At 49.0% G+C, this 287384-nt stretch overlaps 1 protein-coding gene, 1 long non-coding RNA gene and 2 pseudogenes across 2 annotated transcripts in view; 2 read left to right on the top strand and 2 right to left on the bottom strand.

Annotated features, from left to right (window-relative positions):
* Positions 1-66921: 66921 nt before the first annotated feature.
* On the bottom strand, positions 66922-252981 carry LOC131569700 (zinc finger protein 850-like; annotated as a pseudogene).
* Positions 96622-103462, bottom strand: LOC131569879 (serine/threonine-protein kinase PAK 3-like; annotated as a pseudogene).
* A 4493-nt stretch (positions 252982-257474) lies between the features above and the next one.
* On the top strand, positions 257475-272033 carry C31H8orf82 (chromosome 31 C8orf82 homolog). Its single transcript, XM_058822194.1, has 3 exons — positions 257475-257682; positions 267328-267376; positions 271507-272033. The coding sequence occupies exons 1-3, from the start codon at positions 257566-257568 to the stop codon at positions 271980-271982; spliced, it is 642 nt and encodes a 213-aa protein (XP_058678177.1). The 5' UTR covers positions 257475-257565; the 3' UTR covers positions 271983-272033.
* A 13042-nt stretch (positions 272034-285075) lies between these two features.
* LOC131569886 (uncharacterized) overlaps positions 285076-287384 on the top strand; it is a 4614-nt gene continuing 2305 nt past the window's right edge. Inside the window, exons 1-2 of the long non-coding RNA XR_009275816.1 lie at positions 285076-285195; positions 285883-285982. This is a non-coding gene — a long non-coding RNA (uncharacterized LOC131569886). The remainder of the gene's footprint in view (positions 285196-285882; positions 285983-287384) is intronic.

Below are 287384 nucleotides of genomic sequence, written 5' to 3'. Positions count from 1 at the left end.
ATGGTTTGTTAGGACTTGCTTGATCCTCATGAGCCTCACTGTGCATTTGGAGATGAGCCCTGGAACCTCAGGGCCTGGGAGGAGATTGCACAAACCTCTCCCAGAGTCTGTATCCAAAGGGAAACACCAAGTACCTTAAAATAACTGAAGTACCTTGAAGCATTAGTGAGCCCCACTGAGTGTTGTTACTGACAAAGCCTCTCCAGGGACTAATTACATCAGGTAATTGGAGGCCATGATTGCACAAAGCTCTCAGAGACTCCAAGGCAAAAGCAAAAAGCCAAGTCCTTTGGAAAACCTGCAGTCCCTGGGAGCATTCAGGAGCCCCCAGGGCCATTCCTGAGCAAGGGTCCCCAGGGACTCCTTCCAGCAGATCCTTGAGGCCACTGGGATGTGGGCTAGGGGGGGATGCTGAGGGCAGAACAAGGGGGTGAGAATGCACAGCCTGGCTGGGGCTGTGCCGGGGGGCCCTAGGGCCTCAGGACAAAGTGTCTCCTCGCAGCCCTTGGTGGCACAGACCCTGCTGCTGTGCCCCAGGGCACCAAGACTTGGCTTCTCTTTATCCCCACCTGTTATCACTGCCTCCAGTTCTCTGCTCAGCCTGGGGACTGGGGACACTTTCCCCGTCATGTCCCTCAGTGGGACCCATTACAAGTCCAAGAAACTTTGGAGTTGGATTGTGACTTGGAGCTCTGGAGAGGTTTCTTCAGCTCCCTCTCAGGGACTGATGTTCAGGGCCTCAGCACAAAGCCCCAGAGGGTCATTAAAGTCCTTGTGCTGTGTCTGTGCTGCTGAACTGGGCCGGGCTCCTGGCCCAGAGGCAGCTCCTGGCAAGGGCAGCGCTGCAGAGAGACAGCTCTGGCCAGGAGCAGCTCCTGCTCCATCAGGGCTGGGGCACTGCCTGCAGCCACCCTGGGCACAGCACAGAGGCACAGAGAGCTTCAATCAGTCAGGGCTGGGAAGGGGCTGAGAAGTGCCTGGGGCACAATCACTGCCAGCCCTTGGCACAGGAACCTCTGGCTGCAGGACAATGCAGCTGCAGCTCCTGGAGCAAAGTCCTAAAGCTGGAACATTCCAATGCCTACAGACCCTGTGAGTACATTCTCTGATTGTCTCTTGTGCAGAGCAGCCTGGGGTGCCCAGGGCACAGAATATTCTGATCAGTCACAGAATATTTCCAAGGCAAGGATTTTGATCAAAATGAGGCAATTCCTAAGATTTTGTCTTCAGACTCTTACTACTGGAGAGTGGCAGGGAGGGGGGATAAATATTAATGGATGATTATGAATTATTAGTTATGAATTTTGACAAGTGATGCCTGAGACGACCAAACTTTTCCTTTTAGTGACCAGCAGGCTCACAGGAGATCCCTAATGTGCCTTCAGCCACTCTGCCCATGGACAGCAGCAGCAGCACCTTGGCTGGAGCCATCAGGCTCAGTCTGAGCTGTCCTTTCCCCAAGCTGCAAACAGAACCTGCCCCCAGGCAGTGCCCTGCAAACAGGCAGGGCTCTGTCAGGCCAAGGAGAGTGCACAGAGATTTGGGGTCTGTGAGTGCTGGCACATGGAGATCAGGCACAGGGAAACACCTGAAGGAGGAAAATCTGCAGGGAGCAGAGAGAAGATCAGGGAAGGAGAGAAAAGTAACTCAGAAATGCTGGGCAGGGAGAGTTTAGAGATGCCCACAGGATCCCCTCCAGGGCAGCCCCTCCCTCTGAACAAGCCCCCTCCCTCCTGTGCCCCAGGGCAATTGTCCCACACCAGCCCCTGCAACCACCACAGGACAATCCTGCTGCCAATGCTGTCCTGCCAGGGATGCACAGGGGGGATCTCCTTCCCTCTGGCATGGAGGCAAATCCCACCTCTTTGTCCTTCCTCCCCCAGACAAGTAGCTGAGGATGGAGACCAGGGAGGACAAATCCCCATGGCAACAGAACCTCATGGAAGAGGCCATTTTGAGCAACTCCACAGCACAGGAATTGAACAGGGAGGAAAATCCCTGGAGATCTTGCAGGAGGAGGGGCTGCAAACCCAGCCTGGGGTGCTCTGAGGAGGAAAAAGCCACCCTGTGCTAGGAAGGTGGACAGAGCTTCAGCCAGAGCTCAGAGCTGGTGATCTGTGGAGCAGCTTCATGATGGGGAGAAGCCCTGCAAGTGCTTGCAGTGTGGGAAGAGCTTCAGGCAGAGCAGCATCCTGATCTGCCACCAGCTGATCCCCACTGGGGAATGGCCCTGCGAGTCTGGGGAGTGTGGGAAGGGCTTCAGCTGCAGCTCAGAACTCATCAGACACCAATGCATTCACACTGGGGAGAGGCCCTACAAGTGTCCCAAGTGTCAGAGGAGGTTTCAGACCAGCTCCCATCTCCTCCCTCACCAGCGGATTCACAGGGAGGAGAGACCCTTCCACTGCCCCAGCTGCAGGAAGGGATTCAAGCACAACTCCACCCTCGTCAGGCACTGGCGCTTCCACACCGGGGAGAGGCCCTGTGAGTGTCCCCAGTGTGGGAAAAGCTTCTCAGACAGCTCTAACTTCAGTAAACACCAGCAGAGTCACTGGTAAGGGAAGCCCTCCAAGTGCCCCAACTGCAGGAAGGGCTTCGTGCGCGGCTCCAACTCCATCCCCCATTGGAGGGTCCACGTTGGTCAGACCCCTTCAGACCCACATTCCCAGTGACCAGAGTTGGGAAGACACTTGGCTAGTTATCCCTTTGTTAAGGCCCTAATTTTCTTTTGATTGATCTTCATCCCTTACAACAGTCAAAATTGGGGGAAAAATCAACAAATTCATTGAAGGCATCTAAAGCCTCACTTTTTACAAGTGTTTCAGGGTAATCTGGGATTCAGGGAGATACTTGGGGGGTTTTGGGAGTATTTGATGTGGTTATCTCCCTTTCTTGGCACTCAAAGAGATGAGAGGATTCAATCTGTCACCTCAATACCACTCAATGCCACTGAAAACTACTCAATCCCAGCCCAAAATTCCTCGATTCCACAGTCCCTCAGGGTGGAATGGGGTTGGAAGAGGATTGGGTGAAGTGTGCTGCAAATCAGGAGGGGTGAGATGGGCATTGGGTGGGATGGGATGGGTGGGATGGGGTTTGGGTGGTGTGAAATGGGGGAAATACGGCTTGGGAAGTGGGTCTTGATGTCCAGCAGGGGTGGGATGGGTTAGGGTTGGGACTGGGGAGCTGGGGTGTGAAATGAGGCAGCCAAAGTGTGGGGATGATGAAGGGAGGGGGAACCCGTTACTGAATGCGTTTTTGGATATGAAAACAATGACACCTCCCATGGCCCCAGAGCTCAGAGCAGCTGAGATGGTGCTGGATCCAAGGCCAACTGTGGATCTTTCTCTCCCTCTCACCCTTCTCCTGATTTCCTCTTCTCAAAATCCACACCTTCTCTGGGCAAACTGTTCCAGGAGGGTCTTTTTTCTGAATCCCTACCTAAACCTACTCTCTTTCCATTTGGATCCAGTCTCTCTTGTCCTGTCCTTGCCTGCCCTCGTACAAAGTCCCTGTCCAGCTTTCTTGTAGGTTGCCCTCAGCTGAAAGGCCACAGCTCGATCAAGTCTGAGTCTCTTTGCCAGGCTGAAGAAGCTGAGCTGTGTCAGCCTTTCCTTGCAGGAGAGGAGCTGCAGCCCTGGTACCATTTGGGTGTCCCTGCTGGGCCCCTGCTGCAGCAGGGCCACGTCCCTGCCGTCCATGCCGGGGAGCCCGGCAGAGCCGGTGGCAGCGCTGCAGGTGCAGGGTCAGCGGTGGGGAGGAGACACGGCCCTGGCGGCGGCTCTGGGAGCAGCGATTGGCGCTGGGCCGCCCGCACTGCAGAGAGCCGGCGCCCTTGTGCCTGCCCTTGCCTCCAGGGCGCCTTTCCCCGCCGCTCACCCGCCCGCCCGCCCGCTCAGGGAAACACCCCCTGTGCTGCCCTCAGGGCCGCCCCTCGCCGCTGCCCCGGGGGCTCCCGGCGCCAGCTGGAGGGCCCCAGGCCTCGGCCTCACCCTGCTCAGCCCAAGGCCTGGAAAAGCAGATTCAAACACCCACCCAAAAAGTGCCCCAGGATTCCAATCTTTTCTCTACAGCACTGCTTTGCTATCAGAGTCTGCATGGGATTATAAAATCACCAGGAGAAAAGAGCATGAACAAGTTCTGCTTTGGCAGTACCTCAAGGCTTTGAGGGAGAGGGTGTGGTGCTTACTCACTCACAGGGATGCACAGAAAGTGTTGAAATGGTAAAAATAGTCCAAACCCCTTAGAACTTGGAAGGAAAACCTGAGGCACTGGCAGCTAGCACCTCAGAAACACCTGGCTTTTGCTCCTCTCTTGCACCTGAGAGTTTCCTGGGCAGGGGCAATTCTTCCAATGGCCATGGCTAGAAAGGGCAGCGAGCATGTGCTTCTCCTGCCAGCCCTGAAATGCCAGTTGTCATTTGTGTGCACGGAGGATTCCGTTTCAGACTCTGAACTGGCGCAGCTGCTCCTCGGGCGCTGCTTGCAGGCAGGCGCAGTGGTGTTGCTGCAGCTGTCCCGCACACAAGGAGGGCTCTGGAGCCTCCCCGGGGCAACCAAGGAGCACAGGAGGGAACGTACCCGGGATCTGGTGCAGCACTGTGGGGTTGGGGGGATCCTTCGGTCTCTTTGATGGGAGAGGGAGCGGGGCAGATGGAATGAAGATGAGACAGGGATCAGACAACCCCACACCAGGCAGCGTTTTCTCCTCTGAGACCTTCTCTGAGCTGAGCGAGATGGTGAAGCCTGTGGAGCAAATGAGACCCAGGAGTGAGGGAAAGGGTGTCTGGGAAGGAGTCAGATAAAGCCTGTGTGGGCATTTTTCTTTCCAAGGGGCTCCTGGGGAACAAAGGAGACAAGAAGGATGTCCCATCCCACGACACTTCCTGGGATATGCTTTGGTGGTGGCCTTGGCAGTGTTAGTGGTCTCAGGTTATTGGGAGGACTCTATGATCTTAAAGGTCTTTTCCAATGGAAACAGTTCTGCAATTCTAAACCTCCATTCCTGCTTTTGAAGGATGCAGTCCCAAATAGACCCACATTTGTGTTTTTAAGGAATTTAGCATCTACCGTTCCTTGAAAGTCATAGAAATCAGGCTTTTAATGCTCTCAGAACACTTGAATTCCTTGATCTTAAGCTGTGTGTTTGAACTGAGGTGCTTTTATTCAGAAAGGTTTGACCATGGGATAAATGCAGGCAATTCAGCCACAATGGCACTTGCTTCATCTGCTTTTCTTCTTCCTTTCCCCATGGGTGGCTGATTTGGGACTATTTGCCTTGTACTTTGAGTTCTGGCTCAGACTTGCTCATGTATCTGCTGTAAAATCCTATGTACTCCTTTGTAGTGAAAAATGCTTGCAAACTGCTGGGAATTGCTAGAGACATGGCTTACAAACCAGGGCCCAGTATGATTTGCCCAGTACCCCTGCTTAAATCCCTGCTTGTATTAAAAAGGAATGAGCTATTCCAACTAACTTGTCCCCTCCCCTCCCCATTTTTTTTGTAGCTCTTGGGGCAGTCCTGTGTGCTGTTCCTGCTCTTTGTTATCAAATGTGTGAAGGCATGGTGCTGCTGTAGCTGCAGCCTGAGTTCAGTGGGAACATGTCCAAAGCACTGGATCCCACAGCAGTGGGCACAGTGAGAGACTTGCCTCTGCTGCCATGGCCATCCAGCCTGGGGAGAGCAGCTGCGGGGGCTTCCCCCATTCTGCCAACAGCAGTCTGCCTCCAGCACGTGGCCTGTATGGCCATGATTTTGCCAGAGTGTGGAAAATGCATTGTTTGAATGTATTTTGATGGTGTCTGACATCACCTGACTGGAGCAGTTTGGTGGGCAGGACGCCCTGTGGGCAGGGCCATGGCAGGGATGGGTGGCTGGCACTGGCACTGGCAGTGTTATTTTCCCAGACAGGCTCCTGGTACAGCTGTGGAGGAGGTCACCAGCAGCTATGTCAGCCCAGTGAGCAGCAGCACATGGAGGAGACCCTCATCTGCAAAGAGCCCCTAACCCCTTTGCTCCCCCATGGCAGTGCAAGATGATTCCGCCGCAGGTGAAGGGCTGCTGCAGGCTGGAGACTCCTGCAGCCAGGCCTTGTTGCAGTCTCCTTGCTGCAGCTGTGCCTGGGGGATGTTGGCCTGCAGCAGCACTGCTGATGCCTGGGAATGCTGCTGGGCTCAGAGAGGCAGAGCGTGTACAAAAGCTGCATTCAAAGCGCTGATGGTGAGACCCCGGAGGTGCTGGCAAGGGCAGCAGCTCTTCTTCATTCTGTGCAGGTGAGAGCCCAGCCTTGGAGCCTGTCCCTGGGGACAGGGAAACACCTTGAGCGTAAGTTTGAATTTTCAGGGACAGTCCAAATGAGAATTGCTTTGTGTTGCAATGTTGGGTTTGGGTGTGTCTGCAGGAAAGAAAGTGGGAATAAACGCCTTGAACAACAAAGGAGAACTCTGCATGGCCAATTTACACCCTACAGATACACTGATTATATCGGCCCACTGAACATTGGGGGCATCTAATGCAGAGTGCAAAGCTTCTTTGAATAGATAGGAGAGATGAGACTTGAAGAAATAATTTTGCAGATTGAGAAAAAGGGATCAGCCCCAGGGGTCCCATAGATTGGACTTAGTTCTGCCAAATCAAGGATGTCAAGGATGAGTTGTTTTTACCTGCGCTGTTGGGGAGTATTTCAGAATGACTGCCCCTTGCCATTTCCATTAAGAAAATTTGGAATTTTCAGGAACTGCCAGGATCAGAAATGTTTAGAGGCAGATCATGTTTATGTTGGGTTCGGGTGTCTGTACAATAAAGAACGCAGAGAAAGAAACCCCAGGGAACAATGAAGCAAAGCAAAAGAGGAACGTTTGAAAGGTCAGTTTGTTCCCTACAGCTCTCAGCCAACTGATTTTTGGGTCATCTACTGAGGAGTGCAAAGCTGCTTTTACTTCCACTGCCCGGTGTCAGAACCCAGGAAATTCCTCTGGCTGCCCTGGAGGACTGGAGCCCCTGCCCAGCGGTCTCAGAGACCTTGGCACAGAGCCCAAGACCCCCATGCCTTTGATCTAGCCCTTGGAAAAAAGGATTACCAACCATTCATATGAAGAATTACAAGCCATGAAATTTTCAGTAGAATAATAGTTAGCTTGTCATGGGGTGAAAAATAGATTTTTGAAGCTTTTAGAATGAGGGCTTGGGGTCCCAGGATGGGGAAATTTGGGTGTGCCTTGTCTTTTTTCCTTCTTCCTAGCCTCAATCTTCAGCTGCAATGTTGGCACTTTTAGACTAGTTTAGAGTAGAAAATTGTCTAACATAGATGTGATGCCGAATTTTTCCCCAAAAGGCAAGAATAACTGCTTAAGAGACTCAGCTTAAGTCAGATAAGCAGGAGGTATTTTATTGCGACGCGTCGGAGAAATCACAAAATGGATTTCTGAGTTTCCCGTAACAAAAGCAAGCTTTTATACAGTTTTGGATATAAGATTGCATCAGATCATACACATAATCATATATTTGCGTGAATATTCATATGGGGCGTGGTGTAGGCGGAGCGTGGGCGGGGACACCTCTTTTGAGGATCATCTTGGTGGTCGTTCCGGTTGCCTTCATCATGGGCTGGGGTCTCCTGATGAGTCTTCCTCTTTAAACTTTTGAACTCCTTTCCTAATTTGGCCAATTCCCGGTGTACTTGGCTTGGTCTCTATGGCTTGGCAAAGTTCTTAGGGTCAGTTTGACATTGTTGGCTCTGAACATGCTTAGCCCATCAGTTCCCTACCCCTATCTCTCTTTCTTGTCATTGTGTTTCATACTTTAGCTGATTTATCGCTTTATGTGTTTCCTAATGCTATGTTTTCTTCAAATGCCTCACATTCTATGTTTTAACTCATTATTTCTTGAAGGCTATCTGTTTTGGGGCTTCATTTCATAGGTATTGGAAAGTAATTGTAAACATTGTACATGTAGTTTTTAGTAAAAAGAGATAACACCGCCTCAGAGGCAGGCAGAGTGCCTCTGACATTCTTGCTGAGTGGACCTTGGCAGGTCAAGGGAAAGAAGTTTATAGATAAGATACAAAAAACAACCTTGAGTCTGAGAAATGAAGAGCTCTGACTCCTTCTTCAACTGCCTGGCTGGGAAAAGAGACTTTCTAACTTATCTTGGGGTCTTCTGACTAACTAGAGTCCTGAGAGCCCGGTGCCATTGTTTGTGTCCCACCACTTTGTTTGATGTGAAGAAAATTAAACAAAATCCCACACCAACCAGCTGCAACCTAGAACTGAGTAGGCCCTGAAAAGTAGCTTTGGAAGGGGTCTCCTTCCTGTGTTATAGGTAAAAGTTAAGTTAAATAAGGGTATAGCTCAATTATATTGTATTAATTATGTTATATTAATCGTATTATGTTAAAAGGGGGGGTCTTATTAGAATGTGCTAGGAGAAGGGTCCAGAGTTTGGTGGAACACTGGTCTGGTGGGGCAAGGCGAGGTCAAAGATGGATTGGATGGAAGATCTGACCAATCATTCGAAGCCCTGCAGAAACGACTGGTCCAGAATGAACAGTGTTGAGGACCAATGAGAAGCTTGGAAATGGACCAATCGTCATGCGGATCCAAAATGGACCAATCCTGGACTCAAAAGGGGCTATAAATGGGGGGAAGGGGGGGGGGGAGTTCGGTTGGGTCAGGGTTCTTCTTTTTGGCTGCTTGTTTTTTTTTGGGGACAACCCAGTACACTTGGGGTTAGCGCACTGTTCTGTTTTTGGCTTGCTGTGTGGGTGCCTGGGCTTATCCTGGGTACTCCGTTCTTGTAGGTATTTTAATAAACAAGAACCTCTTTTTCTGGAGAAAGTTTGGTCTCGTTCATTATTACAGCGGCCTGAGTGGGTCGCTGCTGGTGAGAGAGAGACGGTGAATCTTGTATCTTGATCAGAAGGCTGAATTTATTAATATATGATATAATACATTATAGTTATACTAAAAAGAATATGGAGAGAGGTTTGCAGAGCAGCTAGCTAAGCTGAGAATAGATAGAAAAGAATCCACAACAAAGTTGTGTCCAGGGACTCAGTCCCCTGGCTTGCACTGATGATTGGCCCTTAATTATAAACATAGAAAATGAGCCAATCAAGGTGAATCCTATTGCATTCCACAGCAGCTGATAATAATTGTTTACCTTCTCTTCGGGGGCCTCTGGCTCCCGAAGACACAGAAATATGAAAGAAAAGGATTTCTGTGGAGAAATGTCTGCGACAGTTCATATTCATAACACCTAGACAGTGTGAAACGCTCAGGCCTGGCCCGGCTGGGCTTAGGGCTGGCTGCCCTTGGCAAGGGAATGGAAGGGGATGGAGTTAGGGTGGGGTTTTGCAGCCATGGAAACAGGAGAACCATGGTGAGCGTGTCACAAAGGGGCAGCCCCACGCTGGGCTGGTGCAGGTTGTGCTGGACACAGCCCCAGTGGCAGCAGCCACGTCTGGCTCTGCCTCTCTGTGCTGAGTGATGGTGATTGGAGTAACCTGGCCTTGCTCAAAGGCTGGGACCAAGCTCCTGGCGCTGACTGCTCTGAGAGTGTTCCTAAACTCAAACCCAGACAATTCTGCCAGGCAGAAGCACGAGTTCAAACATGGATTTTACTGGAAAAGGAAAGACAATGGAAGAAAAAGGTGAGGATAGAAAGGAGGTGGAAGGCCAGAGCCAAATGGAAAAAAATCCCCCCAGATTTCAAAGAAAACTGGTACGTGGTGGTCAATGCTGACTCTGTGTCAGAGTAGGTGGCTGACAGCTACAGATGATCCTGAAAGGATGCCCTGAGGCATCACAACATTCTATCATTAGTTTACTCTGCTTTCTCATTTTTGACAGTAGACAAATCACTCCTACTGTCAACCAGGACAGGGACTGTGGCCATAACTGACCACAGGTTGGACATGGTCGTGAGATGCAAATTCTGTTGTTTTCTTTGCCATCAATTTTGGGTCTCATTACAGATAAAATTCCCATTCTTCCTCTGCTTGCTGATAGGGTCTGAGCCTGAGGGTGGGATTACGGTGCTACAGATACGCCAATAAGGCCTGCCTGCTTGATTGGAGATCTTTGTGTTTTGCAGAAGTAACATCACAATTCTGAGAGTTTTCCTGTGGATTCACAGGCCAGCCTCAGGAAGGAATCTTTTTCCCCTTTTTATCATTGGAGCCTTCTACCTTTCCCTTCAAACTTAATACCTCAATACTGCTAAGAGGAATTAAATGCAGACTAGTTCCATGAGAAATAAAACCAAATAAATTTTCTCAATAATTAAAAATTATTCCCCTTGAGCACCACACCCATTAGATGTGTTGATGATAAAGGTGGGAGTTCACCTAACTGACTTCTCCCCTTATGAGCATGGCTTAGCCTCACACAGAGGTAAGGGGGGAGCTGGGCCAATCTCTGCTGGGAGGAAAGGTCTTGTGGCAGCCCAGAGAGGCTGTGCACATTGCCAGGGAACAGCTGTGCCCTGCATGTGCCCCTGCAATGAGCTGTGCTGCTGCCAGTGCCCCTGGAGCTGTAGGGCTGCTGAGCTGTGGGGCAGGCAGAGGAGCAGGAGGGTGCATGTGCAGCTGAGCCATTCCTGGAGAGCACAGGGCTCTGGGCTCCCTGCTGTCCCAGGGCAGCCCAGAGGCCAGGCTGTGCCTGTGCTAGCTCTGGGCAAGTGGCTCAGGGTTGTGCCCTGGCCTGCCTCAAGTGTCTGCCAGCAGGAGCATGTTTCCCTGTGCAGCTGTATAGACATTTCCAGGAAATGTGTCCCAGGAAATATGGAGCTTCAGATGCTTTAGGTTTGCATTGTGGCCTCTGTTACATTTTGTGTCTCCACTTTGCAGGCCTGACCGGCTACCCTCTTGCCAAGAGGTTTTCCCTGGCAAGTTCCTCCATGCTCCTTCCCTCCAAGCCGTTGCCTCCCATCCAGAAGAGCTCTCCTCGTACCAAGCCAAGCCCAACATGCAGCAGAGAGCAGGAGAATGGGGAAAATGGCACCGGCTGGGATGAGGAGAGGAGAAAAAAACAGGAGCTGAGTTCAGAGGGACAAGGATGTAAGGTAAGGAGATCAAGCAAAGTCCTGTGTGACAAATGTTCGGTTTATGTGCTGTTGGCAGAGCTCGGAGAACTTTTCCCTGACAGGAACTGACCCTTTCAGTGAAGTTTGAACAGGTTCTGGTTTGTCTCTTTAGCTGGGCCAGAAATGATGGGATACTGAGGATGAGTGTGCACCTGCCCCTGCTGTCTCCAGCCCCATTCCTGGCCATGGCATGGGGGCCCTGGAGCACCTTGGGCAGACAGAGAGCTTGCAGAGAGCAGCAGGGCAGGGGAGCTCTGCTGAACTTCCTCAGTGCCAGGGAGCCTGAGATGATGGATGTGTGGGAGCTGGAGAGCAGCCAGCATGCTGAAAGCTCAGCAGCACCTGGGCTCAAAGGCTGCTGGGGAAGTGTAGAAGGGAAGGGCAGCAGCAGAAGAAATGAGGGGCTTGAGAAAAGCAGGTTTTGACATCCTGCAGAATGGCTTTGTGAGGTCTTGGCTGGAGATCAGCACTGGCTGTGAGACACCTTAGGGGCAGGGAGAGAACAGTGATCTAAAGCCACTGCCATGCCATCCAAAAGGGCAGTGGAGGCAGTGGCACACCAGAACATCCTGATGTCAAACATGTGAATGCCAGCAGGGAATGCAGCCACACTTGTAGAGGAGTGAGCACAAGGGCAGAGGTAGCAAATGTGTGACATGGTCTCTCCCTCACCACTTCGTGTTCCCTTCCCCATCCTGGGCCAAGCTGGACGATCAGTTTGACATTTCCTGGCAGGTCCCAGTTAGATGCATGGCTAAATGTCTTGAGGCATGAATGGGGGCAAGGCTGGATGCTTGGTCTGATCACTATGTTCTACTCTTTCCAGACTTCCTTGCTGTATTCCAGTGGAGGGGATATGAAGAAGGGGTCACTGGGACCACCTCTGATCCCCCCCATATGCAGGGCAGTGAGTCCCCCTCTTGGCAGTGCTGCAGGGTCCCTGCCAAGCTCTCCTCAGCTGGAATTCCAGGAGTCCCAGGAGATGAGGTAAGTCAAGGTGTTTGCTGCTGCAGTGTGCTGTTCAGCTCTCTCTTGGCATCTCATGGGGTCATTTTGCCCAGTCAGGTGTCCCATGTATTTAGGCAAACCTCTGTGTATTCTCCATTTTGGCCATCTATGATGATCCAGCACAATGTCAAAGGCAACACCAATGCCCTAAGAGCAGAGGTGGTGGTGGGGAAGAGGAGGCAGGGCTTCAAAGCACCTCAAGATGGGTCATCTGCTGGACCTTGGCTATTGAATTCCTCTGTAATTGTTGTGGTGACATTTGGGGACTGTACTGCATGGGATAGGTTCCTGCAGGTCTTTGAATGCTGTTATGCTTGGGCAAATACTGGCTACTGGGGAGGTGTCTGCAAATTCAGGTGCTGCTTCTGTAAACATCAGGTGTAACTTCACTGTGCCTGAGGCTCCACAGTGAAATAAGATGCTAGATAAATTTTGCAGTATAGATGTAAAATCTGATGTATAATCTGATTGGTATTTAATATTTTGATCTGGGCTTTAGATCAAAGAGGGAAAGGTGCTATAGAAGAGGCATAGGACTGTACCTGATGGAAAAATATTGGCTTGGATATGCAAAAGAAGATGTAGCTATTACCCTTATGCAAGAGCTAACAATAAAGAGGGAGTCACAGAAGTATCATGCCAATTGCGAATCTTCAGTGGGGCTTTTAAGGTGTGATCTGAACATCCTTCCCTAGCAGCTGAGTTGGAAAGCAGCCTTTGTTTTCTTGAAAGAGCCAGCAGGTGTAATATCATTCTCAGGAGACAGCAGTGCTCTGACCACATGTAGCATGAGGCTGTCACCAGGGTAAGGCGCCAGCAGGCAAAGTCAAGCTTTGGCAGCTGTACAAAAGTAGCTGCCCTCCATTCAGAGTCATGATTCAGCTCAGCAGCTCTTGCTGCTTCAGAGAGGCTTCAGGAGCCACTTGGCTCCAAGAGGAGAGGCAGCAGAACTGGGGAGTTCTGATGCAGGTAGAAGAATTACTGCTGTGTTTTAGCTGGAGCTTGGCCACCTCTGTTAGACTCCAGCAATGGCAAACTTAAGGACAATGAATCATCTTTGCATCCTGTTGGGTTTGTGTGTTTCATTTCCCCCTTCATCACAGTGACCATGTTTAAAAGTTTTGCCTCCTTTAATGGTACACCCTTTCCTCCTGTCGCAGACATTTTTTCACAGAAATCCTTTGGGATTGTCCATCTTCTGGGAAGGTGAGGGCCCCAGAAGAAGAATGTAAACAATTGTTATCAGCTGCTGTGAAATGCAATAGGATGCACCTGTGATTGGTTCATGTTCCCATGTTTATAATTAAGGGCCAATCACAGGAGCAGGCTGGGGACAGAGTCCCTGGACACAACTTTGTTATAGATTTCTTTCTTTCTATTCTTAGCTTAGCAGCCTCTGCAACTTCTCTCTTTATTCTATTTAGTATAGTTATAATGTATTATATATCATATATCAATAAATCCAGCCTTCTGATCAAGAAACAAGATTCTCGTCCTTCTCTCTCATCCCCAGCGACCCACTCAGGTCGCTGTAATATTTGGTGATCCCTCGTGTCAGAGCAAAAATTAATTTGATAAGACCAGAGGAGCAAAATTGCTGCACTGGGTAAAAATCCTGTATGTGTAGCTCGTGATGGTTGCTTTGAAGCAACCACAGAAGTAGATTCAAGTCAGGAACTGAAGAACTGAAGATCCTGATTTGGACAGAGTTCACAGCCAAGGCTGACCACGAAGAGAACCTTCTTCTGGAAAACCTTCAGGAAGATGTTCGGAAAGAGCAGCAGACCCGTGGAGCTGGCCAGAGCAAGCTGGACTCTTTCAAAAGGTACTATTTTCTTTTCCCTTCCTGATGAACCAGCCCTCAGAATTTTGTGGCTGTTCATTTGGCAGACACATGCCTTGGAAGAAGAGGTTCAGTTCTCCCCTTCAGAGGAGAAACTTATTGCCCTCTGGCAAAACTGGTGTAGAGAAGACAGATTTTTTTTGGAAAAAACAGATCTCTATGAGTTCTTTCGATGGGCAAAGCTTTTTGGGTTCTTTACTGATGTCCTATACACTTTGGTTTTTTTTGTCTGGGAATGCCTGGACTCGATTCTCCAGTTCGTCTGGAGCCAGGGACGTGTCCTTCCTTCTATATACCCAGCATTTATAAAGCTCTTCCCAGTTTTGAAACACAGAGCAGCTGCTTTTCAATGGATTTCTAACTGCTATGGGCAGGCTCCGTTTCCACCGTCCCCGGGAGAAGACTCCGTGGTGGATGAGTTGGGGCTTCCCAGCCCCCCCTTCTTTGCGGCGGGGGGAGTGAAACTTCACCGTGCGAAGAAGTTGTATTTTGCTCTTTCTCCCGAGCCTGCGCAGATGGACTGCTCTCCTCCCCCCCTTCTCTCTCTCCAGGGGGATGGGAGGAGGCGGCGCCGCTCAAGCCAGCGCCGCCTCTCTGCGTGATCCCGTCTCCGCCTCTCCAAGTGGCCCCGCCCACGGCTTCACCAGCTTCCCTTCTTGTGGCTGAGTCGCTGTTGCCAGGTGACGACGGTGAGTCTCCAGCTTCCGGCTCAGCGGAGGAGATCTCTCCAGCCCCTTCGGCCCCTCCGCTGCTTCCATCGGCCCTCCCGCCGCCTCAAGCCGAGACGGTCCCTGTTCAGGATGGTGTCGAAGACGGCGCCGAACCCACGGGAGCCTCGGGGCAGCCCGCGGCTGCTCCTACATCTGGCATGATTCCCTCCCCGGTTCCGGTCTTCCCGCTGCTTGCACCGGCCGTCCCAGCGGCTCTGCCATTGTCGGAATCTCTGTCCTCCTTGTTGGCGTCAGAGACTGCCCTGGAACCGGCGGCTTGTTCGAACTCGGACCATTCCGGACTGACTGCTGCAGCAGCCACCCCGGCGGGGGGTCTCTCCTTCCATGGTGCGGGGGCTGCTCGCCAGCTGACTGTTGGGGTAGTCCAGCTGCCTGTTTTTAAAATCAGCATTCTTGGCGGGTTGGGGGGTGGTTTTTCGGGGATTGTCCCATGGAGGCTGCCACCTCTCTTGCGCCCTAGTGTCGGGGGGCAGGTGCATCCCGAGAATTCTGCCTCTGATCCCCAGCCCAGAGGGGGTGGGGATGATGCCACAGGGCGGATGAGAGACAAACCCGATGTATTGCAGAGGAAGAGGGCACAGTTGGAGGAGACCATAGCTGGTTTGCTGTGGGGAACAAACATCTCCAGACCTCAGATGGGATTTCTGGGGAAGTCTTCTATTTCCCTGCTGCTGGCATGCCTCAGTGGTTTAGGGGAAAGGAAGCGTGTCACCACCTGTGCTGCCATTGTGCTGGCAGCAGGGTGCAGGCCTGTGGGAATGCAGAGCCTGTGTCATGGGTTTGGCCCGGGCCGTTGGGCTCAGGAAGTTCCTGGGCCGGGCCCACTGCGTGGCCTCCTTATGTTTCTGGGGGTTCCGGTTCCTCCTACTGGTCCTGGCCCGCCTTTTGTGGGCCAGTCTTGGGGTTCCTGGTCCATCATGGGCCAGGGCCCCCAGGGCCTTTCCTTCTCTGGCACTGCTCTGCTCGGCTGCTGCTCTTTTCTTTTTCGATCAAAAAAAAAAAAAAAAAAATTAAAATTAAATAGGGAGGATTGAAAATGGTGGGCAGCAGCTCTGAGGCACTGAAGCATTGAAGGGCCAGAAAAGGACATTCCAAAATTGGTCAAATTGTTTGAAATTGTTTGGAATTGTTGTAAGACTGTCAATGGTTTGTGATAACTATTGATGGGACTTTTGCAGAAATCTGTTTCAGGACCAAAAGGACTCTCAGATATTCCAAGGGAAACAACTTCGGCTCTTGGACTGTTCCTGAAACTCAGCTGCTTGGACTTGAATTCTCTTTGCATTGTTTTTTGCATTTTCTTAGATTGTAGGATTGTTTTAGTGATTTGTTAGTATTGTATATTTTACAGGTGAAGAAATTTCCTGTTCATTTCACATCAGCATTTTTCTTTTAATTTATACAATTTAGAAAGGTGAGATGTCGCAGACATTTTTTCACAGAAATCCTTTCTTTGGGATTGTCCATCTTCTGGGAAGGTGAGGGCCCCAGAAGAAGAATGTAAACAATTGTTATCAGCTGCTGTGAAATGCAATAGGATGAACCAGTGATTGGTTCATGTTCCCATGTTTATAATTAGGGCCAATCACAGGAGCAGGCTGGGGACAGAGTCCCTGGACACAACTTTGTTATAGATTTCTTTCTTTCTATTCTTAGCTTAGCAGCCTCTGCAACTTCTCTCTTTATTCTATTTAGTATAGTTATAATGTATTATATATCATATATCAATAAATCCAGCCTTCTGATCAAGAAACAAGATTCTCGTCCTTCTCTCTCATCCCCAGCAACCCACTCAGGTCTCTGTAATACCCTCCCTTCTCTTTCTACCTCCTCACATGTTCTTTTGTCCTCCATTTTCTCCAGGCCAAGACCCAGCTGCAGAAGCAAAGAGAACTCTGAACATGCAGGTAGGTACAGGGCATGTCTGTCCTAAAATCACCATTGCATTCTTGACTCAGAGTTGACATTTGGAAAGCTGGGTTAAAACCAATTCTTTTCAAAATTTCTTCAAATCAATTTCAGTTCTTTGGTGGGCTCAGTGGACTCTCCCAGAGCCCAGTCTCTGGGAATGTTCTCTGGTGGCACAGTGAAAGTTCCTCCAGTGTGAAGTGTTGAGTGGTACCTGGGGGCCCCTGAAATGCAGCACTGGAAGAGGATACCTTCCTCTCCATCCTGCTCATTCTTTTTACCTGCCTGCACCCTTTCTGGTGTCACAATTAGTAGGATAAAGAAGGCATTTGGCATGAAATGAGAGATGCTTGCACTCCTTCCTCTGCTTATGAAGCAGAAAATCTTTCACTGGGGCAGTTTCTGAGCGGAACCCTTTGAGATGTAAAGGAGATTCATAGACATTGCCTGGTATTGTATTGGCAGAAATAGGGAAACCACCTCTGACAGCATGTCCTTATAAATTTTCCAGTTAGGGAGAAAGAGCCTTCCAAAGGGATGCATCCTACACAGGGTGTGAGTTTGTCATCCTGTGTCAGCACAAGCCCAAAGCCACCTATGGCAGGTTCACAGTGACAAATCTCTTCCCTGGCTCTCTCTGCCTGTGTCAGTATTGCAGGCTGAGGCTGGGGCAGGAGATGCCTTCTGCCTTGTCCCTGTCCCTGCCTTGCCTGATCCCTGACAAGTGGAATTGTGCCAGACAAAATGCAGTCTCTGGTGCGTCTGGGTCAGGCAATGCTTTCAAGTTGAAAGCCTCAATGACACTGTTGTTGTTCCTTTGGCATCTCTGGGTGTGTAATGATAGGAGAGATGAGACTTGGAGAAATAATTCTGCTGATGCAGAACAAGGGATCAGATCCCCTGGTCCCTTTGGGGGTCAGGGTTAGTTCTGCCAAATCCTGCCTATGGCCCCTTTGGAATGACTCCTTAATTACTGATATGAAGCTGGAATGCTAAATGCAGCTAGGGAATAGTACTGCTCAGTAAGTAAGGTGTCATTTTTTCTGGACTAATTCTGTACTAGAAATGACTTAACTCATTAAACATTACCTGTCTCACTTTTATTACTGACTACAGCATTCTACAGGATGAAGAAATCCAGGTTTAAGACACTCATCCTGCTTGGCTGCCATATGATTTTATTCTCTGTGCAGCCATGTAAAGAACTAGTTCTCTGAATTCTAACTGCTTTGTTGGAGAATATTTCAAAATTACCTACCCTCTGCTATTTCCATTAGGAATATTTTGAATTGGCAGTATTAGCCAAGATCAGAAATGTTTTGAGGCAGGTCATGTTTATGTTGTGTTTGGGTGTCTCTGCTGAAAAGACAGCAGGGAATAAACCCCTGGAACAAGTAAGTAGAGCAAAATTGGAACTTTGGGATGAGCACTTTGTTCCCTACCAATACAGGCTCACAGAATACTGGGTACATCTAATGCATAATGCAAATCTTCTTTTTTATCTAAAACATGGTGCCATTGTTTATGTCCCAGCACTTCTTTTGTTGTAAAGAGTAATGTAAAAATCCCAAAAATGCAAAACCCGACCTGGAATTCAGTGGGACCTACAGAAACAAAGGCCTTGAAAATTACTTTTGAAAACAATTACTTCCTTGCCACTGTCAGATTCTAGAGAGAACTGTGAGTTTCCAATTGTTTGGAAGGAAAGGGATCCTGTAGTAGTGGAGAGGCAACGGGCACCACATGAACTAGTAGAGCCCTTCATTCTTGGCTTGCCAGTTCCATATTGTCCAGAGAAATTAAACTGATGCTCGTTTAATGAAAAATGAAAAACCAACCAATCTTCTCAGTAACTAAAATACACTTTGAATTCCTCACCCCTTAGATGGATTGATTGTAAAGGCATGAGTTCAATTAACTCACTTCTTCTCTTGTACCTGAATGTGAGCTTCTTCTGAGCCTACAGCAAAAAGTCAGAGGAAGAAGGGAAAGAGCTCTTGGTACAAGACAGGAGCTGGGATGCCTCTGTTCCCAAGGAAACCGGCTGAGCTGTTGGGCTTGGAGCCTCCTGTGCTGGAGCCCGGCCTTGGGAATGGAGGTCTGGGCTCGCGGGCGGCTCAGGGGCCTTGGCCCAGGAGCCCCGGCAGAGCCGTGGGGCAGCGCCGGCCCCAGGGGCACTGCAGGGAGGACAAGCACAGAGGGCAGGGGGAGCTGGGCTGCTGGCTGACAGGAGGAAGGGTCTTGTGGCAGCCCAGAGAGGCTGTGCACATTGCCAGGGAGCAGCTGTGCCCTGCATGTGCCCCTGCAATGAGCTGTGCTGCTGCCAGTGCCCCTGGAGCTGTAGGGCTGCTGAGCTGTGGGGCAGGCAGAGGAGCAGAAGGGTGCCTGTGCAGCTGAGCCATTCCTGGAAAGCACAGGGCTCTGGGCTCCCTGCTGTCCCGGGGCAGCCCAGAGGCCAGGCTGTGCCTATGCTAGCTCTGGGCAAGTGGCTCAGGGTTGTGCCCTGGCCTGCCTCAAGTGTCTGCCAGCAGGAGCATGTTTCCCTGTGCAGCTGTATAGACATTTCCAGGAAATGTGTCCTGTGAAATATGGAGCTTCAGATGCTTTAGATTGCATCTCCGCCTCTGTTATATTTTGTGTGTCTATTTTGCTGGCCTGACTGACAGCAGTGGTCCCAAGGAGGTTACCTTGGGATCTATAGTTTCCCTGCCAACATCCTAAATTCTTTTACCTTCCAAGGCCCTCCTTTCACAGAGCTGCTATCTAAGTCTCCTTTTTTATTATTATGCTGACCATTCTGCAGGGGCAAAAAATCCTGATTTAAGACATTGCTTTTTTTCTACTGCATTGCCACTTAATTTATCCTCTGTGAAGCTGTTGTATAGAATTGCAACTAGAAAATGAGCCTTTAGTCAGCCTGGCCTGAAAGTGGCCCAATCTCATACAGTTTAGAATGAAAATCCTTGGGGAAAATGAAATATCTAGTGTCAAGAACACAGTTCACACTTGGGTAACACTCCTGCACTCCTGCAATGCTCAGATTTTCTTTGAATGTCCTCTGAAATATTCCAACCAAGAGAAGACAATGTTGGTCTAAATGCATCCAGGTATTAGAACCTGGGGCTTCTTTCAGGAACTGGAAAGAGGATGTTTACTACAATCAGCACGAATAAGGGCAGATAAGAATCTCTGTCAAGAGCAAACTCCATCTCTGCCCTTCTCTATCACACACAGAGGCTCTCCAGCATGCAGGGGTTGAGGCCTTCATCAAGCAGCATGTTTCAGTCTGCTGGCCAACAGAGTCATGTCATGTTTGCTGCCAGTAGCCCATCCCTTGGGAGAGGGTCTAGGCATTGTACCTTGCTGCTCTCAATCCCAATCTCTGTGTCTTGAGAGCTCTGCACTCTGGAACCTGTCTTGCCTGTTGCCCAGCATTGTGTTTTGGGGGGCTTGAAGTCTGTCAGAGGTATACAGGAACCTTTGCTTCCATTCCCAGGCCTCCCATTGAGCCAGGCCAAGGAGACAGATCATCCCACCAGTCCTGGTCCTACGAGGGACAAAGAGCTGAGGGATGCCTTTGGAAAGGTAAGGGATAAGGACAGGGATGAGCGAACTTCCTTTCCAGTGGCTGTTTAGTGCTTGGCCCAAAATGTCACTGAAAATCATCATCTTCCACTCTTGGGCAATGGGGATTCCCTTGGGAATATATTGGACAGCTACAGAACCATTGCTTGGCTATTTCTAGTGGTGCCAAGGTCCCTGATTTGGAGATGGTGCTAAGGTCATGCCAGAAGCATTTTTTTTGTGCAAAGGCTGTTTTAGAGAAGTTCTGAATGACAGAGCAAGCTACACATCAGTGAATGTGGGCAAAGTGCATCCTTAGAAGCAGAGAGGCAAAGATTCTAATGTTGGGTGCAAGCAAGGCTGCAAAAGAAAATGGGAGAGGTTGATTTTTCCTGGTTACCTTTGTGGCTGTATCTCACAGCCCTCTCATTCTCAAGTTTTCTGCTCATGAACATCAATGCTTCTGCAACTTGTTTTCACATGGCTCCTCGTTTTGGTCTGCTGGTCTCAGAGACCAAGTCCTTCAGAGTCCTTCAGAGCTGAGTCCTTCAGAAGCCAGGAAGTGAGAAACAGCTGCAATTCCTGGCCATGAGTGTTAAGCAACAGCTCATTAGCCCTCCTTGCTGGGTATTGCACATGGTTTTTATTCTCCTGCCATGGCCTGTAGGAACTGAACTGCCTACTCCCCAGCCAATTCAGCTCTTCCTCTGCCTTGGAGCACTCCTATGACTTTCATGCTTCAAGCAGGGCTTCCTGACATTGGTTGCAGTTGCAGCAGTGTAAGGTTGTGGCGCTGAAGTGTTCCACCTCACTGTGTGTAATTGCCAAGGTGAGGACAGGAGACATTCCTCTGAAACTGTTGGAATGTGGATGGAGCTGCATTGAAGCCTAGGGCACTCTGTGGACTCTGTGCTCCTGATGAGATGTTGTGTGTGGTTTGTGTATCTCTGCTTACAGTCTATGATGTATTTCCATTGCACCCAGATCCGTGCTGCTTTGTGCATGTTGGCTCAAAAGAACTTGGGGTGGAAGGACGCAGAGCTTTTGGAGAGAGAGATGAAAAAAAGGAGACAAAGGAAAACATCATTGCCACCTATTCCTGAGACAGTCAAGCGTGGGCATGCAGCTGAAGCAAGTAAGTAGTGGTTACACTTGTGGTGGTCCTTTTTGACCACTTGCTTGCCCTTTGCGCGGTGTTGCAATCAGACTGGGGAGCTGTTCAGCTTGCATCTGAGTGGAAGCTTGCTTGGGATTTAATTCTGTTTCCCAAAGAAAAATACAGAGGCATGAAGTGTCTTGCCCACGGCCTCACTGAGTCAGTAACAGAATATCAGCTTCCCTCCTTCACCTCTAAAGTCTTTCAGAGTAGAAAATTCTGTCTTGCAAAGTACACTGGGGCTTCAGACTCTCTCCTGGAGAGCAGCCTCCAGGGAAGGGTAGTCCAAAAGAGTGCTTTTCAACCAGGCTGCAGCCTGGAAGAAACAAAATTCAGCTCCTTGTAATGAAAACACCAGAGATCCTTCTCCTGCCACTCCCTGCTGAGGAGCTGGCACTGTAGGGCTGTGCTGAAGCCCCAGCCAGGGCTTCTGTTGCAGCCCCAGGAGCAGCAGCATTCCTAACTGGATCCTGGCTGAGGGGCTCTGCCTGCAGGGCTGTGAGCACTGCCCGAGGGTCGCAGCGGGGCCCTGAGGAGGCAGCACTCAGCCCGAGGGCAGCACGCAGAGTTATCTGCACTTTCCTTTGGCAACTGCCCCTGCCAGCCTCTGGAACAGGAGAACAAAGGCAGAGCAATGCTGGGTTTCCTTGTTTCTTAGAGGAAGCATCACTGCAATTTGGTTTTAAGCTAGAATAAGGTAAATTTAGATTAGACATAAGGGAGAATTTTTTTATAATGAAGGGGATGAAAAGCTGGAAGGTTTTCCCAGAGAAACTGTTGTTGGTCCATCCTTGAAGGTGTTCAAGGCCAGCTTACAAGGGGCTCTGAGGAACCTGATCAGAATGAAGATGTCCCTCCTCACAGGGGTTGGACTAGATGATGTTTAAAGGTGCCTTCCTACCCAAACTCTTCTAAGATTCTGTGATCATTGTCCCATGTTAGTGTTATACTTGGTATAAAGTGGTATTTCATTGTTATACTTGAAGTTCTTTGGGGTATCAAGCAGATGTTACGCAGCTCCAGCAAGTTTTCTGGTCCTTTCCATTGTCACCCTGTCCAGCACTCTCCCCTTACAAACTCCTCTTTGGTCCCTGCAGCCTTTAGCCTACCACCTGTTGATGACACAGCTTCTAGAGGGCATAGAAAACACCCTGGTAGTGCCTTGAAGGAGAAGGTCTTGAGGAAGCAGGACAACATGCCCTTACTGCCCAATATACCCATCATCCATGGGGATAGCAGCTTCCCATGCAGGTCCTCAGGTAAGCCTGCTCCATGGCAGCTTTTCCCACTTGGGTTTTTCCTTGCACAAGGAGCACAAACTGCCTCCTGCTTCAGCCAGCACTGCTGGGATCTTGGCTCCATAGTCTGTCCTGAGAGTGAACAACAAATGTACTTTTGAGTAACTCCAGCTTGGAAGTACTGGAGCAGTTGGTTCTTAGAGATCCATTGGAAAGTTGAACTTAATAAAGTCGTGGTAAAGGCCTAAGCTCTGGCTTTTGCCTATCCTAAGAGTCCAAACTACAGCACTGGTGCCAGGAGGCAGCTGTGACTGCAGGGATGAGCTGCAGGGCAGTCTGCTGCTGTGCTCACTGTGCTCCTACGAGAACCACCATGATCAGTTGTTCACTCACCATCTGGGCCCTCTGCCTGTGCTGCTGTCCAGTTCTGCAGCCAGCTGTTCTGCTCTCCAGCAAGGGCTGTGTCTGCAGGGCAGTCAGTGGCTTGGTGCAGTCGTGCTGCTGCTGCTCCCAGAAGTGCCCGATGGCTCCTCACTGCTGCCATCCAAGAGCCTGCAGTGCCAAGAGGGAACAAGCAGTGCCTCCTGTGTCAGCCAGCAAATGCCACACCCCTGTGCAGCAGATGGCAGCCAGGAGGGGCCGCCTGCTGCTCCCAGGCTGTTTGCTGCCTGCAGCAAATAGACAGCAGAGAGTCCCTAGTGGCTCTTGTCCCTCCTTTGTGGGTAGCCCTTGCCTGTGCTGTGATCCCAAGCAGGGTGAGATAAGAAGAAGGGAGCTAGGAGTGATACTTGAATGCTCTTCTCTAGTGATGCTACTTCCATGTTCAGAACTGACCAGAACTAGCCTGACGTGGCTCTCCATTCACAGTGAATCTAGATGTGTGTGTCTACATCACTGGTGTCAGTGGCTGGGGTACCTCAGTGAAATCCAGATTAGCTCCCCTCTGAATATTTTTGAAGTTGTCATTCCTCCATACTTTGTGAGAACATGCAAGGTAGCACAAAAACCCTACAGAGTCCAGAGCAGTTCATCTAGATTCTGTGCAATATTTATACTCCATCCTTTTAAACATCTCAAATGTTTTAATCTACGCATTAGAAAATGAGCTTTTGAGTGCACAACATGAAATTTTTGATTGACAGTGCTTTTGATGACAAATGGGTTTCATAAGGAATGCATTTATCATCAGATTTTTCTCATACCTTGTAAAATTTTTTCCTTACAAAAAAATTCAATTAAGGCAAACCCAGGTCAACTGATTAACAAGAGAGTGCATCTGCCAACAATGTGGATCTGTATTTGCATATTTTTATCCTCAGAGTACATTTGGAAGGCTTTTTTATCAACTGTCTAGTCTGGAAATTGCATTTTTACACAAGAGAAAGCTTAGAAACTGTTGAGTTTACAGACATGTCCATTAGATGGCAAATAAATTTCACCTCAGCATCCTTGAAATACAGGCAGTGTGTACCTCTGAAAAAGGTTCATGATGCTTGGAAAGAGCAAAATCCATAAAGTACTCCCTTCCCAATAGCAGGCTAAAATGTGTGTGCGCTCAGCTGCCTCTGTCTGGAATATTTGCAGTCAATGGGAACAGAGGCGCTGTCAGGTGGGAAGGGTCAGGTGTGGCTGTTCCCTGGCAGCTGCTCCGGGGGGATTGAGCCGGGCCCAGCAGGGCTGGGTTGTTCAGGCTTGGCTTGGTGCTGTCTCCAGGCAACTGCAGGGCTCTCCCCAGGGAGTTGCAGAGTGCCCCTGTCCTCAGGCTGGGGGCAATCAGGGCGCTGAGACAAGAGGGGCACCTGAAGGGTTCCCTCGTGGGTAGCCAGTGCTGCTGGTCAGCGCTGCCTCGCAGGGAGCGGGAGCTCTGCGGCCCAGGAGCTGCCGCTGGCTGTGGCACCTGTGGCACTGGGGAGCTGGCGCTGCGAGGCAATTGTCAGCTTCAGCCTGGAGCTGGGCCCAGCTGGGGGAGGCTGGGAGCAAGCAAGGAGCCCCAGGGGCCAGAGAGCATGGAAGCCTCTGAGCCAGTGCCAGTTTATAGCACACGGAGCCCTGGCTGGGAGATGCGGCTGAGGCCGCTCCATGGCGGGGCCTTGCCCGGGGCTGCAGCGCCCATGGCCGACCCTCTCCTCACAGCGACCTTACAGAGGGCCCCTGGTGCCAAGCGCTGAGAGGAGCTGCTCCGTGGGCATGGGCAGAAGGACAGAGCCTCTGCAGACCCACAGCAGTCCTTGCAGGAGGCACTCTCCTTGCTGGGCAGCGATGACTGGTAAGAAAGGCCCCATTCCCTCTGCATCCCTCTCAGTGTTAAGGTCAGTCAGAAGCGTGTCTTGCTTGTGCCTCGGAGCCCCGAGAGCCCAGAGGGCCAAAGGGCACTGGTGAAACCACTCCAGAGTAGAGAGAGGATGAAGATTGGAGAGCAGCCTTTTCTTGGCCTTGCTCTGCAGCAGTGCTGCAGCTGCAGCAGCTCTGTGCTGTTTCCTTGCTTTGCCTGCTGCTCCATGGAGCTGCAAAGGAAACCTTGAGGGAAGAGAGAAAGCTCTGGAAGGAGATGATTTGCTGGCTGAAGGCAAATCAGGCAGAAGGCAAATCAGGCAGAAGCAGGATGGCAGAAGTTTTGAGTGTAGAGATTTGGGTTCCTTGGGCCACTGGCCCAGTGGGACTGAGTAAGATCCTCTCTGCTCCCACTGCTGACAGCAATGGCAGGTAACAGGGTCTCCCCATGACCTCCTGCATGGCAGTCCCAGAAGCAGCTCCAGGGAGCTCCTTTTTCTGAGAAATGGACTGAGTTGTGCTTTCAAGTCCCTCAGCCTGCCATTACTCCTGAAGGGCTCATGGCAGAAGAGAAGGAAGAAGAAAGAAAATCCTCTAGGTATCTTGCACTTTTGGAATTAAACTTTTTCCTACCCACTGCTTCATATGGACCTGAGATGTTTTGTCAATACTCACCATGTGTCCCAAAATTATACACAGGCAGAAGGAGGCCCAGAGGTGATAACCCTACAAATGTTAGCTGATACTGGTTTTATTTTTGATGGCTATTTGGTCACTCTCTGCTGGATGCTTCATTCACACAGGGGCAAGGAATCCATTCCCACTGGGATAAGCATGAAAAATCTGCCACGATGCATCTCCTTGTGCAGTCACCTTTGCTTTGCCCTTTCTCTTCTGCTTTCTCTTCCCCATTTCTCTTTGGTGTCTTGTGAGGTGCAGAGAGCTTCTGCAGGTGTGGGGGGTCCAGATGACACTCAGGGTGCCCGTGGGATCGGTCACCAGCCCTGGGCTGCAGCCCTGATGCCTCACAGACCTTCCTCTAGCTGAGGGCCTGCACAAAGCAAGTGCTCAGAGACAGAGTTGTTTGCACCTTTTAAATATCCTGTTGCTGTTGTGGGGGTTGTTTTAGGTAGGGGTTTTTGGGAAAAGCCAGAGTTTCAACAGCTGTTGCCCAGGGGTGGAATCTCCTAGGACATCCTGCTGCTTTTTTGGGGAATGTGTGATGTGGAGTGGAGGGGGTGACAGAGAGGCCGAGATCATAGAGTGGAAACTCAGCTCCAGAGAGCCAGTGCAGACTCTCCCTGCTGAATACCTGCTGGGGCTGACAAAGAAGGAAGATGCCCCAATAACAGCCTGGTGGCACTGTGTCTCAGGGACAGGTACAGGGAGGTGACAACAAACAGCAGCATGGCCCGGTCTCACAGCTTCATGGAAGCAGTGACAGAGGGGCCTCATGTGCCAGAGATTTCAGAAAGGCTGTCCTCTTAAATTCCACATTCCACAATTTCATTAAGCACTCCTTGAAAAGCACCTCCCATTGTTCAACTGAGCTGCCAGCCTGGTCATGTCAGAGGGTGCTGCCTTGGTGGAGAGAAAAATCAATCTTCTGCCTTTCAGGGAGCTGAAGGAGAAGGGACTCTTCACCCTCCAACACCTGGCTGGGTCCCATTCAGAGGTCCTGCTTTGTCGACTTCATGAGGTTTGCTTGGCAGTTACCAGCGAGGTGAGAACATTGTTCTGAATTGCCCCCATACTTCATACATGGTGTGTAGAGTAGGTATGTGCTTGTTCATCTCCATGTGTGCTCATGGTCTGCCTTCATTTCTGGTTTTAGACCTGATATTTCTAATGTATGTCAGCTATCTGTAGGATCTGTGGGTACATGCAGCTGTATTTACTGGCAGGTCGGGGATCTGACACTCATCTTTGAGTGTGGTGCCTTTATAACACAATGTGCAAATGCAGAAACTGAGACACTAGTGGTGTTATTTGCCAGAGTCCCAGTCTCTTCCCAAGTTGTAATTCAACACTGTAAATTATTCTGTAGATCTCAGCCTATGTTTTCTGTTTCCTGGCTGAGTGCTTCAGCTGCTGGTGTTGCTTTTTTGAACAGGAGCACCTGACTCTTTTATCTTTATGACTTTTGCCTTTATGATTTGAAAGCAGCCCTTGATTTAATTTTCTAGTAAAGGGGCCTAAAATCAAAGCTCTGGACATTTTAGAAGTGTTAAGCACCCAATGAAATTCTTATTTTAGGCCTGCATTAAGCAGGTCTGAGGCCAGAAATTGGTGCCAGAGTAAGTGCCTTTCAGTGCTTGTGCTCTCCTGCTCTTCTTGTACTTTTATGTTCCTCTGGACACAGTGGGATGTGTTGTCATTTCCTGGGACTTCTGTTGAAGGCAACTGGTTTTCTTTTCAAGGTGATTCCTATGTTTCCCCTCATGACTTCCCCAGGTGACCAACCTCCGGTCCAAGGTGTCCTACTCTGCAGTTGTCACTCTGGGAGAGCTCTTTGTGACCTTGAAAAAGGACATGGACTCTGATGTGGATGAGGTTGCTCGGATCCTTCTCCAGATGGTGTCCAACTCCCCAGAATTTGTTCAGAAAGCAGCCAGTCAGACCCTGGGGATCATGGTGGAGAATGTGACTCCTGCACGAGCAATGACTGCTCTCATGGACACGGGAGTCAAGTAGGTTCTTTACTTTTAGTGATATTCTTCACTTTCGTGTGTGTGAGAGGGAGAAGGAGTGAGACAGAGAATGGGAATGCTGGGATGGAAGGGTCCTGTATCCTGCATCTTCTGTGAACTCAGTGACTTGATTCTCCAACCAACCTCACTTCTTTCCTCTTGTCACCTATTTCTGCCCTCCTGCAGCCCATTAGTTCTCAGAATCACAGAAGTGTAGAATATGGGGAGTTGGAAGGGGCCCATCAGGACCATTGAGTCCATCTCCTGGCCTTGCCCAGAACAGCCCAAGGGTCACACCAAGTTCCTGAGATTGTTGTCCAGATGCTCCTTCGACCCTGTCAGGCTTGGTGCTGTGACCACTGCCCTGGGGAGCCTGTTCCAGTGCCCAGCCACCCTCTGGGTGAAAAACCCTTTTTCCTGATATCCAAACTAAAGCTCCTCTGACTCAGCTTCCTGCTGCTTCCTGGAGTTCTCCCAGTCTGTCAGAGTTTCCTAGATGTGATGATCAGTGGGGAAGGGAAAGTGCCTGCAAAGGCCAAGGATAGAGCCTTGTGCTTTTGTGGGGAGAGGGACAATTGCAATTGCAGCTGTGAGCAGTGTTTGGTATTTCACAGTGCTAACCACAGAGGCCCTGGGAAAACCATGTCTCCTCATGATGCCATTAACTTGAGAAATGAGGAGGGTCCTTGCTGGGGCGTGGAGCACATGGGGGACAATCTGCTGGGTGTGGCACAGCCTGCACTGCTGGTGCAGCTCCTGCCAAAGGAATCTTGCAGGACTGTCCTGGCCTTAGAGCTCTACTTTCTATTCAAACTGATGTTTCATCTTAGCCTTGAGATGATGAATCACTTTACAGGCACCTTCACAGGCTGACTGCCATGGGACAGTTGGAGCAAATGTTGCCTTAAATGTTGGTGCTGGGCCTGATAGTTCCCAAGAGACACTCTCTAGAACAGGACAGCCTGGCTAAACTGCCTGGCACCCTTTCCTCAGCTTTGCAATAGGGTAAAACGTTCAGATGGATCCATTGCGAAGCCCCACAGAAGAAACAAGCTGCATTGCTGGATATTCTGCAACTTCATGGCCCACAATATGTTTTCCCTGCATTTGTTGTTTTCCAAAGGTCTGCAGATTTGGGGATAAATGGGTGGAAAGAGCCTCAATCCTGCTGCAGCTCTGTGTTCTGGGTGCTCTCTGATGGGTCAGCATCAATTGTCTCTAATTTCTAAATTATTCATATGTCATCTATTTCTTTAATCTTTCTCAGAGTAAATACTGTGAAAGAAATTGAGTATCAGACAGTGCAGGGAGACTGAATTCCTCCCTCTTCCGTGCAGGCAGGCCTTCTGTACAGTGCTAACTTGTTGTTTAGCTGAGGACAGAACCTTCTGCAGGTGTCTGAAGGTGCAGGGAGAGCCCAGGCTCCTTCCCCCAGCAAGGGCAGGGAGCAGGCTCTGGCCAAGGCCGGCGCTGCTGCTGCTCCTTGTCCCTGTGCCCAGGGTTCACTCTCTCCTCCCCAGCAGCCGCCACGCCCCGGTGCGCGAGCGTGCGGCCCAACTCCTCCTGTCCCTGATGGAGAGAATTGGAGTCACCCAGCTCGCAGGCACACCCAGGGCTGAGAGGCTGCCACACGTGGCAGGGAAGCTTGCTCAGTGTAGATTTTCATGTTTTTCTCCCGGCTGATTTATGTCCGGAGATAGCTCCGGGATGCCACTTGCTTGGTTTCTCGGCTGTTTAGGCTTATAAGTTTTCTGTGAGCTGTTTAGGCGGCCTGGAAAGGCCCAGGGATGGCCTTGAAGAGCCCAGCGCTTCAAAGGACGAGGAGAGACTTCTGATCTTGTCTCGGTCTCGGTGTTTATTAATTGTTTATCTAAAAGATTTTCTTTCAGCCCGACAGAGGTCTGCACAGCAAGTCAGCCATGGGCACACTCCACAACCCCCGGGCGGTCACTTATCTTTATACCCGAAGTTACGTGTACAATATTTATCATTTTTCCCCAATACCTTCTACCCTTATTAACCGGTGCACTTCTAGTAATAACCAATCCCAAAGTGCCACCATCACCACAGAAGATGGAGGCCAAGAAGAAGAAGAAGAAGAAGAACAGGACACGCCCCAATTCCTCCATCTTACTTCTTTAGACCCCCCTGTACCAAAATCCTAAACCCTGTGTTTTACACTCTAATTAACTTATCCCTTCACCATACACCCAGTGAAATCTTCCCAGTCCTCATACAGGCGTCGTCTCCTGTGTCGGATCAAAGTCCAGCCACCAGACACTTCTGGCAACATTCCAGGACTCCCGAGCCCCCCAAGGGTGTTCTTGGCCACTCTGCACCTCCATCCTGAGGTGCTGAGATCCCACATCTCCCCCTTCTGTTTGCACTAGGAAGACTTCTTTTGCTATCCGATTCATAGCGTGTTTTAAACATGCAAATATGCATGGGACGACAAGTATGAGGACTAGGAGAACTATTAAAACATAGAACCCTATTCGTAAAATTCCTCTCCAAATGGGAGAGATGTCAAAGAAGTCTACCAGCTGATCGATCCATGATCCTGTGATCTCGCCAAGTTTATTTATGCTGTCCTTTATATTTTTGATACTTTCATGAATCGACCTTGAATGATCTGAGAGATTCATGCAGCACATCCCTTCAAACTCTTCACACCCATGTCCATGAGCGAGGAATAGATAATCGATTGCTGCTCTGTTTTGAAGAGTCGCCTGCCTTACACCACTGATGTCTTTTAACATGTCATCCAATGCGACAGACACAGACTGTGCATGTTTGCTCAACCAACAACCCATGCGGTCGATTTGAGTCAAGGCTACCCCTGATGCTATTTGAGGTGAGAAAATTGCGGTAGCAATACTCGCTTTCTTGTCCCAAGAAAACATTTTATCATTGCAATCTGCCGCATATTGTTCTATTGATCTTTTTTCTCTGCGTTTTTTCTCCCTTAACATGTTCAAATCAGGCGATAGTATTGAAATTTCCCCAATGCTGCATGGACCTCCCGTGGCATTAGCAGGAATGCCGTGCCAAATTCTGTCTCCGCAAATTAAAAACAAACCCTGTGGCAATTGCACTGGGACTTGGACCGATCCTTTGGTAGTTTTCTCTGTATATTTACACCATGCTGACGCATTCTTATAGAATTCATGAATGGGAGTCAAATCGACAGTTTTCGCCTTTGTGACATTCGGAGCCTCAAACTGCATGCAGAGTTCCATTGTCATGGACCCAAAAATCTCCAATTCCTGAGGTTCTGTAGAGGCCACAGGAAGTAGATGTGTCCAAGCACACCACTCTTTCACAGGATCTTTAATGACCTGTGAAATGTTAACTGCGGAGTGCCCTGGAACTGGCCATTCGTCCACTGGCAATCCAACCATGCATGCTGAAAATGGTTTTCCTGGCCTCGAATGTGTCAGGCAAATACTATCTAAATTCGCTGCCTGAGCTAAAGTCTCCCATACATTTTGCCTTGGTTGAGTAATAGGTAAATTACCCCCATTGCTTACTGCAATGACTGAAAAGATGATGCACATAAGCATCATGAAACCCATAATTCCGTTTCTGCGTGAAATCATTATTCTGTTTTACATTCAAGACCCTAGAGAAGATTCCCCCAAAGTCTTTAGCTTCTCTTTATTTTTCTTCTGAATCGTTCTGTGCAGTCTGAGTCTCGACTTCTGTTTGAGTGCTCGTTTCTTTGTTTCTTGGATCAACGTTCTCGTGTTCTCGCGTTCAGAATGGCTTCACGTGCCGACACCCACTTCAGACCTCGATCTGTGGAGATACAAGCGAAACCCTTGCCCCAAGTGATTAGCTTGAAAGGACCTTCTATTTGTCCTGTCTCTGGGTTTCTGATCAAAACTAAAGGATTTTCCTTTAGCTTTGCCTGTGTGCTGTTTAAAAAATGTCTCACGATTGGTGGATTAGGTTCTGAGGATGAGCTATTTAGGAAATTCAACACATACAGCGCCTTATTTAATTTCATGTGAGGTGTTGCCTCTGGCTCACCCCTTCTCTGTCTGTCCAGAAGGGATTTCAGGGTGTGATGTGTTCTTTCAATGATTGCCTGACCTGTGGGTGAATGTGGAATACCAAACGTATGTCTGACACCCCACCTCTTCAGGAATCTGTCAAGCACCCTGCCTGTATATGTTGGCCCATTATCTGTTTTTATCTCCTGAGGCACACCTAACGCTGCAAATGCTTGCAGGAAATGTCAGCAAGCATGGTCTGCCGTTTCCCCTGCATGTGCTGAAGCAAAGACTGCCCCTGAGAATGTATCTACAGAAACACGAACATTTTTGAGCCTCCCAAAAGATGGATATTTTGTGACATCAGCCTGCCACAACTGAAGACTTTGCAGCCCCCGCGGATTGATGGCTCCGGTAGAGGAAGGTGGCTGCACAAGCTGGCAGTCTGGACAGGCACTAATGATTTCCCTCGCCTGACTCTTTGTGAGGCGAAAGGATTCCATTAGCCCCTGCGCATTCTGGTGAAAGAACGCATGACTTAATCTTGCCTGCTCAAAAATGTCCGGCAGTGTTTGCGAAATGGGCATCGTCAACCTGTCCGCCTGAGCATTCCCTTCCGCTAAAAACCCCGGAAGTGTTGTGTGCGCTCTAATGTGTGTGATAAAATACTTTCTTTCCCTGCTCTCTAGCAGTATTTTCAAGCTTGTCAGATATGAGTATAAAACCTCATTACTGACTTCTTTCAAGAGCGAACCTTCCAATCTCCTGACCACACCCGCAACATATGCGGAGTCTGTCACCAGATTGAGAGGTTGTTCAAACAACTGAAATGCTCGGACAACGGCTGCCAACTCCACAATTTGTGGAGAGCCCTGAACCATCCTCACGTCAGATTCCCAATCCCCTGTCGTTGAGTCTCTCCACGTGATCACTGACTTGTGTGTCTTTCCTGAGCCATCCGTGAACACTGTGATCCCGTCCAAAGGCTCTTCACTTATTTTTGGTTTTGCTCTATAGCATATCTGCGATTGCAGTATTCTATGTTGCAGAAAGTGGACTGTACAAGTTCCTGGGAACGACAACAACGCAATTAACAGGTCTTTCGATTGTTGCATTGCCCAATCGAAATAGTCTCGCTTCAAAGGTAGTCTGATGACTGAGAATTCTCTTCCTGCCATCGTCAGCAACCTTGTTCTCGCCTTTATGATGATTTGTGCTGCCATCTCTAAATCTGTAAGAATTGTTTTTGCGGGCCTGTGTGGTAGGAAAATCCACTCTATGATTATCAAAGAATCCTTTTGCGATTCGTCCCATTGGAAGATCAAACCATGGAACTGTGTTTTCCTCCCCAGCACTGCCAACTGAAAAGGCAACGTTGGAACAAATCGATGTGCCTGCCTTTTCTGTATCGCGTCTGCGACTCTCTCCAACTCCTTTCTCGCTTCTGGCGTGAGTGTCCTGGGAGACCGGATGTCTGTGTCTCCTCTCAAAAGATCGAGCAGCGCTGGGATGTCGCTGTTCGTGATTCCCAAGACTGGCCTCATCCAGTTGATTTCTCCTAAAAGCTGTTGCAGATCATGCAGATTGCTGACCTTGGTGCTGATCTCCAGTTTTTGAGGTTTTATTGTTCTTTCTGAGATTTTCCACCCTAGATATTTCCAAGGTGCAACCTTCTGAATCTTTGAAATGCTGATTTCCAGACCTGCCTTTTGCACCTCTGCAATCACACAGTCACGAGCTTCTTGCAGCTCCTGCCGTGTTGATGCTGCAAGGAGCAAATCATCCATGTAATGAATGATTTTCACCTTCGGAAATTTCTTCCACGCTGGTGCCAAAGCTCGTGCCACGTACCATTGACAGATCGTCGGAGAATTTTTTAGACCTTGCGGAAGAACAACCCAATGGTACCGCTGCAGAGGCGTTTCCCTGTTGATACTCGGAACTGAAAAGGCAAATCTCGGAGCATCATCTGGATGGAGTGGAATACTGAAAAAACAATCCTTGAGGTCAATGACCACAAGCTGCCAATCTCTGGGAATCATTGAGACAGATGGAAGTCCCAACTGAAGGGGTCCCATGTCTTCTATGACTTCGTTGATCTTCCTGAGATCATGTAACAATCTCCATTTGCCCGATAGTTTTTTCTTGATGACAAACACTGGAGAATTCCAAGGGCTGTCCGTTGGCTTGATGTGTCCCTTTCGCAATTGTTCTTGGACCAGGTCTTTCAAAGCACTCAATTTTCTTCGCTCAAGGGGCCACTGATCCACCCAAACTGGATCATCGGTTTTCCATGTCAGCTTCAGTGTGGTGAGTGCTGCAGTGACCCCTATTAAAAATCCACCTCGATCTTCGCGCCCCATTGTGCCAAAAGGTCCCGACCCCAGACTGTGATCGGCTTTTGGACGACAAAAGGACGAATGATCGCCGTCTTGTCTCCTGGTCCTGTGACAACGACAGAATTCTCACTTTGCAGACACAGAGATGCTCCCCCTATGCCTGAGAGGGAGCCCAATGGCGCGACCAAGCTCCAACTGCGTGGCCAAAAGATGTACAATATTACCGTTACATCCGCCCCTGTGTCGAGCATACCTCTGATCGTTATTGTCCTGTCCCCACATGTCAATTGGCATGTGAGCGTGGGTCGGTCTCGACCTATGTGTTTCACCCATGTTGTATGTACTTCAACATGTTCTTTCATAGGGAAACCTTCTTCATCGAAGATTGACATGACCTCTCCAACTGCGTGTGGTGGCAATGCGAAAGCTCTCGCAACCACAGTGTTTTCTGGTACAGTCAATGGTGGACAAAGCGCTCTTGCCAAAACTGTTAATTCTGTATTTTTGTCCGCTGAGATGACTGTTGGATAGACAGTAAGTCCAAGAATACTGCATTTATCTTGTCCGATTATCAAGAAATCTTGTTTCTTATATGAGTCCCCGTGGATACCCATTGGTATCTCCGCATGACTTTCATCTAAAAAACATACTAGTCTTGAAGCTGCCAGTGCACACTGTGCCCCTGGTGGGAGGAGGTCTGGGTCACTGTGGAACCGACTGAGGGTTTTGCTGAGGGCATCTGCTTGTCGCTCGCTGATGATTGCCCTGTCTGCTCTTGTGACACCGCCAGTACTTGTGTCTGAGCGCGCTGGCTTAGGGGCGCGCTGCGCTTCCCGTTTCCCGGATGCAGTAACGGGTTTCCGTCCACGTCTGTCCGGGAATAACATTCTTTCGCTGAATGTCTGCCTCTTCCGCACCGCGCACAAACTGGCCTTTCCGCCTTCTGTGCTGGTGCTGGCGTATGTGTCCGTGGACAATTCCTTTTCATGTGGCCAAACTCCCCACATTTGTAGCACTGTCCTCTCGGGGGATTGTTCTTTTTCTGCATCGTCGCAAGAACTTTGTTGATGTTCTCGTCCTGCTGTTGCAGTATTTTTTCGAACATCTTCTCCAGTGTCTTGTTCTCTGTTTGCCTTTCTGAATGTCCCTTTAACTGTTCTTCCCATTCCTCTCTTAATTCACTCTTCACGATCGATGCGACATGCTGAGGTGTTCCCACCTTGCTGCATGCCTCCACCATCTCTGCCAAGGATGGCCGTCCTGGCATGGTGCTGATGACCCGTTGACAATCCGGGTTGGCATTGCCAAAAGCTAAACTCTCCAAGAGAGGCCTCTTCGCTTCTTCGTTCGTCACTTGTCGATCCACGGCTTGCGTGAGTCGATCGATGAACGACATGAATGGCTCTGTGGGACCTTGCCTGATGCAAGAGAACGGGACTTCTGGAGCTCCTGTTGGTGTAATTTGCATGATTGCCAATCGCGCTGCTTCTTTGATGTCACTCAACACTCTTCGTGGAAGCCGCGCTGCTTGCTCCCCTGGGTTGTCATCTGGAGGATCTCCTGCTAACTGCCCTTCTGTGAGGTTCGCGTTTGGCCCACCTTGATATCAGTTCCGCAATTCAGCAAGATATTTTCTCCACCTTTTTTCCCAGACAAGACTTTGCGTGTCAGTAAGAATCATTGCCACAATACTTCGAATGTCATATGGTGTGAGGTCATATGTAGTGAATGTCCCTCTTAATAGCTGTTTGAAGTATTGTGAATTCAGCCCAAAGGTTTGAGCCGCCTTCCCCAAGTCTTTAAGTGTCTCGTGACCCATCCTTTCCCACCTTGGGTTCTGCCCCTGGCATTGTCAAATCTCCTGATCCTGGAAATATATGCTTTTCCTTTGCTAATACTTTTCTAATTTGTTTCCAGTCCATCGTCTTCACTGGCTCTTGAAATTCCTCTTCTTGAGGTTCCATTGGGATTTGCATGAACAATGGTGTTGTGGATGTCATTGGTGATTCATTGTGCCTCATTTCTCGCCTTGAGGTTTTTGGCCTCGCTCCTAAATCCGAAAAGGAAACTCGAGGATCCCGTTGATATTTCTTTTTTGCTGCATCAACCGAATGCAAGAAGCTTTTTGCTGCTTCTGCTGCTGACAACATCCATGTCGGAACACCTTCCGATGCTGTGATCCTTATGACATCTTCTCCTTGTAGCTGTTCTTCATCTGAGCTTTCATCATCTTCATGAAATCCCGAAGTCGATGGATAATCCCTTTGTTGTGTTAATATTGTTTTCTTTAAAGTGCTTTTCTTTTTATATAATGTTGGAAAAAATTGCTGCATTGTTGCAGTCTCGCCACGAGATGGCGCTGTGGCTCCACCGAACCGGTCCGGCATGTCCTGCACTTCTGTCTTCCTGCCACTAGGTGGCGCTGTCACCGGCCTCCCCAGCTCGGATGACGGAATGAGCTCGACTGCCCCGGTTCCTCTTCCGGTCGGCTGCCGTGTCGGCGATCTCACTTGAGACCGTGTTTGCTTGGCTTTTAATTCAACTGAAAATGGAGCTTGAACACCAGAACGTCTCCCTTGAAGGGAAGGGACTGGGACTCCGAGGGTTTCATCCGAAGGTATCAACTCTGGAGAGGGTGTGGTGCCGGGGGACGTAGAGTCCCGAGTACGGCCCCTCCTCGCCCGAGACGTCACAGGGGATCGGGCCCGCCCCCGCCTGCGCTCTACTCTCTGCGCATGCGTGCTCTCCGAGCCCCTCCCTGTCTCTCCCAAGCTGACGTCACTCTCCCCCCCTTGTTCCACCTCCGAGGTCTCCTCCCCTCGGTCTGTCCCTGACTCTGTCTCCTCCCCCTCTGACGTTGTGTCCACTCCCCCCGCCGGTGTGTACCGCCCGCCCCCCGCCGGCCCCCGGGTCCTCTCCAAAATCCGAGCGGACCACCGCACCGGGTCTGACGTCACAATCACGCGCCTCCCGCGTCTCACTACGGTGGCCCTTTGGGGCTGCGCAATTTCCCCCATTTCGCCGCCCGTGTTTACCGCCTCCGCGCTGGTTTGTGACTCTCCCCCCCGGTTCTTGCGAGTTTTGCCCGCCGCGCACGTTTCCGCTAATCTGCCGGCCGGGGCAGCCGCCACCCCCGGTGCTGTGCTGACAAAAGCCGCATCTGCACTCGTGTCTCCCTTGTCTGTCTCTTCACCCGCTCTCCCCGTTTGCTCCGCCGCTGCCGCGCCGTACCCCCCGCGAGGAAGCGCCCCCCCCGATCCCTTCTCTCCCCCCTTCACCCCCCCTTCTGATCCTGACTCCCCTGTACTCTCCGGAGTTTCAGGACGCTTTAGGAGCTTCCTGGGGTTTCTGGGTTTTGGGACCGGGGGCTTTAATATTATTTCCTGCTCTCTTTCCTCGAGAGTCCTTTCCCCCTGGCTTCTTGAGGCCAGAGCTAATTGTTTCTTAGAGCATTGCTCCCCCCCTCTTTCCGAGGGTGCCGCAACTTTTCGTTGCTCTTCCAGTCTTTTCGACTGCTCCGATATGCCTTCCAGCATTATCCTTGCCGGCGAGAGCAGCTTTAACGCTGTCTCGTCCTTTTTTGTTGCTAAGAAATATAAGTGCCTATTGATTTCCTGCCAAAACCCCACTTCGAATAGCAGGCATGTTTCGGCCAGTGGGTAATTAAGCCTTGCCCACAACAATAGCTGTTTTAATTCTTTCTTTGGGATCCCTTCTGTATATGCTTGAGCCACGCCTTGTAAGGCGGACAGAATTTCCCGTTGTTTTTGGGAGAGTGTGCAATTATGTTCTTATTTTTGACCTTCTCACCGAATCTGTCGTCAGAGCTGTCCGAAGGCTCCTGATCTCCGCCCAGCAGGTCACAGGAGAAGGATCCAGAGGCGCCTTCCGGTTCTGATCCGGACTGCTCTGCTACGAACTGTCTTCGGCAGAAGCTGAGAGATGTAATTCTCAGTGACTGCTGTTTTTTTGCAGACTCTTCTGGCCGTTTTTTTTTTTTTTTTCTTTCTTCTTTTTCTTTTTTCTTCAGGCTTCTCTCCTCAGGAGCTGCCCTCTCGGCTCTTCAGCTCTTCAGCTCTTCAGCTCTTCAGGGCTGATCCCCCCCCGAAAGGGTTGGTGGGGGTGCCCACGCAGCAAACGCCACTTGTAAGTTTTCTGTGCTGTCTAGGTGGCCTGGAAAGGCCCAGGGATGGCCTTGAAGAGCCCGGCGCTTCAAAGGATGAGGAGAGACTTCTGATCTTGTCTCGGTCTCGGTGTTTATTAATTATTTATCTAAAAGATTTTCTTTCAGCCCAACAGAGGTCTGCACAGCAAGTCAGCCATGGGCACACTCCACAACCCCCGGGTGGTCACTTATCTTTATACCCGAAGTTACGTGTACAATATTTATCATTTTTCCCCAATACCTTCTACCCTTATTAACCGGTGCACTTCTAGTAATAACCAATCCCAAAGTGCCACCATCACCACAGAAGATGGAGGCCAAGAAGAAGAGGAAGAAGAACAGGACACACCCCAATTCCTCCATCTTACTTCTTTAGACCCCCCTGTACCAAAATCCTAAACCCTGTGTTTTACACTCTAATTAACTTATCCCTTCACCATACACCCAGTGAAACCTTCCCAGTCCTCATACAGGCGTCGTCTCCTGTGTCGGATCAAAGTCCAGCCACCAGACACTTCTGGCAACATTCCAGGACTCCCGAGCCCCCCAAGGGTGTTCTTGGCCACTCTGCACCTCCATCCTGAGGTGCTGAGATCCCACAGCTCAGGGCTGTCACAAGGACACAAGGTAATGATCTTCATTTCACCTCCCAAAACAGGAAAACCGTTTTGTGTCTGGCTATAAAGGTGAAACCACACAAGAGTGGAAACTAAAGAGAATATGAAGTTACCTCACAGTATGAATAAGGGTTACAGAAGCATGGAATGTGCTGAGTTGGAAGGGACCCATCAGGGTCATCGAGTCCATCTCCTGGCCATGTGCAGTGACCCCAAGAGTCACTCCATGTGCTTGAGAGCATTGTCCAAACTCTTCTTGAGCTCTGTCAGCCTTGGCACTGTGACCACTGCTTGGTCTGGGTTGCCTGGGCAAATGGCTGTACTGGGTAATCTGAGGTTGGCCAGCAAAAAGGAGCATTGCCAACTTTTTGCTGTGGCTTGAAGGATTCTTTACTGAGATCAAAAGAGCTCAGATCAGCCAGTCCAACAGTTTTGATTTGCCTTAGGTGCACAACACAAAGCCAAAGTGTTGGCTAACGTTCATCACTGAAAGATCCCAAACATCCAGTTCTCATCAACTTCAGACTATCCTAGAAATATGTCAGGGGTCTTTAGCCAACATATTCAGTCTTTCTAAATCTGTTCTGTAGATTTCTAGAATGATGTTATCTGTGGCTCAGTGAGCTCCACATTTCTTCTTGAAGAAAACTGTGGTTTCCTAGTGGCAAAATCAACCCAAACCACCAAAATCCCCTTCCTTGATGATGAAATTCCCATGAATAGCTGCCAAGAACATCAGAGCAACTAGCTGTCCCTGTGCATACACATAGTATAGAATAATCAAGAGGATGCATGAGGTGTCTTCTGGCTTCCCTGCCAGTTAAAGAAAGGCAAATTATTGTGCAATTGCAGCAAGACATAGCTAATAGGCTCTGACAACAAAGCAGATGTGTTTTGCTTTGTCCCTGGGATCCTTTGATGCCACAGAAGCACACCCTCAGTTTCAGAGTGAAATGATATTTTTCTGTTGCCCCACATTCTCCTCTTGCCTCTTGTGTTCAGCTGACAGCACTGTGCAGTGTCCAGTGAGGTAAATCTCCCTCTTTGCTGAGTAGGTAATGCCTTCTCATGCAGGGATTGCACCTGATGTGTTTAAGGTATCAACCTCTTCTGTTAACACTCTTCCTGTGTTTGTTGACTTTTGTTTTGTTTCCTTCCTGCCTTTCTTCCTTCCTTCCTTAGGCATTATGGACAGGAGATGGTGAAGATTTTGCTCAGTCATCAACAATTTAAAATGCTTTTGGAACAATCTCTTTCCCCCCGTGACCTGGAAGATATTCTGAAAAGAATTAAGAAGAAAGTAAGTGCTTGGCAGGAGAAATGTCTCCTTTGTGCAAGTATTGCCACTGCTAATATGAGATCAAACATACCCAATCTGTCTTTAGCTCATTCCTCTTCTGCTGAATCATTTTGCTCCTGGGAATGAGCTGTTAATCCTCAGCCTGTTCATCTGCAGACCACAAAGGAACTGATATTATTAGGGAAAAGGTGGGGTTTTGAATATTTTCAATATTGGTCACAAAGAGGAAAGGGAAAGAGGAGAAAATGGGTTTACATTTAAGCATAGGCCCCCACCATGCTCTCCCTACTCTGCCCCCTGTAAAGAAATTAAGTGAGAATAGTGCTTCTGAAGATAACAGAGTCTTTGCAAAGGACACTGGAAGTAGTAGTGCCAAGAAAATTCCCAAATTTACAAAAGATGTCCAAGTCAATCCTAGTTCCTACAATGACTGTCTGTCTTTTGTGAATACTGCCCTGCTGTCCAGCCCTGTGGAGCTGGAAGAAGCTTGGTGAATTCAGCAGCATCCACTGGAAAATCCTTTGTTTGTTTGATGGGGAGGATTTTATTTTTTCTATCGACATTACAGAAAGGAGCCTGCCTTTGTACAGGCACAGGGAGAGTGAGTGTTGAACCAAATTGACTTCCAACAGAGAGGGCCAAGCCCCAGAGAGTCCAGTGATTTCTGCTGCTTCCTTCACGAACACTTGTTGCCTGCCAGTTTGCATTCCTCCCACTTATGCTCAAGACTGCGGAATTTGGGATTTTAGATTGCTGCTCAGACTGGTAGCATCCATAACCTGCCTTGGGCTATTGAAAACAAAGAGTTGGCATCACTGAATCTCTGGTCTGTTTCCGTCTGTAAGTTAGGAAATGTTTCCCTAAGCCTTGGTAGCAGTGATCCAGGTTCTAACTTGTGTTTTCAACAGGGAATTTCCTGGTTTATATTCTAAAGATTGATGGGGTTTCTCTATGTCTTTGTAGGGCATGGAAAACCAGAAGGCTGAAGGCCCATCTGTCAAGGAGCCGGTGAAGGAGAGGAACGATGGCTCAAAGGAGCCCCAGGCCACATTGTCTTCCAGCAAACGGTACTGAGCACTTTTGTCAGATGTGACAAAGCACGTGACAAGCTTTACATGTCTCTTCTTGCTCAGGAAAATCTTTCTGGCAGAGATGACCAATGCCACAGATTGTTTCCTTTCCCTACAAATGCTCTAGGATAAAAAATGTCTGCTTCTGCATTGTGCTGACCACAACTTCTCTGGAGGGGTTTCCACAAAAATGGAGAGACAAACAGACACCCATTGGTTGCAGCTCAGACGATCCAGTGCAGTGGCAAGGGCAGTGTTGTGGAGGTTGTGAGAGGGTCAAGTCTCTGCTGCCTGACTTGGGACAAGTAAATTCAACCAGGGCTTTTTTTTCATCTGAGTGGAGTCTTTTTCAGATGGGTGTTGTGATGAGAAATCTCAGTCTGGAAGCAAGATGCTATTCCACAAAGATGCAGTTCTCATCCATGTGCTTTGGCCTGGGTGAATCATGGTTTTCTTACCCTCACACAGTACCAAGTTTGAGTAGCAAGGAGCAAGGCAATTCCTGAACAACTTCAGTCAACAGGTGTCTGAATGTGGACTTTTTGTCTTGATATTCCTGTCCTTCATGTAATTTGCTTGATGGACAGCATGTTTGGTTTATTTCCCCCTGTGCTGCAACCAGCATTTAAGACAGGAATTGCTCCTTGCTGTCTCTTCATGGCAGCTGCAGAGCAGCTTGTATCTGTTCTCCTCTGATAGCAGAGGGGATTTATTTAGCTCTGAACTGCTCGGCAGTGGCAGGAAAGTGACCACATGCCTCAGTAGCACAGCTAGCATCTTCCTGTGCTCATGGAAGAGTCAGGTTGATCAGGAGAATTGTTCCCAGTGGGGTTGTTAAGCTATGCATCTAGTCTCTAGGGAAACAAATGAAATGTGAGTGTAGTTCTGGGATGTCTGACTTCTGTTTTTATCTCTCTTACTGATTTTCTGAATCCTTGAAATATGGCCCTGTTCATCTGTTCAGGTGCATCTGAGCTACTTTTTCAGATTGTCATGCCTAGTTGCAGAGACACTTCTCCAGAGTGATGAGTTTCCTTATTCTAAGACACACACGTCCCATATGAGGAGGCATTTAAACTTGGCAGTAGTGTCTCTCTTTCTCCACAAAGCAATGTGACCTGTGTTCCTTGGCAGCCATCTGAAGATAGATCAGATGCATCTCATCCTTGGTTTTCCTAAGTGAGCACTGGTGAGAATGTCACTTGCAGTTTGTCTCCAGTAATGATTGCCATGAGGTCCACGTTGTTCTTCAGAGCCTCATGATTTTCCAGCTTGAAATCACATAATTAGGAAAGCTGCTCAAGATGTTTTGCTCACAATTAACTGAAGGTATTGTCTGTGGCTGCAGCTCTCTCCATAGACAGCAGCAGGCACAACTTTGCCAGGCATTGTCCTGGGGAAGGCTGTGAGAAGATCAGAGAAAAGAGTGAGAAATAATTCTTATCTTCACTTGCTGCACCTGTTGTTGTGAACATGTGGAATGTGTCATGGAGACTTGTTTACCAAAAGGTGATTTCTTAACTGGCCACTGATGATGGTGTTTTGGATTCAATTGACCAATCTGGTCTGTATGTATCAGGCTGTCTGTAAGGGCGATGAGTTTCAGTATAGAATTGTATAGTATAGTATAGTATAGTATGGTATGGTATGGTATGGTATGGTATGGTATGGTATGGTACGGTACAATACAGTATAATAAAGTGATTGATCAGTCTTCTGGAATCATGGAGTCAATGCTAATTATTTCCACCATGGGGATGCCATGCTACGATAATTATCATCACCGGGTCCTCATTTAGTTTTATTTTCCAGGGTGAAATCTCCCTTTGAGGGACACCTCCTACACCATGCAAAAGCCCAGGTCACGTCACCTCCAGCTGTGGAAGAAACGGAGCTGCTCCAGAAGCTTTACAATCTCCTGGAAGCCAAGGGGTTTCAGACAAGGATGGAAGGAGTGGAACTCCTCCGAAACCTGTGCAAAACCAGCCCCCAGCTCATCTCCACTAACATTGCCCAAGTATGTAGGGTATCTTCACTGCTCCTTTCCTTTAGCTCCTTTCCTTAGCCTGTAGCAACAAAGTTAATTCAGTGTGTCTTGGCACTCTGTCTTGGCTGTTTGGGACATGCTGGTCCCTCTTACCCAGACAAATGTAATTCAGGTCCAGGCTTCAGGACAAGTTATTTCAGTCCAGCTGTTTTATGTCTGGCAGGTGCCTATTGCTGCTGTTCATCAGATGATGGCAGAATTTTCTGCTGGTGTAACTGCTGCTCTCTCCTACTGCCAGTTGGGTTAAGTGAAGGAAATCCCACCCTTGAAAGCATGGCAATTATTCTCTAGACAAAAATAGGTTTGCATAGGGAAGAGAAGTATCAGGCTGGGTTGGTTTAGACCCAGTTGTTTTTTCAAAAACAACACTCCATCTTGTCTTACACAGGCACAGCTCTGGCTACTCATTTCCATCCTTGTTTCTATTCCTCTTAGTAGACAGTGCTCACCCTTCTTGGGGGTCTTTTTTTCTCTTTGGAAAAGGAGGAAAACAGCTAAGGACTCATCTCTGCCTTCTCTTCCCAGTAGCTGCTTTTTCCCTTTTTCCAGGGAAAGACGCCTGGTAATGTGGCTGTCAAGGGACTGAACCTGCTCTAATGAGCACTGAACAGCACATGACATTTCAGAAGTCCACCTGTTACTTAGAGAAATGCTCTGGATCCTGGAAGAGTTGATCAGAGCCCTGCACTTCTCCAGACACTGGCTCTGAGACAAACAAAAGAAAACTTAGATCTCCTCCAGCCATAATTTTGGCAAAATCATAACTGCCCTCAGCACTTGAGGCAACTGTATAGAAAACCAGGCATTGTAAACATCTGCTTGCATTCAAAGCAAAGGTACTCTTTAGCATTAATAAATGGAATTGATTTAATGATTTATAGATGGAGAGAAATACCATAGGAACTATTCTGTCCCCAGCCAAACCTCCAGAAAACAGAAGAAAATCTTTCAACTAGCATGAGGTTGTGCCACCATTCCAGTGAGTGGCCCACAGGAAAACAGTGAAATTGTGCAAGCAAGGGCTGACCTGACAGAAAGGATCACTTTCATCTTTGACATTGCTGACTGCTACATCCACTCTTCAAACAAGGACATTTGAATCCAGCTTTCACATTGCTTGTTCTCTTCACAGATTTTTGATTATTTTGTCCTGAGAATATCTGACAGCCACAAGAAAGTGAAGCAGAGGGCGCTGGACGTGCTGGCTGAAATCACAGGAGCCCTGAAAGATGCCTTGAACCCGGTGATCATTGGTTTGGTGGAAGGAATAACAAAGAACCTGAATTCAAAGGATCCCAGGGTTCATGGGGCATCTGTGAAAGCACTGGAAGAATCCGTTGCTCATTTGGGTAAGGATGAGCCCTGGCAGGGACTCTCCTCAACTTCGTCTCTGTCTCTCCTGCACAAGAGAGGGCTGAGTGCCTTGACAGCTGCTTTTGTCTGTGGAACCCTCCAGCTGACACCCACCAGAAGCTGTGCAGGTGCAGTCCTTATGCACCATCCCCAACAGGCTGGAATGGGATCAGCATTTCCCAACAGTCTCAGGAGCCCTTGGCTCTGTGCTGCTTGTCTGAAGAGCAAGTCCTGGGCTGCAGCTCTGCTACAGTTCAGAGGCAAAGGGGGTTTGGAGTTTGCTTGGGCCCCGTCTGACTTCCCAAATGAGCAGCCTTGCTGTTGGCATGAAGGGACACTCACCTATCAGAGCTTCTGCAGGGCAGCCACCTGCAAGGCTCTACATTAGAGGCATTAGCTGCCTATTTTCCACTTTTCTCTTTGTCTTCTATTTTCAAAGTGGAACTTATGATTCACCAAGTTCATTTCTTTAGAACAAACAGGTAAAAACCCAGCTGTCAATGATGCCTTTTTCCACATGTTGTTTTGCATGGGGCAAAATGGCTACAGCAATTAACTACATAGGCAAGGGCTGCTCTAAATTCCTTTGCCACACAGCTCTGAAAATGCTGCACTGGGGAAATATGCCTGAAAAAAGGAGTGTTGAAGAGTCAGGTCTTCAAGAGGAGTTTCCACTTTTCCTCCCCAGCTGCTCTGTGAACTCAGGAACTGCCTGACTCAGTGCCTTTCTGTGTCCCAAGTATGGGGCTCTTCCTTTGTGCTCTGGAATGCAGAACCTTTTCACTGCTTCCATGTGACTGAACTCTTGAGGTCCCTGATGTGAAATGTTGTAACACAGCTCGTGCTACAGCAGACAAGTTTGGATTTACAAATGTGAAAGGAGAGCTTTGCTTTTGGAATTTAAAACCCTGCCAAGTAGGCTGGAAGGAAAGAAGAAAACTTTTTAAAAATCAGCAGAAATGTACATGATTTTATAAAATGGAATTGGCCCTGCCCTTTCCCTCCCCACTGTCCTTTCTCCTATGACCTGAGAAAAGTGAGCAGAAATGTGTGTTTTCCTTGTAGATAAAGTGTCACTGCTGAAAGAGTTCAGCTACCAATGGAATCACCTGAGTGGCCAAGCTCTGCTGGATGTCACCGAGTGTATCACAGGTATGGCCTCCCCTTCTGAGCCAAGAGCTCTTCCCAGGGAGCATTTACAGGGAATGCCTGTGAGCAGACAGCAGAGCAGCTCCTCCAAACCAGGAGGTGCTGAGCTTGTCCCTGCTGCCCTATAGCCAAGGCAGGTGGGTTTGGCAGGTTTTCCCTGGCTGCTGCAGAGCTGGGCAGCATCTGAGATGGGGGCAGCACTCAGCCTGGGGCTGAGCTCTCACTGGGCACTTCAGAACCACCTCCAGCAAAGGGAGGGCTAAAATACCCCAGCTGGCTCCTCTCTGGGAAGCTCAGGGACATCTGTCATCTTTGAGGGGAAATGGTGGCAAATGCTGTCTCAGGGCATCAGTTCGTTTTGTCCTCACAGAATTCTTGCTTTTCTCTTGGAAAGTTTTGAGGCTGAAGTGTGCCAGAACTCAATAGAGGTATCAGAGGCACGGGTTTAGTGCAAGGCAGCCTCTGGGGGCACAGGGACAGAAGCAGAGGTCTGAAGCTCCCTGCCTGTGCTGTCACAGTGGCATTGGACTGAGCCTTTCAGGGTGTGCAAACAGTGTCTGCCTGTGTCAGCGCTGTCCAAAATGCTACAAATGCAGCTGATAATTGATTCCTCAGAGGAGCTTGCTATGCCAGCAATAGCCAAGGAGTGGAAAAATGATAATCTCAATATATAGTAGAAAAGACGATTGATAGCCTTGCTTTAACTGGGGCTAAATCCGCTTCTAACTATGCCAATGTCTTTGAATGCAAGGTTTAATACACTTTGTGTCTTCATTAGGAATCTCAAAAGGGCATGTTCAGCAATTGGGAATGTCAAAGGCCCTTTAAAGAGCATTTGAATAAAGTAGATCTCCAGCAATAGGGAATTTAGTTTAACAGTTCTTTTGATCTCTTTTTCAATTAAAGGAATTAACCATAAATTAGGACTACTTTAGAAAAAGCAGATGTTCTCTCTGAGATTTAATAGGAACAGACAGCTGTTCCTCACATTCAATAGTCACCGATGTCTTTAATTGCATTTAAACTCAAATGACTTCCCATTTTAAAATGGGTACCATAACCCTTTCCTGATTAGCAGAATTGGTTTTGGGTACTTGCAGGAGCTCTTTCAATGTTGATGACTGCTGGTGGATTAACAGCATAGAGAAAATGAAGTCTGTTCCACCACAGAATATTAAATGGCTGCTAGACAACATATTGTCTGATCAGAAAATAAGAATGGTCTCCAGAGCATTTCAGGTTTTGATCTCTCAGCCAAATCTGCCATGCAAGAAGCCTGTTGGTAGTAACTTTTTGTCTGTGTTTGATACAGTTCAGTTCAAAAAATGGGCAGAGAGATTCCAGAGACAATATGAGAAAACACTTGTGTTTTGGTTACATTTCAGTCCCCTGTGTAGCATTTTTCTTTCTCTATGCCCCTATTTCAGTGGACATAAGAGAAAATGCCATTAACATTGAGAGGAAAAATGGCATTAAAATGTGGAGATGCTCAAATGCCACAGCAATGGGCTCTGGGTAATTCTCTAAGACACCCTGAGGTTTGAAACAGCTCTTTGTTGGAAGCCCCAAAAGCATTCTGCCAAAGATACCAGCTGGTCACTGATGATTCTCATCCAGCTGTCAGGCAGCAGCCATCTCTGGTGGGCTGGAGTTTTGAGGTGTGTTCTAATCCTGCCCTTTGCTGTGTGCCACTGAGCAAAGGGAAGAGCCATATTAGATATTTGGCACTTGACATCAAAGTTACAAAAATCGAATCATTCCTTTTATTAGAAATCTCTCAATTTCCTTGCTATGGTGCATTTCCAAATATTCAAGTGTGGGTTTAGACAACTTCTTAATGGAAATAAAAGGCAGTTGGACATTTCATTGTTCATGCAGAAAGAGATTGTGAAATAATTTAGTAAAGGTAGGAGGTCAGCGGAGCGCCAACGTCCGCACCGTGGCCACCAAGCTCGCCTCTGCCTCTACAAGGTGATGGGCACCCAGCTGAAGAAACATGCTGCCAGCAAGCCTCCACATGTACGGGAAAACCTCTCCAAAATGTTGGGCTGGTGAAGGCGAGATGTTCACCATAAAGCTGAGGAAGCACTGAGTTGGACATGTCTGGATTTTCCTTTTGAGCTGTTCCAAAAATGACTAATTCTAAGGAAGGGTGTGCATCTGCTCCCACTCTCTCCATTGCCCTTCCTAGTCATGGCATGGCAGGCCTGAAGCAACTCCAGATGGAGGACAGGTGAAGGCAATCATGGCTCAGCCTCACACAGAGGTGAGGGGGGAGCTGGGCCAATCTCTGCTGGGAGGAAGGGTCTTGTGGCAGCCCAGAGAGGCTGTGCACATTGCCAGGGAACAGCTGTACCCTGCATGTGCCCCTGCAATGAGCTGTGCTGCTGCCAGTGCCCCTGGAGCTGTAGGGCTGCTGAGCTGTGGGGCAGGCAGAGGAGCAGGAGGGTGCATGTGCAGCTGAGCCATTCCTGGAGAGCACAGGGCTCTGGGCTCCCTGCTGTCCCAGGGCAGCCCAGAGGCCACGCTGTGCCTGTGCCAGCTCTGGGCACGTGGCTCAGGGTTGTGCCCTGGCCTGCCTCAAGTGTCTGCCAGCAGGAGCATGTTTCCCTGTGCAGCTGTTTAGACATTTCCAGGAAATGTGTCCCGTGAAATATGGAGCTTCAGATGCTTTAGGTTTGCATGGTGGCCTCTGTTAAACTTTGTGTCTCCACTTTGCAGATCTGACTGGTTAAAGTCTTACCGAGAAGTTTTCTCTGGACTCTTTTGATGTTCCCTCACCCACAAAGTCCTTGCCTCCCGTCCAGAAGAGCTCTCTGTCATCCAAGCTCAGGAAGAAGCTGCCGCCTGTATGAAGAGTGTTTGAAGAATAGGATTGATGCGTTAGGCTTCATAGTTACAGCTGTACATATGTTCTGATCTTTAGATGTAGTTTTGAAATAATGTGTTTTGATTCTGTCTTTAAGTTTTGATGACATACTTCTAATTGCATATATATTTTAAGATGAAAAATAAATAAATAAATAAATAAATAAATGAAATTTAAATAAACCAAGTGAAGAATGTGAGACCAGGACCTGCTAGCCTAGAGATTATGGGAGTGCAGCTCACTCGATGTGCCAGTGTCTCACCACATCCTTTCCTCATTGGGCCTCTCCTCTTCCTCTTTGGCCATGTTTTCTTTGTGTCATTTGTGCTGCTCTTTGTTACTTGGCATTACAACGGGGTCACCTGTTGACCTGTTTGGGGGACAATGGATCCAAAAGATCCTGTATAGTCAAAGGTTTTTGTCTTGGTTTGGAAAGACAGGGGGCTGCTAAGGAAGGCAGGAGCCTCCCCAGAAATGGAGAATGTAAACCCTCCCCACCCCTCTGAATTGCTATAAATTTTAAATTAAGGGGCTCTCAGGCAAAAATATGGGAGCAGGAAATAACAGTTCTTTAATAGGTAAGGGAATAAAAAGGATAAAGTAAACAAAGCATTACACTAGAACAACACTGACAGAGTCAGAACCCAACCTGACACCCTGTGGGGTGTTGGTGGCAATCCAATTGGAAATGTGGCTGCAGCCCTCCTGAAGTGTCAGGTGTGGTTCTGTTGGAGCAAGGGGGATCTGTAGAGAAGGATGTATTCTTCCTCTGAAGTTGCAGTAGAAGAAGAGAGAGCTGCTGTTCCTCTGGGGAATCCAGTGGAGAAAGCCGTGCTGGTGTCTCAAAAACTTCTGGATTATATCTGGGTAGCAATGCTTGGCTCCTCCCTCTGGGCAGAGCATCTCACAGTGGGATGTTATAGTTCTTATCAGTCATGCAGTGACATTCAATAGCCTGTTATCAGCAGATGTCTCCTCTCGAGGGAGGAGTGGGAGTGAGCGCTCAGAAAGAGAGATAAGGCAAACTGCCCACTTGACAAAAGACAGCTGCCATACAGATGGTAATAGAATGCATCTTGCCTTGCAATCTGGAACATTATCCACCCCTTATTCTATTTCCATCTGCATCACAATGAAACCTTACACACAGTTCTCACTTAAGACTAAGTTTCCCTGTGGTACACAATGGCTTTCTCCATCTTTCTGCATTACCCACCAAGTGTAAACAGGTCCTTGAGCAAAAACAATTCCATGCATGGTTTTGTCTTTGCCTGAAGTGGGAGTAATCCAAACAGTTTTTCCTAAAATACCTTTCACGTGTACAACAGGGACTTTATCTCCACCCACTGTGTGCAGGGGTTCAGACTAGGCAGGACCAGCTCTATTTATGGACCCTCTGGTGTTGACCAACCAGGTGGCTTTTGTTAGGTTCATTTCCCAATTTCTAAAAGTTGACCCCCTGAGTGCCTTCAGGGTTGTTTTAAGTAGTCCATTGCACCATTCAAATTCCCCGGCAGCTGGTGCCTGATAAGGAATATGATATATCCATTCAATACCATATTCCCTGGCCCAGGTGTTGATAAGGGCATTCTTGAAATGGGTCTCATTGTCTGACTCAGTTCTCTCAGGGGTGCCATGTCTCCACAGGATTTGCTTTTCCAGGCCCAGGATGGTGTTCTGGGCAGTGGCGTGAGGCACAGGGTAGGTCTCCACCCATCCAGTGGTGGCTTCCACCATGGTCAGCACGTAGCGCTTGCCTTGGCGTGTCTGGAGCAGTGGGATGTAGTCAATCTGCCAGGTTTCCCCATACTTGTACTTGGACCACTGCCCACCATACCACAGGGGCTTTACTCAGTTGCCCTGCTTGATGGCCGCACACATCTCACAGTCATGGATGACCTGAGAAATACTGTCCATGGTTAAATCCACCCCTCGGTCTTGTGCCCACTTTTAGGTGGCATCTCTGCCCTGATGGCTGAGGCATCATGGGCCCATCAACCTAGGAACAACTCCCCCTTATGTTGCCAATCTATCTTTGACACCTCCATTTTTGCTGCCTGATCTACCTGCTCGTTGTTTCAGTGTTCCTCATTAGCCAACTCTTGGGGACATGAGCATCCACATGGTGGACTTTCACAGGTAGCTTCTTTAACCGAGCGGCAATGTCTTTCCACTCATGAGCAGCCCAGATCGGTTTTCCCCCACGCTGCCAGTTGGCCTTTTTCCACCTTTCCAGCCAACCCCAAAGAGCATTGGCTACCATCCATGAATCAGTATAAAGACAGAGCTTTGGCCATTTCTGTGCCTCAGCAATGTCCAGGGCCAGCTGAACAGCTTTGAGTTCTGCAAGTTGACTTGATCCACCTTCTCCTTCAGTGACTTGATCCACCTTCTCCTTGTCCAACCTGTTGTGTGGGGCTCCATATGGCTGCTTTCCACTTCTGGTTCATCCCTACAATGCGACAGGAACCGTCAGTGAAAAGAGCGTAGCGTGTTTCTTCTGGGGGCAGTTGATTATAGGGAGGAGCCTTCTACGCACGTGTCACTGGTTCTTGTTCCTCTTCATCATTCAGACCAAAGTTCTCACCTTCTGGCCAGTTTGTAATTATCTCCAAAATCCCAGGGTGATTCAGTTTACCTATACGGGCACGCTGTGTGATAAGAGCAATCCATTTACTCCATGTAGCGTCAATGGCGTGGTGGGTGGAAGGAACCTTGCCTTTGAACATCCACCCCAACACTGGTAGTCGGGGTGCCAGAAGGAGTTGTGCTTCCGTGCCAATCACCTCTGAGGCAGCCTGGACTCCTTCATAGGCAGCCAAGATTTCCTTCTCTGTGGGAGTGTAGTTGGCTTTGGACCCTCTGTATCTTCAACTCCAAAATCCCAGTGGTCGGCCTTGAGTCTCCCCAGGCACCTTCTGCCAAAGGCTCCAGGACAAGCCATGGTTCCCTGCTGCAGAGTAGAGCATATTCTTTACCTCTGGTCCTGTCCTGACCGGGCCAAGGGCTACTGCATGAGCGATCTCCTGCTTGATCTGGGCAAAGGCTTGTTGTTGTTCAGGGCCCCAGTGGAACTCATTCTTCTTGCAGGTAACCAGGTAGAGAGGGCTCATGATCTGACTGTATTCGGGAATGTGCATCCTCCAAAAACCTATGGCACCCAGGAAAGCTTACGTTTCCTTATTGCTAGTTGGTGGGGACGTAGCTGTGATCTTGTTGATGACCTCAGTGAGAATCTGATGCTGTCTGTCTTGGCACTTCACTCCCAGGAACTGGATTTCTTGAGCAGATCCCTTGACTTTTCTCTTCTTGATGGCAAAGCTGGCTTCTAGCAGAATCCTGATGATCCTCTCTCCTTTCTCAAATACTTCCATTGCTGTGTTCCCCCACACAATGATGTCATCCATGTACTGCAGGTGTTCTGGAGCCTCACCCTTTTCCAGTGCAGCCTGGATCAGTCCATGGCAGATAGTGGGGCTGTGCTTCCACCCCTGGGGCAGTTGGTTCCAGGTGCACTGCACGCCCCTCCAGGTGAAAGCAAACTGAGGCCTGCATTCTGCTGCCAGAGGAATGGAGACAAACGCGTTAGCAATGTCAGCAGTGGAGTACCACTTTGCTGCCTTGGACTCCAGCTCGTACTGGAGTTCCAGCATGTCCAGCACAGCAGCCAGCAGCGCTCAGCGGTGGAGTCACTTCATTCAAGCCACGAGAGTCCACAGTCAATCTCCATTCTCTGTCAGACTTGTGCACAGGCCAAGTGGGACTGTTGAAGGGTGAGTGAGTCTTGCTGACCACCCCTTGGCTCTCCAGCTCTTGGATCATCTTATGGATGGGCATCACAGCATCTCGAGTGGTTCTTGTACTGTCGTCGATGTACTATGGAAGTGGCAATTGGCACCTATTGCTCTTCTCCCGTCAGGACTCCTACTGCAGATGGATTCTCAGACAGTCCAGGCAAGGTGTTCATTTGCTGGATGCCCTCTGTCACTACAGCTGCTATCCCAAATGCCCACTTGAGTCCTTTTGTGTCTTTGAAATACCCAGTTTGGAGGAAGTCTATGCCCAAAATACATGGGGCCTCTGGGCCAGTCACAATAGGATGTTTCTTCCACTCATTCCCAGTCAGGCTCACATCAGCTTCCACCACAGTGAAATCCTGGGATCCCCCTGTCACACCAGCAATAGAAACAGACTCTGTCTCCACATGTCTCGATGGGATTAATGTGCATTGCACACCAGTATCTACCAAAGCTTTATACTCTTGTGGTTCCGATGTGCCAGGCCAACGAATCCACACAGACCAGAAAACACGGTTTTCCCTAGCCTCTACCTGGCTAGAGGCAGGGCCCCTCTAAGCCTGCTTATCTTTCTTTCCCTGGGCATATGTCTTGGATGTTCCTTCAAGGGGATCGGACGTGTCATCATCATCATCATCATCATCATACCTGACAGTTCAGCTATGGGCAACCGGAGCTGCTTTCCTTCTGGTGGCTTCCTTCAGTTCATGCACCCCTTGTGCCAGAGCAGCAGTAGATTTTCCATCCCATCTCCTCATGTTTTCTCCACAATTACGCAGGTGGAACCACAGCTCAGCTCGTGGGGTGTACCTTCTCTTGCCACCTGGGTAACATCTGTGTTGGCTACCAGAACCTCTGATCTGTACTGCTGAGATTTGGAGAAGGTCTTTAATCTCCTCTCTGAACTTCTTATGATTCTCCTCTATCTTGTCCTCTAATTTCTGCAGACATGTTTCTACTGCTGCGATTCTGGCATGTGTTGGGCCATGCACAGCATCTGCATATGCTCAGAGCTTCTTTGCCATATCCAGCACTGTCTCATCCCTCTCATCACACTTCATGATGGCTAAAGCAGAAGCATATTCGTGTGGCACAAGTCGTACAAGTTTCCACCACATCACAGACATGCATGGTACCAAGTCTGGGTTCCTAGTTGTTACATCATCTGAGAAGATAATCTCTGCCACTGCCATTTCTCTCAGGTGTTGGATCCCTTGCTTTATGGTCTTCCACTGGGTTTGTTGCATATAGAGATCATCTGCACACAGGTATCTTTGTGCTACATTTTCCAAGACCCGTGCCCAGAGGCTGTGTGGAGTAGTCCCCCTCACCATTCCTTGGTCAATGACAGGATCCTGTGACAGGGATCCCAAATGCCTGGCTTCAGTGCTGTCCAGAATTGTAGCCTCACCTGCAGCATCCCAGAGATGGACTAACCAACAAATTATGGGTTCATCAGGTCATTGGGTGTAATCCTTCTGTAGGCCACAAAGGTCCTTCAGAGAAAAGGACACAATATTGGCTTCTGATCATGCACCTGCTGGTTTGACTCCTGATTTTATGTCAGGAGGCATTGAGGGTCCTTCTCCTGCTGCATCATCATCATCATCATCATCATCATCATCCACTGGTCGATCGGTCTTGTCTGTGCATTTCCCACTTCTAGTGCTGGTAGCAACAGCCATTGGTTGAGGCTTATTGTCTGGTTTAGCTGCTGGCTTAGGCTCACTATCTGGTTTAGCTTCTGGCTTTGAGCCTGGGCTGTTAGCTGTAGCCTGACTGGGATAGCTGCTGATTTATCTCCCTGCCCCCCTGCCTCTGTCTGCTGCCCGACAGTATCTAACAGAGTGGGATAAGCATAGGCCAGGGCCCAGCTTATTGCAATGAGCCTTTTCTCTTTAGGATGATCATGGCACTTTGTTTTTAGGTATTTCCCCACCTCAGCTGGGTTCTGAATTTGTTCCCGTGGAAAATCCCAGTCTACAGGATGAGAAAATGCCTTCAGGGTTTAGCCTGTATTTTCCCATTCTCCACACCACTTAGGATTTTTCACGCCTGCATCTGCTTCTGGGTCAATGGTCTCACCAACTCCTCTGGATATCTCAGCCCTCATTCTAGAGAAGCTGCAGACCATATAGAGGAAGCTTGATTAAATACCGGATTAAATATCAGAAAGATGGTCTCTTTAACATTCAGGGGAAACTGAACATTCTCAAAAAGTGACATAACAGATTCAAAGGAGAAGAAGGAAAGGAAAGGCTGGAAAGCCTCTTTCCCTGCTCCTGCTCTAACAAACTGGGTGCAATTACTAATAAATTCCCAAAACATACTACTGGAACTGGGATGCAGGGTAGGACGAAGAAACCATAAACCATAAATATCATAAACTGACTCCAGTATCTTTGTAAATGCCCTATAAATCATTATCACCAAGGCCAGCACAACAGCTATTCCAATCCGTGCCGCACTACCGTAAAAATTACGGGTTATGGACAATAATCCTAGTGACCAGAAAGGTATTGAAACCTCAAAAAGCTCTAGAGACCAGAACCATGTGAAGGCCTCCACCCCAAGAGACATTAGGAATTCAAGCAACATGGCTACTGACTGCTTTAACTCACTAGAGAGTGAGCACAACCAACATACAATCAATAGACCTTTTTTCCACCTTCTTGAGCCACACATTGGGCACCAATAGATGTATTTGTCCTGGTTCAGAGCAAATTTGGAAGAGAATCCCAAAGGGGCTCCAGTAGGAAAGCAGATTAAATCAGCCCCTTCCCCTAACCGGTCCTGGAGAAAATACCTCCTTGGAGAAAGGTGGAAAAAACCTGTTTAATAAACAATAAAACCTAAACAATATTAAACAATAAAACCCCTTGCCGCTCCAAAAGAGATGACAAACTGAGAAAGTCCCCTCCCTGGGTTGCAGCTCAGCTCACTCAGTCTCTGATCAGTCCCTCTGGTGCTGGAAATGTCGCAGGCCAGGCCCGGCCCAGTGGCCACAGGTGTAGCTGCCGGTGCTCTTCTGGTGTTCAGTCCAGAGCAGGTTTGGACAGCTCCAAAGAAAAGGGAAAAAACCCACAGTCCAGGGAACTTCTTTGTCTCCTTTGCCTCAGCTAGCTAACTAACTAAAAGCAAAAGAGAGCTCTGTCTCGCTGTCTGTCCATCCACAGACAACACAGTCCAGAGCAGGAATGTGGAGGAGTGAGTAGAGTGTCTGAAAAAAACCTGCCGCTTCTTCTCTCCCCCCCTTCACTCTCTGGAACAAGTCTTAAAGGTGTAAAACTTATTATTCAGCATAAACAGAATGAGACAGTTGGGGATAAAAGCATCATTTAGTCAACCCAGGACACCCACCCATTACTTACTTTTTTCTTACTTTCCCAAGTTTGCTGACAAACTTGCCGAGTCCTGATGACTCTTCTTCTTGTATCTCTTTCAAGGATATACCAACCCCATTTCTGAATATGTCCATTATTCATTGTTTGTGCATGTGTCCATTGTCCATTAGTAGAAGCAGGCTGGATTGTGCTTTGGCTGAATATGGCCATTGTCTAACAGAAACTCCTCAATCTGCAAAAACTCTCAATATGTAACCATACTGAGATGACTGGAACCACACAGGAACAACCAGGACCATGCTGAGGAGAACTGGGACCACACTGGGGGTAACTGGGAGTGAGTGAGACCATGCTGGGAGGGACTGTGATTATATGGGGAGTGACTGGGACTATACCAGGGACAACTGAGTTCAATTGGGACCATACTGGGAGTGTCTGTAACCATACAGGAGTGATGGAAGCACACTGGGAACAGCTGGGCCCATGCTGGGACCAACTGGGATCACTCTGAGAGGGACTGGAATCATGGAGGGATTGACTGGGAGCAACTGGAATGATGCTGAAAGCAACTGGGAAGAAGTGGGAGTGACTGGGAACAAGCTGGAAGCAACTGGGATAAACTAGGAGAGACAGGGAGACACTGGGATCATACTGGAGGCTACTGGGGTCATGCTGGCATTGACAGGGAGCAACTGGGATAACACTGGGGGCACTGAAATCGTGCTGGGAGTGTCTGAGAGCAACTGGGATTAGACTGCAAGTGACTGGGATCATACTGGGAGTGGCTACAATCATACTGGGATCAGAGTGGGTGTGATTGGACCCTGACTGGGGGTTACTGGGAGCTACCAGGCCCATGCTGAGAGCCAACGGGGACATAATTAGAGGAACTGGGAGCAACTGGGATAAAACAGGGGGCAAGTGAACCACCCTGGGAGTGCCTGGCAATGACTATGAGAATGTCCAGGGCAACTGGGATATACTGGGAGTGTCTGAGCCCATATGGGTGTTTGTGGAGAGATTTATTAATAGTTGGTTAGCTGAGAAAGGCCATACTGACATAATGCCGCTGGTCAAGCTGAGAGAGGGAAGTCAGCAGTCAGTAAGCTGAAAGGAGAAGTCAGCAGTCGGTGACCAATGACAGGCAAGGACAGAATGCCCTTGCCGCAACATGAGGATAGGGAAGGGAGATCCTCCCTGAGAATATATAGAAAGTATCAAAAGTAGAACCATAAGAATGCAGAAGTAGGCGTAGTTGCTGATATGTAACTAACCAATCCTGAGCTCAACTTTTGCAATATGTATGAAGCTCATTATGAACTGTATTTAACCTGCTGTACTGATCAATAAAATTGGGCCTGTGATGATCTAATTGATGTCCTGGTCTCCTTCCGTCGACAAATGGTGGAGAATGCGGGCAATGCCGAATCTCTGTCCTTTTTTCTCGGATTAAAAGAAAAATGGGATTACGCCATAGTCGAGGAAGTTGGGTTTGGGTCCTTGCAGCCGGGACGGTGCCGGAATTTGAAGCACCCTTGAGGTTCACAACGGTGAATCAAGCCAATACGTGTCGCAGGAGCCTGGAGAGCTGCAACAGCGTGCGCTGATTAATAGGTATGGATAGGCAAGCGGCATACGATTTATTCGCCGCATATTTAGAACGGCGAGGAATAAAAGGGATAGATTTAAAAAAGGAATTACCAGGGTTATGAGCTTATGGCCATGCTAAAGGTATCTCTTCTAACCCGCATACAGTTCAAGAGCTAGCAGAGTGGAAGAAGTTTGGGGAAATACTGTGGGATACAGTGTTAGATGATGATAAGTCAGCAAAGAAATTAGGAAAGTTATGGCGGGTGGTGTATAACACGTTACTTCAGCAGGTATCTGAGAGAAAATCAGCAGAAAGGGCGACAGAAGCTCATAAGAGGAATATAGGGTATGGTCGTGAGGATGATCCCCTGGCACCTTCTGTAACTAAGATACTTATGCCTAAGGGTCCCCAGCAAAGTGGTGTGGAGGATTTTCCTATAGGCACAGTGGAACCGTCTGCACCTTTTCTGTTAGAGGGGGAGGGCGAGTTGGATGGTGGAAGTAAGAGCAAACCAGCTTTGCCTCCGCCACCAGCTTCAGGCGGGTCAGATGGTGGGGGTGGGAGCAAGCCAGCTTCGCCTCCGCCACCAGCTTTGCCTCCGCCGCTTCCCCCGAGTGAGCCGGCTCCGGTTACGGCTTCAGTGGGGGGGCCGCTTCCCCCGCACGAGCCAGCTCCAGCGGGGTGGCCGATTCCCCCGCCGGAGCTGGCTCTGCTCGAGCCAGCTCTGGTTTCACTGTCAGCTCCAGCGGGGGAACCGCTTCCCCCGTGCGAGCCAGCCTCTGCTTCACTGCCTTCCCCGTGCGAAAGCTCGATGTCTGTACCGAAGTGCCAGCAGCATAGCACCCTTAAAGAGTCAAATCCCATCCCAGGGGCACACCGTGATCCATGGGGGGAGATGGCTAAACAGAGGAGGGAAGCTTGGGCTGCTTTGGCAAAAGAAGTAATGCAAATGGAGGATGGTGAGGCAGTGGAAATAGCTTCTAGTCTTGCATGTCTGGTCACATACACACCACAGTATGATGCACAGGGGAACCTTACGCATAATATAGCGGAATATACTCCCTTAGATTGGAAGCTGTTAACTCAGCTACGTTCTACGGTTAGTCAGTTTGGAGTAAAAAGTGAACCTGTTAGGCAAATGCTAGATTATCTTTTTAATACTCAGGTTTTATGCCCTAATGATTTAAGAGGAACAGTTCGGTTGATATTCACTCAGCATCAGCAGTTATTGTTTAATGCACATTGGCAGACTTTGGTTAATGAGTCGGTTGCTGTACAACGAGCCCAGGGAGACCCATTACATGGAATGACAGTAGAGGAGCTGATGGGCTTAGGGGCATATTTGCGTACAGAGGCACAGATGATATCGGGAGCAGATAAACTTAGAAAGTCTATGCAGTTGGTGCGTGCTGCAATAGATATGGTTAAAGAGCCAGGAGAGTTACCGGCTTATATGGGTATTAAACAAGGTAGAGAAGAATCATTTGGAAATTTTATCGATAGAGCAGCTACTGCTATAGATCGGGCTGGCATTGCAGACTACATGAAGGGGGCGCTATTGAAGCAGTGTGTCTTGCAAAATAGCAATCCAGCAACCCAAAGAGTGTTAGCTACTTTAGGGGCAAATTGGACTATTGAGGAAGCATTGGAGTGAATGGCATTAATGCCAACAGCTTCACAGGCATTTATAGCAGAAGCCTTAAAGGAATTAGGATTAGGGTTGCAAAAGCAAGCAGAGTCTACTCAGAATCAGGTGTTAGCTGCTCTTGCTCCTCTCTGAAGCGGCTCACTGGCATTCACACAAGGAGGTTCAAAACCATTCATCAAGTGTTACCGATGCGGCAATGAAGGACACACACGCCGAACGTGCCGAGCGACTGGCATATGGTGTCAACACTGCCGATCCAGCTCCCACAATTCTACGGCTTATAGGCGCCGGTCGGGAAACCATCAGCGGAGCGCGCATCACGGGGGCCGCGCCCAGACACAAGTTGCCGCCATGACATCGGAGACACCAGCTGCTGCCGTGACATCGCTGCCACCTCCTGTCTGCAACCCGCAACAACAGAGAGCCTCGCCTTGGATTTATCAGCAGCAGTAGACGTCACACTAATGACGAACCGGCCTGAGAGGATACCCACTGGAATAAAGGGCCCTCTTATATTAAATGGACAAACTTGTGGAGCATTATTGCTGGGACGTTCTTCTACAACCATGTTGGGATTATTTGTTTTGCCTGGTGTTATCGATGCAGATTATACAGGGGAAATACAAATCATGGTTTACACCCTTTATCCTCCGATTAAAATTACAAAAGGACAACGCATCGCACAATTGGTACCACTATCACAAATGACATCGGGAATACAATCATTTACTGGGCAAACATGGGATGAAAAAGGTTTTGACTCTACTGGTGTTACACTTTTAACTGTGGATTTACAAAATAGACCAAAGCAAAAAGTTGAAATTACTTGTGGGCATCAAAGCATAACACTTTATGGATTATTGGATACAGGAGCAGATACCAGCATCATTTCTCCAGAAGCGTGGCCACAACATTGGCCCCTATTCCCATCATCAAACATGCTCACAGGAGTAGGAGGATTTACATTGGCAAGCAGATCGCCGTCTTTGTCTGTGTGCATTGAGAATCAACAAGTATCTGCTGTGTTTTCAATTGTTCAACTGCCTCCTACAGTTTCCTGCTTAATTGGAAGGGACATTTTAACACAATTGGGAGTGGTGTTAACTAATCAGCACCCTTTGGGGTAATTGCCATTGCTTGGACTTTCCCCATTCCACTCACCTGGAAAACGGATACACCGGTGATGGTTAAGCAATGGCCATTAAAAGGGGAGAGTCTTATGCATGCCCATGAATTGGTACAGGAACAATATACAAAGGGACACCTACGACTATCCACAAGCCCTTGGAATACACCTATTTTTGTAATCAAAAAGAAATCAGGGAAATATCGTTTGATACATGATTTGAGGGCTGTAAATGAACAAATGGAACCGATGGGGGCCTTACAGCCTGGTCTTCCAAATCCAGCTATGATTCCAGAACACTGGCCACTTTTAATTATTGACCTAAAGGATTGTTTTTTCACTATTGGGCTGCATCCTGATGATATGAAGAGATTTGCTTTTACTTTACCGGCAATAAATCGTGGAGAACCGGATAAAAGATTTGAATGGACGTCTCTTCCACAAGGCATGCGCAATTCCCCTACTTTATGTCAGCTTTATGTTGATGCTGCATTACAACCACTACGTCGCAAATGGCCAGCAACTATAATATATCATTACATGGATGATATTTTGTTTGCACAGCAACAGCCATTCTCCTCTTTACAGATTAACACCATTAAAAATACTCTTGCTGCATATTCACTTGTTATTGCTACAGAGAAAATTCAGACTACAAGGCCCTGGAAATATTATGGATGGACTCTGACGGATCAAATAGTAATACCACAAAAATTGGAAATACAATTGGACATTAAAACTCTACATGATGCACAGAAGTTGCTGGGAGACTTACAGTGGCTGAAGCCCATTGTGGGAATACCAAATCATTTATTAGAAACCCTACGACCTTTGTTAAAGGGCGTGGACCCTACTACTCCTGTACACCTGACAAAGGAGCATCATCTTGCTTTGCAGCAAATTAGTAACTGTGTACAGCAAGGGTATGTGTCTCGTCGACAACTCGACCACCCCATTGACCTTACTATCTGGAATAGCCCTTGCCACTTGCTTGGTGCTCTCTCTCAACTACAAAAGAAAACGGGGGAGATACGGGTGTTGGAATGGTTATCACCACCACTACAGCATAAGAAAACAATATCTTCAAAAATTGAACAATTGGCTGCATTAATCAAAAAGGGGCATCTCAGAATTCTTGAAGTGGATGGTAGAGAACTACTATTAGATTGCCTATGGAAAAAGAAACCTTGGACTGGTACTTGATTAATTCGAAGGATTTACAGGAAGCATTATTGATGTCACCTGCTAAAGTAGAGAGTAGTAAATTAGTGCCTAGAGTTTTGCAATGGATGACAGAATGGAACTGGATCACTCGACCTTTGAGAGAAGAATGCCCCATAGAAGGAGCTATTGCAGCTTTTACAGATGCAGGAAAGAAATCAAGGCGTGCTGCTGTTACCTGGCAAGAAAAGGGACAATGGAAGCATCAACTCCTCACAGGAGACCCTGCAGATAGCTTACAAACTCTGGAATTGTTAGCAGTAGTATGGACAGTGTCCAACTTACAGGAGCCTTTAAATGTGGTCACAGACTCTATGTATGTTGCAGGAGTAGTCAAACGAATAGAGGAAGCAGCAATTAAGGAAGTGAATAATAAACGATTGTATGAGTTACTGATACAGTTAAGGAAGGCTTTACGAGAGAGAAATGCAGCGTATTCTGTGATTCATATTAGGAGTCATAAATGGTCTGAAGGTTTAGGAGAAGGGAATGAACGTGCAGATAAATTGGTTACCCTACCCATTGATAATTCTTGTCCTATTGATAAGCACACATTGGCCAGAGAACCACATAGTAGATATCATCAAAATGCAAGAGGTTTAGCAAAACACTTTGAGCTGAGTTTGTCAGAAGCCAAGGCCATTGTTAGAGCATGTCCAACATGCAGTTATCATAATGGTGGAATAGGTCTAGGCATCGGGGTTAATCCTCGAGGTTTAGAAATGAATGAGAAATGGCAAATGGATGTTACACACATAGCTAGATTTGGTAAAGTCAAGCATGTGCACGTCACCATAGATACATACAGTCATTACATATGGGCTACGGCTCAGGCAGGAGAGAAAGCTATACATGTTATCAGACACCTGTTAAGTTGTTTTGCTGTTATGGGAGTTGCAAAGAGTATCAAAATGGATAATGGTCCAGCTTATGTAAGTGCTAGGGTCCAAAAATTTTTGAATCAGTGGTCTGTTAAGCATGTGACAGGTATTCCACACTCTCCTACTGGACAGGCAAAAGTGGAAAGAGCAAACGGTACCCTTAAGCAGTATATTGAAAAACATCAAGATTTGGCAAATCCGCAAGCATGTTTGGCTAAGGTTTTGTATGTGATTAACCATTTATGCATTTTTGGGGAAGATGATACCCCTCCTGCAATGAAACATCATCCGAAGTCAGGTCAGGAAAATACTAAGGAAACAGAGGTCTGGGTTAAGTATAAGAACCCGAGTACAGGATTATGGGAAAAACCTGCAAAAGTATTATATTGAGGTCGGGGGTATCTTTGTGTTTCCTCACCTACAGGACCTTTGTGGGTGCCTGCTGAGTGGACTAAACCTGTTTTTGATGCAGCCTCTGGTGGATCGCCTTACAGAGGAGGACAAGGAGTAACTGGGGAAGAAACTGCTTCTAGTCCTATGACCACTACTGTTACAATTGAAGGGGTACTCGGAAGCGGTGGACAGAGCACTGACACATCACTACCGGACAGCCCAGGAGTTGATTGGTTTTATTGACTCATTATCAACTTTTTGCTTAACAAATCCAGCGAAAGAACATTGTCTTGACTGTCACGATCCACATTGTGCTGCCTGGATAGCTCTACGTTGTGGGGGTTGTGATAGGATTTTTTGGATAGAACAATCATTATTACGGGATTTGTGGTGTCACACTTGTGAACACGAGCACACGTGGGGTAAAAGCTGGAAAGATGAATTAAGGAGACAAATAGGGCAAAATGCATATATAGCTTTAAATCTTTATGAGTCTCCTGAACAGAAGATTCTTGCTTATTATCGATGGGAGGTACAATGTATTGTGAATAGAATTAAGGTTCAAAGTAAATCACGTATAGTTTCTATAAGGTGTAGGAAATTAGTGCCTTTAACACAGCATTCAATTGTAGGACCCTTCAAAGGGAATCCTGATAGAGCATTAGATTGCTGCATTGACAAGTTGCAAAAATTGAGTTTGCAAGTTGCAGGACCAGTAAGATTAGGAGCAGCAAGATTGAAGACAGATAAGAAAAAGAAGGAAAAAAGGGAACGATCTCATTTGAGCAAGGATATCAGTGATTGCTAATTAATTTTCTATGATTAGGACAATTTTACAGTTGTGGGACCCTCGGGAGGATATAGTTGTTGAAGAAGATAATGAACAAGAACTACGATTACGAAATAAGATACGCCTTGTATTAAAGAAAGAGCTTGAACTATTAGCCTTATATAGTAAAAAAGCTGAAGAGGCTTTGCGATCACCACCATTGAATTGGTTGCATTGGGTTGAAGAACCAGACTTTTATACTGGTCCTTACTTACATTCACTTCCTTGTTATGTTTGCAAAAGGGATAATGATAAGTGCTATGCATGGGTAGCTTTGCATTGTGCAGATTGTAATCAGGTTTATTGGTATTCACAGAGGTCACTAGGGTATTTATGGTGTGCACCTTGTTCTGGAAGGTGGATTCGAAATTTTTTCTGGGTTAGAGCTCTTGAACAAAGTACTGGCCTGCCAGGACGGACAGGATTACAGCTTTTTGAGAGTGCAGAACAAGTGGTTATAGCATATCTTAGGTGGAAGTTGCAGGAAATACTTAGAATATTTGAAATTAATACAGCCTCGCGCATCATAGCAGCTCGCTGTAAAGCTGATTTGCCTTCAAACTTATCTCATGCTATACCTGTGAGCAAGGATGCTGATTTAGAATTAGATCAGCATATTCAAAAATTGACTCAGCCTTACAATAGACAATCTAACAAACCAGGGAAAAGACAATGAAGAAAGGAAAAACAAAGCAAGCAGAAAGAAAAATGAGGTTTGTTCTTGTTATACTGCTCAATGCTGTAGCAAGTGAAGCAGTAGGAATAGCACACTTTAGTCAACCAAGAGAAAATTTATGGGTGACACTTGCTAATCAAACTAACCAATCATCACTTTGTCTTAGTCTTGGAGGAGTCACTAACCCATTTCGAACATGTCTGGTGGGACTTCCGGTGTGGTCTCCTGGAGAATTTTGCAGTTTGATAAACAATCAGACCTTATGTATGTCTAACATGTCAAACATCACATTGCCAGTGCAACAAGGGTATACTGCAAGTCAGAGTGATGGCTATCGTCAATGCTTACTAATCCAATCACTTAACACCTCTTTGCATTCTCCTCCTGAGGAATTAGATCTTTTTGGAAGTACAAATTGCCAGTATGTCTAACACTACAGCTGGCGGATGGTTTAGCTTCAAATTTTCGGATGCTCAGAATTTAAACCAACCTAAAGAAACATGGGCCACTCTAGATTCATCCCTGAATGTGAGTGAATTCTCTCTGCAGCATTACAGTCAATGTAACGGCACAAATATCACAACACCAATGAAATTACCCACAGGAATATTTTTGATTTGTGGAGACAGGGCGTGGAATGGTATACCAGCTAAACCACAAGGTGGACCCTGTTTTTTGGGAAAATTGTCATTGTTTCACCCTAATGTATCCTTGCTAATGCAGCTGAGTCAAAATTCAAACAGGAAAAGACACAGCATACATGACTTAGACTGCAGCCAGATAGGAGATCCACAATTTTGGGGCACATTCAAACAGGTGGTAGTTTCAACTATCTTACCAGGAGGATCTGCCAATAAAGCCATGAATTCAGCAAAAGAATTAGGATGCTGGGCAAAGGATGAGCTGAACAAGACATCACAAACTCTAGACATGCTAACCGCAGATGTGCAGAGTGTTAACCATGCTGTTTTGCAAAATAGAGCTGCTGTAGATTTTTTGCTCTTAGCACAAGGGCATGGATGTGAAGAGTTCGAGGGAATGCGTTGCATGAATCTGTCTGATCATTCAGTGTCCATTCACACTAAGATAAAAGAACTGCAACAGGGACTTCACAAACTTAAGGAGGAAGAAGGTTTAGGAATTGACGAATGGCTTAAAGGCTTAGGACTTGGACCATGGCTGAGGAACCTTGTGATCTATGCTATAGGACTTCTGGGTGTAATCTTACTGTTTTTGCTTATTTTGCCTTGTATTTTTAATTGTATTCAAAACATGGTCAGTCATACAATAGCAAAAACATGGCAAACTAATCTCCTTGCTCAAGAAGAAAACGGGGGAAATGTGGAGAGATTTATTAATAATTGGTTAGCTGAGAAAGGCCATACTGACATAATGCCGCTGGTCAAGCTGAGAGAGGGAAGTCAGCAGTCAGTAAGCTGAAAGGAGAAGTCAGCAGTCGGTGACCAATGACAGGCAAGGACAGAATGCCCTTGCCGCAACATGAGGATAGGGAAGGGAGATCCTCCCTGAGAATATATAGAAAGTATCAAAAGTAGAACCATAAGAATGCAGAAGTAGGCGTAGTTGCTGATATGTAACTAACCAATCCTGAGCTCAACTTTTGCAATATGTATGAAGCTCATTATGAACTGTATTTAACCTGCTGTACTGATCAATAAAATTGGGCCTGTGATGATCTAATTGATGTCCTGGTCTCCTTCCGTCGACAGGTGTTGACTGGGACCGGACTAGGAGCCACTGGGAATGTGCTTGGGGAACTGGGAACACGCTGGGGGCAACTGGGAAGGACTAGGGACCTGGTGGGAGAGACTGGGATCATACTGGGAGTGCCTAGGACTATACTAGGGACAACTGGGAGAACTGGGAACACACTGGATGAAATTGGGAAGAACTGGGACCTTGCTGTGTTCAAATTGCATCAGCATAGGGAATCACTGGGAGGCACTGGGCTCATAATGGGAACGAATAAGATCCTGCAGGGAGTGAGGGGAAGTGACCAGGCTCATACTGGGAGTGCCGAGGAAAATGGAAGCACACGGGGAGACTAACTGGGCTCATACTGGGAGCAGCCACTGCAGGCCCAGGGACCCCCAGAAACACCCCCCAGGATCCCCGATGTCCTCCTGAGGGCCATCTCCGGCTCGGCTTTGGAGCCCTGCCAGCTCCAAACATCATCCCAAAAAACTCCAAACCCAGGCACCCCCCGGGATATTTGGGCCGAGCTCCCCCTGACCAGGCACCGGTGGGACTGGGGGTGATGCTCAAGGGGTTGCAGCAAATTCAGGGAGCGCCAGGGCTGTGAGATTCTCCCTCTCCTCTTCCACTGCAGATGCTTGGCCTCTTCCTCCCTCCCTCCTCCTCCTCCCCCACTCCCGAAGGCTGAACCTTGAGGGGAAAGGGGGTGAGGAAAGGGCAGGAACCATGAGGGGAAAGGGGCAGGCTCAGGCCAAGGGCGGCAACTGTGAGGGGGCACTCTGGGAGGTGGCAGTCTGCAAACAGAACTGCAACAGACTGAACATGAACAGGAAAGAAAGCAGTAAGTCTGAGAGTTTTATTTGCTGTCAAATACATCCCACACACCCAGCCCCACACAATCCCCTTCCCACCTCTCTAATTGAGATCCCACATCTCCCTATCTCCTTCCAACCCTATCTCAGCCTGGTGGCTGTGGAATTGAGTGAGTTTGGCATGGGATTGAGTTTTATTGAGGTGGGAAAAAGCCATTTGAGCTTCTATTGAGCCCTTATGGGTTAAAAATCAATTGTTTTCACTGGGACTTGAGTGGTTCTGAAGTGAAAAATTGGCTTTTGGACTGCAGAGAGATGAAGAAGAGAAAACAATTAAGGCCAAACCAAAAGGAGAGGCAGCCAGGTGTGTTCCCAGCATGGATCACAGGGAATGTGGCTCACCAGGCCGCGAAGTGCCTCCTCCAGAGGGGGGTTGGAGCCGGAGCAGTGCACGAAGCTCTTCCTGCACTCGGGGCACTTGCAGGGCTTCCCTTACCGGTGCCTCCGTTGGTGTCGGGTCAAGTTAGAGCTGCTGGAGAAGCTCTTCCCACACCGGGGACACTCGTAGGGCCTCTCCCCAGTGTGGATGCGCCAGTGTCTGATGAGGGTGGAATTGTACTTGAATCCCTTCCTACAGTCGGGGCATTGGAAGGGCCTCTCCTCTCTGTGAATCCGATAGTGCTGGAGGAGACTGGAGTTAGTCTGAAACTTCTCCCTGCATTTATCACAGTCGTAGGGCCTCTCCCCAGTGTGGATGCGCTGGTGGATGACGAGGGTGGAGTTGTCCCTGAATCCCTTCCCACACTCAGGGCACTGGAAGGGCCTCTCCTCTGTGTGACTCTGATAGTGGCGGCAGAGATTGGAGCTGGTCAGAAACATCTTCCCACACTCCCCACAGTCGTAGGGCCTCTCCCCAGTGTGGATCCTCTGGTGAATGATCAGGTTGGAGTTCCACCTGAAGCTCTTCCCACACTCCACGCACATGTGGGGCTTCTCCCCATCATGGAGCTGCTCATGGAGCTCTAGCTCCGAGATCTGCCTCCATCTCTGGCTGCCTTCCCAGCCCAGGCTGGCTCTTTCCCCCTCAGATCCCCGGCAACTGTGTTTGTAGCCCCTCCTCGTGTGGCATCTCCAGGGCTTTTCCTCCCCGTGTGTTTCCTGCGCCGTGGAGCCGCTCAAAACGGCCTCTTCCACCAGGTTCAGCCGCGGGGATTTGTCCTCCTTGCTCTCCATGCTCAGCTCCTGCTCTGGACGAGGAAGGACAAGGACAGGATGGGATTTGCCTCCATGCCACAGGCAAGGGCAAGGAGATCCTCCCAGGGCTGTGCTGCAGCCGGGGGCCATGCTGGGCTGGGAGATGGAGCAGCACAGAGAGGAAAGGGGCACTGACTTCCTCGTCACCAGCCTCAGTGTCCTGGAGCATCTTCCTCTTCCTCGCAGCCTCACAGGGGTTGGGAATGGAAAATCCTGGTTTGGGGAAAACAAGGGATGAGCACGTTTGTAGGAGCATTGGGGGGTTGTACCGCCAGGACAGACGGAGACGAGAGATCTCTGCAGCCAGGTTGTGGAACTTGCGGTTTATTGTAAAGGGCCTGGGTGTAGGGCCCTGCTTGGAGCTGCTAGCCACAGCTCGGAGCAAGCCCAAGAGAAGAGAGGGGTAGAGAGGATGAGAGGGTAAGAGAGGAAGATTCCGTTACAATACAATAAATCTGTGTTGAACATTCTATTTCTCACTAGCCAATCTAGGGCAAGTTACAAATCCTATAGCATTTACATACAGCCTGTAAGATTCATTACATCACCATAGTGTGTTACATTTTAAACCCTAAAAACTACTCTTTGGACCCCTTCTGCTGAGCTAGTAGTCTGCTCTGACCCCTGGGTCTGTCTGCAAGCAGAGAGAATTGTTTCATCAAAAGGGGATTACCTTCATTTGGGCCACACCATTTTTTTCCAGTTGTTCACTAACTAAGGTATCTCAGAGCTTGCTTTCATTTCAATCTTGCTTCTACTATCTATATTCTCAAAATCTTTTGCCAGACAATCATATTTTAAAGGCTTTCCTGTTTCATCTTACCCAACACACATTACGTTTGAAGGTCCCTCTGCCCCAGTCCCTCTCTACAAGTCACTGGCCACGTGAGCTCCAGAAAACCCTCTCAAACACCAAGATTCAGCCCTGGAAAAGCCTCCCAGGAGTTCCCCGTCCCTGGTCCCTCCCCTCTGGTATTCGGAGATTCCTTCCTGTCCCAGCTGCATGGGGTCACCCTTGCATTGGGGGTCCCCCCTCTCCTCAGTGCGCACCCTCCCCAGGCTGCCGGCAGTCCTAGCAATCCCAAAAGCTTACCCCTCTTCGCTCTCCCCATTTTGGGATGCCAGGGCTCTTTAGGCTCCCTTCTCCCCTCATTCTCTGCTCTGGGCTGCAGCAGCTCCAAGGAGTCCCCCCTGCCCCTCTCCAGGCTCTTGAGGCTCCTGCCAATGGCAGCGCTCCCCCCTCTCTGGGCTCCCCACTTTGGGCTCCTGGGGGACACAGGGCTCTGCTCCTCCAGGCTGCCTCTGCCGGCAGCCACCACCGGCACCCCCCGATGTTCCCCCAAGGGGCCTTTTCCGCTCAGCCTTGGACTGCTTCATTCTCCAAACATCCCCCCAAAAACCCAACCCAGGGACTCCCTGGGATATCTGGGCCCCGCGCCCCCTCCCTGCTCACTTGCGCGATGATGGGGGGCGATGATCCCACAGGTGGGGGTTGCGAATTCAGGCAGGGCTGGAGCGCATGGTTGTGTCGGCTCAGCCTTGATCCGCCTTTGTCCCTCCTCTTCCTCTTCCTCCGCTCCTCTTCTTCTATCCCGCCTCCTGCTCCTGTCTTATCCCCACTTCCTTGTCCTCTTCCTTCCTGCCCCTTCCATCTCCCCTCCTCCTTCTCTTCCCCCCTGACCCCACCTCTTCCTCCCCCTTCATCCCTGCCCTTCCCTCCCTCCTCCTCCTCCCTCAGCAGCAGCCACACCTTGGTGCCACGTTCCCGCAGCCCTCGCAGCCCGCAGCAGGAGCGGGGATGGAGCCAGGACAGGTCGGGATGGGCAGTGCGGCGCTCTCGGCTGCTCCCAGCCGCTGCAGGGTGGGGGGAACTGGGCCCAGGCCAAAAGAGAGGCAAACTGGGCAAACTGGGGGCTGCACATCCAAACTGGGCCTTGCTGGGGACCCTGCCTGGCCACTGCCAGCCCTTGGGGCTCCTCTCGACACATCTGCCAGGGGGGAATGCACACAGGGCCGGGGGATCCCAGCAGTGGCAGCACTGCCAGGGACTGGGCTGGACTGGGATCATACTGGGAGTGAGCAGGAGCTTGAGAGGGGCAAATTGAGACCATGTTAGAGGCAAATGGGATACACTGGGAGTGACTGACTGCATGTTGGGGGTGATTAGAAACTGCTGGACTTATACTGGTATGAACTGGGATCATGCTGGAGGTGACAGGGATCATACTGGCAGTGAGTTCCACTACACTGAGGTTGACTGGGAGTGGTTGGGTGGAAATGGGATCATACTGAAAGGAATTGGGAATGACTGGGAACATGCTGGAGGGAACTGGGCTACACTGGGACATACTGGGAGGGTCTGCAACGAAAGTGAGGGTGAAAGACAGCAACTGGAACCATGTGGAGCACAATTAGCTCACACTGGCAGGGACTGGGAGCACACTGGGCTCATCTTGGGATCGTACTGGGAGGGACTGGACTAATACTGGGAGTAACTGAGAGCGACTGGGAACATACCCTGCACATCATCCCCCATACTGGGCCTGACTGGGAGCAACGGGGAGCATGCTGGGAGCAAATGGCATCACACTGGGACTGACTGGGCTAATCTAGGAAGCAACTGGAACCATGCTGGAGGCAGCTGGGACCATACTGGGAGAGATTGGAAGCAACTGGGATTATACTGGGACCACACTGGGAGGACTGGCATGTGATTGGAATCAAACTGGAGCTTACTGGGATCATATTGGGGTTGAAAGGGAGTGACTGAGATCACCCTTTGGTCAACTGGGAGCCACTGAGAGAAACTGGGATGATGCTGCAAGCAAACTGGAGGAATTGGGAATGATTGGATGCATGGTGGAGGCAACTGGGATATTCTGGGCATGACTGGGGGATCATACTGGGAGAACTAACACCTCACTGGGGCCACTGGCAGTGCCTGAAAATGACTACAGACATGCTGGGGGCAACTGGGATATACTGGGAGTGTCTGTAACCATACTGGGGTGACTGGAACCACACTGGGAGCAATGGGGAGAACTGGGACCATGCTGGGGGCAACAGGGAGCAACTGGAACCATGCTGGGGGCAATTGGGATCCTACTGGGATCACCATGGAATCACCTGGGCCCATGCTGGGAGAGAATGGGATCATACTGGATCATACTTTCAGCAACTGGGACTGCACTGAGGGTGACTGGGAGTGGCTGTGAGCAACTGGGATCAGTCTGGAAGCAACTCCAATCAACTGGGAGTGACTGGGAACATGCTGGGGGGAGCTGGGTTATACTGGGAGAGACTAAAACCATAGTGGCGGTAAATGGGAGCTACTGGAACCATGCTGAGTGAAAATGGGAGCAGCTGTGTCCATGTTGGGGTCATACTGGGATCATACTGAAACTGCCTGGTATCATACTGGGAGTGACTGGAAAAGTACTGGGAGTATCTGACAGTGACTGGGATTCTACTGGAACCAGACTGAGAGTGACTGGGAAGGTGCTGGCCGTGAGTGGAACCATACTGGAGGTGAATAGGAGCAACTGGGCCCACACTGGGAGTCACTGGGCATGACTGGAATAACACTGGGAGGATCTGGGAGTGACTAGAGTCATACTGGGAGTGACTGGGAGCAACTGGTATCATAGTGAAAGTGACTGGGATTGTAGCGGGAGTTACTGGGATCATCCTTGGAGCCACTGGGATTGCAATGGGTGTGAATGGATCCTGACTGGGGGTTACTGGAAGCTACTGGGCCCATGTTGGGAGGAAAATGTGGAAACATTGGGAGCAAGTGGGATCAGCTGGAAGGTACTGGAACCATGCTGAGGACGCTAAGACCACAACTGGGATCATACTGGGAGCAACTGGGACTATACTTTGGGCAACTGACAGAAACTGGAATCATGCCAGAGGCAACTGGCAGTAACTGGGCAAGACTGGGATCATTCTCAGGTAACTAGAACCTTACTGGGGCAACTGGGATAAACTGGGAGTGTTTGTAACCATAGCGGGGGGACTGGAACCACACTGGGAACAGCCAGGACCATGCTGGGGGCAACTGGGAGTGAGTGGGACCATGCTGGGAGGGACTGGGACTATTCTAGGGACAACTGAGATCAGGCTGGGATCACAGTGAGAGCAGGTGGGTCCATTCTGGGTTAGACTGGGATCACACGGAGGGTGACTGGAATCATGCTGGGATTGACTGGGAGTGGCTGTAAGCAACTGGAATTGTGCTGAAAGCAACTGGGAGAAAGTGGCAGTGACTGGGAGCATGCGGGGGGTGACTGGGATATACTGGGAGAGACAGAGAGTCACTGGGATCACAGTGGAGGCTACTGGGGTCATGCTGGCATTGACAGGGAGCAACTGGGATCACATTGGGACCACTGGTATCAGACTGGGAGTGACTGGGATCATACTGGGAGTGGCTACAATCATACTGGGGAGCAGACTGGGTGTGATTGGACCCTGACTGGGGGTTACTGGGAGCTACCAGGCCCATGCTGGGAGCCAACGGGGGACATAATCAGAGAAACTGGGAGCAACTGGGATAAAACAGGGGGCAAGTGAACCACACTGAGGCAACTGGGAGTGCCTGGCAATGACTATGAGAATGTTCAGGGCAACTGGGATGTACTGGGAGTGTCTGAGACAATATGGGTGTTGACTGGGACCAAATTGGGAGTGACAGGGAATGTGCTGGGGGAACTGGGAACACGCTGGGGGCAAGGGCGAGTGACTGGGACCCTGCTGGGAGAGACTGGGATGATACTGGGAGTGACTTGGACTCTGCTATGGGAGATCTGGGAGAACTGGGAACACGCAGGATGAAAACAACAGGAACTGGGAACAACTGGGACCTTGCTGGGAGCAAATTGCGGCCTCCCTCCTCCTCCTCCCCAGTTCCCGAAGGCCGAACCATGAGGGGAAAGGGGGCAAGAAAAGGGTGGGAACGTGAGGGGAAAGGGGCGGGGCCAAGGGGAGGCGCGGTCCTAAAAGGGCTCAGCTTGGTTTAAAATCACCCAAAGGCATCTCAAATGCTGCTGAAATCCAGCAGGTTTGACCTAAAATCAGCCAAATGGGATTAAAATTGTCCTAAGGGGTCTAAAATCCAACCAAAGGGGCCTAAAATTGTGTTGGGATCGGTGGGAGAAATGTGGCACGCAATATGAATGATCAGCAAATCTCAAACCTTATTGATAGGTACACATCTTTATATCGGTGTTAATGAAGCTCATACATATTGCAAAGGCGAGCTCACTATCGGTTAGTTATTTATCAGCCAACTACGCCTACTTCTGCATTCTTGTGGATATTTTATTGAAACTACTCTTCATATTTCTGCCAAAGATCTTCTTCCCTATCCTGTTGTTGCACCAAGGGCACAATGTCCTTGCCTGTTATTAGACACTGACTGCTGACTCCTGTACTTGTCCCCTTCTAGCTTAACCAGTGGCATTATGTCAACGTGACCTTTCTCAGCTAACCAACTGTCCACAAAGCTCTCCACAACATTGCCCAAACTGGTTTGCACCTCCCTCAAAATGGCCTAAAATCAGCCTTAAATCTCCAAAACGGGCTTCAAATCCACCCTGAATGTACCTGCTTTGGCCTAAAATCTCCTGAAGGAGCCTAAAATCCATCCAATTTTTGCCAAAAATCACAAAAATTGAGCTAAAATCATCCAAATGTGCCTGAAACCAACACAAGAGGAAATCAAATCACCCTAAATGACTTGGATTGACCTAAAATTATCCAAAGAAGCAAAAACCCTACTAAAATTGGCCCCAAATCACCACAAAAAGTGACCTAAAATCACTCACACAAAATTAAATTCACCCATATGGGCCTCAAATCATCCAAAGGGATCTAAAATCCCCCCTCTAACTCACCAGGTTGGACCTCAAATTAGCCAAAAGGGCCTAAAATCCACCCTGCAAGGGTGGGAATGCCTGCAAGGGATCTGAGCCCCCCCTAAACCTTCCCAGGGTGGTCCAAAATGCCCCCAAGGGGCCGAGGCTGAGGCCAAGCCCGGGATGGGCTCCGGGCTTGCTCCAGGCCCTCCACGTTCTCTCCGGGAAGTTTTGGCCCCGGCCCCGGATGGGCCTGGGCGGGACTGGGAGGGACCAGGGAGGGCTGGGCAGGGCTGCAGCATTTGGGGGTTTGGGGCTGGGGGAGTTTGTTGGGAGTTCAGGGGCAATTATTGGGGTTTTTGGAGAGAATGATTGGGTTTGGGGGAAGTTGGGGAATTTTGGGGGGTTTTGGGGGGTTTTATTGCCACTTTGGGGGGTACATTTCTGGGTGTAATTGGGGGTTTTTGAAAATTTTTGGGTTTTTTTTTAATTTTGGGGGGGATTGCTGGGATTTTGTGAGGATTTGTTGGAGTTCTCAAAAATTTTTGGAGATTTTATTGGAATTTCTGGGAGATTTTTTTGGTGGTTTTATTGGAATTGTGGAGGTATTTAGTGGGATTCTTTGGAGGCCAGGGTTTTGTGAGGAAATTTGTGGTGTTTTTTGGGGATTTTTGTGGGATTTGGGGGTGTTTTCTTGGTTTTTTTTTTGGCTTTTGCCAGGATTTCTTTGAGTCTTGGGGGGGGGGGATTTTGGGGGGTTTCTTGTGGTTTTGGGGACATCTTTGGGGTATTTGTGAGGCTTAATTTGGATTATGGGGGGGGGGGGCTGTTGGGATTTCAAGAGATTTTGTGGGCTTTCATTGGGATTCTAGGGTGTTCTAATTTTGTGAGATTTAGTGGGATTTTGTGGATTTTATTGGGACTTTCAGGGGTTTTAAGGAGATTTTGGTGCCTCTCAGCCCTTCCCCAGACCTGGGGACAAACCCAAAGCCCCTCCACACCACACAAGGCCCAACAAAATTCTACAAAATATACCCCAAAGCCCCTAAAAATTAGAATATAATGCTACAAAATACCAGAGAATCCCACAAAAAATCCCAGTGGAACCCACCAATGTTAAAAAAAACACCCAAAAATTTCAATAGACCTCCCCCAAAAAATAAACCCCACCAAAACCCCAATAAAATCCCCCAAAATCCAAACTCCCCAAATTCATAAAACCCCCCAAAATCCTGTAATCCCCCAAAACCCAATAATTCTCTCAAAAAACCCAATAACTCACCCTAAACTCCCCAATAAAATCCCCCAACTCCCAAAAAAGCCCCCCCAAAACCCTCCAATGATCGCCTCAAAAATGAGCCAAAATCCCAAAGAATCCTCACAAAACCCAAAAATAAAACTCCAAGTCCCTCCAAAGCTCCCCAAAATGTCCCGAAATTCCCCAAATCCCAACACAGCTACCCAAAATCCTCCCAGAAATTCTCAAAATCCCTCCAGAGTCAGTGGGGCCATCCAGTCAGGGGGCACCGGCCGGTGGAACAGGAGCCACTTCAGGGGGCCCTCATAGCTTTTTGGGGAGGGGGCACCACGGGAGACCCCCCAAAAAACCGGTTGGGGAGGGAGAGAACCCCTGCTGTGCCCCCTCCTCTTGAAACCCCTAGACCCCGGTTCAGGGTGGGCTTGGGACCCCCCAGAACCCCCAAATCTCCCCCAGGATGGCCTGAGAGCCCCCAGACCCCAATTGGGCCCAGTCCAGGATGTCTCCTGAGACCCTCCCTGATCCTTCCCAAGACCCCTCCCCAAGGCCCCCCTTGTTCCTTCTCAAGACCCCACCCAGGGTCCTCCAGACCCCTCCCCAACCCCAACTCAGGCTCCGCCAGCCCCTCCCCAGATCCCCCCAGGACCTCTCCCCAAAACCCCCAAACCTCCCCATGACCTTCTCCTCAAACCCTTCTAGATCCCCCAAAGCCCCTCCCCAAAACCCTCTCAGGATACCCTCTGTACCCCCCAGAGCCCTCCCCAAACTCCCCCCAGACCCTCCCACGACCCCCCCCGGCCAAGACCCCTCTTAGGACCCATCCGCACCCCTCAGGTCCCCCCACAGTGCCCCAGCACCCCTCCCCAGACCCCCCAGAACCCCCAAAACCCCCTCCAAAGCCTCACCAGACCCCCCGAACCGCCCCCCCCCCCCCCCCCCCCGATCCCCTCTCAGGCCCCTCCCACTCCTGTCCCGAGCCCGGTGGGTCCCAGTAGCGACGGGGAAGGGGGCGCCGCTTCTGGCTGGCCTCTGATTGGCTCGGGCGGCGCGGAGGAGGCAGGCGTAGCTTAGGGGAGCCAGGCCGTGATTGGTTGCTTCAGGGACATGCAGCGTGGTGATTGGTTCCTTTGGGGCGGGGCGCGCCACTATTGTTGGGACCGCGCGCACCCGGCGGAGGCGGGAGATTGTGAGGGGAGAGAGGCTGAGGCGGGGCCGGGGGGAAACTGGGGGAGTTTGGGGCGGGTCTAAGGGGAAATTGGGGATTTTTGGGGGACATCGATGGGAAATAGGGGGGTGTGCAGTGGGTTTGGGGGGAATGAGGGGATCTGAGGGGCTTTGGTGGGTCTGAGGCGGCTTTAGGGGGCTTGGGGGGAAGCTTGAGAGGGTCTGAAGCGTTCTCAGGTGGGTTTAGGGGGATCTGAAGGGAATTGGGAGGGTCTGAGGGAATTCTGGGGGATTGTGAGAGGAACTGGGGGGATTGTGAGTGGATCTGGGAGGTCCTGAGGTCTGGAGAAATTTGGGGGAGTCTGAGGTCATAGGGTTTGGGGGGATTGAGGGATCTGAGGGGGATTTCAGGCAGTCTGATGGGTTTGGGGAGGGTCTCAGGTGGGTCTGGGGTGAATTTCGGGGGAGAAATGGGGGAGGTCTGAGAGTCCTGGGGAGGTTTTTGGGGTCCAGGGTGGTTCTGGGCAAACACTGGGGGAGCTCTGGGGGCTATGGGGTTCCTGGAGGGGTCCCAGGGGAGATTTGGGGGTCCCAGGGGGTCCCAGGCCCACCCTGAACCGGGGTTTGGGGATTTCAGGGGGAGGGGGCACAGCAGGGGTTCTCCCCTCCCCAACCGTTTTTTTGGGGGGTCTCCTGTGGTGCCCCCTCCCCAAAAAGCTCTGAGGGCTCCCTGAAGTGGCTCCTGTTCCACCGGCCGGTTCCCCCTGATCCAGGACGGCCCCACTGACTCTGGCGGGTTCTGGGGGGATTTGTGGGAATTTTGGGGTTTTGAGAGGGTTTTTGGGGATTTCAGGATGGCTTTTTGGGCTTCTTTGGGATTTTGTTGGAGAGTTTTTGGAATTATTGGGGGTTTTAGAGAGAATTATTGGGTTTTGGGATGCTTATGTGATTTTGGGGGGGTTTTCTTGATTGCGGGGGTTTTGATTTGGGTGTTTTGTCAGGCTTGGGGTTTTTTTTTTTGGGAGGGATTTATTGAAATATTTGGGAGTTTTTTTAAATTTTTGTGAGTTCCACTGGGATTTTTGGAGATTCTCTGGGGTCTTTGAGGGTTTTCTTGTAATTTTTGGGGATTTTGTGGGATTTTAATGAAATTTTAGGGGAACTTTGGGACATTCCCTGGGTGTGGGGACAGGCTGAGAGGCACCAAAATCTCCTTAAAACCCCTGAAAGTTCCAATAAAACCCAAAAAATCCCCCAAAAATGTCCCCAAAACATAAAAACTCCCACAAAATCTCCCCCAAGATCCAAAGAAATCCTGGCAACACCCATAAAACCCCACAAATCCCACCAAAAGTCCCCAAAAACCCCAAATCCCTAATGAATCCCTCTAAATGCCACCACAATTCCAATAAAATTCCCCAAAATCTCCTAAAAATCCCAATAAAACCCCCAGAATTTCTGAGAATTCAAAAAAATCCCAACAAAATCTCAGTGAAACCCCCAAAATTAAAAAAAAAAAAAGCCACAACAAATTTCAATAAACCCCCAAACACTCCCAGAAAAACTCCCCCTCAATATGCTAATAAAATCCCCCAATATCCAAGCCGCCCCAAAATCCACAAAACCAGCCACTCCTAGTCAATCCCAGTATGATTCCAGTCGCTCTCAATGAGATCCCAGTGTAACCCAGTATGGACTCAGCTGCTAACACTCTGACCCCAGTGTGATCCCAGTTCCTCCCATTATGATCCCAGTTGTCCCAAGAATAGTCCCAGTCCCTCCCAGCATGGTCCCAGTTGTGCCCAGTTGCCTCCAGGGTAGATTCAGTTTCCCCCAGCATCGTCCCAGTTGCTCCCAGCATGATCCCAGCTGTTCCCAGTGTGGTTCCAGTCCCCTCAGTATGCTTAGAGACACTCCCAGTATGTTTTAGTTACCTCAGAATGATCCCAGGTTTTCCCAGTTACTCCCAGTTTCCTCTAGCATAATCCCAATTTCTATCTGTTGCTCAAAGGGTGGCCCCAGTTGCTCCCAGTATGATCCCAGTTGCCCCAGTTGTAGTCTCAGTCCTCTCAGCATGGTTCCAGAACCTTCCAGCCGATCCCAGTTGCTCCCAGTGTGTCACATTTTCCTCCCAACATGGGCCCAGTAGCTCCCTGTAACCCTCAGTCAGGTTCCATTCACACGCAGTATAATCCCAGTATGATTGTAGCCGCTCCCAGTATGATCCAAGTCACCTGCAGTCTAATCCCAGTTGCTCCCAGTCACTCCCAGTCTGATGCCAGTGCCGCCAGTGTGATCCCAGTCGCTCCCAGCATGGGCCCAGCTGTTACCAGTGTGCTTCTATCACTCTCTTATGGTTGCAGACACTCCCAGTATGGTCCCAGTTGGACCCAGTTGCCTCTGCTCTAGTCCCAGTCACTCCCCATGTGATCCCGGTCCCTCCCAGCATGGTCCCACTCACTCCCAGTTGCCGCCAGTGTGGTCCCAGTTCTCCCCCGCAGGGTCCCAGTTGTTCCCAGTGTGGTTCCAGTCACGCCCGTATGGCTACAGACACTCCCAGTATATCCCAGTTGCTCCCAGCATGTCTTTAGTTATTTCCAGGCACTGCCTGGAAGTGGCCCCACTAAGTTGTCAGTTCTCCCAGTATGATCCCCTACTCATGCCCAGTATATCCCAGTTGCCTCCAGCATGCATCCAGTCCTTCCCAGTTCCTCCAGTTTGCTTGCAGCATCATCCCAGTTTCCCTCAGTTGCTCCCAAAGTAGCCCAAAGTGTGATCCCAGTCGCTCCCTTTCAGCCCCAGTATGATCCCAGTAAGCTCCAGTTTGATCCCAGTCACATGCCAGCCCTCTCAGTGTGGTCCCAGTATAATCCCAGTTGCTTCCAATCTCTCCCAGTATGGTCCCAGCTGCCTCCAGCATGGTTCCAGTTGCTTCCTTGATCAGCCCAGTCAGTCCCAGTGTGATGCCATTTGCTCCCAGCATGCTCCCCGTTGCTCCCAGTCAGGCCCAGTATGGGGGATGATGTGCAGGGTATGTTCCCAGTCGTTCTCAGTTACTCCCAGTATTAGTCCAGTCTCTCCCAGTTTGAACCAAAGATGAGCCCAGTGTGCTCCCAGTCCCTGCCAGATGAACCAGTTGTGCTCCACATGGTTCCAGTTGCTGTCTTTCACCCTCACTTTTGTTCCAGTTACTCCCACTCACTCCCAGTGTAGGCCAGTTCCCTCCAACCTGTTCCCAGTCACTCCCAGTTGCTCCCAGCTGGGTTTTTGGGGGGATGTTTGGAGAATGAAGCAGTCCAAGGCTGAGCGGAAAAGGCCCCTCGGGGGGACATCAGGGGGTGCTGATGACGGCTGCCGGCAGAGGCAGCCTGGAGGAGCAGAGCCCTGTGTCCCCCAGGAGCCCAAAGTGGGGAGCCCAGAGAGGGGGGAGCGCTGCCATTGGCAGAAGCCTCAAGAGCCTGGAGGGAGCAGGGGGGACTCCTTGGAGCTGCTGCAGCCCAGAGCAGAGAATGAAGGGAGAAGGGAGCCCTGGAGCCCAAAGAGCCCCGGCATCCCAAAATGGGGAGAGCGAAGAGGCGGGAGCTTTTAGGATTGCTGGGACTGCCGGCAGCCTGGGGAGGGTGCGCACTGAGGAGAGGGGGGACCCCCAATCCAAGGGTGACCTCAGCAGCTGGGACAAGGGGGAACCCCTGAATACCAGAGGGGAGGGACCAGGGACGGGGAACTCCTGGGAGGCTTTCTCAGGGCTGAATCTTGGTGTTTGAGAGGGTTTTCTGGAGCCCAGGTGGCCAGTGACTTGTTGAGATGGAGTCGGGCAGAGAGACCTTCAAACTCGTCGTGTGTTGGGTAAGATGAAACAGGAAAGCATTATAAATATGATTGTCTGGCAAAAGATTTTGAGAATATGGAAAATAGAAGCAAGATTGGAATGAAAGCAAGCTTTGAGATAACCTTAGTTACCAAACAAATGGAAAACAATGGTGTGGCCTGACTGAAGGTAATCCCCTTTTGATGAAACAATTCCCTCTGCTTGCAGACAGGTCCAAGGGTCAGAGCAGACCCAACTAGCTCAGCAGAAGGCATCCAAAAAGTAGTTTTTAGGGTTTAAAATGTAACACAGTATGGTGATGTAATGATTCTTACAGGCTGTATGTAAATGCTCTAGGATTTGTATCTTGCCCTAGATTGGTTAGTGAGAATAGAATATTCAACCCAGAAGAAGACTTACTGTATTGTAACAGGAACCTTGCTCGCTTATGCTCTTCCCCTGTTACTCTCTTATCCTTTCATCCTCTCTACCCCTCTCTTCTCTCGGGCCTGCTCCAAGCTGTGGCTGGCAGCTCCAAGCAGGGCCCTGCACCCAGGCCCTTTACAATAAACCGCAAGTTCCATGACCTGGCTTCAGAGATCTCTCATCTCCGTCTGTCCCAACCATGCAACCCCCCGACGCTCCTACAAACGTGCTCATCTCTTGTTTTCCCCAAACCAGGATTTTCCATTCCCAACCCCTGGGAGGCTGCAAGGACGAGGAATGTTGCCAGGCTTGCAAGGGTTCCTCAGGGGTGAAGAGAGAGACAAGAATCTTGACTCCATGATCAGAAGGCTGGATTTATTATTTTATGATATAAGTTACATTATGACTACGCTAATAGGAATAGAGAGAAAAGTTCAGATGCTGCTAAGCTAAGAATAGAATAGAATGAATCAACAAAGGAGCTCTCTCTGATTCTCCCAGACAGCGCTTGGTCTCTGATTGGCCCTTAATTGTAAACATGGAACACGGGCCAATCACAGGTGCACCTGTTGCATTTCACAGCAGCAGATAACCATTGTTTACATTCTCTTTCTGCAGCCTCAGCCTTCCAGAATAGGGAAAAATCCTAAAGAAAGGATTTTTCACAAAAGATGTCTGTGACAGAGGAAGATGCCCCAGGACACTGAGGCTGGTGACGAGGAAGTCAGTGCCCCTTTCCCCTCTGTGCTGCTCCATCTCCCAGCCCAGCATGGCCCCCGGCTGCAGCACAGCCCTGGGGGGATCTCCTTGCCCTTGCCTGTGGCATGGAGGCAAATCCCATCCTGTCCTTGTCCTTCCTCGTCCAGAGCAGGAGCTGAGCATGGAGAGGAAGGAGGAGACATCCCCGCGGCTGAACCTGGTGGAAGAGGCCGTTTTGAGCGGCTCCACGGCGCAGGAAGACAACGGGGAGGAAAAGCCCTGGAGATGCCGCACGAGGAGGGGCTGCAAACGCAGCTGGCAGGGATCTGAGGAGGAAAGAGCCAGCCTGGGCTTGGAAGGCGGCTGCAGATGGAGGCAGAGCTCGGAGCTGGGGCTCCATGAGCAGCTCTATGATGGGGAGAAGCCCCAACATGTGCGTGGACTGTAGGAAGAGCTTCAGGAGGAACTGTGACCTGATCATTCACCAGAGGATCCACACTGGAGAGAAGCCCTGTGAATGTGGGGAGTGTGGGAAGAGTTTCAGCCAGAGCTCCAACCTGATCAAGCACCAGAGGACCCACACTGGGGAGAAGCCCTACGAGTGTGGGGAGTGTGGGAAGACCTTCTGTGGGAGCTCCAGCCTTATCAGCCACCAGAGGATCCACAATGGGGAATGGCACTTCGAGTGTGGGGAGTGTGGACTGAGCTTCAGCCAGCGCTCCCACCTGATCGCGCACCAGAGGACACATACTGGGCAGAGGCCCTACAAGTGTTCCAAGTGTGGGAAGGGGTTTCAGATCAGCTCTCCTCCAGCACTATCATACTCACAGAGAGGAGAGGCCCTTCCAATGCCCTGACTGCAGGAAGGGATTCAAGGACAACTCCACCCTCGTCCAGCACCAGCGCATTCACACAGGGGTGAGGCTCTACGAGTGTGATAAATGCAGGAAGAGGTTTCTGACCAGCTCCCATCTCCTCCAGCACTATCGGATTCACAGAGAGGAGAGGCCCTTCTGCTGCCCCGAGTGTGGGAAGGGATTCAAGAACAATTCCAACCTTGTCATCCACCGGCGCATCCACACAGGGGAGAGGCCCTACAAGTGTCCCCAGTGTGGGAAGAGCTTCTCCTGCAGCTTTCACTTGACCCAACACCAACGGAGCCATCGGTAAGGGAAGCCCTGCGAGTGGCCCGACTGCGGGAAGATCTTTGTGCGCTGCCAAGATGCACCCGGCCATAATAACCTTTGCTCCATGGTCCTAGCCTCTCATAAAACTTTTATTAAAGTCCTTTATTAATTTTTTTACATTTTCACAGGAGAGTGAACGTGCTTTTGACAGGCACCTTCACAGAAACTGGAAAATGGGGAGGTTCCCAGGAGGGGTCACCGCTGATCAGGGCATAGAGGCGCTGCCTGCAATCGTCCATAACCACCCCTAAGGAGCCTCCAGGGCTTTACCATCCATGTGTTGCAGCAGACATGTAGGGAAAGGTGAAAAGAGCCCGTGGAATGGTCCCTGTTGCAGGCAGATTAGCCACTTGTAGCTCTTCAAAACTGCCTCCCATAAAAAACAAAAAAACTTAAACCGTTCCTAAATGTGAAAAACACGTTCGCTCTCCTGTGAAAATGCAAAAAGTTTAATAAAGGACAATGGGGGACCAGGACCATGGTGCAAAGGTTATTACAGCCGGGTGCATCTTGGCACTCAGACAGGAGCACCCTGTTACCTTTGGGGATCTGTTGGAGAATTTTGCTCAGAAATGGCTTATAGAGTTTTGTTCAGACATGCCATAATCATATACAGCTGATGGAAAAGTAAAAGGCAGCTGTGAGAAGCAAATTCTCAAAGCCTGTTCCTGTAAACAACAAAATTCTCAGGCACGTTTATGTAAACAGCAGAAGTTCTCAGGTTGTTTTTTAATAACAAGTAAATATTTTGTCCTTGGATAGTTATGGGAAAGCAGAGTGACAAACATGGAGGCCTTGAGAACCGTTCATAACAGGATGAGACAAACAAGTCTTAGTCTCAATAACAAACCACAGGTATTGAAAACAAAAGGAGGGGTTGATGTGTAATCGATAACCAATGATGAGCTCGGGTTTTGCAATATGTATGAACTTAATTAACACTGTTATAAAATGTGCATGTTGGATCAATAAATTGGAGTTCGATGCTGATCAAAGGATGGGTCGTCTCCCTTCGCCTCTACAAATGGTGACACCCGGACGTGATACAGCAACACACCACGGAGGAGCGAAGAAACAGGTCAGGTCCGAGCAGCCCGGGCGGCAGTAAACACAACAAAAGGGATAAAAAAGAAGCTGAGACACGTCGTGCCTTGGGTGTCGTACAGGCGAGCCCAACTGATACGTTCTGCACGGCCCTTGAAGAGGCTGCAATCAGTGCTGACAATTTTAGGTATGGAAAGGCAAGCAGCATATTTACAAAAAAGGCAGGTTAAGGGGGTAGATTTACAAAAGGATTTACCAGGACTTTGGACGTATGGCTACAGTAGGGGAGTTTTTATTAACCCCCATACGGTTTACGAGTTAATGGAGTGGCGTAAATTCAGTGACTTATTACGGGAGGCTACTTTAGAGAGTGATAAAACTGCCAAGAAGTTAAGTAAGCTATAGTGGGTAGTGCACAATAGACTGCTTCAGCATGTCTCTGAGTGCAAGGTAGCAGCCACGGCTGATGGCGCCTGCGGGGCTGTGCTGCTCCGAACTCGGCGTGGGCGCTGCGCCATGGAGAGCAGCCGCGGCGAGCGACCGCCTGAAATGCTGCGCTGCAGCGGTGGTAGCGGAGGCAGCCACGGGGGAAGCAGAGCCGCCGTAGAAGCCCAGCGCAGGGGGGGGTTCATCCGCTCTGACACAAGCGGTGGGGGACCAGAGCGCTTTTCCAGCGCCAGTGCTTCTCTCTCTGCCCCGCAGCCGGCAAAAAGCTTACGTTTTAGACCTAACAGCCGTAATAAATGTAACTCTTGTCAACAAAAAGAAAAGATCCACTGCAATTAAGAAACCAGTGATAATAAACAAGCGACACCAAGGAGCATTACTATCCAGACGTTCCTTGCCTAAGTTAAAAATACCTTTTGTCCTTCCTGACAGAGACTGTGAAACAGAAATCAGCGTACTGAATGCGTGAGTCAAATTTTGGTCGATTTGGCTTAGCATCTGTTATGCTGTCAGAATCACCTGCATTAACATAGACTTTAACATCAGAGACACACATGGCTCGGTCGGTGGAACATCAAACTCTAAAATTGTATTTTGAAAAATTTAAAAATGTTAAAGATGTGTTGAAGTGATTGTATGGGTGAGATGTTATGAGTGTGCTTTTTGGTATAAAAATGCTGCAGCAAACACGTGAAAAAAGTTGTTTTAGCTTAGTATTTTAGAATCAGGCCTGTAAGTAAGTAATAGTAAATGCTATATTTTATTTCTATAGTAAGTTTTATCCGTTGCTAAGTAGTTTAAGTTAAATTATCTATTAAGTGCCGTTAAATGTTAAATACTGTTAAGGTTAAGTTTTGTTAAGTTTATCTTCTGTTAGGTTTAAGTGCTGTTCAGTTTAATTTCTGTTAAGTTTAAGTGTTATGAAGTTTAAGTGAAGTTAGATTCTGTTAAGATTAAAATTATATTAGGTTTAAGTTATGTAGAATTTAAAGTCAGTTAAGAAATGTTAAAGTTAAATTTAAGTGATTTTACATGTAAGTTCTGTTGAGTTTAATTTCTGTTAAGTTTAAGTGATGTTAAGTTCTGTTAAATTTAGATATTTTAAGTGCTTTAAGTTTAAGGCATACCGCTTTTTCACCACTCCAAATTAACAAAGGACTGAGAATCGCTCAGCTGGTGCCATGTGAGCCAAATGACTAAGGGATTACAGACTGTAAAAGGACAAGAGAGGGGAAATGGTTTTGAATCCACCAGAGGACTTACCTTACTGACTTTGAACATTTCTGAGAAACCCAAGAAAAGGGTGGAAGTGGAATTTCAAGGACACAAAGGATCATTTTCAGGCTTGTTGGACACTGGGGTCCATTCCAGCATTATTAGCCCTAGCTGTTCCCCTCCTCTCCGGGTTCGCATGAATGAAAACAGCTAACAACCTTCTTTTCTTAGTCAAATTACCACCTACCATACAATGCCTGACAAGGCAGGACATTATGGCTCAGCTGGGAGTGGTTTTAACCCTTTGGGGTAAAAGCCATTGCTCGGACCGTGGCTGGGGAACCTTATAGAGATACTGGGTGTGCTTTTAAATGCTTTTACTTGTTTTACCTTGTATTTTTAATTGTATTCAAGATATGGTCAGTAGAATAATAGAAAAACCCTAGCAGACTAACCTCCATAGTGCATAAAAGAAAAAAGGGGGAATTTGTTGGAGAATTTTGTTCAGAAATGGCTTATAGAGTTTTGTTCAGACATGCCATAATCATATACAGCTGATGAAAAAGTCAAAGGCAGCTGTGAGGAGCAAATTCTAAAAGCCTGTTCCTGTAAACAACAAAATTCTCAGGCACGTTTATGTAAACAGCAGAAGTTCTCAGGTTGTTTTTTAATAACAAGTAAATATTTTGTCCTTGGATAGTTATGGGAAAGCAGAGTGACAAACATGGAGGCCTTGAGAACTGTTCATAACAGGATGAGACAAACAAGTCTTAGTCTCAATAACAAACCACAGGTACTGAAAACAAAAGGAGGGGTTGATGTGTAATCGATAACCAATGATGAGCTCGGGTTTTGCAATATGTATGAACTTAATTAACACTGTTATAAAATGTGCATGTTGGATCAATAAATTGGAGTTCGATGCTGATCAAAGGATGGGTCGTCTCCCTTCGCTTCTACAGGGATCCCCCTGAAATACCTCTCCCCTTACATCAACCTCTTGCATATTCATCGACCCTCATGCACATCCATAAACTGCTTTACATATTCCAGGAACAATTTTACATGGCCTCTCCTTGGGTCTGGCTTTTCAGAGCATGTGTGTTTCTTGGCTGTGGTTTTGGCTCCTTCTCTTTATCACCTTCAGTTTTTGGGCCTTGGTCCACTCTGCCTTCAGACACTGAGTGCTGATAGTTGGCAGATCTGTACAGGTGTCCTCATCCTGTGTGCATTGGATGTTATCCCATCCAAGCAGGCAGTTTAAAACAAGCAGCTATTTCACTGAGCTTACTTAACAACAGAAATAAAAATTGTATATTTATACCAAAGTTACTTTAACACCACACATATAAAATCCATTTTAATATTAACGAAAAGCCAATATTATACTACGTATCCTTAACATTGCCTATATCTTTCCTTACCCTTTTATTACCAAGAGTGCAGCAAGGAGTGCAAACTGCCAGCACGGCACGGAGTTGCTGCCGTCTCTCCATCGGCCCGTGTCCCTCTCCTGTAAGAGCCTGAATGAGAGATGTGGGACTCCAGGCAGCTCTCCAAAATGCATTTTATTGTATCCAAGATGTTACAGCAGTCCAGGGTCGTGGGTGACAGAGCCTGTGCCTACAGCTGTCAGCTTCAGCTGCAGACATACCTGGAGACCCTTTAGCTTTGGTTACAGTGCATTATATACTCTTCTTTGCTGAGCATCTTAACACAGAAGAATCAGTCTATTCCTTTACTTTTACCTATAGCCTGTCATAACTCCTATAATTGCCATATTGATGTTACTATTCTCCAATCACTAAAAGTTAGTACATTACAATTTAAACTAGAAGTTGTTTTTCAGTTTTCTTGCAGTGGAAAATTCTGAGACTTTTTTTCTATTTGCAATATCGACAGTCTTCTTTGCCTGTGGAATCTTTTCGCTTGGTAAAAACATCTTCTGTTTGGGGTGGGTTTATCCTTTGCTCTAAGCCATAAAAACCCCTTGTAAGTAACACACCCTTTGCCTTCTTAGTTATCCAGTAAGACTGGCTCAGCAATTCTTCTGCATCAAAACTTGCTTTCATTTCTATTCCTTCTTCAGATTCTACATTCAAAAATCTTTCTGTCAAGCACATATATCTGTTAAAATTTCCTGTTGAAATTTCACCCTTCCTAACACTCTGTGCTACCTAGTCCCCCTTTTCCTGAGGGCAGAATAAGGCACAGAATCCATCCAGACGTGACAGGGGAGCATTTCCATCCCCTCTCCGTCCTGTGTCCTCCTTTCCCCCCCATCTTTCCATGTCCCCCCTTCCCTGCCTGTCACTGTTGAGTCAGAAATGACACGGATAAATGAGTGACACACTCCATGAATCTTCAGAAGGCCAATAATCATCTTCATTAGAAAACCCATTTTTTTATAGTTGGTCCCAATACAGGTGGACCTGATTGTTTATTTTACATTTCACATGCTTGGCTAATTAAGAAAACACTCCTTGGGGTAAACAATCCAGAAGGAAAACAATTGTCACAAACACCACCTGCGAGGTTGTTCAGAATTCTTCATCTCCAGCTCCCTGATGTTTCCCAGGCTGATCCATGGGAAATCTTACCTGGATTGTGCATCCACACCTACCCGGGAAGGTGACGGCCGCGCCGTCCTGGGCCCTCCCTCTAGAAATGGCGCTCATCACACTGTTTAAGGTTCCCCTTTTTCCTGCCTAAGTCCTTCTTTTCCTGTCCCCAACCTCCCCTTCCCCCCTGCTGTTGGAACCCAGGGCACAGGGAGTGTCTCCCTGCTTGTCCTGAGAAGTCCTGATCCCCAGGAGAGCACTGCTTTTGACCTTTGTCCATGGAGAAAACTTCCAAGACTTTGGGATGAATTGGAATCTACATGTGTGAAATAGATAGTAGTGTAGTTTATCACAGGGTGAAAAACTGAGAGCTTTGGGATTTTAGTATGAGGGTGTACAGAAGACAGGATGGAGGATTTTGGGCATTGCCTGATCTCCTTGTTCTTCATCTACTCCATTTTGTGCTGTGTTGGGAGCACAGGGTGATTAGTTGGAAAGAGCTGCAATGCAGATGCTGAGTGGCAGACAAAGAATTAGTTACTGGTAGAAAGAAATAAAATGCATTCTAAGATTTAATTGGACAAAGTCATTTTAAAAGACCTTGAACCTGTGTGTCTTGTGACTTTTGGTGCCTTCTCTTTGTATGCTAAATTTGGTGTGCAGCCAGCGTGCTGAACTGTTGATATGAGAAAAATAAACAACAGCCTGAAGACCAAAAAACCAAAAGTCCCATTCATTTCGCAGTCCTGGCACAGAACTTTTTAGGGGTCTCCCCATCAGGGGATCCTCAGGGGGGTTTCACACCTCCCTCCCTCCCCCCTTCCTGCCCCGCTGCTCAGCCCCGCTCCAAGCCCTGCACCCAGGGCCCTCTCCGCTCCACAAAAGGACCCCAAATTACCCCAAATCCACCCAAAATTACCTCAGAACCCATTCTGAGGGCTCTGGGGGAAATTTGAGGGGGGTTTTGAGGGGATTGGGGGGGATTTTGGCTGGGTTTGAATCCTTCACGTACTTGGGCATCCACAAGGCACCAAAACCACTCAAAATTTCCTCCAAATTAACCCAAAATCCATCCCCAGGAGGTTTGGGGCAATTCGGGGGGTTTTGAAGAGATTTGGGGGGATTTTGGCTGGGATTGAATACTACACCAAATCTGGTGTCCAGGAGGTACCAAAACCACACAAAATCCACCCAGAATTGATTCAAAATTACCTGAAATTACCCCAAAATTCCCTCCAAATCCACCCTGATGGGGTTTGGGGGAGATATAGAGGGATTTTAGGGGAATTTTAGAGGGAATTTTGGGTAGGTTTGAATCCTATGCCCACTTTGGCATGCATGAGGTACCTAAATGCCCCAAAATCCACCAAATATTCATCCTGAGGGGGTTGGGGGGAGATTTCGGGGTGGGGGGGTGAGGGGATTTGGGGGTTTTGGGGGGGATTTTATGGGGGTTTTTGGCAGTCATCATCATCCAAAACACAACACCCCCTGCCAAAGCCAAGACCAAACCCCTAAGGACTGTGCCCCTTCTGAAGAGGAGATCAACGAACTGCACCCCTTCTGGGGAGGAGATCAAAAGCCAGAGGTGATTGAACTATTAACTCCTTAAGTAAAAATGTATTCATTTAATCATGTATCATCATTTCTGTTACTTTATCCTTTGTGATTAAGTCTTGAATGCTTTTTTACTCCTTGTTATTTAGCTGAATAATATTAATTTTGGTTTTGTAAACTATTAAGTCATATTTTTCATGTTATAAATGAGGTCCTATATGTCTAATTTAATAAACCACAATCTTAAAATTTAGCAGCAGTTTTAACTGAGATAAAATAATACAATCAAATAGAATTCAGTAGTTACAAAAAGAAATTTGGCAGCGGTTTGGATAAAGCATAAGCAAAACCGATTGATCGGGGTGTGGGGAGGGCTTCCCACCCTGCCTCAGGTGCAAAAGGCAAAAGAATCCAAACACAACTTATATACTGTGTGCCAATACATATTCATCAATATTTTCCTGTAAATCTCCTCCTATTTCTGATTCTTGAAATCTACGTCACCACACACACAGCGCATGCTCCCGCTGTGGCTAAGGGGGCTTCTGGCTCTCTGGTGCTCTTCTTGGAGGAAGGCTGACAGTCTTCCTCGCTGTCCTCTGAATAACCTGGCAGGTTGTGCATGTGCCCCAAGTCCTGTGTTATGTAAGTAAGCACTATGTTCCAATTAAGCCTCATTATTTTATAGATAAGAACACTATTTTAGACTCCCTGTCTGGAAGCGTCCCAACTTTATTCATGTCACAGCCAATCCTGTCCTGGGAGTTGTCTTAACTTTGTCTTTATGCCAATTCTGACTTGGGAGTCTTCCTAAATTTTGTTCATCAAGGCCAATTCCAATCTCCTGTATCCTGTTTCCCACATGTATCATCTACAAAGAAACCTGTTTGTTTCATAATATTAATCACATATACCTTTCCAATTATTTCCCAAATATATTGAAATAATTACAATTTTGTTAGAACTAATCACATCCATTTATCACAGGAGGCCAAAAGCTTGGAAAAGAATGAAAGAAATGCTCCAATGATGACGATGACAAAAAAACCCCAATTTATTTTTGATAGCAAATGAAGGTCGGCCGCCCTCCAGCCCTCCCAGCCTGGCAGGCCTAGTGGGGCCATTCCCATGGCATGAGGTGCTGACAGCCTGTGGAGAAAAAACCAGAGAGCCACGGTCAGTCGCAGCAGGCTCCTGTCCCCCTGTCCCACCATGGCCTGTGCCTGGGCCAGGCTGCTGGCTGTGCTCAGAGCCCAAACCTCCCGACCCATTCTCTGTTTTTAGAGAAGGGCAGCGTGGCAGGCCACGTTCCACCTCCTCTGCTTAATCAGAGCAGCAACCTCCTCAGCAGCTGCAAGAGCGGGATGCCCGTGTGCCCGCTGCCGCCTGCCCAGAGCTCTTCTACCAGCTGAGCTGTGGAGCCGGGTGCCCACCTCTGGAGAGCTGCTGCCAGGAGAGGAGCCGATCCCACACCAGGTCCTTGTCCTTCTAGAAGGGGCTGTCCCTGCAGACTGTGGCCCCTGGGGTAGCGCTGGCACTGGATGCGCTCCACGGACGCTGCAGGCTCTTCCCCGTCCGGTCCGGGCACCAGGTGTTATCCTCCTGGGAAAAACAAAGAACAATTGCATGAAAGCCAATTCAAAACAAGACCTGGAAACAAGAAAAAGCACAAAGCCTGTCACTGTTTCATGGATCTGAGGAGGGTCTGACTACTCCATGCGAGAATTAAACCTGTCCACAGGTGGGGAAAATCCCCAACTTTTCCCATTCATAAACGCACCCCTTCCTCGAGGGCCTGCAGAGTAGACCAGCTGAGGCATGGCTTCGGAACCTGTCCCCTCCTGCCGCCCCCCCATGCACATGGATGGATGCTTTTGTCAGGCTGGCTGCCCCCGCCTAAGCCCATGCCAGGCTGGCTGGCAGAAGCTGTCAGCAAGGCCAGGAACCGGCTCCCCTTCCACAACATTCGTCCCCTGTACTGCCAAAAAGCAGCTCGGCGGCCAGCAGAAAAATTAATATTCCCCAGCGCCGCCAAGCGGGGAACCTCCGGAGTGTGGTCAGGCCGAGCCCTGCTGTGCCTGGAAGCACCAGCACCCCCCTGCCCCTGTACTGGCTGGGGACTCATCTTGATTCCACTGGGGCGCAGAGCGTGTCCTTCAGGCAGGGGCCGCAGCCAAAGGCAATGGGCACTGTCCCGCCAGCGGCCAGCTCCAGGATGGTGTTCCCAGCTCCATGTCGTGCTCCAGAAGAACACGCCAGCTGTGCCTCGGCTTGCGGGGACATCACGATGCCATTGAGCTGCAGGGGGATGTTTCCCCTGTCCCAGTCTGTGGCACCTTCACCGCACTGCCACCAATTCTCCAGTGGGACAGGCAGCACGGAGCCGCTCCCTCCACAGCTCGTGGGGAGCAGCGGAAGCATCTCCTCGGCTGTGCTCTCTCCTCTGTGCCACGGTCACAGGGAAATGCTCCATTTTCTTCCAGCGCCACGAGACACGTGCCGCTGCTACTTGCTGGGCTCCTGGATCCTACTGTGCACAGGGATGCATTTCTGCTGTCTCCTGTGCCAGGCACGGCTCCTGCAGCCAAGAATATTCAAAAAGGTCCTCCAGTGATGGCCTGTCTGTGGGGTCCATGCAGAAACACCACCTGATGAGGTGCTGGCACTCTGCAGAGAGAAGCCAGAAACCACCGCTCAGCGGGACAAGGCTCCTGTCCATGCTCTCCCACATTCCACAGTGCCCAGGCCACACCAGGAATGCTCAGAGTTGCACTCAAAAGCTTCCTATCGATCCTCTCTTGCCGAGGACACCAGCACAGAGGCACAGGTGCCACCTCCTCCAGCTGAGCCCAGGAGATCCACCTCCTCACCAGCTGCAAGGGCAGGACACTTATGTGCCAGCTGCCCCTCCCAACTCCGTTCTTCCCCTCGTGCCTTGAAGGCACATCCCCACCTTGAGACACCCCTGGCAGGAAGAAGAGCTGGTCCCAGACAATGTCCTCGTTTCTGTGGAATGGAAGGTGCCCGCAGACCAGCTCATAGAGCAGGATACCCAGAGACCAGATGGTGGCTGGCTGGCCATGGTAGCAGTCAAAGAGGATCCACTCCGGTGGGCTGTACTCCGGTGTTCCTATGGGACAAGGACGCAGCTCATCAGGCCCATGCTGCTCCCTCCCTCCCAGCCAGCTCCCGTTCCACAACAGCCAGTCCCTGCCCTGCCAAAAAGCAACTTGGCAGCAGCTGGCTGAAGAAGGATTCCCCCTCCTTCCTTCCCCCCTTCCTTCTCTCCCTCTTCCCCCTCTGCCAGCCAAGGGGGGAACCTCTGCTGCCCGGCTGTGCCCTGGTTTTGGGCTCACCTGACATCCGGGTGTAGAACGTGTCCTGGAGGATCGTGCCACACCCAAAGTCGATGATCTTTGCCTTGCCCATGGCCAGGTGGACAAGGATGTTCTCGGCCTTGATGTGGTGGTGCAGGACACCACGGCTGCTGCAGCGCCGCACGGCCTCCAGCACCTGGCAGAACAGCCCCCCCCACCACGGGCTCCGTCAGGAACTGCCGCTCGTGCAGGAAGTACCAGAGGTCCTGAACGAGCTGTGGACCCTCCATGAGCAGCGCGAAGCCCTCGGGCACCTCAAACAAGTCCAGGAGCTGCATGACGCCGCGGGAGCCAGGCCACGACACCTTCCACAGCAGCACCAGCTCCAGGGGCACAAGGGCGCCCTTGCTCTGCGGGGGAAGTGCGATGCCGTCAGTGGGGTCAATGCTGCGCCATGCCTCGGGCAGCCCCTGCCCGGCCCCACCGCGGCTCGCCATGACCCGGCCTGGGGCGCTGCTCGGCCCCTGCTCACTCCACACTCGCTGCCCTCGCAGCGTTCCGGCTGCCGCCCTGCCGGGCCTCACCTCAGCCCCACCTGGCATGCCCCGCTGGCCCCGCTCACTCACCAGCCGCATCCACTGCGAGATGCACTCCCGGGACACTCGCTTGATGGCCACCTGTGAGCCAAGGCCGGCGGCGGACTTAAGATCACGCTTTGTTAAGAGTGTATAAGCGGGAGAACACGCAGAATAATAAAAACTTTTTTCTTATTGAACCCTGATCACGTGTGTATGTCACGTCCGGCCTAATGGTGACAGTTTCCCCATCTCTGAGTCAAGAAACAAGTTTTGTCTGACAGGTAACTTGTCAACAAACTGAGAAAGAAATTAGTACCTGGGCATGCAGATTTCTGAAGGGAGGAAAGAAAAGCGTTGACAAGAATAAGCCTAAGTTTTAAACACAAGAAACACTCAAAAAAATTATGTTTTAAGATATTGTACCGTATGTTACACAGAGTTCAAACAAACCACAACTCATTAGTATCTGGACTTCATTGCCCACTATGCTTAGAAATGTTGCTTGAAGGCACTTTTTGTCAAAGATCCAGTTCCTGTAGGTCACTGTAGATGCAGATCAAAATCCTACCAAAAAATCCATGTCCAAACCAGCAAGAGCGAGACTTTTGTCCTTGGCAGTAGCTTCCAGGTGCTCCTGGAAATCACCAGGCCTAGACACAAAGATGTGTATTCAATGGATGGAGAGAAGCACCATGCTTAGCTCTAACTGTGACCTTTGGTAGCAGATCTTACTAGCAGGTAATAAATTCCATTTGTTCTGCTCTTGGCCAGAGCCAAGATGGGAATCAAAGTCTAGATCGCAGGAGAAGATCACAGGAGCCTCAGCTTTTCCAGAAGAGGCAAAATACAAAGGATAGTAAATTTGTTTTGGGTTTTTTTACAGGGTTTTTTTACAGATCGATAGACAAGTGGTGAAGCTAAAGATGACAGCAAAGGAGAATCAACAGATATGCTGAAACTGATTGAAGAGGAAGGAGACTTCAAATTAACTGAAAACCTGCACAGAAAGCTTCTCTACTTCTTGAAGTTGCTTCAAGTTTGAAATGACAAACTCTAGCAGCACTTCCAACTTCTTTTTATTAATTCTATGTGCTGGTTTGACCAGAACCAGGAAATGGGAATTCTGGGATGCTGTGGTCAAACCAATGGGTGCTCAGATTTTGATATTGGCACCTGATGTGGCCAGTGGGGTTTGGACACACCTCTGAAAACAGGGGTTAAAAGCAGAGCTGCGCACCTGAGAGGCTCTCTTTTGGACTTCCGTCGGGAAAGGCTTTGGATCTCTCCCCCTGTCCAAGCTGACGGCTGGGCGGGGGGAGGGGAAAAGCCACACAGCCATGAGGTAGGCCCAGCCCAAGGATGGAAGGGTGGAAGAGCCCCAGGAGACGTCGGGCAGCCACCCCCCACCCAGGGAAGAGAGAGAGGGAGAGCCAGCATCTGAATTCGATAGCAGCGCTGGCCAAGGAGGAGAAGGGGGGGGGAATGCTAGGTCAGGGCAGCGTGGGAGTTCCGGAGCTCTGGGACAGGCAGAGACTGAAATTTTTAACCCTTTTCTTGCATGATTGAGACCTTGCAAAATGCTGATCCTCCTGGAGATGAATGAGAAGAGAGATAAGAGATAAGATAAGAGGGAATGGGCCAGGAGGGAAGTGCAGAAGACTCTTGAGTGGGGGAGAGATGACGGAGTGGCCTTTTGGCTGGACTTTTCTTGTGTGGCCATAGACTGAACCATTTTTATTCCTGTGACACAGAGACTGCATTTAGGGGAAGGCAGTGCCTCAGAACCGGGAGGGTTCAGTGTGAGTACCCCTCAGCCCCAGGGGGTGAAAAAAATGGGGGGGACAGATGTCCCGAAGGAGAGACTGTGCCTTTTTTGGAGTGAGACAAGGTATCCTTAAAAGACAACCCTAAAAGCAGCTCTGGTCCATGCACAGTGGTGAGAGCACTGGGCATGGAAGGAAGATGTCACAATGGCAAAGGACTTTCTGGCCAGTGCTGAGTGACATGGGAGCACACGAGGTTTCAATGTGTTTCCAGGGGAAGCCTATGGTGCAAGAAGGACTCCTCTCCTCTTCGTGAACTGAAGACTGAGTATTCTAAAGGGTGGTGCCAGACTGAGAGTTGATGATTTGGGGGAATGTATTGCATTGGGAAATTTGGTGGGGGGGAGGAGGAAGGCGCTTTTGTAAGGTTTTCATTTTTTTTTTCTTATAGTTTTTCCCCTCTTCTTTTCTTGTAGTTTAGTTAGTAAAGTTTTCTCTGTTTCTAAGCTGGAGCCTGCTTTGCTTATTCCTGGTCACATCTCACAGCAGACACCAGGGAGAGGGTATTCTCATGGGGGCACTGGCTCTGTGCCAGGCCTAAACCATGACATTCTAGAATAAAGACAATCAAAACTGTGTACTCCTGCTTACAGTGTGAAGTAAAGCACAGGAAGCCATTGGAGTAAGAACAATTGTGTTTAGAAGGCTGAGGCAGCCTTAGGGGTAGGAGGAATGGGGAGGTGTGGAAATCAGGCCTGTGCGTGCCATTCAAGGAGCATCCAGGCCCTGAGTAGTCCCTCACAGGGGGTATCCCAGCAGATGGAGTCCAAATGGAGCAACAGCTGGGTGGGAAAAGTGCCGGGCTGGTGAGCCGTGGTTAGCAGAGGCTCCTCCATCAAACTGCTCCCTGAGAGGTGTGGTATGCTGTGTGTGTGTGTGTGTGTGTGTGTGTCCAACAGCTGGCAACAACAGGCTGGCCCAGATGTGGGAAAAGGCCAAGGAGGCAGCAGAGTGGGAATGGGGCTGTGCAGGAGGCCCTGGTGGTTGCACACACCCGTGGGGGATGAGGCTGGCCCAGATGGTCCCTGGGGCTCTGGGCTGAAAAGGGGGGAAAAGAGAAGCAGGGAGGAAGGGCCAGATGCCACTATGAGAATGCCATTCCATCTCATAGGTGACATAGTGAGAGGAGGGTGGGAACAAAATGGTGATTCCTGCTGATCACCCTGACATCTTCAAGACAAGAGGCCCAGAAAGGACTGCACATCTGCCTCCTAGTGTTGTCCTGAATGTGAGCTCATTACCTGGCGTTCATTACCCGCAAGTCTTGCAGATTTCCACGGGCATTCCACACTTCAGGTAAGCAAAGCTGCTTACCTCACTATGTTCTTTGGGCCTCTGAAAGGGACTGTCCACTTAGCTACCACCTGGCTAGGAAGGAAGTCTTACAGCACTCTGGATATTTTAGACTTTTATTGGCACTCGGGCTGAAACAAAGTATCCCCTCACTACTTCACCATCTTCATCCTTCTGTCCTGCAGGTGGCCTGTTCAGGCTGACAGCTTGGAGCACCTGCCAGCTCCATTTGGGCTGCAGCCCAGATTTTCCACTCACAGCTGAATTCTTATTATGACAATTCTTTGATTTTTACTTAAAAGATACCTTGGAGCTTCCCTAAATTACCAACACTCTATTCTAAGCTAAACAATCCTCTATTATCTAAGCTACCTATGTTCCATAGTGCTTAAAAATTGATCCCTATATTTCCTAATTTTTTAAACTTTCATCCTTTTGAGAAAGAAAAAACAACAGAGCTTTAAATTGAACCTAACACACACCTAACCTAACCTAACCTAACCTAACCTAACCTAACCTAACCTAACCTAACCTAACACCTAAACTAACTTAACCTAAGACCTAAACTGAGCAAATATGAAAACTATCACATTCCCTATCTATGGCACAGCTCCTCCTAATACTCAGGGGGTGGCTGGAGCTCTGCCTAAAGATGACACATCCCCTTTTCCCTCCTCTCGGCTGGTGGGGCATAGGGGCCTCCTCAGGCACAGGTGTCTCCTCTCCAGTCTTCTTGCACTTGCTTGGCTGAGATGATCAGAGCAGCCAGGCTGGAGGCAGGATCACCTGAGGTCACAAAGGGATGCTTCCCAGAGGAAAAAGAACGAAGAAAGGAACTCTTACTTTCCAGGATCCCATCCTCATGGGCTCAAGCAGGATTCCCTGGCTACCAGCAAGACACACAAAGAGCACGGAGGGCAGCATGTCCCCCTGCGCCTTCCTGTCCTGGGAGCTGTGTGCACCATGTGGCCCACACTCCTCCTCATCCCTTCATGCAGGTGTCCTCAGCTGACAGGGCCTTTTGCCCCTTTGCTTTTTCTTACCTGCAGGAGTTCCTGGGCAGACCAGCGCCTGTCCTCGTCTGCCTGCAGGCAGCAGTGGAGGAAGTCATGCAGGAGAGCCAAGTGGTGCCTGGGGCTCTGCAGTTCTGGGGGACTGTTCCTTTCTATCAGTTCAACAACCTACAGCACAAGGATGCAAGAGGACACTGCACCTGCTCCTTTGCTAGCCACATCAGCTCTCTCCACACAGAGCCCTCTTGCTAAGCTGCACCTTACCCTGAGATGGGCTTCCCCCTTATAAGGAGCTTCCCCTTCCACTATTTCCAGCCCCATGATCCCCAGGCACCAGATGTCCACTTTGGGGCTGTATGCTTCTCCTCTCACCACCTCCAGTGCCATCCAGCTGGGAGTGCCGATGCTGGAGCTGCACTTGCTGCGCTCAGGGCTGAGCTGAGCACAGAGGCCAAAGCCACCTGAGGACAAAAACAAAGCCTGTCAAAGCCAGCTACCACTGGCAAAGCGACCAAAACCATTGCCCACTCCAGGCCTGACCAGGCCATGCTGAAAAAGCAGCTTATTTGCCTGGAGCCAGGCAAATAAGGCATCGGCCACTTCCAAAACATCCTCACCATTCACACACTGGCCAAGTGGCGCTTCTGCCCAAGTGGCACTCACCAAAATGCAAGCGCACGGCATGTGCTGGAAATGCTGCAGCCCAGCAGGGATACCCACCCAACTTGACAGATCCATCCATGCCCACAAGGACGTTGTTGCTTTTCATGTCTCTGTGGATGACTTGGTGGGAATGAAGGAAATGCAGTCCTTGTAGGCACTGAGAGGGAAAAAGGAGGGAGGGAAAGTGAACGTGCGGGAGGGAAAGTGAACGTGCAGGATCTGACTTCATCCCACCAGAAAGGAAAGAGCTCAACGGCATTGATGGCTTTCTCAGGCAATTGTGAGCGAGGGCGTAGCATCATGGTTCTGTCACCAAGATGAGCTTGCTGCTTCAACACTCTTGGAAGTTTTTTCCTCGATTTCCAAGCGAAGGCATCTGGGCTCCCAAAAGTTCCACTGGCCTTTGGTAGGAAGCGCGTTACCTTTGGCTGGGAGGCGGCATGGCAAAGATTTTTGGGGGAGCCTAGTGGCAGCAGAGGAGAAGCAGCACCTTAGAGCGATTCCAGAATCCGTTGCCATCTGGCTGCAATGCTATCCTTTGAAGCTGAGGATGGCTCTTTGCCCTTAGCTTGAAATTCTGCCACCTGCATGCTGCCTTCCAGTGGCAAGGAATGTAGGACAGACAGACAGGCTCCAGGCAAACATTGCCAGGCAAAGCTGAGAAGAGGAAGCAAGTGAAACCAAGCAAGTGAGTGAGCACCGGTGCCAGAGGACAGACAGGATGGAAGAGTGCAAGAACAGAGCCTGAGGAGTGCAGGGACACCGGCAGGCAGTTCACTTCCCATGCTCTTTCTTCTCCTATGTGTTGTGACAGCAGCAGCAGCCGCAGCAGCAAAAGAAAGTTGAGAGCAAGAAATCTTGGCTCTCCTTAACCTCCAACTGGCAAGCAGCATCCTGGGCAGGCTTAGGGAAACACAAGCGGGATCCCTCACCTCCTGACAGACAGCGCCTATCTGTCCTTCCTCCAAGTACACTGCCCCGAGCACATCAAACAAGGTGCCACTGTCCATGAACTCCATGGCCAGCCAGAGCTCCGCATCCACCAGGTAGCTGAAAGAAGGAAACCATGGCATGGAGAGACAGCAATGGGCACAGCCTCAGTCACCCCAGGGCCTGAACCAGGTTTTTGCAACTGCTCTCCAAGCTATGTGTGCCACAAGAGATTATTGAATACCAGCTCCACCTCCTCCCACGCTCTGGAGACCAGCAGAGAAATCATCACCATCTCCCTTCTCTGCCAGTGACCAAAGGGCATCGTCTCTTCAGGCTTGCACTAGCTAAAGGTACATTGACAAGAGAATATGCCAAGCTGTCTAAGTAGGTAACAATATTGGGACACCTGTTGTCTCACATTGACAGGATTTCATTGGCAGCCAGCTCCTCGGACATCCCCTCCTCAAGTGACATGATCTTGATTGCCACCTGAAATGACATTGGCCACCATTCCCTTGAGAAGACGCACCTTGCTCGAGATCACAAGGAGCATGGAGCGAGTGCTGGTGCAATGAGGGAGCGGGCTGGGCCAAAGTGTCTTGTCACTAGACAGCAGAGCTTAGCAGAAGCACCAAAGGCCATCCCAAATGCATTCTGCCCCCTGAGCCTAGACTGTACTTGAGAGGAACAGCCTCTGCTGCACACATGGAGCTGCCACCCAAACCTCCAGGCAGAGCTCACAGCAGCAGGGAAAGGGCTCCAGAGCTGCAACATGGCATGGGGCTGTTGGCACTTTACCTGTTGTCCGCTGCTGGTGTCAAGGGCTTTATAAACAGCTCCAAACCCCCTGGAAAGACAAAAGCAGCAGAAAGAGCCCTTTAGCCCTTGGCACTGGAATCAAGCCTAGGCAGCAGATCTCCCCAGGCTGCCTGCACGCCTTCCTTAGAAAATGCCTCGCTGTGGCGTCTCTTCGGCCAACAGCACGTCAGCCCACGAGCCCTCTGCCGTGCGGGGCAGCCTGTCCAAGGGAACACTAAGGTGCAGTATGAAGACCAAGGGCCACTGGAAATCTCCAAGGCGCACGCCCAGCCAGGTCATTTCCAAACCTAAGGGGAACGCTCCTCCTTGTGCAGGTGTGCATGCATATGTGTGTCAAAAAAGTGAGAACAATAAGAGTCAGAAGACTGTCCTTGAGAATCTGACATTTCTTGAATGGCAAGGTGCTCTTTCAGGCCAGAAAGCTGCAGGGCCAGGGCATTTCCCAGCTCCTGCTCCTCATTGCTGCAAGCAAGACAATACCAGCATCAACTTGTGTTTGGTCAGGCCTTCAGATTGTTCTGACCGAGCAGTCCAGGCTGGCGACAGGAGGTCAAGCCAGAGCCTGACCATGATTGGAGCTTGCCTGACTTCACATTTGATATTGCACCAGCCAAAGACCTGGCCCACACTTTTGTAAAAGGAGCTGACGCCACGCTTACCCTCGGCCCAGTTCTTCAAATGCCGTGTATTTGCTCGTTGGCTGGCCCAGACTCACAATGCTCCCTGAAAGACAAAAGCAGTGCAGGGCTCTCACTCGCACCCAGAGATGCCGCTGCCCAGAGCCTCCCAAAGGCAGCCCTGCTGCCGACAGCTCTGGGCCCTTTGTGGTCCCTTGCCTTCCAGCTGCTGTGACCAGCAAGTGGGAGGGCCATCTTCTCCACCTTTCATCAGGTGGCCTTTCCAAGAAGGCCTTGATTTCTTTCAAGTGCTGCATCCCATGCCATAAGCCAAAATGAGGAGCCCTTATAAAGTGGGCCCTAAGAGGTAACCAAGGGCCTTTGCAGCCTCTGCAGTCACAGCCACCATCACTGGCAGGTCCACTGCCAGGGGCACAAAGTGTGTGAGCTGGAGGAGGAGTAAGAATGGAAGCCTGAAAACAGCTGGGGCCAGAGAGCTCCCTGGGGCCTAGTCACTTGCTAGGTGCCAGCCTTTTGCTCAAGCAGAAACAATCTCTGCTTTTGTCTTTGGCACAGAAGGCAGCCCAGGCAGAGCCAAGCCAGGCCCAGCCGCCCTCACCGACAGCAGGAAATCCCTGAGTGCTGCCGCATTGCCTCAAAGCACAGGTTCTGCAGAGAGGCCTGAGTGCCTCTGAGACCGAGGGGCAGCTTCTGGCACAGCCTACATGCAGACACACACCCAACACACTGCTCTGGCAGACAAGAAATGCACCTGACTTACTCAGTGCCTTCAGGCCCTGCTCCTGCCTCATCTCGGGCTGCTGGGCTGCACTGCTGCAGGCAGTGCCAGCAGCGGGGGGCGAGCGGGCTGCTGCAGGCCACACTGCTCCAGCGGCACCAGGTTGAATTGCAGAGCCTGTGTTGAGCTGGGACAAGGAAGGATTGCCCGTCAGAAGGGTGGCTGGCACACATGCCCCGCGCAGCGCACGGCCAAAGCAAGGCCTTGGCAAGGGGCTGTCAGCCACTGCCAGGCCTCTCCAGCCTGGGCGTTTCCCATGTCCTCTTCTCAAAGGCAACTTTGGGAAAAGCCCAAAGGCTGCTTGGATTCAGACCCTCATGGCCACCTCTATGCTCCATGTTTGCAGCTTTTCTGCAATACACTGGCAACAAGGTAGCCCTGGGGCTGCCAAGATCCAGAAAGAGATCAGAGCAGGGCCCCAGAGCCTCATTGCTTTCCTCCTCCTGTCTTTCTCTGGCCAATGAAATCAGCCCAGAGCTGGCATGCAAAGATCTGCTCAGAAGCCCACAGCATGTCCTTCTCTGATCTGTTTCACGGATTTCCCCTCTCTATGGCAGCCTTTAGGGAGCTGCCCTTCGGAGATGCCTTCCAGCCCTGCCCAGACCCACCCGCCCTTTACAACGTAGGTCTGCCAAGGATTCTCCTCTCCAAACTCTGCTCTGAGCGGCTGGAAGTGAAGCACAGCCTGAAGTTAATTAGTCCATGGAGAGAGCAGGTCCCTTCCAGGAGCCAGTGTCTCCCAGGTCCCCTGCAAGGCTGTCAACTGCGTCTTTGGGCCGCTCCATCTGCTGACCACAGGCAGCCTGCACTGACAGTGGGCACAAGGGGCTCACTCCTACACTGAGAATCATTGAATGCTGCCTCCTGTCTGATGCCAAGAGACATTATCAGGCCCTCTCAGCATCCCAGCTTAAATGTCAAACTCAAGAACCCCTTGGGCAGGGCTCCCTGGCTTGCCTGAAGCAGCACTACGTCATGACAGGCACACAGCCGCCAGCATCTTCAGCCACCAGCAACAAGGGCTGCTCCAAAACTGGAAGCCTGGCCCTGCACCAAAGGTAGTGCCGAGCTCAGGTGCCACTTACTGGCTCTGCACTTTCAGGCTGTGGAGGGACAGCAGCTGGAGGCTTGATGTTCCTTTGCTCCTCTTCAGCCTCTTCCTCAATGACAGAGGCAGCCAGAGGAGCTGCTGACCCTGCTGTTGAGCCCTGCAGACAGACAGAAGTGAGAGAGATGGGCAAAAGCCAGTCCCTTAGGAGCTGCTTTCTATTGAGCTGGGAAAGGACCCAGAAGAAGGGGAAATCATACACTTTGACACAAGTGGGACTCTGAGTCCTGAAAACTCGAGGAAGTTGGCTGAATGAGGTGCTACTCCATCTTGCTGTGCATTTGAGCTTCCCTGCTGCCTAGAAGCAGCAGGATGCCTTGGAGCTGTCCCATTTGCCTTTCATCTCTTGAAAGGCTCTTCCCTGGAAAATCAGCAAACAGCCAGTGCTCCCTTTGCTGCTGCTGATGTCACTGGGCAGTTGGTCTTTGTTTCAGCCTCCCACGCTGGCACTCCACACTCGACTGCATCAGGCCAAGCTGGCAGAATTGCCACACAATTCTCACACACCAGCAACGTCACAGCTTCCTTTGCCACTCACCAAAGGATAGGCTTGCCTCCATATGTGTGTCAGGTGACCTGCAGCAAGCAAGGCAAAAGGCCCTTACAAAAGTGCCTGTGCTGGCCACTCCCACAGCACAAGGCAGTGGGAGCATTTCCCACAGAGAGCATTTCCCTTTCCCACAGGGGAAACATGCCTCCCAGAGCAACAGCTCTTTCCCACAGCAAGCAAGGGAACAACAAGGGCACTATAGTAGGCTCTGTCTACATTTGGGCCTCTTTTGTCAAGAGAGAATCAGAAATACCCATTGCTCTTCAACACTCTGAGGTTCTGTTGTGCCCAACAGCTCAAGCAGCATTTTCCTCTTTGCTTTCCTGCATTTTAGATAGATATTCTTTTAAATGGCATGCCCTAATTCCCATCCCTGGGCTGAAGATGGTAGCCCAGCAAAGCTTCCACAAAGGGCCCCTTCCTTGTGGCAGCTCCCTGCTGAATCAGCCCAGGAACAGCTGCTGGGCTCAGCAGCAAACCCTCCCTGCATTGGATTTTGTGCTGCATGGCCAAGGGAATCACAGTCTGGGCACAACGTCAAAGGATCAAGTCACCCAGCCAAGGCCTCTAAGGGGCAGAATTTGGAGTGAAGGGTGCGTTCCTTCACTCCTGGAGAGAACCACTGAGTTGCTAGAAGTACTTCTGAGGATCTCCCTGCAGAGTCTGCAATTTGCAGCTTGTCTTGGTTGAGGCAGCAAGCGGAGGAAATGACAGACTCCTCTGCCGTACACTGTCTCGGGGACGGAAGGCAACCGCTGCAGGTTGCACGGCAAATACTCTGCACCCGCCACCCAGTATACAGATGCCCCCTTTTTAGCTGATGCTGCTGGCAGGACATTGACCAAAGCGGTGGCATCTTCATGGCCATTTTATTCCCAGATACACTGGGTCACTAGTGTGGTATAAAGAGCAGAGTGAAGAAAAAGCCGGGTGATGCCAGCCCCAGGAGAAACCTTTACTTACGAGTCAGCTGGGTCAGGTAGTATCCAGAATAGACAACAGAAAAGACCGTGCAAACCACGGCACAGACCTGCCCAATCATTTTGGCAGTGCTGTGCGGGTATGCACACTGAATGCCACCCAAGGGAAAGACCAGACTCCTCTCGGGTTGCAGGCCGCCTGCTGAGAAATCCTTGAGCACAAGGATCCTCCTGCAGGGAGAGAGTGGAAGAGCCGCTCTGGACAAGCAGGCCTTGCGCGCACCGGGACAACGCTGTGCTACCAGAACTGTGACGTGGCACCACTGCCTTGGCCTCACAATAGCAGCTGCTCTGTGGCTTTCTTGTGCCCAGCAAGCCAACCTTCTGTACAGCTGATGCCAAAGAAAAGCCTGGCAAGTTCTCCTCACTCATAAAGCAGCAGAAGATGCCCTCCCAGTCCATAAGGCAGTGCTCAAGGCATCCCAGGGGAACTCAGAAAATGTGCCAAGCCAAACGACATCCAAGGAATCCAAGCAAACATGCCTTTTGGTCCCAAAAGCTTTGCCTGAAAGCAAGTCTGCTTCTTCTTGGTGGCATCATAGCTGGTTCTGAAAAGTCTCACTTCTTCAATGTCATTTAGGGGAAAAAAGAAGCAAAGATAATAAATTTCCAGGAGTATTTTAGGCTGCAATCACTTCTTGAGCATACGGGTGCATGCTGGTCTTTGTTCTTACTCGCTTTGGAGGCTGTCCTCCCTTTTTGTCAGGGACACGCTGGCTTAGGTCTTGACACAAAGCTCCTCTGGTCCTCCTGCTATTTTTCTGGCAACTGAAAATCCCAGAACATCCCAAAGAGACGTAGGCTGATTCTTGGGCTGCCACACTTTTGTTGTGTCAGAGCTCTGGCAGCGGCCTGCAGCCCGCTGTTCTGCAATGGCCTGCAGATGTCAAGCCCAAAGGAGCCCCCTTTGGAAGAGTCCAAAGCTGCAGTGGGACAGATGTTTGCCCAAGCTCCATGCTCCCTGTAAGATTCCCTGCAGAAATTTGGATAGCCACATCCCAGTACAAATGAGATGCAGTCATTCCCTTCTCTGTCAAAATCTTGAGGCCAACCCAGAAGGCATCTTGAAAGCGCAACAAAATCCTGGGTGGGAGGGGGAATAAAGGGCATGCAACTCCTCTGCAAATCAACTCTGTTCACCCGTGGAATAATGAGCCTTGCTTAGCTTTCTTTTGTGGTGACTCAGCACAGACATGTCGTCTGATGTTCGACAGGACCATGTCTTTGAGGAGCTTTAGTATGGGCCCATCAGACTTTGGATTTATAGGATTGGATTGAACTTCTGCCATGAGGAAGATCTGAAGAGCACATGTGAGTAGGAAATAGGTTTGCCTTTGCATCCCAGGACATGTCAGCTGTTTTTTATTTTGAGGAGATTTTTCACAAGTAGCGGTGAGTTGAAGACATCCCAGGATTTGATTGCCCATTCTGAGTCACAGTATTGCAGGCTGACTTTTAAACCCAACACTTTCAAAACCAGGGATTGCCCAAATGGATTTTCTCAAAATTCTACAATTTTACCTCTGCTTTGTGAGCAAAGTTTCCTTACAGCTTTTTGATCAACTCACAGATCAACTCTTTTTGAAATGCAGCTAAAATGCACCTGTTTCTGCTACTTTGTGTAACTTTTCTTGCATGAGATGGAAATAGTCAGTTGTGCTCTGCTTTATAGCATACTTCATAATTGTAGGACTGAAAACAGACCAGAGGAACTTCTCCCAGCATTAGAAAGTATGTAGAATAGCATTATAAAGATGCCCTGGCAATATTCAATTTATGCTTTATATGTAACTTTATTAAATTTATACTTCAGAGTAAATGTTACCTTGCAGGATTTCAGCTGTCTAATTTTCCTGTAAGACTGGACAGGGAAACGAATCATTTAGGAAAATGAGTTTTCCACATACATGTGCAGTACTGTCATGTCTGGGTTATTCTTAAAATGGCTCCATCTTGTTGACTGAGCCCACAAGAAACTTAATTTTTCTTGAAAAGAAAGTAATGTGATCCATTAAATTACAAAATAGCATCTGAAACACCACTTCAAGGTACTATGTACTTCTAGGACCAACAGCTCCAGGGTAGATCCCTGCTGTGGATGCATCCCTCAGAGTTAAAATCAAGCATCCTTGGGAATCTCAAGTTTGATTCAGAGATATCATAGTCAAAAGTCACATCTTGAAACACAGCTCCCATCAGTTACAAAATAAAATTCTTCCCTATATATGTGCAGTTCAGAGATGAGGAGGAAGGGAGAGAATGTACTGGAGGTTTCTGAGAGGAGGAAAAAAATACTATAAAACTACTCATCCTTGTTCATTATTCCACATGAATGAACTCCTTGCTGTTCAATTATTAGAGGTAAATTACAAAATGATCAGCCACTGTATTAAAGTTTAAAGGGTTAGCTTAAGAGTTATGTTCCCTCCTTCCCATACCACTGCTCTGGGGATGGGGCACATTGTCACTCATTTCTAATGGCGTAGAGGAATATATTACTTCAAGTGGATTCTGTCCAAGAACACAGTGTGAGCTATTCTAAGTAGTAATTAAAGTGGCAAGAACTGAGAAATTTGTCAGAACTCTATTTTTCCATTGCTTTTTGATTCTTGGTCCATAAATTCCTTTGACAAGCCAGATTGTACCTGGGACTAAATTTTCAAATACACTCATGTTTCAGTATGTCCAGCTCTCTCAGCTGCTGAGGGCTGGATGTTTATACATTTCCTCAGACCCCTGGTGCTAAAAGCAGCCTGACTCATTTCATCTCCTCGTGCCCTGGCTGATCTCCCCTCTTTCCCCTCCCACCCATTGGCTTTTGTCTCCCCCCAGCCCCTGGTGAAGAGCCTGGCTCTGTGTTCTCCATCCCCTCCTTGCTGGCACTGCCAGGCTGGGATGAGGAGCCCCTCAGCCTTCCCTGCTCCGGGCTGGACCAGCCCAGATCCCTCAGCCTCTGCTCACAGCCCAAGGGCTCCAGCCCCACCTTGGAGGCCCTTCCCAGACCCTGCTCCAGCTGCCAGACATCTTTCCTGCCCTGGGGAACCCAGCCCAGGCCACAGTGACCTGGATAATCCCCGTCCTTGATGTCCTGGTCACACAGCCCTGGCCCCTTGTCCCCTGTCAGGCTCTGGGGGTGGTGGATCCTGTGGAACATCCTTTGGTGGAGGCTGTGGCTCCAGGTGAGCCGGGAGGATCCTGGGGGACAGGGACCCTGCTGGGCATGAATAGCACTGGACTTGTTGGGAGAAACTTTGAGGGGGAGCTGGGGCAGAGTGACCAACGCAGTGACCTCACACAGCCCTGCTGGGATGTCACACAGCCCCCTCTGTGATGTCACAGCCTGCTCTGTGATGTCACAGCCCAATCTCTAATGTTACACATGTGGTCTCTGATGTCACACCAGAGTCTGTGATGTCATAGTATGCCCTTTGATTTCACAGCTGGATCTTTGATGTCACAGAGATGGCCTACGATGTCATAGCTGCTCAATGACCTCACATAACCCACTCTGTGATGTCACAGCCCACTCTGTCACCTCATGTTACCAGATGATAAATTGTCTACACCAGCTGAGCTGACACCTGGAGCTTGCTCTCCACTACCCCAGGCCTATTGAAACCACACAATGCCCATTGTGTGAGAAGGGGAACTGGAAGCTCACCACCCTCAGTGTCCTGCCAGCTCAGCCAGGCCCACAGGAACATTGGGGTCCACGAGCACCAGGGACCACCAGAGAGACCCCCAGGACAGAAGAACACATGGGTTAAGGGGAGGGGAAATATGTTAATGATTTTGGGGAAATGATTATCACATGTGTGAAAAAGAATACAAAATCACCAAATCTGCAGATGACGCCAAGCTGGGTGTGAGTGTGGATCTGCTGGAGGGTAGGAGGGCTCTGCACAGGGCCCTGGGCAGGCTGGATCCAGGGCCCAAAGTGAGGTTTAACAAGTCCAAGTGCTGGGTCCTGCCCTTTGGCCACAACAATCCCTGCAGCGCTACAGGCTGGGGACAGAGTGGCTGGAGAGCAGCCAGGCAGAAAGGGACCTGCAGGGACTGAGGGACAGCAGGCTGGACATGAGCCAGCAGTGTGCCCAGGTGGGTAAGAAGGCCAATGGCTCCTGGCCTGGATCAGGAATGGTGTGGCCAGCAGGAGTAGGGCAGGGATTCTTCCCCTGTGCTCAGCACTGCTTGGGCAGCACCTTGAGTGCTGTGTCCAATTCTGGGGCCCCCAATTTAGGAAGAAAATGGAGGGGCTGGAGCATGTCCAGAGAAGGGCAACAAGGCTGGGGGGGGAGCACAAGAGCTTTGAGGAGCAGCTGAGGGAGCTGGGGTTGTTTATCCTGGAGGAGGGTCAGGGGAGACAAGGCAGTTTCAGGGCACAGGTTGGACTTGATGATCTCCATGGCCTGTTCCACCCTTGCTGATTCTGGGATTCTCTGAAACCACCCTTGGAACAGTTGTAGGAGGAGCCCTGGGCCTCCTCTTCAGAAGCTCCAGCAGCCCAGGTCCCTCAGCTTCTCCTGCCAGCCCCAAAGCCCATCCTGTCAGTCCTGCAGAGCCTCTGCAGCTCGTCCTCACTGCCCAGAACAGGGAGCCCCAGAGCCAGACAGAGCAGCCCAGATGCGCCCCCCTGGCCTGGGGTGCCTCTGGCAAGGGAGCAGCACGAGGCACTGCAGGAGCCTGCAGACAATTCCTGCAGCACTTTTAGGATGATCCTGCTGCCCAAGGGACGTTCCCATGGGCCAAGTCAGGAACTGCAATGGGGAGTGGGGCCACAGAGGAAAGGGCAAACAGGGATGGGCTGTTTGCAGGGGAGGGAACAGGGGTGGGCAATAGGAAGAAATTCATAAAAGGGAAGTGGAAAGAAAGCAAAGGTGAAGCCCAGAAAATGCTCAGGGCAGTTCGGGGGTGGCTGCCAGGCAGCCCTGGCTCTGAGCAACAGCGTCTGCAGTGGGACAGGAAACTCCCAGCTGATGGGAACAAACTTTCTGGCTGACTGCAGACCCCAGGACAAAGCTGAGTGGTTTCCCTGGTGTCCCCCAGCCCTTTCTGGCCCTAGGGGCTGATGGCATTTGTGCTCCCTCAGCTTCATATCCCCACCCCAACAGCATGGGGGTGCTCCCCCTGCTCTGTGCAATGCAAACAGGGGCTGCTGAGCCAGTGCTGCCATGTCTGTGCCTGCAAGGATGGGGCACCTGTGTGAGCTGGGGGAGAGGCCAGGGCTGCAGAGGGGGGATGTTGTTGGCAGCTCCATGAGGACGCTCTGGGACACTGCCCTGGGCTGTGCAGCGCACTGGGGATGGATCAGCCCCTGCTCTGCTGGTCCTTCCCGTCTGCCCCAGGGCCCTTGCAGAGCACCAGCTGCTGCTGTCCTCAGCTGCCATGGCAACCCTCAGGACAAAACAGTGCCAGGGCTGTTCCAGGTACAATTGCAGTGACACTCGTTGGTGCCACCAGGTGCCCTGGCAACAGCCACAGGGACCCGGTCCTTGGTTTGGTGCCATGGCAACCAATGCCCAGAGCCGCTGTGATGGTTGGTGGCCATGGAAAGCTGCCCTGGCCCCTTGCTCAGGGCTGGTGTCAGTGCCCAGAGCCAGAGGGGATCCCTTGCTTGGGGCTGTGCCATGGCCACCTGCCCTGTGCCGTGCTGGCTGCTCAGGCACCAGGAACCAGCAGCCAATGGCACTGCCAGGGCCAAAGACCAGGTCACCCAGACAGAAAGGGGCAGGGCTGGGCACTGTTTCCATGGCAACCGGCACTGGGGGGGACACCTGGGTCACCTGGCCTGGCAGTTGCCATGGAAACCCCTGGCAGGGACTGAGGGCACAGCCCCTGGCACTGAGACACTGCTGGGCCGGGTGCTGAGCACAGGGCTGAGCACGCAGAGATGGTTTTGTTCTTGCTGAGCTGCAGCACAGCCAAGGCCTGTCCTGCCCCTCGTCCAGCCACGCTGGGGAGGGGTTGGGGCTGCGGGGGAGCTGGGCAGGGGACATAGCCAGGACAGGGGACCCCAACTGACCCTGGGCATACCGCAGACCAGAGGACATGATGCTCAGTGTGTGAAGGGGGGAATTTTGGAGGGAGGGTTTTTGCCTTCCCAGGTAACACTTAGGCAAGAGGGGGCCCTGTTTCACCAGTGGGCAGGGTCACTACCAAAGACACAGACACCAACTTAAGGAATTGTGTCATTTATATCATGCACAGCTGCAAAGATTGACAAAAGGATAAGCTCAGCAAAGTACATCATCATTAGCAAAGAATTACAAAAGAAGCTCAGCAATCCATCATAACCCATCATTACATTTTGATGACCAATCCCTTGGTGAAACACTAGAGGTGATTGTGGTAGACAAAGATTCTGGCTGACTATCAAGGTACACCTTACAGACATCAGTAGTACTTTGGTGACACCATTCTTCATTCTTTTTTCTCAATCTCATTCCAATTAGGAACAAGAATTCTGTTGTCCACGGAGCTAGCACCTTTTTAATTCCAGAATAATGCCCCGAGGCCCTTTGCTGTTCAGCTTTACCATGCTGTCTGTGGCTAACAAGGCCTGGGGGGGCCCTTTCCCCTCTGGCTGGAAGGGGCCGGGTCCCAGTCCCTGAGGGGCACCCAGGCTCCTGGATGGAATTCCTGTGCAAGTCCCTCAGTGTCACAGAAGCCTTCACATGGAGCCCCGTGGATTAGAGCGGATTAGAGCGTTTTCCAAAGGGGCCCTTGGGGCAAACAGGGAGATCTGGTCTGACAGGATGTGTAAAGCAATATCCTGTCAGATTCTCCTGACACAGACTCCTTGGCTTAGGGGCACATTCCCATTGTTCCTGCCCAGGTTTCAGGACCCAGAGTTGTCTTTCCTAGGAGCTGCTCCTTCAGCTGCCTTGGGAGGGCCTTTTGGCCTTCGGACCCACACTCTGGCTCCATTATTAGGGCTGCTGGATCCAAACCCTTTATCTCCACAAATGGTGGTGACTGGAGGTGGATCTCCTTTTTTCACAATCGTTCTTAAAATTGCAAGATCAATAATTGTGCTACCCTGTCATGGGGTCGAATAATCCAATCTTGTTCATTATTGTTTAGCAGAATGACTGTAATTTCTCCTGGATATTCTGCATCATTTCCTCCTGCCATGACAGGAACACTTTGCAAGGACAAGCTCCAAGGGAGCAGTTACCAAAGCAAAGTGTCCTGGAGGAATCTGAATTCCTGTTTCAGTATTGATAGCTCTCATTGGCTTTGAATTTATCCTAATGAATTCCAATGCATGAAGGCCCAGCCCTGCAGCCTCTGGGCTGGCCCTGCCAGGGGCCATCACAGCCAGAACAATTTCCCAAGCAGCCCAAGTCTCACTGCCCAGGGCTGGATTTGCAAATTTGGGGCAGCTGTGCACAGCCAGGCGGTTCCATTTCCCCCATGGGCCATTGTTAAGGGCATGGAGCACATCTGGGAGATGGGTTCTCCATGGGCAAAGGTTCCCATCTCCTCATTTTTCCAACTGCTCTTTTAACAACTCCTTCACCCTTTCAACCAATCCTGCAGCTTGTGGATAGTCTGGTACATGAAAAACCCTGCAGGCAAAATCACTGTATTTTTCACAGGAACAGACAAAGCACTCTGTATCACAGTATCAGCACACTCTGTAAAAATAGCCAATTTCCTGCCTTCCTCCTTTTTCCATTGTATACAATCTCACAAAGTTGACCACTGACATTAGGGTCCTGGCCAATTCTGTTCTGTAGGGTATTTAGTGTTACATCCCTGAGAAGCCAAAGGCACCAAATTAGCATGGTCAGCACTATTTCACATTATTATTATTTTATATGTGATAGTGATATAGAAATAGATACATATAGCCATATATATATCTATGTGAATATGTTAATATATATATGAATTATATATATATATATATGTCTCAATATACTATAAATATATATCTAGATTTTTATGATACCAATATTTCACTTGTACAAATGCATATCAGCTCAAGATTAAAACCTTCTTCTGTTGCTCCATGTGGGAGCATTCCAACAATAATTGTTCCTTCTGAAGGTGCTGTTTCCAATGGACTCTTTAAAAATTCACCTTTGTCTGCCCAAACCCACAAGGTCTTTTCCTTTTCCCTGTGCAATGTTTGGATGCATTTGAAGACATCCAGGGGTGCAGCTTCTTTTACCCGACTGCCCCAATGCTCCCACGGGGCTCCGACCTCAGCCCACTCCAGAGCCAGGGAACTCCAGGGAAGGGCTTCCCAGTTGGGAATTTCTGATGGGACTGATTCCTCACATTGACACTGAACAAGTGACGTTTTGTTGTCATCTGGCCAGACTGTGCCGGTTTTGTTTTACCAGTGGGCAGGGTCAGCACCAAAGACACAGACTCCAACTGAAGGAATCAGTGTCATTTCCTGCAGTTCAGAGCAGCAAAGAATCACAAAAGGAGCAGCTCAGCAATGCACCCAACCATCCCCACCAAAGATTGCCTGCAGTGATTAAGAAAGATCCAGCAGCATTTACCCTCAGGCTTTACCATCCCCCAGATCCACAGAGCAGCTGGGGGAAGCTGTCACAGCCAAGGGCTGCAGAGCCACTCCTGGGCACTGGGAATTCCTGCAGGTGCCTCCAGCCCCAGGTGAGGCTCCAACCCCGCTGGGAGAGGGCCCAGCTCTGACAGTGCTGAATGAACAAACTGACAGCACTGCTAGTGTGGCAACATCTGCTTTCATCCTCTTCTTGGGTCCCTCCCAAAGCCTGGCCAGGGCTCAAGGAGGAACCAAGGGAGGTGACTTTGACCATACAGCCCCAAACAAGGCCAGATGTCAGATTTCATGGCCTTGTCTGGCTTCTAAATACACAAAGGTCAATCCATGTTTCACTAATGAGTGGCTACATCTATCAGAGTGCTAATGACCTGCATGTTTCATTAGGGAGCAGATACAAAGATAACCTTTGCTTGGAAGGTTCATCCAGAGGCCACCTTTGGCTCAGGGCCTGCTGTCCAGGCCTCACTCAGGGCTGGTGTCCAGGCCTTGGCACTTCAGGGATGTGGTTTAGTGCTGGGCTTGGCACTGCTGGGTGAGCGGCTGCACTGGGTGAGCTCAGAGGGCTTTTCCAACAGCAAGGATTCTGTGATTCCATGATTCTATCCACTGCATTTAGCTGAAGCTATTTTAGCAGCATTACTTTGCTCCAGAAGTTCCCTCTTGCCCAGCTCCTGTGGCCTGAGGCTTCAGCTTCTCCAGTTCCTGGTGCTGAGCTGCTCATGCTGAACGAGATGACATGGAGAGAAGAACACAGTCCATGCAATTCCTTCTGGGACACGGAGAGGGGAGGCTGTGCAAAAAGGAGCATTGTTTGGTGTGGCCTCCTCTCTGCCCTTCATGCCTTTCAGCACTTTGAACCAGCCAAGAGATTTCTCCAAGAGTGCAATGGAGCAGCTGTTCCTGCTCCCAGGCCTGGCTCTCCCCAGTCTCTGACCTTGCCTGGTTCTGTCCCTCCTGCTGTGCCCTCTGTTCCCTCAGGGCTCGCTGGCTGCTGCCCAGGACTGGGCACTGGCACAGATCCAGTGCTCCAGACCCTCCTTTCTGTGCCTTGGAGCTGCCTGGGCACAGCAGCCTTTTCCATCTGGAAGCTCCCCATGGACAGGGAGTGCCCAGCTCTGTTCCTTGCACAGCCTCCAGGAGCTCAGGGCTGCCATCTCAAGTCCCTGCTGGCACTGGGGGCTCCCAGGTGCCTCAGGCTGCTGTGACACCGCTGCCCACGGGAGGCAAGAGGGGCAGGGGCTGTGCTCAAAGTCAGCTCCATCTGCTGCTGCTGCTGCTGTGGGGTCATTTATGCAGCCCTGGCCCAGAGTCAGGGATCAGATCCTGCCAGTGTCTTCCAGCCCTGTCTGCTCAGAGTTTGGGCCTTGGAGCCTCAGGTGGCCAAAGGCAGCTGCTGCTGGTCCCTCTGTGTGCCTGTGTTCAGCAATGCTGCTCCATCAGTCTGTGTCCAGCAACGGGGAAAAGCCTCAGTCCTGCAGGCCAGGAGCTGTCGGGCTCTGCCTGAGCAGCTCAGTCAGCAGGAAGGGAGCTGCTCCACATGGGAACCAGGAGCAAAGGACATTCCTTTGATACGACATGTTTTCTATTTAAAGAAAAAAAAAAGGAAAAAGGGAAAAATAGGTAAATTGTAAAACATAAGAATAAAATCCAAGTGTTAGTGAAAAAACATAACATAATGTTAGTTAAAAAAACAAAACATAAATGCAAAGTAATTCTTTGCATTAAGAGGTAAATAATCTTTTCAAAAAGAGAACTCAGTTATTTACAGTGTAAATGTGCTGATGGCATGGATCCACCTTACTGACCTCAGCAGCCTCTTAAAAGATTTTGGGCTTTGTTTCCAACATTGGTATTTGAAATTGTAGTCGAAGAAAGAGGAAATTGCTTTGCGCCCTTCCAGCTCCAAGCAGGACTGGGAATGGAAACTCTGTCAAAGCCCAAATCCTTTAGAAGATTACCTTTCTTTCTCAGCCTGGGAATGAGCTGCACATTCCCTTTGAAACTGTCAGGGATTTCTTAGAGACACGAAGTCCCACTGACAGCTTTTTGCTCTGGTTTAGAAGTGCAGAAGGGCAATTCTCCATCCATCAGCTCCAGACTGCACTGCCTCAGGAGCATGGCCAGCTTTGGCCCACTCGTGGCACTTCTAGAGGAGGAAGAAAGTGCAATTGACAATTATAGTCAATCAAGAAGGAAGAATGGGACAGATGAAACACCCTGTGCAGATCCAGGAATTCAGCTGGGACTGTGAAGAGTTTGGGTCCTTGCCAGTTGGATGTGTGTCCCCAGCTGCAATCTCTGGGCCTGCAGCAGAGTCTCACTCACCTGCCAAAGCAGAAAGCTCAGGCACTGTGCTCGCAACGGGCTCATCTGATGCAAAGCTGTCAGAGCAATGTGAGGGCACAGCCAGCCCAGCTGGGCCCAGGGCTGAGCCCAGCAGAGCCCTGGCAGAATCCAGAGCAGCCTCAGCACCCGCAGAGCCCGGCTGCAAGGAGAGAAAGCAGAAACCGCCCATCAGCTGAAGGCTCCTGTCCCCTTGTGCCAAGGCCTGCGGTGCCCAGGCCATGCTGGCTGTGCTCAGAGCTGTGCCCAGAGCTGCCCATCCCTGCTGCCTTTGGCAGCAGAGCAGGAGGGCAGCACATGTGCCCAGCCTGCAGCCAGCCACGGCACATCCAGCCCTCAGCAGCTGCCCAGAGCAGGATGCTCCTGTGCTCGCTGCCAGCTCCCAAAGGCTCTGATCCCACCCTGCCAAGCACACAGGGACCCACCTCATGCCACCCATGGCTGGAAGAAAAGCTGCTCCCGAACCACGGCCTCAGCCTTCTCCAAGGGCACGGTCCATCCACGCCACAGCTGCTCCCAAGCACTTCCCCATCCACACTGGACCACCTAGAATGCTTCCTCTGGAAAAACAGACAACACATTATTGAAAAAGAGATTAGAGACAAAAAGGGAAAACAAGAAAAACGGTAAAAACTCTTATCTCTGTCAGGGCCTTGAGGAAGGCCCAACTCCTACATGGTAGGGAAAAACCCAGCCATGGGTGAGGGAAGCCCACACTTTCTCTCTTCCCCCCTGCACTGTCCCCCAAAATCATGGTGATCCCAAAGCAAACAAGGGCTGCTTATGGCCTCTGACAGCCCATTGCTCAGGGCTTGCCAGCGCCCCAGCCCCGCAGGCTCTGCCCCAGCCCAGCCAAGCTGCCCGGCAGCAGCGCCGCAGCCCCACAGCAGCTCCAGAGCAGCCCCATCCAGAGGCACCTGGGAGCCCTCAGCAAGGCAGCCAGCAGCACACGGGCAGGAGGACACAGATGGCGCTTCCTGCCTGGCACAGGGCTTGTGGCCATCTCCAGGCACTGCTCTCACAGGGATCCCTGCAGCTCTGGCCCCTGCCCAGCCGCTCTGTGGGCAGCACAAAGGCTTCAGCAGAGCCACCACAGGCCAAGGGGCTTCTGGCCATTTTCCCTTGCCCACTGCACGCGTAGGCAGCTAGCTTAGCACGAGCAACCTTCTCCCCCGTCAGGGCCTCACCACCCCTCAGCCTGCTGTGCTGCTGAGCACAAGCACCCTTTTCACCCTTTCCGGCCTCTTGCCCTGCAGAGCCTGGGCAGCAAAGAAAAGCTCCTGGCGGTCTGTGCATCATAACACATTCTAGAATTGATTTATCTACAGTAATCTATAATATATAATAATATATACAATTATAATATACCCTAGAATTTATTTATTTACAATATAGATAAAAACTGGAAAAGAAGAAAAGAAAAATCTTAAAGAAAAGGAAAATTACCCCTGGCTCAGGTTGCCCCAGCAAAGATAGCCTCCCAGATCAGGTCTCCTCCTCAAGTCATCCAGCAGAGCAGGCAGCCGAGCCCCGACAGGCGAGGCCGAGCCCTCCATGCCCTGCGCAGCTGATCGTGCAGCCTCTGGATGGTGGAATATCGCCCATGCTGTATTGCCAGGAGGACATGCAGTGTTTCAAGTGCCAGCTGTGACACGGCACTGCTCCTGTCCTTCGTCAGGCGTTCCAGGGCTGTAAGAGAGAGGAACAGAGGCACGGTCAGAGCCAGACCTGCGGGGAGCCCAGGAGAGCCCCCTGCAAGGGCCATTGCAGCCGGCTCTTGCCATGGCCAGGAGGGAGCAGGGAGGAAGGGGATCAGCCCGAAGCTACTGGCCACCAATGGCCCACGTGGCCCTGAAAGCTCCGTGTGCTCTGCCCACGGGAGCAGAGCCCTCCGCAGCTGGGGCAGGGCTTGCAGCTCTCCCCCGGTAGCCCCCGCTGTCAGCCCACTGCCCTCACTCACCAGTGCAGATCAGCTGCAGCTCTTGCTGCTGCCCCCTCAGGCGCCGCCCGGCCATGCCTGTGAACACAGAGCCTGTCACGGCCCCAGCGGCACAGCTCCCTGCCAGCGGCGCTGCCGGCACTGTGGCTACACAGGCTGCTGGCCCGGCAGGGCTCAGCCCGGCCCTTGCCGCACGCTGCCACCCCAGGGCCCGGCTGCCAGAGGGCGGCAGCAGCAATGCCCAGGCCAGGCGGGGCTCCACGGCGCCGGGCCCGGCTGGCGTTGCCAGGACTGCAGCCGGGGCTGGGGCCGAGCTGCGGTGGGCCGGGGAGGGGAAGGGCAGCCCGGGCTCGTGGCTCACCCATGAACCTGATGGCCGCCTCTCGCAGGGGCTCCTGTGGGTTCTCCACGTAGCGCAGGGCCTGGCGCAGGTGTTCGGTCGCTCGGCTCCTGTCCTCTGCCAGCTGGAGAGAGCAGCAGGAGGGAAGGGTTGGCGCGGATTCAGCTGCCTGCGCCCAGCCCCGGCCCCCCTCCCCGCACAGCCCTGAGGCGCGGCCAGCAGCCATTGCCCAAGGGCTCCTGAGGGGAGGGGAAGAGGGCTGGCTGCTGCCGGGGGAGCCGCGGTGCCGCCCCACAGCCCCGCCGGGCCGGGGCTCCATGGGCACCCAGTTCGGGCCCACGGGAGCGTGGACAAGAGCCCGCGCGGCCTCTGGCTGCAGCAGTGGGCGGGGGCACAGCTGCCAGCCCTGCACACTGAGGGGCCTTCCCCAGGCTGAGGCTGGGGCTTGCAGGCCGTCCTTACCAGGAGCTCAGCAAACTTCAAGAGTTTCTCTTTCTTCACTGTTTTTTCAAGATCTTTCCTTTTCAGGAACTTGACCGCACAAAGAAGCGTTCCCCGAGAAGCCTGGAGAGCAGCAGAGATGCAGAGATGGCCCCACAGCCCAGGGCACAGGACCTGCGTCCCTGTGCCAAGGCCTTGAGGAGGCTGCAGTCTGGCAGGCACAGGGCAGGAGGCAGCCGAGCCCCCTGCCATGGGGACATCAGCAGCGCATGAGTCCTCACCAGTGCCACACGCAGATTCTCATTGTGGCAGTGGAAGAAGAGTGGGAGCAGGCTCTGACACACTTGGGTCATCAGGGGCTTTTTTCCTTCTTCTTCTACAGCAGACATCAAGGTGTGAAAGAGAATCATGGAGAGCTGCTGCACCTGGCTATCACCCTGTAGAACAGGAAGGCAGCAAGAGCTCAGCATCAGATGATTCTGGCCCACATTGGCGCAGACCTGCATCTCCACAGGGCACCAAGTGTCCGGGCAGCAGCCAGTGGCCGTGTCTGGGGGCACAGAGCCTTACGTTGTCAAAGAGTGGCAGGAACAGCTTAGCCAGGCCCAGGGCCACAGGGCTGGGTATCCCGGCACCATCATCCAGGAAGAGATAGCCCAGTATCCTGGTAGTCATCCTGAGCAGGAGGTCCATGAGCCTTTCGGTCAGGCTCTGCTTTCTTTCCGCCTGAGCAGAAGGCAAGTTTGTGAAAGGCCACCCAGCTGCCGCAGGGCCCAGAGCCAAAGGCCTCTCCTGAAGTGTGACAGTGGTTTTCAGGATAAGGGAAGAGATGTAGATCTGACTTTTATATTTCAGAAGGCTTGATTTATTATTTTATGATATATATATATTACATTAAAACTATACTAAATAGAAGGAAAAGCTTCATCTCAGAAGGCTAGCTAAGCTAAGAATAGAAAGGAATGAAAACAAAAGTCTGTGGCTCGGACAGAGAGCGAGAGCCAGCTCTGCTGTGAGTGGTCACTAATTCCAAACATCCACATGAGACTAATCACGGATCCACCTGTTGCATTCCACAGCAGTAGATAACCGTCGTTTACATTTTGTTTCTGAGGCCTCAGCTTCTCAGAAGGGAAAAAATCCTTAGAAAGGATTTTCACAAAAAGATGTCTACGACACTGAAGCACTTGGGCAGCTGAAGCGGGAGGCAGGAGAGCTGGGAGCAGCTGCCCCAGCGCCCAAAGCCCAGGCAAGGCCAAGCGACTGCATTGCCCAGCCCCACACTGCCTGCACTGCCTGCACGGCTTCAGCCACTGCCCCCTTCTCACCAGCGGGGAATGGTCCCTGAGATGCTGGCTGCCAGTGTCTGCGCGCTCCCTCCGCAGGTGCCTTGGCAAGACATCCATGATGCTGTCCCTGCATTCCCTCAAGTCCAGGCACTCAAGGCCCTGAAAGGCACAGGCCAGTGATGGGGGAGCCAGCCGGCAGGAGCCCAGAGCCACACAGGGCCGGGCCCAGGAAGCAGCGCAGGGCACGGGCACCGTCCCAGGCGGCTGCGGCGGCGAGAGGGCAGAGAGCGGGGAGGCAGCTCAGCCAGGTCATGCTGGCCTTCAGGCTCACCTCTGCAAGGAATGCCAGAGAAAGGAAATCCCAGTATGGCATCTTTTTGCTGAGCATCTCAAGGAGGCAGTCTAAGATCCTTTTACACAAGGGCCTGGATGCATGGCGCATCTCCCTGGAAGGCAGAAAATGGCACTAAGACCCTGAGCCAGGGGGGGAAGCCTCTCCCAGCACTGACTCATACAGTTCTTGTCTTTCCCTACCGCCCTGCCAGGGGACCTGGGCCCTTTGAGATGTGGCCGCTCCTGGGCACCCTCCTTTCCCAGCCTTTTCCAGTCTGCTTGGCTGTCCCTCGTCCCTTTGGCCCACTGCCACGGGGACCGTGTGGGACAGCCCGGGCACAGGGCACAAATTCCAGGAGCAATGGGGAGAAGGGGAGGTCTCACCTGGCCAGCAGAGCCACAGCAAAGTGGTGGGTATCAACACAGAGCAGCGTGTCCCAGCCACGCTTGCCTTCCATTGACACCACCACATGCTCACACTGGAGAAGGCAGAGCAGGGACTTCAGGGTCTGCACTGCAAACCTGTATGCACAGCAAAGGCCCAGGTCACACTGGTAGCACTGGCTCCTTTGCGGGCCATGTGGCATGGACAGGAGGAGTGGCATGAAGCACCTGTTGGGGCTGGTGGCAAGGCCGTGCTCTTCCTGGCATCCCTTCCAGAAGGTTTTGACCTCCTCTGGCATCTCTTCTGTGCTGAAGAACACTTGGAAGAGCAGATGAACAAATAGGTGGGGGAAATACAGCGTCACTACACGTGGGACAGGGGGCTCCTGGAGGATCTTCCACATCACCACAGTTGCCTGCAAAGGACAAAGCCCCCCCAGACAGCACTCAGTGCCGATGTGTCCATGTGGCAGGGCCTGAGCTTGGCAGGGAGAGGCCCCGAGAGACCTTGGCAGGGGGAGCACAGGGCCTGGTGGGCCTGAAGCTGCCACTGGGCCAGGTTTCAGGTCAGCGCTGAGGCAGGCAGATGTAGTGGGGGAAGGAGGATGGAGAGCTGCTGGAGAGGCGGCCTTGGGGCCAGCAAAGGCCAGTTGCAGAAACTCACAGCCAGGCCAAAGACACCTGTTTTGTCCCCATCGGAGGTGCACGTGCTGCGCTCTGGCCAGCTCCCCAGCACATCCAGGAGGATCAGCTGCACTGGCTCCGCAGTCCTGGGCGAGCACATGATGCTCTTCCACATGGTGATGGCAGCTCTGCAGGGTTAGAGCTCTGTCTCAGGGGCGTCTCAGACACAGCACAGTGGCCTGGGCATCCCTAGGGGCCCGGGCTTAGCCCCGGCTCTGCCTCTGCCCACTGGCCCTCGCCAGCAGCACCCAGGCAGCCCAGCTCTGTGGAGACAGGGCCCTGAGGGGCAGCAAGGGAGCATGGCAGCAGGCTCAGGGGCTGACGTGCCAGGGCTGGGAAAGGCAGCAGCCAGAGGGCCCTGGAACTGTCTGTTGGTCAGACACCTGGGACAGGCGGTACAGGGTGATGGGCTGGGAGGCCTGAGCCCTCTGGGCAGGTGGGCCCCATACCTATCACAGGACGGGGCCACACGCAGGAGCGTCACCACTGCATCATCCAGGTGTGCTTTGGTGAGATTCAGCAGGGCCTTGTCCAGTCTGTGCTCGGCAGAATCATTAGCCTTGAGCCATCGGTGAATGTACCTCACCATGGCGGGCACCTGGAGAAGGCAGGGGAGCCTTGGAAAGCTGCCAGAGGAGCAATGTCCCCAGGGTGCCCAGAGAATGCTTCCCTTCCCAGCACACTGCCATGGCCAAAAAGGCTCCCAGGGACCAGCAGGCGTGGCTGGGGAAGCCACGGGACTCATGGGGGAATTGAAGCCTGGCCCCAGGCTGCTTACTTGTTCTGGCCTGGCAACACCCTTCTCCAGAAGCAAATCCAGCAGGGCGGCCCTGGTCTCATGATTGAGGAGCTCGGAGTGTGCTCTGAGCCCAGCGCCCATGGTGCTGCTCTCTTCCTGCCGAATGCTCCTGATGAAGTTGCAAATGAGCTGTAGCAGAAGGGCAAGAAGCCGGGGATGTTGCAAAACGCGCTGCACACACGGTGCTGGGCTGAGCAGGGACAGCAGGCCCAGCCCAGGTGGGGGTGGCTGCAGGTACCTGCGCTGTTGTTCGGAAGCAGCCACGGGTGTGTTCCTGCTCTTGGGTGCACTCCAGGGCTGCATCTGGCAAAGAGCAAGCGCAGCCAGAGCTGAGGGGCTGAGGGAGAGGCCGGAGAACACAGCCCAGCCCTGCACTGCCAAGGCAGAGAGAGCCCCGGGATGCTCCAGGGGGATGGAGCAGGGCACTGCGGGGTGTCTGCCCAGCCCCTCTTCCATGCTGTCCCTGAACATTTTCCCAGGGGACGGCATGGCATGGCATGGCATGGCATGGCATGGCATAGCATGGCATGGCATGGCATGGCATGGCATGGCATGGCATGGCATGGCATGGCATGGCATGGCATGGCATGGCATGGCATGGCATGGGGCCAAGTTGGCTGCAGGCTCCAGCCTTGCAGCCCGGCTTTGCCACTCACCCTCCTGCGGTGGAGGAAACGGCACCACCTCTTCCGTGTCCTGCGCTGGGGCAGCTCCAGGGCCTTCTTCCTTCTCCTCCTCTAGCCAGGCCAGCTTGGGCACTCTCCGGGCTCTCTGCTCCATGGCTGTGGCTGGAGCGCACCCCAGCAGCGAGCCCAGCCGGTGCCGCTCCTGCCGGGCCTCGTGCGCCTCCCCTGCGGGCGGGACCCGGCTGTCAGCGCTCGGCCCGGGGCCAGCAACGGCCCCCGAGCGCCCCTCACCCGCCCCGGGCCGGCCATGCCCAGGCGTTCGCTCCTTGGAACGCGGCACAGGAGGCTCGGGGCCGGCGGCCGCGCTGCTGAGCGGCGTAGCTCGGGCCGGGGAAGCCGCAGCGGAGGCGGCGGGAGCGGCCGCGCCGCGTGTGTCCTCCGCGGGCCCCAGGAGGAGCCGGGGCCGGGGCCGGGGCCGGGGCCGGGACTGGACCCTGCCTCGGGTGCGGGGCCGCGCTCGGGCCAGGCGGAGGCAAAGGGCGGCAATGCCGCCCCAGCCCCAGGCACTGATGCCCGCCCGGCAGCGCCACCGCCAGTACGGCCAGAGCCGGGCGGAGGCGAGACCGCGGCGGGACGGCCGGGGCCGGGCACGGGGCAGCCCCGCCCGGGGCCGGGGGCGGGCCGGGGGCATGGCCCGGCCCATCACGGGGAGAGGGAGGCGGGGAGAGGAGAGGGACGCCGGGCAAGGGACCCCGAGAGAAGGGTGCCCGACCGCGGGAAAGGGAGAGAAAAAGAAAGAAAGAGAGAAAGAGTATTGAAAACTATCTGTTTTCTGCTGCCGCTGCCGCCACCACTGCCGCTGCTGCTGCCGCCGCTGCCGCCGCTGCAACTGAAGCACCGGGGCCGTTCGTCCCCGTGTCCGTTCCCCGCTCGGCCCATGAGCTCCACGTTCGAGCCCCGGATGCCCCGGGGACAGCCCCTGTGTCTATCCAAACACGGGAACTTTGCAGCTTTGAGCTCAGATGCAGAGCCCTGACTCCTGCACACTGGCACAGCAATCCCCTCGCTTGCTGCTGTGCATTGTCTTTGCTGAGGGTCAGACACTGTTGAGCCATCTTCCCTTGGGGTAGGATTCCTACCTGAGCCCAGCACTGCACTTACACCTCCAGTGTTGCCTTCCAGTAAAAACAGGGGAAGGAAAACTGTGTGTGGCTCATGGTATTTTAGAGTGTCTAAAAATCCCTAAGTCACCGATCTTAGAGGTGCTGTGCATCTAGAATTACTGGGATGCAACATGGAAAAGGGGAGAATAGGAATAAATTGAGGAAAACATCTTGGATTGTTTCTTTCATTTTCATTTCACTTCCAGAAAGCCGTTTCAAGTTTCCAGGAATCTTCTCCTGTCTGCTCTTCTCAAGAATCTCTCATAGAGAACAAGGTCAAGCTTCTGTCACAAGATTGCCACCAGCTGCAGCTTCTCTTGGCTTTCTACACTGCACAATGTGTGCAGCAGGACTTTTGCTGCAAAGCAGGACAAATGTTTGGAGAACTTGACATGTCATTTATTTTTCTTGGTGGGCTGGGGACTTGTGCCACTGGTGAAGTTTTCATTGTGACTGTTTGTGCTGGCTTAGGGCAAATTTTGGGAGGAAATCTCCAAAAGGGGTCCGTCTAGAAAGCAAGTTCAAGCATCCCCTCCCCCTACTAGTTCAGGAAAAGACTTCCCTTGAGAAAAGTGAAAAAAACCCCAGTTTATTTAACAAGTAAGGATTCACAAGCATGAAAAATGAGTAATATTAAATAAAACCTCTGACACTGCTGAAGAGATGGCAAATTCAGAAAGTCCTTTTTGTGCGTTGTAGTCGGCTCACTCGGTCTCTTCTAAGTCCCTCTGGTGCTGGAATGCAGTGTCCCAGAGCTCGGTGGGCCACAGGTATGAGCTGCTGCCGGTGTTTTTCTGGGTTTTCAGTCCAGAGCAGGTTTAAACAGTTCCAAGAAAAAGGAAAGTCACAGTCCAAGGAAATTCTCTGCCCCAGCTAGCTAAAAAAAATTTGCTAGACCTGGGCTGTGAAGGCACCGGGAAATTTCCAAATCTGGGCACTGGCGGTCCCAGCAAACACCAGAGCTGGATGGTGCTGAAGCCAGAACCTGCAAATTTCCAAATTTTGGCTTTCTGTGTCAGCAAATCACTGGACTTGGGCTGTGCCAGCACCAGGAAGTTTTCAGATCTGGGCACTGGTGCTGCCAGCAAACACCAGATCTGGGTGATGTCATTGCCAGCGACAGAAATCTGCCAGATTTGGGCTCTGCTGGCACTGAGAAATTTCCAAATCTGGGTTTTGGTACAGGAAACACAAGATGTGGGTGGTGCCAGACCCATTAGCAGGAAGCTGCTATGGGTTTTGGATTTCTGTGCCAGCAAATTGCTGCACTTGGGCTGTGCCAGAATAGGGACATTTCCAGATCTGGGCACTGGCAGTGCCAGCAAACAGCCCATTTCAGGCTCCAGGCAGGACTGCATCTGGATGCCTTCTTCTTTGCCTTCCTTCTTTCTGTCCTTCCTTCCTGGGGTCCTGCTGCCAGCAAACTCCAGATTGGCCGGTGCTGGCAAGGGGAAATTGCCAGGTTTTACCTTTCTTTGCCAGCAAATTCTGGACATGGGCGGTGCCAGAAGAGGGAAATTGCCAGATGTGGGCACTGGCAGTGCCAGCGCACACCAGATCTGGGTGGGGAGCGTGCCAGCACCAAGAAATTGCCAAATGTTAACTTTCTGTGCCAGCATATTGCTGGAATTATGCTGTGCAGGCATCTGAAAAATTCTGGATCTGGGCACTGGTGGTGCCACCAAACACCAGATCTTGGCATTGCCAATGACGGTAGCAGGGAATTGCCAGATTGTGCCTTTCTTCACCAGAAAATTGCTGGACTTGGCTCTGCCAGAACAGGGAAATATCCAGATCTGAGCACTGGCAGTGGCAGCAAACACCAGGTCTGGGTGCCTGTATTGGCACCAGGAGATTGCCGGATTTTGGCTTTCTGTGCCAGCAAATTGCTGCACTTGGGCTGTGCTGGCCCTGGGAGATTTCCGGATCTGGGCACTTGCACAGCAAACACCAGACCTGGGTGGTGTGTTGTAGTGGGGTTTTATACTTTGTAATACTTTGCAATAGTTTTGGTTTTGAATCCCTGTATTTTTCCCAAATGGTTCATCCCAGATGGTGTACCCCTTCCTTTACCTGTGTAACCCCTCGCCTTTCCCTTGCTGAAATCATCTCCAAATCCCCACCCTGGCTCTCTGTCAGTCGCTCAGCATCCCATCCCCTCTATCTAGAAGCTTTGGTCCAGAATGTCAAGTGATCAGCCAGAGGCCAGGGGTCAGTGCCCCAAGCCTTGCCCCATATGCTGTCCTAAATATCAATCCCCCAGTACCCATCCCTTAAGGTCACTTATTGGTCAGTAAAATGTTATCTACTTTTGGTTTCCACCTCCCTTTAGATGTAACCTTGGCACATCTCGCGGGGCTCTCAGCAGGAGCCCCCTTAGGTGTAGGGGCTCCTTTGGGACTCCTAGAATAAAACCTTGGATTAACCCCTGCTAAGAGCCGGCCCTTTATCTCCTACCGATGCCTCTGGTGTCTCTTGTGCTGCAAAGGTGCCCTCAGTACCCTCGGGGCACAGAGAGCGTCTCCCCATTGTCGGCCATGTCGGGGCTGCCCCCCCGGTGTCTGCCGACTCGGGACTGGCCGGGGATCCTGAGAGGCTCCCAGAGAGACAGAGACAGTGCTGCTGGTGGCAGCACCAGGAAGCTGCCGGGTTTGGGCTTTCCGTGCCAGCAAATTGCTGCACTTGGGCTGTGGTGGCACAGGGAAATGTCCAGATCTGGGCATGGGTGGTGCTATCAAACACCAGGTCTGGGTGGTGACAGTCTTGGCACCAGGAAATTGCTGCCTTTTGCCTCCTTTTTCCAAAAAATTGCTGCACTTGGGCTGTGTTGGAAGCGAGAAATGTCCAGATTGGGGTACAGGCGGTGGCAGTAAACACCAGATCTTGGAATTGCCAGTGCTGGCAGCGGAAATTGCCAGATTTTGGCTTTCTTTACCAGAAAATTGCTGAACTTGGCTCTGCCAGAGCAAGGGAATTTCCAGATCTGGGCACTGGTGGTGGCAGCAAACACCAGATCGGGGCGGTGCCAGACCCAGTAATGTTGGAAATGAATTTGTAGAGAATTTTTAAGGTTTGATAGAAGGTTTCTATAGTATGTATACAAGTGTCATGATCCGTCCTTATGAACTGGTTTTGTGATGGTTTGTGGGTTGATCTCAGAGTGCAAAAAACACCGACACGGTACAGGGGGTTGCTGTGATAATCAAAACAAATGTACCATTATTGAATATCCACAACAAAATGTGTTGAGGAGAAACTGGGGGAAAAGGGAAAAAATAAGGAAAAGGAGGGAGGAAGAGAAAGGAAGGTATAGAGCTACCAACTGTTTTACTAGACTGGGACTAGACCCAGAGCTAAGCAAACACATACAGCCAGGTGACATTGTGTAACATCAGAAGCTGGCAACCATGAGGACTTTGCTGTCAAAAGGTTACAGTCTGCACTGGCCCAGAAGTGTTTTTCCCTAGGGCAAAGCAAATTGGAATGTGAAGTTTAAAAGCTTCAAATTACTATGAAAGGAAATTGCAGAATAATTTCTGGAAGGGCAGCATTGTCAATGATCATGCAGCCCACCAAGACCTGGAGCTGAATCCAGAATTGCTTGTTCCAGCTGTGCAGGAATTCATTCCACTGGTAAGCACTGGTCCATGGGAACAAATGCCCCTAGCTCTGGGCTGAATGGCACCCAGGCTGCAGTGCAGATTGGAGGAACCCTTGTCACTTGTTATTGGCCTCCCAGTGCACTTATCCTTCTGCAGACAAGCTGCAAACAACACAGCTGGACTTCTGTCCCCAGTAAATATACATACAGGTGACTTTGCCAAAGCAGGGCATCATTTCCCAGTGAAAAACATGACCTCTTCTTACCTATGGAATTGTGATTGAAGACACCTGTGAACCAGATCTGTGGGAGATTGCAAAGGAGCAAAGCTTTGGGATTTGGGCACACCTCTCTTGGTTTCTTTGCTCAGGCCTTTGGTGAGTACACTACACAACACACCTAGGTAGAAAACCTTTGACTAGACAGGATCTTTTGGATCCATTGTCCCCCAAACAGGTCAACAGGTGACTCTGTTGTAATGCCAAGTAACAAAGAGCAGCACAAATGACACAAAGAAAACATGGCCAAAGAGGAAGAGGAGAGGCCCAATGAGGAAAGGATGTGGTGAGACACTGGCACATCAAGTGAGCTGCACTCCCATAATCTCTAGGCTAGCAGGTCCTGGTCTCACATTCTCCTCTTGGTTTATTTAAATATTATTTATTTATTTACTTTTTTTTCATCATCAAAATAAAATACATAAAATTATAAATATGTCATCAAAACTTAAAGACAGAATCAAAACACATTAATTCAAAACTACATCTAAAGATCAGAACATATGTACAGCTGTAACTATGAAGCCTAATGCATCAATCCTATTCTTCAAACACTCTTCATACAGGTGGCAGCTTCTTCCTGAGCTTGGAGGACAGAGAGCTTTTCTGGACGGGAGGCAAGGACTTTGTGGGTGAGGGAACATCAAAAAAGTCCAGAGAAAACTTCTCGGTAAGACTGTAACCAGTCAGATCTGCAAAGTGGAGACACAAAGTTAAGCAGAGGCCTCCATGCAAATGTAAAGCAGCTAAAGCTCCCTATTTAATGGGACACATTTTTTCCGGAAATGTCTAAACAGCTGCACAGGGAAACATGCTCCTGCTGGCAGACACTTGAGGCAGGCCAGGGCACAACCCTGAGCCACTTGCCCAGAGCTGGCACAGGCACAGCGTGGCCTCTGGGCTGCCCTGGGACAGCAGGGAGCCCAGAGCCCTGTGCTCTCCAGGAATGGCTCAGCTGCACATGCACCCTCCTGCTCCTCTGCTGCCCCACAGCTCAGCAGCCCTACAGCTCCAGGGGCACTGGCAGCAGCACAGCTCACTGCAGGGGCACGTGCAGGGCACAGCTGTTCCCTGGCAATGTGCACAGCCTCTCTGGGCTGCCACAAGACTCTTCCTCCCAGCAGAGATTGGCCCAGCTCCCCCCTCACCTCTGTGTGAGGCTGAGCCATGATTGCCTTCACCTTGTCCTCAATCTTGAGCTGCTTCAGGCCCCCCATGTCATGACTAGGAAGAGCAATGGAGAGAGTGGGGACAGATGCACACCGTTCCTTATGATTTCATCATTTTTGGAACAGCTCAAAAGGCAAATCCAGAGGTGTCCAACTCAGCGCTTCCTCAGCCTTCTGGTGAACATCTCGCCTTCACCAGCCCAACATTTTGGAGTGGTTTTCCCGCACATGTGGAGGCTTGCTGGCAGCACATTTCTTCAGCTGGGTGCTCATCACCTTGCAGAGGGCAGAGGCGAGCTTGGTGGCCACGGTGCGGACGTTGGCGCTCCTCACAGGCAGCGCCTTGTTCCCCAGGAAGGACCAGAGCACGGGCAGGGCGTCGCGCTGGACAACTTCAGAGCTCCTGGCATGAACCCACTGCACAAGCACTGCCGGGACAGAGACACAGCTCCTTACCCACCAGCCTCACTCCAAACAAGGATCTACCTCTGCTTCTGCTTCTTGCCAGCCTCTCTGGCCAAGATCAGCAAAATAGCACCCACAGCCCCTTGATCCAGAAACAGGCAAAGCAGCTGATCATCTTGGAAACAGAACCACCAACCCCTCAGGACTAATTGCTCCAACCACAGCCTTGTCCCTGTGGCTGACTTCCTACCTTTACTATATTATTTCACCATCTCTTTCTGTATGAACAATGAATGAAATGTCCAATTGCCTTTGATTTCCATTAAGAAGTTGTCTAAACCCACACTGAAGACTTGGAAATGCACCGTAGTAAGGAAATGGAGAGATTTCTAATAAAAGGGATGATTCCATTTTTGTAACTTTGATGTCAAGTGCCAAATGTCTAATCTGGCTCTTCCCTTTGCTCAGTGGCACACAGCAAAGGGCAGGATTAGAACACACCTCAAAACTCCAGCCCACCAGAGATGGCTGCTGCCTGACAGCAGGATGAGAAACATCAGTGACCAGCTGGTGTCTTTGGCAGAATGCTTTTGGGGCTTCCAACAAAGAGCTGTTTCAAACCTCAGGGTGTCTTAGAGAATTACCCAGACCCCATTGCTGTGGCATTTGAGCATCTCCACATTTTAATGCCATTTCCCCTCTCAATGTTAATGGCATTTTTTCTTAAAATGTCCACTGAAATAGGGGCATAGAGAAAGAAAAATGCTACACGGGGGACTGAAATGTAATCGAAACATGAGTGTTTTCTCATATTGTCTCTGAAATCTCTGCCCATTTTCTGAAGTGAACTATATGAAACACAGACAAATACTTACTACCAACAGGCTTCTTGCATGGCAGATTTGGCTGAGAGATCAAAACCTGAAATGCTTTGGAGACCATTCTTATTTTCTGATCAGACAATATGTTGTCTAGCAGCCATTTAATATTCTGTGGTGGAAGAGACTTCATTTTCTCTATGTTGTTAATACACCAGCACTCATCAACATTGAAAGAGCTCTTGCAAGTACCCAAAACCAATTCTGCTAATCAGGAAAGGGTTATGGTACCCATTTTAAAATGGGAAGTCATTTGAGTTTAAGTATAATAAAAGGCATCGGTGACTACTGAATGTGAGGAACAGCTGTCTGTTCCTATTAAATCTCAGAGAGAACATCTGCTCTTTCTAAAGTAGTCCTAATTTATGGTTAATTCCTTTATTTGAAAAAGAGATCAAAAGAACTGTTAAACTAAATTCCCTGTTCCTGGAGATCTACATTATTCAAATGCTCTTTAAGGGCCTTTGACATTCCCAATCTTTGAACATGCCCTTTTGAGATTCCTAATGAAGACACAAAGTGTATTACACCTTGCATTCAAAGATGTTGGCATAGTTAGAAGTGTATTTAGCCCCAGTTAAAGCAAGGCTATCAATCGTCTTTTCTACTATATGTTGAGATTATAATTTTTCCATTCCTTGGCTCTTGCTGGCATAGCAAGCTCCTCTGAGGAATCAATTATCAGCTGCATTTGTAGCATTTTGGGCAGCGCTGACACAGGCAGACACTGTTTGCACACCCTGAAAGGCTCAGTCCAATGCCACTGTGTCAGCACAGGCAGGGAGCTTCAGACCTCTGCTTCTGTCCCTGTGCCCACAGAGGCTGCCTTGCACTAAACCTGTGCCTGTGATACCTCTGTTGAGTTCTGACCTAAGCTGTGACCCCCAGGCTCTGCACGGTTGAGCCTCAAAACTTTCCAAGAGAAAAGCAAGAATTCTGTGAGGACAAAACAAACTGATGGCCTGAAACAGCATTTGCCACCATTTCCCCTCAAGGTCACAGATGTCCCTGAGCTTCCCAGAGAGGAGCCAGCTGGGGTATTTTAGCCCCTGCCTTTGCTGGAGGTGGTTCTGAGATGCCCCAGTGAGAGCTCAGCCCCAGGCTGAGTGCTGCCCCCATCTCAGATGCTGCCCAGCTCTGCAGCAGCCAGGGAAAACCTGCCAAACCCACCTGCCTTGGCTATGGGGCAGCAGGGACACACTCAGCACCTCCTGGTTTGGAGGAGCTGCTCTGCTGTCTGCTCACAGGCATTCCCTGTAAATACTCCCTGGGAAGAGCTCTTGGCTCAGAAGGGGAGGCCATACCTGTGATACACTCGGTGACATCCAGCAGAGCTTGGCCACTCAGGTGATTCCATTGGTAGCTGAACTCTTTCAGCAGTGACACTTTATCTACAAGGAAAACACACATTTCTGCTCACTTTTCTCAGGTCATAGGAGAAAGGACAGTGGGGAGGGAAAGGGCAGGGCCAATTCCATTTTATAAAATCATGTACATTTCTGCTGATTTTTAAAAAGTTTTCTTCTTTCCTTCCAGCCTACTTGGCAGGGTTTTAAATTCCAAAAGCAAAGCTCTCCTTTCACATTTGTAAATCCAAACTTGTCTGCTGTAGCACGAGCTGTGTTACAACATTTCACATCAGGGACCTCAAGAGTTCAGTCACATGGAAGCAGTGAAAAGGTTCTGCATTCCAGAGCACAAAGGAAGAGCCCCATACTTGGGACACAGAAAGGCACTGAGTCAGGCAGTTCCTCAGTTCACAAAGGAGCTGGGGAGGAGAAAGTGGAAACTCCTCTTGAAGACCTGCTTCTTAAACACTCCTTTTTTCAGGCATATTTCCCCAGTGCAGCATTCTCAGAGCTGACATAAATCTGTGTGGCAAAGGAATTTAGAGCAGCCCTTGCCTATGTAGTTAATTGCTGTGGCCATCTTGCCTCATGCAAAACAACATGTGGAACAAGGCATCATTGACAGCTGGGTTTTTACCTGTTTGTTCTAAAGAAATTAGCTTGTTGTATCATAAGATCCCCTCTGAAAATAGAAGACAAAGAAGAAAAGTGGAAAATAGGCAGCTAATGCAGAGCTAATGTAGAGCCTTGCAGGTGGCTGCCCTGCAGAAGCTCTGATGGGTGAGTGTCCCTTCATGCCAACAGCAAAGCTGTTCATTTGGGAAGTCAGACGGGGCCCAAGCAAACTCCAAACCCCCTTTGCCTCTGAACTGTAGCAGAGCTGCAGCCCAGGACTTGCTCTTCAGACAAGCATCACAGAGCCAAGGGCTCCTGAGACTGTTGGGAAATGCTGATCCCATTCCAGCCTGTTGGGAATGGTGCATAAGGACTGCACCTGCACAGCTACTGGTGGGTGTCAGCTGGAGGGTTCCACAGACAAGAGCAGCTGTCAAGGCACTCAGCGCTCTCTTGTGCAGGAGAGACAGAGATGAAGTTGAGGAGAGTCCCTGCCAGGGCTCAGCCTTACCCAAATGAGCAATGGATTCTTCCAGTGCTTTCACAGCTGCCCCACGAATCCTGGGATCCTTTGAGTTCAGGTTCTTTGTTATTCCTTCCACCAAACCAATGATCACCGGGTTCAAGGCATCTTTCAGGGCTCCTGTGATTTCAGCCAGCACGTCCAGCACCCTCTGCCTCACTTTCTTGTGGCTGTCAGATATTCTCAGGACAAAATAATCAAAAATCTGTGAAGAGAACAAGGAATGTGAAAGCTGGATTCAAACGTCCTTGTTTGAAGAGTGGATGTAGCAGTCAGCAATGTCAAAGATGAAAGTGATCCTTTCTGTCAGGTCAGCCCTTGCTTGCACAATTTCACTGTTTTCCTGTGGGCCACTCACTGGAATGGTGGCACAACCTCATGCTAGATGAAAGATTTTCTTCTGTTTTCTGGAGGTTTGGCTGGGGACAGAATAGTTCCTATGGTGTTTCTCTCCATCTATAAATCATTAAATCAATTCCATTTATTAATAAAGACTGCCTTTGCTTTGAATGCAAGCAGATGTTTACAATGCCTGGTTTTCTATACAGTTGCCTCAAGTGCTGAGGGCAGTTATGATTTTGCCAAAATTATGGCTGGAGGAGATCTAAGTTTTCTTTTGTTTGTCTCAGAGCCAGTGTCTGGAGAAGTGCAGGGCTCTGATCAACTCTTCCAGGATCCAGAGCATTTCTCTAAGTAACAGGTGGACTTCTGAAATGTCATGTGCTTTTCAGCGCTCATTAGAGCAGGTTCAGTCCCTTGACAGCCACATTATCAGGCACCTTTCTCTGGAAAAAGGGAAAAAACAGCTCCTGGGAAGAGAAGGCAGAGGTGAGCCCTTAGCAGTTTTCCTCCTTTTCCAAAGAGAAAAAGCGACCCCCCAAGAAGGGTGAGCACTGTCTTTACCAAGAGGAATAGGAACAAGGATGGAAATGAGTAGCCAGAGCTGTGCCTGTGTAAGACAAGATGGAGTATATAAAAGTATTCTTTAAAAAAACAACTGGGTTTAAACCAACCCAGCCTGATACTTCTCTTCTCTATGCAAACCCATTTTTGGTCTAGAGAATAACTGCCTTGCTTTCAGGGGCTGGATTCCCTTCACTTAATCCAGCAGGGAGTAGGAGAGAGCAGCAGTTACACCAGCAGAAGATTCTGCAATGATCAGATGAACAGCAGCAATAGGCACCTGCCAGACAAATTCAGCTGAAATAACTGAAATAACTTGTCCTGAAGCCTGGACCTGAAATACATTTGTCTGGGTAAGAGGGACCAGCATGTCCCAAATAGCCAGGACAGAGTGCAAAGATAGACTGAATTAACTTTGCTGCTACAGGCTTAGGAAAGGAGCTAAAGGAAAGGAGCAGTGAAGATACCCTACATACTTGGGCAATGTTAGTGGAGATGAGCTGGGGGCTGGTTTTGTACAGGTCTCAGAGGAGTTCCACTCCTTCCATCCTTTCCTGAAACCCCTTGGCTTCCAAGAGATTGTAAAACTTCTGGAGCAGCTCCGTTTCTCCCACAGCTGGAGGTGACGTGACCTGGGCTTGTGCACGGTGTAGGAGGTGTCCCTCAGAGGGAGATTTCACCCTGGGAAATAAAACCAAATGAGGACCTGGTGGTGATAATTATCGTAGCATGGCATCCCTGAGGAGGAAATAATTAGCATTGATTCCAGAAGGCTGATCAATCACTTTATTATACTATACAATACAATACAATACAATACAATACAATACTATACTATACTATACTATACTATACTATACTATACTATACTATATTATACTATACTATACTATACTACACCATACCATACCATACCATACCATACCATACCATACCATACCATACCATACCGAAACTCATCGCCCTTAGAGACAGTCCGATACATACAGACCAGATTGGTCAAATGAATCCAAAACACCATCATCAGTGGCCAGTTAAGAAATCACCTTTTCGTAAACAAATCTCCCTAATACATTCCTCATGTTCACAACAACAGTTGCAGCAAGTGAGGATAAGAATTCTTTCTCACTTTTTTCTCTGATCTTCTCACAGCCTTCCCCAGGACAATGCCTGGCAAAGTTGTGCCTGCTGCTGTCTATGGAGAGAGCTGCAGCCACAGACAATACTTTCAGTTAATTGTGAGCAAAACATCTTGAGCAGCTTTCCTAATTATGTGATTTCAAGCTGGAAAGTCATGAGGGTCTGAAGAACAACCTCATGGAACTCATGACAATCATTACTGGAGACAAACTGCAAGTGACATTCTCACCAGTGCTCACTTAGGAAAACCAAGGATGAGATGCATCTGATCTATTTTCAGATGGCTGCCAAGGAACACAGGTCACATTGCTTTGTGGAGAAAGAGAGACGCTACTGCCAAGTTTAAATGCCTCCTCATATGGGACGTGTGTGTCTTAGAATAAGGAAACTCATCACTCTGGAGAAGTTTCTCTACAACCAGGCATGGCAATCTGGAAAAGTAGCTCAGATGCATCTGAACAGATGAACAGGGCCATATTTCAAGGATTCAGAAAATCAGTAAGAGAGATAAAAACAGAAGTCAGACATCCCAGAACTACACTCACATTTCATTTGCTACCCTAGAGACTAAATGCACAGCTTAACAACCCCACTGGGAACAATTCTCCTGATCAACCTGTCTCTTCCATGAGCACGGGAAGATGCTAGCTGTGCTACTGAGGCATGTGGTCACTTTCCTGCCACTGCTCAGCAGTTCAGAGCTAAATAAATCCCCTCTGCTATCAGAGGAGAACAGATACAAGCTGCTCTGCAGCTGCCATGAAGAGACAGCAAGGAGCAATTCCTGTCTTAAATGCTGGTTGCAGCACAGGGGGAAATAAACCAAACATGCTGTCCATCAAGCAAATTACACTAAGGACAGGAATATCAAGACAAAAAGTCCACATTCAGACACCGGTTGAGTGAAGTTGTTCAGGAATTGCCTTGCTCCTTACTACTCAAACTAGATACTGTTTGAGGGCAAGAAAAGTATGATTCAGCCAGGACAAAGCACATGGGTGGGAACTCCATCTTTGTGGAATGGCATCTTGCTTCCAGACTGAGATTTCTCTTCAAAACACCCATCTGAAAAAGACTCCACTCAGATGAAAAAAAGCCCTGGTTGAATTTACTTGTCCCAAGTCAGGCAGCAGAGACTTGACCCTCTCACAACCTTGACAACACTGCCCTTGCCACTTCACTGGATTGTCTGAGCTGCAACCAATGGGTGTCTGTTTGTCTCTCCATTTTTGTGGAAAGCCCTCCAGAGAAGTTGTGTTCAGCACAATGCAGAAGCAGACATTTTTTATCCTAGAGCATTTGTAGGGAAAGGAAACAATCTGTGGCATTGGTCATCTCTGCCAGACAGTTTTTCCTGAGGAAGAGGCATGAAAAGCTTGTCATGTGCTTTGTCACATCTGACAAAAGTGCTCAGTACCGTTTGCTGGAAGACAATGTGGCCTGGGGCTCCTTTGAGCCATCGTTCCTCTCCTTCACCGGCTCCTTGACAGATGGGCCTTCAGCCTTCTGGTTTTCCATCCCCTACAAAGACATAGAGAAACCTCATCAATCTTTAGAATATAAACCAGGAAATTCCCTGTTGAAAACACAAGTTAGAACCAGGATCACTGCTACCAAGGCTTAGGGAAACATTTCCTAACTTACAGATGGAAACAGACCAGAGATTCAGTGATGCCAACTCTTTGTTTTCAATAGCCCAAGGCAGGTTATGGGTGTTACCAGACTGAGCAGCAATCTAAAATCCCAAATTCCGTAGTCTTGAGCATAAGTGGGAGGAATGCAAACTGGCAGGCAACAAGTGTTCGTGAAGGAAGCAGCAGAAATCACTGGACTCTCTGGGGCTTGGCCCTCTGTGTTGGAAGTCAATTTGGTCCAACACTCACTCTCCCTGTGCCTGTACAAAGGCAGGCTCCCTTCTGTAATGTCGATTAAAAAAATAAAATCCTCCCCCCAAACAAACAAAGGATTTTCCAGTGGATGCTGCTGAATTCACTAAGCTTCTTCCAGCTCCACAGGGCTGGACAGCAGGGCAGTATTCCCAAAAGACAGACAGTAATTGTAGTAACTAGGATTGACCTGGACATCTGTTGTAAATTTGGGAATTTTCTTGGCACTACTACTTCCAGTGTCCTTTGCAAAGACTCTGTTATCTTCAGAAGCACAATTCTCACTTAATTTCTTTACAGGGGGCAGAGTAGGGAGAGCATGGTGGGGGCTTACGCTTAAATGTAAACCAATTTTCTCCTCTTTCCCTTTCCTCTTTGTGACCAATATTGAAAATACTCAAAACCCTACTTTTTCCCTAAAAATATCAGTTCCTTTGTGGTCTGCAGATGAAAAGGCTGAGGATTAACAGCTCATTCCCAGGAGCAAAATGAATCAGCAGAAGAGGAATGAGCTAAAGACAGATTGCGTATGTTTGATCTCATATTAGCAGTGGTAATACTTGCACAAAGGAGACATTTCTCCTGCCAAGCGCTTACTTTCTTCTTAATTCTTGTCAGAATATCTTCCAGGTCACGGGGGGAAAGAGATTGTTCCAAAAGCATTTTAAATATTTTAAATTGTTGATGATTGAGTAACATCTTCACCATCTCGTTTCCACAATTCCTGAGGAAGGTAGGAAGGAAGGAAACAAAAGAAAAGTGAAAAAACACAGGAAGAGTGTCAACAGAAGAGGCTGATGCCTTAAACACATCAGGTTCAATCCCTGCATGAGAAGGCATTACCTACTCAGCAAAGAGGGAGATTTACCTCACTTGACACTGCACAGTGAGGTACAGAGCTGAACACAAGAGGCAAGAGGAGAATGTGGGGCAACAGAAAAATACCATTTCACTCTGAAACTGAGGGTGTGCTTCTGTGGCATCAAAGGATCCCAGGGAGCAAGCAAAACACATCTGCTTTGTTGTAAGATCCTATTGGCAGTGTCTTGCTGCCATTGCACAATAATTTGCCTTTTTAACTGGCAGGGAAGCCAGGAGAAAACACCTCATGCATCCTCCTGATTATTCTATACTATGTGTATGCACAGGGACAGCTAGTTGCTCTGATGTTCTTGGCAGCTATTCATGGGAATTTCATCATCAAGGAAGGGGATTTTGGTGGTTTGGGTTGATTTTGCCACTAGGAAACCACAGTTTTCTTCAAGAAGAAATGTGGAGCTCACTGAGCCACAGATAACATCATTCTAGAAATCTACAGAACAGGTTTAGAAAGACTGAATATGTTGGCTAAAGACCCCTGACATATTTCTAAGATAGTCTGAAGTTAATGAGAAATGCTTGTTTGGGATCCTTCAGTGATGAACATTAGCCAACACTTTGGCTTTGTGTTGTGCACCTAAGGCAAATCAAAACTGTTGGACTGGCTGATCTGAGCTCTTTTGATCTCAGTAAAGAATCCTTCAAGCCACAGGAAAAAGTTGACAATGCTCCTTTTTGCTGGCCAACCTCAGATTACCCAGTACAGCCATTTGCCCAGGCAACCCAGACCAAGCAGTGGTCACAGTGCCAAGGCTGACAGAGCTCAAGAAGAGTTTGGACAATGCTCTCAAGCACATGGAATGACTCTTGGGGTCACTGCACATGGCCAGGAGATGGACTCAATGACCCTGATGGGTCCCTTCCAACTCGGCATATTCCATGCTTCTGTGACCTTTATTCACACTGTTAGGTAACTTCATATTCCCTTTAGTTTCCACTCTTGTGTGGTTTCACCTTTATAGCCAGACACAAAACGGTTTTCCTGTTTTGGGAGGTGAAATGAAGATCATTACCTTGTGTCCTTGTGACAGTCCTGAGCAAGCTTCCCTGCCACGTGTGGCAGCGTCTCAGCCCTGGGTGTGCCTGCGAGCTGGGTGACTCCAATTCTCTCCATCAGGGACAGGAGGAGTTGGGCCACACGCTTGCGCACCGGGGCGTGGCGGCTGCTGGGGAGGAGAGAGCAAACCCTGGGCACAGGGACAAGGACCAGCGGCAGCGCTGGCCTTGGCCAGAGCCTGCTCCCTGCCCTTGCTGGGGGAAGGAGCCTGGGCTCTCCCTGCACCTTCAGACACCTGCAGAAGGTTCTGTCCTCAGCTAAACAACAAGTTAGCAGTGTACAGAAGGCCTGTCTGCACGGAAGAAGGAGGAATTCTGTCTCCCTGCACTGTCTGATACTCAATTTCTTTCACAGTATTTACTCTGAGAAAGATTAAAGAAATAGATGACATATGAATAATTTAGAAATTAGAGACAATTGATGCTGACCCATCAGAGAGCACCCAGAACACAGAGCTGCAGCAGGATTGAGGCTCTTTCCACCCATTTATCCCCAAATCTGCAGACCTTTGGAAAACAACAAATGCAGGGAAAACACGTTGCTGGGCTGTGAAGCTTCAGAATATCCAGCAATGCAGCCTATTTCTTCTGTGGGGCTTGGCAACGGATCCATCTGAATGTTTTACCCTATTGCAAAGCTGAGGAAAGGGTGGCAGGCAGTTTAGCCAGGCTGTCCTGTTCTAGAGACTGTCTCTTGGGAACTATCAGGCCCAGCACCAACATTTAAGGCAGCATTTGCTCCAACTGTCGCATGGCAGTCAGCCTGTGAAGGTGCCTGTGAAGTGATTCATCATCTCAAGGCTAACATGAAACATCAGTTTGAATAGAAAGTTGTCATGGTTTGGGCCTGGCAGAGCCAGAGCCCCCATGAGTATACCTTCTCCCTGGTGTCTGCTGTGAGATGTGACCAGGAATAAGCAAAGCAGGCTCTGGCTTAAACATAAAGAAAACTTTATTACCTAAACTACAAGAAAAGAAAGAAGGAAAAAAAAAAAAAACTATAAGAGAAAAAAATTGAAAACCTTACAAAAAACACTTTCCTCCTCCCCACCACCAAAATTTCCCAATCCGATACATTGCCCCCAAAATCACCAACTGCCCAGTCTGCCACCACCCTTTAGGATATTCAAACTTCAGTCCATGAAGAGCAGAGGAGTCTTTCTTGCACCATAGGCTTCCCCTGGAAACACGCTGAAATCTCATGTGCTTCCCTGTCACTCGGCACCACCTGGAAAGTCCTTTTGCCGCTTGTGACATCTTCCTTCCATGCTCAGTGCTCTCACCACTGGCATGGACCAGAGCTGCTTTTAGGGTTGTCTTTTAAGGATGCCTTGTCTCACTCCAAAAAAGGCACAGTCTCTGCTTTAGGACATCTGTCCCCCCCATTTTTATCCAACCCCCTGGGGCCGAGGGGTCCCCACAATGAACCCTCCTGGTTCTGAGGCACTGCCTCCCCCTAAGTGCAGTCTCTGTGTCACAGGAATAAAACTGGTTCAGTCTATGGCTACACAAGAAAAGTCCAGCCAAAAGGCCACTCCAATCATCTCTCTCTCCACTCAGCAAACCTTCTCCACGTCCTTCGGGCCAGGTCCTTGTCTCATCTCATCTCATCTCTTATCTCCTGTCTTATTCAGCTCCGAGGAGGATCAGCATTTTTGCAAGGTTCCAATCACGAAAGAAAGGGGTTAAAAATTTCAGTCTCTGCCTGTCCCAGAACTCCGGCACTCCCACGCTGCTGCTCCGGCTGGCCAGGCACCTCCTCCCTCACTGCATTCCCCCCCCTTTCTCCTCCTGGGCTGGCTGCTATCACATTCGTCATTGCCGGCTCTCCTCTTTCTCCTGGGAGCGGGATGGCTGCCTGATGGCTGTCTCTTGGGGCTCCTCCACCCTTCCATCCTCCAGGGCCTCCTCACCTCCCATCTCTGTCCAGGCCCAGGCCTACCACATGGCTGCCCCTCCCCTGCCCAGCAGCAGCGGCTGGACAGGGGAAGGGCGATCCGACCTCCGTCCCTCGAAGTCCCAAGACAGCCTCCCAGGGCTGAAGCTCTGGTTTTAACCCCTGTGTGTTCTCGGAGGTGTGTCCAGATCCCACTGGCCACATCAGGTGCCAATATCAAAATCCGAGCACCCATTGGTTTAACCACAGCATCCCAGAATTCCCACTTCTTCCTGGTCAAACCACCACAAAAGTAGAGCTCTAAGGCCAGCACAGTCATACAAGACTCCTTTGGCAGGAGCTGCACCTGCAGGGCAGGCTGTGTCACACCCAGCAGATTGTCCCCCATGTGCTCCATGCCCCAGCAAGGACCCTCCTCATTTCTCAAGTTAATGGCATCATGAGGAGACATGGTTTTCCCAGGGCCTCTGTGGTTAGCACTGTGAAATACCAAACACTGCTCACAGCTGCAATTGCAATTGTCCCTCTCCCCACAAAAGCACAAGGCTCTATCCTTGGCCTTTGCAGGCACTTTCCCTTCCCCATCAGTCACCACATCTAGGAAACTCTGACAGACTGGGAGAACTCCAGGAAGCAGCAGGAAGCTGAGTCAGAGGAGCTTTAGTTTGGATATCAGGAAAAAGGGTTTTTCACCCAGAGGGTGGTTGGGCACTGGAACAGGCTCCCCAGGGCAGTGGTCACAGCACCAAGCCTGACAGGGTCGAAGGAGCATCTGGACAACAATCTCAGGAACTTGGTGTGACCCTTGGGCTGTTCTGGGCAAGGCCAGGAGCTGGACTCGATGGTCCTGATGGGCCCCTTCCAACTCCCCATATTCTACACTTCTGTGATTCTGAGAACTAATGGGCTGCAGGAGGGCAGAAATAGGTGACAAGAGGAAAGAAGTGAGGTTGGTTGGAGAATCAAGTCACTGAGTTCACAGAAGATGCAGGATACAGGACCCTTCCATCCCAGCATTCCCATTCTCTGTCTCACCCCTTCTCCCTCCCACACACACGAAGGTGAAGAATATCACTAAAAGTAAAGAACCTACTTGACTCCCGTGTCCATGAGAGCAGTCATTGCTCGTGCAGGAGTCACATTCTCCACCATGATCCCCAGGGCCTGACTGGCTGCTTTCTGAATGAACTCTGGGGAGCTGGACACTATCTGGAGAAGGATCCGAGCAACCTCATCCACCTCAGAGTCCATGTTCTTCTTCAAGGTCACAAAGAGCTCTCCCAGAGTGACAACTGCAGAGTAGGCCACCTTGGACCAGAGGTTGGTCACCTGGGGAAGTCATGAGGGGAAACATAGGAATCACCTTGAAAAGAAAACCAGTTGCCTTCAACAGAAGTCCCAGGAAATGACAACACATCCCACTGTGTCCAGAGAAACATACAAGAACAAGAAGAGCAGGAGAGCACAAGCACAGAAAGGCACTTTCTGGCCTCAGACCTGCTTACTGCAGGCCTAAAATAAGAATTTCATTAAGTGTTCTACTTAACACTTCTAAAATGTCCAGAGCTTTGATTTTAGGCCCTTTTACTAGAAAATTAAATTAAGAGCTGCTTTCAAATCATAAAGGCAAAAGTCATAAAGATAAAAGAGTCAGGTGTTCCTGTTCAAAAAACAACACCAGCAGTTGAAGCACTCAGCAGGAAAGAGAAAACACAGGCTCAGGTCTACAGAATAATTTGCAGTGTTGAATTACAGCTTGGGCAGAGACTGGGACTCTGGCAAATAACATCATTAGTGTTTCAGTTTCTGCATTTGCACATTGCATTATAAAGACACCACACTCAAAGATGAGTGTCAGATACCCGACCTGCCAGTAAATACAGCTGCATGTATGCACAGATCCTACAGATAGCTGACAGGCATTAGAAATATCAGGTCTAAAACCAGAAATGAAGGCAGACCATGAGCACACATGGAGATGAACAAGCACATACCTACTCTACACACCATGTATGAAGTATGGGGGCAATTCAGAACAATGTTCTCACCTCGCTGGTAACTGCCAAGCAAACCTCACGAAGTCGACAAAGCAGGACCTCTGAATGGGACCCAGCCAGGTGTTGGATAGTGAAGAGCCCCTTCTCCTTCAGCTCCCTGAAAGGCAGAAGATTGATTTTTCTCTCCACCAAGGCAGCACCCTCTGAAATGACCAGGCTGGCAGCTCAGTTGAACAATGGGAGGTGCTTTTCAAGGAGTGCTTAATGAAATCGGGGAATGCATTGCCCCAGGATGTTGTGGCTGTGAAAGGCATACACAAACCCAAGAGGCAAAGAGAGGGGTTTCAGATTGGCCATTTAAGAGAACAGCCTTTCTGAAATCTCTGGCACATGAGGCCCCTCTGTCACTGCTTCCAAGAAGCTGTGAGACCGGGCCATGCTGCTGGTTGTTGTCACCTCCCTGTACCTGTCCCTGAGACACAGTGCCACCGGCCTGTTATTGGGGCATTTTCCTTCTTTGTCAGCCCCAGCAGGCATTCAGCAGGGAGAGTCTGCACTGGCTCTCTGGAGCTGAGTTTCCACTCTATGATCTCGGCCTCTCTGTCACCCCCTCCACTCCCCCTCACACATTCCCCAAAAAAGCAGCAGGATGTCTGCTGGGACCCCCTCAGCCTGCAGGAAGGCCAAGTGGGTCCTGGCCTCTCCTGACCCACAGCACAGCTTTCTTTCATCCAAGCATGGAAATATAAAAACTGTATTATCACATCACACAGAGGGCCAGGAGCTTTTTATTTTGGCTGCAAGTGTCCACAGGGCATTGGGGAAGAGGAGAAAAAGAGTTTTTTGCAGCAAGCAACCCGGCTACTTAGGCAGGATGGTAGGAAAAGTGTCTGGAAGCTGCTTTTTAGGACTTTGGTTGTTCTGCTGAAGCTTCTGACAGAGCTGATGGGCAGATCCCAGAGCTGTGGAGAGTTCCTGGGAAATTTGTCCTTGGATCTGTCTACAAATGCTCTCCCAGCCATGAACTGCCATCTGTGTCCTGTCCATATGTTACTGCCTTGACTGGTGAGTGTCTGAGGTGCCTCTTGAGGCCGCTATGGACCTCCTTCACCAAGGAATGGATTGTGATACACATCCCTGTCTGCTTCTATTTGGGCACTGACAGAGCCCGGACCACTCTGGTTGGAGCTTGGGCTCTGGCCAAGCAAGATTGCTGATGAGAGCAGCTCATGGTCCTCAGCTCTTCCCTCCTGCTGGGACAGACAGACATGGCCATGGGGACAGAATGGAACTGCCCCGTCTGCCAGGTCACTAAGAAGGATGTGAATTTTTCTCTGCCCTGTCACCACCAGTTCTGCCTGGGCTGCATCCTGCAGTGGGCAAAGAGAAATCCAGCGTGCCCACTCTGCAGAAGAATGATAGAAGCTGTCAGGTTTTCTGAGTAGGATGAACAGGACTACATACAATTTGCCATCAGCTCCCCCAAACAATTGCTAGAGTCCAGCAGGGAGACAGCCTGGCCACCTTGCTGAAAACAGCCCCCCAGACCCTGTGATGGCTGCTCCATCTTCCCCACAGGGAGCACTGTCCCCAGCTGAGCAGGGGGCTGCAGGACCAGAGCCTGTGGGTGGCCTCCTGCCCAATTAGTGGGCCAAATTTTTCAAATAACAATGTCATCTACTGGACCAAAGGCAGCCCTGGCTGCACCAGAAGCTGGAGGGAATATGCCAGCACCAGAGATGGCTGGTAAAGGAATTCATAGAGCAGCATCCTGCACGCCCTCTGTGCCTATGGTCAAGTTGCCAAAATCTTGGTGCCAGTACTGCAGCTTCTCCTCTGTAGCAATCTGAATTGCTGCTAGCATAGTCCAGGGTAAAGAAGCAAAAAGGACCTTTGCATAATCTCCACAGATGTTTTATTCAGCTGTGCAGGGAGATGTTCAGGTCCCAGCACCACACACAGAGGGTCTCACTTTGTCTCCACAGGGGCCTGGGAGCTGACCCTGATCTTGGGGCAGTACAAAGATAAGGGGGCCAATCAGGGAATAGGGAAGGTGTGGCTGGGAGCACAGGAACAGACGTAGGAACAGGGGAAGGAGCCAATGGGGTCTAACAGCTTTTTGAGGGAAGCTTCTTGTGTCTCCCTAGACCAGGGAATGCCCCCCCAGGGTCTCCACAATTCCCCGTGTTTTATATTATTAGGAAAGCTTCTCTGAAGGATCAACTGAATCAACACAAAATGACAAAAACAATCAAAACACTCCTAAGACAATTGTTCAAAATGCAAACAATTCTGAGTTCCCAATGTGCCAACAGATTTCTTGGAGTGTCTTAGATCTGGCAGGAGGGATGCAGGGTTTTCTCAGCACAGTTTATTAGGAAACTGAGTCATACATACGGAACCTCTGGTCCATGGCCACCTCACTGCCATCGTGCAGCAAGGAGGCCCAGAGGCTGCTGTGCTCTGGTCCTGTCAGGGATGAAAACAGCGGCTCTGTGGCCAGTGCCAGCTCCAGCAGCTCACAAGAGGAGACTCCTTCCAGAAGCTCTGCTGGCTCCAGTGTGGAAGACCAACAGAGCCCACTGGAAGCCACCTTCCATTGCAGCCACCCCCAGCTGTGCCCATCATCACTGCAGAGCAGGAGCTGCCCCAGAGGAGCCGCGGCAGGGGCTCATGGCAGTGGCAGGTCCCTGTGCCCCGGGCAGAGCCACAGAACCTCTGCTCCTGCCTGGGACAGGAGCTGCTCACCCTGGTGTCCCACCAAGAGGAGGGATCCTGGGCCCCAAACTCTGCCCAGCCCTGCAAAAGGCCACCCCACCAGCAGTGCTAGCAAGGTTCCTGCAGCCATTCAGCCAAATCAGAGGAAACAAATGTCTCTTAGCTGACACAGTCTCTGCACACAGCTTTCTCCCCCTTCTCCTGCTGCCTTTCCCTGACTCCAGCAAGAGCTGCAGGAAATGCTGTGTGAGCCATGATGATGGAAGAGTTACTGCTAAAAACACTGGGTGATGCTTTCAGAGGAGTCATGAATGGAAGACCGACCAACTTTCCAGCCAATGGTATGCCAAAAGTTTCCATGCTTTAAATAATAGACTGCAATAAATTAGTAAAAAGAAAGATACAGAAACAAATCTCCCACAGCTGCTGGCTTTCCTCAGGCTCCATGGTCTATGTATTGCTAGACTTACTTCGTTTAGGCAGAATATTAACTGCCCTGACTTTTGGAGAATGACCACAAGGTCTCATCTGTGGTGAGCAGTCACAAAAATTAGCTCAGCAGAGGCATCTTCAGCTGTCCAAGTGTAGCAGAAATACATATTCTCTGCTTCATGACTGTGTGGCAACAGCTGCTGGTGTAGATTTGTCAGCGTTGCTTTATGGATTACTCCTGGGAAGGAATTGTGTGCACAGGCACAGTATGGTGGCTTTGATCTCCTCTAATTACTCCAGTCGGATGATGGCCAGAACTTTTAGGCAAAAAGCATCACGACAGAATAATTTACAATATTCTCCAAACTACTCCTCTGGTTTTGATTTTCTTACTGATTAGGTTCAGTGTCTGGTGTGGTAGCTAGGGAAGAGGTGCTGCGGAAGATTGCCGCGATGTCACGGAAAGCCAGGACCCTCTGTTCCCCATAGATAAGACCCTCAGTTACTCATAGATAAGAAATTAACATAGGAATGTGGCCCCACTAACAATAGGAATGTTGCCCCACTGAAGCTAGTAACTTTCCACTCCTTACCCAGTACTTTTCCATTCCCTACTAACCATAGGTAAGAAGGACAAACCCCTTTTTGACGTAGAGACCCCCAAGACTATAAGACCCCAGAAGAAGAAGTAATAAACGCCATTTGACCGTCCACCACATTGGTGTCTGCGTGTGTCATTGGCCCGAATGGCCCTGGAGAGAGGGCTGTCGAGCTGTACCTCAGAACCAGGTCGCCTGCCTTGGAATAGAAGGCAACATTCTGGTGCCGGAACCCGGGACAGCGGCTTGTGCCCGGCGAACGGGGACACTACTGGAAAGAGGACGGCGGCTGCGACAGCAGGACTGATCGCAGCGGGGAGGACGCTCCCGGACCCGCTTGGATGATGGAAGCCATAGCGAAGGTCGTAACAGAGATGTATGCGCAATGGGGTATAGAATGTAAACTTAAGGACTTAACTCTCGCATTGACGAGATTGATTAATCTTGGGGCTATTGAAAGCCCCGTGGACGTCCTACATTCGGACGTGTGGGATAATTGTACAAAAGCCCTGGCGGAGGACACTATGTCCTTGGGCTCAGGGAAAGCCCTAAAATCGTGGGGCAGAGTTGTCCAGGCTCTGCAAAAAGCTCGACAAGAGCAAGAAGCCTGGAAAGCCGCTCGAACTTGTTTATTAGCCGTGCCGCAGTTGGGGGTGGGCACAGTGACACAAACCGCGGAGGTGCCTGACCCGGGCGGGCATGCGGAGGCGCGAATGCCGGATCCCCCTCAGAGAGCAGACTCACCATCGGAGGGGGGGGGAGCACACGCGGGCGTTCTGGCAGGGGCTTGCGGAGGAGGCGCGGAACGCTGCCAGAATGTCGGACCCCATAGGGATCGATAGAAACGCCCCCCCACCATATGCGTTTGAAAATGGCGCCAGACCGCGTGGTTGGGGCGGAAAGGAGGAGGAGGGGGGCGGAAACGCAGTCAGCCCGCTGAACAACGCATGCGCGGGTGAGCGGGGAGACGGGGCGGCCCCCGCGGAGGCGCGTAAGACCAATCAGAGCGCTTTATTCAAATTAAGTCCTTGTAGGGCAAGGACCTCCCCCAGCAGGAGGCGGGGGGACCCCAGGGGGAGCGAACGGCCCGACCCCCGCAAGAAGGGGCGGGATCAGAGCCCGAGCAAAAGGCAGAGCAGCCCGGAAGCGTCTAGTTACTCGACTTCCGGCTCGGACTCGGATTCGAGCTCGGAGCCCGAGACAGGGTCGGAGGATTCCGGCTCAGATTTTAGCTTTAACAGAGAGAGACCAGCGGCATGTAAGGTCATTAGCCACAGCGCTTCTGCATGGGTGAAGGGGTTACCAGAGAAAAACCGAACCCCGCTTACAAACTGGCGGAAAATAAAAATAGCTTGCGCGGAATGGGCTCCGTCTGCCACTCTGGTGTTCCCGGTTCGTGTGGGGGGGGCAGGCGGAAACCAAAGGATTTATTCACCGGTCAATCCGAAAGATGTGCAGGCAATTGTTAAAGCGATTGCGGATAAGGGAATTAATTCTGCCATGGTTTGCACACTCATTGACGGCCTTTTTGGTGGGGACGATATGCTTCCCTTTGATATTAAGCAGACATGTAGAATGATATTTGATGGTGCGGGAATGATCGTTTTTAAACAAGAATGGGAGGACAACTGCATTAAACAGCTAGCCTTGGTAACAGGGGCAGACCACCCACTGCACGGCTCCAGCATACAGAGGCTAATGGGCACAGACCCCACTATGATCACCCCCCAGCAACAGGCTGAGGGCTTGCGGGCCCATGAGGTCATGACAACAACCCGTGCTGCCCGAGAAGCCATCCGTGACGCTTCTAAAGTGGTAGCTAAACCATCCCTGTGGTCTCTCATAAAACAGGGTGAGAGTGAGAGCTTCACTCAGTTTGTGGACAAACTTCAGGCCGCATTAGATTCCTCTGCGTTACCCTCAGAGGCGAAGGGTCCCGTGCTGGCAGAGTGCTTACGCCAGCAATGTAACTCAGCCACCAAAGACATTTTAAGGTCACTGCCGCAGGGGTCCAATATAGCTGCCATGATCAGACACGTTGCAAAGGAGGAACATCTAGTTCCCATTCAAGCAGCAGTTCACACCGCAATAACCAGTGTGATGGCATGCCTTAAGTGTGGCCAGGCAGGCCACTTGGCAGTGAACTGCCCCCAGCCAAGGCGCCCATCAGCAGATGCTCCACCACACCAAGGGGGAGGTAGAGGACCCTGCTGGGTGTGTGGAAGGAAGGGGCATTTAGCTAAGGAATGCAGATCCAGGTTTCAGGGAAACGGGAGAGGGAGGGGGCAGCCGGGCCATATCCAGTCCCCTCCCACCTGGAATATGCAGCGGCCCAGCTACAGCAACCCCCAGTGGGGCAGGGGACCCTCATACCCTATGCCCCCACAGAGAGCAGTCACCTTTGCATCTCCCCCAGCAATACAATGGCAGAGTTATGCAGCACCCTCAATACCTTCGCACCCCCCACCGCCACAAGCTGCGCCGGAGTCACAGGAACAGTAGGGGACGCCCCAGAGCGGGATCCCTGGGTGGCCTTGGTCATGAAAATAGGGAAGGAACCCCTGAAGGTGTGGGGGACATGCCGCCTTCACGGCAGCCAGGATCCCCATGTCATAGGGTTTCAGTTCTGGGCGGACACGGGATCTGACTGCATGATTTTTCCCCAAGCACATTGGCCCGGACATTGGCAATTCAAAGAAGTCCCTCCAGTGAATGGAGTGGGGGGGCAGTCCCGGGCATGGAAAAGCACCCAGCTGGTGGCTATAACACTTCACACGAAAAAGGGACCAGAACAGACAGTAGCAATCTACCCCTACATTTTGCAAAATTCTCCACCCCTGTTAGGAAGGGACGTCCTTTCCATGCTAGGATTTCGGATTACAAATTTATCCTGAGGGCCACTGCCGTGCACCCCCCGCTGCCAATCAAACTGACTTGGAAATCATCAGACCCTGTATGGGTTGAGCAGTGGCCCCTGACAGAGCCTCGAGTGGCAGCCTTGCTAGAACTGGTCGACCGCGAACTGCAAAAGGGTCACATAGAACCCTCCACCAGCCCATGGAACACCCCTGTATTCGTGATCCCCAAGAGGTCCGGACAAGGCTATCGTCTCGTCTACAACCTGAGAGAGGTGAACAAGACGATCCGACCCCTGGGTCCAGTCCAGACACTGCTACCCGCGAACTCAGCCATCCCCACAGGGCAGCCGTGCGCAGTACTGGACATCAAGGACTGCTTCTTTTCAATACCCCTGCACCCTGAGGACAGAGAACGATTCGCCTTTTCCGTGGCGTTTCGGAACGGCGAGCGGCCCAACCTTCGCTTCCAATGGAGAGTGCTTCCACAAGGCCTGGTCGACAGCCCGACCATATGCCAGATCACCGTGGACAAAGCACTGACGCCAGTCTGACACTCCAATCCCACCGCAACCATCATCCAGTACATGGACGACATCCTGGTTGCAGCACCATTGGCAAGCCAAGTAGATCACCTGGTGACCACAATCACGGAAACCCTTCAGGCCAATGGCTTCGAGATCGCGAGTGCAAAGATCAAGAGAGGACCCTGCGTGACCTTCCTGGGAGTAGGAATCACAAGCTCCTACGTGACACCCCCCAAGATGAAGATCAACCGAGAAGTCGAGATGCTCCACGACGTGCAACGCCTGGTGGGATCGCTGCAGTGGCTTCGCAACGTTGTTCTGATTCCCCCCGAGGTCATGGACCCTCTATACGACCTCCTGAAAGGGAAGAACCCCTGGGATCCCAAGGAGCTGACACCGCAAGCAACGAGCTCCCTCGACTTCATTGAAAACCAGATGTCCACTGGCACCCTTGCCAGGTGGAACCCAGCCATGCCACTGGACTTGTACGTCCACTTTACACCGAAGGGGGGAGTGGGAGCACTGGCCCAAGGACCTTCTGAAAAGGCCCAACCGATCCAATGGGTGGTCCTCGGAAGACCCGCTCGTGCATTTTCCCCGGGAATCGAATGCATCGCCAGCCTCATCATGAAAGGCAGGAGACTCGCCTTGAAACACCTAGGGACAGAGCCAACGAGCATCCACCTTCCGTTTCGCAAGCAGCCGACCTCGGACTCAGCCACAATATCAGAGTACCTGGCCCTTGCTCTCTCCGGCTTCGGAGGAGAAGTCTCCTACTCTTCCAAGCCACCCTGGACGAAGCTGCTGACCGTAGTCGACATGGACATGCCACCGAAGGTCAAGGACCGACCGCAGCCAGGACCAACGGTCTTCACAGACGCTTCCTCCACGACTTCAACCGCAGCAGCACTGTGGCAGGCAGGAGAGCAATGGCACTGCATCAAAGCGTGTGACCCCACACTGTCAATGCAACAACTGGAGGCAGCAGCAGTGGTTTTGGCGTGCGGACTCTTCCAAGACGAACACCTCAACATCGTAACAGACTCTATATTCGTGGCAAGGCTCTACCTAGCCATGGCAGGACCAGGTGTGTCGACATCAGCAGCAGCCCTAATGTTGGAAGAAGCGCTTTCCTCGCGACAGGGCACCGTGTCAGTCATCCACATCAACAGCCATGACCCAGTCAAAGGTTACTTCCAGACCGGCAACGACAAAGCTGACGCCACAGCGAAAGGCGTTTGGACCTTGCAAAGAGCTCGTCAACTGCACGAGTCGCTCCACATCGGAGTCAAAGCACTGGCGAAGAGATGCGGAATCCCGACGGCGGACGCGAAACACGTGGTAGCCACCTGCCCTGACTGCCAGAAGTCACCCCTTTGGACCTACGGAGTCAACCCGAGAGGTCTCAAGCCCTCAGAAATCTGGCAGTCGGACTTCACCTGGTGCGAACTGATGAAGCCCCGAGCATGGCTTGCAGTGACAGTGGACACTTATAGCGTGACAATCATAGCCACACAGCACCCCAAAACTAACTCCAAAAACACAATTCAGCACTGGCTGACAGCCATGGCTTGGCTTGGTATCCCCAAGCAGATCAAAACGGACAACGGCTCCAATTTCACCTCCAAACAAGTACAGGAATTCGCTGCGAAATGGGGCATCACGTTAGTGCAAGGCATCCCATATAACAGTACTGGGCAGGCCATAGTTGAGAGAGCAAACCAAACCCTGAAAACCAAGATAGAAGTGTTGGCAAAAGCAGAGGGTTTTGCCAATGCCATTCCCCCAGGAGATTAGGCACGTATGCTGGCAACCGCTTTGCTGGCACTGAATCAATTCCCTAGGGGAGACGAAACAAACAGTCCCATCCAAAAACACTGGGCCACTCGAACGCTAGAAGAGGGCCCACAGGTGGTAATCAGAAACGAGTTAGGCGAGTGGGAACGGGGCTGGAGGCTGATGCTCACGGGGAGAGGGTACGCGGCTGTCAAAAAGGACGGCAAAATCAGGTGGTGTCCACTTAAGTCGATTAAACCGGACCTTCATAGCGAGCAGAATGAGACTGACGAGAATTGCGAGTCTTTGTTTACAGGACCTGCTCGTGGGACGTCCTCGTGACGCGTACATTCCGGTTCCAGACGAAAGTGACAGACCACCAAGCCGTCAGGCAGCACCCGAGAGACCCGCACGGGTAAGACCCAAGCACCAAGGGTGTTTCTGTGTGATTTTGCTGTTGGGGCTTGTCACCAGAGGGCAAGCCAGCCCAGATCACTACCCCAATCAGCCCTTCAGGTGGGTCATGCGACACCTTAGTAGTGGCAAAGCACTCAGAGAAATCACCACACCGAACACTCCATCCTTCGTGCTCCGCATCACTGACCTGTTTCCAGGACAGCCAAGGGCAAACCCCTATTCCCTACACGTCACACACTCGTACCTATCCTACTGGTGCCCAGCTTCAAACCCTGGGAAAAGCTACTGCAATCACCCAGGGTGGGGATATTGTGGGCACTGGGGCTGCGAAACCATAGTTACAGATGCCAGACCATCGGGGCCTGGGTGGGACCCACAAGACCCAGACAAATTCTTACAGTTCACCTGGGCACCCATCGGCTGCAAAATACCCTTCTTCTTTCGCGAAAACCCCCATCGAAACCAACTTAAAATCCCTAACTTTCGGGCATGCACTGATTACAACATGACGGTCTTGCAGCCAGATCACCCTAGCTGGGCCACCGGCAGAACGTGAACAGTGGTCCTTCAAGGGTCAAAAGAGAGGGTGAATGTGCAAATTATCAGGCTCCAGCCGTCAGCACCCCGAGCAGTCGGACCCAACAAAGTGATTAAAAGCGTGCCGAAAGGGAGAAATGTAACCTACCCCAAAACCTTACCCACAGGGGTCAGCAATGTCCCGACCGGTCAAGCGGAAACCTTTCAGATGAGTCGCTTAACCGGGTCAGACGCAGACCCAATCCTTCGTATGTTAGAAACTACCTTTGTATCCCTGAACGAATCCAACCCTAACCTAACCGAATCCTGCTGGCTTTGTTACGATGTCAAAGCCCCCTTTTACGAAGGAGTCGCTCTAAACACTCCCTTCAGTTATTCCTCAGCTGACGCCCCTCACCAGTGCAGATGGGATACCCCTCGCAAAGGAATCACCCTGAGTCAAGTCACAGGCCGAGGCAGATGCTTTGGCAATGCAACCCTAGCTAAGCAGAAAGGCAACGTCTGCACCAAAATTGTCAAGCCTAACAGGAAAAACAGTAAGTGGGCAGTACCATCCACATCGGGGATGTGGGTTTGCCAGCGATCCGGAGTGAGTCCCTGTGTGTTCCTTCCCAAATTCAATGACTCTAACGACTTCTGTGTCCAAGTTCTGATTGTTCCTAGGGTCTTGTACCACTCAGACGAAGAGATGTACCATCTTCTTGAGGGACCCAGCCGGATCCACAAAAGAGAAATAATAACAGGTATAACTATCGCAATGCTGCTAGGCTTGGGAGCAGCAGGAACGGCCACGGGTGTCTCAGCCCTAGCGACCCAGCACCAAGGACTGTCCCAACTGCAGGCAACGATTGACGAGGACCTGCAGAGGATCGAGAAATCCATCTCTTATCTAGAGAAGTCGGTCTCCTCACTCTCAGAAGTGGTCTTGCAGAACAGGCGAGGCCTGGACCTCCTGTTCATGCAGCAAGGGGGCCTGTGTGCTGCCTTGAAAGAGGAGTGTTGTTTCTATGCAGACCACACGGGAGTCGTGAGAGACTCCATGGCGGAACTCCGAAACAGACTGGCTCAGAGGCAGAAAGACAGGGAGGCCCAACAGAGCTGGTACGAGTCCTGGTTCAATCAATCACCATGGCTAACCACTCTGATTTCTGCCCTGATAGGTCCATTGGCGATGCTGTTTCTAACAGTCACCTTCGGACCATGCCTGCTGAACAAGTTGGTCTCATTCGTTCAGAGCCGCCTGGAACGGGCCAACATCCTGTTCATAGGGCGACGACAATTGCTGTGAATTCAACCAGGGAATTCAACCAAAGAACACTGCCAGTCACGAGATTTTCTAAACTTGTCTGGCAAAAGCTTACTCAGGTTTCCCAAAACCCCTTTCCCTTGTCAAGCTACAACCTTATACCTCATTTTAGTACCTATGTACATGACTACCTCATTCATTTGTGAAAAGGGGGGGGAGATGTGGTAGCTAGGGAAGAGGCGCTGCGGAAGATTGCCGCGATGTCACGGAAAGCCAGGACCCTCTGTTCCCCATAGATAAGACCCTCAGTTACTCATAGATAAGAAATTAACATAGGAATGTGGCCCCACTAACAATAGGAATGTTGCCCCACTGAAGCCAGTAACTTTCCACTCCTTACCCAGTACTTTTCCATTCCCTACTAACCATAGGTAAGAAGGACAAACCCCTTTTTGACGTAGAGACCCCCAAGACTATAAGACCCCAGAAGAAGAAGTAATAAACGCCATTTGACCGTCCACCACATTGGTGTCTGCGTGTGTCATTGGCCCGAATGGCCCTGGAGAGAGGGCTGTCGAGCTGTACCTCAGAACCAGGTCGCCTGCCTTGATATAGAAGGCAACAGTCTGGCCTCAAGAAATCAGTCCAGAAAGAACAGGCAAACCTCAGCTTGCAAGTTAGAGTGCAAGTCTTTAATCTGCCGTTTTTGCAGTATCTACAAAGAACTTTTCAACATATTTGCAAAAACATCTCTTAGTTCTTATACCTATCCAGAATCTGACTCTCTCCTTGTTTTATTTTGATTTGAGATCCAGGCATGATTTTATTCTGGACAGGGAAGTAAGAACCAGCTGCAAATACAGACTACAAGTGTGAATCTATACAGCAAGAACTCAGCTGTAGCTTGGAATTAAAGGCAAGAAGTGATGCCATGGTAAATGTGAACATTTAGTGCTGGCATAGGAGCCTTCTGCAATGCTCCACCAACCCATGGTTCACATTGCTACAAACTCTCTTTCTGGTTTTACAAAGAGTGTTGAAGAGCTGACTGTAAGTTAAAAAAAAATAGCCAGAATGTTAATTTTTGTTAATATGGCGAATAATGACTATCTAATAATTCAGAGCTCATAGAAGTGAGTATTCAGATTTCCACTTAGTACGTGCTGGCAGTTTTAATTGGAAATCAACAGGTTTATCCAAATCAAGTTATCCATAGGAATTAATTTGCTCTATGATCTAACTAAAAATGCCTCATTGTCTGATAAGTTTAGTAAAAATTTGCAAAGTCAACAGCCCACAGATTTTCATTTCTTGTTTAGTGGCTGTTCTGCAGGAAAGCTTTTACAGACTAATCAGTTTGGATGTAATTAAAACGCCAGTACATTTCATCTAGTCATTTTGGTATTAGAACAAAACCATATGACTGCACAGCCTTTTAAAAAATATTTTTAAATAAATTTTCAAATCAACAGTCTGAGTAGGACTCAGAAAAAAAACTCTACCAAACTTCAACTCCATTGGAAGTTTCCCGTGTCACCCTAAGAATCAACTCTACATTTAGAGGATTAAAAGTCCCAATTATGGTGGTTTTGGTACGGTTAGGAATTGGGGAAGGGTCTTCTTCCTTCTCAACTCCATGCTGCAGGGCCTTTGGGATGTGGCCTGCTGGCTGTTGTTTGTGCAGCTCTGGTATTTCTACATGAGGCAGAAAGTGCAATTGCATTTCCAGCCCAGAGCCCGTGAGGAGTGGGGCGTGCAGAGCTGTGCCAGACACAGGCCAGCAGCTGTGCCACCAGAGGGTTTTGGTTCCTGCCCAGTGCAGCTGGTGCATCTCTGTCGTGAGTGCCTCCCCTTGCCAGGTGCCCATGGATAGCAGGTGCAGGGTTCTGCAAGGGGCGTGGAACAGGGTGGGGATGTCTGCTGGCAACAGAGTGCAGTGGAGAGCAAACAGTCCAGGATGGTCCTGGAGTGTGTGACAGAGAACTCCTGACACAGCTGGTGACTGAGCCAGTGAGGGAAGGCACTGCTGGACCTGCTGTTTGTGAGGAGAGAAGGGCTGCTGGGTGACAGGAGGGTTGGAGGCAGCCTTGGGCTCAGTGATCACAAAATGCTTGTGTTTGATTCCCAGAGAAGGAACAAGAGATGTTGGGGAAATGTTGACGTGCAACAAATTGTGAATTTGTTAAGCTTTAAGAGGCAGTGCTTAGTCATACCTTCCCTCACAGCAGTGGTTAATGTGTGCAAGTGGATGTCTTAGCCTTGAGAATAAAGACGGTGGGCCTACTGAGGAGGTAGCTGCAATGCATTCAAGGAGAAGAAGGCTCTTAACCATGGAGGGAGAATTTGTGGAATGGGATGTTCACCACATGACCACCAGAGACCCTTAAGAGACCCCTACTCTAAATGTCAGTAATTTTGGGGAAGTGATTTAAACATGTCAAATACTTGGTGAGAATGTTTAGCCTGTGAGTTTGAGCAAAGTAACAAATAAAAGTAATGAAAGTAATGTCTTAGTTCCATGGATACTAACACGTGGGTATGCATGTTTCAGGGAAGTGATTCCTCACACATCCAGTACTGAAATAAAGTAATGCCTCTTCTCTCACACTGAGCTGGCAGTGTGAATCGGGCCTTGCTCGGTAACTTTCATATTGGTCATTTCTATTAAAGCATAAAGAAGGGTTGAAATGAAATCTTTTCCAGCTGTTTCCCTTTGGTTTACCAGTTTGAGGGTTAAAATTCTGTGCTGCAAGTGTCCTGGGTGTGTGCAGAGCAGTGCAGCCCCATAAACCCCTTGGTTTGCCCACAAGTTGTCATGCCTTGTTCCCAGGTGTGCCCAGCTCTGGCAGGAAAAGGAGCCCAAAGCGCAGTGGGCACCATGCCGTGCCCAGCCAGGGCTCTCTGGCACAGAGCAGCAGCAGCACCAGCACCATTCAACCCGCTCTTCCCTTGGCTTCCCCTGGCACACAGAAGACTCTGGAAATCAGCACCGCCAGTGGCGTTCCCAGCTTAGAGAAGCTCTGCTGGTGGGCAGATGCTGCCAGTTGGACTGCTGCCAAAGGGGAAGAAAGGCAGAGATGTACATGCACCGGAGCCCTGGGCATGTCCAATAAAGGTGCAAATATGTGGGGAGATTTGTTAGGAAGCATTTCAGCTGTGATGCCAACAGTGGCCTCTCTCCTGGTTCTGTGTGTTCTGGACGAGTAATGCAATGGTTGGCTCAGACAATTAAGAAATAGATGTTATGTGGATGTTCAAATGTGTAGTGATGGTACTGTAATATATCCTCCCATAGTCCTCTTTCCCGTCCCCCTTGTAATAGCCTCGGGAGTCAGGGCATTTGGGGAGGGCTGGCTTGTGACCAGCAGGCAGGGTGTAACAACACCTGACCTCCAGTCAGGATGCTGTAGTAGGACAGGGACTGGGGATCGGAAGATCATGCGATGTGACGGAAAGCGGCAGGATTCCTTTTCCCCTAATCCCCTAAGATAAGAGAGCACCCTAGGAATGTAACTAGAAATGTAGCCCCCCTAATGATAGTAATGCTGGTAACTTTCCACTCCTTACTAACCATAGATGGTACTGCAGACCCCCCTCTTACGTAGAGAAACCCCTTAGACTATAAAACCCCACGAGATGAGATAATAAAGGCCTTTGACCGTCTACCACATTGGTGTCTGTGTGCTCTTTGGCCTGAGTGACCCTGGTGAGTTTGGGTCGCTGTGCTACTCCTCGAAACCAGGTCGCCTTGCTTTATATCAGAAGGCAACAGGATGCAAGAAAGTAATCTCCACCAATGGACAGCAGAGAAAGAGTTGACTGACAAAACTTTTGGAGGGGCTAAGGGTATAAAAGGCAGAGCATTGTTTTTGTAGATGAGCACATGGCTGCTTTTCACAGAGACTCCAAATGCTGTAATTTTTCTTTATTCAGTCCTTTGTTAAGGTTTACTAAACCTTTAAAATTTTAAAAGTGTGAGTCATTTCTCATATGTGCAATGCTCTCCGTTCTCAGCCTGTTGTCTCTGCCCGGTTATGCGTAGAATGGCCTTGAGACAACCCGCGCTCCAAAGGACAAGTGCACTCTTCAGATTTTTTGGTCTTCAATATTGCTTATTATTTGTTATCTACAAAGTCGTCTCCCAGCCTGACAGAGGTCTGACCAGCAAGACAGCCATAGGCACATTGACCTCCCACTGGGTGGTCGTCTATTTTTATACTAAAAACTAAATATAAGATATTTACCTTTACCTTCCAATACCTTTTAACCCTATTAACAAGTATACATTTAATGTGAGCCAATCCCCAAGTGCCAGCATCACCACCAAAGATGGGTGACAAGAAGAAGAGAGAAGAAGGACAAGACATGCCCTAATTCCTCCATCTTGTCTCCTAAAAACCCCCCTGTACCAAAATCCCAAAACCCGTATTTTCACCCTGTGAATAATTAATTCCTTCACCACTTATCCCCAAGTGATCCTCTTGTCCTCATACAGGTGGCACATTCTGTGCAGGGTCAAAATCCAACCACCAAGCACTTCTGGCAACATTCCAGGATTTCCAAGCCCCCCAAGGGTTATCTCGGCAACTCTGGACATCAGGAGTGATGTGCTGAGTTCCCACACAATGCTGTGGGCCATGTTTTTTGGTCTTGTTTCCTTTGCTTGTGTCCCATCTGAGTGCTCAGTTGGGGTACAGGCTGTAGGTGCTTGGGGCACCCTTTGAGTTCCTCTTGGATCCCTGAACAACAGGGTTTGGCCCATGCAGGGAATTTGTGCTGCTTTGTGACAGAGAAGAAGTATCCAGGCTCTTTTGTGTTTGCTGTAGGGAAGGTTGGTTATTGCTTGGCATAAATTCACAGACTAACATCCTTTGTGATACTTTGCTTTGTGATATCAGGGCATGGTTGCCACATTGTCGTGGTGAAATCAGAAGGTTGCCTTGGTGCACGGAAGGCCTGAGTGTCAGAGCAGACCTAGGCCTTGCTCACATGAGGAGAATCCTCCTGGTTGGAGCATTGCTCAGTGGGCAGCTGCACTCTGACAGGCCATTTGTTTTTCTAGTGTTGGAGAAAACTTGCAGAGCACTAGGACAATGATCCACCACCTGGCCACAGCAGCTTTTGCTGCTTATGGTGTTTATTTATCCACGTATTATGTTACACACTTTGTTCATAAGAAGAGGTTTCCATTCTACTTAGGTTAGGGTGTACCTAACCTGGCTTTTGTATGTCTTCCTGCTCTTTCTTGATGGCTGTGTTTCTGATTTTGAAAGAGAAAGAGCATTAGGATGCCAGGGGTTTGATAAAGCTCCTGTCAAGACGTTCAGGCTAAAGAGGGGGTGTCTGTAGCCACAGGGGCAGCATTTGCAGGGGAACCTGCAGGGCTTCCGTTCCCTCCACAGGAGAGTCTGTGGCAGCAGAGTCTGTCATTTCCTCAGTTTGCTGGGACATGCAAGACACCTTTGAAAAGGCAGACTGACAGAGCTTCTTGGAAGGCCTTCTGAAATCTCTGCAGTTGTTCCCAGAATTCAGAGAAAGCTTATTTCTTTTTAAATTTTGTCCTGAAAGGATTTGACTGTTGTTATGGTTTGGGCCTGGCAAAGCCAGAGCCCCCATGGGTACACCTTCTCCCCGGTGTCTGCTGTGAGATGTGACCAGGAATAAGCAAAGCAGGCTCCAAACTTAAACATAAAGAAAATTTTATTAACTAAGCTACACACAAACAATTACTAAACTACACACAAAAGAAAAAAAAAAAACCACAAGGAAAATGAAAACCTCACAAAAACACTCTCCTCCTCCTCCCCCCTAAATTCCCAATACAATACATCTTCCAAAATCACCAGTTCTGGGTCCAGCACTACCCTTTAGAATGCTCAAACTTTCAGTTCCTCAAGAGGAGAGGGAGTCCTTCTGTGTGTCGTGGTGGCCTTTTCCGTCCTTGTTCCGGTGCTCTCACCACCGAACAGGGATCAGGGCTGCTTCCAGGGTTGTCTTTTTAAGGATGCTTTGTCCAGTTCCAGAAAAGCACAGTATCTCGCCTTCTCACCTTTGGGACATCTATCCCCCCCATATTTTATATACCCCCTGGGGCCGAGGGGTACCCACACTGAATCTTCTTTGGCACTGGGACATTTCTCCCCCTGGACTCAGTCTCTGTATCTCACAGAAACATAGCTCTGTCCATGGCTACACAAAAGAGTCCAGCATAAAATGCCACTCCATCTTCTCCATCTTTCCAACATCTCTCACTCTCTCTCTCTCAAGTCCAGGCCTTCATCACTCACTCATTTCCTTCGTCCTTCTCCACTCTTATCACTCGTCTAGGAAGGGTTAATGTTCTGTAGGGTTTTCATTGTCCAAAAGGGGTTAAAAACTCCTCCAGGCGGCTGGACTCCTGGCTGCACCCCCCTCCCCCATCTCCTCAGCCGGGCTGCCTGCTGCCAGCACATATTTACTGAATTTCAAGGTAACACAGGCTGCACTCTCTCTCTCTCTCTGTCTCCAAAAGGGGGGGGGGGGGGAATGGCTGCCCGATGTCTCTTGTTGCTCTCCACCCTTCCATCCTCCAAGGCCTCCTTACTCCCATGTCTGTCCAGGCCCAGGCCTACCGCATGGCTGCCCCTCCCCCGCCCAGCGGCAGCGGCTGAACGGGGGAGAGCTCCGACCTCCGTCCCTCGTCCCTCGAAGTCCTAAGAGAGCCTCCCAAGCCCGAAACTCTGCTTTTAACCCCTGGGTGTTCTCGGAGGTGTGTCCTAAAACCCACTGGCTACCCCAGGTGCCAATATCAAAATCCAAGCACCCATTGGTTTGACCACAACATCCCAGAATTCCCACTTCTTTCTGGTCAAACCACCACAACTGTCTAAGTTAATAACCCTTTACTGAGTGCTAAAATAGTTATTCCCTTTGAAAGGAAGTGAAAACTCTAAAGCAGTGAGTGTCTGCTCCAGAACCCTAGAGATGCTGCCTGTGCTCTTCCACAACAGAACTGCCACAGCTCAGGGGAGTTTTGAGAAGCTTTTTGGGGCGTTTCCTGCAAGTTAATGAGAATTAATGCATGTAACTGATTGAAAAAAAAAAAAAAAAAAAAGAAAAAGAGTACTGTTTTGCAGAGAAAAGAAGAAACCTCACAACTTTATAAAAGTTGTAAAGCCCGGTATGCTTTTATTATGACACGCACCGGACACAAGCCTCCCCAAAAGGCATGCGTACCCCTGAAGACCTCAGGTCTCATTTTATCCCCCTTCCAAATGCATATGCATGCAGTTTCACAATAGGTTCATACATATTCATTCCGCGTGACATTTATCGCCAGTTTTTCTTTATCAAAGGAATTCCTAGGTAGGGGGCAAATTGACCTTGTGGTCATTTCTGTTTTTCTTTCTCTGTCTCCTTGCTGTCTCCGGCATGCGATTTTTCCTTCAGCTTTGGCCTCACAGACTTTTCACTTCTCCTAGACACTTCACCTAATTCACAATGGATCTCTACTCTGTCTCATTCCCCCCTTTCCTAGGAAATAAGTAAATTCTTTTACTTAATGAAAATCCTCACGACAATAAGTGTCTTTTAATGCTTCACCATGTACGTTTGACAAAGAGGTTAGTACAGCTATTCGTTGTAGCATTCTCCAGTTCCAAATTAACAATATAATATATAATCCTAAGCTTATCCCAACTAATATTAGTAAGACTACAACGGGGTGGCACAACTTATTAAAGATTCCATTCGCAGTTGGTGACCACCCAAAGATCACATCCCATCAGTGATGATCCATATTTTGTTTTATTCTTTGTAAAACTCTGGTTATCTCCTTTGTATCATGTTGGACAGTAATTAAGGTTTTCTTTCCACTTTCTTGGATTTCCTTCAAGATCTCCAATAGGTCTTGGTGCTTAATTAATTGTTTTATTAATGTAAGGTTCATCCCAATAGGGGTAGGTGGTAGTCTGTGATACATCGTGTAATTGGCTTTGATCAGCTGGTGGGATGTCACTGGGGCCAAGTACGAAAAATCACACCCGATAATCTTAACAAAATTACAAATACAGAAATTAGAATGATTTCTACTAGACAGAATAACATCATTGCTATCAATTTGTACAGCAGCACAGGCAGTTCTCAGACACACACACCCTTTTCCAGTATATACGAACACAGTTTTCTGGTCAGTGCCTGGATGAATTTCAAAGTGACAAATACTCTCTTCAGTGTCCAAACACACATCCTGAGCATTAATAGTATTGCTTTCACAAATGAATCCCATCTGTTCTCTAGTAATGCAGGATTCTAAGTTTACTGTCTGCCACTTTTCATTCATCTTTCGTGCCCACACTCTATGTTCTGAAGGATATTGTTTTTTCATGGTTTAATCCTAGGGCAATGATGGGATGGATAACATAAACAGTGGCATTACGTATGGTAAGCACAAAGGCAGTTGCCACATTAGAAACAGGATCATAGGTGAAATTCACCATAGTCTACCACAATTGAAACTTCCTTTCAAAATCAATTGCATTATCCCACACAATCTTCCGAATTTCAGCTGGAAAATTACCTTCACCCCCTTCCTGTATGATCAGAGCTGCTGTTGCCTGCATCCTTAACTGTACTTGTATACAACTGAAAGCTAAAGACACATTATCTTGAACTGTACTAAGTGCTTCTACTATTAACTTGTGGTCTTGGTCCCCGGCCATTTCCCACTTTGGCAGTACTTTTGAAATCTGCCACTGGCTAGTTCCTAATGCCAATAGAGATGACTGTAAAGGTTGCTTCAATTTTGTTAGGCTACCTGCTGCAGTGGCCAGTTTATTCATTAGTATTTCTGAATCAATTCCATTTAAAACTCCTAATCCTGTCCCTAATATGCCAGTTAGATCCTTTCTTGTTCTGCTCCTGAGATATGTGTGTTTTTGTAACCATGTTGTCCAGCCCTCAAAGGAAGTTTTTAGGAAGGGGGAGAAGGCTGGTTGGATTTTTGAGATGTTAATTTGCATCATCAACTCCACATGTTTGAGAGACCATTCTGGATTGAATAATAGTTGTTCACCCACATTCCTTACTACGTAGGGGCCTATTTCATACACCTCAGGTTCAAGTTTGGGTTGAGTCTGAACTATTTGAGTCTTGGTATGGGTTGTATAACGTCCTGCTGTGGTAAAAAGTATAGTGTCTACTTTGAACTTAAATGAAAGCCCGATATCATTCTGTGCCCAAAGGCAAGTTATTTCTACAGACTGTATTAAGGTGAAATTACACCAACAGTCTGATTCATTTAGGCCATCACAGATTTCCTGGTGTTAATATACACCAGGAGAGGTTGAGACACCAATTTCATTTGGTCTCTCATAAGCCATCCCATTTATCATCCGGCACCCTACCTTGATTTCTTCTCCTCTGATCCCTTGAAGCATCCACAGTTTCTGTTCCTGCCATTCCTGTTCCTCATATACCTGATCTCCGTGAATTACTACAGTGGATAGGTTTAAATCCTTTATCTCAGAAGGTTTTCCTATGGATCCTGTATTGGAATATGGCTCCCAATATTACCAGTTAGATTGTGCCTGGGCCAGTCTGACCCTCGCTGCCGGGCCAAAGGCAGCAACTGCGGTGTATCACCCCAGAGATACCTTGGCTTGCTGGAGATTGCAGCTGGGCACTGAACAAGTCCAGGCTTGTTAGGAACCCCGTTTACCTCAGAAGGAATAGCTTCAAGAGATGGTGAAGAGAAAAAGGAGATGATTCTGCTGGAGGGTTTAATGTCCAGAGGTTTATTCCATGGCTACAGAGGTCTGAACGTGAGCAACTGCTCCAACAGAATCTCCGGCCGCATGGTCTCATTTACCTTTTAAGCTCAGGGACAGGGGGAGGGGAGGTACAGGTGAGCCACCAAACAGGTGAGAGGGGCAGGGTCTCAGGGGAAGATGACACCCAGACAGGCCAATGACCTCTGGGCATAGGGGCATCCTTTGAACTTGACCAACCACACGACACCTTGCTGGAATGTTAAGCCTGATCGACAGGACTCACTCAGCATGGGGGCAAGGGGGAAGGGAGAAAGGTATAGGCACACCTGGGGAAGTGACCTGGAAGTCCAAAATGGGACATTACAGCACACCACAACATCTCCCCCTAGTTTTGTTTAAAAAGAAGAGGACTGTGTTTGTGGTGCAGAATGATTGCCAAACCATGGTTGGTAAATCAGTTCTTCCTCTACAGGAGGGTCAGTGTTTTCCACTGAGGCTTCCAGGTCATCCATTGGAGCACTGAGGGCTTCCAAATAGTAGACTTCAGGAGGGGGAGATGAGCTTGAAATTAACTTGAGCACCATGCGTTTGATTAGTCCAAAAACAATGCTAAAAACTACAATAACTATAACTAAAATAAACAGCACTAAAAACACAGTTTTCAGAATAGATCCCAACCAGCCCGAGAGTCCCCAGCCTTTGAACAGTCCATTCAGCCACTTGTCAGTTTCTCTGTAGATGTCTAAGAGCCTTTGTCAAGGTAGTCCATATGTGGTTTGGGCTGAGGGACTATGCAGGAGATCGCAGGTGGGATGATCACGAGTAGGACAAGAAGCAGGCTCGGTCTCATGGCGTCTCGAGGCTACACACGAACAGTGGGATCTAAACTGGTACAAAAACTTGAAACAAACATATATTACAAACAATTCCAGATAGGAGGCTTAAATTGAATTTCCTCCAGAGAACGCGTGCGGCATTTTCTTCTCCAGGCAGCATGAGCAACCTGGGGTGCTTCTGTAGATTTCTCTGAGACCTTGGGAACATAAGGCTTTACCAATTTGGAAGGAACCCACCTTAAACCAGAGGGGGTGGGCACACAGGCGTATCCATGTCCCCAAGTAACCAATTTGTAAGCTCCCACCATTTTCCAAGTCTCAGGGTCCTTTACTAAAACTGGAGGTTTCTCTTTCATTAACTTATGATTGCTCCCCCCATAGTGGCATAGGATGGGTGGGTTCAGGCTGTCAAAAGAACAATTCAGAAAATTGATTGTGAATAGTGCCCTGGATAACCGGATGTGGGGAGGTTCTACCTTCAGAACCTGTTGTTGCTGGTCCAGGACCCTTTTAATATCACAGTGAGTTCTTTCTCCAATGGCTTGACCTGTAGGGGAGTAGGGGATGCCAGTTTTGTGCTCTACTCCCCATTGCTGCAGGAAGCTTCTGAATTCCTTGGATTTCTAAGCAGGCCCATTATCAGTTTTCAGCTCCTTGGGGATGCCCATGAAAGAAAAAGCCTGTAAGAGGTGCTTAATAGCATCGATAGATGATTCTCCTGTGTGGGCAGAAGCATAGACCGCTCCAGAAAAGGTATCTACACTAACATGAACATATTTCTGCCGTCCAAAAGACTGTATGTGTGTTACATCTGTTTGCCACAGTTCACAACTGTTCAGTCCCCTTGGGTTTGCTCCCGTACTCACTGTAGGGAGTGCATGTTGTTGGCAATTTGGGCATGTGGCCACAATCGCTTTGGCCTGTTCTTGAGTGATGTTAAACTGACAAACCAGGCCAGGTGCATTTTGGTGGAAAAGCTGGTGGCTGATTTTTGCCTGTTCAAAAACATTTGGGAGAGTGGCCATCACTGCAGATGCAGCAACAGCATCTGCCCTTCTGTTGCCTTCAGCGATAAACCCTGGCAAGTCAGTGTGTGACCTGACATGCATCACATAAAAGGGTTGCTCTTGGTGAGTGACTAACTTTACCAGTTTTGAGAGCAATTCGAAAAGTGCAATGTTAGACACATCTTGCAGTATTGCTTGATCTGCCCTGGATACTACTCCTGCCACATATGCAGAGTCTGTAATCAGATTAAATGGTTCTGAGAACCTTTCAAAGGCCCTAACAACCGCAGCCAATTCAGCAACCTGAGGTGAACCTTCCACCTCAGAAATGTCTGTCTCCCACTGCTGGGTTTGAGGATCCTTCCAAGTCATAACAGACTTGTGGGACCTCCCGGATGCATCTGTGAAGACAGTCAGAGCCCTTTTTAAAGGTCTCCTACTTAGAGCACTTCTCAATTTAAAGGTAAATTGAACATCTTGTTCGAACAATTTGTGAGCGGGCTGTGCTACCGAAATTTGTCCTGAGTAGGAATCCAGAGCAAACTGCAACTCTTCATTTTCTTGAAACAATTGTTCCAGCATTTTCATAGTATTTTGACCTGATTTTAACTCAACTGGAATGTGAATGAACTTAAAATCACATCCTGCTAACTCCCTGATCTGGGTCCTTGCTTTCCGGATCAGTTCTGCTACCAGCTCCTGAGGCTTTGTCAGTCTCTTGGACCTTTTGTGACTGAGGAAAACCCATTCTATGATCAAGAGAGGGTCCCTCTGGTCCCGGTCCTTTTTTGGTGTGTCCTTTGCCTTAGGTGTTTGTTTTTCCTCCCACTGGAAAATAATTCCATGGAGGTGTGGAAACTTACCTAGGATGATAAATTTGAATGGCAGGTCAGGCCGGCATCGGTTGGCCTGTCTTGTGGACATTGCAATCTGGATCTTTTCTAGAGCTTTCCGTGCCTCTGGGGTAATAGACCTAGGAGCACCTGGGTCCTCTCCCCCTTTCAATAAATTGAAAAGAGGGGCAAGGTCTTCGTTAGTCAGACCGAGCCATGGTCTTACCCAATTCAAAGACCCACACAACTTGTGGACATCCGCAAGGGTCTTGATCCTTGGATTGATTTCTAGTTTTTGAGGAACAATGGTCCTATTTCCAATTTCTAAGCCCAAATACTTCCAAGGTGGCATCTTTTGAATTTTCTTTTCCTGGAGCTCGAACCCTGCAACAATCAATGCATCGATCGTTAGGTCAAGTGCATGTGTGAGTAAATCATCATTGGGGGCACACACAAGGATATCATCCATATAATGATAGATGATGGCCTTCTCTGTGGCTGCACATACTGGGGAAAGCAGGGAAGAGACATACCACTGGCAGATAGCTGGAGATACCTTTAATCCCTGAGGAAGAACGGTCCAATGGTACCTTTTCATAGATGCTTCTAAATTAATGGAAGGGACAGAGAATGCAAAACGCGGTGCATCATCAGGGTGCAAGGGCATTTGGAAAAAACAATCTTTAATACCAATAACCGCTAATTTCCAATCTTGGGAAGCATTGTTGGGGATGGCATACCAGGTTGGGGAGAACCCATATCTTCAATTACATTATTAATTTGTCGGAGGTCGTGAAGAAGTCACCATCTCTTTTTGTCAGCTTTTTGGATGACAAACACTGGAGAGTTCCATGGGGACATGGTCTCCACAATGTGGCCCTTTTTTAGTTGCTCTTCCACTAGTTCCTCAAGCACCTTTATTTTTTGTTTACTGAGCGGCCACTGTTTTACATCAGCTGGTTTGTCTGTTTTCCACTTCAGTTTTTGGGTGGGGCGCTGTTGTTCAATGACTGCTGCACAAAAATGCTGTGGAGAGTCTGGAATATCAATTGTGACACCCCACTGGGCCATTAAATCTCTCCCTAACAAAGGTTCCGAGTAATCCAACACAAATGGACGGATATTTGCCAATTGTCCGTTTCGTCCCTCAAATTGAATAGTGCTTTTGGATTGTCTTGCCAATTGCAGACCTCCTACACCTCGAAGATGACCTGCAACATTTTGCAAAGGCCAATGTGCTGGCCAGTCTTGTACTGGAATCACTGTGCAGTCTGCACCTGTGTCTACAAGCATCTCAATGCATTTAGACTCCCCACCCCCACTGACATTACACCATAATTTGGGTTTGTCTTTCCCAATAACTTGGACCCGGGCGACTGTGGGCCCTTGTTTTTCGATATTTTCAGGTAAAGATGGCACAGGGATAGCTTGTGCAACAATTTGTCCCTTGGGAAGAAACAGGGGTGGGTGGAAACAGTGCAGGCCGAGAACGAATTGCTCAGGATATGATGTTGTCATTCCTGGAGCAATTTTGATCTCTTGTGGTGTGTGTTTGGTGTCCCCAATGACGATGTACTTACAACGAATTCAGTTCCAAGTACCCTTCTGTTCAGGATTTACAGAGACAAAATGCAAGTCAGTGTCCTTCAGGTGGAGTGACTCTGTCAGCTGCAACCTGTAAGGCTCATTGACAGAAGACATGGTTAACACAGGATCACTTAAATCATACACAGTCTTTGAAGCACCTGCTTCACTTACACAAACATTAATATTATCGCGCGCTTGATTTGTTTTGGTACCCTTCTTCCCTTGGCCTGCTCTTTTTGTGTCTGCACGCCTGGCAGGCCGGCGCTCCCTTTTCAGTTTTTTTTTTTTGTTGTTGACCCCCAGGGAGGGCTCTTAGTTCTCCTCCCCTGCCATTTCTAAATTCATCAAATTCCCTTTTCAGAGGGCACTGGTTACTCCAGTGCCCTAGGTTGTTACAAATCAGGCATGGTTTTGTGGGCTCAGCCATTGCTGGTCTCCGCAGCTGCCCAGGGTACTGATGTGCTGAGGGGAAAGGCGCAGGGCTGGCAATGGCGACACGCTGGGGTGATCTTGGCAGCAGCCTTGGTCTGGTGTCTTCAGCTACACTCATCAGAGGCACTTTCCTGTTACAGACTAGAAGCGTATCTTTTAGGGTAGGAGAAGGTTCTATATGAAGGCTCAGGAATGCCTCTTGACACTGTTCATTTGCATTTGTAAATGCCATTTCCTCTAAAATTGCTTCCCTAGCATTCTGTTTTTTAACTTGTATTTCAATGGCTCTAGTTAACCTTTCTACAAATTTCAGAAAAGGCTCTGATGGTAGTTGTTTAATTTTACTATAGGGCTCAAAAGGCCCCTCAGGTTGTAGGGAAAAGAACGCCTTTTCAGCTGTTTCCTTTACTTTCTCGAGTGTTTCTGCAGGAATTGCAGTAGCTTGGATTGAGGGAGAAGACCATTGGCCCTCACCACAGAGGTGCTCAATGGTGATAGGGTTACCACTGTTGTCTTTGGCTGTGTTTGGATCAGCATGCAAGCCTGGGAGAGCATCATTTAGCATTTGTTTCCATGCTATTTCCCATAATTTGAATTCTATGGAGGTCATGAGACAGGAAAAAAGCTGTTTTAAATCATGTGGAATCACTACAGTCCTACTCAGTTCAGAATTTAAAAGGCCACGGAAATATGGACTGTGTAGACCATATTCTTTATGAGACTTACAGATCTCTTTAATCAATTGTCGTCCAAAAGAACTCCAATTAGCAGTTGGGTTTGCTCCTCCCTGAGCTGCAGGCTGAAAGGTAACAGGAGCTAGTGACAACATGGGACTATGCATTGAATCTGCTGTTCCCTGCTCTGTATCCCTTGAAACAGAAGCATTGGGATCACAGACACAGGTTTCAGGACAGGCAGTGGGCGTGTCCCCACCGTGGGAACCCGGGGAGGGGGCGGGGACAGGGGGCCGGCAGGGAGCGGAGAAACCGTGGGAACAGGGGGCGGGGTCAGGGGGCGAGCAGGAGGCGGGGGCACCTGGTGACATCACGTCAGCAGACGCCCCCTGGGAGGAGTAGAGGGGTGGAGCTGAGGGTATTGCAGGAAAGGGAGGGGGAGGGGGGAAGGTATCACGAGGAACAGGAGGAGAGGGGGATGGGGCTGGAGTTTTGGGATGGTTAAGAGGATTTTGGGAAGAAGAAGACCAGGTTTGGGACGATGCCACGTGGCATCGACCATCTTGTGTACCCCGTAGGGACTGGGGGCCATTTTGGGCATCACTGCTCTCTGGAAAGCTAACACGTGCTCTGGGTTTCAGAGGAGGGGACACAGGGGATTGGGAAAGGTTCCACACAGCCTGGCCAGGGCCTTGTGGACAGGGCAACTCAGGCATTTCAACAGACTCTGGGAGTCGACTTCCCAATGAGTTTGCTCTTTAAAATACCAAGTTTTGGGGTAAGAGGTTTAGGGGTTTTAGAGCTAGGAGAGGGAGAAACAGGGAGAGCAGAGATACATGGCTTTACATTTGGCTTTTTCTCCATTTCCTTTTGTTTGAGCAATGCTGTTCGAATTTGTAAACTCCAAAACACAAATTTAGCTGAGGGTGCGTTGCCAGACTGTCCTAAGGTTATCAATTCATTCCCAACTTTATCCCAGAATTGAATATTGTGGATTTCTTCAGGGGAGATTTGTGGGAAGTGGAGGAAAAGCCATCTTATAAACTGTTTCAATTTTCCTTTAGAGAACTTAACATTACCACTGTCTAAAATGCTAACAATATTATAATACATCCCTTTTTGTACAATGCTGAGTTTCGAACCCATGTTAGATGTAAAAAGGCAAAGTAGTAAATCCCGCCTGACCAAAAACAAAGCCAAAATCAGCTACCAATTTCTAAAAAAAACCCACAGATTGGAAAGCGATAACGAGCAGACAAAAGCTTCACAATGCAGCTGTATATACTGCTTTTAAAATTCCCGGGCAGCAGCAGCAGGGCACGCCCTGCCGAGCTGAGGCAGAAACAAAGCCTCCCCCGCCGTGGAATGCAGCCCCCCCGCGGAGAAGAGAGAGCAGCCACGCCACGTGGCAAGCTGAAACCGGGGACCCCCGTGCCGCATGTGCAGAGAACCCCCCCCTCTGCACAGAGAGAGAGAGAGAGAGAGAGAGATCCCCCGACCACGTTGAGAGAGCCGAGCACGCTGCGCTGCAGAGCTGGGGGGAAGGGCAGAGAGCTCCCGCTCCGGTGCGAATTCCAAAAGAGAGTAACACACGCATCAGAAAGCTAAAAGCTAGAACGCAATGAATTCCTGTCTGTGGGGCTGCGCAGCCAAAAATGCAAAGGCAAAAAGGAACAGAACTCACGGCAGAGTCTGTTTTTGAGCTCCTGCTCTACCGAGAGCAGACATACTCACCCGAAATGGAAGCTGTAGCTGGCTGGGTACAGGCAGGTCTCTTCACCGGAACAGGACCTCTCTGTGGGCGAGAGAGGCTACCCTGTCCTCCCTCTGGAAAATCTGCTCACCAGAAAGGAGCTGGGCTTTCCAGAGGCGCCGAACAGTCCACGAAACTTCTTCTGGGAATATTCCCAAAGTCTCCAGCTGAGGGCGATGCAACCAAAGCCCCTTTCAGCTGGATGCACGGCTGCTAGGAGCTTCTCTGAGGTACTGAGAGTCCGTTCTCGGGCCGCAGAGTCGCTTCGCCCACCTCAGGGATACCAAATATTGGAATAAGGCTCCCAATATTACCAGTTAGATTGTGCCTGGGCCAGTCTGACCCTCGCTGCCGGGCCAAAGGCAGCAACTGCGGTGTATCACCCCAGAGATACCTTGGCTTGCTGGAGATTGCAGCTGGGCACTGAACAAGTCCAGGCTTGTTAGGAACCCCGTTTACCTCAGAAGGAATAGCTTCAAGAGATGGTGAAGAGAAAAAGGAGATGATTCTGCTGGAGGGTTTAATGTCCAGAGGTTTATTCCATGGCTACAGAGGTCTGAACGTGAGCAACTGCTCCAACAGAATCTCCGGCCGCATGGTCTCATTTACCTTTTAAGCTCAGGGACAGGGGGAGGGGAGGTACAGGTGAGCCACCAAACAGGTGAGAGGGGCAGGGTCTCAGGGGAAGATGACACCCAGACAGGCCAATGACCTCTGGGCATAGGGGCATCCTTTGAACTTGACCAACCACACGACACCTTGCTGGAATGTTAAGCCTGATCGACAGGACTCACTCAGCATGGGGGCAAGGGGGAAGGGAGAAAGGTATAGGCACACCTGGGGAAGTGACCTGGAAGTCCAAAATGGGACATTACAGCACACCACAACAATCCCGTATACTGATTAAACGCCTGGGACCAAGGCCATTCAGCATTGCTTTGGATAGAGGTACTCTCAAGTTCTAAAACTTCAGTTATGATTACACACAAAGCAATTCTACAAACTAAAGTATGAACTACTCCCGACTGCAATATACTCATTTTGCCCGAGTAAGTTTTAGTCTCAGTTCATTTTCTCCTGGCGTCACTCCTCAAGGGGTTCTGGGCCTTCTTCACTCGAGAGTGATGAATCCAGGCGTTCTGCTCCTTGATTTTGATTGCAGTGAAGGTGATGAAAAGCACTTGGAACGGTCCCTCCCACTGTGGTTCCAAGGTCTTTTCTGTAAGAGACTTAACATATACATAATCTCCAGGCTGCATGTTATGTACTGGCCCATCTAACTCCTGGATCCGAGTTCCAGCCACATGTTTCTCAATTTCTCTGAGCTATTTAAGGCCACCATGTAGGTGGCTAGTGTTACCTCTCCAATGTGGGTGGACATTCCCTTTTGTATTCCATATGGTCTTCCATAGAGTATTTCAAAAGGGCTCAACTTTTCTTCAGCTTGAGGTTTAGTTCAAATTTGCAATAGTGCTAGTGAAAGAGCTTGGGGCCAGGGTAGATTAGCTTCCTGCCCCAGTCTTATGATTTGCTGTTTAATCAAATGATTCATTTTCTCCACCTGGCCGTTTGACTGGGGGCGGTATGGGGTGTGAAGTTCCCAGTCTATGCCCAGGTGGCTACTAATCTGTTGCACTATTTTGGAAATGAAATGTGATCCTCTATCTGAGGATATTGTGGCTGGAACTCCGAAGTGTGGTACTATTTCTTGTAATATTACTCTGGTCACTTCTCTAGCTTTGACTGTTCTGGTGGGGAATGCTTCTGGCCACCCTGAAAATATATCTGTCAATACCAGCAAATACCGATACCCCCCTTTCCTTGGGAGTTCTGAAAAGTCAATTTGCCACTGCTGTCCAGGCCCATGGCCTCTCTCAGTCTGACCGAGTTTCGGTCTGGGGGTATTTTTGGGGTTAGTCTGGAGGCGAAGATCACACTGTTGGGTCACCTGAGTAATAGTGGCATATAAATTCCTAGCAACAATTCTTTCAATCAGGTATGTGTATAGGGCATCTATTCCCCAGTGCGTTTTCTGGTGTTCTTCCCTTACTAGTGACCACAATAAATGGAAAGGGATTACCAGTTTCTTTTCAATGGTAGCCCACCCTTCCTGGTTATACTTCCCTTTTTGATCTTCAATTAATTTCCTATCTCTCTTATTACATTCTTGCTTACCTTCAAGGGAGATTTGTCCATCTGGAATAAGGACTCCTTCAGTAGCTACCTCACCTTTTGCTGCTTCTTTTGCCTCTCTATCCGCCAGCTCATTTCCTTCTTCCAATTCTGAGCTCACTTTTTGGTGTGCCTTAATGTGCATAATTGCTACCTTTTCAGGCAGCTGAACTGCTTCCAGCAGCTGGATTATCTCTTGTGCATGTTTGATATTCTTTCCCTGTGAGGTCAGCAGTCCCCTCTCTTTCCAGATGGCCCCATGTGCATGTACGACTCCAAATGCATACCTCAAGTCTGTGTAGATGTTTATTCTCCTCCCTTTTGCTCTTTCCAGGGCACGGGTCAGGGCCATTATCTCAGTCTTCTGCGCAGAGGTCCCTGTTGGTAGGGGTCCAGCCTCAATTACCTCTCTGCAGGTGGTCACTGCATACCCAGCATGTTGCTTCCCATTGGTAATGTAGCTGCTCCCGTCAGTGAACCAGGTCTCTGCATTGTCCAAAGGAGTGTCCTTTAAGTCTGGGCGGCTGGAGTAGGTAGCTTCAATGGTCTCCAGGCAATCATGGTGTACTGCTTCTCCTTGATTTCCACTGAGAAAGGAAGCTGGGTTGACAATATTAGTCACCACGATCTCTACATCATCTTGCTCTACCATGATGGCCTGGTATTTCAGAAACCTCTGTGGTGAAAGCCAGTGGGCACCCTTTATTTCCAGTACTGTGGACACTGTGTGGGACACTAGCACAGTCATTTTTTGTCCCAGGGTAAACTTGCGTGCCTCTTGAATATTCAGCACAACTGCTGCTACAGCTCTGAGGCAACCTGGCCAGCCTTTGGCTGTTGCATCTAGCTGCTTAAAGAGGTAAGCAACTGCCCTCCAGTATGGACCCAAGTCCTGAGCCAGTATTCCCAGGGCAATTCCCTGTTTTTCATGGGAAAATAGGAAGAATGGTTTACTCACATCTGGAAGTCCCAAAGCTGGAGCTGACATGAGAGCATTCTTTAGCTGGTGAAAGGCCCGTGAGGCTTCTTTTGTTCACTGGAGATCTCTGCTTCCATCGGCAATAAGAGCATAGAGGGGTCTGACAAGCAGTCCATAATTATAAACCCACAGCTGGCACCATCCTGCCATGCCTAAGAAGGTTCAGAGTTCTTTTATTGTCTGGGGTTTCGGGGTTTGGCATATGGCCTCCTTGTGAGCCTGCCCTGAAGTCCATTGCCCAGCACTCACCTCGTACCCCAGGTAGATTACTTTCTGTTTCACTACCTGTGCCTTTTTCTTTGATACTCTGTATCCTTGGAGTCCTAGGAAATTCAAAAGGCTTACCGTCCAGGCCACACATGCTTCCCTCATCCGAGTGGCCACTAGAAGATCATCCACATACTGCAAAAGCCTCCCTTCTTCCTGTGGAGCTTGCCAGGACTCCAGATCTTTTGCAAGTTGCTCCCCAAACAAAGTAGGGGAATTTTTCCAGCCTTGGGGTAGTCTGGTCCATGTGAGCTGGGTTTTGCGCCCACTTTTAGGGCTTTCCCATTTGAATGCAAAGATTTTCTGGCTGGCTTCATGGATGGGGAGGCAAAAGAAGGCATCCTTTAGATCTAAAACAGTAAACCAGGTTAGCTCAGGTGTTAGGCAAGTTAATAAAGTGTATGGATTGGCTACCACCAGATAAAAATCTGTTATTTTATTGACAGCCCTCAAATCCTGTGCTATCCGGTATGACCCATCAGATTTCCGAACAGGTAAAATAGGAGTATTGAAATCAGATTGGCATTCTTTCAGTAATCCTAACCGCAGAAAATTTTCAATTATTGGGCTGATTCCTTCCCTATCCTCTTTCTTTAGGGGGCACTGCTTGATTCTCACTGGTTGCGTTCCCTCCTTGAGCCTGATTACTGTGCGGGAGGCATTTTTCGCCCTCCCTGGCACATCAGAGGCCCACACCCTGGGAAATACCTGACCTAGTATTTCTTCATCAATTTCTTCCTTAATGCCAATAGCTGTTAGGGTTAAACTTAATACCTCTATGTACTTTTGATCATTCACCTCCAGAGTAATTTCTCCATTTTTGAATGTAATGGTTGCTTGTAATTGTTCCAATAAATCTCTGCCTAAAAGTGCCTTTGGTGAATTAGGCATGTACAAGAATTTATGAATACCCCAAAGTTTTCCCAATTTATACCTCAAAGGTTTACAAAAATATGCCCTTTCAGACTGGCCAGTTGCCCCCTGCACTACAACATAATCATTTTCCACAGGTACTAAAGCTTTATTTAAAACTGAATATGTAGCTCCCGTATCAACCAAGAATTCCACCCTTTTCCCTTCCTCCCCCAGCCTCATTATTATAACCAATGGATCCGCTGGGGCAGAATCCCCCGGTCCTCCTCAGTTGTTTTGTACGTGTGCAGCCATCTGTTGGTCACCCCGTCTCCGTTCTGGGCATTGATCTTTCCAGTGACCAATTCTTTTGCAGATTGCACACTGGTTCCTGCCCAGCCGAGGTGGTCCTTGTCTCGGTGGTCCCTGGTTGTATTTCCTCTGCCTTTCCTCCTGTACCACTGCCACCAACCTTTTCATTCCTTGTTTATATCCTTCCTTCCGGTTACTAAATACTCTCCAGACTTCCTCTAACAAGACTTCAAGATTCCTCAAGATTCCTCCCATCTGGTCCCCGAATTTTCTGAAGTTTACGCCTGATAACTCCAACAGACTGCCCCAAAAATGAATTAACTAGTTGATTTGTCCCTATCTCAGACTCCGGATCTAATGATGTATGACAGCGCATAGTATCCCTTAAACGCTCTAGAAATTAAGATGGAGTCTCAGAAGGCCCCTGCATAAGGGAATATAAGGCAGACCAGTTTATGGTTTTTGGAATAGCTCTTTCCACCCCTGTTACTATCCACTCTTGATACTCTGCTAATTTCTTTACCTCTGCTGACACATTAGGATCCCATTCTGGGTCTTGGAGGGGGAAATGTTCTTTTACATCCAGCTGTGTGGCCTTACAGTAATCCTCTGCCAAATTCCCTGCTGTCTTTAAGATCAGCTGCTTTTCTGTTTCAGTGAAAGCATCTAGCAGTAGCTGGATGTCAGCCCAGTCTGGATTGTGTTGTTTGATAACATATCGTAGGTGTTTGGCAGTGAGTATCGGATCAACACGATAATTCCTAGCAATCCTTCCCCATGCCTCTAAATCAAGAGTGGTAAATGGCACTTTAATCATTAATTTCCCTCCTTCTAGTTCCACTGCCTCTCGCAGAGGGACCTGCAACACTACTTGCCTCCTGGTTTTAGATGCAACTGGACTCCCACAGGTGGGGTGGGTTCTAGTGGATGTGCCTTCCCCACCTGAGTCCTCCTCCTTTTTGGGGAAGTTTCCTTCATCCTCATCCTCAGCTTCAGCCTCAACCTCCCTCCTTCGAGAAAGAGCTTTCATCCACTCAAATGTATCTTGTTCTTGCTCCTCAGAATGATATGATCTCATACACCATTGCCCTATACTGCATGCTGAACAACAGTGATTGATTTGCCCTCTCTTTGCCTTGTTATCCTTTAAATGTCCCTTTGCCATTCTTGGTGATTTATTAAAACAAAAAACATATCAGCATACGAAACCTCATCCGATTTACCTTCCAGTCTTAAAAACAACATTAACTGCAGTAAAGTGTATAATCTAGGGTTCCAGTGGCTGGCCACTTTGCTCCGTCCTCTAACCTGTATAAGGGCCACCAGCGTGTGCAATATTGGATTAGATCCTTTTTATTCTCAGAGCCCCCCCTGCTGGTGACTTCCTTCCAGTGGGCCAAGATGCACCCTAAGGAGCTAGCCCGAGGGACTTCCTTGCTCTGGTTAGTTCCCATTATTTTCTTCTTGCCCTATATCACTTCCACCCAAACTTCTTTTCACAAGCTTTCACAGTAGTTTCCCAGTCTTCCTCCCACACATTCCAGGTGGCAGGTATCAGATGTGATTTTCCACACACAAGCTTTAAGATCTTAGGTTCTGAATCAGCTTGATCAGAAACCTTTAATCTACACTCGGGGCATGTGCCCTGACGCTTATTAGAACAGCAATACCAGCGTTTCTCACAAACTCTGCACTGCAATAATACCCACGCACTGTACCAGCCTCTTGATGCACCAAAGACTACCCGAAATTTCCCGCAAAGGCAGGCTATTCTGTTTATTACAGGGAACTCTAAATCCTCTACGGCAGGCTATTCCCAGTCCAGACCTACTATAGTACCAGCTGAAGTCTGGTAGAGCCCCTCTAAATAAACTTGTTTGTCTCCTCTATCTATTCAATAATTCACAGGATTCACAAACTCCCAGGGGTCGAGTCCAAACCACTGGGGCAGAGGAATCCCTTGGGTTCATCTAGCCACGGTGAAAGTGTGCACGAACTACACCACAATTTACCACCTTTACTCAATGAATGTCCTCACCCACGCTTCTCCACTGCTCGCTCTATTTTTCTCTGCTGGGCACTCCCCGCCCCCACAGCCTGCCCCGGCCAGTGCTTACTCAGCCCCTCCAGTCACAGGTAGGAAACTGCCCCTCCCTGCACTGTCGAGCACTGTAGATCTACTCTCTTTTATATACCATACACTTATACATTTGCACGATTACAAACACAGTGCACTGATCACACAATGCATTAACCATACAGCGACACAGTGTCCGGACACCACACACACACACAAACAAAACGCACACGGGTTCAGCAGTTCTGCCCCTCAGAACAATGAACCCCCAATACACACATACAAGGGTTCGCTCGACCCACCCCTAGGGTTGCTAGCAGTCTGCCCTATCAGAACAATGAACCCCGTCTCTAATATAGCTGCTCCACCAGCTACACCCAGACGTCTCTGAGTGATTTACTCCCTAGCTCTCTTTTCTCCTGGGGGCGCCTCAGTACATACCGTATTCTCCTTCGCAGACCAGCAGGTCCTTGTCTGTCCTTGCAGGAGAAAAGTCGAGATGAGTGGAGCCTCCTCCAGGAAAATCCTGGGGCACGCCTAGGAGTCCGTCTGTTTCCCCCTGCCCCTGCGGGGACAGAGACGGAGATGGAAGGTATCTCTTCCTCCTGCTGGGCTCACCAGAATGTTTTGCGGAGAAAAGAAGAAACCTGACAACTTTGCAAAAGTTGTAGAGCTTGGTATGTTTATTACAGTGCTGGATGCATGCGGAGATTGCTCTCCTCAAAAGGCATGCGTGCCTCTGAGGATTTCAGGTCTCCTTTTATCTCCCCTTCCAAATACATATGCATACAGTTTCACAATAGGTTCATACATATTCATTCCGCGTGACATTTATCGCCAGTTTCTCTTTATCAAAAGAATTCCTAGGTCAGGGCAGATCGACCTTATGGCTGTCTCTTTTTTTTTTCTCTGTCTCCTCACTATCTCTGCCCTGCAGTTTTTCCCTTCAGCTATGGCCTTACAGACTTTTTACCTCTCCTAGACACTTCACCTAATTCAAAATGGATTTTTACTCTGTCTCACACCCAGCAAAGGAAAATTATGAGCAAGGGAAGAGTAAATTCTGCACAAGTTAAAGTCTTGAGAGCAAAGTATCTGCCTTGTAGATGTGCTGCAAGGGACAATAATAAGTAGCATCATTGTAATCTCATTATTTATAAAAGGTGAAACACTGACCTCTTGTGTAACATAGCCCAGACAACTTATGGAAAGTAAAACATTTTAAAAGAGCAAATCCATGGCCAGAGTCACATCCAATGTACGCAGCTCGTTCCTGGCCAGGCGCAGCTCCTTCAGTCGTGTCAGGTTGTGGAAGAGCTCATGGTCAGGCTGTGCAGGTGGCTCAGGTTCTTGAAGATGCTGGCAGGCAGGTGGCCCATCCCGACAATGCTGCCAGCCAGCATCAGGTACTACAGTGTGGAGACCCTGGGGGCATCCCCTGGCTTGGGGAAACACAAGAAGCTTCCCTCAAAAAGCTGTTCAGACCCCATTGCCTCCTTCTCCTGTTCCTGTGTCTGTTCCTGTGTCCCTGAGGCACTCCCTCCCTATTCCCTGACTGGCCCTTATCTTTGTACTGCCCCGAGACCAGGGTGACCCCGGGCTCTGGGGAGAGAAAAACCTGGACCCTCCACATGTGTGTGCCTGGGACCCAAAAATGTTACCGCATGGCTGAATTAAACATCTGTGGATACCATGCACAGGCCCTTTTTGCTTCTTTATCCTGGACTTTCCTAGCAGCTATTCAGGCTGCAACCCTGCAGCTGTGCCAGGTCACCAAAGGCATCGGCAGGGATGGCCAAGAGCGAGTTCTGTGACAGGCAGAGCAAGCGCAAGGCACTGAGGCCCTGGAAGAAGCATTGTGGGACCACACACATCCCCTGTGGCTGCTGCGCCTGCAGCTTCAGCTCCCAGAGGCTGTGCAGGGAGCGGAAAGGCGGCAGCTGCCGCAGGTGTGGGCTCAGGCAGCGCAGCACATTGGCAGCAGCTCCAGCACACCCAGGGTCACCTGCACCAGCTGCAATGCGGCCACGCTCACCTCCAGCAGCGACTGCGGGGCCAGGGAAAGCCGGCAAAGCCACGGGAGGCCCTGGAATGCCACCCTGCCCAGTGCCGCAGGTTATTCCCGCCCAGGCCAAGGGGCTGCAGGCGGTGACAGAATGACCCACTCAGGAGATGAGGGAAGGGCCGTGGACGGATATTTATAGACAGCAGTAAAGCCTTTGGCACTGGAGGAGCTGGCTGCTCATGGATTAGACAGGGCAACTGTTTGCTGCATGAGAAACTGGCTGATGCCCAAGCCCAGAGAGTGGTGGGGAATGGAACTAAATCCAGCTGGGGCCAGTCTAGCAGGACATGTTCCCTGCCTTGCTAATTGGTGAAATAAATCACTAAAGAGTGACACTTGTAGCTGACAATAAACATCTTGCTCTGGAAGCAAGATTGTGGAAAGATAAGCTGGAATTTCTGACAGACACTTTACTTCACAGTCTATTAAAGCTACACCAAACTTTCCCAAAGTAGAAGTTTCTGCACATTCCCTGAAAATGTGTGGGGCTTTTCCCCACAAAGTTGGGATGCTGGTTTTGTGGTTCCGCTCTTGAAAGTTGAGTGAAAGGACTCTGTGCTCACTCTTGCCAGTTTGGTGGTAAGTTACATTGACTCCTAATGTGTATTTTCCACTTTTCTTGAGGGAAGTCTTTTCTTGAACTAGTAAGGGGAGGAGCCGCTTGAACTTACTTTCTAGACGGACCCCTTTTGGAGGTTTCATCCCAAAATTTACCCAAAACCAGCACAAACAGTCACAATGAAAACTTCACCAGTGGCACAAATCCCCAGCCCACCAGGAAAAGAAAGAACATGTAAAGTGCTCCAAACATTTGTCCTGTTTTGCTGCAAAAGTCCTGCTGCACACACTGTGCAGTGTGGAAAGCCAAGAGAAGCTGCAGCTGGTGGCAAATCTTGTGACAGAAGCTTGAACTTGTTCTCCAGGAGAGGTTCTTGGGAAGAGCAGACAGGAGAAGATTCCTGAAAAATTGAAATGGCTTCCCAGAAGTGAAATGACAATTGTGAAATACAAAGCTGTGTTTTGTGTCAGGTACATACAGGCAACATGTGTATTTGTGATTGTAATATGTGTGGAAATCAACCATGGGACAGTTATAAAGACAAATTCTAATAATAACTGAGGAAAGTAAAGCATGGAAGAAGGCCTTTGAACCTATCCTTTGTTTGCAATTAACCTTTATAAGTCTTAAGTTGATATAGGAGCATTTGAATTAAAGCATTAAGGATGTTGCTTTTTGACAGGAATTTTCTGCTTGCAGTTAAGCCTTAAAGAGTTTTGCAATAATTACCTTTTGAGGTACAATTTTAGAATATTCCTTGTAGTAAGGATCTTTGAAACTATAGCTTAAGAATATATAAAAAGGAAACATGCTTATCTGACGAAAGTGAAGGGAGATGTGCACATCCTATTGATGATCATCGGTCTCAGTTATTGATCCAGCTTACATACTTTTATAGTAGTGTTAATTAAGCTCATACATATTGCAAAAGCTGAGCTCATCATTGGTTACAGATTACATGCCAACCCCTCCTTTGTTGCTAATACCTGTGGTTTCTTGTTGAGGCTAATACTTGTTTTCCACATCCTGCTGTTGACTGTTATTGACCAGCCTCAAGGACTCCATGTTTTCCACCGTGTTTTTCTCATCATTATACCAAGGACACAGTGTTATTGTTTTTCTTGTAAGGAAAAAGGCTGAGAACTTACTACTTACAGCTGCTTTTTACTGCTTAGCCAGCTGTATATGATCATGGCCTTTTTCTATAAGCCATGTCTGAACAAAGCTCTCCACACTTATATGATCATGGCCTTTTTCTATAAGCCATGTCTGAACAAAGCTCTCCACACTTATCTCACCCCTTGACAAAACAGTGAAAAGCAGCTTGAGAAAGGAAGATGAACATCAACTCAAGGATTTATGGTTTTGACCAAGGGAAGCTGGACATCACTGTTACGTGATTTACAGGCCTTGCAATCAAAAGGTGGACCCACATCTGGAGAACTGTACCTCTCCAGATGGGATACTTCTTCCTTCTTTTGGAAACCAGACCACCACCATCTGGGGATACTCCTTTTCTGGGATACATCCTGAGAAAAACTAAATCACAATAGTGTATGGAAAAACTAAATCACAATAGTGTATAGAATTGTGATGTAAAAATTGGGGAAAAAAATGCTGATGAGTAAAAATTAGGAAGAGAAACTGCTGAGAAAGCTGACGAGTACCCCTATAAATACCTCTGAGCCTCAACTATTGGTGTGCAGTTGGAGGAAAAACTTCCCCCACTGTACCCAGCGCTGTATTGCTCATACTTTACCGTATTAATTAATAAATTGATTGCTGCTTGAATATTGGCCTAGTCAAGCTTCTCATTTATACCAAAATTAAAGAAACAATCCAAGATATTTTCCTCTATTTATTTCTATGTTCCCCTTTTCCATCTTGCACTACTTCTCCATCCCATTCATTCCAAATGCACCTCATCTCTAAAATCAGTGACTTAGCAAGTTTTGGATACTCTAAAGTACCATGAGCCACACAAAGTTTTCCTTCCCCTGTTTTTACTGGAAAGCAACACTGGAGATGTAAGTGCAGTGCTGGGCTCAGGTAGGAATCCTACCCCAAGGGAAGGTGGCCCAACAGTGTCTGCCCCTCAGCAAGGATAATGCACAGCAGCAAGTGCGGGGATCGCTGTGCCAGTGTGCAGGAGTCAGAGCTCTGCATGTGGGCTCAAGGCTGCAAAGTTCCCGTGTTTGGACAGACAAGGGGGCTGTCGCCAGGGCGCGTGGGGCTCGAACATGGGGCTTGTGGGGCGAGCGGGGAACAGACACGGGGACAAACGGCCCCGGTGCTTCAGTTGCAGTGGCGGCAGCGGCGGCAGCAGCAGCGGCGGCAGGAGCAGTGGCGGCAGCAGAAGTGGCGGCAGCAAAGAGATACTTTTGAATACTCTTCCGCTCTTTCTCTTTCTCTCTCTCTCTCTCCCCCCCTTTCCCGCGGTAGGGCACCCTTCTCTCAAAGTCCCTTGCCCGGTGTCCCTCTCCTCTCCCCACCTCCCTCTCCCCGTGATGGGCCGGGCCATGCCCCGGCCTGTCCCTGGCCCCGGGCGGGGCTGCCCCGTGCCCGGCCCCGGCCGTTCTGCCATGGTCTTGCCTCCGCCCGGCTCTGGCCATAATGGCGGTGGCGCTGCTGGGTGGGCATCAGTGCCTGGGGCCGGGGTGGCATCGCCGCCCTTTGCCTCCGCCTGGCCTGAGCGTGGCCCCAGACCCAAGGCAGGGTCCAGTCCTGAGCCCGGCCCTGGCTCCTCCTGGGGCCCGCGGAGGACACCCGCGGCGTGGCCGCTCCCGCCGCCTCCGCTGCAGCTTCTCCGGCCCGAGCTCCACCGCTCGGCAGCACGGCCACCGGCCCCGAGCCTCCTGTGCCGCGTTCCGAAGAGTGAACACCTGGGCATGGTCGGCCCGGGGCAGATGAGGGGGCTCGGGGGCCTTTGCTGGCCCCGGGCTGAGCGTTGACAGCTGCGTCCCGCCCTCAGAGAAAGCGCAGGAGGCTCTGCAGGAGCGGCACCGGCTGGGCTCGCTGCTGGGGCACGCTCCAGGCAGAGCCATGGAGCAGAGAGCCCCAAGAGTGCCCAAGCCGGCCTGGCTGGAGGAGAAGGAGGAAGAAGGCCCTGGAGCTACATCCCAGAACAGGAGACTGAAGAGGTGGTGGCTTCAGTCCACCGCAGGAGGGTGAGTGGCGGAGCTGGGCTGCAGGGCTGGAGCCTACAACCAGCTTGGCCCCATGCCATGCCATGCCATGCCATGCCATGCCATGCCATGCCATGCCATGCCATGCCATGCCATGCCATGCCATGCCATGCCACATCCCATCCCACATCCCATCCCACATCCCATCCCACATCCCATCCCATCCCATGCCATCCCCTGGGGAAATGCTGACAGACAGGACGGAAGAGGGGCCGGGCAGACACCCTGCAGTGGCCATGTTCCATCCCCCTGGAGCATCCCGGGGCTCTCCCTGCCTGGGGAGTACAGAGCTGGGCTGTGTTCTCCGGCCTCTCCTGCAGCCCCTCAGCTCAGGCTGTGCCTGCTCTTTGCCAGATGCAGCCCTGGAACTCACACAAGAGCAAGAACACACCTGTGGCCTCTTCTGAAGAACAGTGCAGGTACCTGCAGCCACCCCCACCTGGGCTGGGCCTGCTGTCCCTGCTCAGCCCAGCACCATCTGTGGAGCGCTCCATGCAACATCCCTGGCTTCTTGCCCTTCTGCTACAGATGGTTGGCAAATTCATGAAGAGGATTTGGGAGGAAGAGACCAGCGTCATGGGCACCATGGTCAGAGCGTACCCTCCCATCTTCAAAACCAACACCAGGGCTGCCCTGCTGGATATGCTTGTGGAGGAGGGTCCTTCCAGTCCAAAGCAAGTAAGCAGCCTGTGGCCTGGCTTCCATCCTCCCAGCAATTGCTTGGCTTCCCAAGCCACGCCTGCTGCTCACTGTAAGCCTTGAGGCCATGGCAGTGTGGTGGCAAGGCAAGTACTTTTCTGGGGCAGCTGGGCACATGACTCCCTCTGGCAGCTTTCCAAATCTCCCCTGCCTTCTCCAGGTGCCCGCCATGGTGAGGTACATCCACCAGTGGCTCATGGCCAATGATTCTGCTGAGCACAGGCTGGACCAGGCTCTTCTGAATCTCACCAAAGCCCACCCGGATGACGCAGTGGTGATGCTCCTGCATGTGGCCCCGTCCTGTGACAGGTATGGGGCCCATGTGCCCAGAGGGCTCAGGCCTCCCAGCCCATCACCCTGTCCTGCCTGTCCCAGGTGTCTGACCAACAGAGAGTTCCAGGGCCCCCTGGCTGCTGCCTTTCCCAGCCCTGGCACGTCAGCCCCCGAGCCTGCTGCCATGCTCCCTTGCTGCCCCTCAGGGGCCTATCCCCACAGGGCTGGGCTGCCTGGGTGCTGCTGGCAAGGGCCAGTGAGCTAAGCCTGGGCCCCTATGGATGCCCAGGCCACTGTGCTGTGTCTGAGACGCCCCTGAGACAGAGCTCTAACCCTGCAGAGCTGCCATCACCATGTGGAAGAGCATCATGTGCTTGCCCAGGATTGTGGCGCCAGTGCAGCTGATCCTCCTGGATGTGCTGGGGAGCTGGCCAGAGTGCAGCACGTACACCTCCGATGGGGACAAAATGGGTGTCTTTGGCCTGGCTGTGAGTTTCTGCAACTGGCCTTTGCTGGCCCCAAGGCCGCCTCTCCAGCAGCTCTCCATCCTCCTTCCCCCAGGAGGTGGAGCACCCCCTCAGGTGCTGGCCTGAAACCTGGCCCAGTGGCAGCTTCAGGCCCACCAGGCCCTGTGCTCCCCCTGCCAAGGTCTCTCGGGGCCTCTCCCTGCCAAGCTCAGGCCCTGCCACATGTACACCTCGGCAATGAGTGCTGTCTTGGGGGGCTTTGTCCTTTGCAGGCAACCATGGTGATGTGGAAGATCCTCCAGGAGCCCTCTGTCCCACGTGTAGTGATGCTGTATTTCCCCTACCTATTTGTTCATCTGCTCTTCCAAGTGTTCTTCAGCACAGAAGAGATGCCAGAAGAGGTGGATACCTTCTGGATGGCATGCCAGGAAGAGCATGGCCTTGCCACCAGCCCCAACAGGTGCTCCATGCCAGTCCTCCTGTCCCTGCCTCGTGGCCTGCAAAGGAGCCAGTGCTACCAGTGTGACCTGGGCTTTGCTGTGCACACAGGTTTGCAGTGCAGACCCTGAAGTCCCTGCTCTGCCTTCTCCAGTGTGAGCATGTGGTGGTGTCAATGGAAGGCAAGCGTGGCTGGGACACGCTGCTCTGTGTTGATACCCACCATTCTGCCGTGGCTCTGCTGGCTGGGTGAGACCCCCCTTCTCCCCATTGCTCCTGGAATTTGTGCCCTGTGCCTGGGCTGTCCCACACGGTCCCCGTGGCGGTGGGCCAAAGGGACGAGGGACAGCCAAGCAGACTGGAAAAGGCTGGGAAAGGAGGGTGCCCAGGAGTGGCCACATCTCAAAGGGCCCAGGTTCCCTCGCAGGATGGTGGGGAAAGACAAGAACTGTGTGAGGCAGTGCTGGGAGAGGCTTCCCCCCCTGGCTCAGGGTCTTAGTGCCATTTTCTGCCTTCCAGGGAGATGCGCCATGCATCCAAGCCCTTGTGTAAAAGCATCTTATGCTGCCTCCTTGAGATGCTCAGCACAGAGATGCCATACTGGGATTTCCCTGCCCTGGCATTCCTTGCGGAGGTGAGCTTGAAGGCCAGCATGACCTGGCTGAGCTGCCTCCCAGCTCTCTGCCCTCTCACCGCCGCAGCCGCCTGGGACGGTGCCCTTGCCCTGCGCTGCTCCAAAATCCCCCCTTCCTCCTTGTTCTCCCCCTTCATACTCAGAGCATGAGATGCCCTGGTCCAGGGAATGCCGGGGTCATTTGGGGTCCCCTGTCCTGCCTGTGTCCCCTGCCCAGCTCCCCCGCAGCCCCAGCCCCTCCTCAGCGTGGCCAGAGCTCCTTAGGAGAGTCCCTGCATCAGTATCAGTCACTGAATGCTGCAATCACCTCTTGTGTAATAAGAACAGCAATAAAAGACACCCTTTAAATTAGGAATACGTATTTCCTAGAAGCTCTTTGAACTATTTCTCCATAACTGTCAAAGGAAAACCTCCTAATGAACTGCACTGGAACACAGGGAAATCAAGGCAGAGCCATGGTTTGTCCGGACTTGCTTGATCCTCATGAGCCTCACTGTGCATTTGGAGCTGAGCCCTGGAACCTCAGGGTCTGGGAGGAGATTGCACAAACCTTGCCAGGAGTCAGAGGCAGAAGAAAACCCCAAAGTCTGTCCAGGCATTCATGGCTCCCACTGAGGTCCCTCTCCAAAACAGGCTCCTCATGGACTCCTTGGAGGAGAGAATTGGTGGCCAGGATGGCACAAAATCCTCTGAGACACCCAGTATGGAAAGGAAAATCCAAAGTACCTTCAACACCTTGAGTGTCTCAAAGCATTAATGAGCCCCACTGAGTGCCAGTGCAAAGCTCTCAAGGGACTAATTGACGCAGATAATTGGGCCATGATTGCACAAACCTCTCCCAGAGTCTGTATCCAAAGGGAAACACCAAGTACCTTAAAATAACTGAAGTGCCTTGAAGCATTAGTGAGCCCCACTGAGTGTTGTTACTGACAAAGCTTCTCCAGGGACTAATTACAGCAGGTAATTGGAGGCCATGATTGCACAAAGCTCTCAGAGACTCCAAGGCAAAAGCAAAAAGCCAAGTCCTTTGAAAAACCTGCAGTCCCTGGGAGCATTCAGGAGCCCCCAGGGCCATTCCTGAGCAAGGGTCCCCAGGGACTCCTTCCAGCAGATCTTTAAGGCCACTGGGATGTGGGCTAGGGGGGGATGCTGAGGGCAGGACAAGGGGCTGACAGTGCCCAGCCTGGCTGGGGCTATGCCAGGAGACCCCAGTGCCTCAGGACAAGGTGTCTCCAGCCCTTGGTGGCACAGACCCTGCTGCTGTGCCCCAGGGCACCAAGACTTGGCTTCTCTTTGTCCCCACCTGTCATCACTGCCTCCAGTTTTCTGCTCTGCCTGGGGCCTGGGGACACTTTCCCTGTCATGTCCCTCAGTGGGACCCATTAAAAGTCCAAGAAACTTTGGAGTTGGATTGTGACTTGGAGCTCTGGAGAGGTTTCTTCAGCTCCCTCTCAGGGACTGATGTTCAGGGCCTCAGCACAAAGCCCCAGAGGGTCATTAAAGTCCTTGTGCTGTGTCTGTGCTGCTGAGCTGGGCTGGGCTTCCGGCCCAGAGGCAGCTCCTGGCAAGGGCAGCGCTGCAGAGAGACAGCTCTGGCCAGGAGCAGCTCCTGCTCCATCAGGGCTGGGGCACTGCCTGCAGCCACCCTGGGCACAGCACAGAGGCACAGAGAGCTTCAATCAGTCAGGCTGGGAAGGGGCTGAGAAATGCCTGGGGCACAATCACTGCCAGCCCTTGGCACAGGAACCTCTGGCTGCAGGACAATGCAGCTGCATCTCCTGCAGGGATCTCCTAAAGCTGCAACATCCCAATGCCTACAGACCCTGTGAGTACATTCTCTGATTGTCTCTTGTGCAGAGCAGCCAGGAGTGCCGAGGGCATAGAATATTCTGATCAGTCTCAGAATATTTCCAAGGCAAGGATTTTGATCAAAATGAGGCAATTTCCTAAGACTTTGTCTTCAGATTCTTACTACTGGAGAGTGACAGGGAGGGGGGATAAATATTAAAGGATGATTATGAATTATTAGTTATGAATTTTGACAAGTGGTGCCTGAGACGACCAAACTTTTCCTTTTAGTGACCAGCAGGTTCACAGGAGATCCCTAATGTGCCTTCAGCCACTCTGCCCATGGACAGCAGCAGCAGCACTTTGCTGGAGCCATCAGGCTCAGTCTGAGCTGTCCTTTCCCCAAGCTGCAAACAGAACCTGCCCCCAGGTAGTGCCCTGCAAACAGGCAGGTTCTGTCAGGCCAAGGAGAGCGCACAGAGATTTGGGGTCTGTGAGTGCTGGCACAGGGAGATCAGGCACAGGGAAACACCTGAAGGAGGAAAATCTGCAGGGAGCAGAGAGAAGATCAGGGAAGGAGAGGAAACAAACTCAGAAATGCTGTGGCAGGGAGAGTTTAGAGATGTCCACAGGATCCCCTCCAGTGCAGCCCCTCCCTCTGAACAAGCCCCCTCCCTCCTGTGCCCCCTGCAAGCCTCTGCCCTCAGGGCCGGGGCTCCAAAGTCTGCAGCCCCTCCTGTGCAGGCAGAGCTGCAGCAGAGCCGTGGGGCAGCTCTGCAGCCCCAGGCCCAGTTCCCTCTGCAGAGCACAGGGCTGGGAGCAGCTGCCCGGCCCTGGGGGCTCTGGAGGGGGCACAGCTGGCTCAGGGTGACGCTGTTCCCAGTGCCCGGCTCTGGGCAATGCTGGCAGGGCAGCCAGGGAAGGAGCTGCATCTCCCTCAATCCAGTGCCATCACAAGGTCACTTGGAAGTCTCCCTGAGATTTCAGTCCAGGCTGGGAGCTTCATCCCAGCATGCAAACCTGTCCTAGAGCATCTCTGAGTGATAAGATCCATGGGGAAAAGGCAGAGGTGTTGTGACACTGAAAATGCTGCTGGGTTAGTGGAATGAGCAACGTGAGTCCTTGGCTACAAAGGTGGAGCTGGGCTGTGGTGGATCCATCTGCTCTCAGCAGTACCTGCAGGTTTTTAAGAGAAATGTGGGAGTGTGAACATCCACCTGAGAAAAGTGAAAGCCCAGAGGAGCTGCAAACAGAATGAAGTGACAGATCATCTGCCCCCAGTCTCCACTCATTGTCTTGCCTCAGGGAAATCACTCTGTTCTACCAGAGGGCAGCAGAAATGCTGAGGGTTTCTGATATCCAAGAACACCAGGAAGTACATGGAAGGAGCTTAAAAAGAAAATATCAGAACTCTGAAACACAAGAGCACGTCTGTGTGTGTTACAAAGGAGGGTGTGTGGGAAATGGCTTTGATTTTGGTTACAGGGATCTCCTCTAACCCTTCACTGTCCTTTTCTCCATGAACAGGTCCCCACATGCAGCCACAGCAAATGTCCAACAGCAGCTCCATCAGGCACTTCCTCCTGCTGGCATTAGCAGCCATGGGGCAGCTGCAGCTCCTGCACTTCTGCCTCTTGCTGGGCATCTCCCTGGCTGCCCTCCTGGGCAACGGCCTCATCATCAGCGCCATAGCCTGTGGCGACCACCTGCACACGCCCATGCTCTTCTTCCTGCTCAACCTGGCCCTCAGTGACCTGGGCTCCATCTGCACCACTGTCCCCAAAGCCATGCACAATTCCCTCTGGGACACCAGGAACACAGGATGTGCTGCACAGGTCTTTTTCTTTTTGTTCTTTATCACAGCAGAGCTTTCATTCCTGACCCTCATGTGCTCCGACAGCTACGTGTCCATCTGCAAAGCCCTGCACCATGGGACCTTCCTGGGCAGCAGAGCTTGAGCCCACATGGCAGCAGCTGCCTGGGCCAGGGGCTTTCTCAATGCTCTGCTGCACATGGCCAATACATTTTCCCTGCCCCTGTGCCATGGCAATACCCTGGGCCAGTTCTTCTGTGAAATCCCACAGATCCTCAAGCTCTCCTGCTCCAATTCTTATCTCAGGGAACTTGGGCTTCTCATAGTTTGTGCTTTTCTGTTATTTGGTTGTTTTGTGTACATTGTTTTCTCCTATGTGCAGATCTTCAGGGCCGTGCTGAGGATCCCTTTTAGCAGGGACAGCACAAAGCCTTTTCCACTTGCTTCCCTCACCTGGGCGTTGTCTCCCTGTTTATCAGCACTGGCACATTTACTCACCTGAAGCCCCCCTCCATCTTATCCCCATCCCTGGATCTGGCACTGTCAGTTCTGTACTTGGTGGTGCCTCCAGCCCTGAACCATCTCATCTACAGCCTGAGGAACCAGGAGCTCAAGGATGCCCTGAGAACAAAGATGACTGGGTACTTTTTAGAAGCTAAAAAGCGTTTGTTTTCTGCTGCTTAGTTTTCAGACTCAAACTCATGACTGGCCCAGTCTCTGCCTTCTCAGGTCTTTGGTGATGCCTATGGGTTGTTCTTGACATAGAGTCCTCAATTAAATGTTTCTATTCACCCCTCACCTAATTCCCTGTCTGCCTCTTGAATTGGATCCAGAAGCTCTGTAATCCAGGATCTATACTATTGCTTTGTTTGAACAAAATAAATGACCTTGCAGTGCCTTGTTTTTCTGGGATCCCAACTCTGGGACCTGCATGAAGTTATAGGGGGGAAAGGGAAGGGTCCCAGCACAGCAGCACTGCCAGGGAGCAGCAGCACTTGGTCCTTTCAGAGCTGCTCTTCCCAAGTCCACACTCTCTTTTCCAGCCCTTCTGTGGGTGCCAGGCCAGAGTGCTCTGGCAGCTTGGTCACTGTCCTGCTGCGTGTCCATGCTGTGACCACAGGCAGGGACAGGCCATGGGCACTGCTGGGACACAGCTGGGCTCCAGCACAGCAGCTCCATCAGCAAAGGGCATCTCCTGAGGGCACAGCAGGGAGGCTTTGCCCTCTCTCCATTTCCTGCTGTCAGCAATGTGCCCCAGGTATGCGCCCCAGGAATGCCCTGGCACAGCAAAGCCCAGTGCCTGGGGCAGGGGGGGAGTGTGCAGGGGGGGCTCACAGCAGTGTCCTGGCACAGCCAGAGCTCCCGGGATGGCCCTTAGGGAGCAGCAGAGAAGGGCCTGGGCTGTGTCTTTGTTCTGGGGACAGCCTGGGAAGGTGCCCCAGGGCAATTGTCCCACACCAGCCCCTGCAACCACCACTGCCAGCACTGGCCTCTGCCCTCACCTGCAGGAGGTTGTTTGTCCCTGCATGGAGGGACACCAAGTGACCATGCCAGCAGTCTGTGTTTGCTCTGTACTGAGGAGACTTCAAGAGTGCATCATGTGTGTGTGTGGGGAGATGAACCCCAGTGAGCACAAACACCATCAGCAGCACCCAGGGGTGGCACAATTCCAGTGGCACAAACAGCGCCTTGAGGCCACTTCACTCAAGAGGATTGTCCTCTGGGAAACCACCTGAATTCTTTGCCTGGCTGTGCTGAGGACTGCATGGAGAGAAACATCCAGGGCAGGGAGGCTCCAGGGAAAATGCTCAGGACCACCATGGACTGCACAGAGAGACATTGGAGTGGTGGCTCTGTGGGGAGCAATCACAGCTGCCTCCCTTCTGAACCACTCTGAGGACCTGGACAGGGCTCTACTGTGTCCTGGGCACTGAGCTGGCACTGAGGGATGTGGAAAAGGCCTTTGGTGTCAGGGATGTTGAGAAGGCTGGGCAGTGTCACTGTGAGACTTCTCTCAAAGCCCTTGGAAAGGCCAGAGCCATCCCAGAGGGTCCTGGGCACCTGGGAAGGGCCGACTGGAAGCAGTCTGCAGACATGTGGCAGCAGCTCTCTGGCCACAGAGAGCAAGGCACAACTTTCCCAGGCATTGTCCTGGGGAAGGCTGTGAGAAGATCATAGAAAAGAATGAGAAACAATTCTTATCTTCACTTGCTGCACCTGCTGTTGTGAACATGTGGAATGTGTTATGGAGATTTGTTTACCAAAGGGTAATTTCTTAATTGGCCACTGGTGATGGTGTTTGGATTCAAGGACCAAGTGAGTCCACCTGTATGGTGACTGTCTGTAAGGGCGATGGGTTTCTTAATAAGTAGAATATAATAAAGTGATTGATCAGCCTTCTGAGAATCATGGAGTCAAGGCTAATTATTACCCCTTTGGGGACTGCTGGTTATGACAAGTGGTGAACCCTGATGTGACCCGGGGGGAGCTCGTGGTTGCGAAAAGGTGCCTGCAGAAATGAGTATCCACATTTCTACAGGGGAGAACATCAATACAAACTTGACCTGGAGCAACCCAGACAGGGGGGGCCTCCAGGAGCCCAAAGTTGAGGGACCAGAGAGAGGAAACTCAGGGTTGGGTGTTTTTGCTGCATCTTGGTCATTTGTGTATTTTGGGGGCCTGAATCTTGGTGTTTTGGAGGCTTATATGGGTGGCAGATTCCTGGTGACTTCCAGGACTTGGGCTGTAGGAACTCCCTAACCCAATGTGCTCATACATTGTATTTTTCACCAAACCAGGATTTCTCTTTCCCAAACCTTGGCTGGATGGAGAAGGAGGCTGTTAGGAAGATGTCTGGGGACACATAGGCAGGTGAGGAGGAAGTCAGTGCCCCTTTCCCCCTCTCTTCTGCTCCATCTCCCAGCCCAGCACGGACCCTGGCTGCAGGACAATCCTGCTGCCGATGCCATCCTGCCAGGGATGCACAGGGGGGATCTCCTTCCCTCTGGCATGGAGGCAAATCCCACCTCTTTGTCCTTCCTCCCCCAGACAAGGAGCTGAGGACAGAGAACAGGGAGGACAAATCCCCATGGCAGCAGAACCTCATGGAAGAGGCCGTTTTGAGCAACTCCACAGCACAGGAATTGAACAGGGAGGAAAATCCCTGGAGATCTTGCAGAAGGAGGGGCTGCAAACCCAGCCTGGGGTGCTCTGAGGAGGAAAGAGCCATCCTGTGCCAGGAAGGTGGACAGAGCTTCAGCCAGAGCTCAGAGCTGGTGATCTGTGGAGCAGCTTCATGATGGGGAGAAGCCCTGCAAGTGCTTGCAGTGTGGGAAGAGCTTCAGGCAGAGCAGCATCCTGATCTGCCACCAGCTGATCCCCACTGGAGAATGGCCCTGCGAGTCTGGGGAGTGTGGGAAGGGCTTCAGTTGCAGCTCAGAACTCATCAGGCACCAATGCATTCACACTGGGGAGAGGCCCTACGAGTGTCCCGAGTGCCAGTGGAGGTTTCAGACCAGCTCCCATCTCCTCCCTCACCAGCGGATTCACAGGGAGGAGAGACCCTTCCACTGCCCCAACTGCAGGAAGGGATTCAAGCACAACTCCACCCTCGTCAGGCACTGGTGCTTCCACACCGGGGAGAGGCCCTGTGAGTGTCCCCAGTGTGGGAAAAGCTTCTCAGACAGCTCTAACTTCAGTAAACACCAGCAGAGTCACTGGTAAGGGAAGCCCTCCAAGTGCCCCAATTGCAGGAAGGGCTTCGTGCGCTGCTCCAACTCCATACCCCATTGGAGGGTCCACGTTGGTCAGAGCCCTTCAGACCCACATTTCCAGGGACCTGGGTTGGGAAGACACTTGGCTAGCTATCCCTTTGTTAAGGCCCTAATTTTCTTTTGATTGATCTTCATCCCTTACAACAGTCAAAATTGGGGGGAAAATCAACAAATTCATTGAAGGCATCTAAAGCCTCACTTTTTACAAGTGCTTCAGGGGAATCTGGGATTCAGGGAGATACTTGGGGGGTTTTGGGAGTATTTGATGTGGTTATCTCCCTTTCTTGGCACTCAAAGAGATGAGAGGATTCAATCTGTCACCTCAATACCACTCAATGCCACTGAAAACTACTCAATCCCAGCCCAAAATTCCTCGATTCCACAGCCCCTCAGGGTGGAATGGGGTTGGAAGAGGATTGGGGGAAGTGTGCTGCAAATCAGGAGGGGTGAGATGGGCATTGGGTGGGGGGGGGATGGGTGGGATGGTGTTTGGGTGGTGTGAAATGGGGGAAATACGGCTTGGGAAGTGGGTCTTGATGTCCAGCAGGGGTGGGATGGGTTGGGGTTGGGACTGGGGAGCTGGGGTGTGAAACGAGACAGCCAAAGTTCGGGGATAATGAAGGGAGGGGGAACCCGTTACTGAATGCGTTTTTGGATATGAAAACAATGACACCTCCCATGGCCCCAGAGCTCAGAGCAGCTGAGATGGTGCTGGATCCAAGGCCAACTGTGGATCTTTCTCTCCCTCTCACTCTTCTCCTGATTTCCTCTTCTCAAGATCCACACCTTCTCTGGGCAAACTGTTACAGGAGGGTCTTTTTTTCTGAATCCCTACCTAAACCTACTCTCTTTCCATTTGGATCCAGTCTCCCTTGTCCTGTCCTTGCCTGCCCTCGTACAAAGTTCCTGTCCAGCTTTCTTGTAGGTTGCCCTCAGGTACTGGAAGGCCACAGCTCGATCAAGTCTGAGTCTCTTTGCCAGGCTGAAGAAGCCAAGCTGTGTCAGCCTTTCCTTGCAGGAGAGGAGCTGCAGCCCTGGTACCATCTGGGTGTCCCTGCTGGGCCCCTGCTGCAGCATGGCCACGTCCCTGCCGTCCATGCCGGGGAGCCCGGCAGAGCCGGCGGCAGCGCTGCAGGTGCAGGGTCAGCGGTGGGGAGGAGACACGGCCCTGGCGGCGGCTCTGGGAGCAGCGGTTGGCGCTGGGCCGCCCGCACTGCAGAGAGCCGGGGCCCTTGTGCCTGCCCTTGCCTCCAGGGCGCCTTTCCCCACCGCTCACCCGCCCGCTCGCCCGCCCGCTCGGGGAAACACCCCCTGTGCCGCCCTCAGGGCCGCCCCTCGCCGCTGCCCCGGGGGCTCCCGGCGCCAGCTGGAGGGCCCCAGGCCTCGGCCTCACCCTGCTCAGCCCAAGGCCTGGAAAAGCAGATTCAAACACCCACGCAAAAAGTGCCCCAGGATTCCAATCTTTTCTCTACAGCACTGCTTTGCTATCAGAGTCTGCATGGGATTATAAAATCACCAGGAGAAAAGAGCATGAACAAGTTCTGCTTTGGCAGTACCTCAAGGCATTGAGGGAGAGGGTGTGGCGCTTATTTGCTCACAGGGATGCACAGAAAGTGTTGAAATGGTAAAAATAGTCCAAACCCCTTAGAACTTGGAAGGAAAACCTGAGGCACTGGCAGCTAGCACCTCAGAAACACCTGGATTTTGCTTCTCTCTTGCACCTGAGAGCTTCCTGGGCAGGGGCAATTCTTCCAATGGCCATGGCTAGAAAGGGCAGCGAGCAGATGGATTTAGCTTCTCCTGCCAGGCCTGAAATGCCAGTTGTCATTTGTGTGCACGGAGGATTCTGTTTCAGACTCTGAACTGGCGCAGCTGCTCCTCGGGCACTGCTTGCAGGCAGGCGCAGCGGTGCTGCTGCAGCTTTCCTGCACACAGGGAGGGCTCTGGAGCCTCCCCGGGGCAACCAAGGAGCACAGGAGGGAACGTACCCAGGATCTGGTGGGGTTGGGGGGGATCCTTCGGTCTCTTTGATGGGAGAGGGAGCAGGGCAGATGGAATGAAGATGAGACAGGGATCAGACAACCCCACACCAGGCAGCGTTTTCTCCTCTGAGACCTCCTCTGAGCTGAGCGAGATGGTGAAGCCTGTGGAGCAAATGAGACCCAGGAGTGAGGGAAAGGGTGTCTGGGAAGGAGTCAGATAAAGCCTGTGTGGGCATTTTTCTTTCCAAGGGGCTCCTGGGGAACAAAGGAGACAAGAAGGATGTCCCATCCCACGACACTTCCTGGGATATGCTTTGGTGGTGGCCTTGGCAGTGTTAGTGGTCTCAGGTTATTGGGAGGACTCTATGATCTTAAAGGTCTTTTCCAATGGAAACAGTTCTGCAATTCTAAACCTCCATTCCTGCTTTTGAAGGATGCAGTCCCAAATAGACCCACATTTGTGTTTTTAAGGAATTTAGCATCTACCGTTCCTTGAAAGTCATAGAAATCAGGCTTTTAATGCTCTCAGAACACTTGAATTCCTTGATCTTAAGCTGTGTGTTTGAACTGAGGTGCTTTTATTCAGAAAGGTTTGACCATGGGATAAATGCAGGCAATTCAGCCACAATGGCACTTGCTTCATCTGCTTTTCTTCTTCCTTTCCCCATGGGTGGCTGATTTGGGACTATTTGTCTTGTACTTTGAGTTCTGGCTCAGACTTGCTCATGCATGTGCTGTAAAATCCTATGTACTCCTTTGTAGTGAAAAATGCTTGCAAACTGCTGGGAATTGCTAGAGACAAGGCTTACAAACCAGGGCCCAGTATGATTTGCCCAGTACCCCTGCTTAAATCTCTGCTTGTATTAAAAAGGAATGAGCTATTCTAACTCACTTGTCCCCTCCCTCACCCCATTTTTTTTGCAGCTCTTGGAGCAGTCCTGTATGCCGTTCCTGCTCTTTGTTATCAAATGTGTGAAGCCATGATGCTGCTGTAGCTGCAGCCTGAGTTCAGTGGGAACATGTCCAAAGCACTGGATCCCACAGCAGTGGGTACGGTGAGAGATTTGCCTCTGCTGCCATGGCCATCCAGCCTGGGAAGAGCAGCTGCTGGAGCTTCACCCATTCTGCCAACAGCAGTCTGCCTCCAGCACGTGGCCTGTATGGCCATGATTTTGCCAGAGTGTGGAAAATGCATTGTTTGAATGTATTTTGATGGTGTCTGACATCACCTGACTGGAGCAGTTTGGTGGGCAGGACGCCCTGTGGGCAGGGCCATGGCAGGGATGGGTGGCTAGCACTGGCACTGGCAGTGTTATTTTCCCAGACAGGCTCCTGGTACAGCTGTGGAGGAGGTCACCAGCAGCTATGTCAGCCCAGTGAGCAGCAGCACATGGAGGAGACCCTCATCTGCAAAGAGCCCCTAACCCCTTTGCTCCCCCATGGCAGTGCAAGATGATTCCGCCGCAGGTGAAGGGCTGCTGCAGGCTGGAGACTCCTGCAGCCAGGCCTTGTTGCAATCTCCTTGCTGCAGCTGTGCCTGGGGGATGTTGGCCTGCAGCAGCACTGCTGATGCCTGGGAATGCTGCTGGGCTCAGAGAGGCAGGGCGTGTACAAAAGCTGCATTCAAAGCGCTGATGGCGAGACCCCGGAGGCGCTGGCAAGGGCAGCAGCTCTTCTTCATTCTGTGCAGGTGAGAGCCCAGCCTTGGAGTCTGTCCCTGGGGACAGGGAAACGCCCTGAGCATAAGTTTGAATTTTCAGGGACAGTCCAAATGAGAATTGCTTTGTGTTGCAATGTTGGGTTTGGGTGTGTCTGCAGGAAAGAAAGTAGGAATAAACCCCTTGAACAACAAAGGAGAGCTCTGCATGGCCAATTTACACCCTACAGATACACTGATCATATCGGCCCACTGAACATTGGGGGCATCTAATGCAGAGTGCAAAGCTTCTTTGAATAGATAGGAGAGATGAGACTTGAAGAAATAATTTTGCAGATTGAGAAAAAGGGATCAGCCCCAGGGGTCCCATAGACTGGACTTAGTTCTGCCAAATCAAGGATGTCAAGGATGAGTTGTTTTTACCTGCTCTGTTGGAGAGTATTTCAGAATGATTGCCCCTTGCCATTTCCATTAAGAAAATCTGGAATTTTCAGGAACTGCCAGGATCAGAAATGTTTTGAGGCAGATCATGTTTATGTTGGGTTCGGGTGTCTGTGCAATAAAGAACGCAGAGAAAGAAACCCCAGGGAACAATGAAGCAAAGCAAAAGAGGAACGTTTGAAAGGTCAGTTTGTTCCCTACAGCTCTCAGCCAACTGATTTTTGGGTCATCTACTGGGGAGTGCAAAGCTGCTTTTACTTCCACTGCCTGGTGTCAGAACCCAGGAAATTCCTCCAGCTGCCCTGGAGGACTGGAGCCCCTGCCCAGGGGTCTCAGAGACCTTGGCACAGAGCCCAAGACCCCTGTGCCTTTGATCTAGCCCTTGGAAAAAAGGATTACCAACCTTATATGAAGAATTAAAAGCCATGAAATTTTAAGTAGAATAATAGTTAGCTTGTCACGGGGTGAAAAATAGGTTTTTGAAGCTTTTAGAATGAGGGCTTGGGGTCCCAAGATGGAGGAATTTGGGTGTGCCTTGTCCTTTTTCCTTCTTCCTAGCCTCAATCTTCAGCTGCGATGTTGGCACTTTTAGACTGGTTTAGAGTAAAAAATTGTCTAACATAGATGATAGGTATTGGAAAGTAATTGTAAACATTGTACACGTAGTTTTTAGTAAAAAAAGATAACACTGCCTCAGAGGCAGGTAGAGTGCCTCTGACATTCTTGCTGAGCGGACCTCAGCAGGTCAGGAGAAAGAAGTTTATAGATAAGATACAAAAAACAATCTTGAGACCGAGAAATGAAGAACTCTGACTCCTTCTTTAACTGCCTGTCTGGGAAAAGAGACTTTCTAATTTATCTTGGGGTCTTCTGACCAGCTAGAGTCCTGAGAGCCCGGTGCCATTGTTTGTGTCCCACCACTTTGTTTGATGTGAAGAGAATTAAACAAAATCCCACACCAACAAGCTGCAACCTAGAACTGAGTAGGAATTACAGAAATAAAGGCCCTGAAAAGTAGCTTTGGAAAGGGTCTCCTTCCTATGTTATAGGTAAAAGTTAAGTTAAATAAGGGTATAGTTCAATTATATTGTATTAATTATGTTATATTAATTGTATTATGTTAAAAGGAGGGGTTTATTAGAATGTGCTAGGAGAAGGGTCCAGGGTTTGGTGGAACAGTGGTCCGGTGGGGCAAGGCGAGGTCAAAGATGGATTGGATGGAAGATCTGACCAATCATTTGAAGCCCTGCAGAAATGACTGGTCCAGAATGAATGGTGTTTAAGACCAATGAGAAGCCTGGAAATGGACCAATCGTCATGTGGATCTAAAATGGACCAATCCTGGACTCAAAAGGGGCTATAAATAGGGGGGAAGTTCTGTTCGGTCATGGTTCTTCTTTTTGGCTGCTTGTTTTTTTCTGGGGACAACCCAGTGCACTTGGGGTTAGCGCACTTTTCTGTTTTTGGCTTGCTGTGTGGGTGCCTGGGCTTATCCTGGGTACTCTGTCCTTGTAGCTATTTTGATAAACAAGAACCTCTTTTTCTGGAGAAAGTTTGGTCTCGTTCATATTCATAACACCTAGACAGTGTGAAACGCTCAGGCCTGGCCCGGCTGGGCTTAGGGCTGGCTGCCCTTGGCAAGGGAATGGAAGGGGATGGAGTTGGGGTGGGGTTTTGCAGCCATGGAAACGAGAGAACCATGGTGAGCGTGTCACAAAGGGGCAGCCCCACGCTGGGCTGGTGCAGGTTGTGCTGGACACGGCCCCAGTGGCAGCAGACACGTCTGGCTCTGCCTCTCTGTGCCGAGTGACGGCGATTGGAGTAACCTGGCCTTTGCTCAAAGGCCACTCAAAGCTCACGGCGCTGACTGCTCTGAGAGTGTTCCTAAACTCAAACCCAGACAATTCTGCCAGGCAGAAGCACGAGTTCGAACATGGATTTTAATGGAAAAGGAAAGACAACTGAAGGAAAAGGTGAGGATAGAAGGGAGGTGGAAGGCCAGAGCCAAATGGAAAAAAGTCCCCCCAGATTTCAAAGAAAACTGGTCCATGGTGGTCAGTGCTGACTCTGTGTCAGAGTAGGTGGCTGACAGCTACAGAGGAAGCTGCAAGGATGCCCTGAGGCATCACAACATTCTATCATTAGTTTACGCTGTCTTCTCATTTTTGACAGTAGCCAAATCACTCCTACTGTCAGCCAGGACAGGGACTGTGGCCATAACTGACCACAGGTTGGACATGGTCGTGAGATGCAAATTCTGTTGTTTTCTTTGCCATCAATTTTGGGTCTCATTGCAGATAAATTTCCCATTCTTCCTCTGCTTGCTGATAGGGTCTGAGCGTGAGGGTGGGATTACAGTGCTACAGATACGCCAAAAAGGCCTGCCTGCTTGATTGGAGATCTTTGTGGTTTCCAGAAATAACATCACAACTCTGAGAGTTTTCCTGTGGATTCACAGGCCAGCCTCAAGAAGGAATCTTTTTCCCCTTTCTATAATTGGAGCCTTCTACCTTTCCCTTCAAACTTGCTACCTCAATACTGCTAAGAGGAATTAAATGCAGGCTAGTTCCATGAGAAATAAAACCAAATAAATTTTCTCAATAATTAAAAATTATTCCTGGCTCAACCTCACACATAGGTGAGTGGGGAGCTGGGCCAGTCTCTGCTGGGAGGAAGGGTCTTGTGGCAGCCCAGAGAGGCTGTGCACATTGCCAGGGAACAGCTGTGCCCTGCATGTGCCCCTGCAATGAGCTGTGCTGCTGCCAGTGCCCCTGGAACTGTAGGGCTGCTGAGCTGTGGGGCAGCAGAGGAGCAGGAGGGTGCATGTGCAGCTGAGCCATTCCTGGAGGGCACAGGGCTCTGGGCTCCCTGCTGGTCCAGGGCAGCCCAGAGGCCAGGCTGTGCCTGTGCTAGCTCTGGGCAAGTGGCTCAGGGTTGTGCCCTGGCCTGCCTCAAGTGTCTGCCAGCAGGAGCATGTTTCCCTGTGCAGCTGTATAGACATTTCCAGGAAATGTGTCCCAGGAAATATGGAGCTTCAGATGCTTTAGGTTTGCATTGTGGCCTCTGTTACATTTTGTGTCTCCACTTTGCAGGCCTGACCGGCTACCCTCTTGCCAAGAGGTTTTCCCTGGCAAGTTCCTCCATGCTCCTTCCCTCCAAGCCGTTGCCTCCCATCCAGAAGAGCTCTCCTCGTACCAAGCCAAGCCCACCATGCAGCAGAGAGCAGGAGAATGGGGAAAATGGCACCGGCTGGGATGAGGAGAGGAGAAAAAAACAGGAGCTGAGTCCAGAGGGAAAAGGATGTAAGGTAAGGAGACCAAGCAAAGTCCTGTGTGGCAAATGTTCAGTTTATGTGCTGTTGGCAGAGCTCGGAGAACTTCTCCCTGACAGGAACTGACCCTTTCAGTGAAGTTTGAACAGGTTCTGGTTTGTCTCTTTAGCTGGGCCAGAAATGATGGGATACTGAGGATGAGTGTGCACCTGCCCCTGCTGTCTCCAGCCCCATTCCTGGCCATGGCATGGGGGCCCTGGAGCACCTTGGGCAGACAGAGAGCTTGCAGAGAGCAGCAGGGCAGGGGAGCTCTGCTGAACTTCCTCAGTGCCAGGGAGCCTGAGATGATGGATGTGTGGGAGCAGGAGAGCAGCCAGCATGCTGAAAGCTCAGCAGCACCTGGGCTCAAAGGCTGCTGGGGAAGTGTAGAAGGGAAGGGCAGCAGCAGAAGAAATGAGGGGCTTGAGAAAAGCAGGTTTTGACATCCTGCAGAATGGCTTTGTGAGGTCTTGGCTGGAGATCAGCACTGGCTGTGAGACACCTTAGGGGCAGGGAGAGAACAGTGATCTAAAGCCACTGCCATGCCATCCAAAAGGGCAGTGGAGGCAGTGGCACACCAGAACATCCTGATGTCAAACATGCGAATGCCAGCTGGGAATGCAGCCACACTTGCAGAGGGTGAGCATGAGGGCAGAGGTGGCAAATGTGTGACATGGTCTCTCCCTCACCACTTTGTGTTCCCTTCCCCATCCTGGGCCAAGCTGGATGATCAGTTTGACATTTCCTGGCAGGTCCCAGTTAGATGCATGGCTAAATGTCTTGAGGCATGAATGGGGGCAAGGCTGGATGCTTGATCTGATCACTATGTTCTACTCTTTCCAGACTTCCTTGCTGTATTCCAGTGGAGGGGATATGAAGAAGGGGTCACTGGGACCACCTCTGATCCCCCCCATACGCAGGGCAGTGAGTCCCCCTCTTGGCAGTGCTGCAGGGTCCCTGCCAAGCTCTCCTCAGCTGGAATTCCAGGAGTCCCATGAGATGAGGTAAGTCAAGGTGTCTGCTGCTGCAGTGTGCTGTTCAGCTCTCTCTTCGCATCTCGTGGGGTCATTTTGCCCAGTCAGGTGTCCCATGTATTTAGGCAAGCCTCTGTGTATTCTCCATTTTGGCCATCTATGATGATCCAGCACAATGTCAAAGGCAACACCAATGCCCTAAGAGCAGAGGTGGTGGTGGGGAAGAAGAGGCAGGGCTTCAAAGCATCTCAAGATGGGTCATCTGCTGGACCTTTGCCATTGAATTCCTCTGTAATTGTGGTGACATTTGGGGACTGTACTGCATGGGATAGGTGTGTGTGTGCCTGTGCCTGTGGCTCCACAGTGAAATAAGATGCCAGATAAATTTTGTAGTATAGATGTAAAATCTGATGTATAATCTGATTGGTATTTAATATTTTGATCTGGGCTTTAGATCAAAGAGGGAAAGGTGCTATAGAAGAGGCATAGGACTGTACCTGATGGAAAAATATTGGCTTGGATATGCAAAAGAAAATGTAGCTATTACCCTTATGCAAGAGCTAACAATAAAGAGGGAGTCACAGAAGTATCATGCCAATTGCGAATCTTCAGTGGGACTTTTAAGGTGTGATCTGAACATCCTTCCCTAGCAGCTGAGTTGGAAAGCAGCCTTTGTTTTCTTGAAAGAGCCAGCAGGTGTAATATCATTCTCAGGAGACAGCAGTGCTCTGACCACATGTAGCAGGAGGCTGTCACCAGGGTAAGGCGCAAGCAGGCAAAGTCAAGCTTTGGCAGCTGTACAAAAGTAGCTGCCCTCCATTCAGGGTCATGATTCAGCTCAGCAGCTCTTGCTGCTTCAGAGAGGCTTCAGGAGCCACTTGGCTCCAAGAGGAGAGGCAGCAGAACTGGGGAGTTCTGATGCAGGTAGAAGAATTACTGCTGTGTTTTAGCTGGAGCTTGGCCATCTCTGTGTGACTCCAGCAATGGCAAACTTAAGGACAATGAATCAGCTTTGCGTCCTGTTGGGTTTGTGTGTTTCATTTCCCCCTTCATCACAGTAACCATGTTTAAAAGTTTTGCCTCCTTTCATGGTACACCCTTTCCCTCCCATCTCTTTCTACCTCCTCACATGTTCTTTTGTCCTCCATTTTCTCCAGGCCAAGACCCAGCTGCAGAAGCAAAGAGAACTCTGAACATACAGGTAGGTACAGGGCATGTCTGTCCTAAAATGACCATTGCATTCTTGACTCAGAGTTGACATTTGGAAAGCTGGGTTAAAACCAATTCTTTTCAAAATTTCTTCAAATTAATTTCAGTTCTTTGGTGAGCTCAGTGGACTCTCCCAGAGCCCAGTCTCTGGGAATGTTCTCTGGTGGCACAGTGAAAGTTCCTCCAGTGTGAAGTGTTTAGTGGTACCTGGGGGCCCGTGAAATGCAGCGCTGGAAGAGGATACCTTCCTCTCCATCCTGCTCATTCTTTTTATCTCCCTGCAGCCTTTCTGGTGTCACAATTAGTAGGATAAAGAAGGCATTTAGCATGAAATGAGAGATGCTCGCACTCCTTCCTCTGCTTATGAAGCAGAAAATCTTTCACTGGGGCAGTTTCTGAGCGGAGCCCTTTGAGATGTGAAGGAGATTCATGGACATTGCCTGGTATTGTATTGGCAGAAACCACCTCTGACAGCATGTCCTTATAAATTTTCCAGTTAGGGAGAAAGAGCCTTCCAAAGGGATGCATCCTACACAGGGTGTGAGTTTGTCATCCTGTGACAGCACAAGCCCTAAGTCACCTATGGCAGGTTCACAGTGACAAATCTCTTCCCTGGCTCTCTCTGCCTGTGTTAGTGTTGCAGGCTGAGGCTGGGGCAGGAGATGCCTTCTGCCTTGTCCCTGTCCCTGCCCTGCCTGATCCCTGACAAGTGGAATTGTGCCAGACAAAATGCAGTCTCTGGTGCATCTGGGTCAGGCAATGCTTTCAAGTTGAAAGCCTCAATGACGCTGCTGTTGTTCCTTTGGCATCTCTGGGTGTGTAATGATAGGAGAGATGAGACTTGGAGAAATAATTCTGCTGATGCAGAACAAGGGATCAGATCCCCTGGTCCCTTTGGGGGTCAGGGTTAGTTCTGCCAAATCCTGGCTATGGCCCCTTTGGAATGACTCTTTAATTACTGATATGAAGCTGGAATGCTAAATGCAGCTAGGGAATAGTACTGCTCAGTAAGTAAGGTGTCATTTTTTCTGGACTAATTCTGTACTAGAAATTACTTAACCCATTAAACCTTACCTGTCTCACTTTTATTACTGACTACAGCATTCTACAGGATGAAGAAATCCAGGTTTAAGACACTCATCCTGCTTGGCTGCCATATGATTTTATTCTCTGTGCAGCCATGTAAAGAACTAGTTCTCTTAATTCTAACTGCTTTGTTGGAGAATATTTCAAAATTACCTACCCTCTGCTATTTCCATTAGGAATATTTTGAATTTGCAGTATTAGCCAAGATCAGAAATGTTTTGAGGCAGGTCATGTTTATGTTGTGTTTGGGTGTCTCTGCTGAAAAGACAGCAGGGAATAAACCCCTGGAACAAGTAAGTAGAGCAAAATTGGAACTTTGGGATGAGCACTTTGCTCCCTACCAATACAGGCTCACAGAATACTGGGTACATCTAATGCAGAAAGCAAATCTTCTTTTTTATCTAAAACGTGGTGCCATTGTTTATGTCCCAGCACTTCTTTTGTTGTAAAGAGTAATGTAAAAATCCCAAAAATGCAAAACCCGACCTGGAATTGAGTGGGACCTACAGAAACAAAGGCCATGAAAATTACTTTTGAAAACAATTATTTCCTTGCCACTGTCAGATTCTAGAGAGAACTGTGAGTTTCCAATTTATTTGGAAGGAAAGGGATCCTGTAGTAGTGGGGAGGCAACGGGCACCACATGAACTAGTAGAACCCTTCTCTCTTGGCTTGCCAGCTCCATATTGTCCAGAGAAATTAAACTGATGCTCGTTTAATGAAAAATGAAAAACCAAGCAATCTTCTCAGTAACTAAAATACGCTTTGAATTCCTCACCCCTTAGATGGATTGATTGTAAAGGCATGAGTTCAATTAACTCACTTCTTCTCTTGTACCTGAATGTGAGCTTCTTCTGAGCCTACAGCAAAAAGTCAGAGGAAGAAGGGAAAGAGCTCTTGGTACAAGACAGGAGCTGGGATGCCTCTGTTCCCAAGGAAACCGGCTGAGCTGTTGGGCTTGGAGCCTCCTGTGCTGGAGCCCGGCCTTGGGAATGGAGGTCTGGGCTCGCGGGCGGCTCAGGGGCCTTGGCCCAGGAGCCCCGGCAGAGCCGCGGGGCAGCGCCGGCCCAGGGGCACTGCAGGGAGGACAAGCACAGAGGGCAGGGGGAGCTGGGCTGCTGGCTGACAGGAGGAAGGGTCTTGTGGCAGCCCAGAGAGGCTGTGCACATTGCCAGGGAACAGCTGTGCCCTGCACGTGCCCCTGCAATGAGCTGTGCTGCTGCCAGTGCCCCTGGAGCTTTAGGGCTGCTGAGCTGTGGGGCAGGGAGAGGAGCAGGAGGGTGCATGTGCAGCTGAGCCATTCCTGGAAAGCACAGGGCTCTGGGCTCCCTGCTGTCCCAGGGCAGCCCAGAGGCCAGGCTGTGCCTATGCTAGCTCTGGGCAAGTGGCTCAGGGTTGTGCCCTGGCCTGCCTCAAGTGTCTGCCAGCAGGAGCATGTTTCCCTGTGCAGCTGTTTAGAAGTTTGCAGGAAATGTGTCCCAGGAAATATGGAGCTTCAGATGCTTTAGATTGCATCTCCGCCTCTGTTACATTTTGTGTGTCCATTTTGCTGGCCTGACTGACAGCAGTGGTCCCAAGGAGGTTACCTTGGGATCTGTAGTTTCCCTGCCAACATCCCAAATTCTTTTACCTTCCAAGGCCCTCCTTTCACAAAGCTGCTATCTAAGTCTCCTTTTTTATTATTTTGCTGACCATTCTGCAGGGGCAAAAAAACCTGATTTAAGACATTGTTTTTTTTTTTTTTTTTTTACTGCATTGCCACCTAATTTATCCTCTGTGAAGCTATTGTATAGAATTGCAACTAGAAAATGAGCCTTTAGTCAGCCTGGCCTGAAAGTGGCCCAATCTCATACAGTTTAGAATGAAAATCCTTGGGGAAAATGAAATATCTAGTGTCAAGAACACAGTTCACACTTGGGTAACACTCCTGCAATGCTCAGATTTTCTTTGAATGTCCTCTGAAATATTCCAACCAAGAGAAGACAATGTTGGTCTAAATGCATCCAGGTATTAGAACCTGGGGCTTCTTTCAGGAACTGGAAAGAGGATGTTTACTACAATCAGCACGAATAAGGGCAGATAAGAATCTCTGTCAAGAGCAAACTCCATCTCTGCCCTTCTCTATCACACACAGAGGCTCTCCAGCATGCAGGGGCTGGGGCCTTCATCAAGCAGCATGTTTCAGTCTGCTGGCCAACAGAGTCATGTCATGTTTGCTGCCAGTAGCCCATCCCTTGGGAGAGGGTCTAGGCATTGTACCTTGCTGCTCTCAATCCCAATCTCTGTGTCTTGAGAGCTCTGCACTCTGGAACCTGTCTTGCCTGTTGCCCAGCATTGTGTTTTTGGGGGATTGAAGTCTGTCAGAGGTATCCAGGAACCTTTGCTTCCATTCCCAGGCCTCCCACTGAGCCAGGCCAAGGAGACAGATCATCCCACCAGTCCTGGTCCTACGAGGGACAAAGAGCTGAGGGATGCCTTTGGAAAGGTAAGGGATAAGGACAGGGATGAGCGAACTTCCTTTCCAGTGGCTGTTTAGTGCTTGGCCCAAAATGTCACTGAAAATCATCATCTTCCACTCTTGGGCAATGGGGATTCCCTTGGGAATATATTGGACAGCTACAGAACCATTGCTTGGCTATTTCCAGTGGTGCTAAGGTCCCTGATTTGGAGATGGTGCTAAGGTCATGCCAGAAGCATTCTTTGTGTGCAGAGGGTGTTTTAGAGAAGTTCTGAATGACAGAGCGAGCTACACATCAGTGAATGTGGGCAAAGTGCATCCTTGGAAGCAGAGAGGCAAAGATTCTAATGTTGGGTGCAAGCAAGGCTGCAAAAGAAAATGGGAGAGGTTGATTTTTCCTGGTTACCTTTGTGGCTGTATCTCACAGCCCTCTCATTCTCAAGTTTTCTGCTCATGAACATCAATGCTTCTGCCACTTGTTTTCACATGACTTCTCCTTTTGGTCTCCTGGTCTCAGAGACCAAGTCCTTCAGAGTCCTTCAGAGCTGAAGGACTTTTCAGAAGGCTTTTCAGAAGCCAGGAAGTGAGAAACAGCTGCAATTCCTGGCCATGAGTGTTAAGCAACAGCTCATTAGTCCTCCTTGCTGGGTATTGCACATGGTTTTTATTCTCCTGCCATGGCCTGTAGGAACTGAACTGCCTGCTCCCTGGCCATGTCAGCTCTTCCTCTGCCTTGGAGCACTCCTATGACTTTCATGCTTCAAGCAGGGCTTCCTGACATTGGTTGCAGTTGCAGCAGTGTAAGGTTGTGGCGCTGAAGTGTTCCACCTCACTGTGTGTAATTGCCAAGGTGAGGACAGGAGACATTCCTCTGAAACTGTTGGAATGTGGATGGAGCTGCATTGAAGCCTAGGGCACTCTGTGGACTCTGTGCTCCTGATGAGATGTTGTGTGTGGTTTGTGTATCTCTGCTTACAGTCTATGATGTATTTCCATTGCACCCAGATCCGTGCTGCTTTGTGCATGTTGGCTCAAAAGAACTTGGGGTGGAAGGACGCAGAGCTTTTGGAGAGAGAGATGAAAAAAAGGAGACAAAGGAAAACATCATTGCCACCTATTCCTGAGACAGTCAAGCGTGGGCATGCAGCTGAAGCAAGTAAGTAGTGGCTACACTTGTGGTGGTCCTTTTTGACCACTTGCTTGCCCTTTGCGCAGTGTTGCAATCAGACTGGGGAGCTGTTCAGCTTGCATCTGAGTGGAAGCTTGCTTGGGATTTAATTCTGTTTCCCAAAGAAAAATACAGAGGCATGAAGTGTCTTGCCCACAGCCTCGCTGAGTCAGTAACAGAATATCAGCTTCCCTCCTTCACCTCTAAAGTCTTTCAGAGTAGAAAATTCTGTCTTGCAAAGTACACTGGGGCTTCAGACTCTCTCCTGGAGAGCAGCCTCCAGGGAAGGGTAGTCCAAAAGAGTGCTTTTTAACCAGGCTGCAGCCTGGAAGAAACAAAATTCAGCTCCTTGTAATGAAAACACCAGAGATCCTTCTCCTGCCACTCCCTGCTGAGGAGCTGTGCTGAAGCCCCAGCCAGGGCTTCTGTTGCAGCCCCAGGAGCAGCAGCATTCCTAACTGGATCCTGGCTGAGGGGCTCTGCCTGCAGGGCTGTGAGTGCTGCCCGAGGGTCGCAGCGGGGCCCTGAGGAGGCAGCACTCAGCCCGAGGGCAGCACGCAGAGTTATCTGCACTTTCCTTTGGCAACTGCCCCTGCCAGCCTCTGGAACAGGAGAACAAAGGCAAAGCAATGCTGGGTTTCCTTGTTTCTTAGAGGAAGCATCACTGCAATTTGGTTTTAAGCTAGAATAAGGTAGATTTAGATTAGACATAAGGGAGAATTTTTTTTATAACGAAGGGGATGAAAAGCTGGAAGGTTTTCCCAGAGAAACTGTTGTTGGTCCATCCTTGAAGGTGTTCAAGGCCAGCTTACATGGGGCTCTGAAGAACCTGATAAGGATGAAGATGTCCCTTTTCACAGGGGTTGGACTAGATGATGTTTAAAGGTGCCTTCCTACCCAAACTCTTCTAAGATTCTATGATCATTGTCCCATGTTAGTGTTATACTTGGTATAAAGTGGTATTTCATTGTTATACTTGAAGTTCTTTGGGGTAACAAGCAGATGTTGCCCAGCTCCAGCAAGTTTTCTGGTCCTTTCCATTGTCACCCTGTCCAGCACTCTCCCCTTACAAGCTCCTCTTTGGTCCCTGCAGCCTTTAGCCTACCACCTGTTGATGGCACAGCTTCTAGAGGGCATAGAAAACACCCTGGTAGTGCCTTGAAGGAGAAGGTCTTGAGGAAGCAGAACAACATGCCCTTACTGCCCAATACACCCGTCATCCATGGGGATGGCAGCTTCCCATGCAGCTCCTCAGGTAAGCCTGCTCCATGCCAGCTTTTCCCACTTGGGTTTTTCCTTGCACAAGGAGCACAAACTGCCTCCTGCTTCAGCCAGCACTGCTGGGATCTTGGCTCCATAGTCTGTCCTGAGAGAGAACAGCAAATCTACTTTTGAGTTACTCCAGCTTGGAAGTACTGGAGCAGTTGGTTCTTAGAGATCCATTGGAAAGTTGAACTGAATAAAGTCGTGCTAAAGGCCTAAGCTCTGGCTTTTGCCCATCCTAAGAGTCCAAACTACAGCACTGGTGCCAGGAGGCAGCTGTAACTGCAGGGATGAGCTGCAGGGCAGTCTGCTGCTGTGCTCACTGTGCTCCTACGAGAAACCACCATGATCAGTTGTTCAGTCACCATCTGGGCCCTCTGCCTGTGCTGCTGTCCAGTTCTGCAGCCAGCTGTTCTGCTCTCCAGCAAGGGCTGTGTCTGCAGGGCAGTCAGTGGCTTGGTGCAGTCGTGCTGCTGCTGCTCCCAGAAGTGCCCAATGGCTCCTCACTGCCGCCATCCCAGAGCCTGCAGTGCCAAGAGTGCCTTGTCCCTCCTTTGTGGGTAGCCCTTGCCTGTGCTGTGATCCCAAGTAGGGTGAGATAAGAAGAAGGGAGCTAGGAGTGATACTTGAATGCTCTTCTCTAGTGATGCTACTTCCATGTTCAGAACTGACCAGAACTAGCCTGACGTGGCTCTCCATTCACAGTGAATCTAGATGTGTGTGTCTACATCACTGGTGTCAGTGGCTGGGGTACCTCAGTGAAATCCAGATTAGCTCCCCTCTGAATATTTTTGAAGTTGTCATTCCTCCATACTTTGTGAGAACATGCAAGGTAGCACAAAAACCCTACAGAGTCCAGAGCAGTTAATCTAGATTCTGTGCAATATTTATACTCCATCCTTTTAAACATCTCAAATGTTTTAATCTACGCATTAGAAAATGAGCTTTTGAGTGCACAACATGAAATTTTTGATTGACAGTGCTTTTGATGACAAATGGGTTTCATAAGGAATGCATTTATCATCAGATTTTTCTCATACCTTGTAAAATTTTTTCCTTACAAAAAAATTCAATTAAGGCAAACCCAGGTCAACTGATTAACAAGAGAGTGCATCTGCCAAATATGTGGATTTGTATATGCATATTTTTATCCTCAGAGTACATTTGGAAGGCTTTTTTATCAACTGTCTAGTCTGGAAATTGCATTTTTACACAAGAGAAAGCTTAGAAACTGCTGAGTTTACAGACATGTCCATTAGATGGCAAATAAATTTCACCTCAGCATCCTTGAAATACAGGCAGTATGTACCTCTGAAAAAGGTTCATGATGCTTGGAAAGAGCAAAATCCATAAAGTACTCCCTTCCCCATAGCAAGCTAAAATATGTGTGCACTCGGCTGCCTCTGGAATATTTGCAGTCAATGGGAACAGAGGCGCTGTCAGATGGGAAGGGTCAGGTGTGGCTGTTCCCTGGCAGCTGCTCCGGGGGGATTGAGCTGGGCCCAGCAGGGCTGGGTTGTTCAGGCTTGGCTTGGTGCTGTCTCCAGGCAACTGCAGGGCTCTCCCCAGGGAGTTGCAGAGTGCCCCTGTCCTCAGGCTGGGGGCAATCAGGGCGCTGAGACAAGAGGGGCACCTGAGGGGTTCCCTCGTGGGTAGCCAGTGCTGCTGCTCAGCGCTGCCTCGCAGGGAGCGGGAGCTCTGCGGCCCAGGAGCTGCCGCTGGCTGTGGCACCTGTGGCACTGGGGAGCTGGCGCTGCAGGGGCAATTGTCAGCTTCAGCCTGGAGCTGGGCCCAGCTGGGGGAGGCTGGGAGCAAGCAAGGAGCCCCAGGGGCCAGAGAGCACGGAAGCCTCTGAGCCAGTGCCAGTTTGTAGCACACGGAGCCCTGGCTGGGAGATGCGGCGGAGGCCGCTCTATGGCGGGGCCTTGCCCGGGGCTGCAGCGCCCATGGCCGACCCTCTCCTCACAGTGACCTTGCAGAGGGCCCCTGGTGCCAAGCGCCGAGAGGAGCTGCTCCGTGGGCATGGGCGGAAGGACAGAGCCTCTGCAGACCCGCAGCAGTCCTTGCAGGAGGCACTCTCCTTGCTGGGCAGCGATGACTGGTAAGAAAGGCCCCATTCCCTCTGCGTCCCTCTCAGTGTTAAGGTCAGTCAGAAGCGTGTCTTGCTTGTGCCTCGGAGCCCCGAGAGCCCAGAGGGCCAAAGGGCACTGGTGAAACCACTCCAGAGTAGAGAGAGGATGAAGATTGGAGAGCAGCCTTTTCTTGGCCTTGCTCTGCAGCAGTGCTGCAGCTGCAGCAGCTCTGTGCTGTTTCCTTGCTTTGCCTGCTGCTCCATGGAGCTGCAAAGGAAACCTTGAGGGAAGAGAGAAAGCTCTGGAAGGAGATGATTTGCTGGCTGAAGGCAAATCAGGCAGAAGGCAAATCAGGCAGAAGCAGGATGGCAGAAGTTTTGAGTGTAGAGATTTGGGTGCCTTGGGCCACTGGCCCAGTGGGACTGAGTAAGATCCTCTCTGCTCCCACTGCTGACAGCAATGGCAGGTGACAGGGTCTCCCCATGACCTCCTGCATGGCAGTCCCAGAAGCAGCTCCAGGGAGCTCCTTTTTCTGAGAAATGGACTGAGTTGTGCTTTCAAGTCCCTCAGCCTGCCATTACTCCTGAAGGGCTCATGGCAGAAGAGAAGGAAGAAGAAAGAAAATCCTCTAGGTATCTTGCACTCTTGGAATTCAACTTCTTCCTACTCACTGCTTCATATGGACCTGAGATGTTTTGTCAATACTCACCATGTGTCCCAAATTATACACAGGCAGAAGGAGGCCCAGAGGTGATTACCCTACAAATGTTAGCTGATACTGGTTTTCTTTTTGACAGCTTTTTGGTCACTCTCTGCTGGATGCTTCATTCACACAGGGGCAAGGAATCCATTCCCACTGGGATAAGCATGAAAAATCTGCCACGATGCATCTCCTTGTGCAGTCACCTTTGCTTTGCCCTTTCTCTTCTGCTTTCTCTTCCCCATTTCTCTTTGGTGTCTTGTGAGGTGCAGAGAGCTTCTGCAGGTGTGGGGGGTCCGGATGACACTCAGGGTGCCCGTGGGATCGGTCACCAGCCCTGGGCTGCAGCCCTGATGCCTCACAGACCTTCCTCTTGCTGAGGGCCTGCACAAAGCAAGTGCTCAGAGAAAGAGTTGTTTGCACCTTTTAAATATCCTGTTGCTGTTGTGGGGGTTGTTTTAGGTAGGGGTTTTTGGGAAAAGCCAGAGTTTCAACAGCTGTTTCCCAGGAGTGGAATCTCCTAGGACATCCTGCTGCTTTATTGGGGAATGTGTGATGTGGAGTGGAGGGGGTGACATAGAGGCCGAGGTCATAGAGTGGAAACTCAGCTCCAGAGTGGCAGTGCAGACTCTCCCTGCTGAATGCCTGCTGGGGCTGACAAAGAAGGAAAATGCCCCAATAACAGCCTGGTGGCACTGTGTCTCAGGGACAGGTACAGGGAGGTGACAACAAACAGCAGCATGGCCTGGTCTCACAACTTCTAGGAAGCAGTGACAGAGGGGCCTCATGTGCCAGAGATTTCAGAAAGGCTGTCCTCTTAAATGGCCACTCTGAAACCCCTCTCTTTGCCTCTTGGATTTGTGTATGCTTTTGACAGCCAAAACATCCTGGGGCAACACATTCCCCGATTTCATTAAGCACTCCTTGAAAAGCACCTCCCATTGTTCAACAGAGCTGCCAGCCTGGTCATTTCAGAGGGTGCTGCCTTGGTGGAGAGAAAAATCAGTCTTCTGCCTTTCAGGGAGCTGAAGGAGAAGGGACTCTTCACCATCCAACACCTGGCTGGGTCCCATTCAGAGGTCCTGCTTTGTCGACTTCGTGAGGTTTGCTTGGCAGTTACCAGTGAGGTGAGAACATTGTTCTGAATTGCCCCCATACTTCATACATGGTGTGTAGAGTAGGTATGTGCTTGTTCATCTCCATGTGTGCTCATGGTCTGCCTTCATTTCTGGTTTTAGACCTGATATTTCTAATGTCTATCAGCTATCTGTAGGATCTGTGGGTACATGCAGCTGTATTTACTGGCAGGTCGGGGATCTGACACTAATCTTTGAGTGTGGTGCCTTTATAATCCAATGTACAAATGCAGAAACTGAGACACTAGTGGTGTTATTTGCCAGAGTCCCAGTCTCTGCCCAAGTTGTAATTCAACACTGTAAATTATTCTGTAGACCTCAGCCTATGTTTTCTGTTTCCTGGCTGAGTGCTTCAACTGCTGGTGTTGCTTTTTTGAACAGGAGAACCTGACTCTTTTATCTTTATGACTTTTGCCTTTATGATTTGAAAGCAGCCCTTGATTTAATTTTCTAGTAAAGGGGCCTAAAATCAAAGGTGTGGACATTTTAGAAGGGTTAAGCACCCAATGAAATTTTTATTTTAGGCCTGCAGTAAGCAGGTCTGAGGCCAGAAATTGGTGCCAGATTAAGTGCCTTTCTGTGCTTGTGCTCTCCTGCTCTTCTTGTACTTGTATGTTCCTCTGGACACAGTGGGATGTGTTGTCATTTCCTGGGACTTCTGTTGAAGGCAACTGGTTTTCTTTTCAAGGTGATTCCTATGTTTCCCCTCATGGCTTCCCCAGGTGACCAACCTCCGGTCCAAGGTGTCCTACTCTGCCATTGTCACTCTGGGAGAGCTCTTTGTGACCTTGAAGAAGGACATGGACTCTGAGGTGGATGAGGTTGCTCGGATCCTTCTCCAGATGGTGTCCAACTCCCCAGAATTTGTTCAGAAAGCAGCCAGTCAGACCCTGGGGATCATGGTGGAGAATGTGACTCCTGCACGAGCAATGACTGCTCTCATGGACACGGGAGTCAAGTAGGTTCTTTACTTTTAGTGATATTCTTCACCTTCGTGTGTGTGGGAGGGAGAAGGGGTGAGACAGAGAATGGGAATGCTGGGATGGAAGGGTCCTGTATCCTGCATCTTCTGTGAACTCAGTGACTTGATTCTCCAACCAACCTCACTTCTTTCCTCTTGTCACCTATTTCTGCCCTCCTGCAGCCCATTAGTTCTCAGAATCACAGAAGTGTAGAATATGGGGAGTTGGAAGGGGACCATCAGGACCATCGAGTCCAGCTCCTAGCCTTGCCTAGAACAGCCCAAGGGTCACACCAAGTTCCTGAGATTGTTGTCCAGATGCTCCTTCGACCCTGTCAGGCTTGGTGCTGTGACCACTGCCCTGGGGAGCCTGTTCCAGTGCCCAACCACCCTCTGGGTGAAAAACCCTTTTTCCTGATATCCAAACTAAAGCTCCTCTGACTCAGCTTCCTGCTGCTTCCTGGAGTTCTCCCAGTCTGTCAGATTTTCCTAGATGTGGTGATCAGTGGGGAAGGGAAAGTGCCTGCAAAGGCCAAGGATAGAGCCTTGTGCTTTTGTGGGGAGAGGGACAATTACAATTGCAGCTGTGAGCAGTGTTTGGTATTTCACAGAGGCCCTGGGAAAACCATGTGTCATCATGATGCCATTAACTTGAGAAATGAGGAGGGTCCTTGCTGGGGCGTGGAGCATATGGGGGACAATCTGCTGGGTGTGGCACAGCCTGCACTGCAGGTGCAGCTCCTGCCAAAGGACTCATGTATGACTGTCCTGGCCTTAGAGCTCTACTTTCTATTCAAACTGATGTTTCATCTTAGCCTTGAGATGATGAATCACTTTACAGGCACCTTCACAGGCTGACTGCCATGGGACAGTTGGAGCAAATGTTGCCTTAAATGTTGGTGCTGGGCCTGATAGTTCCCAAGAGACACTATCTAGAACAGGACAGCCTGGCTAAACTACCTGGCACCCTTTCCTCAGCTTTGCAATAGGGTAAAACGTTCAGATGGATCCATTGCCAAGCCCCACAGAAGAAACAAGCTGCATTGCTGGATATTCTGCAACTTCATGGCCCACAATATGTTTTCCCTGCATTTGTTGTTTTCCAAAGGTCTGCAGATTTGGGGATAAATGGGTGGAAAGAGCCTCAATCCTGCTGCAGCTCTGTGTTCTGGGTGCTCTCTGATGGGTCAGCATCAATTGTCTCTAATTTCTAAATTATTCATATGTCATCTATTTCTTTAATCTTTCTCAGAGTAAATACTGTGAAGGAAATTGAGTATCAGACAGTGCAGGGAGACAGAATTCCTCCCTCTTCCGTGCAGGCAGGCCTTCTGTACAGTGCTAAATTTGTGTTTAGCTGAGGACAGAACCTTCTGCAGGTATCTGAAGGTGCAGGGAGAGCCCAGGCTCCTTCCCCCAGCAAGGGCAGGGAGCAGGCTCTGGCCAAGGCCGGCGCTGCTGCTGCTCCTTGTCCCTGTGCCCAGGGTTTGCTCTCTCCTCCCCAGCAACCGCCACGCCCCGGTGCGCGAGCGTGCGGCCCAACTCCTCCTGTCCCTGGTGGAGAGAATTGGAGTCACCCAGCTCGCAGGCACACCCAGGGCTGAGAGGCTGCCACACGTGGCAGGGAAGCTTGCTCAGGACTGCCACAAGGACACAAGGTAATGATCTTCATTTCACCTCCCAAAACAGGAAAACCGTTTTGTGTCTGGCTATAAAGGTGAAACCACACAAGGGTGGAAACTAAAGGGAATATGAAGTTACCTCACAGTGTGAATAAGGGTCATAGAATCATGGAATATGCTGAGTTGGAAGGGACCCATCAGAGTCATTGAGTCCATCTCCTGGCCATGTGCAGTGACCCCAATAGTCACTCCATGTGCTTGAGAGCATTGTCCACACTCTTCTTGAGCTCTGTCAGCCTTGGCACTGTGACCACTGCTTGGTCTGGGTTGCCTGGGCAAATGGCTGTACTGGGTAATCTGAGGTTGGCCAGCAAAAAGGAGCATTGCCAACTTTTTGCTGTGGCTTGAAGGATTCTTTACTGAGATCAAAAGAGCTCAGATCAGCCAGTCCAACAGTTTTGATTTGCCTTAGGTGCACAACACAAAGCCAAAGTGTTGGCTAACGTTCATCACTGAAAGATCCCAAACATCCAGTTCTCATCAACTTCAGACTATCCTAGAAATATGTCAGGGGTCTTTAGCCAACATATTCAGTCTTTCTAAATCTGTTCTGTAGATTTCTAGAATGATGTTATCTGTGGCTCAGTGAGCTCCACATTTCTTCTTGAAGAAAACTGTGGTTTCCTAGTGGCAAAATCAACCCAAACCACCAAAATCCCCTTCCTTGATGACAAAATTGCCATTAATAGCTGCCAAGAACATCAGAGCAACTAGCTGTCCCTGTGCATACACATAGTATAGAGTAATCAAGAGGATGCATGAGGTGTTTTCTCCTGGCTTCCCTGCCAGTTAAAGAAAGGCAAATTATTGTGCAATTGCAGCAAGACATAGCTAATAGGCTCTGAAGACAAAGCAGATGTGTTTTGCTTTGTCCCTGGGATCCTTTGATGCCACAGAAGCACACCCTCAGTTTCAGAGTGAAATGATATTTTTCTGTTGCCTCACATTCTCCTCTTGCCTCTTGTGTTCAGCTGACAGCACTGTGCAGTGTCAAGTGAGGTAAATCTCCCTCTTTGCTGAGTAGGTAATGCCTTCTCATGCAGGGATTGCACCTGATGTGTTTAAGGTATCAGCCTCTTCTGTTAACATTCTTCCTGTGTTTGTTGACTTTTGTTTTGTTTCCTTCCTGCCTTTCTTCCTTCCTTCCTTAGGCATTATGGACAGGAGATGGTGAAGATGTTGCTCAGTCATCAACAATTTAAAATGCTTTTGGAACAATCTCTTTCCCCCCGTGACCTGGAAGATATTCTGAAAAGAATTAAGAAGAAAGTAAGTGCTTGGCAGGAGAAATGTCTCCTTTGTGCAAGTATTGCCACTGCTAATATGAGATCAAACATACCCAATCTGTCTTTAGCTCATTCCTCTTCTGCTGAATCATTTTGCTCCTGGGAATGAGCTGTTAATCCTCAGCCTGTTCATCTGCAGACCACAAAGGAACTGATATTATTAGGGAAAAGGTGGGGTTTTGAATATTTTCAATATTGGTCACAAAGAGGAAAGGGAAAGAGGAGAAAATGGGTTTACATTTAAGCATAGGCCCCCACCATGCTCTCCCTACTCTGCGTCCTGTAAAGAAATTAAGTGAGAATAGTGCTTCTGAAGATAACAGACTCTTTGCAAAGGACACTGGAAGTAGTAGTGCCAAGAAAATTCCCAAATTTACAAAAGATGTCCAAGTCAATCCTAGTTCCTACAATCACGGTCTGTCTTTTGTGAATACTGCCCTGCTGTCCAGCCCTGTGGAGCTGGAAGAAGCTTGGTGAATTCAGCAGCATCCACTGGAAAATCCTTTGTTTGTTTGATGGGGAGGATTTTATTTTTTTAATCGACATTACAGAAGGGAGCCTGCCTTTGTACAGGCACAGGGAGAGTGAGTGTTGAACCAAATTGACTTCCAACACAGAGGGCAAAGCCCCAGAGAGTCCAGTGATTTCTGCTGCTTCCTTCACGAACACTCGTTGCCTGCCAGTTTGCAGTCCTCCCACTTATGCTCAAGACTGCGGAATTTGGGATTTTAGATTGCTGCTCAGACTGGTAGCATCCATAACCTGCCTTGGGCTATTGAAAACAAAGAGTTGGCATCACTGAATCTCTGGTCTGTTTCCATCTGTAAGTTAGGAAATGTTTCCCTAAGCCTTGGTAGCAGTGATCCAGGTTCTAACTTGTGTTTTCAACAGGGAATTTCCTGGTTTATATTCTAAAGATTGATGGGGTTTCTCTATGTCTTTGTAGGGCATGGAAAACCAGAAGGCTGAAGGCCCATCTGTCAAGGAGCCGGTGAAGGAGAGGAACGATGGCTCAAAGGAGCCCCAGGCCACATTGTCTTCCAGCAAACGGTACTGAGCACTTTTGTCAGATGTGACAAAGCACGTGACAAGCTTTACATGTCTCTTCTTGCTCAGGAAAATCTTTCTGGCAGAGATGACCAATGCCACAGATTGTTTCCTTTCCCTACAAATGCTCTAGGATAAAAAATGTCTGCTTCTGCATTGTGCTGACCACAACTTCTCTGGAGGGCTTTCCACAAAAATGGAGAGACAAACAGACACCCATTGGTTGCAGCTCAGACGATCCAGTGCAGTGGCAAGGGCAGTGTTGTGGAGGTTGTGAGAGGGTCAAGTCTCTGCTGCCTGACTTGGGACAAGTAAATTCAACCAGGGCTTTTTTTTCATCTGAGTGGAGTCTTTTTCAGATGGGTGTTGTGATGAGAAATCTCAGTCTGGAAGCAAGATGCTATTCCACAAAGATGCAGTTCTCATCCATGTGCTTTGGCCTGGGTGAATCATGGTTTTCTTACCCTCACACAGTACCAAGTTTGAGTAGCAAGGAGCAAGGCAATTCCTGAACAACTTCAGTCAACAGGTGTCTGAATGTGGACTTTTTGTCTTGATATTCCTGTCCTTCATGTAATTTGCTTGATGGACAGCATGTTTGGTTTATTTCCCCCTGTGCTGCAACCAGCATTTAAGACAGGAATTGCTCCTTGCTGTCTCTTCATGGTAGCTGCAGAGCAGCTTGTATCTGTTCTCCTCTGATAGCAGAGGGGATTTATTTAGCTCTGTCCTCCTCAGCTGTGGCAGGAAAGTGACCACATGCCTCAGTAGCACAGCTAGCATCTTCCCGTGCACATGGAAGAGACAGGTTGATCAGGGGAGTTGTTCCCAGTGGGGTTGTTAAGCTGTGCATCTAGTCTCTATGGAAACAAATGAAATGTGAGTGTAGTTCTGGGATGTCTGACTTCTGTTTTTATCTCTCTTACTGATTTTTTGAATCCTTCAAATATGGCCCTGTTCATCTGTTCAGGTGCATCTGAGCTACTTTTTCAGATTGTCATGCCTAGTTGCAGAGACACTTCTCCAGAGTGATGAGTTTCCTTATTCTAAGACACATACGTCCCATATGAGGAGGCATTTAAACTTGGCAGTAGTGTCTTTCTTTCTCCACAAAGCAATGTGACCTGTGAGCCTTGACAGCCATCTGAAGATAGACCAGATGCATCTCATCCTTGGTTTTCCTAAGTGAGCACTGGTGAGAATGTCACTTGCAGTTTGTCTCCAGTAATGATTGCCATGAGGTCCACGTTGTTCTTCAGACCCTCATGACTTTCCAGCTTGAAATCACATAATTAGGAAAGCTGCTCAAGATGTTTTGCTCACAATTAACTGAAGGTATTGTCTGTGGCTGCAGCTCTCTCCATAGACAGCAGCAGGCACAACTTTGCCAGGCATTGTCCTGGGGAAGGCTGTGAGAAGATCAGAGAAAAGAGTGAGAAATAATTCTTATCTTCACTTGCTGCACCTGCTGTTGTGAACATGTGGAATGTGTCATGGAGACTTGTTTACCAAAAGGTGATTTCTTAACTGGCCACTGATGATGGTGTTTTGGATTCAATTGACCAATCTGGTCTGTATGTATCAGACTGTCTGTAAGGGCGATGAGTTTCAGTATAGAATAGTATAGTATGGTATGGTATGGTATGGTATGGTATGGTATGGTATGGTATGGTATGGTATGGTATGGTATGGTATGGTATAGTACAGTACAGTATAGTACAGTAAAATAAAGTGATTGATCAGCCTTCTGGAATCAATGCTAATTATTTCCACTATGGGGATGCCATGCTACGATAATTATCACCACCAGGTCCTCATTTAGTTTTATTTTCCAGGGTGAAATCTCCCTCTGAGGGACACCTCCTACACCATGCAAAAGCCCAGGTCACGTCACCTCCAGCTGTGGAAGAAACGGAGCTGCTCCAGAAGCTTTACAATCTCCTGGAAGCCAAGGGGTTTCAGAAAAGGATGGAAGGAGTGGAACTCCTCCGAGACCTGTGCAAAACCAGCCCCCAGCTCATCTCCACTAACATTGCCCAAGTATGTAGGGTATCTTCACTGCTCCTTTCCTTTAGCTCCTTTCCTAAGCCTGTAGCAGCAAAGTTAATTCAGTGTGTCTTGGCACTCTGTCCTGGCTGTTTGGGACACGCTGATCCCTCTTACCCAGACAAATGTAATTCAGGTCTAGACTTCAGGACAAGTTATTTCAGTCCAGCTGTTTTATGTCTGGCAGGTGCCTATTGCTGCTGTTCATCAGATGATGGCAGAATTTTCTGCTGGTGTAACTGCTGCTCTCTCCTACTGCCAGTTGGGTTAAGTGAAGGGAATCCAGCCCCTGAAAGCATGGCAATTATTCTCTAGACAAAAATGGGTTTGCATAGGGAAGAGAAGTATCAGGCTGGGTTGGTTTAGACCCAGTTGTTTTTTCAAAAACAACACTCCTATATACTCCATATTGTCTTACACAGCCACAGCTCTGCTACTCATTTCCATCCTTGTTTCTATTCCTCTTAGTAAAGACAGTGCTCACCCTTCTTGGGGGTCTTTTTTTCTCTTTGGAAAAGGAGGAAACCAGCTAAGGACTCATCTCTGCCTTCTCTTCCCAGTAGCTGCTTTTTCCCTTTTTCCAGGGAAAGACGCCTGGTAATGTGGCTGTCAAGGGACTGAACCTGCTCTAATGAGCACTGAACAGCACATTGCATTTCAGAAGTCCACCTGTTACTTAGAGAAATGCTCTGGATCCTGGAAGAGTTGATCAGAGCCCTGCACTTCTCCAGACACTGGCTCTGAGACAAACAAAAGAAAACTTAGATCTCCTCCAGCCATAATTTTGGCAAAATCATAACTGCCCTCAGCACTTGAGGCAACTGTATAGAAAACCAGGCATTGTAAACATCTGCTTGCATTCAAAGCAAAGGTACTCTTTAGCATTAATAAATGGAATTGATTGAATGATTTATAGATGGAGAGAAATACCATAGGAACTATTCTGTCCCCAGCCAAACCTCCAGAAAACAGAAGAAAATCTTTCAACCAGCATGAGGTTGTGCCACCATTCCAGTGAGTGGCCCACAGGAAAACAGTGAAATTGTGCAAGCAAGGGCTGACCTGACAGAAAGGATCACTTTCATCTTTGACATTGCTGACTGCTACATCCACTCTTCAAACAAGGACATTTGAATCCAGCTTTCACATTGCTTGTTCTCTTCACAGATTTTTGATTATTTTGTCCTGAGAATATCTGACAGCCACAAGAAAGTGAAGCAGAGGGCGCTGGACGTGCTGGCTGAAATCACAGGAGCCCTGAAAGATGCCTTGAACCCGGTGATCATTGGTTTAGTGGAAGGAATAACAAAGAACCTGAATTCAAAGGATCCCAGGGTTCGTGGGGCAGCTGTGAAAGCACTGGAAGAATCCATTGCTCATTTGGGTAAGGCTGAGCCCTGGCAGGGACTCTCCTCAACTTCTTCTCTGTCTCTCCTGCACAAGAGAGCGCTGAGTGCTTTGAAAGCTGCTTTTGTCTGTGGAACCCTCCAGCTGACACAGACCAGTAGCTGTGCAGGTGCAGCCCTTATGCACCATTCCCAACAGGCTGGAATGGGATCAGCATTTCCCAACAGTCTCAGGAGCCCTTGGCTCTGTGCTGCTTGTCTGAAGAGCAAGTCCTGGGCTGCAGCTCTGCTACAGTTCAGAGGCAAAGGGGGTTTGGAGTTTGCTTGGGCCCCGTCTGACTTCCCAAATGAACAGCTTTGCTGTTGGCATGAAGGGACACTCACCCATCAGAGCTTCTGCAGGGCAGCCACCTGCAAGGCTCTACATTAGAGGCATTAGCTGCCTATTTTCCACTTTTCTCTTTGTCTTCTATTTTCAAAGTGGAACTTATGATTCACCAAGTTCATTTCTTTAGAATAAACAGGTATAAACCCAGCTGTCAATGATGCCTTGTTCCACATGTTGTTTTGCATGGGGCAAAATGGCTACAGCAATTAACTACATAGGCAAGGGCTGCTCTAAATTCCTTTGCCACACAGATTTATGTCAGCTCTGAGAATGCTGCACTGGGGAAATATGCCTGAAAAAAGGAGTGTTGAAGAGGCAGGTCTTCAAGAGGAGTTTCCACTTTTCCTCCCCAGCTGCTCTGTGAGCTCAGGAACTGCCTGACTCAGTGCCTTTCTGTGTCCCAAGTATGGGGCTCTTCCTTTGTGCTCTGGAAGGCAGAACCTTTTCACTGCTTCCATGTGACTGAACTCTTGAGGTCCCTGATGTGAAATATTTTAACACAGCTCCTGCTAAAGCAGAAATGTTTGGATTTACAAATGTGAAAGGAGAGCTTTGCTTTTGGAATTTAAAATTCTGCCAAGTAGGCTGGAAGGAAAGAAGAAAACTATTCAAAAATCAGCAGAAATGTACATGATTTTATAAAATGGAATTGGCCCTGCCCTTTCCCTCCCCACTGTCCTTTCTCCTATGACCTGAGAAAAGTGAGCAGAAATGTGTGTTTTCCTTGTAGATAAAGTGTCACTGCTGAAAGAGTTCAGCTACCAATGGAATCACCTGAGTGGCCAAGCTCTGCTGGATGTCACCGAGTGTATCACAGGTATGCCCTCCTCTTCTGAGCCAAGAGCTCTTCCCAGGGAGTATTTACAGGGAATGCCTGTGAGCAGACAGCAGAGCAGCTTCTCCAAATCAGGAGGTGCTGAGCTTGTCCCTGCTGCCCTATAGCCAAGGCAGGTGGGTTTGGCAGGTTTTCCCTGGCTGCTGCAGAGCTGGGCAGCATCTGAGATGGGGGCAGCGCTCGGCCTGGGGCTAAGATCTCACTGGGGCATCTCAGAACCACCTCCAGCAAAGGCAGGGGCTAAAATACCCCAGCTGGCTCCTCTCTGGGAAGCTCAGGGACATCTGTGACCTTGAGGGGAAATGGTGGCAAATGCTGTCTCAGGGCATCAGTTTGTTTTGTCCTCACAGAATTCTTGTTTTTCTCTTGGAAAGTTTTGAGGCTCAACCGTGCAGAGCCTGGGGGTCACAGCTTAGGCCAGAACTCAACAGAGGTATCAGAGGCATAGGTTTAGTGCAAGGCAGCCTCTGGGGGCACAGGGACAGAAGCAGAGGTCTGAAGCTCCCTGCCTGTGCTGTCACAGTGGCATTGGACTGAGCCTTTCAGGGTGTGCAAAAAGTGTCTGCCTGTCAGCACTGTCCAAAATGCTACAAATGCAGCTGATAATTGATTCCTCAGAGGAGCTTGGTATGCCAGCAAGAGCCAAGGAATGGAAAAATTATAATCTCTATATATAGTAGAAAAGATGATTGATAGCCTTGCTTTAACTGGGGCTAAATACACTTCTAACTATGCCAACGTCTTTGAATGCAAGGTGTAATACACTTTGTGTCTTCATTAGGAATCTCAAAAGGGCATGTTCAGAGATTGGGAATGTCAAAGGCCCTTTAAAGAGCATTTGAATAAAGTAGATCTCCTGCAATAGGGAATTTAGTTTAACAGTTCTTTTGATCTCTTTTTCAATTAAAGGAATTAACCATAAATTAGGACTACTTTAGAAAGAGCAGATGTTCTCTCTGAGATTTAATAGGAACAGACAGCTGTTCCTCACATTCAGTAGTCACCGATGTCTTTAATTGCATTTAAACTCAAATGAATTCCCATTTTAAAATGGGTACCATAACCATTTCCTGCTTAGCAGAATTGGTTTTGGGTACTTGCAGGAGCTTTTTCAATGTTGATGACTGCTGGTGGATTAACAGCATAGAGAAAATGAAGTCTCTTCCACCACAGAATATTAAATGGCTGCTAGACAACATATTGTCTGATCAGAAAATAAGAATGGTCTCCAGAGCATTTCAGGTTTTCATATCTCTCAGCCAAATCTGCCATGCAAGAAGCCTTTTGGTAGTAACTTTTTGTCTGTGTTTGATACAGGTCAGTTCAAAAAATGGGCAGAGAGATTCCAGAGACAGTTTGAGAAAACACTCGTGTTTTGGTTACATTTCAGTCCCCTGTGTAGCATTTTTCTTTCTCTATGCCCCTATTTCAGTGGACATAAGAGAAAATGCCATTAACATTGAGAGGAAAAATGGCATTAAAATGTGGAGATGCTCAAATGCCACAGCAATGGGGTCTGGGTAATTCTGTAAGACACCCTGAGGTTTGAAACAGCTCTTTGTTGGAAGCCCCAAAAGCATTCTGCCAAAGACACCAGCTGGTCACTGATGTTTCTCATCCAACTGTCAGGCAGCAGCCATCTCTGGTGGGCTGGAGTTTTGAGGTGTGTTCTAATCCTGCCCTTTGCTGTGTGCCACTGAGCAAAGAGAAGAGCCAGATTAGACATTTGGCACTTGACATCAAAGTTACAAAAATGGAATCATCCCTTTTATTAGAAATCTCTCCATTTCCTCTCTACGGTGCATTTCCAAATATTCAAGTGTGGGTTTAGACAACTTCTTAATGGAAATAAAAGGCAATTGGACATTTCATTCATTGTTCATGCAGAAAGAGATTGTGAAATAATTTAGTAAAGGTAGGAAGTCGGCCACAGGGACAAGGCTCTGGTTGGAGCAATTAGTCCTGAGGGGTTGGTGGTTCTGTTCCCAGGTTGATCAGCTGCTTTGCCCTTTTCTGGATCAAGGGGCTCTGGGTGCTATTTTGCTGATCTTGGCCAGAGAGGCTGGCAAGAAGCAGAAGCAGAGGTAGATCCTTGTTTGGAGTGAGGCTGGTGGGTAAGGAGCTGTGTCTCTGTCCCGGCAGTGCTTGTGCAGTGGGTTCATGCCAGGAGCCCTGAAGTTGTCCAGCGCGACGCCCTGCCCGTGCTCTGGGCCTTCCTGGGGAACAAGGCGCTGCCTGTGCGGAGTGCCAACGTCCGCACCGTGGCCACCAAGCTCGCCTCTGCCCTCTACAAGGTGATGGGCACCCAGCTGAAGAAATGTGCTGCCAGCAAGCCTCCACATCTACGGGAAAACCTCTCCAAAATGTTGGGCTGGTGAAGGCGAGATGTTCACCATAAAGCTGAGGAAGCACTGAGTTGGACATGTCTGGATTTTCCTTTTGAGCTGTTCCAAAAATGACTAAATTCTAAGGAAGGGTGTGCATCTGCTCCCACTCTCTCCATTGCCCTTCCTAGTCATGGCATGGCAGGCCTGAAGCAACTCCAGATGGAGGACAAGGTGAAGGCAATCATGGCTCAGCCTCACACAGAGGTGAGGGGGGAGCTGGGCGAATCTCTGCTGGGAGGAAGGGTCTTGTGGCAGCCCAGAGAGGCTGTGCACATTGCCAGGGAACAGCTGTGCCCTGCATGTGCCTCTGCAATGAGCTGTGCTGCTGCCAGTGCCCCTGGAGCTGTGGGGCTGCTGAGCTGTGGGGCAGGCAGAGGAACAGGAGGTTGCATGTGCAGCTGAGCCATTCCTGGAGAGCACAGGGCTCTGGGCTCCCTGCTGTCCCAGGGCACCCCAGAGGCCAGGCTGTGCCTGTGCTAGCCCTGGGCGAGGGGCTCAGGGTTATGCCCCGGCCTGCCTCAAGTGTCTGCCAGCAGGAGCATGTTTCCCTGTGCAGCTGTTTAGACATTTCCAGGAAATGTGTCCTGTGAAATATGGAGCTTCAGATGCTTTAGGTTTGCATGGTGGCCTCTGTTACACTTTGTGTCTCCACTTTGCAGATCTGACTGGTTACAGTCTTACCCAGAAGTTTTCTCTGGACACTTCTGATGTTCCCTCACCCACAAAGTCCTCGCCTCCCGTCCAGAAGAGCTCTCTGTCCTCTAAGCTCAGGAAGAAGCTGCCACCTGTATGAAGAGTGTGTGAAGAATAGGATTGATGCATTAGGCTTCATAATTACAGCTGTACATATGTTCTGATCTTTAGATGTAGTTATGAATTAATGCTCAGGAAGAAGCTGCCACCTGTATGAAGAGTGTGTGAAGAATAGGATTGATGCATTAGGCTTCATAATTACAGCTGTACATATGTTCTGATCTTTAGATGTAGTTATGAATTAATGTGTTTTGATTGTATCTTTAAAATTTGATGACATATTTCTAATTGTATATATATTTTAAGATGAAAAATAAATAAACAAACAAACAAACAAATAAATAAATAAATAAATAAATAAATAAATAATATTTAAATAAACCAAGAGAAGAATGTGAGACCAGGACCTGCTAGCCTAGTGATTATGGGAGTAGAGCTCACTTGATGTGCCAGTGTCTCACCACATCCTTTCCTCATTGGGCCTCTCCTCTTCCTCTTTGGCCATGTTTTTTTTGTGTCATTTGTGCTGCTCTTTGTTACTTGGCATTACAACGGGGTCACCTGTTGACCTGTTTGGGGGACAGTGGATCCAAAAGGTCCTGTATAGTCAAAGGTTTTTGTCTTGGTTTGGAAAGACAGGGGGCTGCTAAGGAAAGCAGGAGCCTCCCCAGAAATGGAGAATGTAAACCCTCCCACCCCTCCAAATTGCTATAAATTTTAAATTAGGGGCTCTCAGGCAAAAATATGGGAGCAGGAAATAACAGTTCTTTAATAGGTAAGGAAAAAAAAAAGGATAAAATAAACAATGCATTACACTAGAACAACACTGACAGAGTCAGAACCCAACCTGACACCCTGTGGGGTATTGGTGGCAATCCAATTGAAAATGTGGCTGCAGCCCTCCTGAAGTGTCAGGTGTGGTTCTGTTGGAGCAAGGGGGATCCGTAGAGAAGGATGTATTCTTCCTCTGAAGATCCAGTAGAAGAAGAGAGAGCTGCTGTTCCTCTGGGGAATCCAGTGGAGAAAGCCGCACTGGTGTCTCAAAAACCTCTGGATTATATCTGGGTAGCAATGCTTGGCTCCTCCCTCTGGGCAGAACATCTCACAATGGGATGTTATAATTCTTATCAGTCATGCAGTGACATTTAATAGCCTGTTATCAGCAGATGTCTCCTCTCGGGGGAGGAGTGGGAGTGAGCGCTCAGAAAGAGAGATAAGGCAAACTGCCCACTTGACAAAAGGCAGCTGCCATACAGATGGTAATAGAATGCATCTTGCCTTGCAATCTGGAACATTATCCACCCCTTATTCTATTTCCATCTGCATCACAATGAAACCTTACACACAGTTCTCACTTAAGACTAAGTTTCCCTGTGGTACACAATGGCTTTCTCCATCTTTCTGCATTACCCACCAAGTGTAAACAGGTCCTTGAGCAAAAACAATTCCATGCATGGTTTTGTCTTTGCCTGAAGTGGGAGTAATCCAAACAGTTTTTCCTAAAATACCTTTCACGTGTACAACAGGGACTTTATCTCCACCCACTGTGTGCAGGGGTTCAGACTGGGCAGGACCAGCTCTATTTATGGACCCTCTGGTGTTGACCAACCAGGTGGCTTTTGTTAGGTTCATTTCCCAATTTCTAAAAGTTCCCCCCTGCCGAGTGCCTTCAGGGTTGTTTTAAGTAGTCCATTGCACCATTCAAATTCCCCGGCAGCTGGTGCCTGATAAGGAATATGATATATCCATTCAATACCATGTTCCCTGGCCCAGGTGTTGATAAGGGCATTCTTGAAATGGGTCTCATTGTCTGACTCAGTTCTCTCAGGGGTGCCATGTCTCCACAGGATTTGCTTTTCCAGGCCCAGGGTGGTGTTCTGGGCAGTGGCGTGAGGCACAGGGTAGGTCTCCACCCATCCAGTGGTGGCTTCCACCATGGTCAGCACATAGCGCTTGCCTTGGCGTGTCTAGGGCAGTGTGATGTAGTCAATCTGCCAGGTTTCCCCATACTTGGACCACTGCCCACCATACCACAGGGGCTTTACTCACTTGCCCTACTTGATGGCCGCACACATCTCACAGTCATGGATGACCTGAGAAATACTGTCCATGGTTAAATCCACCCCTCGGTCTTGTGCCCACTTTTAGGTGGCATCTCTGGCCTGATGGCTGAGGCATCATGGGCCCATCAACCTAGGAACAACTCCCCCTTATGTTGCCAATCTAAGTCTATCTTTGACACCTCCATTTTTGCTGCCTGATCTACCTGCTCGTTGTTTCGGTGTTCCTCATTAGCCAACTCTTGGGGACATGAGCATCCACATGGTGGACTTTCACAGGTAGCTTCTCTAACTGAGTGGCAATGTCTTTCCACTCATGAGCAGCCCAGATTGGTTTTCCCCCACACTGCCAGTTGGCCTTTTTCCACCTTTCCAGCCAACCCCAAAGAGCATTGGCTACCACTCATGAAACAGTATAAAGACAGAGCTTTGGCCATTTCTGTGCCTCAGTAATGTCCAGGGCCAGCTGAACAGCTTTGAGATCTGCAAGTTGACTTGATCCACCTTCTCCTTCAGTAGCTTGTCCAACCTGTTGTGTGGGGCTCTGTCGCAGACATGTCTCCACAGAAATCCTTTCTTTCGGATTTCTGCGTCTTCTGGAGGCCAGAGGCTTTAGAAGACAAGGTAAACAATTATTATCAGCTGCTGGGGAATGCAACAGGGACACCTTGATTGGCTCATTTCCTATGTTTATAATTAAGGGCCAATCACCAGTGCAAGCTAGGGGACTGAGTCCTTGGCCACAACTTTGTTATAGATTCTTTCTATCTATTCTTAGCCTAGCCTAGCTGCTCTGCAAACCTCTCTCTATATTCTATTTAGTATAGTCATAATGTATTATATATAATATCTTAATAAATCAGCCTTCTGATCAAGATACAAGATTCACCGTCTCTCTCTCACCAGCTGCGACCCACTCAGGCGCGGTAATAGGGCTCCGTATGGCTGCTTTCCACTTCTGGTTCATCCCTACAATGCGACAGGAACCGTCAGTGAAAAGAGCGTAGCGTGTTTCTTCTAGGGGCAGTTGGTTATAGGGAGGAGCCTTCTACGCACGTGTCACTGGTTCTTGTTCCTCTTCATCATTCAGACCAAAGTTCTCACCTTCTGGCCAGTTTGTAATTATCTCCAAAATCCCAGGGTGATTCAGTTTACCTATACAGGCACGCTGTGTGATAAGAGCAATCCATTTACTCCATGTAGCGTCAATGGCGTGATGGGTGGAAGGAACCTTGCCTTTGAACATCCACCCCAACACTGGTAGTCGGGGTGCAAGGAGGAGTTGTGCTTCCGTGCCAATCACCTCTGAGGCAGCCTGGACTCCTTCATAGGCAGCCAAGATTTCCTTCTCTGTGGGAGTGTAGTTGGCTTTGGACCCTCTGTATCTTCAACTCCAAAATCCCAGTGGTCGGCCTTGAGTCTCCCCAGGCACCTTCTGCCAAAGGCTCCAGGACAAGCCATGGTTCCCTGCTGCAGAGTAGAGCATATTCTTTACCTCTGGTCCTGTCCTGACCGGGCCAAGGGCTACTGCATGAGTGATCTCCTGCTTGATCTGGGCAAAGGCTTGTTGTTGTTCAGGGCCCCAGTGGAACTCATTCTTCTTGCAGGTAACCAGGTAGAGAGGGCTCATGATCTGACTGTATTCGGGAATGTGCATCCTCCAAAAACCTATGGCACCCAGGAAAGCTTACGTTTCCTTATTGCTAGTTGGTGGGGACGTAGCTGTGATCTTGTTGATGACCTCAGTGGGAATCTGACTCCGTCTGTCTTGGCACTTCACTCCCAGGAACTGGATTTCTTGAGCAGATCCCTTGACTTTTCTCTTCTTGATGGCAAAGCTGGCTTCTAGCAGAATCCTGATGATCCTCTCTCCTTTCTCAAATACTTCCATTGCTGTGTTCCCCCACACAATGATGTCATCCATGTACTGCAGGTGTTCTGGAGCCTCACCCTTTTCCAGTGCAGCCTGGATCAGTCCAATTGCAGATGGTGGGGCTGTGCTTCCACCCCTGGGGCAGTTGGTTCCAGGTGCACTGCACGCCCCTCCAGGTGAAAGCAAACTGAGGCCTGCATTCTGCTGCCAGAGGAATGGAGACAAACGCGTTAGCAATGTCAGCAGTGGAGTACCACTTTGCTGCCTTGGACTCCAGCTCGTACTGGAGTTCCAGCATGTCCAGCACAGCAGCCAGCAGCGCTCAGCGGTGGAGTCACTTCATTCAAGCCACGAGAGTCCACAGTCAATCTCCATTCTCTGTCAGACTTGTGCACAGGCCAAGTGGGACTGTTGAAGGGTGAGTGAGTCTTGCTGACCACCCCTTGGCTCTCCAGCTCTTGGATCATCTTATGGATGGGCATCACAGCATCTCGAGTGGTTCTTGTATTGTCGTCGATGCACTATGGAAGTGGCAATTGGCACCTATTACTCTTCTCCCATCAGGACTCCTACTGCAGATGGATTCTCAGACAGTCCAGGCAAGGTGTTCATTAGCTGGATGCCCTCTGTCACTACAGCTGCTATCCCAAATGCCCACTTGAGTCCTTTTGGGTCTTTGAAATACCTACTTTGGAGGAAGTCTATGCCCAAAATACATGGGGCCTCTGGGCCAGTCACAATAGGATGTTTCTTCCACTCATTCCCAGTAAGCTCACATCAGCTTCCACCACAGTGAAATCCTGGGATCCCCCTGTCACACCAGCAATAGAAACAGACTCTGTCTCCACATGTCTCGATGGGATTAATGTGCATTGCACACCAGTATCTACCAAAGCTTTATACTCTTGTGGTTCCGATGTGCCAGGCCAACGAATCCACACAGACCAGAAAACACAGTTTTCCCTAGCCTCTACCTGGCTAGAGGCGGGGCCCCTCTAAGCCTGCTTATCTTTCTTTCCCTGGGCATATGTCTTGGATGTTCCTTCAAGGGGATTGGACATGTCATCATCATCATCATCATACCTGGCAGTTCGGCTGTGGGCAACTGGAGCTGCTTTCCTTCTGGTGGCTTCCTTCAGTTCATGCACCCCTTGTGCCAGAGCAGCAGTAGATTTTCCATCCCATCTCCTCATGTTTTCTCCACAATCACACAGGTAGAACCACAGCTCAGCTCGTGGGGTGTACCTTCTCTTGCCATCTGGTTAACATCTGTGTTGGCTACCAGAACCTCTGATCTGTACTGCTGAGATTTGGAGAAGGTCTTCTTTAATCTCCTCTCTGAACTTCTTATGATTCTCCTCTATCTTGTCCTCTAATTTCTGCAGACATGTTTCTACTGCTGCGATTCTGGCATGTGTTGGGCCATGCACAGCATCTGCATATGCTCGGAGCTTCTTTGCCATATCCAGCACAGTCTCATCCCTCTCATCCCACTTCATGATGGCTAAGGCAGAAGCATATTCGTGTGGCACAAGTCGTACAAGTTTCCGCCACATCACAGACCTGCATGGTATCAAGTCTGGGTTCCTAGTTGTTACATCATCTGAGAAGATAATCTCTGCCACTGCCATTTCTCTCACGTGTTGGATCCCTTGCTTTATGGTCTTCCACTGGGTTTGTTGCATATAGAGATCATCTGCACATAGGTATCTTTGTGCTACATTTTCCAAGACCCGTGCCCAGAGGCTGTGTGGAGTAGTCCCCCTCATCATTCCTTGGTCAATGACATGATCCTGTGACAGGGATCCCAAATGCCTGGCTTCAGTGCTGTCCAGAATTGTAGCCTCACCTGCAGCATCCCAGAGATGGACTAACCAACTAATTATGGATTCATCAGGTCATTGGGTGTAATCCTTCTGTAGGCCACAAAGGTCCTTCAGAGAAAAGGACTCAATATTGGCTTCTGATCTTGCACCTGCTGGTTTGACTCCTGATTTTATGTCAGGAGGCATTGAGGGTCCTTCTCCTGCTGCATCATCATCATCATCATCATCATCATCATCATCATCATCATCATCATCATCCTCCACTGGTCGATCGGTCTTGTCCGTGCCTCCACTGGTCGATCGGTCTTGTCCGTGCATTTCCCACTTCTAGTGCTGGTAGCAACAGCCATTGGTTGAGGCTTATTGTCTGGTTTAGCTGCTGGCTTAGGCTCACTATCTGGTTTAGCTGCTGGCTTTGAGCCTGGGCTGTTAGCTGTAGCCTGACTGGGATAGCTGCTGATTTATCTCCCTGCCCCCCTGCCTCTGTCTGCTGCCCGACAGTATCTAACAGAGTGGGATAAGCATAGGCCAGGGCCCAGCTTATTGCAATGAGCCTTTTCTCTTTAGAATGATCATGGCACTTTGTTTTTAGGTATTTCCCCACCTCAGCTGGGTTCTAAATTTGTTCCCGTGGAAAATCCCAGTCTACAGGATGAGAAAATTCCTTCAGGGTTTAGCCTGTATTTTCCTATTCTCCACACCACTTAGGATTTTTCATGCCTGCATCTGCTTCTGGGTCAATGGTCTCACCAACTCCTCTGGATATCTCAGCCCTCATTCTAGAGAAGCTGCAGACCATATAGAGGAAGTTTGATTAAATACCAGATTAAATACCAGAAAGATGGTCTCTTTAACATTCAGGGGAAACTGAACATTCTCAAAAAGTGACATAACAGATTCAAAGGAGAAGAAGGAAAGGAAAGGCTGGAAAGCCTCATTCCCTGCTCCTCCTCTAACAAACTGGGTGCAATTACTAATAAATTCCCAAAACATACTACTGGAACTGGGATGCAGGGTAGGACGAAGAAACCGTAAACCATAAATATCATAAACTGACTCCAGTATCTTTGTAAATGCTCTATAAATCATTATCACCAAGGCCAGCACAACAGCTATTCCAATTCGTGCCGCACTACCATAAAAATTACGGGTTATGGACAACAATCCTAGTGACCAGAAAGGTATTGAAACCTCAAAAAGCTCTAGAGACCAGAACCACGTGAAGGCCTCCACCCCAAGAGACATTAGGAATTCAAGCAACATTGCTACTGACTGCTTTAACTCACTAGAGAGTGAGCACAACCAACATACAATCAATAGAGCTTTTCTCCACCTTCTTGAGCCACGCATTGGGCACCAATAGATATATTTGTCCTGGTTCAAATTTGGAAGAGAATCCCAAAGGGGCTCCAGTAGGAAAGCAGATTAAATCAGCCCCTTCCCCTAATCGGTCCTGGAGAAAATACCTCCTTGGAGAAAGGTGGAAAAAACCTGTTCATTAAACAATAAAACCTAAACAATATTAAACAATAAAACCCCTTCCCGCTCCAAAAGAGATGACAAACTGAGAAAGTCCCCTCCCTGGGTTGCAGCTCAGCTCACTCAGTCTCTGATCAGTCCCTCTGGTGCTGGAAGTGTCGCAGGCCAGGCCTGGCTCAGTGGCCATACGTGTAGCTGCCGGTGCTCTTCTGGTGTTCAGTCCAGAGCAGGTTTGAACAGCTCCAAAGAAAAGGGAAAAAACCCACAGTCCAGGGAACTTCTTTGTCTCCTTTGCCTCAGCTAGCTAACTAACTAAAAGCAAAAGAGAGCTCTGTCTCGCTGTCTGTCCATCCACAGACAACACAGTCCAGAGCAGGAATGTGGAGGAGTGAGTACAGTGTCTGAAAAAAACCTGCCACTTCTTCTCTCCCCCCCTTCACTCTCTGGAACAAGTCTTAAAGGTGTAAAACTTATTATTCAGCATAAACAGAATGAGACAATTGGGGATAAAAGCATCATTTAGTCAACCCAGGACACCCACCCATTATTTACTTTTTTCTTACTTTCCCAAGCTTGCTGACAAACTTGCTGAGTCCTGATGACTCTTCTTCTTGTATCTCTTTCAAGGATATACCAACCCCATTTCTGAATATGTCCATTATTCATTGTTTGTGCATGTGTCCATTGTCCATTAGTACAAGCAGGCTGGATTGTGCTTCGGCTGAATATGGCCACTGTCTAACAAAAACTCCTCAATCTGCAAAAACTCTCAATATGTAACCATACTGAGATGACTGGAACCACACAGGAACAACCAGGACCATGCTGAGGAGAACTGGGACCACACTGGGGGTAACTGGGAGTGAGTGAGACCATGCTGGGAGGAACTGGGATCATATGGGGAGTGACTGGGACTATACCAGGGACAACTGAGTTCAATTGGGACCATACTGGGAGTGTCTCTAACCATACGGGAGTGATGGAAGCACACTGGGAACAGCTGGGCCCATGCTGGGACCAACTGGGATCACTCTGAGAGGGACTGGAATCATGGAGGGATTGACTGGGAGCAACTGGAATGATGCTGAAAGCAACTGGGAAGAAGTGGGAGTGACTGGGAACAAGCTGGAAGCAACTGGGATAAACTAGGAGAGACAGGGAGACACTGGGATCATACTGGAGGCTACTGGGGTCATGCTGGCATTGACAGGGAGCAACTGGGATAACACTGGGGGCACTGAAATCTTACTGGGAGTGTCTGAGAGCAACTGGGATTAGACTGCAAGTGACTGGGATCATACTGGGAGTGGCTACAATCATACTGGGATCAGAGTGGGTGTGATTGGACCCTGACTGGGGGTTACTGGGAGCTACCAGGCCCATGCTGGGGGACATAATTAGAGGAACTGGGAGCAACTGGGATAAAACAGGGGGCAAGTGAACCACCCTAAGGTAACGGAGTGCCTGGCAATGACTATGAGAATGTTCAGGGCAACTGGGATATACTGGGAGTGTCTGAGGCCATATGGGTGGTGACTGGGACCGGACTAGGAGCCACTGGGAATGTGCTGGGGGAACTGGGAACACGCTGGAGGCAAGTGGAAAGGACTAGGGACCTGGTGGGAGAGACTGGGATCATACTGGGAGTGCTTAGGACTATGCTAGGGACAACTGGGAGAACTAGGAACACACTGGATGAAATTGGGAAGAACTGGGACTGTGCTGGGATCAAATTGCATCATCATAGGGAATGTCTGGGAGGGACTGGGCTCATACTGGGAGCAGCCACTGTGGGCCCTGGGACCCTCCAAAAACACCTCCTGGAGACCCCGGATGTCCCCCCGAGGGCCATCTGCGGCTCGGCTTTGGAGCCCTGCCAGCTCCAAACTTCCCCTGAATAAAACCCCAAACCCAGGCACCCCCCAGCAGGTTTGGGCCGAGCTCCCCCTTCCCCGGGCACCTGTGGGATGGGGGGTGATGCTCCCGGGGCAGCGGCGACTTCAGGGTTCCCTCTCCCCTTCTCCAGCTGCTTCTGCTGCCGCTCAGCCTCTTCCTCCCTCCCTCCTCCTCCCTCCCTCCCTCCTCCTCCCTCCCCGTTCCCGAAGGTCGAACCGTGAGGGCAAAGGGGGCAGGGAAAGGGTGGGAGCCATAAGGGGAAAGGGGGCAGGGAAAGGGCGGAACCGTGAGGGGAAAGGGGCAGGCTCAGGCCAAGGGCGGCAACTGTGAGGGGGCACTCTGGGAGGCAGCACTCTGCAAACAGAACTGCAATGGACTGAACATGAACGGGAGAGAAAGCAATAAGTCTGAGAGTTTTATTTGCTATCAAATACATCCCACAAACCCAGCCCCACACAATCCCCATCCAATCGCTCCTACGCTCCCATACCATCCTATCGCTCCCAAATTGGGATCCCATTTCTCCCATCTCCTTCCAACCCCATCTCACCCCGGTACCTGTGGAATGGAGTGAGTTTGGCATAGGATTGAGATTTTGAGGTGGGAACAAGCAATTTGAGGTAGGATTGAGCCTTTTTGTGTTAAGATTGAGCTGTTTTCAGTATGATTTGAGTGGTTTTGAGGTGAAAGATCGATCCCTCTTCACCTTTGGACTGCAAAGAGATGGAAAAGACAAGAAAATTAAGGCCAAACCAAAAGAATAAGAAGCCAGGTGTGTTCCCAACATGGATCACAGGAAATGTGGGTCACCAGGGCTGTGCCCAAAGTGCCTCCTCCAGTGGGGGATGGAGCTGGAGCAGAGCACAAAGCTCTTCCTGCACTCAGGGGACTCGCAGGGCTTCCCTTACCGGTGGCTGTATTGGTGTCGGGTCAAATGAGAGCTCTGTGAGAAGCTCTTCCCACATGCCCCACACTTGTAGGGTCTCTCCCCTGTGTGGATGCGCCGGTGGGTGATGAGTTGGCAGTTGTACTTAAATCCCTTCCCACACTCAGGGCAGAAGAAGGGCCTCTCCTCTGTGTGACTCAGATTGTGCAGGAGGAGATGGGAGTTGAACCGAAATCTATTCCCACACTCGGAACACTCGTAAGGCCTCTCCCTAGTGTGAATCTTTTGGTGCCTGATCAGGGTGTCATGGTCCCTAAAGCTCTTCCCACATTCCCCACACTCATAGGGTCGTTCGCCAGTGTGTATCCTCTGGTGCTTGATCAGGTCAGAGCTCCCCCTGAAGCTCTTCCCACACTCCCCACATTTGTAGGGCCTTTCTCCAGTGTGGATCCTCCGGTGCTTGATCAGGTCACAGCTCCACTTGAAGCTCTTTCCACACTCCCCACACTCATGGGGCCGTTCTCCAGTGTGGGTTCTCTGGTGGCTGATCAGGCTGGAGCTCTGCCTGAAGCTCTGTCCACACTCCCTACACTCGTAGGGCCTCTCCCCAGTATGGGTCCTCTGGTGGCTGGTCAGGTGGGAGCTCCGGCTGAAGCTCATCCCACACTCCCCACACTCGTAGGGCCGTTCTCCAGTGTGGGTCCTCTGGTGGCTGGTCAGGTGGGAGCTCCGGCTGAAGCTCATCCCACACTCCCCACACTCGTAGGGCCGTTCCCCAGTGTGGGTCCTCTGGTGCTCGATGAGCTTGTAGTTCCACCTGAAGCTCTTCCCACACTCCACACATGTGTGGGGCTTCTCCCCATCATGGAGCTGCTCATGGAGCACCAGCTCCGAGCTCTGGCTTGATCTCTGGCCGCCTTCCCAGCCCAGGCTGGCTCTTTCCCCCTCAGATTCCTGCCATCTGCGTTTGCAGCCCCTCCTCGTGCGGCATCTCCGGGGCTTTTCCTCCCCGTCGGCTTCCTGCGCCGTGGAGCCACTCAAAACGGCCTCTTCCACCAGGTTCTGCTGCGGGCATTTGTCCTCCCTGCTCTCCATGCTCAGCTCCTGCTCTGGATGAGGAAGGACAAGGACAGGATGGGATTTGCCTCCATGCCACAGGCAAGGGCAAGGAGATCCCCCCGAGGGCTGAGCTGCAGCCAGGACCATGCTGGGCTCGGAGATGGAGCAGCACAGAGAGGAAAGGGGCAGCGACTTCCTCCTCACCTGCCTCAGTGCCCCAGGGCATCTTCCTCATAGACTCCCAGGGGTTGGCAATGGGAAATCCTGGTTTGGGGAAAACAAGGGATGAGCATGTTGAGTTTGAAGGTCCCTCTGCCCAAGTCCATCTCTACAAGTCACCGGCCATCTGTGCTTCACGAAAACCTCCCAAACACCAAGATTCAGCCCTGGAAAAGCCTCCCAGGAGTTCCCTGTCCCTGGTCCCTCCCCTCGGGTGTTCAGGGGTTCCCCCCTGTCCCAGCTGCATGGGGTCCCGCTTGGATTGGGGGTCCCCCTTCTCCTCGGTGCCCGCCCTGCCCAGGCTGCTGGCAGTCCCAGCAATCCTAAAAACTCCCCCCTCTTCGCTCTCCCCATTTTGGGATGCCAGGGCTCTTTGGGCTCCCGGGCTCCCTTCTCCCCTCATTCTCTGCTCTGGGCTGCAGCAGCTCCAAGGAGTCCCCCCTGCTCCCTCCAGGCTTTTGAGGCTCCTGCCAATGGCAGCGCTCCCCCCTCTCTGGGCTCCCCACTTTGGGCTCCTGGGGGACACAGGGCTCTGCTCCTCCAGGCTGCCTCTGCCAGCAGCCGCCATCAGCACCCCCTGATGTCCCCCCGAGGGGCCTTTTCCGCTCAGCCTTGGACTGCTTCATTCTCCAAACATCCCCCAAAAACCCAACTGGGAGCAACTGGGAGTGACTGGGAACATGCTGGAGGGAACTGGGCTATACTGGGACATACTGGGACGGACTGGAACAAATGAGGGTGAAAGAGAGCAACTGGAACTATGTGGAGCACAACTGGTTCATACTGGCAGGGACTGGGAGCACAGTGGAGCCATCTTTGGATCATACTGGGAGGGATTGGACTAATACAAGAAAACCCTCAAAAACCCCAGAGAAGCACCAAAAATCCCAGTGGAAGTCACCAAAATTTTAAAAAACTCCCAAAAATTTCAATAAATCCCCCCCAAAAACCCCCACAACCCCAACAAAACACCCCAAATCCAAAACACCTCAAATCACCAAAACCCCCAAAATCACAGAAGCATCTCTAAACCCAATAATTCTCCCCCAAAAACCCAATAATTCCCCCCAAACTCCCAACAAAATCCCCCAAAGCCCAAAAAAGCCACCCTGAAATTCCCAAACAGCCTCGCAAAACCTCAAAATCCCCACAAATCCCCCCAGAACCCCCCAGACTCAGTGGGGCTGTCCTGGATCAGGGGGCACCGGCCGGTGGAACAGGAGCCACTTCTGGGGGCCCTCAGAGCTTTTTGCGGAGGGGTCACCATGGGAGACCCCCCCAAAATCCGGAAGGGGGGGGGAGGAACCCCTGCTGTGCCCCCTCCCCCCCGAAACCCCCAGACCTCGGTTCAGGGTGGGCCTGGGACCCCCCGGGACCCCCAATTCTCCCCCGAGACCTCTCCAGGAACCCCAAACCCCCCAGAGCCCCCCAGGGTTGGCCTAGAATCACCCTGGACCCCCAAACCCTCCCCAAGACCCCCAAAACTCCCCAGGACTCTCAGACCCCCCCACTTCCCTCCAAAATTCACCCCAGAGCTACCTGAAACCCCCCTGCAAAAAATGCATGTATTTTATGATTGGCTTTTTGCAAATATTAAAATTAATATTATATGTGTTGTGTTAGAAAGAAATGCTGTATTAATTCTCTTAAGTACTGTGTTAAATATAGTTTTAGGCTATAAAAATTGTTAAAACAGAAACTATGCTATGTAAGATGCTTTGTTTAACAAAAAGGGCTTGCAGCGAGATAGCAGCCACAGGACACCTAAATCTTTCAGGAAAAAGGAATTTATTGCCTTCTTATCAGAAGAAAGGAACTTCTTCCCGCCTTGGAGGCGCTGTTAGGATTAGAAGGAAGAAGCTGACACTGACCAGACGGAATCCTGTGTTTGAATGGAATTTATGCATCATGTATGAAGTGTATGAATATGCAACAGGCTACTGTTCCTAATGGTTAATCCTTTGTTAGCGGGGGTCTTTTTCCGGGCTCGTGATGCCCAGAAAAAGGTACCCGGACGTCCGTAACTCTTTGTTTTTATTGTCTCATATTGTCTTAATTCAATTTGTCCAAACTGTTATTACTCTAATTGTGTTACTATTTTTATAACCATTTTTTTTACTATTAAACTTTTAAAATTTTTAAAAACAAGCGATTGGTGTTTTTCATAATTTGGTAGCAGAGGATGGTTGCTAGCACCTCGCTGCCTGTGCTTTAGGAGAGTCAGAGTGGGGAAGGCGCGCCCTGCCCTATTCGGCAGCCTCGCTTTGTTTCCCCTGAAGTGACTGACAGACGCAGGTTAGGATCTGTGGACAAAAGGAGGCAATAAAACAAAGAGAAGGGAAAAAAAAGGCTCCCTACAACTGTGGTAATTGGCCCCTAAGAGTAGTAGTGCGCACGAAGAACCCGGGAAGGAAAAAGGATTGGTAAGTATTTCTCGGGCGGGGGGCAGGAACAGGGGGGGGGGATGAATGTGTGTGAATGAGAGGCGGGCTGGTTGTCCCAGACCTGCCAAGTGAGTGAGGAGTCTCCCATGCTGCGTTTTCCTCTTTTCGCGAGAAAAACGACCAGTAAAGAGACGAAGCGAGTGATAAGAGAGTGAAAGAACCCCTGGGATGACTGGGACTGGGTCTCAGGCAGGAGCTGGACCCCTCGGAGGTAGGCAGCAAGGTTTCCTAGCCCAATCCACTAGGAAACGGGACAGGAGGGGCCCCTAAAACCTGCTGGGTTCAGGGATTTATATTCCAAGAGCATCCAAGAGCAGGGTTGAGCAGAATTCTGTCGGAGTGAGGATATGCCCAAGAACACTCAGGGTGGGACAACACAACTAGATTGAGGGACGAAAATTTTACCCAACAGCATCTGGGGTTGGACTACACAGCTAGATTGAGGGATGAGAATTTTGCCTAACAGTATCCAGGGTTGGACAACACAGCTAGATTGAGGGAAAAATTTTTGCCCAACAGGATCCAGGGTTGAACAACACAGCCAGATTGAGGGATAAAAAATGCCCAAGAACATCCAGGGTTGGACAACACAGCAAAACAAATTAAATGCCCAAGAGCATCTGTAGTTGTACCACACCGCTGGGTTGAGGGACAGAAAATGCCCAAGAGCATCTGGGGTTGAACAACACAGCTGGATTGAGGGAAAAATACCCAAGAGCATCTGGGGTTGGACAACATGGCAGGATTGAGGGAAAAATTGCCCAAGAGCATTTTGGGTTGGATAACACAGCTGGGTTGAGGGATATCCAATAGCACCAGGACTGGCCAGTAACACCTAAACTTGTAATAGGTGATGTGAAAGTAAAAGGTACCTTATTGTTGTTTTGTGGTGTGTGCGAGTGAGACCCACACAAAGTCAGCCTCAACTTCCCGGGCAGGTGGGAAGGGGGAGGCAGTGGAAAGAGGAGTGAGTGACCTATGCACCAGGCTGTAGCTCCCGGGTAGGTGGGGGCTTCTGGGCCAAAGAGGAGTGAGTGACCTGCGAACCAAGCTAGCGTTCCCTGGGCGTGTGAGGGGGCCGTAGCTGAAGAGTGTGAAAGACACGCAGACAGCCTCACAGGGGAACGGACACCAGAGGCAGCCAGAGTCAGGGCCCTTCTAGGGGGCCTGGTGACACTGAGATCTGGAGGTAAACCCCAAAGCAAAAGAGGGGGCCACAAGGACCTGTGATTTTCTAGCAATAAGGATCCACTCTGTGTCTTGAGAGTGTGAAGGAATGTGTGAAAGTGAATGAGAAATAAAAGTGAGTGAATGTAGATGAATGAAAGTATAGGTAATGTCGATTGTGCATTTTAAGCCTTACCATATCTCCTTGGAGGGAGGTGGATTGTATTGAAAAGCAGTGTGAGAAAAAGGGGTTTTTTTGGGTGTAAGTAGTTGAAAGAAAAGTGGTATTTAAGTTGTTGGTAAAAAGTGAAAAACAGAAGCAGGAGATGAATAGATAGAAAATTGAAAAATGAGACAGAAATCCAGTAAGGTGGATACAGGAAAAGAAAAGCAGAAAAAATTACCAACAGAAATACCCCAAGACAGCACTTTGGGAGTTATGTTAACAAACAGAAATACAACTCCTTGCAAAATACAGGGTACGCAGAAGTTGATGAGAAAAACATGCAAACTTGTGAATTATATACTTAAAAAGAGCATTAGAAAATTTAACACAAAAGAAAGGAGTTATATATCGATTCAAGGGATGCCTTTAGAGTAGCACATGCCTCAAGAAAAATTTAAAAAGGGAGATTACTTAATTAAAGATGAAAAAGATTAGTACATGAGAAACTTATTTTCAAGGTTTTAGAGGCATTAAAATTACCTAAGAGAGATAGCAATAGTACATATTAAAGGACACCAAAAGGTAAAGACCCAGAAACTGGAAGAAATAATTGGCAGATCAAGAAGCTAAAGATGCAGCAGAAAATAGAGCTGAAAGAGCTAATATTAACTCCAAATGAAGAAAAATTGGAAATTCCAAAGTTTAGAGAAGGAAAAAAAAAAAAAAAAAACAAACAAAAAACCGGGAATTAAAACAAGATAGGTGGTGAACAAGATAAATCGGGAAAATAGAAACATCTTGATGGAAGACAATTAGATAATAAAACACTTACTAGGGAATAGCAGACGACATGTATCAAAAAGCCCGGTGGGATACTCAGGCTTTGTGTGATCATTTTTTTAAGCCACTATGGGTGCACTGAGATTTTTAGAGTAGAAAAACAATTACCTGAAAGATGTATAATTTGACAAAAGATAAATAAAAGGGTGATGAGGAAAACAATATGAGAAGGTCGTGAGTTAGCTCGTCGACCATTTCAAAGTATCCAAGCAGAAGTTTAGATTTGTTAAACTGTGGATTTATTTGTAAAAACCGTTTAATTCAGAAGAAAAAGAGCATACAACATGCTGGGGAGGGGGGAGGCTGTAAGAAAATAACATTTTTGAAAGGCAATAAAAGCAAAACGGGGAAAGTACAAAGCTGAGAACAAAATTACCTCATCCATTGCCGTTCGTTCCCCCACTCGTTCGCAGCTGCACCCCCCCAGCCCCTGTGCCGGCTCCGGCACAGTCCGTCTGTCCCAGTCCGTCTGTCCCAGTCCGTCTGTCCCAGCCCGTCTGTCCCAGCCCGTCTGTCCCAGTCCGTCAGCCTCAGTCCCGGCCGCCTGGCCCGCGGCCGCTCCGCAGTTCGTGCAGGGGGTGCAGGTCTGTCCTGCCGTGTGCACCGAGGTTACCGCGCTCACCGCACCGAAGGAGGGTCCCGTCTGTCCCATCCCCAGCTGCCCTGACTCTGTCGGCTCCCTCTGCTGCAGCCGGGGTCAGTCGGCTGCTCTGTCTCTGCCAGATCAGCCACCGTGAGCCATGCGGGCGCTATCCACACTCCAGCTCGGTCTGCACCGGAACAGCCCCTCGGGCGATCCCGGCTGCAGACCCCGCCTTTGGAGGACCGAGACCTGAGCTGTGCCGATCCCCTCGGGCGATCCCGGCTGCAGACCCCGCCTTTGGAGGAGCGAGACTCTGAGTCACGCCGAGTCTCCCTGTCCTGCCCCGAGCTCCGTTCCCTTGGTAACCACAGCTCCGGCTGCTCAGAGAAACTCTAAAGGAATCACCTTATCGAAACACTAAAAGTTCAGTTAGAAGAAAGCCCTCTCTTGATTCTTCCTAAATATACAGGAGAAAGGCTATAGAAGATAAAAATCCAAAAAGAAGGGGATAAAGGGATTGGTCTATTTCCATTAAGAGAGGTTCTCATAGGAGGGGACGGATCAGAGTTTGTAAATGCTCCTTTGACTTCGTCTGAAGTCTGAAATTTTAAGAAATAAATAAAAGAGATATTTGGAGAATCCCATAGACATAGCTGAACAATTAGACCAATTTTTAGGTCCAAACATTTATACTTGAGAAGAGATGCGGTTGGTAATTAAAATAATATTTTTCTCAAGAAGAAATGCAATTAATCAGAGCAACTGAAACAAAAGCTTAAGAAAAAGATAATCCGCAAGGACCCCCAGAGAAGACAAAATGCCAACTGTACCTCCTGAGTGGGGTTAAAATAATGAGGAGGGTAGTAAATACATGAATAGTTATCGTAATTACATAACCAAGAGAATGAATGAGACAGCATATCAAAGGCGAAATGCGAAAACAAAATGTTTTTGAGGGACAGCTTTTCAAGGGGAAAGAAGAAACTCCAACTAAATAGATAAACAAACTTGAGAGAAAAAGGAAAATGGTCCTAAGTAAGCAGAAGATCTGAAAATCTTTAAAGAAATGGGCACATAAAAAAAATAAAAAAGTCATAGGCTCTAATTTTTTGGGGGGGACAAATACCATCTGGAGCCTGTGATAACTTTAAAAGTGGGTCCCCGAGAAGAAGAATTAGAATTTGTAATAGACACAGGGGGAGAGAGAACCTGCCTGTTAAACGTTCCAAAAGGTTATAGTGTGAGCAAACATATAGTGAAAGTAACAGGGGCAAAAAGAGAAAGTTTTACATTTCTAGTCATTAAAGATGTGGTAATGGAGGGAAGAAACTAAAATTTAGATGGGAGATGTGTTATTGGTCCCAGGGGCAGGTAGCAATTTATTGGGAAGAGTCTTACAAGTGCAATTAAGAATAAGAGATATCAGAAAAGAGGAAAATGACAGCTAGAGTTTTGAAATTACGCCAAGAGGATGAAGAAAAAAAAAATCAACAAAGAAGTTTAGGCTGGAGAAGGAAATAGGGGAGGATTAAATATCGACCCCATAAAGGTTACAATTTAGAGAGAAGAAAGAGAGAAGTTGAAGTAGAGAGGTAGTTAGGAAACTCTGAGATGTTAGAATGTGAAGTGATGACATCTTGGTGCTAGAAGAGAGCAGAAGTGTGAATGAAGGTTTTTTGCATGAAAGGTAGGGATGTATCTTAACACATGATTGTTAAGAGGTTATTCAATGCCACACTGGGGTCCAGAAAAGCCTTAGCAGAACAGGCCAAGCTTGAAGGGAAAAGAGGATAAGTTGACGAGAGAAAGAAAAAGAATGTCAGGAGCACCTGGGCACGCCAAGTTTGGGGTTGTCAAGGCTGGGAGGTGTCTGAGCGCTCCCTACGAGCAGCGGGGTCTCGGGGGCTGCGGCAGGGACCGATCCATGGAGGTGACCCGCGGCAGTGCTGGCAGCAGAGGACACAGGTTTGCGGCCAGGAGCGGGCTGGCTCCGGGGCAGAGCTGCTGGGGGGCTCCCAGACTGTCGGGGTCCCGAGCCCAGGATGGCAGCATGGGCCCGGTAAGTGGGCCGAAAGAGAGAGAGAAGGAAAGAGAAGGAGAGAGAAGAAGAGAGAGAGAGGGAGAGAGAGGGCAAAAGAGACCCAAGGCAGCCCCCAGGGTCCCCATGCCCGGGGCTGCTCTCCCCTGCTCCGGCCCTGCAGCCAAGGGGCAGCACCGTGGGAAGGGTGAAGAACAGCACTGATAGCAAGGCAGTGAAGAGATGGGGAGGGGGGACTAGCACTAAAAGATAAAAATCAAAGCAAAGATTGATGACTGTCCAAACCTCACAAAGCAGTTTGTTTTTCTTAAGTAAGAAGTTTTTTGGTTTTTTTCTTTTGTGTGTTTTGTTTGCTGTTAACGAGAAGGTTTTTTTTTCCTGAAGAAGAGGCTGCTGTAGAGAAAGCTTTTAGCTAAACCCAGAAAGTTTGGAAGAAAAGTGAATGGTAAAAGTTAATGCAGTATTATCTTTCTTTTATTACTATGCTATTAAGAAGTCCTTTCCAGGTACTACTGAAGCAACAATCAGAATCATGGAAAGAGGGTGGATTCATGCCAGCGGAATCAAAGGACTTGTGAAGAAACCTGAGGAATGGACTATCACATTTAAACCGACTGATACCGAACTGACTTTCCAATGGGGACTGAGTGGTAATAGTTTAGAAAAACTCAAATTATCTAAGAAATCTACAAAGAATAACACTGAATTAAGAAATAAGATAACACTTATATCACTGGTTTTGAGCACTACCTGAATAAAACATCTCCTTTGGGGAGGAATACTTCAGATAGAAGGATCAAGACTGGTTTTGTATTCTGACCTTAGCCTAGGAATCGTACAGGGGAGAAGGGGAATTACCATTTCCATCAGTAAACTTTATTTGGTTCATTCCAATACTGGATATGCTAGCTAGGTTATAAGTAAATGCTGGAATTGTGAAAGTAATTAGTATTGTGGTTCACAAAATTTATGCTCTTATTGCAAAAAGTGTTAAAGTAATAACTTGCTTTTGTGGATGGCAATCATTAGTGCCTGTTGAATGAGAGATACCTGAGGAACAGTAGGACACCACAGTTAAAGGGTGTCAAAAACAATTTGCCTGGAAAGTAGTTAGGAGAAAGTGACAAGGAAATAGAGGGCAAGACAAGATTGGCCTCTGTATTTTGACACCAGGAAGATCAAATACACCTGCTGTGGGTTGCAGCCTCACAGGCATGGGAGGTGGAAGTATAAGGTGTACTGGACCTCTGTTATTCCTGTTTCTGGCACTCATTTGTTGTCTTTTCCTTTTCAGGATACCAGCAAGATTGTGTCAAAAAGGCTACAGAAAGTATCACATGGAAAGAAACCAAAGTTCCTCTTTTATTACACACACCCATGTCAACAGCCACTGTTATAACCCATCCAAATTAAGAACCTGTAGGCAAAACGGAGTAAATTATTGGACTACAAGAAACTTAGGAAAAAGCGGTAATACATTTGGAATTGAATGTCCAAAAGGAGAGAGATGGATTTGTTTTAAATTTAATCTTGAAGATACGGTTTAAGATTTAGTAAAAAAACAAATCATAAACGAAAAGGTAAAACCAGCACAGCAATCTAACTCTATATTGACTCCAAATCATCTGTTGAATCATATTACAAGACTCCAAGCAGTTACAGAAATGGTAGTAAATAAGGCTGCCCAAGCATTAGAGTTAATACCAAGTCAGCTAAGTCAAACAAAAACTGTAGGGTATCAGAATAGGTTGGCTTTGGACTATTTATTGGCCAAAGAAGGAGGTGTTTGTGGAAAGTTCAATATATCAGATTGTTGAAAATTGATGACCACAGAAAAGTCATTCTAGAAAAAGCAAAAGAAATCAAAGAAGAAATATATATATATACATAAAACAACCCAGGTACCAGTCCAAAAATTAGAAAACAATGTTAAAACCTAGCCGGTGGGGTAATGTATTAGAAGAAATGAAGATCTTTCATTTTATGTGTTACAGCTGTTTATATATATTTTTTCCTTTTGTAATCCCCTGTTTTATTTTGCCAGCAGAGTCCAGAAGATGCAAGTAGATAAGAAATATTGCTCAAGCCAAATGATTTACAAAGAATAAGAGTGGGGATTGTGAAAAATGCCTGTATTTTACGATTGGCTTTTTGCAAATATTAAAATGAATATTATATGTGTTGTATTAGAAAGTAATGCTGTATTAATTCTCTTAAGTACTGTGTTAAATATAGTTTTAGGCTATAAAAATTGTTAAAACAGAAACTATGCTATGTAAGATGCTTTGTTTAACAGAAAGGTCTTGCAGCGAGATAGCAGCCACAGGACACCTAAATCTTTCAGGAAAAAGGAATTTATTGCCTTCTTATCAGAAGAAAGGAACTTCTTCCCACCTTGGAGGCGCTGTTAGGATTAGAAGGAAGAAGCTGACACTGACCAGACGGAACCCTGTGTTTGAATGGAATTTATGCATCATGTATGAAGTGTATGAATATGCAACAGGCTACTGTTCCTAATGGTTAATCCTTTGTTAGCGGGGGTCTTTTTCCGGGCTCGTGATGCCCAGAAAAAGGTACCCGGACATCTGTAATTCTTTGTTTTTATTATCTCATATTGTCTTAATTCAATTTGTCCAAACTGTTATTACTCTAATTGTGTTACTATTTTTATAACCATCTTATTACTATTAAACTTTTAAAATTTTTAAAAACAAGTGATTGGCGTTTTTCACACACACATAACTATAAATCTACAAAACTTCTCTTAGCATATATTTAATATTCACTCTTTAATTGTGAGAGCCAACCATCCATCTCATTATTCATCTACAGCATCATTTTCTAATGTTGTTGACTTTCTCAGCTTCTGTTAATACTTGTGATTTTATAACAGAATGTTCTTGTATGGGATTTTGCAAGATTCTGTCATCAGATTTCTGTTTTCTTCTTGGATTTCTTAGTGCTGGGTCAGAACTGAATGCAGCATTTTGGGAGGGAAGCTGTCAGCCTCACTGGGGCCAGGACTTGTGGGGCTCTGAGGGGTTCCTGGTGTGAGAATCCCCAATCACTTGTGTTAAAATTTTAAAAGTTCAATAGTAATAAAATGGTTATAAAATAGTAATAAAAATTAGAGCAATAAGAATTTGGACAGAGTTAAGACAATAAAGAAAATAAAAAGCAAAGAATTACTGACATTTGGATGCTTTCCTCTTGAAAGCATGGCATGCTAACAAAGCATTAACCCTTAAAAGCAACAGCCTGTTGCATATTAAAATATCTCATACATGATGCAGACATTCCTTTCAAACTAGGGATTCTTCTGTTTATTGTCAACTTCTCCCCCTTCATCTTGTAAATCAAGGTTTGGCTCCACGGAGTCTGAAAGGAGGTAGAAAAGCCTGATTCTTCCTGATAAGGAGGCAATAATTCTTCTCTCTGGGATTTTGGGTGTCTTGTTGCTGTTATTTCTGTGCGAAGAATTTCTTTATTATCTTATCTATTCTTTGAGCCAGTTAAAAGTATCTTACATGGCATGGTTTTTATTTTAATAATATGTTGTAGCCTAAAACTATATTTACCACACTACTTAAAAAATACAGTACTACTAATTAATACAATATAACACGTATATTATTCCTTCTAATATATGTGAAGAGCCAACCATGTAATATGTATTTTTCAGGCAGGGAGCTATTCTTGTTGCTATTACTTTTAATATATTTTTTTTTAAATTAAATAATTTATTTTTAAATAATTAGCAGCAACCCTTTCATGCCTGTTCACAGCCAGGTCTAGGGTGAAAGGAGGTGGAAGTTGGTGCAAAGCAGCTGTAACAGGATCCAGTGGGCAAGTGTCATGTCACAGACAGTGAGGCAGGGCCCAGGTGGCCACTGAGACAAAGGGCTGGGGCTGGAGGGGATGGCCAGAATTGTCCATCCCATGTTGAGGAGCTGTTTTTCCACTGGGCATGGTCTCCTTAGCATACCCTGGATCAGTGCCAGCTGCACAGTGCTGTTATCACCTCTTCAGAGTGGGCACTGCAGCCTTCATCTCCAGCCCTCAACCCTCTCTAATGAGCTGTACAACGGCTGAGGACTTGACAAAGGGGAAGGTTGTAAGAGCCTAAATGAGAGATGTGGGACTCCAGGCGGCTCTCCAAAATGCAGTTTATTGTATACAAACTGCAGTTTATTCCATCCCAGAGGTTACAGCAGTCCAGGGTCATGGGTGACAGAGCCTGTGCCTACAGCTGTCAGCTCCAGCTGCACACAAGCCTGGACACCCTTTAATTTTGGTTACAATGCATTATATACTTTTCTTTGCTGAGCATAAAGATTTCTTTCACTAACTGGAGAGCTTAATTGGATAATCCTTAAATGATGAAGTACATAACAGACTGAAAGAGCGCTATGAAGCCAAGTGTCATTATTTTATCCTGTGATATGGTGTGAGTATTGAAATCTCAGATTTTAGGGTGCAGGTAAAATTACAGGACTCTCCCAGGGAGCCTGTATTCCTTTATTTGCAGTATACGAATAATTTAATACAGCACAACCAATCTATACCTTAACTTTTACCTATAGCCTAACTACTATGTCGTATCATATGATAATTACTATATCAATAATATCATATAATACCATATCATATAATATATCATATCATAATGATACCTATATCATAACTATTATAATTACCATATTCATGGTACTATTCTCCAATCACTAAAAGTTAGTACATTACAGTTAAAGCTAGAAGTTGTTTTTCAGTTTCCTTGCAATGGAAAGTTCTGAGACCTTTTTTCTACTTGCCATGTGTCTTGTTTGCCTGTGGTATCCTTCTGCTTGGTAAAAGCATCTCCTTGTTTGAGGTGGGTTTATCCTTTGCTCTAAGCCATAAAAACCCCTTCTAACTAACACATCCTTTGCCTCCTTGGTTATCCAGTGAGACTAGCTCAGCAATTCTTTTCTTCTCTATCAAAACTTGCTTCCATCTCTATTCCATTCTCAGGTTCTACATTCAGAGATCTTTCTGCCAAGCACACATATCTGTGAGAATTTCTTGTCAAACTTTCATCCTTCCCAACAGGGAGTCTGTGGTGTTGTGAGGTTCCCAGGATGAGGTGAGATATAAGAATATCACTCCATGTTCTCAGAAGGCTGATTATATTATATTATATTATATTATATTATATTATATTATATTATATTATATTATATTATATTACATTGTATTATAACATTACATTACATTACATTACATTCTACTAAAACTATGCCAAAGAAAAAGGAAGGCTAAATCAGAAGGCTAGAAAGGAATGAATAATAAAAACCCGTGACTCCGCAGAGAGTCCAACACAGCTGGCTGTGATTGGTCATTAAGAAAACACAATTCACATGGAACCAATGGAAGACTCACCTACCACATTCTAAAGCAGCAGAACACAAGGAGAAGCAATGAGATAATTATTATTTACATTTTTCTCTGAGGCTTCTCAACTTCCCAGGAGAAGAAATCCTGGCTGTGAAAAATGCATGTACTTTATGATTGGCTTTTCGCAAATATTCAAATAAATATTATATGTGTTGTGTTAGAAAGTAATGCTCTATTAATTCTCTTTAGTAGTGTGTTAAATATAGTTTTAGGTTATAAAAATTGTTAAAATAGAAACTATGCTATGTAGGATTATTTTTCTTAGAAAGGACTCACAGCAAGATAGCAGCCACAGGACACCCTAAATCTTTCAGAGAAAAAGAATTTATTGCCTGCTTATCAGAAGAAAGGAACTTCTTCCCACCTCTAAGGCGCTGTTAGGATTCAGAGGAAGATGTTGACGATGACCAGACAGAATCCTGTGTTTGAATGGAATTTACGCATCATGTATGACGTGTATGAATATGCAACGGGTCATTGCTTTTAAGGGTTAATCATTTCTTAATGTGTGTTCTTTTTTGGGCTCGTGCTGCCCAGAAAAGGTACCTGGACGTCTGTAACTCTTTGTCTCTATTGTCTCATATTGTACTAATTCAAATTGTCCAAATTATTATTACCCTAATTGTATTACTATTGTTATAAGCATTATATTACTATTCAACTTTTAAAATTTTAAAAACAAGTGATTGGCGTTTTTCACATTGGCAAAGGGATTTTTCAGAAAACATCACAGTGACACTGTCTCAGCTGCAGGATCTGCTTCCCATCAGCCCCGAGCCCAGCCTCGTGCTGAACAAAGGGGCTGGGCCGGGGTCATCTCCTGATGGGGGCTGTGCACCCCCTCTGCCCCCTCCCCAAATTCCCTCTGGGGAGCAGGAGCTGGGGCAGGAGAGCCCTGTGAGGAGGGACAAGGGAGTGACACTGGCATGAGGGGACACACAGAGCCCCTGGGGGCCCCTCCTCACCTTCTCCTGCAGCACCAGGAGGATGAACCCCAACATGGAGCCACAGAGCCCTGGCAGCATCTTGGGGGGTGGGGTCTGGTGTCTGCTTTGGGGGGTCAAATCTGCCCTAAAACCCCTCCCAGACCCCCCAAACCACCCCACAGCTCCTGGCCAGGACTCCCCCAAAGCACTCCGTCTGTGGTGGTGTTTGAGGGTCCCCAGGATGAGGGAAGAGATGAGAATATTGACTCCATGTTTCAGAAGGCTGATTTATTATTTTATGATACATAAGAAAATGATATATTAAAGCTACACTAAAGAAAGAGAAAGGAGACATCAGAAGGCTGGCAAAGAAAGCAATAAAATCTTGTGACTGCTCAGAGTCCTGAGACAGCTGGACCTATGATTGGTCATTAATTAAAAACAACCACATGAGACCAATCAAAGATGCACCTGTTGGTAAACCATCTCCAGATCACATTCCACAGCCATCACATAGTTATTGTTTACATTTCTTTTCTGAGGCTTCTCAGCTCCTCAGGAAAAAAATCCTAGCGAAAGAATTTTTTAGAAAATATATCCATGACACTCCCTGCATTCTAAATGGTCCTAAGAGCCACCAAATCCCCCTCCCATCTCCCCCAAAACCTACCCAAATTCTCTCCAAGCCACACAGCCCAGCCAGGACCTCAACCCCCCCCCCCCCCCCCCAGTCTGCCACAAAAGCCCCCCAAATGCCCTCCCAGCACCACAAACACCCCAAGAGCCACTGAAGCCTCTCCCCATTCCCCCAGGACCCCCCAAACCCCCTCCCACTCCCCCGGCACTGACCAGGAGAGGTTGGTGGGCAGGAACATCCCGGAACATCCCCAGCCAGGGGCAGCTCAGGCACTTCAGCAGCGATTTGGGCACTTTGGGGGGACACCCCAAATGGGGAGAGCCAGGCCAGAGACTGGGACAGAACCAGAATTCCTGGAGAACAGACGGGCTCAGGGGGACAAACTGCCAGCACAGCAGTGGTAGATTGTGGCCCCACAGCCCTACAACACCCACATCCTCCTAGATATTCCTCTGAACCCCCAATTCAGCTGCAAATTCCAGTGAAGTGGTGCAGCTTTAGATCTCTTTGTTTAATTTCTTTATTGTTACCTCCATTTTGAGTGTTTTGATGGGATAAAGATGGAAAATAATTAGGTTGGAAAAGACCTCCAAGGATCATCCAGCTATGCTCAATGCCACCAGAAGAAACGATTGGACAGAGCAGAATTTTTAGGGTGCAAAGGTATGTTGGGGGGTCCTTTTGTTCCTTTTTACTTAGAGAATTGCTAGGAAACACTAACAACTGGATACTTAAGAAAACAAAAGATGTGATCAAGCTCAGGGAGGAGGGCATCTGGCTGCACTTCTCTTATTTGTGAGTTTCTCCTGAGCCCAGCCCAGAGCTGCTTCTCCAGCTGTGGGTTAGAAATTTAACTCGGGGTAGAAACCAATTTTAGATTTAGCTGAAGTCTGCTGTTTAATCTCCTGTAGTCTGTTAACTTGTGTGCTCCCAAAAAAGCCTGCAGAGAAAACAAAGGAGATTCAAGGCTACCTAGAAAGGAATGCAAACACCCAAGCTGAAGAGAGATAAGGAGACGGGGCTCCCGCACCGACCCTGGGGCTGAAGCAGATGGAAAAACTGAATCTGGGTTACGACTACGTGACAAAACAACTGCCAGGCTCATAAAATTTATAAGACAGTTTAATACGTGTGTGCCAGGAAAATGAATCCACAAACATCAGAGGTTTATGTCCAGAAAGGAGACAGAGGAGTCCTTTGACTTTATTTTAATAAAGGGAGAGACCATGGGGCATTCCCCTGGAGTCTCTCAAAATTTTGGAGGATGCAGCCTCCTTTTTATCCTAATTTCCCTTTTCTCTTCCCCCATTGGCTGAGGTACTTGAGAGGTAGAGACTTCCCAAAATGCCTGATACCAAAGATTTCCCTCAAACGTATAACTCCCCTCTTTTAATTTTTAAATCGTATGGAATTTAGGGGTTTCCTCCATTGTTTCTTTCATCTTGCAACGTACAATTTCATTTATCAGTAACCCTAAAGTTTATTTGTAAAAGCAAATATCTTTTTCCATTGATCAGTGGAATCCTTCCCATTGTTTCTTTTATCTCTCAGTGCTGGTTTTATCTAGCAGCAGACCCACAGCAGGTTTGTAAAGACAATCCCACATTCCTCTCATATGTACATGTCTTTTATGCATATGCAACAAGTTAAGAGGTAAAATAGACTTGGGAATTTTCGGAGGTGCCTATGTCCTTAGGGAGCACCATCCAGTGCTGAAATCGATCATACTGGCTTTATAGTTTCTACAAATTGTGGGGTTTTTTCTGCAAATCAGGGTGAGCCTCTGCTTGTGAGACTGCACTGGGACCTTATTAACACCCACCTCACTGAGAGAGGGAGCCATCCCCATCTGCCTGGGACCCTGAGCTTGGCTCTCCCTGCCCTGCCGCCCCTGGTATAGATACATATTATAATACTGGCTTTTCACAAATGTAAAAATGGATTTTATATCTGTGGTGTTAAAATAACTTTGCTATATAGTTTGTATTTCTGTTGCTAATTAAGGTTAGACATAGAGTGAAATAGCTGATATAATTATGCTTGTGCTAAAATGCCTGCTTTGGTTGGGATAACATCCAATTGAGAGGAACAGCAGATGTGTCTTTACAAACCAGCTGTGGGTCTGCTGGTAAACAAAACTAGCACTGAGAGATAAAAGAAACAATGGGAAGGATTCCACTGATCAATGGAAAAAGATATTTGCCTTTACAAATAAAAAAGAAATTAGGTTTGCTGATAAATGAAATTGGACATTGAAAGATGAAAGAAACAATGAGGGAAACCCCTAAATTCCTTAAGAATTAAAAATTAAAATTATTCATTAGAGGGAAATCTTTGGTATCAGGTATTTCAGGAAGTTTGTGCCTCTCAAACACCGCAGCCAATGGGGGAAGAGAGAAGGGAAATTGGGATAAAAAGGAGGCTGCATCCTCCAAAATTTTGAGAGACCCCAGGGGAATGCCCCATGGCCTCTCCCTTTATTCAAATAAAGTCAAAGGACTCCTCTGTCTCCTTTCTGGGCATAAATCTCTGATGTTTGCGGATTCATTTTCCTAACACAATGAACACAGGATGAGGACACCTCTACAGATCTGCTAACTATCAGCAACCACTGTCTGAAGGCAGTGTGGACCAGACCCAAAACTGAAGATGATGATAAAAAAAGGACTAAAACCACAAGCCAGGAACACTCATGCTCTAAAACAGCAGATCCAAGGACGAGATATGCTAAGGAGTTCTTGGAACATATAAACTGGTTTGGTGAAATGTTTACTATGCATAAGGGTCTATGAATATTCACAAGGTTGGTGTAAGGGAAAAGGTATTTAAGGGGTATCCCCAGCTGAGTGCCAAGATGCACCTGGCTGTAATAACTTTTGCTATATGGTCCTTGTTTCCTACTGTTCTTTATTAAACTTTTTAAATTTTCACAGGAGATTGAAGGTGTTTTTCACACCCCACACCCCCTGCCTGCTGATACATCTTGCCAGCCCACTCTGGTGCTCCCTGAGCCCTGCAGGGCCACCGGGATCAGCTGCCCCTGTGGGTTTGTGCAGCAGAGCCTCTGTCAATGCTGTAGTTGTTGTTCTTTGTTTGCTTTATTATACACACCAGTAAAGAACTGTTATTCCTATTCCCATATCTTTGCCTGAGAGCCCCTTAATTTTATGATTCTAATAATTCAGAGGAAGGAGGTTTACATTTTCCATTCCAAGGAGGGCTCCTGCCTTCCTTAGCAGACACCCATCTTTCAAACCAAGACAAGGTAAAAAATCAGCTCTTCCCAAGGAGTTTCCAATATGGAGCTTCCAATGGATGTTCCTGCCCCAGCGTTGAGTCAGGTGCCTACTGGGATCCAGGATGATGTAGAGACCAGCCAGGTGTCTTCCCAACTTGGATTATTGGGAATGTGGGTCACCAGGGCTCTCTGCAATGAGGGTTCTCTGATGGGAGAGGAAGTTGGAGCAGTGCATGAAGCTCCTCCTGTAGCTGGGGCACTTGCAGGGCTTCCCTTAGCGGTGCCTCCACTGGTGTTGATTCAAGACTGAGCTGGTCCTGAACCTCTTCCCACACTCAGGGCACTCGTAGGGCCTCTCCCCGGTGTTGATGCGCCGGTGCCTGGTGAGGTGGGAGTTGTGCTTGAAGCCCTTCCTGCAGTTGGGGCAGCGGAAGGGCCTCTCCTCAGCGTGAATCTGCTGCTGTGTAAGGAGAAGGGAGCTGGTCTGAAACGATTTCCCACACTCGGAACACTCGTAGGGCCTCTTCCCAGTGTGGATCTTCTGGTGGGAGGTCAGGTGGGGGCTCTGGAGGAAGTTCTGGCCACATTCCCAGCACTCATAGGGCCGCTCCCCGGTGTGGATGCAATGGTGGATGGTGAGCTGGGGGCTGTCTCTGAAGCCCTTTCCACACTCAGGACACTCATAGGGCTTCTCCCCAGTGTGGATCATCTGGTGGTGGAGCAGGTGAGACCTACAGCTGAAGCTCTTCCCACACTTCAAGCACTTGTGGGGCTTCTCCCCATCATGGAGCTGCTCAGGGATCACCAGCTCTGAGCTCTGGCTGAAGCTCTGTCCACCTCCCTGGCTTAGGGTGGGCTTTCCTCCTCAGATCCCCATCATCTGCGTTTGCAGCCCCTCCTCGTGAGGCATCTCCGGAGCTTTTCCTCCCCGTTGGCTTCCTGCACCGTGCAGCCGCTCAAAACGGCCTCTTCCACCAGGTTCTGCTGTGGGCATTTGTCCTCCCTGCTCTCCATGCTCAGCTCCTGCTCTGGGGGAGGAAGGACAAGGACAGGATGGGATTTGCCTCCATGCCAGAGGGGAGGGGAAGGAGATCCCCCCAGGGCTGTGCTGCAGCTGGGGGCCATGCTGGGCTGGGAGATGGAGCAGCACAGAGGGGAAAGGGGCACTGACTTCCTCCTCACCTGCCTCAGTGTCCCGGGGCATCTTCCTCTTCCTCACAGACTCCCAGGGGTTGGCAATAGGAAATCCTGGTTTGGGGAAAAACAAGAGATGAGCACCTTGGGTTTGAAGGTCCCCCTGCCCAAGTCCATGTCAAGATGTCAGCATCATGTGTCCATAAAAATCTCTAAAAAAGCCTCCCAGGAGTTCCCCATTTCTGGTCTCTCAGTTTTGGGGTTCTGGGATTCCTCCCTGTCCAGGCTGCTGGGTGTCCCAGCAATCCCAAAAGCTCCTCTCTATTCTGTCTCCCCATTTAGGCATGCTGGGGTATTTGGGGGTCCCTTCTCCCCTCATTCTCTGCAGCGGCTCCAAGGAGTCCCCCCCGCCCCTCTCCAGGCTCTTGAGGCTCCTGCCAATGGCAGCGCTTCCCCCTCTCTGGGCTTCCCACTTTGGGCTCCTGGGGGACACAGGGCTCTGCTGTCCCTACAAGGGGCCTTTTCTGCTCAGTTTTGCAGGTCTTCATTTTCCAAACATCCCCCCAGAAAAGGGACCCCCAGGATATCTGGGCCGAGCTCCCCATCACTAGTCTCAATCCCAAGGGTCGGGGGAGGGTTTGGTGGTGCTGAGGCACCTGAACCTGCACTATATCCCACAGGAATGGGCAAGGGAATAGCAAGGCTGGGGGAAGCCATGAGGAAGAACGACCACAGCCACATTCCTGGATTCACTCCTCCATCGAGGAGCTTGCATCCTGGAGGAGATACACCACAGAATATCTGTGGGATATCACCCCCAACACCTGCAGTCCTCCAGGGCTGAATCCAGAGCCTGCTTCTGCCTGGCTGAGAGCACAGAGGGAGCTGCAGGACATCTCAGGTTTCCCTGGATACTTCTCCAGGTGAGCACCTCCAGCTCTCCCAGCCTGGCTCCAGGCCAGCTGGGCTCCAGCTCTTGGAGCACCTCTGGGGCCTCCTCTGGACTGGTTCCAGCAGCTCCAGGTCCTTCCTGTGCTGGGCCCCAGGGCTGGGGCAGCTCTGCAGGTGGGGTCTCACCTGAGTTGGGCTGAGGAGCAGAAACCTCCCCTTCTCTGCTGCCCACACTAGGGCTCAGTCCAGGCTCAGGGGGGCTTTCAGGGCTGGGGCTTCCCTCTGCTTTCCTCGATATGCCTTTGTCCCTCCTCTTCCTCTTCCTCCCACTCCTCCTCTTCCATCCCTCCTTCTCCTCCTCCTCCCTCAGCCCACCTCCTTGTCCTCTTCCATCCCTTCTGGCTGTCCTCCTTCATCCTTCCCCTTCCCTCCCTCCTCCTCCTCCCCCAGCAGCAGCCACACCCTCGGTGCCCCGTTCCCGAAGCCCTCGCAGACGCGGCAGGAGCAGGGATGGAGCCAGGACAGGTCGGGATGGGCAGTGCGGCACTCTCGGCTGCTCCCAGCCGCTGCGGGCGGGGGGAACCCGGCCCGGGCCAAAGGAGAGGCAAACTGGGCAAACTGGGGGCTGCACATCCAAACTAGGCCTTGCTGGGGACCCTGCCTGGCCAGTGCCAGCCCTTGGGGCTCCTCTCGACACATCTGCCGGGGGGAACGCACACAGGGCCGGGGGATCCCAGCAGTGGCAGCACTGCCAGGGACTGGTTTGTACTGTGGGAACTGGGAATGACTGTGAGCATGCTGAGGGACACTGGGATATATTGGGAGTATCTGTTAACCATACTCAGGTGACTGGAACCACATTGGGAACAGGTGGGACCATGCTGGGAAGAACTGGGACCCCATGCTGGGGGTAACTGGGAGCGAGTGGGAATGACTGGGTGTACACTGGGGACAACTGGACATGACTGGGACCACGCTGGCAGGGACTGGGATGATCTGTGGATTGGCTGGCACTATACTAGGGATAACTGGGATCACACTGGGAGGAACAGGGAGTGACTGGAACCGTGCTAGGGGCTACTGGGATCCTACTGGGATCACAGTAGGAGAAGCTGGCCAATGCTGGGAGTGACTGGCATCATACTGGCAGGAACTGGGACTGCACTGAGGGTGACTGGGAGTGGCTGTGAGCAACTGGCATCAGGCTGGAAGCAACTCAGGGCAACTGGGGGTGACTGGGAGAGACTGAAACCACACTGGGGGTAAATGGGAGCAACTGGAACACTACTGGATGATCATGGGAGCAGCTGTGCCCATGCTGAGATCATACTGGGATCCTATGGGAAATAGCTGGGATCATACTGGGAGTGACTGGGAAGGTGCTGGCTCTGACTGGAACCATACTGGAAGCGACTGGGATCAACTGAGCCCACACTGGGAATGACAGGGAGTCACTCTGAGCATGACTGCAATAATGCTGGGAGTATCTGGGACTGACTGGGGTCATACTTGGGGGTGACTGGAACCATACTGGGAGTGACTACTGCTCCTGCTGGGGTCATCCTGGGAGCCACTGGGAACACACTTTGTGCAACTGCCAGAAACTGGGATCATGGTGGAGGCAACTGGGAGGAACTGGGAAAGACTGGGATCATTCTGCGCTAACTAGAACTGTACTAGGCCAACTGGAATATGCTGGGAGTGTCTGTGACCATACTGGGGGGACTGGAAGCACACAGGGAGCACCTGGGACCATGCTGGGGGCAACTGGGAATGAGCTGGACCTTGCTGAGAGGTACTGGGACTATTCTAGGGACAACTGGGATCATACTGGGAGGAACTGGGAACAACTGGAACTATACTGGAGGCAACTGGGATCACACTGGGATGACAGTGGCAGCAGCTGGGTCCATGCTGGGTGAGACTGGGATCACACTGAGGATGCTTGGAATCATACTGGGATTGACTGGGAATGGCTGTGAGCAACTGGAATCATGCTGACAGCAACTGGGGGGAAGTGGGAGTGACAGGGAGCATGCTGGGGGGACTGGGATATACTGGGAGAGACAGAGAGTCACTGGGATTATATTGGAGGCTCCTGGGGTCATTGACAGGGAGCAACTGGAATCACACTGGGGGCCACTGGCATCATACTGGGAGTGACTGGGAGTGATTTGAGTTACACTACAAGTGACTGGGATCATACTAGGAGTGACTGGGATTATACTGGGAGTGACTGGGATCATACTGGGAGTAGCTACAATTGGGCTGGGATTTTCCCACCTAAATTTGGGTTTTTTTCCTTTATCCCAATATTTCCCCCCTCATCCTCATGATCCCCCTCCCCCCGCTAATTATATTTGGCCTTATTTCGTTCCTTTTCCACCTAATTTTGATATTTTCCCACCTAATCTTGGTGTTTTGGGCCTTATCCCCTCACATTTTGACGTAATTTTGGTATTTTCACCTTATCCCAGTAATTTCCCCCTCATCCCAGTTGTTTTTCCACCTCATTTTCAGATTTTTTGCGTCAGCCCAGTATCTTCCCACCTTTTACCACATTTCAGTGTTTCCCCCCCTCATTTATTTTGTTTTTCACCCAATTTTGATATTTATCCCCTCATCCCAGTATTTTCTCATCTCATTTTGCTGGGTTTTTACCTCATTTCATTACTTATCCCCCTCTTTTTTTTTTTAGTTTTTCACCTCATTTTTATATTTTTCCCTTATCCCAGTGGTTTTTTCCTCATCCCGGTGTTTTCCCTCTTCATTTTGGCATTTCCCCCCTCATTTTGTGGTTTCTCCCCCGTCATTTCCCCCCCTCATTTTCCACTTTTCCCCTCATCCCACTCTTTTTCCACCCCATCCCCTCTGTTTTTCTACCTCAACCCGGTGTTTCTTCCCTCAGCCAGAGATTTTTCCGCCTCATTTTCCAACTTTTTCCCTCAGCCCGGAGCTTTTCCCGTCGCTTCTGGGGCTCTGAAAGCCCTGAGGGCAAAATGGCAGGAAGCCGCCGGGGGAGGGGGGGGCGGGGGGCGCATCTATGAGGGGGCGCAGCGCTATAGGGGCCTATAGAGGGTTTTTTATGGGGTCGCTGAGCCTTTTTATGGCTTTGAGCCCCTATAGAGAAGCCCTGAGGGGTTTCTGAAGGGATTCTATAGGATTTATAGATCTATAGAATCCCCTATAACTGCGGGACACCCCCGGCCCTTCTCCTTCCATTTCCGCTTCCCTCCAGAACCTTTTCACCGCCGCACTACCCGCGGTGCTCACAAATTGCGGTCCCCCCGGTGGCCACTTCCGGGTGGCGGCGGTGGCGCGGCCGTCGCTGTCGCCTGTCGCGACAGGGAGGAGGCCTGGCCCTGTCGGGGGTCGCCGCTCGCTGTCGCGATGAGGGTGGGGGCGGTGCTGCGGCTCTGCTCGCGCCCGGAGCTCCGGTACCAGCAGGGACAGCGGCCGGAGCCTGGAATCCGCGAGTATTTTTATTACGTAGATCACCAAGGACAGGTGAGGGGGGATTGGTAAGGGATCGATAAGGGATCGATAAGGGTTGGGGGGTCGGGAGGGGGTTCTGGGCAACGGATCCCGCCTGGATTCTGGACAGACCGCGAAAAAATCGCAGGGAGGATCCCACAGAAAACCCGGGAGGATCCTGATCAAATCCCAAAATAATTCCGGATTGTTGTAAATTGAGCCGACTATTTGCCAAGTAAAATCAATTGAGAATTTGTTGATTACAGCGGGCAAAGCAATAAGCAAATCAGCGCTGGGCGACAGGGGAGTCTCCGCTCCGCCACTGCCGCACTCTTCTGATATTTCGTGGAGTTCTTACACAGTCCTGCTTCCGGGTTGTTGTGTAGTACTCTGCATATTCTTCCTTTGTGTCTAGGTGGTCATAGTCCACCTCCCGGAGGTCTGAAGATGAAGGTTGGTATTTTTCCTTTGTCTGATTCCTGGAGTTTTAAGCTCAATCTACTGAGTTCCTGGAATCTTAAGTTTACTGAGCGGATAAGTTAATACTGTGTTATCAATCATAGCAAGCCCACCACCCAACAGTGTACTAAGCAGATAAACAAATGTTTGTGGAACCCATTGTCTTTGGTTTCACCTTCCTTATCCTTTTAAGTCTGGAAATTTATTAGGCAGCAGTCTTACTGGAATAACTTTGTCAGCTTTGATGAACAAACTTAAAGTTTTAACCCATTACAATTCCCCCCTTTTTGTTTTTTAACCATTTTGTTCATCAAATCGTTTCTGTTTGTTTATTTTTGTTTATTAAATCTTTGCAATTCCTGTCTAGCAAGTTCCAACATTTCGTCTTCTGAGTCTTGCTCGTACTTAGCCCTAACAAGCATAAGATGTGCAGCTTCCAAGCGTCCTCTTACTATAGCAATCAACTTATTGAATATACATGGCCCAAATGTAAGCCCAAGCACCAGTAAAATTAAGGGCCCTGCAATGGTAGACAGTAGCGTGGTTAACCAGGGAGAGTGGCTGAACCATGACTCGTACCAACTCTGGTGTGCTTCCCTTCCTTCCTTCCTTCCTTCCTTCCTTCCTTCCTTCCTTCCTTCCTTCCTTCCTTCCTTCCTTCCTTCCTTCCTTCCTTCCTTCCTTCCTTCCTTCCTTCCTTCCTTCCTTCCTTCCTTCCTTCCTTCCTTCCTTCCTTCCTTCCTTCCTTCCTTCCTTCCTTCCTTCCTTCCTTCCTTCCTTCCTTCCTTCTTTCCTTCCTTCCTTCCTTCCTTCCTTCTTTCTTCTTTCGTCTTCCAGCCATTTTCTTAGTTCTACCATGGTATCAATAACAACTCTGGTATGATCACCATAAGCACAGCATTCTTCCTTTAGCGCTACACACAGTCCACCCTGCTGTAAGAACAGCAGATGTAATCCTCTTCTAATTTGTAACACCACCTCTGATAAGGACCGTACGGACTTTACTAATCCATCAATAGCTTGTTTGATTCTGCTTAAGTCCTCCTCAACTGAAATTCTAAGCTCCCTAAATTCTTTGTGCTGAGTAATCAGTGAAGTCACCCCTGTGCCAGCCCCTACCCCCCCAGCTGTGAGGAGGGCAGCTATTGTCAATACCGTAAATGGTTCTCTTTTGACCAAGTAGTGTTCCCTTGTAGTGTGTTGGTCAATTACATAATCCATGGAATGATATATAATTCTAGGTATGATAGTCACTTGGATACAGTAGTCATTTGAATGGTTGAAGAATTTCAAAGATAAGCAGGGAGTTACTCCGATGCCCTGGCATACCCATTTTGTATTAGCAGCAGGCAGAAGCCATTCCGCAGGAGGTGTGCTGTCTTTTACTCGGATGATTTCCTCGCATAAGTGCTGCTTGTCTCTTGGTATAGCCCCTATACATCACCCTTTCCCTGTTACCTGGGAGAGTGTTATTCCCTGAGAATTAGTATTTTCTTTGTCCTGTTTCCAGTGACACTGACTAGGATTTGTCCCATTCACCCTTCTAGCTTTTGCAGTTACCCCAATTGCTTCATAGAAGGGAGGCTGGATATTATAACATAGCCAACACCCCTCAGTTAGGTTCGGGTTGGTCTTGTTTAGAATTCCAAAACTGGCTTGTATTACTTTCCACAAAGTGTTCTGCTCTGTTGTTTTATTCACTTGAGTGTTATCGATCTCTTCCCCAACTGTATTTAAGGAGTTGTCTTTGGTTGGGTCTGAGGTTCGACCTATGCTCACTTCTGGATTCAGTACCGGATTCGGTCCCACTGGTTCCGGGTCCGGTGGAGCTATCTCTTAATAGCAAATAGACTGCCAGGATCCTTCCCGGCTACTGCAAATTGGACACTCCAGGTTTTCCCTATTAACCACGAGGCATCTGCTAGCCTCTGGGTAGTAATGTTCAAATACTTGCAAACATTCCCCGTTGGTGGTTGATCCCCAGTGTCGATATAGTTGTGAAGTGTAGGTTGAGTGCAACCTTTAGGTCCCCAAATGACTCCAATGTACTCGTCTTTCCACGGTGGTAGCCATCCACTGGCTATTGTTTCACAGCCCCAGTAGGTACAATAATAATGACCTGGGTAGTTACAATATCCTTTCCCTGGGTTAGCAGCAGGACACATATAAAATGCTACAGTTCGGTTTTGGTACCAGTAAGGGGTTAAAGACCCAACCGGTAATTGAAACGTGGGTGCCCCTGGTGTAACTATAGTTTGAATCACCTTAGAGTCCTCCCATCGTGTGAGTGACCATTTAAAAGATTGGTGTTCAGCTCCTTTTGCACCCACCCACTCAGGTGGTAACATACATAAGGGGAAAACCAGAACCTGCCAGAACAGATGGTAGTTGTTGCCTCCGGATTGAAATATTTGCCAATTCATTCCCCAATTCAGTGACTGTGCCCCTTTTCTTTTTAGGAGTTCATGCTCGGCCTGTTCCATAATCTTTCTCTTTGTTAGGTTAGAATCGATTCCTCCACAGGTACTTACCACTCTGCCTTTGCTCGTCAACTTGGTTGCCTCGAGCTATGAGAGAGGTAAAGTCTTCTCGGCAGCAGAGGTATTTCTTCAGTGATAACCTATCACTGTTATGCTGTTTCAGAGAGAGAGCTCATGACCCAAGGGTACGAAGGATCGGATTACAGCTTATTATCATAGCACCGTCTATGATTTTTCCAAGAACTTGACTCCCCCCTTTTTCTTTTGTGGCTGATTCCACCGTCTATCCTGACAAGTTTTACATCGACACCATCAACAACCCTCCTATTGTTTCCGGAGTTTTAAGTCTCCTGGGGCACTGGTTACTTTCCAGTTCGTAGTAGGCTTAGGCACTGGTCCTTTGATTCGGCTAGCATGCGTCCAGCCTCTCTCCGCCGTCCTGACTGCTGTCTCTGTAGTGAGTAAAACAAGATAAGGTCCTTCCCATTGTGGGGTTAATGAAGTCTCTTTCCATGATTTAATTAATATCCAATGACCCGGCTGGATCTGGTGCAACTGAAGTTCCAGTGGTGGTCTTTGGGCTATCATGCCCTTTTTCCACAGTTGTTCCCTATATCGCATTAGGGTGGTCAAGTAGGTATTAACCTGCTGGTCCCTGAGGCTGGGGTGGTCTTGGGGTGTATTTAAGTTGTAAGGCATCCAGTACAGCATTTTGAAGGGGGAAACCTCCACATCAGCCCTAGGTTGGGTTCTAATATTTAATAGTGCCAATGGTAAACACTTGATCCATGACGACTTTGTTTCTATCATCAGTTTAGTGAGTTGTTTCTTTATTTCCCTATTAATCCTCTCAACTCTTCCTGAGCTTTGAGGGTGCCACGGAGTGTGATGGTCCCATTGTATCCCCATTATTTTCATTACTTCCTGAATGACTTTAGACACAAAATGTGGTCCTCTATCAGAGTCAATTACTTCTGTGACCCCATATCTTGGTATAATATTTTCAAGCAAAATTTTAATTACTGTTTGTGCAGTTGTCCTGGTAGTTGGAAAGGCTTCCACAAAGTGCGTTAAGTGGTCTACTAGGACTAGCAGGTATCGGTATCTCCCTACCTTAGGTAATTCAGTAAAGTCAGTCTGGATGTGTGAGAATGGCCTATAGGCGAGAGGTCTGCCCCCGAAAGGATGTTCTCGAAGATAAGCTTTGTTTACTTTTAAGCAGGTTACATATCCTCTGACTACCTGTTTTGCTATGTTAAATACCCCTACACACATATATTTTGTTCCAAATTGATCTACCAAGGCTTGTGTTCCCCAATGTGTCTGCTCATGCAGTTTCTGTAGGATTCCCCGTGCCACTGCCTTTGGAACAATAGTTCTACCATCTGGAAGTTTCCACTCATGGTTAGAGTTCTCTTTTAAGCCCATTTGCAACAGTTTTTCCTTCTCTGCTGTAGTAAAACTATAAATATAACAATCTTTCCTGATGGCGTTGACAATATTCTGCACCTGGTTTGTAACAAATGCATTCTATGCCATCTGCCCCCTATGCTCCATAACATCTGCCACAAGACATTTCTTCTAGGCGGTCCCCACAGGCTTTGCACTTCTTCCTTTCCTCCAGGGGGTCCCCATTATAGTAGTCTGGGCAGCAGAGGCAATATTCCCAATCTTCGACTCCACACAATTTATATTTCTTTTCCCTCACTCTCAGTGTTAATACTGATACTGCGGCACGTTTTGCCTCTTGATCTGCTAAATTATTTCCCCGGATTCGAAAATCTAATCCCTTCTGATGTCCCCTAAATGTACTACTGCAATCCTTTTCGGTCCCCTTAGAGCCTGGAGCACTTGTTTAATTAGTTCTTTAATTAGTTCTTTCCCTGTGAATTAATTAATCCCCTTTCTTCCCATATTTTCCCAAACGTGTGCATGACCCCGTATGCATACCTTGAATCAGTGTAAATTGTGCCAGTTTTATTTTGCTACCTTTTTAAGGGCCTGTAATACCGCATACAGCTCACATGCTTGAGCTGACCAAGATTTATTCAGCTGCCCAGATTACAGTACCTCATAATTCTTTCCACCAATTACAGCATACCCAGACATTCTCTTTCCCTCCACCACTCTAGATGACCCATCTACAAATAGTTTTTCCCCTTCTTCAAGTTCCTCTTCTTCTAAATCTGGTCTAATCTTGGTCTGTTCTTCAATAGTCGTCATACAGTCGTGAGTCAACTGATTCTCCTTGGGTTCCCCATACAAGAATTGAGCAGGGTTTCGCAAGCTCGTAACCTCTAAAGTTAATTTCGGGGACTCTAACAAGATTCCTTCATATTTTAATAACCTGGAGTCCGTAATCCATTTTTCTGCTTTTTGTTGTAGTATTCCTCTAATGTTGTGGGGAGATAGAACTTTCAACTCCCCATTAAAAGTAATCTTATTTGCCTCTTCCACTAGTAATGCACAAGCCACTATTGCCTGTAGGCAAGTAGGCCATCCCCTACTTACAGGGTCCAGTAATTTCGACAGGTATCCTATGGGATTCTTTTTCCCCGCCTATTCCTGTGTAAGTACCCCATAAGCCGTGCCATCTCTGTGTTAATGAATAAATAAAAGGGCCTTTTTAGGTCCGGCAAACTCAATACTGGAGCTGCAACTAGGTCTTGTTGCAGTTCCTCTAATTGTAATTGGTCATTTTCATCTCATTTCAGTAAGCCCTCATGACTTAATTTGTTGTACAAAAACTTTACTTTACTACTGTAATTTTCGATCCATTGTCTACAGTACCCCACCAGACCCAACAACTGCCTTACTTATCTCTTACTTTTTTGGGGAAGGGAGTGAGAGGATCCCTTTAACCCTCTCAGGGTCTATTTTCTTCTCTCCCTTTTTCAAGTAATGTCCTAAGTATTTTACCTCCTCCTCCACAAATTGTAGTTTGATTTTGAAACCTTGAGCCTCTTTAGAGCCGAAAATTTCAATAGTTTAACACTCTCTGTTCTAACCATATCTTCCTCCTTTCCTGCAATGAGATTGTCTACGTATTGAATCAAATTTACCCCCTCTCCTAACTGATATTCCTGGAGTATTTGCTCTAAAGCCTGGCCAAATAAATTCGGGGACTCAATAAATCCTTGAGGTGATACCGTCCACCTCAATTGCTGTCTTCTGTGCGTCTCTGGGTCTTCCCACTCGAAAGCAAAGAAATCCCGACATTTCTCGTCTAGCGGACATGTCCAAAATGCATCTTTGAGATCGATTACACTATACCAAACATTCTCGGGTCCTAATCTACTTAGGAGAATGTGGGGGTTTGCTACTACTGGAAACCGAGTCACAGTTCTTTTGTTAATTTCCCTTAAGTCATGGACTAGCTGGTACGTCCCATCAGGTTTCTTAACTGGTAAAATGGGAGTATTAAAAGGCGACATACAAGGTTCTAAAAGTCCTTTGCTTATTAGTTGGTCAATTTCAGCTTTTAATCCTTTTCTGCTTTCTGGGGGAATTGGGTATTGTTTCACCCGTACCGGGACCTCGGGGTCCTGTATGGTAACAAAGAAGGGTGGAATATTTAACCGCCCCACACTATCAGGGGTGTACCACACCTCAGGATTAATCCTCTTCTCGTCCTTCACTCTGATGGGGCACAATCTGACCTTTAGTTCTTCGTTCTTTACTTCTATAGTTATTCCCAATTCGACAATTAGATCTCTCCCCAAAAGGTTAAAATCTGTCTCAGGAACCAAAAGAAAATCCCCCACCCCTATCCTGATTTCTGTTTCTATTAGAACTTCTTTGATAATTGGAACTTCAAATGGTTCCCCTTTTGCCCCTATTACTACAACAGTTTCCTGGGAAATTTTACACCCTGCAGGTAAAATTAGAACAGTTGATCTTTCAGCTCCTGTATCTACCATGAATTCATATTCTTGACGCTGGGGACCTATTCTAAGTTTTACCAAGGGCTCTTGATGTTTATTGTATGTCCCCAGCAGATAGAGCCCCTGACGCCCCTAATCTTCTTGAAACATTCTCTCATCCCTCTTCTTCTTGCAGCATTCTCTCTTAAAGTGTCCTTTATTCCCACAGTAAAAACAAACACTCTTCCTTCCTTCAATACTTGGAGCTCCAGCTCCTTCCTTTTTTTCTCCTTGGAACATTTGTCCCTTATAATCCAACTCTCTTCTTTCCCTGACAGCCACGGCCATCATCCTAATCTGTCTTTTATGTCCTTCATCATCCCTTCTTACATACACCTTCTGAACTTCCCTTAGGAGTTCATCCAAACCCCTGTCCTCCCAGTGATACAGTTTTTCAAGTTTTTTCATCCCATGATTTAGCTACAAAGTGCATCTTTAGAAAAGATTGTCCTGCTGGACTATCTGGGTCCAGTCCTGAATACATCTGCATATTTGGCCTAAGTCTTTCTAACCGATCTGTAGGGGTTTTATCTTTCTTCTGCCTCTCATTGATTGCTTTGTCGATGTTTTGTCCCCTCGGGACTGCCTCCCTTACTCCTTGGATAATTATGGTTCTCAAGTCCTGCATATGAGTTCTATGCACCAGGTCCTGATGGTTCCAATTAGGGTTCTGCAGGGGCCATTTAGTATCTGCACTCAGACCCTGGACATGTTGTGCATCCCAAATGTGCATTCCTGCCCTCCGAATCATGTTTTTCTCCTCAGTAGTAAAAAGAATACTCAGTAATTGATTGTATTTCTTCGCAAGTGTAGGTATTAGGGCCTAAAAATTGATCCAGTCTTTCGGCTACTCCCAGTGGGTCTTCCAATAACTTGCCCATGTCCTTCTTAAATTCTCTGACATCCCCTGAATTAAGGGGAACTGATATAAACCCAATTCCAGCTTGAGCACCCCCCATTGGCATTTCCCTTAGGGGATAGAGGTTGAGCCTTTTGTTTTTACTTAGAGTCAGTGGTCCCCTTTGCTCACTAGGTGGCTCCCTTTGCTCGAGAGTCTCTGGGCCATCAGGATAACCGTCTGGGAAGGGGAGGGGATCTTCATCCTGTCTCTCTGTTTGAAAAGGGGGTGCATTTGGAGGGGTATATGGGGGTGGGATTAAGAGAACTTCCTCCTTTTTCTTATTTTTCTTTTTATAATTTACGCCTCCACCCCTCTCCCTTAGAGGGTATATTTGTATTAAATTACTTGGTCTTTCAACCCAAACCCCTGCATAATAGGTTTCTTTCTTATTAAGATGGGGCTTTGAATTCACCCATATATTTAAATCCTGTCGGACCTAGTACTCTTCCGATCCGAATATGGGCCAATATACCCCTGGGGATATTTCCTTCCCGCCCCAGATTTCTACACAATAGTGAATCATCCTGGTCTTATCTTTACCCTTCGTGCTAGGGTAATGTTCCCAATTATCTAACATGAATCCCAGCGGACTGTCTCTAGGCACTGGGGGCAGTTTATCAAGTTTATCAGATACAGACGGCTTACTTCTTGTCTGTCCCATCCTCTGGAGTACGCTCGCCCCGTCTTATGGAGTACACTCACACAATAAATCTGCTTTCACTTCCCCTGGTTCGTGGTCCATGTTCTCACGAACAGTAGGAAACGCACTACTGAGGGTCCGCAATCGCTTGGGGAATCTGAGCTGCCAGTTCCCCTATCACTCGCAACACTCCAGGTTACCCAACCCAGACTGAATGGCTACCGCATGATACTCACGCGTCCTGCATCCTTGTCCGGACCTTTGTGCACAAAGTTTACAGGGTCGACCAGTTCCCTTTGCTTAATGCCTTAAATTTTGGTTCATCGGTAGGGTAGAAGCGAAAAGTCGGACCCGAGGCCACCAGAGACGGGGCGCCTCCTCGGTAAAATCCGCCCTCCGCAGTTATCCTATCCAAGTCACAGCACCAAATTTGTTATAAATTGAGCTGACGATTTGCCAAGTAAAATCAATTGAGAATTTATTGATAACAGTGGGCAAAGCAATAAGCAAATCAGCGCTGGGCGACAGGGGAGTCTCCGCTCCGCCACTGCCGCACTCTTCTGATATTTCGTGGAGTTCTTACACAGTCCTGCTTCCGGGTTGTTGTGTAGTACTCTGCGTATTTTTCCTTTGTGTCTAGGTGGTCATAGTCCACCTCCTGGAGGTCTGAAGATGAAGGTTGGTATTTTTCCTTTGTCTGATTCCTGGAGTTTTAAGCTCAATCTACTGAGTTCCTGGAATCTTAAGTTTACTGAGCGGATAAGCTAATACTGTGTTATCAATCATAGCAAGCCCACCACCCAACAGTGTACTAAGCAGATAAACAAATGTTTGTGGAACCCATTGTCTTTGGTTTCACCTTCCTTATCCTTTTAAGTCTGGAAATTTATTAGGCAGCAGTCTTACTGGAATAACTTTGTCAGCTTTGATGAGCAAACTTAAAGTTTTAACCCATTACATGGATTAAACCCAGATTAAACCCTGATTAAACCCAGATTAAACCTGTATCAAATGCAAATAAATCCCAAACAAATCCCAGCTGGATCCTGGCCAGATCCCACACAAATCCCGCCCAGATTCCAAAGGAATCCCAAAAAAACCTTTCCATGGACTCGGGGCAGATCCCAAAACAATCCTAAAATTTCCGGGGCAAATCCCAGCTGGATCCCCTTAAAAAAAACCACCAAAAGGATCCAGGACAGATCCCAAATGCATCCCAGAGATAAATTCCAGGTTTTTTGGGGAAAACTCGCCCTTTTCCTGCTTTTTCTGCAGCTTTTCCTGGATGACACCAAAGTCAAGAACTTCGTCACCTGCTTCAAAGGTACTGCCCTAATTAACCTGATTAATTTAATCTCTTGTTATTTTGGAGCTGAATATTTATTTGGATTTGGTTATTAATTGAGATTTGAGCCTTCATTAGGATTTAATCCTTAATTTTAGGTGGGACTGCCTAATTTGCATATAAATATTTCATTAATTAATAATTTCCTCGGTCATTAATTTCCCTAATTATTAAATCCTGAATTAATTATTTGCCTAATTAGTTAATTAAGAAATATTTATTAAGTTAAAAAATTAATTTTTATGAAGCATTTTCCCTTCCCAATTCTTCTTTCCCTTCCCAATTCTTCCTTTCCTTCATCCATAAAATTCCCAAAAAACTTCACAAAAACCTCCAAAAAACCCTGGAAAAACAAAACAAAAAAAATCCACAAAAACCACCAGAAAACCCCCAAAAAACCCAACAAAAAAACCTCAAAACAACACTGGGAAAACACTCAAAAAACCCCAAAAAAACTAAAAAAAAAAAAGTGTGAAAAAAACCCCAAAACCCACAAAAATCACCAATAAAAATCTCCAAATAACCACCGGAAAAACCTGCAAAAAAGCCCCCCAAAAAAACACCACAAAACCCCCAAAATACAGTTTTGAAAACCCAGAAAATGGCCAGAAAAACACCAGAAAATGGCCAGAAAAAAAACCAAACCAAAAACCAACTAAAAAAACCCAAAAGGCCCCAGAGACCACCTCACAAATCACCACAAAAACCCCAAAAAGACCCTGGAAAAACCCAAAAAAAACCCACAAAAAAAAAAAAAAAAAATTTACAAAAGCCACCAGAACCCCCCCCAAAAATCCTACCAAAAAAAACGCCCAAAGCAACACTGGAAAAACCCTCAAAAACCCCCAAAACCCACTACAGAAATTACCAATAAAAAACCCCAAATAACTGCTGGAAAAACCTGCAAAAAAGCCCCCTGAAAAATCCAAAAAACACCACAAAAACCCTGAAATACATTGTAAAAAACACAGAAAAGCAAAAAAAAAAAAAAAAAAAAAAAAAAAAAAAACACCAGAAAACTGTCAGAAAAAAAAAAACCTAAAAAAAAAAAATCCAAAAGGCCTCAGAAACCACCTCACAATTCACCACAAAAATCCCAAAAAGACCCTGGAAAAACCCAAAAAAACCCACAAAAAATCTTCACAAAAACCACCAGAAAATCCAAAAAACCCCACCAAAAAACCCCACAAACAACACTGGAAAACGCTCAAAAAAAAGCCTCAAAAAATCCCCAAAACTCACTACAAAAATCACCAATAAAAACCCAAATAACCGCTTGAAAAACCCTCAATAAAGTCCCTGAAAAATCCAAAAAAAACCCACAAAAACCCCACAAAACATTGAAAAAAAAACCCAGAAAAACCCCAAAAAACCACCAGAAAACTACCAGAAAAAAACCTAAAAAAAATCCCTAAAGGCCTCAGAAATCACCACAAAACCCTCCAAAAGACGCTGCAAGAACCCAAAAAACCCCACCAAATAAAACCTTCAAAAAACCCCAAAAAAGCCTCAAAAAACCCCAAAACCCACTACAAAAACCACCAACCCCCACCCCCCCCCCCAAATAACCACTGGAAAACCCTGCAAAAAAGCCCCCAAAAATCCAAGAAACACCACAAAACTCCCAAGATACATTGAATCAAAATCCAGAAATGCCCTAAAAAAAACAGACAACCGCAAGAAATAAAAACCTAGAGAAACCTAAAAAAACCCCAAAAGGCCCCAGAAACCACCTCACAAATCACCACAAAAACCCAAAAAAACCCACTGGAAAACCAGAAAAACCATCAAGTAAACATAAAAAGCCCCCAAAACGATACAGAAAAACTCCAGAACAACTGAAAAATCCCTCTATGAAAGGCTAAAAAAAAAAACAACCCAAAAAACACCAAAGAAACACCCCAAAAACAACACTGGAAAAGCCCCCCAAGAAACTCTGGAAAACCCACCAAAAAACCTCCAAAACCTCCACAAAAACCCCAAAACTCTCAATAAACTCAATTTAAAAACTCAAAATACCCCAATAAAAATCCTTAATAAACCACTTGAAAATCCCCCAAAAAACCCAAAAAGATGCCAGAAAAAAAACAAAAACCACCCTGAAACCCCTAAAAAAACTCCACGAAACTTACCAAAAAACCAACAGAAAACCTCCTAAAATCCACCAGAAAAGCCAAAAAGATCTCAACAAAAACCTCTTAAAAAATCTCTAAAATCCATCCACAAAACCAAAAAACCTACCAAAAAAAAATCCCCAAAACCACCAATAATCACCCAAAAAAAAACCCCCAAAAAGACACCAGAAAAACCCCCAAAACCACCACACAAACTTCCAAAAAACCGCCAAAGACCCCAAAAAGACACTGGAAAACTCCAAAGAAATTTCAAAATACCAATGGAAAAACACCCAAAAAACCTGGGAAAAAACCTAAAAACCCCCCAAAAATGCAAAAACTGACCAAAAAATATTGCATGGAAAGCACCAAAAAAGACCCCAAAAAAACTTCACAGAAACCTCCAAAAAATTCAATAAAACCTCCAAAATACCTTCCAAAACCAATAGAAAAACCACCGGAAAAACCCCCAAAACCACCAAAAAAATATGAAAAAACCCCAAAAATCCACCAGAAAAGCCCAAAAAATCTCCACCAAAACCCATCAACGAAACCACATGAACCCATGGAAAAAAAGCCCAAAACCACCAGAAAAACTTCAAAAAACCCACAAAACCACTCCAGAAGCGCAACAGAAAAACCCCAAAGAAACCCCAATATACTATTGGAAAAACCTTTAAAAACTCCTAAAAAACAACTCAAAAATCACAAAAAAAATTCCAGAAAACTCCACTAATAATGCTTCAAAAATCATGACAAAACCACCAAAAAATGGCAGAAAACCATCTAAAACACCCAAAAAAACTGCCAAAAAACACCAAAAAAATCCTCAAAAAACCCTACTAAACCACTATTAAAAAATACTGGAAAAACCCGACATAAGACAGGAAAACCCTAAAAGAAAAACCAAAAAACCACCACATAAAACCTCAAAAAAAGCCCCATAAGACCCCAAAGAGGCACCAGAAAAACCCCAAAGAAACCCACAAATACCATAGGAAAAACCCCAAAAATCACCCAAAAAACCTGGAAAAAATCTCAAAAATCACCTAAATCCAGAAAAACCACCAATAAAACCCAAGAAAATCTCAATAAAAAGCCCCCAAAAATGGCAAAAACCCATCCAAAACCCACCAAAAAACAGTCAAAAACCACCAGAAATGCCTACTAAATCATTATGAAAAACCACTTGAAAAACCCCAAATAAGACAGGAAAAACTCCCCAGAAAACCCCAAAATGACCACTAAAACCACCAAAACACCATTAAAAACTCCCCAAACAAATCTCCACATAAACCCCAAAAAAACCACAAAGAAGCATCCAAAACACGCCCAAAATTGGCAAAAAACTCGCTAAAAAGCCCTACAAAACTACCAAAAAACCACCACAAAACCCCCAAATTAGACTAGAAACCCCCCCCAAAAAAACCCCAAAAAGACACAAAAAACCCCCTAGAAACACCACAAAAACCTCAAAAAGAGGTTTTTTTTACCTGCAAAAGACTCCAGAGTAGCACCAGAAAAACCCTAAAGAAACCCCAAATACCTCTCAAAAAACCCCAAAAAACACTCAAAAAGACACTAGAAAACCCTCAAAAACCCCCCAAAAACCTGAAAAATAAGGGAAAAATTACCAAAAAAGATCCCAAAAAACCACCAATAACACCCCAAAAATTCTCCCTGAAATCCCGAAAAAATTGTGAAAAACCATCCAAAAGAACCCATAAACCATCCAAAAAGTGACCGAAAAACCCTACTAAGCCTCTATTAAAAAACACTGGGAAAAGCCAAAATAAGACTGGAAAAACACCAAAAACAACCCTAAAACCACTATAAAGATACCAAAAGACACTGAAAACACCCTACAAATAAAACCCAGAAAACCATCAGGAAACCCCAAAAATCTCCACAAATTCTCCACAAAATCACCAAAGAAAACCTCTTTACACAGCCCCCCCTAAATCCCTGTCACTGATCCTGGAATTTTTCCCCCAGACGTCGGATTCCTCTCCTTCTTCTTCCGGCACCTGGAGCGGAACCGCAGCGGGCGTTACCAGGAGCACTTCCCCTTCCTGTCGCGCTGCGGCCGCGAGCGGAATTTCCTTCGCTGCTCCGACCTTCCCGTGGTTTTCACCCAAATCCTGCCCGGCCCCGGTGGCAATTCCCTGCTGTCCTACTGCGGGGGCGGCTCCAAGCTGGTGGTGCCCTTCCAGCCGGGAATGTTGGCCGTGTGCCCGCGCAATGGGCGCCTCTACCACCCAGCGCCGGAGAGGGTCGGTGGCGTTGGGTTGGTGCGTTGGGCCCTGGCCCAAGAGTTGAGCTCGGGGTTTCGCTTCCAGGATGGGCCCCAGCAGCCCCCGACGCATTTGCTTTGGCAGGGGAAGGAGCATCGGCTCTCTGGGGAAATCCTGGGAATGCTGCGGGCAGAGAAATCGGGATCGGAGGTGGGAGCTGCAATTTCCGCCTCGTGAACCGCTGAAAATCGGAATAAACTCGGTCCTACAGTCATTAAATTCACTGGTTAATTAATTGTAGACTCTATTTTTGATTTAAATAATTAATTTCAGCAAGCATTTCCTTTCCCAATTCTGCTTTTCTGTCATCTCTAAAATTCTCAGAAAACCCCCAAAAAATTCCATGAAAACTGCCAAAAAACTCCCAAAAAACATCGGAAAAAGACCCAAAAAGACACTGGAAAAACCCTAAAAACTACCACCCTAAAAACCCTAAAAACATCATTTAAATAAACCCAAAAAAACCTCCCAAAAACCCACTGGAAAACTCAAAAAACCCCTCCTAAAATAACCCCAAAAAGACACTGAAAAAATACCAAAAACCACCACCAAAACCCTAAAAAAAGCCACCAAAAAGCCCACTAGAAAACCCCAAATAGAAGTCCATAAAAAACTCAAAAAAACCCCAAATAACCACAGGAAAACACCAGGAAAACCCAAAAAACTCCAAAAGACCACCAAAAAACCTACCAAACAACCCCAAAAAACACTGGAGAACTCCAAAAACAACAACAAAAGAACACCAAAAAAAACCACCCAAAAGACCACCAAGAAAGCCCCAACCCCCCCCCCCCCCCTAAACCCACTGGAAAACTCAAAAGTAAACCCCAAAAAAATCCCAAAACAACACTGAAAAAATACCAAAAACCACCACCAAAACCCTAAAAAAGCCACTAAAAAACAACCCAAAAAACCCCAGTAAACCCCAAAATAAACTCCATAAAAACCCCCAAAAACGACCCCAAATAACCACAGGAAAACCCAGAAAAACCACCCAAAAAACTCCAGACAGCCCCAACAATAAACTCCATGAAAATCATCAGGAAAACCCAAATAAAAAATAAAAGACCACCAAAAAACCCAGCAAAACTAATCCCAAAAACCACTGGAAAACTCCAAAAACAAACCCAAAAATCACAAAAAAACCTCAAGAAACCCTCAAAAAATCACCAAAACCCCTAAAAAGCCCACTGGAAAACTACTGAAAAAGCCACCAAAATACTGAAGTAATACCAAAAATCACCACCAAAAAAACCCCAAAAACCCTGAAAAAGCCACTAAAAACCAACCCCAAACAACCAGCAAACCCCAAATAAAACTCCATATAAACCTCAAAAAACCGACAGCCCCAACAAAAAAACTCCATGAAAACCATCAGGAAAACCCCCCAAAAAAACCCCTAAAAGACCACCAAAAAACCCACAAAACTAACCCAAAAAAAACACAAAAAAAACCCACCAAAAAAACCCCAAAAACAACAACAACAACAAAAAAATTCCAAAACCTACCGAGAAAGCCCCAAAAACACCCTAAAAAATCCTGTTGAGAGTCGTTGGGGTTGGGTTGGTGCATTGGGCCCTGGCCCAAGAGTTGAGCTCAGGATTTCGCTCCCAGGACAGGCCCCAAAAGAAACTCCATAACAACCTCAAAAAAGCCCCAAATAACCACAGGAAAGCCCCCAAAAAACACCAGAAAACCCCCCAAAAACCCCAGACAACTCCAACAAAAGCTTCATGAAAACCGTCAGGAAAATCCAAAAAATACCCTAAAAGACCCCCAAGAAACCCCCAAAAAGACACTTGAAAACCCCCAAAAAACACCAAAAAACCCCAAAAGACCCCAAAGAGACACTGGAAAAATGCCGAAGAAAACCCAAAAATACCACTGGAAAAACCCCCAAAATCACCTGAAAAACCTGGAAAAAACCCCAAAAATCACTAAAAATATTCTAGAAGAATCACCAATAACACCCCAAAAAGTCTCTATGAAAAGCCCCCAAAATGGCAAAAACCCATCTAAAAATCTGCAAATAACCACAGGAAAACCACCCAAAAAACCCCAGTCAGCCCCAATAAAAAACTCCATGAAAATCATGGGAAAACCCCAAAAACACCCTAAAAGACCACCAAAACCCCACCAAAACTAACCCCCAAAAACACTGGAAAACCCCAAAAAACAACAACAAAAAACACCAAAAAAACCCACCCCAAAAACACCCCAAAAACAAAAAAAAACCCAACCCCAAAAACCTTAAAAAATGTACTGAAAAAAACCCCAAAATATGCTATTTTTGATTTAAATAAATAATTTCAGGAGGAGTTTCCTCCTTTCCCAATTCTTCTTTTTTCTCATCTCTAAAATTCCCAGAAAATCCTAAAAAAACTCCTTCCTTCTTTAAATCCTGCATTTGGGGATTTGGGATGGAGGATTTGGGAATTTGGGATGGGGGATTTGGGATGAAGGATTTGATTTGGGGGATTTGAGATTAAGGAATTTGGGATTTGGGGTGAAGGATTTGGGATTTTTGGATCAAGGATTTGGGATAAAAGATTCGGGAATTTGGGATGGGGGATTTCAGAATTTGGGATGAAGGATTTAGGAATTTTGGATGAAGGGTTTGGAAGGAAGGGTTTAGGGGATTTGGCAATTTGTGGATTCGAGATGAAGAATTTGGGAACTTTGGATCAAGGATTTGGGGATTTGGGATGAAGGGTTTGGGGGATTTGGGATGGGGGATTTGGGAATTTAGGATGGGAGATTTGAGATGAAGGATTTGGGGATTTGGGGTGAAGGGTTTGGTATGAAGGATTTGGGAACTTTGGATCAAGGATTTGGGAATTTGGGATGAAGGATTTTAGGGATTTGGAATGAAGGATTTGGGAACTTTGGATCAAGGATTTGGGATGGACTTGGGGGATTTGGGATGAGGGATTTGGCGATTTGGCGATTTGTGGATTTGGGATGAAGGATTTGGGAACTTTGGATCAAGGACTTGGTAGTTCGGGATGAAGGATTTGGGAATTTGGGATGAAGGGTTTGGGGATTTGAGGGGGGTTTGATAGAAATTGAGTGGTGACAGCTAATTAATTAATAACCAATTTCAGATAAATAATTAATTAATATTTATTTCATACTTAAATAATGTCCCATATGAATTAAAAACTTTGGGATTGGGGTGGGAAAACACCAAAAGGGATGGAAAAACATCGGGATGAGGGGGAAAACACTAAAATAAAACACAAAACACCAGGATGGGGTGAAAAAATATAAAAACCAGACAGAAAAGCACCAAAATAAAGGAAAAAAACCAGAATGAGGCGGAATTTTGGGATGAAGGATTTGGACTTTGGGATGAAGGATTTGGATTTTGGGATGAAGGATTTGGATTTTGGGATGAAGAATTTGAAATTAAGGTGTTGGAGCTTTTCCACCATGGAGGCTCCAAGCTTTTCCCAAATCACAAGGAGAAGAAGTCCAAAGTTCTGTGGCCATAGGGGTTGGAAGTCCACACGAGGTCACTCCTCCTGGAATTCGCCAACATTTGGCAAAACTCAACATTGGCTGCCGGCAAAAGTTCCTCGTCCACCAGTTCCTCAAAATTCCAGGCGGATTCCGGCGGCAGTGACTCTGGCTTGCAGCAATCCACGGGAAGGCATAGACGACCAGGTGGACGTCGCGCAGCTCCAAGGTTTTCTGGAGCAGATCCTTGAGTGTGGCCGTGGACAGGGGATTGCCGTAGACTCCCAGGAAACACAGGTGCGAGCAGTGGCGCAGCGGCGGCAGCAGCGCATCCAGATGGGAGTCGGCCATGCAGCATTCCATGAGATCCAGGTGCAGCAGTGAGGCTGAGGTTTCCTCCAGGAGCAGCCGCAGAGGCTCCAGGAGGCCCTGGGAGAAGTCATGGCTGCTCAGGTCCAAGCGCTTGAGGGCCAGAGCTTGGAAGCTTTGGGAGAGGAAGGCGAGGTCGGCGGGAACGAGGGAGCAGAAGGCCAATTCCAAGCTTTCCAACGGAGCCCGGAGGTCGCTGGAGGGAGGGAAAAGGGAGAGGTGAAGATTGGTTGGGATTTGTGGGCAATGAGAGCTGGGATTGCATCCATCTCTGTCTTGGGAAAGAGCTCCCAAGACCATCAAGGTCAAGGTTTGAGAATGATGGAATTGTGAAGTCAAGTAGTGGAGTTACGGAATGGCTGTGGTTGGGAAAGATCTCCAAAAACATTGAGTTTGACCTCTGAAAATCCTGGGATTTTGGAATGATGGGATCATGGGATTGCGGGATGGGTGAGGTTGGGAAAGAGCTCCAAGACCATCAAGTCTGACCTCTAAAAATCCTGGTGTTTTTGGAATGATGGGATTGTGGGATTGTGAGATAGGTGAGGTTGGAAAGGTCTTCAAGAACATTGAGTTTGACCTCTGAAAATCCTGGGATTTTGGTATGATGTGATCATGGAGTTACAGAATTATGGATCCATGAGATTATGGGCTCATGGAGTAGCGGGGTCATGGAATCATGGAATTATGGAATGGCTGAGGTTGGGGAAAACCTCCAAGACTATCAAGTTCAAGCATTGAAAATCATGAAATTATGGAATGTGGGATCATGGAGTTCTGGAATCATAATTCATGGAATTGTGGAATGTAGGATCATGGGACGCTGGGATCCCAGAGTTCTGGAGTCATGGAGAGACTCTTTGGCAGAGGAAGAGGAGGTCGGCGGGAACGAGGGAGCAGAAGGCCAATTCCAAGCTTTCCAACGGAGCCTGGAGGTCGCTGGAGGGAGGGAAAAGGGAGAGGTGAGGATTGGTTGGGATTCACAGGGAGAACATCGGGAAAGATCTCCAAGAACATCAAGTTTGACCTCTGAAAATCCTGGGATTTTGGAGTGATGGGATCATGGAGTTATGGAATGACTGAAGTTGGGAAAGAGCTCCAAGAACATTGAGTGTGACCTCTGAAAATCTTGGGATTTCGGAGTAATGGGGTCATGGAATCAGGGAATTACTCAGGTCAGGAAAGATCTCCAAGACCATCAAGTTCAAGGTTTGAGAATCATGGAATTAGGGGATCACAGAGCCATGGAATTGTGGGATGGGTGAGGTTGAGAAAGAGCTCCTAGAACATCGAGTTCAACCTCTGAAAATCCTGGGAGTTTGGAGTTACGGGGTCATGGAATCATGGAATCACTTAGGTCAGGAAAAGTCTCCAGGACCATCAAGGTCATGGATTGAGAATCATGGAATTATGGAATCATGGGGTTATGGAATTCTGGAATCAAATTGTGGAATTACGGAGTGGCTGAGGTTGGGAAAGAGCTTCAAGAACATCAAGTTCAACCTCTGAAAATCCTGGGATTTTTGGAGTGATGGGATCATGAGTTACGGAATGACTCAGGTTGGGAAAGATCTCCAAACCCATCAAGTTCAAGGTTTGAGAATCATGGAATTATGGGATCACAGAGCCATGGAACTGTGGAATGACTGAGGTTGAGAAAGAGCTCCAAGAACATCAAGTTTGACCTCTGAAAATCCTGGGATTTTGGAGTTATGGGGTCATGGAATTGTGGAATGACTCAGGTTGGGAAAGATCTCCAAGACCGTCAAATTGAAGGTTTGAAAATCATGGAATTCTGGGATCATGGAGTCATGGAATTGTGGAATCAAATAATGGAATTATGGAGTTACTCAGGTTGGGAAAGGCCTCCAACGCCATCAGGTTTGACATCTGAAGATCATGGGATCATGGAGTTATGGAATGGCTGAGGTTGGGGGAAACCTCCAAGACCATCAAGTTCAAGGTTTGAAAATCATGAAATTATGGGATCATGGAGTCATGGAATTGTGGAATGACTCAAGTTGGGAAAGGTCTCCAAGAACATCGTATTTGAACTCTGAAAATCCTGGGAGTTTGTAGTTATGGGATCATGGAGTTATGGAATGAGTGAGATTGGGAAAGAGCTCCAAGAATATCAACTTCAAGGTTTGAGAATAATGGAATTATGGGTTCACAGAGCCGTGGAATTGTGGAATGGCTGAGATTGGGAAAGAGCTCCAAGAAAACCAAGTTTGACCTCTGAAAATACTGGGATTTTGGAATAATGGGATCTTGGAGTTATGGAATGGCTGAGGTTGGGAAACATCTCCAGGAACATCATGGAATTATGGGATCATGGAATTGTGGAATCAAATAATGGGATTATGGAATTACTGAGGTTGGGAAAGGTCTCCAACACCATCAGGTTTGACATCTGAGGATCATGGGATCATGGAGTTATGGAATTATGGATCCATGAGATTATGGGGTCATGGAGTTGTGTGGTCGTGGAATTGGGGAATTATGGATTGGCTGAGGTTGGGGAAAACCTCCAAGACTATCAAGTTCAAGCTCTGAAATTAATGGAATTACGGAATGATGGGATCATGGAGTTCTGGGATCATGGGATCTGGGATCATAATTCATGGAATTGTGGAATGTGGGATCATGGAATGTTGGGATCCCAGAGTTCTGGAGCCATGGAGAGACTCTTTGGCAGAGGAAGGCGATGTCGGCGGGAACGATGGAGCAGAAGGCCAATTCCAAGCTTTCCAACGGAGCCTGGAGGTCGCTGGAGGGAGGGAAAAGGGAGAGGTGAGGATAGGTTGGGATTCACAGGGGAAATGTGGGGAAAGATCTCCAAGAACATCAAGTTTGACCTCTGAAAATCCTGGGATTTGGGAACGATTGGATCATGGAGTCATGGAATAGCTGAAGTTGGGAAAAACCTCCAAGACCATCAAGTTCAAGGTTTAAAACTCATGGAATTATGAGATCACAGTGTTACATGGCTTTGCAAGGGTTCCTCAGGGTGAGAGAGATAGACGAGAAGGCTGGATTTATTATTTTATGATTATTTATTATTTTATGATATATAATACATTATGACTATACTAAAAGGAATACAGAGAAAAGTTCAGAAGCTACTAAGCTAAGAATAGAATAGAAATAGGAATGAATAACAAAGTTCTGTGTCCAGGCAGAAAGCAAGGACAAACTCTCCCGTGAGTGGTCAGCAAATCCAAACACTCACAGAAGACCAATCACAGATGCACCTGTTACATTCCACAGCAGCAGATAATAATTGTTTACATTTTTCTTCTGAGGCCTCCGCTTCCCAGAAGAGGAAAACTCCTAAAAGAAAGGATTTTTATGAAAGAATGTCCGTGACATCTTACCTTTCCAAATTATATAAATTAAAAAGAAAAATGCTGATGTGGAATGAACAGGAAATTTCTTCACCTGTATAACATATGATACTAACAAATCACTAAAACAATCTTACAATCTAAGAAAATGCAAAAAACAACACAAAGAAAATTCAAGTCCAAGCAGCTGAGTTTCAGGAACAGTCCATGGGCTGAAAATGTTCCTCTTGGACATATCTGAAAGTCCTTTTTGGTCCTGAAACAGGCTTTCTGCAAAAAGTCCCATCAATAGTTATCAAAAACCATTGACGGTCATAAAACAATTTCAAACAATTTCAAACAATTTGAACAATTTGTGGAATGTCCTTTTCTGGCCCTTCAATGCTTCAGTGCTTCAGAGCTGCTGCCAGCTATTTCAATCTTTTTTTATTTAATGTTTAATTTTTTTTTTTTTCTATCGAAAAGAGCAGCAGCAGCAAAGCAGCCAGAGCCAGAGAAAGAAAGGCCCTGGGGACCCTGGCCCTTTAAGGGACCAGGAACCCCAAAGCTGGCCCACAAAAGGTGGGCCAGGACCGGTAGGAGAAACCACAACTCCCAGAGACATCAGGAGGCCACACAGTGGCCCTGGCCCAGAAACTTCCTGAGCCCAGGCCAAACCCATGAAGCAGGCTCTGCATTCCCACAGGCCTGCACCCTGCTGCTAGTACAATGGCAGCACGGGTGGTGAGACGCTTCCTTTCCCCAAAACCACTGAGGCATGCCAGCAGCAGGGAAATAGAAGCCTTCCCCAGAAATTCCGTCTTGGGTCTGGAGATGTTTGTTCCTCACAGCAAACAAGCCACGGTCTCTTCCAGCTGTGCCCTCTCCCTCTGCAATGCAAATGCATCAGGTGTGTCTCCCATCTGCCTCATGGCACCACCCCCTCTGGGCTGGGCACCAAAGGCAGAATTCTCGGGACGCACCTGCCCCCTGCACCTGCGCCGCTAGGGCGCAAGAGAAACGGCAGAGATGGCAACCTCTAAGGGACAGCAACTGACCAAAAACTCCCCAACCCGCCGAGAATGCTGATCTTGAAAGCAGGCAGGCAGGCTGCCCCCCGTCCCCCAGCTGTCGGGCTGCGCCGGTTCCATGGAAGGAGTGGCTGATGCCCTCTTCCCCTGTCCCAGCTCACCCCACAGGGGCTGCAGGGGCAGCCCCGGGACAACCTGAAACACTTGGGGGGGAAATCACGCTGGGTGTAGGAGCGGCTGCGGGCTGCTCCGAGGGTCCCGTGGGTTCGGCGCTGTCTTCAGCACCATCCGGAACAGGGACTGTCTCAGCTTCAGGTGGCGGGGAGGCTGGTGGAAGCGGCGGGGGGGGCGAGGGGGCTGGAGAGGATTCCTCGTCCACTGAGTCGGAAGATGCAGACGCGTCTTCGTTGCCTAGCAACAGTGGCTCAGCTGCAGGAAACGACACTGCTGTGTCCCTTGGCTCTGAAAGCGGCGGCAGGCAAGGCGTGGGGTCGGCGCCGTCTTCTGCCGCTGACTCTGGGGTCAGCCATGGAGATGCAGTCGCCGGCGGAACGCACATGGACAGCGGCGAAACAGCCGGGAGGGGTGGCGGTGAAACAGCCGGGAGGGGCTGCGGTGGAGAATCGCTGTTGCCTAGCAACATCAGCGCAGGCAGGGAAACCAGCGGAGGCGGAGGCAGGATCGCCCGGAGAGGTGGCCGTGCCAGCGGGGCAGGTCTTGGAGGTGTCCGCAGCGCTGGCAGGGGCAGGGGGGCCTCAGAGACCGGTACCTCCCCCATCTCTGAGCAGGGCGGGGTCCGAGAGGCTGGCTGTGGCAGCACCGCCCACTCCCCTCCCCCTGGAGAGAGAGAAGGGGGGGAAGAGGCCACTCCATCTGCGCACGCTCGGGAGAAAGAGTAAAAAAACCTTCTTCTTCTCATGGCAAAGTTTCACTGCCCCCCCGCCGGGGGGCAGGGGGGGCTGGGAAGCAGCATCTCATCCCCCTCCAAAGGGTCTTCTCCCGCTGGGAATGGAGGAAATGGAACTTGCCCTGTGCAATTAGCAATCCAGGAAAAAACAGCTGCTCTCCGCTTCAAAACTGGAAAGAGCTTTCTTAAATGCTGGGTAGACGGGAGGGAATCCGCACCCCTGACCCCAAACGAATCGGAAAAAGGAGTCCATGCACTCCCATACGAAAACATCCAAGGCAAATAGCACATCAGTAAAGAATCCAAAAAGCTTTGCCCATTGAAAGAACTCATAGAGATCTGTTTCTGACAGGAAAAGTCCATCCTCTTCATCCCATTTTTGCCAGAGGGCAATAAGCTTCTCCTCTGAAGGAGAGAAATGAACCTCATTGTCCAGAGGGGACATTCCCCATATGAACAGCCACAAACTACGAAAGGCTGGTTCATCAGGAAGGGAAAAGCCAACAGTACCTTTTGAAAGAGTCCAGCAAGCTCTGGCCAGCTCCACGGTTCTGCTGCTCTTTTCAAACATCTTCCTGGAGGGGTTTCCGGTTCACTTATGGTCAGCCTTGGCTGTGAACTCTGTCCAAATCAGGATCTTCAGCTCTTCAGCTCCTGGCTTGAATCCACTTCTGTGGTCACTTCTAAAGCAACCATCAAATGCTACACATACAGGATTTTACCCAGTGCAGCAATTTGCTCCTCTGGTCTTATCAAATTAATATTTGTCCTTACACGAGGGGTCCGCCAAATGTTACATGGCTTTGCAAGGGTTCCTCAGGGTGAGAGAGATAGACGAGAATCTTGGTCTCATGATCAGAAGGCTGGATTTATTATTTTATGATATATAATACATTATGACTATACTAAAAGGAATACAGAGAAAAGTTCAGAAGCTGCTAAGCTAAGAATAGAATAAGAATCTAAAACCAAGAGAGCTCTCTGTGAATCTGTCCCAGAGCTTGGTCCTGTGATTGGCCCTTAATTGTAGACATGGAACATGGGCCAATCACAGGTGCACCTATTACATTCCACATCAGCAGATAATTATTCTTTACATTCTCTTTCTGGGGCCTCAGCTTCCCAGAAGAGGAAAACTCCAAAAAGAAAGGATTTTTATGAAAGAATGTCTGTGACAGTCTGTGACAGGGCTGAGACCAGAGCCCAGTGGATTCTGTGTCTGCCATCACCTGTTGGGACAAAAAGGGCACTGATCCGCACCTCGGTGTGGCTGATCTCAAAGCCCATCCTGTTGTGTCCTGAATGGGGGCAACAGCTTGTCCGGGGCTCAGGCTGGCTCTGGCTTCTTCCCATCAGTGCCTGTCAGTGCTCATGTTTGGGCTTTGCCAGCCTTGTTGTGGTCGCTGCCCTGTCCCTGAGGGCTGGAGGGACTGCAGAGGCTGGAGCCTTCCTTAGCTGGGAGAGGGGCATCTTTGAGCTCAGCCTGCTCATAAACAGGTCAGGGTACTGATGCTGAAAGCCCCATCGGGATCAGTTATAGCTTGAGCTGCTCTGGTTTACAAATGGGAAGGCATTCCTTTGGCAAACTGCTGAAAGGTGGGGAAGATGTTCTTCTCTCCTGGGAATGCATCTCCCCGTGCTTTGTTTCCTGTCAAAGAACTCTTCAAACGTCTGTACAAAATCAGTCTCTGTGCTGCAGAGCTGTCTGCCTGGTTGTGGTTGTTGTTACCCAGCTGACCACAAAGGGCTCAGAGCTCCAGGCACTGGGGCTACCTTTTGTATCTCCTGGAAGCTGGGATCTCTACTTTAAAGTCAGCATCTTGCATTTTGTTTTCCTCAGGGAGAATGGTGAATCCCACCTAAAATCCCCTGATGAAATACATGCATCTGAAATATATTGGCAGCGGGTGAGTCCAACAGCAGTTACTCCTGCACAGCCGATGGCCAGGTGTTTTTCTGGTGGAATGTCTATCCAGCGTGAAGTCAGGCCAGCTGCAAAGATGTTCACACAATGGGGATAGATTGTCCCATCTCTCAATGCTGCTCAGAATTTGTGAGTGGGCTCAGAAGGCATTGTCAGAGATGCCTTGCTACCAAAGTCTTGCCTGCATCAAGGAACGGGACCTGGAAGGTCTCCTTGTCTCTCAAGTGTGGGACAGCTCTGTGTTAATTTCTTTAGCATTTTTTGTATGTCTCAAAATCATGCTGGCACACTAATGAAAAAAGAAGAAACTTGCTTGCCTGAAAGAGCAACCTACACCCTATCAAAGCTGTGAGATAGCAGTTCCCAGGAACAATTCTTTCCCCTGGTTTGAAGAGGGAAACACTCTGTGTTCAGGATAGGAACCACACCGTTTAGAAAGTGAAACCCAGGAGGAAAGACTAAACTCCCTTCAGAAGTTGGACCCCAGTGCTTCAGGAACAGGCCCAGTGCCCATGCACTTGAGAGGAAAATGCATCATCTGCCTTCTGGCAGAGCCCTCCTGCCTCCCGCAGGTTTTGACACTTCCAGCAGAGATCTCCTGTGTGGGCTGGCTTTCACTGCAAGATCTAAATGGCTTCTCCTTTCTCTGCTTCTGTTTTGTTTCTAGGACTTTTGGAGATGTTTATAGAGCACTGGACACTGCCACAGGAGGAGAGGTAAATGTCAACAGCACCTGCAGACTCTGCTGCACTCGAGGGCCTTCCCCTCTGGTGTGAGCGGTGGCTGGAGCTTTGGGCAGAGCTGTGTTGAAAAGGCACAAGAAGCAAAGACTGGTGCCAGCCCACAAAACACATTTGGGACTTTGTCCTCCTGAGCTGCCAGAAGTAAGGCAAGGAGGGCAGCGGTTCTTTTCAGATGCGCTCACTCGCTCTCCATTGCTAAAACAAAGGTGGTGCCTTCGAGCACCTCACTGCTCTATGGGGCTACAGCTTCAGAGTCCTGAATTCTCATTTCTGGCTGCCAGCAAATCCATCTGAAAGTTAGTGGTAGTTCCTTAGCCACCTGCAGTGCTGCACTTGGGAACTGCACATAGGGAGAGTTCTGCAAGGCGTCCCTGAAAGCCCTAAGCCCTGCCCATATCACAACATGTATCCACAGAGTATTAAGGCATGGATTACTTCTTCTGAATCCTAGAAAGAGCAGCAGAGAGTGTGGTCAGAGGTTTGTGGGTGATAGTTGAGACATCACTGTTACCAAGTGGACAAGGCAAAATTTCAGTGGCCCCATGTGTCCTGTAACTGGCTCCCAAGGGAGCAGAGAAATAGACTGTTGGAATGTCAGTTCCTAATTACTGCAGTGCCTAATCACAAGGCAGTTTTGCACATCTCAGCTGTGTCATTGCAAAAATCACTTGCTCCACTTGCCTTGTAGTCTCGTGCCACCAACCTCTCAAGTTACTGATTTTCAATGTCGTTTTAGGTGGCAATAAAAAAATAAATCTTCAAGGACTGAGGAGGAAGGAGCTAACCTTTAATGAAATAATGATCATGAAGAGGTATAGGAGTCCCAATGTTGTGAGTTATTTAGACAGGTGAGAGGTCATGGTCTTATCCCATGGATGTGCATTTACATACAGCAAACATGAGAGGTTAAAAACGCACTTTGGTCAGTGGCAGAAAGTAGAGCTGTTAATTTTTATTTTTTCATATTTCTCTACTCATCTCCAATGGATCAGAAGAGAGTGCATCTTGTCTGCATGAGTCTTCCCTGGCACACCTACTTTGATAATTATTCCAAAATTATTCAAAACCTGAATCTGCTGTAACTTCCTAACTCAATAGCCTGGAAGTTCACTGCCTCCACATTTATTTGGGATTGATTTTTTAAAGTTTCTTAAGTGCTGATGAACCATCCTAAAGTGGATTTCCCTTGGATTGTTGCCCCTCTTTGCCATTGCTATGCATGCCAGGAAGACTAGGTGCTTATTTCCAGAAACACCATGCCTGACACATTTTTTATCTGGGCTGTTTCTAAACTGCACTTTTCAATTGCTGCCCATCTAAGACATCTCCTTTTACACAGCTGTGTCTTTCTCTTTGAGACTGCACAGATTGCAAACAATGCACAGCCAGGAGGGAATATCTATTCCTTTGATTCTGTCCTTGTCACAAAGGCATCTGGAAATAAGAAACCTGGAAGCAAAAATTCTACGTAGCCATGCATGTTCATCTCCATGCCCTTGTTTCCTTCTTTCAGCTACCTTCTGGGCGAGGAACTCTTGCTGCTTATGGAGTACATGGATGGAGGCGTCCTGAGTGATGTCATCAGCCAGACCTGCCTGTCTGAAGATGAGATGGCAGCCATCAGTCGGGAGGTCAGCAATCCCATCTGTGTTTCCAAGGGATTGGGCAGCATTGTCAGGGAAACAGGGGCTCAGAGCAGGAGTGATTTCCTGGGCCAGGCTTCTGTTTCTGTGTTGCTGGGTAAAAGCATCTCAAGTGAAAGGCCTGCCAGTGCCCCTGCACTCCCTGTACTCAGTGCCAGTACACTTATCTCCTGCTGTTGAATTCTTGCTCTGCCTCTTGTATTTGTATTTGCTGTTCTCCACCTTGCCTCTCTAAATGTTTGCCTGGAGTCTGTCTTCACTGCATTCCTTGCCTGTAAAAGCAAAGGTGCTGGTGGCAGGATTTGAAATGATCAGCAAAGAAAAAAGAGAGAGACCCATTTCTCTCAGTCCTCAGCTAAAAAGGATAGGAGTACAGCCAAAATGCTCTTTGCTTCTGAGCGCATGCACTGCAGCAGGAGTCATCCTGGCTGGTTGGCAGGGGACAGGCTACAACAGCAGGTGCTGTTCCTCTTTCAAAAGTTGACACGCCTTTCCTCAGAAAGTTCCTGCTCTGCAGGTGTTGGAGCAGCAAGCTCTTCCTCTCAGTGCCCATTACTGTTCTGCCATTACTCCCCATTCCCCCAGAGAGGGAATCTTTTAGATTCTTTGTTTCTTTCTTGTGTGATGAAATCACATCACTCATTTTTGCCCACCACTTTCTGTTTTCTCTCTCAGTGCCTGCAAGGACTGGATTTTCTTCATTCAAACGATGTGATCCATCGAGATGTGAAGAGCAGCAACATCCTTCTCAGAACTGACGGTTCTGTCAAGCTAGGTCAGTATATTCTTGGTCAGGTGCAGCGTTCCAGGGATGTGGGTGTGGGGCTGCTTGGAGTGACTGGCAGCTCCCCAAAAATGGTGCTGGTGGCAGTGCAGGAACCCCTGCTGTGAGCTGAAGGCACAGTTGCAATGTGCACAGAGGTATAAGGAACCACAAGCAGTCAAGAGTGGCATTGCTCTGTGTGTCCCTTCCAGAGGGAGGGAGTTACAAGTCTAAAGTTTCCAAAGAGAAAAAGCCACTGCTGGAGGCAGTTAAAAAAATGGGGGGACTTTTTAAGTCACCAATGCCAGGAGATCCAACAGCACATTTTCAAACTTCTACTGGCAAATTCTTTTGCTTGCTTTCCTAATTGCACAGAATTCAAATAAAACCAGTATTTTGCTTTCTCCTCGGCTGATTTTGGCCTCTCTACTCAGCTCACTCCTGAGCAGAGCAGACGGTGCTCGCTAACCAGGACTCCTTGGTGGATGGCGCCTGAAGTGGTGACAGGTCAACCATATGGCCCCAAAGTGGACATATGGTCTTTTGGAATTGTGGGGATTGAAATGATAGAACAAGAACCTCCTTACTTGAGCAAAAGTTCTGGCATGGTAAGGAGCAAATACTCACTGATCCCACTGTCTTTCTCACCTGTCCCCTCTCCTGCGTGCTGTTGGACAAAATCCCATTGCCATCTGCTGGAACTACTTCCACCAAGGTCCCCTCCTACAAATGTCCCTGCAACACATCGGCATCTGCTCTAGTTTTGATTGCATCGGTGGGTAACTCAAGCCTTATCACATGCAAACAAACTCCATTCTTAGGCAACACCTTCCTTTGGGTTATAAGGGGTTCCAGTTCTTTTGTCTGTGGAGATGGCCCCAGTTACAGGAAACAAGCATCTTAGAACTTCTGTTATCTTTCCATAAATGAAGGAATGAAACCCAAACCCAACAAAGTTTCTAAAACTGTGGTCTTTAGAGAGGAACCTAACCCACTGTGCAGTTGCTTCTCACTGGGAAACATGCCTGAAACCTGGGCATGAGAGTGTAAAGGCCATAGAGTCTCTTCTGCTTCTTGTGCAGTGCTGCTGCATTGCATTTAGTGACCGTGTTTCTCTCCTAGCCCAAGGAACATTCTCTGTGTCACCAAGCTGAAGCCTGGTGATTTGGAGAGCCTGCCAAAACCTCCTGTTTGTTTCCTGACAATTTCTGGGATGGGTCTACCACTAATGTATTGACTTGAGTAGCCAAATGAGCAGAGGTTGACCATAGGGATGGCACCTCTCCTTCTGACCATGAAAATTTCTCTTTTGAAAAATGGGAAGCTGAAATTTTCAGACTGCTGAGAGACAGAGCTGCAGGTGTCTTCTATGTGTCCAAGCAGGCATTTTCATCCCAATACATTTGTGCAGGCA

This window comes from Ammospiza caudacuta, chromosome 31 (genome assembly GCF_027887145.1).
Source record: "Ammospiza caudacuta isolate bAmmCau1 chromosome 31, bAmmCau1.pri, whole genome shotgun sequence".
Taxonomy (NCBI): Eukaryota; Metazoa; Chordata; class Aves; order Passeriformes; family Passerellidae; genus Ammospiza; species Ammospiza caudacuta.
Note: the sequence above shows the minus strand (reverse complement) of the source record. Positions and strands in the feature narration are given on the sequence as shown.

What these genes read in the sequence shown, in the direction of transcription:
- C31H8orf82 (XM_058822194.1), top strand. Translation starts at nt 257,566, where the DNA reads ATGAGGGTGGGGGCGGTGCTGCGGCTCTGCTCGCGCCCGGAGCTCCGG. An exon ending in ACGTAGATCACCAAGGACAG is followed by an intron (nt 257,683 to 267,327) that starts GTGAGGGGGGAT and finishes CTTTTTCTGCAG; the next exon opens with CTTTTCCTGGATGACACCAA. An exon ending in CTTCGTCACCTGCTTCAAAG is followed by an intron (nt 267,377 to 271,506) that starts GTACTGCCCTAA and finishes TTTTTCCCCCAG; the next exon opens with ACGTCGGATTCCTCTCCTTC.